General features: G+C 38.7%; 5 protein-coding genes and 1 pseudogene across 5 annotated transcripts; 3 read left to right on the top strand and 3 right to left on the bottom strand.

Annotated features, from left to right (window-relative positions):
• Nucleotides 1-55122: 55122 nt before the first annotated feature.
• Nucleotides 55123-170432, bottom strand: kif26aa (kinesin family member 26Aa). The gene is made up of 15 exons (XM_073816479.1): nt 170174-170432; nt 166670-166921; nt 124940-125419; nt 102346-102509; nt 83217-83406; nt 77066-77257; nt 74702-74795; nt 73680-73942; nt 73324-73507; nt 71805-71964; nt 71096-71258; nt 67275-70308; nt 65748-65938; nt 64435-64585; nt 55123-56748 (listed from the first exon to the last, which is right to left on the bottom strand). Exons 1-15 carry the CDS (start codon nt 170309-170311, stop codon nt 56567-56569), a joined length of 5838 nt encoding a protein of 1945 aa, XP_073672580.1. The 5' UTR covers nt 170312-170432; the 3' UTR covers nt 55123-56566.
• A 16081-nt stretch (nt 170433-186513) lies between these two features.
• LOC141348452 (uncharacterized) lies at nt 186514-187220 on the top strand (annotated as a pseudogene).
• A 1940-nt stretch (nt 187221-189160) lies between these two features.
• tmem179aa (transmembrane protein 179a, genome duplicate A) lies at nt 189161-193839 on the bottom strand. Its single transcript, XM_073816969.1, has 4 exons — nt 192591-193839; nt 192351-192488; nt 190075-190153; nt 189161-189969 (listed from the first exon to the last, which is right to left on the bottom strand). The coding sequence occupies exons 1-4, from the start codon at nt 192890-192892 to the stop codon at nt 189796-189798; spliced, it is 693 nt and encodes a 230-aa protein (XP_073673070.1). The 5' UTR covers nt 192893-193839; the 3' UTR covers nt 189161-189795.
• Nucleotides 193840-194697: 858 nt separating this feature from the next.
• Nucleotides 194698-203567, top strand: prph2lb (peripherin 2-like b). The gene is made up of 4 exons (XM_073816551.1): nt 194698-194839; nt 195305-196121; nt 196446-196692; nt 201657-203567. Exons 2-4 carry the CDS (start codon nt 195544-195546, stop codon nt 201909-201911), a joined length of 1080 nt encoding a protein of 359 aa, XP_073672652.1. The 5' UTR covers nt 194698-194839; nt 195305-195543; the 3' UTR covers nt 201912-203567.
• A 2962-nt stretch (nt 203568-206529) lies between these two features.
• Nucleotides 206530-212614, top strand: serpina10a (serpin peptidase inhibitor, clade A (alpha-1 antiproteinase, antitrypsin), member 10a). The gene is made up of 5 exons (XM_073853193.1): nt 206530-206702; nt 207668-208238; nt 208417-208690; nt 208895-209042; nt 212050-212614. Exons 2-5 carry the CDS (start codon nt 207674-207676, stop codon nt 212236-212238), a joined length of 1176 nt encoding a protein of 391 aa, XP_073709294.1. The 5' UTR covers nt 206530-206702; nt 207668-207673; the 3' UTR covers nt 212239-212614.
• ppp4r4 (protein phosphatase 4, regulatory subunit 4) lies at nt 212610-247689 on the bottom strand. Its single transcript, XM_073853192.1, has 25 exons — nt 246866-247689; nt 245822-245895; nt 227449-227551; nt 227189-227336; nt 226619-226692; nt 226397-226503; nt 226131-226238; nt 225606-225727; nt 223936-224058; nt 223677-223840; nt 221339-221458; nt 221149-221226; nt 220111-220194; nt 218639-218821; nt 218446-218551; nt 218209-218356; nt 217949-218090; nt 217632-217670; nt 217436-217507; nt 217060-217123; nt 216853-216933; nt 214613-214703; nt 214403-214464; nt 214156-214312; nt 212610-213114 (listed from the first exon to the last, which is right to left on the bottom strand). Exons 1-25 carry the CDS (start codon nt 246968-246970, stop codon nt 213069-213071), a joined length of 2601 nt encoding a protein of 866 aa, XP_073709293.1. The 5' UTR covers nt 246971-247689; the 3' UTR covers nt 212610-213068.
• Nucleotides 247690-257841: the final 10152 nt, after the last annotated feature.

The following is a 257841-nucleotide window of genomic DNA, read 5'->3' as shown; positions in this document are numbered from 1 at the left end:
AAAATAGCCTCATATGGATCATTTAATAAAATTAAAGACTTCACAACAAAAGTAAATACACTACAAATAAATATTAATAATACATAAATTAAAAATATATTATTATTATTGTTGTGATTATTACTATTATAATCTTTATTATTAATAATAACTATAATATACTATTATATTTATTAAAGCTACAGTACATTGATTAGGCTAATATGGATTATTTGATACAATTTAATAAAAAGGTGATATACACTTGCACTCTGGTACCCAAAGTAAAATAAAATAAAATAAATAATAGCCTTGCATGGATAATTTAATAAAATTAAAAACTCCACAATAAAAGTAAATACAGTAAAAAGAAATAGCAATTAAATTACATTTAAAACCTGCATTACTTTCAGATTATAATCCGCATTATTAAAAAAAATATATTATGATTTAGTAAATCAGTAAATTGATGATTAATTATTAAAATATGAATTCATAAACTTGAATAATGCATTTTATATATATATATATATATATATATAATATTATTATTATTATTATTATTATTATTATTTTTTTTTTTTTTTTTTTTTTTATTGACTTTTAAAGTTGACAATATTAGAAGCTTATCCAGTCAGGTACCATATTTTGTAATATACTTAAACTTTTTAAACTTTTTTTTTTTAATTATCAAAAATATAAATAATAATTCACGTTTATTTTGGGTCTTTACATTGACTTTTGCATGTAATCTACTCGCATGGATAATTAAATTCACTTTTGGTGTGAACACATGACATAAAATAAATAAAAAGCTATAGACCAATTAGCAAAGCACCTTTCATTTCTCAATTTATTGCCCAGCCTGAGACTGAAGGTGATTTAGGACACACACTGACTGCTTTTTCCTGTTCTAATGTTTGGTCTCTCTCTCAAATCTAGAGAGTGAGCTCCACTAATAGTGTGGATTGATAAGTGACCTGATTTGCCAAACTGAGGTCATAAAAGCTGACTCGGCTGTACTTTGGAGCAGGGCGCCGCTCGCAATTTTGGGCCCTATGACAAAATATGAGGTTGGGCCCCCCCACCACACCAAAGCAGATCTCTGGGGCCCCTAAAGGGCGTGGGCCCTTAGAATTGTCCTAACTTTCCCCCCCTTAGCCGCGCCCCTGCTTTGGAGTGACAAATTAGAAATGAAAAGTTAAAATTACCCATAAGTGACCTGTAAAGTAATGAAGAAGAATTCTGCATAGCCAAAGGTGTTTTAGACATCCTGGAGCCATACAATTATGATGTTTTAAAGCAGGCTTCTGTGGAGAGATCTGGGTAACGCTTTAGATTACAACCCGCAAAGAACTACGTAAGTAAACGAAATTTACGGTGTAAGTTTCTATAATTATAGTGTACCTATTAAAGAACGTACATGTAGGTATAAGGGAACAATATGTGAAATTTGGGTAGTAAGGGAGTAACAAACCAGATATGCAACATGCAAAGAACTACATAACTATACTGAATTTATGGTGTACGTTTCTGTAATTATAGTGTACCTATAAAGAACGTACATGTAGGTATACGGGGAGAATATGTTAAATTTGGGAAAAAAATAAGGGGGTAACAACCCAGATATGCAACCTGCAAAGAACTACATAAGTATACTGAACTTACGGTGTACGTTTCTGTAATTATAGTGTACCTATTAAAGCACATACGTGTAGGGAGAGCATGTTACATTTTGATAATTGGGCATAACAACCAGATATGCGACCTGCAAAAAACTGTAAGCAAACCTAAGTTACGGTGTTAACAGGTATCTATTCTATTACTGTGCCAGGCATAAATCGTACGTTTGGTGTATCTACATGTAAGCTTTTTTAAATTACTGGGAAAATATACTCGTGTTCCATGTAATTACAGAGTAAGTGCGCCATCTGTGGGTTGTCATTCTTTGCAGGTTGCATATCTGGTTTGTTACCCCCTTATTTTTTCCCAAATTTAATATATTGTCTCCTTATACCTACATGTACGTTCTTTAATAGGTACACTATAATTACAGAAACGTACACCATAAATTCAGTATAGTTATGTAGTTCTTTGCAGGTTGCATATCTGGTTTGTTACCCCCTAATTTCCCAAATTTAACATATTCTTCCCTTATACCTACATGTTCGTTATATATAGGTACACTATAATTACATAAACATACACCGTAAATTCAGTTTACTTACCTAGTTCTTTGCGGGTTGTAATCTAAAGCGTTACCGAGATTTGTTATAATGAGATCTCAGACCATTACATAAGCATTGGCTTTCTTCACCAAAGCATGAGATGCTCTGCGTCCTGCTTACAGTCTTTCACAATGAATGGACTTTGTTGACTGAAGTCTTCCGAGGCCTTGTAGCTTGTATAAAATGAATTCAGTTATGCTTGATTTTCGCAAGAATAGTACTGAAGTTCACAATTCATTGTGTATACAACTACATCAACAAATCATAAACCTAATTTCTGTAATTCCACAATGCTTACTTTCTATTCGCATAACTCAGATGATTCATTGAAATCAGCCAAGGCCAGTCGCCTCACATTTGCTGGTGCTATTCGTCAATGATTGGGTGAAGGGAAGCGATTAGTGAGATTAATCAACCATATGGTGTTTCATACTATGTTGAGCCGACATTCTGTTTACCGTTTCCCATTGATCAGCTCTACAAATGCAGTGCACGAGTCCTATGACAGCCTGCAAGTGTGTGTGAAAGACAAAGCCAGTAGCACATAGATGAGAAATTGGGTTTAAGATGGATTTTGAGGGGCAGATGGAAAGTTAAGTTCTTTACACACACAAAAAAAGGCTCACAGTCTGCGAGTCTGTTTGCTCTCAATTATTTTCACCCTTCCAGTGGGACATGCCAAGTATGTATAATTTTCCAAAATGCAGACAGTACAATAAGTTAACTAAAAGTACAACTACTAAAAACATTTTTGTTAATTGAAGGCTGAAATCAAATATAAAAAACTTAAACTAAATTTAAAATTTGACTTGAAATATGTAAAAAAAAAAAAAAAATTAAAGTAAAAAGTTAAAAAATAAATAAAATAAAATTACTAATTAAAACTAAAATAAGAACTGAAATTAAATTTATATTTCTATTAAGTATGGAAGCCCATTTCTGACACTGAGTAAAAAATTAAAAGTTAATTGCAACTTTTTATCTCACATTTCGGACTATTTTTCTCACATATGCTAGTTTACATCTCACAGTTCTTTTTTTCTCAGAACTGTGAGATACAAACGCACAATTGCGAGCTATAAAGTCAGAATTGCTAGATATAAAGTCAGAATTTCTGGATATAAACACACAATTGCGACTGTTTATCTTGCATTTCTGACTTTTTCTCATTTAATTTACCCTGATCTTCAAATTCATAAAGTTTTCACCCTCTGGCTCTTAATGCATTGTGTTTCCTTCTGGAGCATCAGTGAGCGTTTGAACCTTCTGTAATAGTTGCATATGAGTCCCTCAGTTATCCTCAGTGTGAAAAGATGGACGTCAAAATCATACAGTCAAGAATTTGCAGGACCTGAAAGATTTTTCTGAAGAACAGCGGCCAGTTTAATTGTTCAGGACAAACAAAGACAAACTCATGAACTCATCGCTAAAAAAAAAAAAAAAAAAAAAAAAAAAAAAAATTACAAACAAACAGCTGGATCATTCAGGTAACAACACAACATTAAGAATCAAGTGTATGTAAACTTTTGAACGTGGTCATTTTTTATAAATTCAACTTTTATTTTCTTTTATGAACTATATGTAAACATATTTTATAATGAAATATATTATTCAGGTCAGTAATAAATAAAAAATAACATGCATTTTGTATGATCCCTCTTATTTTGGTAAAATAATTAACATTTTGCAGATTCTGCAAGGTGCATGTAAACTTTTGACCTCAACTGTAGATTATGAAAAACCAAGTAGTGAAATTTAAAAGTTGGAAACATTGTCTCACACAAGCAAAAGTATGTAATTTCTAGTTTCATCAAATAGAATAGCTAAATAATCATTTTCTATTAGGTAAACACTCTTTCAAAATGGTGTAGAATACAACAGTTTTAGCAGTGAATGATAATTCACTAAAATAAAAATACACCATGAATGCAAATACACAAAAACATATACTCTTTGGCTCTCAAATGAGTATTTCAAAGATTTCATGACTGTTTTACTATATTTGGCTATAATGATAATTTGTGTAAGACATGGTGTAAAATCTTGATTGTCATTAATCTCCCATTTTTGGACACACGTCGGTTGCTGCGGGACACAACAAAAGGGGAAGCAGTAATTGGCAAAGAAACTGTTGAGATAGTGGCAAACAGCCTTGCGTTCTGTCCCTCTGGCTTTGTATGATGTGTGATTAAATCCCTCTTTGTCTCTTCATAGCCTCTCACTCACTCACTCTCACACACACTTATACACATGGCCCCGTTCCATAGCAACACAAAATTGAATTAGATCTCCTGGACCCAATCTGAAAATGATTAAAGCTATCTCTGGAAGGCCGGAAATAACATTTTATTCTAACGCACCTGGCACAAACGCATAATATCGTTCTTGAATCACAGAGTGAAGAACCAACATATCCTCCCTCACAGGCTTTCAAATGTTTATGCTTTGTTTTAACCTATTACAGGTTCATTTATCGTTTGCAGTCTTTTTTTTTAAACATGCAAGCATTTCTAAAATGATTTTCCTTTAATGTTTTCAAAATGGATGTTTATACGTGACTTCAGAGGCTATCATTAGTGAAAGTGATGAGAAAATTAGTTTTTGTTTTTTTCCGTGTTTCAGTCAATATGAAATATAGGGGTCTCTGGAATACTTTATTCTGATTGTTCCATCACAACATTCAGAGGTCTGATATTATATCAATATTTATTGTACATCATTTTACAATAATGACTAGCTGGTCAAATAAATAAATACATGGACATGGACACATCGGATGCAAAACTCACTTTTACATGTTGTTCAAACATTAATGTGTGTTGGCAGTTTGTGTACACAACCACCCTACAATGATAAAAAAATCCACCCAGTGGTATTTTTAAAATTTAAAAAAGTAATATCCTCTTTTCAAAATCAGGTCATTCTCAGCTTCTTGTCGGTGTGATGACACAGAGACAGAGGCCGCTCCCACAATAGTTGATTGACATGAGCGTCTTACTTTAGACCCGCCCTCACCGAGCTGAAACAGTCTGACTCGCCATTGTCTCAACCCAGGTGCAGGGGAAGACAATAATGTCTCCGATTGAGCAATTGAGGTGTTCTGTTGTTGGATGTAATAATGAACATAGCAGTCATCATTTACTCCCGACATCCGAGCTGCTGAAGACGCAGAGGATTAACGTTACTTTCGTTTTTTGAAAGGAAAGCGCCGATCCCAATCTACATATGCGTCTATGTTCGTGCGAATCATTTGTGATGCAGCTTCACCCACAGCAGAAGGGAGTATAAGGGTTTTTATGCATCTTTGCAAATTGCCTTTCTTAATAATGTGCTAATTAGCAAGTTTTGCGGCTAAAGTAAACATAACTGCTCGTCATTCCACAGCAGAAAGGGGCAGGGCAAGCAGAGCTCATTAGCATTTAAAAAAACATGCAACAGAATAGCTTGCTCTAAAATGGGCTGATTTTGACAAGGTAAAAAGAGTGTTTTTTAACCAAATATGTTATAGACTTCTCATTAAGACCCTAAAGAATCATATTAACTTGTGGAAAATTGGCATCCAATTACCCCAAAATTCAAGATAAGGGGGCAAAAATGTTCCCATATGACTTCCCTGTATTTTATATTTATACAATCTGATATAGTTAATATCACACAAAAAGTGACGTTTTTCTCCAAATAGCAGAACAAATGCAAATGTGATATTGATTAGATGAACAGTTCAATAAACAAGAAGTTAATATTAAGTGATTTACCTCTTATACACAACAGTTCTTATTTTTGCTGTATTTTGACAACTAAAATAGTTTCAAAGAAAGCCACAGCAGAACTGTTTAGTATCTCTGAGCAACACACAATAGTGCTTTGTTACTGAATTAATCTGCAGTTTGAACGAATCAGTTGACTCAATGACTCATTCATGCAGTGATTACCTGCCACCTGGCAATTTTAAGTTTATATTTGAAGTATATTTACCCTTTTTTTTTTCAAATATTACTGTTGAACGTTTTGTTTTTAAAGGTGCAGTGTCTATATTTTTGCGGCATCTAGCGGTGAGGTTGTGAATTGCAACAGTCCACCGCTCACCCCTCTCTTTACAGAACTACGGTAGCCCACAGAGGATTAAGATGTCGCGTTTTAGACAGCAACGAACAACGAGATTTTTGTTTTTTAAACGTAAATTAAGGAATTATATTTACTTGACTATTCAATAAAACGATGTTATAGTGAATATTACTGTTACTTGTTCATCATTTTGTCAGTGTTTTTTGGCAAGAACAACAGTGATGAAACGCGATCTGTAGAGCAGTTTGTCCGTTTAGGGCTACTGTAGAAACATAACGGCGACTTCCATGTGAGGGGACCCGCGGTGTATGTAGATATAAACTGATAATTCTAAGGTAATATAAACATAATGGTTCATTAAGTAAGGTCTTTATACACCCCTGAAAACATAGTTATGTATATTATATTGCAACTCTGTCTAGAGATCATCTTAAATATTACACAGTGCACCTTTAAAATATCAAGATATGGATATGCATCTAAATGCCACTTCAGATGCAGATTGCATCAGAGATGCCACCTCTGCATTGCAAACATAAATGTTGTTGATACTGTTTTCATTTGATTGGAAACAACCCTATAGTGTCTTACTATTTAAATGTATTAATTAAATTTAAGAATTTGACACAAAGATGATGCATACATTTAATTATGGAAAAAAGTGGCCTTATAAAGGTAAAAATGCCCATAAAAGGTAAAAATCTATTTAACCTTATTGGAAAAGTTGCTGTTAAATTTCTGTTACTCCTGCAAACTAATCAACGCACAGAATATGAAGAATATTAAAAGCTTTGAAAGCCAGCAGCTGTCCACAGCAGTCCTAAACCTGCCAAAATACCAGCACAATTACACACTCAGAAAAATATTGTTCCAGAACATATTGAAATATATATATATATATATTTTGTCATTATCGCACACCCCTATTAGTTATTATATTGTTTCCATTTTTACCCAGATAAATGGCGTGATTGACCAATACAAATTATTTCCCTGAGAAAGAAACAAAGTCCTATATCAAATATTCAGGCATAATCTTTAAGGAATATGATACAAAATACTCCATCCTTATAGTCATGAAATATACATATATCATTAACAGAAAGAGATTGAAAACTGCAAAGATGAAGAACGCTTCTTACTCGCAGTGCACCTCTAGTGCCTAATTTAGCAGTCATATCAGCTTTGAGGAAATACCCAATGTGACCATACACAAATATCAGGGAAAAGGGAGAAACTACCAGACTCAATTATCTTTTGAAGCGATACAGCCACTCCAGGGACTCCAGCCTGGTGTTTGAGCCTCTTAGCAAACTGTCTATATCAATACGACGCCCCTGTTTGTTTCCACTACAGTCTTCCATGAATAAAAATCACAGATTTTCATGGACTTCATGCATAATCTTGTATTGGTACTTTCCCCCTCTTTGAATAACTGAAGCTATGTTTGTCCCCTTCCTGTAGTGCTTCTCTTTTCAAGCCACCTTCATGTTTTAAATTGTATGCAGGAGCGAGACAGCGCCTCTCATCCTAGTGTGCGTCTCTTCCCAGAAGGGCATCAGGCATCCATATCATTACACCACGTACGAGACCACTTTTACAATGTACATTCTCACAATGGCTCTCTGGTGTATAAACTGCAGAAGGATGTAAATCGAGGGTACAAAGTGTATCTGATTCTTGTCCTCAATGACATTGCCTCAGAAAACCGTTTCCACTTTAGCAGTGTGGCTATACATTTATGAGGTCACTCAGAGCACAAGCATGAATACAATACAGCAATTTTCTGTCTTCATAGTTTCACTTCCTCCATTTCCTTCACTCAGTTCAAATAAACACATCCTAGATACCCTCTCTTTCTCTACTGCTGTGTGCTGACCAGTGGTCGTGCTGTATTAATAGTGTCTGACACGACTTCAGCCTCTTCCCCACAATGCTCTATTTCTGTCACAATTGCTGCTTTCATGCATAACAGGATTCCCTGACCTACTCTAAGCTCAGACCGCCATATCTTTCATACACATGATAAACAACCAAAGAAAAAGAGTCATTCTGACCAGCAAGTATCTGTTCTGGCCTCACATTATATAAAAAATAAAAAGCGCTGATGACATTAGAGTTAATTTACTCTCGAAACGGATATTTGCTGCTTTAACAGCCTAAATCTCTTCTGGTATCACTGATAGCATTTTAATTAGTTGCTATGTTTCAACTCGTTAAGCTCTGAAGATCAATGCTGACTCCTGTTTTGGGTCATTTGAGTCTGCATTGCACTATCAATGGTGCAGATCAACAGTGCTGTGTTTGTTTTGCATCCTTTGTTTTGATTGTTTTATGCTTTTTTAGGCTGGCCAATGGGTTGAAGGTCCAAATTGCAGTTTCAGTGTAGCTTCAAAGGGCTCTACACAATCCCAACCGTGGGATAAGGATCTTGTCTAGCTAAACGTTCTGTCATTTTCTAAAAAATAAAAATGATATACTTTTTAACCACAAATGCTTATACAGTAGCTCTGTGATTCACTACTATGACTCTTTCCAGGCTAGTGAAAGACAAGGATTTGTGTATAGACATTTTTATTTTTTAAATGAAAATGTCCAATCATTTTGCTAGATAAGACCCTTATTCCTCAACTGGGCTCTACATGATCCCAGTTGAGGAATAAGGGTCTTATCTAGCGAAACGATTGGACATGTAGAGCCCTTTGAAGCTGCATTGAAACTGCACTTTGAACCTTCATCCTTTTGGCCACCACTGAAGTCCACTATATGGAGAAAAGTCGTGGAATGTTTTCCTCAAAAGCCTTAATTTCTCTTTGACTGAATAAAGAAAGACTTGAACATCTTGGATGACATGGGGGTGAGTAAATTATCAGTAATTTTTATTCTGGAAGTTAACTAATCCTTTAATTGTGATAATAAGATACTTGAGCTTTTTTAATGTTAAACTACTGCACTAATTGATCCAGTGCTGCTTTAACAAACACACATCTTAAAAAAGAAAATGGATTCATATGCCAAATGAATCCATTACCAGCTTGTTCAGACATCCATAATGTGATGTAATGATGAAGCTGATGCCGCAGATAATCCTAGAGTAATCTGGTAGATATTGATTTAGCAAGGGCTTGATAAAAACACAATCAAGTGGGCGGCAGAGTGTGTTCTGCTCGGACAGTTGTGATGGATGTGTTTCTGCCCTAATGACAGATCCCCTGCAGAAACATTAGGCTGATACTTTTTCATAATTTTAATGCATTAATATTATTGATGTTAGCTGGTCTCCCATAGCATGCTTGCTTAATAAGCTGTAGATCAGTGGTGCCACTCACTTTGTCGATTTAAAGGGTTAGTTCAACCAAAAATAAGACCTTCATTCATCTTTGTAACACAAATTAAGATATTTTTTAAGTGCCTTCTGACCCTGCATAGACAGCAACACAATTACCACATTCAAGGTTTAGAAAACTAGTAAGGGCATTGTTTGTGATCAACACGGAAGAGAAGAAATTATTGAAAAGTATTCTTTTAGCTTCATAAAATTAGGGTTAAACCTCTGATGTCACATGGACTATTTTAACAATGTCCTTACTACCTTTCTCTCTAAACGTGGTAGTTGCATTGTTGTCTATGGAGGGTAAGAAAACTCGATTTCTTAAAGAAATGTCTTAATTTGGGTTACGAAGATGAAGATCTTATCGATTTGGAACTACATAAGGGTGAGTAATTAATGACAGAATTATCATTTTTGGGTGAACTATAACTTTTAACTGTAATGGAGTATGTATATTTTAAAGTCGGTTTCAAAGCCAGGAGCACTTGATTTATGAAAAGTCGACTCCATATCTGTTCTCTCAAAAATTGCTTATATAACCTGTAAAGATATAAGTGCTTAGTAATTTTCAGTGAGAAAATGATAAGAGAAACCTCTTCTGTTAGGGCCAGATAGAAATGATCTGCGCTGGATTATCTGCACTGGAAACAGATATTAAGAAGGTTATGGATGAAAAGCTTGTACTGGTGAAGGACATTAAATATTTAGTGTTCTGAGACTGGAAAAGCAAAACTACTCTATAAAAACAAAATGCTGTGCTTTTCATTCTTAATTGTTACACAGAATGCTTCATCTTGGGTCTGGATTAATGGTTATGAACAAATGAAAAATAATATAAATCGCAGTATGTGCATGTGTTCGTATGTGTGCTCGTGCATGAGCGTGAACACCGTATGGTGTAATTTTGCTGGACTATTCCCTTACGTCTATGGTTACATGTGCAAATAGGCCCCCTGGTTCCCACTGAGGCAGGTGAGTAATGTTTTAACATCGGCAATGGACCAATCAACTTTATTGCAGTTGTAAGGTGCTTTGCATTTGTGGGCACTTACAGCTTGCAACATGAATAATGCAAACTGGTTATCATTTTAGTAAAACGTTGTGTGGGAGCACTTCAGATGATTCACGTACTGAGAGAATGTGCAGTCACGGCACAAGATCTGCCTGATGAATACTTGAGAAATTAAAAAGAAACGGGACTGGAAAGATCTTTTAGGATATACCTAATCTTCAACTTAGACATGCAGGATTTAGACTGAAGATGAAAATTCTGGCATTAATTACTCACCCTCATGTCGTTCCAAACCTGTAAGATCTTTGTTCAAAAGAAATTAAGACATTTTTGATGAAATTTGAGCACTTTCTGAACTTGCGTAGACAGTAATGCAACTGACACGTTCAAGGCCCAGAAAGGTAGTAAGGACATCGATAAAACGGTGTTAAAGTTGAATAAGTCTTCTTTTTTTTTTCGCACACAAAATGTATACTCGTAGCTTTATAAAATTACAGTTACTGATATCACATGGACTATTTTAATAATGTTCTTAGTACATTTCTGGGCCTTGAATGTTTCAGTTGCATTGCTGTCTATTCAGGGTTAGAAAGCTCCCAGATTTCATCAAAAATATCTTAATTTGTGTTCTGAAGATGAACAAAGGTCTTACGGGTTTGGAACAACATGAGGGTGAGTAATTAAAGAATTTTCATTTTTAGGTGAATTATCCCTTTAAGTGTTGCATTTGTGTACAGTAGTAATTGAAACAAAAGTCCCCTTGATCTGTATAACAATACAGATTGTGTCAAAGCAGCTTTTCAGTATTAAATAGGAAAATAGTGAGTCAATAATGTGAAAGGACAACAGTAAACGCAATTTTCAGTTAAAGGCAGTTCATCAAAAGCGAAAGCGGCAAGGAATCAAAACTCCATTGGTGACAGAAATGGAGAAAAAAAAAAAAACTTGGGAGAAACCAGTCGGGGGGCCAGTTCTCCTCTGGCCAGATGAACCAGCAGTTTGGCTCCCATTTAATTTCTTGAATATTCATCAGTTTGTTCCACGTTGCAGCAAAGTCAGATTGTGCAGAGGACTCAACAGGTTTGTGCTGAAAATGCTTGAACTGAGTTAGAAACTTCAGATGAGCAAGCAATGTCAAATCTCTCAGAAGAACACGAGAACCTAAAAGATTAAGCAAAGATGTGTTGTTCCCTTGACATGACATGAGGGTCTCCCATCAGCAGAATGCTCTCAAAAAGCAGTGCTACTTCTACAAAACCCTTTCTATAGGTGTCTGCCCTTTGACAGCCCCTAGGACTGTCAGTATACAAGCAAGCTGGGTTTGGAGTGAATGTATTGAAATGTTGGGTTGATACCTGAAGCTCAGTTCCAGACTTGTACCTGTGAGGCATGAGTTGTAGTTATAATATCTTGCTCAGCCTTAGTTGTTAATGTAAATGTTAGCAATGATCTAAATAAATGACTTTGTCTGTGTTTAGTCATGTTGCATCTGAACTGTCGTTATTAACCATACGCTTAGAAGCAGATGGAAAATATTTGACATTACTGTGATTCAAGCTAAAATCCTTAAAGGGATAGTGCACCCAAAATTGAAAATTCTGTCATTAATTACTCACCTTCATTATCGTTTCAAACCCATGAGATCTTCGGAACACAAATTAAGATATTTTTGAAGAAATCCAAGACCCTGCATAGACAGCAACACAACAACCACATTCAAGGCCCAGAAAGGTAATAAGGACATCATTAAAATAGTCCATGTGACATCGGTGGTTCAACTGTAATTTTATAAAGCTACAAGAACAATTTTTGTAACTTCAAAACATTACGGTTAAACCACTGATGTCACATGGACTATTTTAATGATGTCCTTACTACTATTTTGTGCTATAAAATGTTTCATATGCAGGGTCAGAAAGACATGAGGGTAAGTGATAAATGACAGAATTTTCATTTTTGGGTGAACTATCCCTTTAAATACAACAGCCAAGTGTGATGAGAAAGCATACACCCTATCCAAGAGGACTGAATGAAAGAATGATCAATATTACATGTCTGTGCTTTCCAACATCGCTCAAAAATGTCATGGACTGGGTGTTTTGAAAAAAAAAAAATAATAATCTGACTGCATCACAAGATTTTGTGAAATCGGGATGGGAATTGATGGAAAACCCAGAGTTAAAACTCATCTATCCATCTGTTTACAGTCTTGAAATGATTTAAGATGAACAGGCTATCAAGCAATCCTTCTTAAATGTAACAAACAAAAACAATGTTACATTGTCTTTTACTTTCTGTATTGACTAAGTCATCATTTATTTCATAGCGTGCATGTGAAAATCTTTTACGGAGACATCTCATTAAATAACGAACAAAAAAACTCACAGCGGAGCTCTTCAGAGAGAAAGCAAAGCAAGCCAGCACATCGATCAATGAGAATGATTGGAGTGGTTGGAGCAGCAGGGAGGTGTCCATCCTGCTGATCTAAGCACTGTCCACACAAGGACCATCGATCTCTGTTGGGCTGCAGACTTGGCCATAACTCCTCTATCCTAACTACCTGATGTTCTGCCCTTGCTCAACACATCCTCTAGGAGGTCACAAAGTCGAGGTCCCAAATTGTAAATCAAAAAGCCCCATTCATATTTAATCTGATTCATTCTTTATGAATAATTGAAATGGAAATTTAATTAAAAAGGACCACAACTTTTCCGAGGCCTGTGAACATAAACATTAGCTGAGGGATACAGGATATAACAGTCTCCACAGGCATAATGTGATTTACACTGTTATAGGACATGTTCTAACATGAACAACTTTGGTTGTTCCTGCTGATTAGTTTACAGAAATGGATGTTGATCCAGGGACATGTCCTACTTGGGTAAATCACAAAAAGTGTCCATGGGAAAAACGACAATTGTGAAGCACCAACATCAAAATTTATGTGAATTATTTTCATGTTATGGCTGATAACCATTAAATGGACAACAGTAAAATTCCATACAATTTAGTCTATATAAATGAACAACAAAACAATGAAATCAATTATTTTAATTGCTACAAGTGAATTTAGACATCACAACATACAGCATGAATAAGGAATATTTATTTAAAGGGATAGTTCACCAAAAAATGAAAATTCTGTCATTAATTACACACTCTTGTGTTGTTCCAAGATCTTTGTTCAACAAATTAAGATATTTTTGATGAAATTAGAGAGCTTTCTGACCCTACATTGACAGCAATGCAACTTAAAATGGTGGCAGTAACACTGCTGTCTATCCCTTTAAGATTACATTTAAGAGTGCTAATGTTTTTAAGATTAACTTTGCAGTCATCCAAAAGCTCACTCAATATTAAATCAAATATTAAAGAGGGGAAATGAGCATGCACAATTAAAAATCTAGCATCCAAATATCAAGATTTGTCTAATTCTTGCTGGAAATTGAGCAAAAAAGTGTCATTGGCTAATTGTATTTCAGTAGCGCAATAGATTTGAGTTGTCCTCTCATGACCTTGACCTTTCAGCTCCTGGGTTTGCCATTTTATGCTGATTTCTTACTCACTTCTGCATGTGCAGATTCCATGTATGCTGCTTCTGTATTGTTTAAACAAACATGAACAATGGTATTGGAATAAAGTAGCACATTACTGGTTTAATGTTGTATCGCCTCCGTTTCAAATTCTCAACAATGCTTTTGCCCATTCAGATTATTTATGACGCATTTTAGCCATTTATGGTTCGGCTTTTGCTGCATCTGTAAATGTTAAAAGCCTCCCAGATATGTGACGATTCAGGCTTATTCTCACTGTTATAGCTTTTACTGTTCAAATTTTACAAGCTATAACTGTCAGCGGCTGGGTTTCAATGGCAGTAAGAAATTTCAATGCCTCTTAGTCTTTCTGGTTGGCAATCAGTGATGTGTCTTGATTTTCTTGACTGGAGCGATCCTAGTGGACTTACTCAAAGGCTGTAATCCATTATGCAATTACCCTAATAATAATATAACAAAAAATTAATTACATTACTCCAATGTAATTATAAAAAGATTAAAATCTAACAGAACATATTTGCATAAAAGCAAGTTTAAAACTCACAGTCACGATGCACGATTGTCAGTTATGTTCTGTTAAACCAATTTTCACATTGCTATTTTTCTTTTCTTTGCGTACAAAACGTATTTGTGTAGCTTCATAAAATAAAGCTTTCTGAATTGGTCAGTTGCTTTGCTGTCTATGCAGGGTCAGAAAGCTCTTGGATTTCATCAGAAATATCTTAATTTGTTTTCCGAAGATGAACAAAAGGTCTTATGGGTTTGTAACAAGATGGGTGACTAATTAATGACAGAATTTAAATTTTTGGGTGAACTATTCCTAGTATAGTATAACTTTGCATTAGTTTGGTATGGCAATTAGCGAAAACTGTTTTTCTCTTCTTCTTCTTTGTCCTAGCATTAATCCCATGCAATGGCAGGGTCCACTTGTTTACACACTTGTCTCTCATTTGGCTCGATCCAAGGCAGTCCCCTCTACCGAATCACACCGCCCTTATCCATCCAAATGGGCACTGTTATGCTGGTCACCCATGCCTCTGAAAGAGAAGACAAAGACTAGGATTTTGGCTCCATGGCGGCAAAGGATTTTCCACGCTCTGGCAGGAATGTCGTCCAGTGGCCTTTTTGTTCTCATCTTCTTCATGGCTTCTTCAACTTCTTTGATGGTTATCGTGGGACAGATCCAGGAATCAGATCAGCGCTTTGGATCGGTGGGTGGTAGAATTCTTCATTGCTGATTTAAACTAAGTAATCGCTCAAGCATTGGAGGACAGTGGGTGTGTCTCGGATGATTCAGTGGTCTTCGTCCTTGAAGTTTTTGTTTTGGCCAGTGTCCTGGGTAGCTAGTGTTGGCCAAACCGATAGATCTTCTTTTCCCCTTCTGGTGTGTTCAACTTTTAATGGGCCGCTTTTACTGCTGCCACGGATTATATTGCCGTGGATTTGCGGGTTTTCGTTGGAGATCACCATCAGTGCAGGACTGGAACCATACCTTGAGCGCCTGCTTGTAGTCGTATTGCGTTACTCAGCCGCCACTGGTGTAGGTGATGAGGTGGCTCTGTCTCTTCCTGAAGAAGGTATTGACCACTGCCAAGTCATGGGCTTCGGTGCCCTCCAAAATGTGGTTGCCGTCTTCATTTCGGTCACCATACTGTTCCCGCTGTGAAACGCGTTGTATCCGCTCCTAGCTAATCCAACATGTCTATTTAGATTGCTACCAATCACAATGTCATCGGGGCCCAGGTTTGGAGGTGGGCATCTAAGCTCTCCCAGAAAGAGCCCTTCTCATTGCCGGGACAGCCAGACGATTTGGAGAGTCGTCTTGCCCGATTCGATCTTGAGCCGATTGGAAATTCAGTGGACTTTGCTGATATTGTCCTGCTGCTTCTCGCTGACCGCAATCCCGACGCCATTGCAGTTATTACTGGCACCATTGGAGTAAAGTTTGTATCCTTTGCTAATCTCCTTGGCCTATGCTCCTTGATGCGGCAGTTCTTTAAAGCTTCGGCTAATTCTCGGCTACTTCCGGGCCTTCGTTCCAACATTCAACTTCGTAATTTGTATTTGGACTCTTATCTTTAGCCTGCTTCATCCATCAGCGGTGAGCCCTCACACATTTCTTGCGTCGTTTGGGTGAGTTATTTGGTTTGCACGTCACCTACTGGGGACACCCTAGCATTCAGATCCAAATTTTGACAAGGCGTAGACATTGATACGACCAGAAAATACTCCAACCGATGCGCCGCTCCACCTGTTGTTGGAGACGGTCACCATTCGTCAACTTCCCTTGTGTCATTGTCCAGCGGGCACCGCGTGAAGGTGGTGATCGGCTTTTGCCCGTCTGTAGTATAACTAGTATAACTTTGCATTAGTTTGGTATTGGAAGCTCATCCATGACAATTCGTGAAAGTTTTTCTAATTACCTATTACTAAGGGAGATCATCTCACTCAGGAGAAACTCCATTAAAGAATGAAAAATAAGTCATAAGCATTTCAGAGGTTCTTGTCTATATGAGAGATTTCTCTAATTGCCTGCTGAAAGACAAATACATTGAGCTCAAATGATAAATGCAACTGCCAGACCCTTTTAGGGAGGAGGGATAGTGATTCTTCCTGCTGAATGAGTTATTTCTCCAAGTCTATGGTAATGGATCTTTTAGGTGGGCAGAAAAACAAGAGCTTTAGTTTTCTGTCATGTTGTGAAGAGGTTGTGTGGGCTTGAACTGGTAGAGACAGATTTTATAAACATCAGGATGCAGCTAAGCTGATTGGAGTTTTCTCTTGAGACATTATTGGGTTAAAGAGTGTATTAGTGTATATTTCCTTATTTAAATTTAAATATATGAAATATGTATATAAAACACTACAATTTGCATTTCAGAGCACTTTCCTTGGCTTTTTGACCAGGTCTCGTCAGACTGCCTCCTAGGTTATGCATGGAATAACCCTCATGTTTACAGATTGTTTGGAGCCGGAGGTTGTTCTCCCTTGGGTAAAGTATGCACAACGTGTCACGTCTGTTCTAACCCTCCATGTGTCCCGACAGACCCTACTTCAAGGGCACAGCTCCATCAGCCTTGCTCACAGAGACACCGGCACAACACATTAACATAATTGGGTGTGGAAATTGCAACTGAAATGCTTGCATCTCCTCCGTCCCATTCTCCAACCCATAAACCAGTGAGGAATAAGATCTCAATGTAACTAGTGAGTAAAGCACTCTTGAGGAGGAGCAAGACTGAAATGAAAATCTTCAGAAGCAAGCCGTTCATAAGCAAGATTATGTATCTGTGTCTTCACTTTGTCAGTGTGTCTGCTGGTGTGTCATTCCGTGGCAAAAATCTGCAACTGCGGGGAATCTGCAGTCCCAGCAGGAGGCTGTTGAGCTGAACAAACCCATGGTGTTATGACAGACTGAAATTAATGCAGACTCGCTTCTGTGGTCATTTACAGGAACATCCTAGAGATAAATAAAGGGGGGAAAAGGAAGATAGTAACTATGGTCATTTATTATTGAACATATTGTTACTGACATTTAACAAATGTTTATCTAACAATATCAAATAATGCATATTTTAACTTGCTATATGCTTGCTATATTCTGTCCTTAATTACTCACCTCATGTTGTTCCAAACCTGTAAGACCTTTGTTCATCTTCGGAACAAGAATTAAGATATTTTTGATAAAATCTGAGAGCTTTCTGACCCTGCATAGACAGCAATGTACTGTAACTGACAAGGCCACGGCCCAGAAAGGTAGTAAGGACATTGTTAAAACAGTCCATGTGACATCAGTGGTTTAACCTTAATTTTACGATGCTACGAGAACAGTTTTTGTGCGCAAACAAAATAAAAATAACAACTTTATTCAACAATTTCTTCTCTTGTCAGTCTTTGATGTGCGTTCACAAGAGTACCACGACACGTGTGCTGGCATTTTAACGTGTCAAAGACTGACACGGAAGAGAAGAAATTGTTGATTAAAGACAATATTTTAGTTTTCTTCGCACACACAAATTATTCTACTAGCTTTATAACATTACGGTTGAACTACTGATGTCACATGGACTATTTTACTGATGTCCTTACCATCTTTCTGGCCCTTGAACGAGCCAGTTGTGTTGCTGACTATGCAGGGTCAGAAAGCTTTTGGATTTCATCAAAAATACCTTAATTTGTGTTCCAAAGATGAACAAAGGTTTTACGGTGGTAAGGTTTGAAATGAGGGTGAGTAATTAATAACAGAATTTTGTTTTTTGGGCGAACTATCCCTTTAACGTTGGTGTTTGTTGTGGTTGGTAATTGTAAACTAGCCTCACTGGCAAACAGTCTAATTGGAGTTTAAATGGTTGAGCAAGATGTGAGTATTCTCTCAGTCTATTTCCTTGCAAATTTCTAATTCAGATGCATGTAATTGGAAAGCTGCAGAAGGTAGCTAAACCACAGTGTTTAGAGTGGTATTGGTCTGCCATTTCCTCTTACTGCAGCAAGGGGAAACTGCACACCCCATTACTCATGCAGTACTCCTACAAGACAGGGACATCAGCTCACATCACTCAGACAGGAGACGTGACACTCACTAACACCTCTGGACGTTTCTAGCAGCAGGTCCCGCCATGGACTGTGGTTCAGAATGTGAATATGATTCATCTCTCACATCTTCTGCCTCAACTCACATCGCTCACAACTTACAATCTCTTACATGTTTCTAAATTCCACTGCTCATTTTCAATTTTGCATTCGTTCTTCTCTCATGCAGTTTTCTCAGATTTAATTAGATATGCTCATATTTTCATATCTGGCCTGTGTAATGTCCTTATCCCATTTCCCTTTCTTTCTCCATCCACATTCCTTTCAATCTCAAATGTCCTCAGGACCAGTGCTCATTGTAATACTAACACAAAGAGACAGAAAATCACTTTCCTGAACTTTCCACCATCAAGGTAAAGTATTCAACTTCCCAACTTCAGCTGAGTAGCTGAAGCTTTTTCCACCTGCAAAGAATCACCTGAAGACACAATGAATCCACACTTTCTCTATTTAACCCTTGAACCCTTTTCAACAATGACTGCATGATTTTGAGATCCATCTTTTTACACTGAGGACAACTGAGGGACTCATATGCAACTATTACAGAAGGTTAAATGCTCACTGATGTGCCAGTAGGAAATACTATGCATTAAGAGCAGAGGGGTGAAAACTTTTTGAATTTGAAGATCAGGTTAAATTGAACTTATTTAGTATTTGGGGAAACATGTAATTATCTTCTGTAGCCGCTGAAGCACATTACTAAATCAAAAAAATATAATATTTGGGCAAAATAAAAGTTTTTTTTACATATCTCCATTCTGTTCAAAAGTTTTCACCCCCCAGCTCTTAATGCATGTTTTTTCCTTCTGGAGCATCAGTGAGTGTTTAAACTTTCTGTAATAGCTGCATATGTCTCTCAGTTGTCATCGGTGTAAAAATATCTCAAAATCATACAGTCATTGTTGGAAAGGGTTAAAATACACAAAAATGCAAAAAAAGAAAAAAGAAAAAAAAGAAAAAGGAATTCGTGGGACCTGAAGGATTTTTCTGAAGAACAGCAGGTAGTTGATCCATTCAGGACAAACAAGGGACTCATGAACAACTATCACTAAACAAAAAATACACAACTGTGGATCATTCAAGTAACAACACAGTATTAAGAATCAAGGGGATGTAAACTTTTGAACTGGGTCATTTTTATAAATTCAGCTATTAATTTTTTCTTGTGGACTATACTAACAACTTTTATGTGAAATATCTTATTCCGGTCAATACTAAATAAACAATAACATGCATTTTGTATGATCCTTCTTATTTTGGTTGAAAGGGGGATGTAAACTTTTGACCTCAACTGTATGTTTTAGATATCCTCACAAGTATCTTTTAAACAAATACAAAATTATGACACTGTTTCAGGATCAGGTGCTTACTGTAGGTGCTGTGAGAGTATTTTTTCCACACTTCATGAATTCTGTGAAAACTCCAGGAGTCCTATCAAATAAATTCAGCATTCCCCTTAGCTCAAACGCAGCTGCACATGGCAGGTTTACACAGCAACTGAATGTCAATATGCCCTAAATATACTTCTCCAAACACACCCCGATCATAAACGCAATGTAATATGTCTCCTGAGAGCGATATTGCCTGCCATTTCAAGTGTTGCCATAAAACTACTGATGCTACAAACTAAACACAACATTGTATAGCCTTAAGTGAATTTACAGCATGCGCACGCACCCTACCATGCTGTACCAGGTGTTTACAGCAATCAATCCAGATTACTGACGCTGTTAAACACAAACAGTGTGACTGCTGGTATTGCAAATCTGTGGAGTGTAATGCCTAATGCAAGTAGTTAAAAAGATCTTCTAGCTCCTTACTGCAGGATAAATGTAATTTACATTTTAAAGATTTCTCACTTTTTTCTTTCGCATAGGTATATATTTCAAATCATGCAAGCTGAGTCAACATGTTTATAGTCAGTTTATAGTCCTCGTATCATTGCCTGAGATGCATTCATGAATATTTAAAAGCTGATTGCATATAGGCCTTTAAACTATTTAAAAGAGCAAAACTGCTAATTACTGCCTCTTAATAAATGAAGATCACAGCTTTTCTTCTGTCTCACAGCTTCCAGATACTAATTAAGCCAGTAATGTTTTCTACATATAAATTATTGCAACGAGAACAGTTAATTGGATTCTGAAAACTCTTTCGTGATGCATTACAATGTATTGCATCTAGCAATAAAGCAGGATGGCATTTCAATTTTATGTGACAGATGTGTGTGGTTTCAAAATCTAAAAGTTAACTTTATGACAGTTAACAGAAAGTACATAATAATCCCTCTCAAATAATTATTCAGCAATCATTTACTTCTCAAATCACGTTTGCTATGACTTCCTGACAAAATCCTTCTATTAATAATTTATTCTGTCTTTCAAGCAGTGTGATTGTTTACTGCCTTTGTGTGCTAAAAAGATAAATGACCTTCAAAGGCATAAATAAATGCCGGCTGAATACCAGAGACTAAACAATAATCTGGCATTTTAATATAAAAGAAAAACAATGAATGAACTGGTTCCCCAGTTAGGTCCAAATGCAGGTTCTTAAACAGGATTTGTTATTGTTCCTAGAGGCAGACTTCTCTGACATCCATACATATGAGATGCTTTGTAGTTGTGTTTGATGCTAATGCCTTCATTTATTTACATTGGAGAATCTGTTGAATTTGTTTTTATCCATTTTCTTTTGTAATTCTCCCTAATGGCAACAATATATTGTGTGTTTGTGAGAAATAAGTCTGAAATAAGTCTTTTCATAAAAGACAAAGTCTTATTTAAAGAAACATTCAAATTGATTTTGAGGTCAAGCACAGTATAAACTACAATACAGTTTGTCACAATGGAGAGGATATTTAGCCTGATTGCATGATCAGTTATTTTTTTATGAACTGGAAATGATAGGGTCTTTTATGAATTATACTGCTACCCATTTTACATCAGGGCATTTAAGGTCCTACTGCAATGGTAATTTCATGATTTTAATCAATTCTAATTATTCCGAAACAATATTGATTCTTAAATCCCAAGAATCGATCAGACTAGCCTGTTTTCAGTTAATGAAGTTTTCAGTTTCCTGTCCAATTAATCGCAGTAAACTTTGTGATGTTTTACTTTTGATATAAAACAGTCTCAGATTTCATTTTATTACAGTATTCAAACAATAAATGCTGTTTTGGTGCTGTTTAATGTGGAGTGAGAGATTTCTGTAGTGCCTCAGTTCAAGCTCAGGCAACGCAAAGCGCATGTGAACTGATTATCTCCTCCGCTTTAACACCGGTTTCAGCATGAAATAAACATGAATGAACATGCAAAGTTTCATTAAAAGAAATAGCACAACTTACAGCTCCATATGTTTCGCTTTCCGGGTGTAACACGCTTCCTCTGTAGTTCAGCTGGCATGGAATTTGACTTAAGATGTGGAATCCTTGGGTACGAATCCCATGAAAAACATGACTCAGCATGAAAGAGCTGAAAGATGAGAGATTAAAAAACAAGAGATGGGTGGAGATGGAGAGCTGATGAGCCAGGGTGATGGGAAGGATCTGCAGGGTTAAAGGGGTCATGCAAAACTAACTTTTACATGTTGTTTGAACATTAATGTGTGTTGGCAGTTTGTGTACACAACCACCCTACAATGATAAAAATCCACCCAGTGGTATTTTTTCTAATCTTTAAAAGTAATATACCCTTTTTAAAATCAGGCCATTCTCAGGCACACTGACAGAGGTCGCTCCCATGATAGTAGATTGACATGAGCGCCTTACCTTAGACCCACCCTTCCCGAGTTGAAACAGTCCGACTTCGATCGCCACTGTGTCGACTCAGGTGCAGAGGTAAACAAGAATGTCTCCGATTGAGCGATTGAGGTGTTCTGCAGTCGTCATTTACTCCCAACAGCTGAGCCTCTGAAGACGCAGAGGATTAATGTTACTTTCGTTTTTAAAAGGAAAGCCGATTCCGATCTACATATGCGTCTATGTTCATGCAAATCGTTCCTGATGCAGCTTCACCCACAGCAGAAGTGAGTATAAGGGTTTTTTTATGCATCTTTGCAAATGGCCTTTCTTAATAATGTGCTAAGTTTTGCTGCTAAATGTGGCTAAAGTAAACATAACGTCTCATCATCCCAGGCAGAGAGGGGCGGGGCGAGCAGAGCACATTTGCATTTAAAGGACTATGCAATAAAATGAGTTGATATTTTGCAGAGCTGATTTTGACAAGGTAAAAGGTGATTTTTAGACTACTACTGAGAATTTTTAACCAAAGTATATTATACATTTTTCATTAAGACCTTAAAGAATCATATGAACTTGTGGAAAATGGGCATCATGACTTCTTTAAGACGGAGCAGTTGGCTCAGGGGACCGAGGCGTAGGCAGGGATCCGGAAGGCTGCAGCGGAGCCAGAGCAAAAGAGGACAAAGGTGGAGCTGGAGGGAAAGAGGAGCCTGAGAGAGACAGAGTGATGAGGCAAAGCCAGAGGAGTGGAGTCTCGAGGCAGCGGATGGTCGACAACTGACCAAGGCAGAGCCAAAGGGAAGTGGGAGCCCGGCAGAGCTGGAGGACTGACGGGCCACGGTGGAGATGAGTGAGCTAGGGGCCACTGGGTCAATGGGCAGAGGCGGGTCCGGGACGAACACAAGGGATCCTCCAGCCATGACACCGAGGGCAGACCCACAGCGAAACCACACCATTGATGGTGGGCTGAGGGTGAGCTGAGGGGCTGGCAGGATGCAGCAGCAAAGGGGCAGAAGATGGCAGAGGACACATGAGAGACACCTGGTCAGACATCGGTTGAGGCTCCAAGGCAATCCTCAGCTCTGTTGCTTCTAAAGGCAATAGCTTGTCGGTCGCTCTTCATCTGCAGTCGGCTCAGACTGCTGCTCCGCGCAGCGGGGTGATGTAGGGCTGGGCTGGGCTGGGTCTGGAGTGGGACTGGTGTCACCGTCTGTGACATCCACTGTGAATGGAGATCCACAGGACACCAGTACCCACTCCACAAAGGCGGTGAAATCCTCCCAATGACCATCTCTGGACAACTGCGCTCTGCTCACTGAGTTTAAGCTTGTGTTAAAGAACAAACAGAGGCAGTCATTTGGGTAGCGGGTTAAGATGAATACTTCCACAAACAGTCTGATCCTCAAGACTTTGTTCCCCCTGCTCCAGCAGGAGGAGGAGGAAATCGATTGGTCCATAATAAAAACAAAAACTTTCAAAAAAGTTCAGTGTCATCATCCTGTGCCCAAATAAGGATGATTAACAAGACACACCTGAACCAAATAACATAATCAGACAGAGACGGGAAACAAGGTCAATGAACTAAAACAAAACAAGAAAACAGAGAAACACAGAAAACAACAACAGGGTCCATGTGGTGTGACAAATTCAAGTGATGAAGGGCTTCAAAAGTCTGACAGTAATTAGTGTCCAGTACTACTGTAAGGTTAATGTTTGAAACTGATGAACAGTTGAACCCATTCATTAGAAATTTGGAATTTAATCAAAAAGTAATCAAATGTAATCAGTTACATTACTTTAATAAAGTAATTGAAATAGTACTGAAACACTACTTCTTACATTTTGAACAGGGTCATTTGTAATCTGTAACCTATTACATAACCTTCCCAACACTGCTAATTACTACCTCAGAAACCATAACATGGTAAACAATTTAAAACTGTTTCTGTAAACAGTCAGACTTCATAGTGATGTATTCAGTTTACTGTCAGAGGAGGCAGAGGAAACATAGCCGGATGGTGCAATGCAATTAGTATACAGCTCCAGCCAGCAGCAATCAGCAAAACCTAACCTCATTACTGTCTATGGACTACATGATCTGTTTCACGGAGAGGTGAATTAATTACACCAAATTAACCTTGCCGGGAATACGAGACATGTTCAGTATGAAAACACAGAATATTTCATATCAATGTAAATGAAGATCCTGTGGACGTATACTGTATATATCTAAAAGCGAGAAATACTTTGCCTTTCCTGTGTAATGTCAAAGTCAAGAGAAAAACCATGTGGACAAAATAATTAAACATGCCGGTTCCTGGACAGATGCTGATTATCTCATAACACCATTATACTGAATTAATCAGTGGTAAATCATATTTCCAATGACTGGCTTTGAAGAGACTTGCATGAGAATAGATATTGGCATTTCTGTTTAACCCAGGGGTCAGATTTTTTCATACGCACACTGCAATAGTTTATACGAAATAGGACTTGATTAGATTCAGCTATCCAATTACTCCTCTTGTCATTATCATTACATCAGCCTGCTCTGGTCTCAAGTCCACTCCACAGTATAAAACAGCAGACCTTCATGTGGTCTTTTTATGAGTATGAATTAAGCTTTTATATGAACAAAAAAGCATATCTTTAGTAAATTGATGTTTTAGGGAAAGTGTCCATCTTTGAAATTCTTTACTTAATAATGGTTTGAGAACAAGTTATCTTAACAGGGAATTAGTTGAGACTAGTCCAGATCAGCATAATAGGAGGTTTATAAGGTCTATAAACTTTAATGTCCAGAACACTGTCAAAACAAAATCACCATTCATACTCAGTGTTATCATTAAATAGTTTCTTATTGTGTTGAATTAAAGAGCATAATGAAACATGCCCCAGAGTGACACTGGAGAGTGGCAGTAACTTACACCAGCCATCACATTCTATTAACCTCTTCCTCTCCACAAAGAGTCAGTGCGTCACCTTAATTTAACTCACTATCTTGAGCTAAAGGACCAGTGTCATATTGACCATGACACATGCATGCCTCCCCTTGAAACCTGAATATGATGCACCCGTGAACTCACAGACTGAAAGAATTAAAGTCATTCAACCCTGAATACAATGGAAATGCATGTGCAGATAGTACGTATTTATACAGAATGTAATTATGGAAGAGCAAGTAAATTTAAGCAAACAAATCAATTCTAGACTTCATTTCTGACAGTAAATTAAACTGGGCTATACTTGTGTTAACCTGTCATGTGATTTTGTAGGCTAATTTGCTAGACTCCTATTTTGCCAAATGTGCAGTTCCATAGTATATGAAAAATAAAAAAATTTGATTTCTGAGCATTCTGAGAAATGAAATGTCCCATCATAGTGTATAAAATGATAAATTAAACTCAAAATTCTATAAAGGGCACTTTATCTTAACTTAATCATGTTATTAATATCTAATTCATCTTTTTTTACATAAAAAAAAACAATTTTGCATTATTGTTAGTAATTTTCAGTTGGAAAAAATAAAAAGGGGTCCTCGGATGCAAAACTCACTTTTACATGTTGTTTGAACATTAAAGGGTTATGAAACCCCCCTGTTTCAGCACTGGCTACTCTCACCAGTTTTGAAAAATGCTGCAAAAGTGGGCGTGGTGCGCTCACTGCGCTGCGTGGAGGAGAGGGGAGACAGACAACACAGACACCTTTGGGTTCAGACAGTTTCATTTCGCTCCCATCGAGTTTAAAACAAATAAATGCACAGCCATTTGCACTATGCATTGAAAACATATATATGAATGTGCTTTTGAACCTCTAATAACTGTTAAGGCTTATTTTGCGGCATTTATATAAGCCATTTGATGTGTTGCCTCAAGGAAAAACGCTTACACTTACTTTATGAATGAATCGCGTGTGCCGAACTCACTTTCTTTCGATCCATGAACGTTTCTCTCAACTAATGTAAGCAATCTCATAGTCAGAAGCGTCTGTCACAGCAAATCAGCACACCCTGTCGTGAATAATTAAGCAAAGAGACTTCTCATAGGAGAAGAACATGCAGCGACACACCGACGCGTCATCGATGTACTATAGTCCATCGCCATGTCAAACGGTGACGTCAGCACAATGTAGATTTTAAACCCGGAAGATAAAAATATCACAAAAAAGCTCAAAATTAACCAGTTCTCTCTAGCAATTAATATTAACAGAGGCCAACGTTGCTTTCTATGATGTGCAATACAAACACTTCTGTTTTCAGAAAAAGTAGTCTGGGGTTTCATAACCCTTTAATGTGTGTTGGCAATTTATACACAATCACCCTACAATGATAAAAATCCACCCATCATTATTTTTTAATCTTTAAAAGTAATATCCCCTTTTTAAAATCAGGTCATTGTCAGTTTCTTGTCGATAGAGGCCGCTCCCACGATAGTTGATTGACATGAGCGTCTTACCTTAGACCCGCCCTCACCGAGCTGAAACTGTCCGGCTCCGATCGCCATTGTGTCGACTCAGGTGCAGGTAAAGACAAGAATGCCTCCGATTGAGGTGTTCTGTTGTTGGATGTAATAATGAACATAGCAGTCGTCATTTACTCCTGACATCTGAGCCGCTGAAGAAGCAGAGAATTAACGTTACTTTTGTTTTTGAAAGGAATGCGCTGATCCCAATCTACATATTCATCTATGTTCGTGCGAATCATTCGTGATGCAGCTTCACCCACTGCAGAAGTGAGTATAAGTTTTTTTTTATCACTGCAAATGGCCTTTCTTCATAATGTGCTTGTTAGCAAGTTTCACCGCTAAACACGGCTAAATGCAGCTAAAGTAAACATTATGGCTCATCATCCCACTGCAGAGAGGGGCGAGGCGAGCAGAGCTCATTAGCATTTAAAGGAACATGCAACAGAATAGCTCACTCCAAAAAGGGCTGATTTTGACAAGGTAAAAAGAGTGTTTTTTACACTACCATTGAGAAATTTTAACCAAAGTATGTTATAGACTTCTCATTAAGACCCTAAAGAATGTCAACTTGTGGAAAATGGGCATCCGATGACCCCTTTAAAAATTATTATATTGCTGGCTTAAAATGGGGTAGAAAAAAAAAAGCAGAATTATAGAGGCAACAGCAATAATCAAAAGACGAACATTAATTATAAGGAAGAACACCCATGCACAAAAATATAAGACAAATTGAATTTATTTGTATGAATACAGCTTAGTTTACAATATTACATACATTTAAATTTGTTCGATTCTCGTGCTGGTGTGTCACTAAAATCTGAGCCTGTGATAGGCTGCTGTTCGCCAGAGGAAATACGAACCTGAGACCGCTGCCTCGCGTTTCACTCGTAGCTGAAAGATTCTGTGACTGACTCCTTAACCTGCCCATAAACAAACAGTACTATTTTACATCAAATTAAATTTAATTCAGTTTTATAACGAATAAAATCGCTTTATTTTATGCAAGGCAAAAAGCATTTCCATCATGTGAAACTACTGTTGTTGCGTATTTAGCTGACTGATATCTTGTCCTTATGATGCGTTGCATAAAAGACAGTAAAGACTTTATAAGTGAAATAAAATATATACAAACCTTTATTTTGCTAAAGAAGTGCACCAAATCGGCAAAGCTGAGAACTGCTCTCTCCTGTCGAAGATGCAAAAAGCCCACGCTCTGACTGTAAATCAGCGGCTGAGTTGTTTCGTCAGAGACGGGCTCAAACCAGCGGTTGGGCAGAAAAAAAAAATAACCCAGTATTAAAAATGACCCAGCAGCTCAGTTACAGAAAAACTACCCAGCACCTAGGTAATTTTTTTTTTCTTAAATAACCCACTAAAATGACCTACACTAGCAGGCTGAAACACGCATTTGGGTTTAAAACAAAAAACAACAACAACCCAGCATTTTTGAGTGCAGAAAAACCACACAGCACCTAGCTAGACAATATTAAAAACAACCCAATAAAATCACCCAGCAGGCCAAACCCAACATTTGGGTTAAATAAATAAAAAAAAAAAAAACAGCAGAGTGCATGCTTTCCTTAAATATATTCAGAAATGAATATGAAAAAAAAAAATCGGTTCAATTCTCATACGGTACTTGTGGCTAGATATACATGTCATTCATTATTCATGCATCTCTAAACTTGCTGTGCATCAAAACTGCCTCTGCTTTATATGAACTGACGGTGCATAAAGAAAAACGACCGAGATTGTGTGATCGCTGCACACTGTGTTGTAGAGTCCAGTATTGGGGTATGAGACAACTGCTGCAGTTGTCAGTTGGATGTGACGTCATGACCCACTCTAAAAGCAAATGCACTCACACAACCCAGGAGATAAAATACAGTCTATTACATGCTAGCATGTATATTTCATATCACCGGTAACAGATCCTATTGAAACATTTTGTGAAGCATTTTCTTCACATACTCATAACTCAAGATTCTAAATGAAATCAGACATTTTTTCGTCTCTGAAAATCAAGATATTCTGATTCTGGCTGCCCTGTATGTAATATATACCACCAATGTAAAGTGGATTTGTACACATGTAACACAAAAAATATCTGAAAGTCATTGCATTAAAAACTAAATATCAAACCAAGCAATATCTAATAAAAAAAAAATGCTACAGCTTTTCTTAGAAGACTTTCCTAAAACTTACAATTACAAAACGAAAGGTAGATATACTATGATTCAATTCATGAATTTTTAAATTTTGATTTCAATGTCCAAATACTTTTGGGAGACACTTTATGGAGCCACTGTATGTCAGAAGCGTATTAATTTCATAAAGTTAAGGCCTAGGCTCTCATTGTTTTTAATACTGAGAGACTTGTTTCATAAATTATTTCTCCTTTGCTCTTCAAGCCGTTTGCTCATGCTACAGTTGGGCAGCACAAGCAAGCCTCACTAAAGCTGTCTTGGCAATTGACAGGCCTGCCCTATGTGAGAACATGCTGTCTGGGAGACGTGGAGAGCAGCCAGGATTGATCGGAGCTCAAAGCGGGAGCTGAATCTTTCAGTGTGTATGAAAACTCTCTGCTTTTCTCTCTTCTCTCTTTTCATCGGCACCATCCTCCTCGCAGTGGATAATTGAGGTGGAGGGGGATGGAGACAGGGGAATCTATTTCAGCACAACATCAGGCGAAAAGGAGGGTTGGATGGATGGCCAGCCGTGTCCTGAATGCAAAAGCCTCGTCGCTCGGTGGAAAGTGGCGGGTAATGGTTGCCTTATCTTCTCAGTCACAGCTCCTTTGTGTCTGTTAGTGCATCTTCTGAGGAAATACAGACTCAAAACAAACAAAACCAGAGCTGTTTGGGTCACACTAGTAGGACAGAATCGATGCAGGTGCAGCAGCGTTTCCACATTGTTCAGGGTCCAGTTGCTGGGACTGACAACACGGAGATTATAATAAATGCTTCTTGGGCTGGATGTCAAGAAGATTGGTAACATAGAACTGGACTAAAGTTTCTTAGCACAAAACCGTTTGGCAAAGTAAGGTCAAATATCACTCACAGCTTCATTGCAAGATACACCCAGCAACCGAGCCATTTACCGTGGATAATGATGACTTAAGAGGAGTCCCCAAATCAATACGGTGTCGAGACAGCTCGGGCGTGAAGGGGACTGAGTGACACTACACCTATCAGAAGCCACAGCTGCTTCTTGAAACTGTCATTTCTGATCATATATTTACTTGCCCTCATGCCATTTTTGGGTCCTGCTCCTTTAAAGGCAGCAACGAGGTACAGGTTCTAATAAAAAAAATAGCTTCTTGTAATTCAGAGCAGCACTAAGAACAGCAAAAGCTTATTGATTTTCCCGCTGTATCATAAGGGAGTACCAAGACTGCTGTCAGTCTAGTAATTTCCCTCATATAACAGTTATTCTTTTTTTTCGTCTTTTTTTGCTTGATGCAACAACAGCTCACACATATATCGCAATATAACGAAACATGAAAATCAAATGTGCAATATCTTTTACTTTAACATTTGCTAACTAACTTTTGCAACAATGTGTGATGATCTAAAGCAGTAGTTCTGTCACAGAATGACTTTAAATTATTTGCATTAATATTAATTTATATTTATAGTATTATTAACATATTAAATCAATCTAAATTAATTGCAATACTATAAAATGAAGATATAAAGTATAACTGCGCGCATCAAGTTCAAGACACTGGTGCTTGCATATAGAACAGCCACGAGCTCAGCACCCGCCTACCTCCACTTACTATTACTATCTGAGATCCACTAGTGAGAGACGCCTCATTGTACCATCACAGAGAGGCACAAAATCACTTTCCAGAACATTTTTCTACACCGTTCCTGCCTGGTGGAATGATCTTCCTACCTCTATCCGGAATGCAGACTCCTTGACAGTTTTCAAGCGACTGCTGAAAACTCATCTCTTTCGACACTATTTGACTCAATAAAAAAAAAAAAAAAAAAAAAAAAAAAAACTTTGTTCTCCTCTTTTCTTATTTTTCCCTTCTAGCTTGTGCTTATCTAAACAATGCCTGATATATGGCATAACGAGCACTTCCTATGTCAATCTGCCTCTTTAGGATGAATCGCTTGTTGTATTCCCCAATTGTAAGTCGCTTTGGATAAAAGCGTCTGCTAAATTAATAAATGTAAATGTATAATAAGACACTTTAAATTAAGACATATGAAATCAACACACATACTGTTTGACTGTCCCAAGAAAAATATTGCACATACCTGACTGGAGATGATAAGAACAACCACAAATGTTGTCAAGATTCTTGCCTTGGAAATCCTGGTTCAGTTTGGTCTACCACAAACATCTTTTGTTCCTCAGACAGTTTTTGCACTTATCTCCTTGGTTTGTTATAACTTTTGGCAGTCTATAGTACATCAAAAAATTTTCCCAGTCAGAACAATTACTACAGCCAAAAACATGACAATAATTGGCCATTTTCAGCAACAATAATCAGCAAAATATGCAACTTATTCCTCTCTGAAACAAAAATAGCCAAGATGAACCTGATGAACGTTCACGTTTACGGAAATTATGTGAGCGTTTATCTACATGTCCGCGCGACTCACAAGGATGTTTAAAATTTGAAAAGCAGAGCCGCTTGTGGGCATGATAACATTAAAGATGAGTTTAGACAGGAAAAACTGGAGCTCGCGTTGGTATCATATGGATTATTTTATCAGAGCATATTTGTTTTTGATGTGACTTACTTTATTTCAAAGTAGACATTTTAAGCTTTCTATACAAATATTTCTTATGTCTGTAAAGTAGGTATTCACTGAGATTCAGGGTTGTTTTATTTACATGTCTGTGAAGAGAGGTGAAAGAGACCGAGATGGCAGAGAGCGCACCATTTATTTTCTTTATTTTACAAAAGTACATTGTTCTGTTGTTATTATGACTATACACAAAGAAAAGTAGAGCCAGTTTCAAACAGTACTTATCTGTGGGATGTTTTTAATGTCCGCGGGTTAAAGCGACCCCAGTAACGTGATATTTAGCCCCTGGAAGGTGTCTCTCACATTGTCCCACAGCAACATTAAAATAGTGTAGATTAGTGTACAATGTTTTATTAATTAATATATTTAATATTGGTGACATCCAAGTTATTTGACATATATATATTTTTTACAACACAGTAGTAACAGTATTTTTTTTACCTGGTAATTAGTTACTTTTATGATGATGTAACAGTTACTAACTCAGTTACTATTTGTGAAAAGTAACTAGTAACTATAACTAATTACTTTTAAAGTAACGTTCCCAACGCTGCTAATCATATTGATGGAGAAATGGCCTTTTGTGCCACATTTTATTAGGCACATAAACAGACAGACGTGACAAGATTCTAGTACAAACGATTTGTTGACATACTGAACATGAAATCCTGCCTGATAGCTCACAATAAATCACAAACTACAGCTATATCTCAACACCGTGCAGACGAGTTATCTGTGTTTAGGCAGGATCCTAAAACATTCTTTAGAATAAAAACATACCTTGTATTTTCATGACTTTCGTGATTCCTTTACTGCATTAGTTTTTGTGCTTTTTCTTGTAGATAATATCCATTGTTTCCCAACATTCACAATCATTCTGCCATTTTCAATGTTGTGAAATACACCTGAAGAGTCGTATTTGGTCCAATGAGATTTCAGTATGTTTCAGTACAGTTACACTAGACACTGAGCATGCTAAATTCTAACTTATCCACTTTATTCTTTAACGCAGAAGTAGTGTTTTCACTACGCTTCATCAATATTGGCGGCACTGCATGTAAACATTGTCACTATAATGCTTCTGTGAACCTTCAATGCAGCAGATTTTTTTTCTGAACTCTTCCCTAGATCATTGCCTTAACGCAAGTCTGTCACTGAGCTCTACAGGCAGTTATCTTGACCTCAGGACTTTTTGCTCTGATATGCATTTTCAGCTGTTAGACCTTTTCTGAGAGGTGTGTGCCTTTCTAAATCATACTCATTCAAATGAATTTGCCACAGTTTAACTCCACTCGAAGTGTAGTAACATCTAGAAGCAATATGAATGCTCCTGAGCTAAATTTCGAGTGTCCCAGAAAAGGGTATGAATACTTATGCAACGGGATCTTTTCAGTTTTTATTTTTAAATAAATTTGCACAAATGTTAAAAACCATTTTTTTGCTTTGCAATTATGGAGTAGGGAGTGTAGATTGATGTGGGAAAAAAAGTAATTTAAAGTAGTTTAACGTAAGGCAGCAACATAACAAAATGTGAAAAAAAATCAAGGGGTATGAATAATTTCGCAAGGCACTGTAGGTTGGACCAGGAAAAACATTTGGAGTACTGTAGACTGCCAAAAGTTATTAGTACATTGAGTAGTACATTCACTGTGCAGTCAATGCTGTTGTTTACATCCGAGTATCTCTAATATGGCCGTACATATGGGTAACTGACCAATCCATGACGTAAGCGCAAACCCTCTATAGGGTTAATAGATATTAAGATAATACATTAAAATAATATGGTAAGACACACCAATTTGCAAATTTGTACAATTAAAAATAGATGACACATGACTTAACATTCTGTGGTGCTTAAGAAAAAACAAATGTATCATATTACAAATAATAAAAATAACCAAGAGGTCATATGAAATGTATTTTGTCTCACATATTCACATAAAGCATGTGGTCAGAGTTCACTAAACTTTAACTCTGGAATGCAGCTAAAGCAAAATTTCTTGTTTCTGTTCTCCTGCATTTGTATTAATTAAAATGGAAATACAACCAATCAGCCAACAAATGTCCTGTTGGTTGTTGTAAATGTGTTTTTACATTACGGATTTGTTTTGTAAATTATTGAGTAGCACCAGATGACTCCAAATATAATTAGCTTTGTTTGCTGTACAATTGTCGAAATGAATGCAAGAAATGTAACATGAAAGAGGCCAGCAAAAGAAAAAAAAAACATTAGGAAGGAAAAGGCACATGCCACTTCCCACATTGTCTTCAATCCTTTTCCTGTCACAGTTTAGCCTTCATTTCAATCCGCCGTGTCTTATAAATATAACATGCTTTCAAGGTCTTTGAACAGAAACAAAGCCGCCTTTCTGGAAGCAGAAACACTTTATGAAAGTCTCCACAGACCCCCTGCAGAGAAAGAACATTTGAACTTTGGGATTGAAGAGACATCGGACAGCTTCTTAAAACCGTAAAACCCCTCTCTTTTCTACTTAGCCCGGGTTTAGGAGGCTGTGATACTCAAGACCCCTGGATGGTGACAGGCCCTGCAGACTCCTTAGTGTTACGTGACAGTGCTGGTTCGACGAGGCGGGAGACAGGCATGAATAATATATCCTTTTAATTACTTCTTGTACTGAACAGGAGACATCCACACACACAGGTAAACTTCATAAATGACCGACAATAGACTGAACTCAAAGACAGACTTATAAAGCAAACTAATCAAGAGACACAGGTGATACAGATAATGAATGAACAAGGACTAAACCAAATGATTACAAACAGACGGGGGAAGACAGAGGGAGAAACCAAATCAGAATAGTGCAAACACAAAGGCAAAAGACATGAAACATAAGGAGACATGTAACATTACCTCCCCCTCCCGGTAGGCGCGTCTCGCGCCGTGACGGAAACACCGGGGAGGGAGGGCGGGCGCCCTGGAGGCCGTTACGGGACAGGACCTTACTGGGTTGGGAAGGCCTCCAGGGCGGATCGGGGAGCCATGGCGGGTCGGGGAGATCAGGAGTCCATGGCCAGACAGGCAGTTCATATGGCCAAGGTGGGTCCGGAGGCCATGGCCGGACAGGCAGTTCCGGTGGCCATGGTGGGTCAGGAGGCCATGGCCGGACAGGCAGTTCAGGTGGCCATGGTGGGTCAGGAGGCCATGGCCGGACAGGCAGTTCAGGTGGCCAAGGTGGGTCCGGAGGCCATGGCCGGACAGGCAGTTCCGGTGGCCATGGTGGGTCAGGAGGCCATGGCCGGACAGGCAGTTCAGGTGGCCATGGTGGGTCAGGAGGCCATGGCCGGACAGGCAGTTCAGGTGGCCATGGTGGGTCAGGAGGCCACGGCCGGTATAACAGTTCATCAGGCCATGGCGGGTCAGGAGGCCATGGCCGGGTCAGGAGTTCATGTGGCCATGGAGGGTCAGGAGGCCATGGCCGAGCAGACAGTTCATATGGCCATGACGGGTCAGGAGGCCATGGCCGAGCAGACAGTTCATATGGCCATGACGGGTCAGGAGGCCATGGCCGGTATAACAGTTCATCAGGCCATGGCGGGTCAGGAGGCCATGGCCGGGTCAGGAGTTCATGTGGCCATGGAGGGTCAGGAGGCCATGGCCGAGCAGACAGTTCATATGGCCATGGTGGGTCAGAAGGCCATGGCCGGACATACAGTTCAAGGAGCCATGGCTGGGCAGCCCCCGTGGCCTTGGCCTCGGTCCTCGGCCCGGCCACGTTGGCTAGGGGTATGTAGCCCCCCCCCCAAAATTTTCTTGGGGAGATTTAGGGGTACATGTAGAGGTGCTGGTAGAGTGGGTTCTGGAAGGTTGGATGTAACCAGCGGAGGTTCTGGAAGGCTGGGCGTAACCAGCGGAGGTTCTGGAAGGCTGGTCGTAACCAGAGGAGGCTCTGGAAGGCTGGACTGGACCAGCGGAGGTTCTGGGCGGCTGGACGGGACCAGCTGAGACACTGGATGACAGGACAGGACGAGCTGAGGCTCTGGAAGACTGGACGGGACCAGCTGAGACTCTGGACGGCCAGGCGGGACCAGCTGAGGCTCTGGAAGACTGGACGGGACCAGCTGAGACTCTGGACGGCCGGACGGGACCAGCTTAGGTTCTGGAAGACTGGACGGGACCAGCTGAGGCTCTGGAAGACTGGACGGGACCAGCTGAGACTCTGGACGGCCGGACGGGACCAGCTGAGACTCTGGACGGCCGGACGGGACCAGTTGAGGCTCTGGAAGACTGGACAGGACCAGCTGAGACTCTGGACGGCAGGGCAGGACCAGTGGAGATTCTGGCGAGAGGATTGGGGCCGTGAACTCCATGGGCAGTGCCATATCCATAAGGTCCCTTACATCCTTTTCGGCCGGGAACTCAGAACCGTCGACCATCTTGGCCGGGAAATCAGGAACGTCGACCATCTTGGTCGGGAAATCAGGAACTACGGCCCTCTCGGCCGGGAAATCAGGAACTACGGCCCTCTCGGCCGGGAAATCAGGAACTACGGCCCTCTCGGCCGGGAAATCAGGAACATCGGCCATCTCGGCCGGGAGATCAGGAACTGTGGCCAGCGGTATTGGGCTGAGGAAGGCTATGGAGCTCTGGAGGATCGCTGGGTGTTCAGGGTGAGGCAGGCGGTCTGAACTGTTGGATCGGTATGCAGAGGCTCTTGGCATTGGGTGAGCTGGTGCGATGGGATGTGTTTCTGAGGGGGTTGGACGTTGTATCGGACTGTCATTCTTTATTAGTTCTATCTCAAAATTGGAGCAGTTATAATAGAGAATGGTATTGACCAATTCGACAAACGGGACATCATAACCAGAGAGATCGCAACGAATTGTTTCTTCGTCCAACCCCAACAGAAACACAAAGCCGAAGGAAGCGTCGGACCAGCTCACCTGATGGTAAAGCTCAAGGAAATCCTCTACATACCGCTCCAACTCCCGACCGCTCTGCCTCAAGCTCCACAGCCGTTCCTCAGCACTACGGTTTTGGTCGGTCATTCTGTTACGTGACAGTGCTGGTTCGACGAGGCGGGAGACAGACATGAATAATATATCCTTTTAATTACTTCTTGTACTGAACAGGAGACATCCACACACACAGGTAAACTTCATAAATGACCGACAATAGACTGAACTCAAAGACAGACTTATAAAGCAAACTAATCAAGAGACACAGGTGATACAGATAATGAATGAACAAGGACTAAACCAAATGATTACAAACAGACGGGGGAAGACAGAGGGAGAAACCAAATCAGAATAGTGCAAACACAAAGGCAAAAGACATGAAACATAAGGAGACATGTAACACTTAGATCCACAGCTCTGTTTGATATCTGAGGTAGAAGTCTGTCTACATGACCTTAGGCACAAAAGTTGGGCCTTGAATTTACAGAGCTGTTACTGCTGCTGCACTTTTACTTTTTCTTGCTAGAATTCTTATTTTAAAGGCACACTTTTTCCTCATTAAAAACAGAAAAAAATTAATAATTAAATGCAGTTGAGGTCAAAAGTTTACATACACCTTCAGAATCTGCAAAATGTTAATTACTTTACCAAAACCAGAGGGATCATACAAGATGCATGTTATTTTTTATTTAGTACTGATTTGAGTCATTTCACATTGGAGACGTTTACATATAGTCCACAAGAGAAAATAATAGTTGAATTCATAAAAATGACCCTGTTCAAAAGTTTGCACACACTTGATTCCTAATCAGAATCAGAATGAGCTTTATTGCCAGGTATGTTTACACATACTAGAAATTTGTTTTAGTGACAGCAGCTCCGCAGTGCAATAGAGTGACAGTGACAAGACAAGACATAGATTATAAAAAAGAACAATATACAAGTACACAAGACAAAGTGCAAAGTGCAAAATAGCAAAAACACAATATACAGAGTATGCCATTGTTAGGTACAGGTATATTAGAGTGCAAATTTGGATATAAGTAGGTATTAATAAATACTGAATAGATTAATAAAGTGTATAATAGTGCTGCGTGTTCCACGTTTACTGACTAGTGTTCATGAGATGGATTGCATGGGGAAAAAAACTGTTTCGGTGTCTGGTCATCTTGGTGTTCAGTGCTCTGTAGCGCCGACCAGATGGTAACAGTTCAAAGAGCGAGTGTGCTGGATGTGAGGGGTCCAGAGTGATTTTGCCAGCCCTTTTGCGCACTCTGGATAGGTAGAGATTTTGAAGGGTAGGAAGGGTTGTACCAATGATTTGCTCAGCAGTTCGGACTATGCGACGTAGTCTTCTGAGATCAGAATTGGTAGCTGAGCTGAACCAGACAGTAATTGAAGTGCAGAGGACGGATTCAACGATGGCAGAGTAAAACTGTTTCAGCAGTTCCTGTGGCAGGTTGAGCTTCCTCAGCTGGTGGAGAAAGTACAGCCTCTGCTGGGCCTTTTTCACAATGGAGTCTATGTGAACATCCCACTTCAGGTCCTGGGAGATGGTATTGCCAAGGAACCTGAATGACTCCACTGTGTTAACAGTGCTGTTCATGATGGTGAGTGGGGGGAGAGCAGGGGGGTTTCTCCTGAAGTCAATAATCATCTCCTCAGTCTTGAGCGTGTTGAGCTCCAGGTTGTTATGACTGCACCAGACAGCCAGCTCTTTAACCTCCTGTCTGTAAGCAGACTCATCACCGTCTTGAATGAGGCCGATGAGTGTGGTGTCGTCTGCGAACTTCAGGAGCTTGACAGAGGGGTCTTTAGAAGTACAGTCATTCGTATACAGGGAGAAGAGCAGTGGGGAGAAACACAACCCTGAGGGGCACCAGTGCTGATAGTCCGGGTGCTGGATGAGAATTTTCCCAGCCTCACTAGCTGCTGTCTGTCTGTCAGGAAGCTGTTGATCCACTGACAGAGAGCGGTAGGCACGGAGAGCTGAGATAGTTTGGGAAGGAGGAGGTTTGGGATGATGCTGTTAAAGGCTGAACTGAAGTCCACAAACAGGATCCTCACATAAGTCCCTGATTTATCCAGATGCTGCAGGATGAGGTGTAAACCCATGTTCACTGCATCATCTACGGACCTGTTTGCTCGATAAGCAAACTGCAGGGGGTCCAGTAAGGGTCCGGTGATGACCTTCAGATGAGCCAAAACCAGTTTTTCAAACGACTTCATGACGGCAGATGTTAGCGCCACAGGTCTGTAGTTGTTGAGTCCTGTTATTTTGGGTTTCTTTGGAATGGGAATGATTGTCGAACGTTTGAGGCAGTTCGGTACTTCACACATCTCAAGAGACCAATTGAAGATTAGTGAGAAAATACCATGTTGTTACCTGAATGATCCACAGCTGTGTTTTTTATAAGTGATAGTTGTTCCTGAACAGTTAAACTGTTCACTGTTCTTCAGAAAAATGCTTCAGGTCCCACAAATTCTTTGTTTTTTCAGCATTTTTGTGTATTTGAAGCCTTTCCAACAATAACTGTATGATTTTGAGATCCATCTTTTCATACAGAGGACAACTGAGGGACTCATATGCAACTATTACAAAAAGTTCAAACGCTCACTGATGCTTCAGAAAGAAATGATGCATTAAGAGCCGGGGGTGAAAACTTTTGAATTTGAAAATCAGGGTAAATTTAACTTATTTTGTCTTTTTAGAAGCATGCCAGGGTAACACTTTACATTAAGGTTCCTTAGTTAACATTAGTTAACCACATTAGTTAACATTAACTAATAATGAACTGCGCTTATACAGCATTTATTCATCTTTGTTAATGTTAATTTCAACATTTACTAGTACATTATTAAAATAGTGTTAACATTAGTTAATGCAGTGTGAACTAACATGAACAAAACAATGAACAACTGTATTTTTGTTAACTAACGTTACTGAAGATTAGTAAATACAGTAACAAATGTATTGCTCATGGTTAGTTCATGTTAGTTAGTACATTAACTAATGCTTAACTAATGAACCTTATTGTAAAGTGTTACCCATGCCAGTAACTACTGTAGCGTCTGAAGGGCAGTACTAAATGAAAACATAAATTTTTCTTATTTTGCCTAAATATATCTTCATTCTATTCAAACTCCTAATACATATTTTTTTACTTCTGGAGCATCAGTGAGCATTTGAACCTTCTGTAATAGTTGCATATGAGTCCCTCAGTTATACTTAGTGTGAACAGATGGATCTCAAAATCATAGTCATTTTTGGAAAAGGTTCAAATACTCAAAAATCCTGTAAAAAACAGAATTTGTGGGACTTTATTGGGGACCATTTTTCTGAAGAACAGCGGGCAGTTTAGCAGTTTAACTGACAAACAAGGGACTCATGAACAAGTAACACTAAACATCATCAGGTAACAACACAGTATTAAGAATCAAGTGTATGTAAACTTTTGAACAGAGTAATTTTTATAAATTCAACTATTATTCTCTCTTGTGGACTGTAAACATTTTTTTGTGTGAAATACCTTATAAAGTACTAAAAAAAATAACATTTTGCAAGGTGTATGTATACTTTTGACCTCAACTGTATATGAAACATAAACAAAACATTTGTTACTGGAAAAGAATGAAGGAATAAAAGTATAATGTAGAGGAAAGTTGAACAGCATCAACTGCCCCAAGAAAATTTCTGCCCCATTTTCTTGTGACAGAAAATGCAAGAATTTTAGCATTCAGATTTGACCTTGTTCTCTTTCAGGTGAAGCCACATTTGCCACCTTGAGGATCCCAAGAGCCATTTGAGGGATTTTCTTCCTCTGTGTCTGTCCAAGCATGTTTATTTCTCGAGGACCCCAGTGGGCTTCAATGTGAGAGCAGCTTTTTCCATTCCAATACGAAAGACATTATCATAGTAAATGGGCTGGAACAAGAAATGGCTGCAATGTGGGAATCATCCACGGATTTAAAACTGCAAACTCAAAAGCCTATCCTTATTGTACAGCAAAGGATGAAGTAAACCAATGCATGTACACATATATTATTTAATACGTATTTGCTCTTTGAGAAAAAGGAGATTTCAGAATGTTAGTTCTGGTGGTTGTGTGCTTACTGATGGTCCAGTTTTAAATTCATGTTAAAACAAACCTCACAGACCAGTTATTTTCAATAATAATAAGCATCTAATCAGCTGAAATGAGTCAATCTATAACCACTAGACCTTGGTTTCAAGAAAAGGACAATCTGTAAGGATAACGCTGGTCAGCAAAAGCAAAAAAAAGGCAGTTACAATACGATTAATGCCACCAAATCATGAAGGCAATCAGTGGACCCCCATGTAAGTAAAAAGAACTTAATTGGACACGAGTTAATTCAAACTCAAATCAAATAATAATTAAAGGCAAGTTTAATTAAAGCAATTTTTCCACCCAATCACACAAAAGCAGCAATAAATATGGCTCACGGCTTTACATTCACAACAAGATGCCTTATTGTGTTTCAAACATTTTTTCTTCACATGCTTTTTAACGACCCAAGCTTTTTAATCAAACTGGTGCCATGTACAATGCTTATCAGAGTACTGTGTTTTACGGCTACGTGATTTACACACACTCCTCCTGACACATTAATGACATGAGCTAGACTCAAACCCCATCCGTATTAATAGAAATACAGCATTGTGAAGAGAAAGGGTGAGAAGATTAAACAGAAGCTCTACTGAAATGGCACAAATATGCCACAAGACCGGCCTCCAAAGTACACACAAAGGTCAGAGGGTAACTGGCAAGGGAATTGGATGTAGATTAGCAAAACTGACAGGAGATTAGAATAAGTGCTCTCAGGCTGGGTCTGCTGGTGGTCTGCTGTGGTTTATTATGCATGTGTCTTACACACAGATGCACAGTTATACTCATCAAAGCTAGTCTCAGCCTCAGACGTCACGCCCACGGAACGTTGGCTAAACGTCTGATGCATATGGTACACTTAACTGGAAACACTTCAGGAATGTCGAAGTCGTCATCTGATTAGTTGAATTTGATCGGATATCCGGGAGACGCGAGTGCCGAGTTTATTTTCGGTCCGCCGGGAAACAAAGCGCAGACTGATTTACTCTGCGTTTTGCTAAAATGTGCTTATGCAGACGCCATAGTTATTATACACATTTGCGACGTTCGCGAACAAATTACTGACTTACTGCTTGTTCTCCCTCTTCTTATTTAACCTTAAATGCTGGTTATTTCAATGACTGACTTGTTGCATGCCAGTCTGTAGTTGTGGGGGCATTTCCATGCACTGAAACGTGACGCTGGACGAAACGAACTGTGATTGGTTGTTTGACATGTCGATCAAACGGCCTTATGGGCGGGTCTTCGCCAATGAAAGCTGCCATGAATTTCAGACCTTCAGCCATCAGTCTGAAGGTCTGGCTACGCGAGACTACATCAAAGCTGGTGCACATGCACATGAAAATAGGGCTGGGCGATATGGCAAAAATGTAATCTCGATAATTTTTTCCCATATTGAACGATGACGATATATATTTCGATATACGCTGTTGATGTTGCCAGCTTTAAAATAGTATCCCAACAATGACTAAAGCCACAAAAATTAAAGGATTCATTAAATTACATTTTTAAGTATAGTTTATTAACAAAAGCAGATTACAGATTTGGCCTTAAAAATTAAAATAACTTACTAAAATAAATGAAAAAAAAAATAAAAGTTGTGACAGAGTATGGTAAATGAGAGTAAATGTACAAAATGTAAACATAAAATTATTGTAAAAACATAATTTGTAACACATTTCTTTATTTCTTTATGATTTATTATTATAAACACAATTGTTTATTTTCTCTATTATAGGTTGAGCTATTTAAATTAGAGGCAACCACTGCATTTTGAAACAATCTACAGTATAAATATCAAAAAATTACGACACAGCTCTTTCTTAATCGTATTAAGTGCAGACAATTCAGCCATAATCAAAGTAGGCTACTCTCTCATTATTCAAAGTGCAAACAGAGACGGAATATTTCAAGCATGATACAGAGCTATAGACATGCACAACCTATTATAGTCTACATTCTGATAACAGCCTAGATTTGCGCGCATTGCGGAGTCACTCTCTAAACAAGGGAGATTAAAATTGCTTTTGAATGCGCGTGCGTTTTTTGCTTTCGGTTTCAGTTTTAACAATCGCGCTTTTCAGCTAGTCAAACCACTTACGGAATTCGTGCTACCTTTTTTTGTCGACAACTTCAACATCTTTGGATAATAACTCGAGGTTAGTTTCTCTTTCGTCGCTGCTTCCACTCTCTTTTTTTTGTCGTCCTGGTGTAGGGTTGCTTCGCAAAGTGCTGTAGGAAATGAACTTTGTACTTTGACATGCACACGCACGCTGCACGCTGATTGGCCGCTGTCGTATATTTCTGCTGTGTGATTGGCTCTTAGATTAATCCATATCGAGCAAAAAATGTCTAGAGCTTATCATCGTTATTAACATAAATTTTATCGCGATTTGATATGATATCGTTTATCGGCCCAGCCCTACATGAAAACATTCACATTGCGTCTTGATTTTAACACAAATGTTAGAGAGGCTGAAAAGCAGCTTTGGTGATCAAATAGAATAGAGGGTTTGCACTTATATCACGATTTATTCAGTTGTTACCCGGATTTGCAGCCATATTGGAGATACTCGGATTTAAAAAAACAGCATGAATTGCACGGTTAATGTACTACTGAATACATTCTTCTGCTAATTTATGCTGTCTAAACCACGGGGGAAAAGTGTGGAAGCTGTTAAATCAATAAGGACTTTGTAAGCAGGAAAGGGTGAAATATTTTGACAAACTAAAGTTAATTGGTGATACGTCCAAGCAGCAGGGGTGATTCTAGGATTTTAATTTTAGGGGGCTCAGCCCCCAATGAGGGTGTAACAATAAACACAATAATATTATATAAATTAAAAAAGTAAAAAAAAAACCTGACAAATAGGGGTGGTTTACGAAACGTATTGCAGTAATCCACTGTATTGCCTAGATAGGTAACATTTGAGTATTGAATAAGCTAAATACAAGTCTTCTTGATTTCACACACACATTTTCATTTTATAAAGTATGCGTTCATATGTGGGCATCGATTTTCATTGGAGGAAACAGCTGTGGTGTGACAAGGGGTGAACGCAGCAAAAACCTTACAGTAAATGGGGAAATGATTGCTTCTTTATTATATTTTGCAAACTGTTTTAATGACAAAGAACTGCACATACGCAGATATTATAACAATCTCTTGATAAACACACACCTTGACGTCTGTTTCTCGCTCTGCGCTGCTGCAGTCTGCGGATTGAAGAACGCGCTAAAGACGGGAGGAGCCGAAGTCTGCAGCCTTTTTCATATGAAATTTAAAGGGGACTGAGGCGATCTTCTTCTTCTTCTTGTTTAATGGGGAATAACCCTTTAAGAGAATTATCGCCACCTACATTACTGGATGTAAACTCACTGAGGTAATGAGTGAATTTTTAATTTGGGGCGATCACAAATTCGTGTACAGTTTATGGAGTTGATCTCAAATCTTTTAGGGGGGCTGAGTAGTCATGCGATGCCCATGCCGAGCAGTATTAATTAAGATATTAGCCTAATATTTCACCTACCTGACTGGAAATTATAAGTACGAACACAAATATTATCAAGATTCTTGCTTGAAATCCTGGTTTAGTTTGGCCAACCACAAACGCCTTTTGTTCCTCACAGTTTTTGCACTCTTCTCCTTGATTTGTTATAACTTTTGGCAGTCTATAGTACTCCAAATATATATTTTCTTCGGTCTGACCAATTAGTACAGCCCAAAACATGACAATAATTAATCATTTTTAGCAGCAATAATCAGCAAAATATGCTAGTTTCTTTCTATTAAGTGGCATTGTTTAAATTCAGTGCAACCAATATGGCCGATTGATAACATGTCATGAAAACACTCTATGCTATGCTATAAGTGCTGCTATTTTTTCCTTCAATACCATTAAATTACTTAAACAATAGTTTAAACAAAAATAATATTTTTTTTTTCATTCATTTACCAAAAGAAAGCTAAATAAAGAATCTCTATAAATGAATTATTAAAAACAGCAATTACCAAACAGGTGTACAAAACAGTTTTAAAATAGTACTGTATATTGGACTGACAACATTAAATGCCAAGTTCTGTCATGAAACTCTAAATAGCGCAGGCTGATGGGTCATTAACGCAAACTGATGATATTCACAGCGTTAAACTACTTGGCACTAGCTGATTGGTCAAGCTTGCTGCTTGACATTTAAATAGCATTCACTAGAGTATTTCGCAGTGTGCTTTCAGAGTTCCTAAAACCCTACACCTCCCCAGTTCCACCTGTATAGATCTGCTATGGGTTATTATACAGTATGTGATGCTGACAAACAAAACCAGTCATAAGGGTCAATTTTGTGTAACTGAGATTTATACATCATCTGCAATCTGAAAGCTGGATAAATAAGCTTTCCATTGATGTATGGTCTGTTAGGATAGGACAATATGTAAGCTGGAATCTGAGGGTGCAAAAAAAAAAAAAGCCAGGTTGTCCAAATGAAGTTCTTAGCAATGCATATTACTAATTAAAAATTAAGTTTTGATATATTTACAGTAGGAAATTTACAAAATATCTTCATGGAACATGATCTTTACTTAATATCCTAATGATTTTTGGCATAAAAGAAAAATCAATAATTTTGACACATACTATTACTGTATTACTATTACTACAAATATAACCTTCCTACTTATGATTGGTTCTGTGGTTTTGTGGTTCAGGGTCATATATATGCTATTCTGGCAGCAGAAATATATCTTAAATACTCATAGCACCGTATCAGCATATCTATTACAGTAGCAAATTCCTGTACTTGTTTGCAACAGCAGCAATAATCTACAAAAACTACAATAACCTGCAGCAGCAGCAATTCACCAGCATAGCAGATATATTCTGCCAAGACTAAATACATCAACAATGCTAAAATCTTCCAAAAGTTGTCATGATAGAACTTTAATAAACATCACTAAAAAGTTGATAGCCTGTAATGAGGGGCCTGCTGGGGTATGAAAGATGAAAAAAGACTGAAAAGAGATGAAAAAAAAAACATTTCTGGCATGCTTGCCTGTTGCTTGTTTTTGCATTACAGCAGCACAAGCTTATTGCCATGTGCAGAAAAATATGCCGATCTTGACCTGAATGAACTGTGTCATTAAAGCAGCTGACAGCTAATTGACACAAACAGTTTGGCAGAGGTCATATGACAAAGTTTAATTAAGATGGAGGGAATCTGCGCAAATACTCAGTTTGATGAAGGGAAAACAAAATAGATTGCTCCAGGCTATCGTCAGAGCACAGGCTAATTTGCTCTGAAATGAGTCAATAAACCCCATTTCATCTCAGCTCGCATGGCACAACAAACAGTAAAAATGATATATAGTCTTCTCTCCTGGGATGAGAAAATATCTTTCATACTGTAAAGGCATAAACAGCTTTCTACGATTTAAATGTGTGTTCTCTACCTTTCTGACTGTGGGATTTTTGAGACAATATTGTTCTGTTGTGAGATGCTCCTAAAGCAACCAATTTTACTCAGTATAGCTGGCAGCCCAAAATGTCTGTTCTTTCACAAAGTCATGTACATGCACAAAGAAAGAACATATCCGAGCCCAGTCTACACGGCAACTAAAGATGAATTTAAAAACTATTACCGCAGGCTAGGCAAGGCTATATTCTCAAATGGGAGCCACAGCAACCGTTGCCATGCATTTGATGGGCACACGCTGCCTCTGATGGGATTAATGCAATAGGCGTGACAGGCGACGCATTGGCTCCTCACAACAAGGAGCAATTAACCCTGCTACTATTCAACCTTACATTTCAATGTGCCAGTAAAAGAAAGATACATCACCCTGTCACTGCTATGTGCCAATCACATTGTATTCACCAATGCATACTCACAGTTTGGACCTGTCACTCCAGGAAATAAGCCTTGTTCATAGCAAATGACTTCCCATTGCTTGGTTCACTGCTTCAGCTCCCCAATCAAGGCATCACAGCAACCTCAATCATCATGGAACGCAACGTGTTAAGAACAAGCATTCTTGCATACCAAAAATAAATGCACGTACCCTTTCATGAAGAGGCAAGGCCAGAAAATATAAACAACATTAAAATGCAAAACAAAACTCAAACCCCTGTATAGGGACACCTGCTGCCAGAGCTTTAGAGGCAGCCAAGCCTCGAGTTGAGTGAGCCTTGACCCCCAAGGGTGATGGCAGGCCAGAGGACTCATACACAGTAGAAATGGCATCCACAATCCATCTACTGATAGTAGGTTTTGAAGCCAGGTACCCCCTCTTAGGGGGACCATAACAAACCAATAATTGCTCTGTTTTACACCACATGGCAGCTCTGTGGACGTATGTATGGAGGAGGATAGAAGGCCTGGAGTGTGACCGGCTGTGGTACTGCTGTAGGAACATACCCAGCTCTAGGGTAGAGAAAAGCTTTGGCCAGACTGGGTGCAAAGTCAATATGTGACCCTGGACCACAAAACCAGTCTTAAGTCGCTGGGGTATAAAAATCATTAGGAAATTAAGTAAAGATCATGTTACATTAAGATTTTTGATAAAATTCCTACTGTAAACCTATCAAAATGTAATTTTTGATTAGTAATATGCATTGTTAAGAACTTAATTTGGAGAACTTTAAAGGTGATTTTCTCAGTATTTTGATTTTTTTTTGCACCCTTAGATTCCAGATTTTCAAATAGATGTATCTCGGCCAAATATTGTCGTATCCTAACAAACTATACATCAATAGAAAGCTTATTTATTGAGCTTTCATATGATGTATATATCTCAGTTTTGTAAAATTTAACCTTATGACTGGTTTTGTGGTCCAGGGTCACATATAAGAAGGGGCCACTGAAAGGGCCTGAAGGTCTCCTACTCTCCTTAGAGAGGTAAGTGCAAGAAACAACGCAGTCTTAATGGTAAGATTGCGGTCCGAAATCTCCTCCATAGGCTCGAATGGAGGCCTACAGAGAGCTTCGAGCACCACAGCGAGATCCCACGTGGGGACCCTCGGTTTCACTCGAGGCCTCAACCTGAGTGCACCGCGGAGGAAACGTGTGACCAAGGGGTTTCTACCCACTGACAGGCCACCGAGAGGGGCGTGGTAGGCCGATATAGCTGCCACGTACACCTTCAGGGTGGAGTGGGCTAGCCCTGCAGAAAAGCGAGACTGCAGGAACTCCAGTATTGTACCTATCGGGCAGTGAACTGGGTCTAATTGGTGTTGTTTACACCATGCAGTAAACAGATTCCACTTAAGGCCATATAGTTTCCTCGTAGAGGGAGCTCTGGATTGCAGGATGGTCTCAACAACCTCGGTTGAGAGACCAGTGACCCATAGCTTCCACAACTCCGGGCGGGGGTGAAGGATTGAGCCCCCTGCCTGGGAGAGGAGGTCCCTCCTGACAGGAATCTCGACTATGGGGCGACTATGTCCGAGAACCATACTCGGGCCGGCTAGTATGGGGCTACTAGCAAAAGATGGACCTCATACCGGCGTACTCATTCCAGAACTCCAGGGAGCAGAGCGATCGGGGGAAAAGCGTACAGACGAAGCCTCGGCCACGCCTGTACCATAGCATCCAGTCCCAGAGGAGCTGGAGGAACTAGAGAGTACCAGAGGGGACATTGCGGTGTCTCTCGAGTCGCAAAGTGGTCCACCTGAGCCTGGCCAAACACTCTCCAAATCTGCTTCACTACTTCTGGGTGAAGCATCCATTCCCCGGGCCTTGACCCCTGCCTCGACAGGACGTCTGCTCCCACATTGAGACGTCCAGGGATGTGAACTGCTCTTAATGAGAGAAGTTTTCCCTGTGACCACAGGAGGATCTGGTACGCCAGCTTGTACAAGTGGCGTGAATGCAGACCCCCCTGGTGATTGATGTAATAAACTACTGCTGTGCTGTCGGTGCGGACCAGCACATGACGGTGTCTCAGGTCTGGGAGGAAGTGCTTCAGGGCCTGAAACACAGCCAGCATTTCTAGGCAGTTTATGTGCCATGAGAGATGGTGGTTGCTCCACAGACCACGGGCCGAGCGGCCACTCATGTCCGCTCCCCATCCGGTGAGAGATGCGTCTGTCGCTAGCGTGACGCGGCGACAAGGAGCTCCCAACACCGGGCCCTGAGACAGAAACCAAGGTTTCTTCCACACGTCCAAGGCACGTAGGCAACGCCGCGTGACCTTGATCTTGCGGAATGGGTTCCCCCTCGGGGAAAACCCCTTGGTTTTGAGCCACCACTGTTGTGGTCTCATGTGCAGCAGTCCAAAAGGTATCACTTTGGATGCAGCTGCCATAAGACCTAACAGTACTTGGAACTGTTTGACAGTGAGTGACAGGCCTAGCTTGACCACATTGGCTGCAGTAAGGATCGACTCGATCCGAGCAGGTGACATACGTGCCTGCATCGTGGTCGAATCCCATACAACACCTAGATAAGTGGTTCTCTGTAATGGAGACAGCACACTTATCTTGGCGTTGAGTCTCAACCCCAGCTCTTTCATGTGAGCGAGAACAACATCTCGATGTTGAACCGCTAACTGTTCTGTGATGGCTAAAATCAGCCAGTCGTCTATGTAGTTGAGTATGCGGATGCCCTGGAGTCACAGAGGAGCCAGAGCAGCATCCACACACTTCGTAAAAGTTCGGGGTGAGAGTGCTAGGCCGAAAGGAAGAACTCTGTATTGGTAAGCTTTGCCCCTGAAAGCAAACCTCAGAAACTTCCTGTCTTGGGGAAGGATGGAGACGTGAAAATAAGCGTCTTTTAGATCTATCGTGACAAACCAGTCCTCGGACCTGATTTGAGACACGACTTGACTGACAGTTAACATTTTGAACCCGGCCTCTCTGTCTGGAAGAGGGACCACCTCGATGGCCTCCTTCTTCAGAAGAGAATTTACTTCTTGCTCCATAACCAGACCCTGCTCGGGGCTCACCAGAGTAGGAAAGACCCCTTCGAAAGGTGGTGGCGGAGCGCCGAATTGGATAAAATATCCTTTCTCTACAGTGCACAGGTGTTACACCCCTGAAAAAGGGGAGAAATAATCACAAGAGTGATACGGGTGTTTCCTCACTGAAAACTTTAGTGTTATATTTGCAACAATAATACATTTTACAAATCAACAGATGTACATCTTTTACAATAATACATTTGACAGATCAACGGATCTACAGCAAATAGTAGTTTTGTAGGGTATATGGCTTTTTCAAGTCACAACAGCATACTTTATAATTCACTGGAACATATACTAATTTTGTCAATATAACTTTAGCTGTCAATCATGCACAAAGTAGCTTTAGCTCAATAAACAATAACTACATTTATCACACATATCAATAAAGTGCTTGAAAGACATTATACAAATAACACAGCAAAATGGATTATTAACTGTGTATCTGTTAATTCACAATTGACATAAAATGGCGGCTGCTCTCGTTACGAAGCTATTTTCCTCTGTAACCGAGCGGGGGCTCCGCTTACACACACACATATTTTAAACTCAGCAAACTTAACTCTCACTTACTCAAAATGTTACTAAAACACACCTTCAACACTCTTAACATGTGAACTCATTATTACATTTACTCAACTCAGTTTAATATCTACAACGTACCTGAAAAAGGGGAGAAATAATCACAAGAGTGATACAGGTGTTTCCTCACTGAAAACTTTAGTGTTATGAGGAAAATACCGCGACTTCTCCGGAGAAAAGGATTGGAAGACTAAAGCAATCAATCACGGGCGCATAGATTAAGATCACTTTGGCGATCACAGATTAACACTTTTTACCCGTAAATTAGGCACTACAAAATAAAGTAATCAATATAACATTTACATATTCCTCTTATTATTGTTACCCTTTGTACACATGTCAGATTTTAACTTTTTAACACAATTATATGAATTGTATGAAATTATATGAAATGCTTATTACTAGTACTGAACGCATGAGCTTTTTAACCTTAAATATTTTAATATACTCACATCCTATTAATTTAATAAAACCTTTTAACCCATAACAGTACAGTCAGTATTTTCTTTAACCTGTCACACAGGACCCATGTAGATACATTCGGCAGTAGTTTCCACGCTGCCAGAAAGTCTACTAAGGGAACCAGCCTCTCGAGACTGGTTTCTGGTGTTACTAGAGGTATAGATTCGGTGACCTGTAACAGCTGGCTGGCAGGAGACACCTGAATCGATTTTTCTAAAGACCCCCGTAGGGGTGGCGAACCCTTTAGCTCCGCTACATTTCCGGGCGGAGAGACTAGAGACAGATGTTCGCGGGAGATTGCCGCGCCGTGTAACACTGGCAGGGTTAGCTGACCAATCCCCTGAGGGCCTCGAGGAAGAACGGGCACCATGAACTGTGGTGAGAACCGTTCCTCCACGAGAGGGGCTGCCCTCATTGGCCCTGAGCCAAGATTGTCAGGGCCGTTTAGCCGAGGACCTCTTAGACTGAAGCACGACCCTCAGGTCGGGCTTAGTCTTTGAAGCCCCCGGCTTGGAGCTCCTTTTGTGTGTCTCCCGGTATGAGGAGCTAGTACACGGCTGGGGCTGCTCCCGTCCAGCAGCCCCAGAGGAGTAGACACGGCAGGGGAGGTAACGCTGGAACGCCGCCGCTTATTTCTTAGCCTCCTGGTATCTGTTGACGACCTCATTGACTGAGTCGCCGAACAGGCCAGAAGGCTGAAGCGGGGCGTCCAGGAGGAGGACCCTGTCCTTTTCATTCATATCGGACAGGGTCAGCCACAGATGCCTCTCCGCTGCCACCAGGGTTACCATAGACCACCCAACAGCACAGGCGGTCTCCTTGGTGGCGCGGAGAACAAGATCTGTAGTGCGGCGCAACTCCGATATGTTTACCTCCTGGCCATCATCTAACTCCTTGAGCAGGTCGGCTTGGTACGCTTGCTAAAATAGACATGGTATGCAAGCACGCACCGGCCTGACCTGCCGCCGTGTACCCCTTGCCCAACAAGCTAGAAGTTATTTTCAGAGGCTTGGAGGGCAAGGATGGAGCCTTCAAAGATGATGCCAAGCCAGGCGACAGATAGCTAGCTAGCGTCTGTTTGACCTGTGGCATCATCTTATAGCCGCACTCGTCCATCCCCCCTACATTACCATAGTAGTCGGAAGAAGGGGTGAACAAGCGGGCTGAGAATGGTTTTCCCCAAGACCTCAAAACCTCAGCATGGAGGTCAGGGAAAAACGGAAGGCTCCTTCTTGGGGGTGGTGACTTAGTCCACAGGAAGCGCTCGTCGAGTTTGCTTCTCTGCAGCTCATGATACTGCTGTGCAGGCCAATTTATATTTAATTTATTGACCGCACGAGTCACCACCTCCAAGAGCTCCTCATACTGTGGGGACCGCGGTTGAATATTTTCAGCAACGCTCTCCACATCATCCTCCTCGGAGGAAGATAGAAGAAGCGTTGAGACCTCTTCCTGGTAGGAAGGAACCGCAGCGCGGGCTTCCTCATCCAGTAAGAGATAAATCGATCCGCCAGGTGAGGAAGGAGATAGGGGATCACCTGTCTCCATTCCCTCTAGCAGATCGAGCTGCGAACCCCACGAGTGCAGCTGCCGCTCCGCCTCGGCGGAAGCGGGGCCAGACCCACGAGGAATGCTGGTGAAAGCTCCCTCCTCGAACAGAGCTTTCCGGGAACGAAGCACCCACAGTGGAAGACGTTCACACTGCGAACAGCCAGCACCCTCGAGAGCTGACTGTGCGTGCTCCGTACCCAAGCAGACCACACACAGACTGTGTGTATCCCCACCAACAATGAAGCGTTGGCAGGGAGGAACACACCTTCTGTGGGGCTGCTCAACCGCTTTCTTAAACTCTTTCTTCCTTTCTTGGTTGACATGTCTACTCAAATAAAAGTTGTGCAAACTGGCACAGAAAGCAGCAGACATGCAGACAGACACACACACACACACAGAGCGCTTCGCTGAATGATAAAAGCTGACGCCGGCTTCAAACGCACATGCTTTATACTTCCTGGTCGCTTACGTCACCCCGCCTGTGACGTCACTCCCGTCATCTGATTGGTTACAGACTACGTTCAGAGTGAGGCTCGCCAATGGCGCTCCCCATAGCGTTGATGACGCAGCCGAGTTCTGGAAGGGAACTCAAAACTTTACAAATGTAGTGAGCCCATCTGACAGGTGATTCTAAACAAGCATGCAAAGTTTTAAGAAGATCAGACCACAGCTGGTGCTATAACAGTCATAAATGTTAAAAAATAGAATATTTCTCTGGTAAATTACCTGTATTTGCAAAATACAAGGTTGCTACATAATGTCTTTTTGCATATGTGCTTAAATGCGTTAAAGCACTTGAACCCCAGTAATCGCTGCTTGCAGCTATATTTTATTGTTTGAATTTTGTACAAAATTAATAAATCTGAAAGCTGAGACTTAGTTTCATATTTAAAGTAACTTGCTTTGTGTTGTCTGTAGCTGTGTTGTCAGTAAAGTGGAAGTAGTCAGAATAAACCATTAGTTTGTTGTTAGGATATTATTATTTTTGTATTGTTCAATGCAATTGTTCAATTACAACCAATTATTTCACATATATGACTATATGACCATATTGATATTTGGCTAATGCTTCATCTTGGAGAAAACATATATCACCATTGTTATGCTCTTTTTTATAAAATTATTCCTGCATTCTGTCATGAATTTCAAAGTATTTTTCCATTTATGGTAGTTTTCAATATAAATGCAGAAGTAGTATTGTGTTAGAGGATGGAATTGAAATACCACGGACTTCACCTCCATTTTTCACTGTTTCTGTTGCACATATTCAAACGGTGACTGAGAACTCAATCACATTCAGAGCCTGGGGGTTGGACTGTCTGCTTTTGAACCTGCCCTCCCCCATCCATGTACGTAATGAACAGAGCAAGGCAGATACAGAAAGAGACGCATCAAAGGTTTTCTCTGTAGGAGACCAACAATTGGGGGATGTGTAGAACTTCAGGAATGATGGGTGATCAAATTTCCCAAGCTTTTCTGCGGGAGCAGTTTCGGTGTGCTTCTAGTCAGCAAATTTGATAGGGTCACTTGGTGGCTCTCAGTGACACATTAAGACATAAACGACTAGATGTCTTCAGAGAGACTGATTAAAACGTCTCGATCCATTTGATGAGACCATCTGCTGAGGAGAACAGGAGAGAAGGAGGGAGCAGGTGGAATAACCCGCCAATGGAATCACTCATAAAGGGATTTTACCCTGTTGGCCTTTACAGCTCTCAGGTCTCTTCACCGTCCATAGACTCACAGTACCCAATCACAGTCTAAATGAATCACAAAGCCAGCATACCATCATTTAAAGAGCTGAAGATCAATTCGTGGTATGATTAAATTCTCAAATTTGTTTTGGCTCCAGCCATCTGTATAGGAGCAACTTTTCATCAGGCCCTGTTGTGACCAATAAAAATTTAACAAGTACACAGTGGACGACTGCTTTAATGTCAAGTCGTCATTACTTCATACACATGTGCTCTTCTTCTGCGCATGTGAAATGAGATCTTGTTCATCTGGTTGGTAACTTGCAATGTCTTATTATATAGGATTATCCCATTATTCACATCTGTGTTCTTTCCAAAAAAAATCTTCAAGAGGTAACCTGGTAAAATGCAACAAGTATACACTACCAGTCAAAAGTTTTTGAACAGTAAGATTTTTAATGTTTAAAGTCTCTTCTGCTCACCAAGCCTGCATTTATTAATCCAAAATACAGCAAAAACGGTAATATTGTGAAATAGTTTTACTATTTAAAATAGCTGCTTTCTGTTTGAATATATTTTAAAATGTAATTTATTCCTGTGATCAAAGCTACATTTTTAACATCATTAGTCTTCAGTGTCACATGAACCCTTATAAATGTTTTTTTTTTTTTTTTTTTTTTTTGAGAGAGAGGAAAATCAGAATATTGATTTCTGAATTTTTATGTGACTGGAGTAATGATGCTAAAAATTCACCTTTGAAATCACAGAAATAAATTACATTTTAAAACATATTCAAATAGAAAAAAGTTATTTTAAATAGTAAATATATTTTTACATTTTTGGTGTACTTTGGTGAGCAAAAGAGACTTCTTTAAAAAACATTAAAAATCTTACTGTTTAAAAACTTTTGACTGATAGTGTATAAAACACAGACATGTTAACCTTTTAAAGCATTATCATTTGTTAAAAACAAGAATTCTGTTTTGCATATATATATACAAAATATAGTTTTTATAACAAGAAACCTGAATGTTCCTTTAAAGTAAATACTTATAATAATAAATAAATATGCAGAAAAAAAGAAATAGGCACACAAAGAATTATAAAGAGGACATTCTTTTTATTCATCATTTTATGTTAATGCAAACTTAGGAGTCTATACATGTTTTTTTAAAAAGGATAAAAAACTGTACAATACAAAGCAGGAACACTGATAAAATGTCATAGACATTGAAAAGGTCTAAATGCTTGGCAAATCTGTTACTTAATAAAATTAAATTATTAGTAGAAATCATAGACTGACATACAAAACACAGGCAAAAATTAAATAAATTTTACGAAAAACAAATAGAAAATCATGCAGCAACTTGGAGAAAAAAGCCTGAGTTTTTTCTCTCTTTTTTAAATAAAGAATCATTCAACAACAAAAACAAAAACAGGATTTTAAGATGTAAAAAAATAGCCACATACTCTACTTCAATCCTTTTGCAAATCCAAATAATCTCTTCTATTTGTTTCTTTATGAGAAACAGCAGTCACACTTCTCTCCAGAGACACTTTAAGGATTAACATGACAAACAAAATTCATCAAACATCAGAGGCTGAAGATAAATCACAGGACACAGTGAGGAGAAGGTCCTATGCTGTGAATTTGTCAACAGATGATAGCCATTTGTATATCTGAACATTTTGAAATTCATTTTCAGCGTAGAAAGGCATAATCTTTTGAAGTTCAGGTAGATACAGTAGATTTGTTTACCACGTTAAAAGAAACCAGCTTAACGCTGGATGTTGCATGATCAGAGAAGAACAGACACATGCATACGGTACAGTGGGACGCATACAGCACACACTGAAATTCAGAAGTACAAACTTCGGTTTGATGTCCTGAGAAGTGTTCGAGACAAGCTCTAATTTCTGATTTGCCACCAGCTGCACCAAACAGTTAAAGTAGTAGATCTAGATCCAGGGGAAATGACATGTAGTCTGAGAGCCAATCATTATGCAGAGCATCTGTAACCAAATCATCTTTATCCAATCAAGAGACATCACATCTGTCAGGGGCAAGTTTTTGCATGACACTGAAGAAAAAAGTCGAACAGTTGTAATTGTGGTCATTTAGATGTTAGAAAAGGCAATAGTATGGGGCATTTTTCTGAACTTTTTTTGTGTTTAATACTTAAAACTATATTTCATACACTTTAGCTCTTATAAATACACTATACACTGCATTGCAATGCAAAATACTTTGTTTTTCAAAGTGTAATTGGGAAAGTTGGTCTCAATACTAGCACCAATCATAAAACAATGGGATTTTTTTGGTTTAAGGCACTTCCTGGTAAAGTTCAGTGAAGATCTAAGGACACGGTCTTGCTCTTATTCTTCTCAGCCTCTTTGATTCTCAGTATTTCAGGGAGTTTCTAAAAATGCTTGTTCAATACCTTCACTTGTTCCGTTGCTCCAAGAAGGACAGTCTTAATCTGAGAATAAAACGTTCCTGCTGTAACTCACAGCTAGCTTCCAAACAACATCCTGTTTTTACTCCTAGACCTCCATCTCCTGTTGTCCACTCTGTCCTGGGATCGCGGGCACTGCGATATCGAAGCAGGTCTCCATCATCACACGAGACTTGCATAGGTTGACACAAAACTCCAGGTCTCCCGTGGCCTGAGCCAACGCCTCCAGGTAGTCCTGCGACTCCTGGTCCAGATCTGGGTCCACATCAACTAAAAAAAAAAGGATAAAAAAGTAAACAATGATTATTTTAAAAGTTAAACTTACAGTGTTAATTTGTTCACTCACCCCTATGTCATCTAAGATTATCATGTCTGTCTTTCTTCAGTCAAAAAGAAATTAAGGTTTTTGAGGAAAACATTCCAGGATTTTTCTCCATGTAGTGGACTTTAATGGGGATCAATGGGTTGAAGTTCCAAACTGCAGTTTCATTGCAGCTTTAAATGGCTCTACATGAGCCTAGCTGAGGAATAAGGGTCTTATCTAGTGAAATGATCTGTCATTTTCTAAAAAAAAGAAAAATGTATATACTTTTTAACCACAAATGCTCGTCTTGTACTATTGCTCTGTGATGCGCGTTTTCACACTTTACATAATTACATTGGAAAGGTCATGTGCAGTAAGTTCTTTGTCTGTGTACTCTGGTTCAAAAAGATAGGGTAGGGCGAAACACTCCATCTCATTTTCTCCTCCAACTTCAAAATCGTCTAACATCGTTGTTTTACCTTTTAGGTAAAGGGCGTTTGACTTTCTTTGCACGTTCGCTTTGGAAACATTGGGCCGGTACTTCTGCATACGTCATGCATGACCTTTCCAACATAATAACGTAATGTGTGAAGTCAAGCTAGTGCAAGACAAGCATTTGTGGTTAAAAAGTATATAAATTTTTACTTTCTTTTTCTTTTTGTTGAAAACGTCCAATCGTTTCACTAGGTAAGACCCTTATTCCTCGACTAGGATTGTGTAGAGCCCTTTAAAACTGCACTGAAACTGCAATTTGGGTTAAGTGATTCTCAGTCCTCTGGCACGGACAGGACGACGGCGCGTAAGTGACTACTTAAATTCTGTATTAGAAATAGGCGGTTGTTACATTTGTTGCTGCTAGATAAACAGGTCCTTGTTTGTATTTATTGACTTATTCGTTTTTATTTGCATTTAGTTGCTGCTAGAGAGTAGTTATTCGTTTCTGTTTATTTGTTTTCCTGGTGTTTTCGTTCTAAAATTGTTGTTTTGATTGCTCTTATTCATATTGAAATACTGAGCCGACGGCCAAGGGAAGCTTTTGTTTTGATATCGTTCCCTACCTGAGCGCGCTTAAAAGTGCGAAGTGGGTTGCTTTTTCGTTTCGATTTGACCCATTTGCGTACGATCCATTTGGGACTGACTCAGCCGAGTGGGCTGAGTCCCTAGCTGCTATCACTAAAGTATTGATTGGTGGTGTATTTAACTGTGTTATATCAGCTGACGCTGAAGCGTTAGCGGAAGCATTCAGCCTCCTTGCGTGAAGACCGACGAGAGTAAAGACCTGCGGCTTGTCCTGCGCGACTTATCCGAGCAACGAAACCGACAACGCACTTAAGTACTCCTTCCCTTTATTTCACTCTTCTTTCTGTCCTCCTCTATCATGTGTTTCCAATTCATTCCGGTGCTCTCTACGCATCGCTCTAACATCACACGCACACGTCGACGCAATCTTACTAACCTGCGTCCTATTAACATCTCTTCCACTGAACCGTTCTCTTTCACGGTTGGTCTCTAGAACTGCCAGTCAGCTGTCAACAAAGCTGACTTCATTTCAGCCTTTTCTTTGCAATCTGGTCTGAGCATCCTAGGCTTAACTGAGACCTGGATTCGTCCAGAAAACTCAGCAACCCCAGCCGCTCTATCTACTAACTTCTCCTTCTCTCACACCCCTCGTCAGACTGGAAGGGGTGGGGGTACGGACTTGCTCATTTCTAAAAACTGGACATACTCAACCCATTCTCCTTTATGCACTTATAACTCATTTGAATCTCATACAATCACTGTAACATCTCCTATCAAACTCCATGTTATGGTAATTTACCGCCCTCCTACTCAACTTGCCATCTTCTTTGAGGAGCTGGATGGGCTGCTGTCCTCATTCCCAGAAGATGGCAGCCCACTTCTAGTCTTTGGTGATTTTAACATTCACCTTGACAGACCTAACGCTACACATTTCCATTCACTCCTAGCTTAATTTGATCTCAAACGCATTGTCACTAGATGCACTCACAAATCTGGCAACCAACTTGACCTCATCTACACACGCAATTGTATTTCAGACAACATCTTGGTCAAACCCCTACACATCTCTGACCACTTCTTCATTTCATTTGAACTACATCTTGCTACTTGTGCACCCCCAACTCCTTTGCCTGTTACTTTTAGACGAAACCTACGCTCTCTTTCTCCCTCCCACCTTTCTTCCCTAGTATCCTCCTCTCTTCCCTCTCCAACCCACTTCTCATCTCTGGATACTAATGCAGCGACTGACACCCTATGTTCCACACTTACTTCATGTCAAGATGATTTATGCCCTCTCTCCTCCAGGCCAGCACGGGCTACTCCTTCAAACCCTTGGTTATCCGATGTTCTTCGTGAGCATCGGTCCAAACTCAGGGCAGCCGAGAGAAAATGGCACAAATCTAAGGACCCATCTGACTTGAGTATGTATCGGTCTCTGCTTTCATCTTTCTCTACTCAAGTCCATACTGCCAAATCTTCATATTTCCACAACAAGATCAACAATGCTCCGGACGCACGGAACCTTTTCAGAATTTTTAACTCACTGCTCTGTCCCCCTCCACCTCCTACAATCACTTCTATAACACCTGATGATTTCGCCACATTCTTTACACACAAAACTACATCTATCAGTAGTCAGTTCTCAGCTCCACACTTACAGGAACTAAAATTGACCACACCCACAACTAAAACTCCCCTCTTCTCCTTCTGTCCCCACTCTGAGGCAGAAGTATCCAAACTTTTCCTCTCCAGCCATCTGACGACATGTCCCTTAGATCCTATCCCCTCACACCTTCTCCAAGCAATCTCTCCCACAATCCTACTAGCACTCACACACATCATCAACACATCTCTTCTTACAGGCACTTTCCCCAGTACATTTAAGCAGGCCCGGGTAACCACACTGCTCAAAAAACCTACACTTAACACTTCACTCATTGACAACTACAGACCTGTCTCCCTCCTTCCATTCATAGCAAAAACACTGGAACGAGCTGTCTTCAACCAGCTTTATTTCTCACTCAGAGCAACCTACTGGATGCTAACCAGTCAGGTTTCAGGAGTGGCCATTCAACTGAGACTGCGCTACTGTCTGTCACTGAAGCCTTGCGGACTGCAAAATCTGATTCCAAATCATCAGTACTTATTTTGTTGGACCTATCTGCAGCTTTTGACACAGTGAATCATCAGATCTGCCTGTCCACCCTCTCATCGCTGGGCATCACAGGGACACCACTTCGCTGGTTCAAATCCTACCTCTCTGGTAGGTCTTTCAGGGTGGCCTTGGGGAGGGGAGGTATCTAAAACTCATCAACTGGTCACAGGGGTTCCTCAGGGATCAGTTCTTGGACCTCTCCTCTTCTCCATATACACTACATCTCTGGGTCCCATCATACAGGCACATGGCTTTTCCTACCATTGCTATGCTGATGACACACAGCTCTACCTCTCATTTAAACCAGATGATCCATCAGTAGCGGCACGGATCTCAGGCTGCTTGGCGAATATCTCTGCATGGATGAAGGAGTACCGTCTACAGCTCAATCTGGCAAAGACTGAGCTCCTTGTCTTTCCTGCCACTCCAACTCTACAGCATGACTTCACCATCTAGTTAGGTTCATCAACAATTACCCCATCAACTTCAGCCAGAAATCTTGGTGTAATCTTTGGTGACAAATTGACTTTCAAAGACCACATTGCTAAAACTGCTCGATCTTGCAGGTTTGCGTTGCACAACATCAGAAAGATCAGGCCCTTCCTAACAGAGCATGCTGCACAACTCCTCGTCCAGGCCCTGGTTATTTATAGGCTGGACTACTGCAGTGCTCTTTTAGCCGGTCTTCCAGCATGTACAATCAGACCTCTACAAATGATTCAGAATGCAGCAGCACGGCTGGTCTTCAATGAGCCCAAAAAGGCCCATGTCTCACCTCTCTTTATATCCTTGCACTGGCTACCGGTTACAGCACGCATCAAATTCAAGACACTGATGCTGGCATATAGGACAGTCACCGGCTCTTCACCTGCCTACCTCCGTTCACTACTACACATCTACACCCCCTCCAGAAGTCTGAGATCCTCTAGTGAAAGACGCCTCATTGTACCACCACAGAGAGGCATGAAATCACTTTCCAGAACATTCTCGTTCACTGTTCCTGCCTGGTGGAACGATCTTCCCACACCTATCTGGAATGCTGTCTCCTTAACAGTTTTCAAACGACTGCTAAAAACCCATCTCTTTCAAATCTATCTGACCCAATAAATTAAAAAAAATTAAAAAAATAAATAAAAAATTACTTTCTTGATCTTGTCTTTCTAGCATGTACTCATCTAACAATGCCTGATATATGGTATTTTCAAGCACTTCCCGCTTTGATCTGACTCTTAGGATGAATCACTTGTTGTTCTCCCCAATTGTAAAATTGGATAAAATTGGATAAAAGCGTCAGCCAAATGAATAAATGTAAATGTAATGTAAATGCAATTTGGACCTTCAACCCGCTGATCCCCATTGAAGTTCACTATATGGAGACAAATCCTGGAATGTTTTCCTTAAGGAGTAGTTCACTTCCAGAACAAAAATGTCTTTTTTTCTTCAGTCGTAAAGAAAGTTGTTGTTTTTTTGTTTTTGTTTTTTTTGGGGGGGCATTTCAGGATTTCTCTCCATATAATGGACTTCTATGGTTCCCCCGAGTTCCAAAATGCAGTTTAAATGTAGCTTCAAAAGGCTCTACACATTCCCCACCGAGGAACAAGGGTCTTATCTAGAAAAAGGATTAGTTATTTTCTAAAAGAAATGAGAATTTATATACTCTTTAACCTCAAACGATTGTCTTGTCTAGCTCTGCGTGAACTCTGTGTATTTCGGTTCAAGACATTTAGGGACATTTTTTTGTAAAGGCCATTTGATCTTCTTTGCATGTTCACGTTCATAGAGGACAAAATGAGATGGGAGTTTTTCAATAAACCGCAATGCCATGAACCGAAATACACAGAGTTCATGTAGAGCTTTTTAGAAAATAACCAATGGTTTCGCCTCAGCTGGGATCGTTTAGAGCCCTTTGAAGCTGCATTTAAACAGCATTTTGAAAGTTCAAACTCACTATAGAAGTCCACTATATGAAGAGAAATCCTGAAATGTTTTCCTCAAAAAACATTATTTCTTTAAGACCGAAGAAAGAAAGACATGAACATCTTGGATGACATAGGGGTAAGTACATTTTCAAGAAATTAAAAAAAAAAGGGGAGGCTTATGTTTATAGACATAAACTGAACAATATACTGACTAAATTTACTTTTCACAGTATTTATTCAAAAAGTTGGTCATCTGCCACAATAACCTATTGCTTTAAATTATCTTTATTTAGGGACTTTTCTCAGTTAATAGTAATTTGTGTGGTCTGAATCTAAATAATTAATTTGTAAAGATCAAACCAAGCAATCTCTAAAATTACCACACACATAGAAGCCCCATTATTCTACTACATAATAAAGATGTGACTAAGGGCTGTGCGACACAGCCCTACTGACACACCTAGATTGATAGTTTTATCACTCAGGACATAAACAAAAATCTCTGCATGAGATGGTTGGTTGGTTGGTGTGGGAGAAGATGGGTTTGCAGAAACACCGTCCTCATTTAACTAGGCTCTGAAGAGGGGCTGATTTATACAGCATGACAGCCTCAATCACAGCTTTACCCATGACAGCAGTCACATATGAATGGTAAACATCACCTGGCCAGTGGGCAGGTAGTGATTGAAGAAGAGAAAAATAATACCTTATTGATTCAAGAACACACACAGACACGCATATTCACTCCCTCTCTCCATGCCATTTTCTCTACATTACTCCTTTACATCCTGCTATTTCGCTCCCACATACTGTTTACAAAAGTGTTTCTTCTAGCAAAGTGAAGACAGATACTTTGCAATATCAAGGTTGTTGTATTGTTGCTTTGTAATAGTTGTAATTCTAACCGAAACTGAGGGACGCATACAGAATGAAACAGCTATACAGAATCAGCAGAGCTTTCTTTGCTGCTGACAATGTTCATTTTCAATGTTTTTCATTTTTAGAGTAAACATCACTAATAACATGATTCAGCTTCATTTTCTTCAAATCGTTTTCTTGCCTTGTGTACTAAAGGTCTTTGTATTTGAGAAAATCCTGAAAACTACTAATAAACCATGTCTAAGATCCTGCTCACTCTTATAAATGGTAGGCAGCGACAAACAGAGAATCACAATTACACAACCTCAACAAATCATTTCACAGTTTACATTTATAGAGAATATTCTAGAAAGCCAATATCATCCAGTATTGTAATACATTGTCTCAGGCACCAATTCACAGTAGCCAATGCTCAAGACATTTCTGTGAATGCGCCATTACCTCAGTATTTTCTTGTAAATTCTCTTGGCAAGTTCAAACACTTAAATTAAAGTCATAAAGGGAACCATTAGTCTACTTCACATTACTGGGAAACTTATGCTGTGTAAGATGCATGGTCAAATTAATCATTCCTGACCTTGATTCATGGCAGAGCATCACAGTAAAAATGGCGAAAGAAAGTCCTTTCTCTAAAAGCAAGTGAAATTGCTACTAATTTCAGCCGAACAGAAGTGTGACAACACACTTAATATTTTTGTGTAATACTTGATTATATTTAATGTCACATAAATCAGAGGTTTTCAAATTGAGGTCAAAGGGGCCACAAGGGGGTCAGTGGAAAATTAGCAACTTGTTGAATTATGATATTAAATGTGCTTGACACAAATTTACAGCTTTTTAAAGTTAGAAATTATGAGATTAATCATTATTTTGTTCCACTGACAGTCCGTTTTTTAAAAGAAACCCTGGGTATTAAGACTTGTAAGGCTCAATATAACATAAACAATGTCTCTTACTGAAATATGTAATAGAAAACCCATGAAAGATTTAATTTTTTTTTAATCCACATTAATCCACATTTTAATCATTTTATAGATATTTTGGACTATGGCGCTATTATTTCGATGGCATCAAATTGTTGCACTTGGTGAGCTACTGACAAGCATCATGACAAGTGTCAGCATGTTTACATCCTGCCAGGATGGTATCTAGCATTTCTTTTCTTTGCTGTTTGTAAGCTCTTTTAGTAGCTGTGGTCTAAAAGCCTCAAAGGCATCAGGGCTAAAGTGGAGAGAACAAAGACACAGGTCTTTAGGAAGTTTTATTCGCCCAAAGGCATCTTGCTATTCTTTTCTCCTCTTCTTATCACTAGGAAAGCAGTAAAGACTTGCATTTCTTCTCTTGTTGCCCTTCAACAGAAAATTACAACCAAAAGCCACACAATGTGGCATTGTATCAGTATTTAGAGTTGTGTTGTGGTAAAAACTGCAACAGGTAGAGCGAGTTGCTCATTGAGTGCAACAATTTCACGTTATCAAAATAATGGCATCCTCCATAGTCCAAAATATGTATAAAACAATGTGGGTTGTTTAAATGACGTAATCTTTCATAGGTTTTCTGCAACATATTTCAGTAAGATGCATGTTTTCTGTAATACTTTAAAAATCATTTAAAATCAGTTAGCATGAAAAAAGTTTGAAAACCCCTGACATTAGATAATAATTCACTTGGGAACTTACATTCTCCCATCCATTTGCTGGGGTCCAGCATGAGACGAGTCTTGGCGTCCTCCAACTCTTTTTTCAGCTTCTCGTACTTGGCTCTTAACTCCCTGATCTGCTGCTGCCTCTTCTCCAGCATCCTAAGGCGGGCGTTGAAGTACTGCAAACCCTGCAAGTGTGGGACAGCAGTGTATAGTCAACCGCAAATCTTTTATACCTATTCCAAGCACCTGCTAGACTACGCGTGGCCGTCCTCAGGGCCGATTTAAAGTGCGGTGGATTAAGCTGAATTGATCCAATGCTCGCTAAACTGACCAGAGGATTTAGGTCCTCAGCCGTTTGGTCAGATTAATTGGGGCCAAGCTGGAAATAAAATTAGCATCCAGGTTAAACACTGGCTGGGCTCCTAAAGGTACGTTTGCTAAAGAGATTAAAAAGAACGATCGTTCGAGAGGAACCTGTTACTAAAGGTTGAATTACAGTATAGATTACTCTCCCCATATCATGTGTATTCTGTCACTAGCAGGTGGCCATTAGAAAGTAAATGAAAATGTGAAATAACAGCAGAATATCTTTTGGTTTTGTGAACTACGGATGAAGAAAAACTCATTCAAGCTGTTATGCCCAGTGCAAATAGAATTTAATTTCACAAAACATTAATAAACTCAGCAGTTATACAACCTCCTACCCACATACATACACATTCACATAAAACAAGGGGGTGAACAGCCTAATTCTTCATGAGCAAACTGCCAGACTCTAATATGCGAGCTGAGATCATTTTTTCTTAATTGAAAATAAATCAGAGCGCCATTCGACTGAGTTAATGTCTTTTCCTCTCGTCTTCTCCACACAATTGCCTGTGTGATCAGGTTTAGAAACTCACAGAGAAACGGTTAATGACCCATGGACACGCTGTGTGGAGTGGGCCATAAAGACCGATCAGGCGGGCCACAGATTGTGGAGCCACACCTCATTCATCACAGGCACCCCTGACCCCTCCCCAATGCTCCCTCTCCTTCTATCGCTCTCACCATCTCTTCCTCTCTCTGGAAAGACCGTTGCTAATATCTTTCCGCTTCTTTCTGTCCTACAATGCCAGTCATCCCTGTCTAACTAAAGTTATCAGTCCAATCTAAAATCAATTAGCCAACATAAGTAATTGTCACAGAGATAAGCTTCATTCCTGACAACTACACTTGTCACAGGATGTGAGAGGAACATACTATCTGATGCTTTTGTTTTCAACAAAAGAAAAAGAAAAAGTTACTCCATCATACTTGCTGATGCTGAACACTAAAGTGAAAAGTATTAAAACACAGTTTTCTTACCTCTGCCAACCCTTCTTTGCGTCTCTGAAGGCGTTCCACATCATCAATCTCGTACACTTTGATCTCAAAGGGCTCCTTCATAGCACCCCCCAGTGGAGGTAGATCGACCCACTGGCCTGCTGCACCAACCTTCCTGCCCAGGGAAGATGTGTCTGGCAGAGGAGCAGGAATCAGACGGCGTCGCTGCAGGCCTGGAGGGGTCACACAGGGTAATGCTCTTCATGTGGGCCGAAGATGAACAGCAGAGTTTGTAACAGCAGAGGCATGCTTTTAAATATGTATGAGGCTTGCAAGAGGTTAGAGGATTTAAAGCAAAAATTATTTTTGGGCAAATGCAGATTAGAGAACAGGGTAAATGCATATTAAACACCCGATATGCCTAATAACCTTGGGTTAAATGGACTAAATAGAGTTACTTGTTAGACGTATGTGTAACTAATATTTATCTTCCAGGTGGAATCTCAGGTAAAAGCCATGGCACACTGTGAAACATCGATGTTCTATTATGTCAGACTGTACAAAACATCATAGTGGACAATTTTTTTTTCTCATTTGTCTCTTTTGACTCTTCGTAGGGGCAGTTATATGGACGACTGTAATGTAAACTTTGGCTAAGACACTGTCTAAACTGTGTGAAACCATTTTGAGGATATTACTTCCTTTTCCAAGGTAAAACATCAAACTTTGTCAGGCTGCCACAAACACGCTCTTTAATGAAAACTAAAGATCTTTACAATACAAATCGTGAAGGCCTTGATTATTCTGACCAAATATAATGTTGATGTCATTAAATCTCTAGGAGGAGTTTGTTACAGCGCAAAACATGACACTTCCTGTTTTCAGCAGGTGGCACTATGACTATAATTGAATATGGGCATGGGCATGTGTTCAGGACAGGATTCTTATCAAATAAGTGAAGTTTGGGAAAGATCAGACATTGTATCCCTGAGTTATAACAACTTCCTCTTTCATGGTGAAACTTCGAAATTTGGCCAGGCCACCACAGACGCACCCTCCAACGAAAACTCAAGATCTTCGCAGTTTAACATCACAAGTGCATCAAGTGCTTTAGATTACACTGACCAAATCTGGTGTTGATCTGATTAAGTCTCTAGGAGGAGTCCCCTATAATAAAATGCCTGAAAATGGCAAACAACAAAATTTGCAGAGAAAATTAAAAATAACCAACTTCCTGTTGGGTTTCGGATTTTGCTCCAAGATACTTTTTTTGTAGGTATTGGTATGTTTCATGTGTCTGCGGAATATCATACAGGTATGTAAAATGTTGAAAGTGTATAGGTGGCACTTTGGAGCCATTTTGCCACACCCACTTCTGAAACCTATATCAAATATTAAGCAATATTTGTGGTCCTCATTATCAAAGTCTAGATACAACATGCATTACAACAACCTTCATTGTGCTACTGTACTTATATTCCTTTCTAATCTTTGAAGGCCATCTAATAAATAAATCTTGAATTGATCACCAGCAAATAGTGCCCAGAGTGGCTTAATAGTGAAACTCACCATTAGATCTCTTTTTGGGAGATTTTGAGGCCTTTGTTCGACTAGATGTGGACACTCCACTCTCACTCATGGAATCGTGAGCGGAAGATGCACTGCCTGTGGTTTCACTGTCCCTGATCATGCTCTCATAGCCACTGCTGCCTCCACTGTGATAAAAAAGTGCAGTGCGCCCCATGGCAGGGGGCAGTTCACCACTAAGTACACTGCTGTTGTCACTCCCATGGCCACTACTATAGCGCTGAGGACGGCGAGGGGCTGTGATCTTGCTGTAAGGAGAAGGCAAAGGAGCAGCCAGTGCCGTCTCGCTGGAGGTTCTGGCATCATTGTTGCCATCTGCTTGGTCAGAGCCCCTGAGGTGTTTCTTGGAGCTACCAACTGCTAATTCACTGACCCGACTGTTGGCTGCACGAATTGCTTGCTTTGTGCCCATAATGGTGCCTCTTCCTTGTTTAGCACTGGAGCTTGTGATAGAGCGAGTTGGGGGCTTTCCAGTTGGAGGTAGACTGGTGTTCCGAGCAGCTGAGGCAGCAAGGAACTTGGTGGAGGAGCTAAGAGACTTTGAAGCAGTACTTGACAGGGTCTTTCCTTTGTTGCCATTCCCAACAATGGATCTAGGAGTTATACTGGCTTTGATCTGTCCAAGCTTACAAATTCCACTAGTAGATGGAGGAGAAGTGGCGGTTGGTGTAGATATTGAACAGGGTGAACCAAGTTTTGGCACCATTTTAGCAGATTTGCCAGTGCTACTAATACTGACATTACTGTTTTCCCTCAAGGTTACTGGTTTGGAAACCACTGAGGCAGAACTGTCACACCTTTCAAGGGACATAAGACTACCAAAATGCCTTGCATTGTCTCCTTTAGCACTATGTGATCTGAGACTAGAAGCTGTCCTCAGGCTGGATGACTTAAAGCTAAAGGACTCCCCTCTAACTCGAACATCAAAGTCCTCCTCAGAAACTGATGCTTTGGAGGAAGACAATCTTGTTCCATCATTACCTACAGACTTTAAGGCACTAGGAGACAACAAAGTCCGTGTTCTCTGGTCGAGGCTTGACTTTCGGACAGGTGGAGCAGGAGGTGACATGCTTCCAGACTTAGGGAGCATACTACCCTTCTGTCCATTAGCTCTCTTTCCTAAGGATGAGAATTTCAGGCTACCAGTTGTTTGCGAGGCATCATTACCCCATTTCATCTCAGAGGAGCTGTGGGGCACTGAAACCATGCCGAGTGTGGTGGCTCCTCTCCTGAGTTGAGGCATCTTGCTCAGTTCCCCTTTCTTAACACTAGACTTCTCACAACCATCCACAACCCTTTGAGATGTGGACGGCACATGCATTTTAGGAGGGCGAGGTACACTGTTGCTATTCCCGCTTGTCTTTCTCGATGGAATCCCACTTGAGCCATTTTTTGGTGGTTTGCTTGTAGGGCTAAACTCAGAATTTCTGGCCAAATGTAGCCCGCTACTAGTGTGGGTCCATTGTTCATCTATTCTGCTACCTTGGCGTTGTAGCTCATGGCTGTAGCTACTGCCAGAAGTTGCAGTTTGGGTGCTCTTTCTAGGAAGTGTAGAAATGTATGATATCTGGGCAGACTGTGAGCTCATGAGTCTATTCGATCTTATCGACTTTGGACCACCAAGGGATGCTTTGGTACTGTCATGAGATAGAGGGCACTTAGATATGGACAATTTGTCAATGGTTCCAGAATCATAGTCTTGTTCTGAAAAGCAAATTCCACTGTCACCCAATGCACTATTTATTCTTTGCTGGGAAAAAGACTCAGCATGTAAACCACCAGGTAAATCCATCATGGAGCTGCTCACTGGTCCCTTGCACACTGCCTTTGATGAGACGTTCCGTTCAGTCTCATCACTACTTGGAGTACAAATACTTGTCTTGCAAGACCAGGAGCCGACTGAAGAGTGTGCAGTTGCATGTGCACCTGTAAATTCCTCCTGTGACTTGGAAGTAGCACCTTGGTTTAGCTGAGACCTGTTCATCTGGCATGTGTATGCATCAAACTCATCGTTGATGCTGCTGATAATGCTAACAGGCCGTGAGCGAGATGCCAGAGGTTGCAAAGAACAGTCTGTGTTGAAGCTAATGATGCTGGAGGGTCTCCCATTGTCTGGAACCAGACCAACAGGCAGCTCTTCGACCACCGTAAACACCAGCTCATCCTCTCCATTGAGCTCTACAGGCTGCTGCAGTGTAACTGTAGTCCTTAAAACATCCCTATCGAGGCACCTGTTCCTCAGAGTGGCACGTAGGTGGCTCACCTCCATAGGACTTCTACTGAGGTGATGGGATCTGTCAGTAACAGGAGAGTCATTGCGTTCTCCCTGCCTTAGGGCTTGCTGGCTCATACCTACTGGAGGTGTCCGTGTGGCTAAGCCACACTCGGTATTCAAAACTGAGGTCTTTGAGATGTTCTGCAAGGATGAAGATGCATTGGGTTTTTGTATTGGTCCTCTACTAAAGACTTTTTCTCTCACAACAGGCTCTGAATCTTGTCTTAAAGTCGTGTTAGTTTCAGATGCAGCCCCGTGTTGCAGGTGTGCAGGCTTCTGAAGAGAGGACTTGCCGGTCCTGGTTGATACAGAAGCCTCTTCCACACCACTTTTGGAGGCTGTTTGTTGGGCTTTTCCTTCACTGGTGAAAACAGATGTGCTCTCACTGCCATCAATACATTCAAGCCGTTCTTGTAACTCTGCAAAGGTGTTGCATTTGAGGTGGTCCCCATCAGACTTAGGTCCCTCTTTTACACGCTTCTTGTTCAGGGATGGAATAATAGGAACAAATGCTGGTGGGCCTTCATTGTCGCTGAGTTCACGATCAGAGATAGGGGTCCCACCAGGCCCCACATAGATCACTGTATCACATGAGTGCTCACTGCTGGAGGAGTAATCTGGGTCACTGGATAACACTGCAGGGTGGTCTGGGTCAAGAGCCACAGTCCGAGGGTAGAAAGGTCTTCGTCTAATGTGTCCCTCTTCACAGGAGCTTTCCCCTCCAGAGGAACTTGATGCATACTGAACAAAATAACATAAAACGCTGACATCAATATCTTTGCAGACAGCTCTTTCACAGCATGCAATAAATTCAGAGAGGCATCCCTTCATGAAACAGCATGTCAATATCAACAAAGGTGAAAAGTGCACACCAAAGGCGATGCTAAAATAGTTGTCAATACTATGCATAAGTTAGAGAAAGGATGTTTTTAGATCTATAAAATATTAATATATTCTGTCAAAACAGCTTAATTATGGTGAAAATTGCCTCTGTGATGGGAAAGGTTACATGCTGTTTTCCCTCCGGAACAAATGCATTGATTACATTTGTTGATTACATGACATAGGTCTCTAAGAAATTTTGCAGCTAAATTATCACGGTAACATTTGGTTCTCTGACAAAGCATGAATCATTATTTAAATTGTGAATGATTCTGATGAATAAATGCCAAAATGTAATTTAGGAAAATGACAGTCGTGACCTATTGCAGAATGTATGAAGACAAGAATAAAATGGACAAAAATACTGACAAAAATAAAGACTTTTAGTACCCATGTCCAAATAAATGATTTCAGAAATCTATTAAAAATTATTATTGTTAATTAAAATATAGTTACTTAGAATTTTCACAATGAATAATGATCCAAAACATCTTTTTTATCTTTTTCATTTTTTACTTTTAGAAAAGTTTAATGCTTACTCCCTTACCTTGGTACTATTAATCAGTGCTTCAGTTTTTTTTACAGGACCATGAATACATAAGCATACACAACTCAAATGATCAATACATCAGTTTGAATCACAAACCTTGGATTTCTTCTTTCTCATGCGGTGAATTCGGGAGGCAAGCTGCACAGTGGTAAGAGATTCGGCATAATTGGCTGGCGAGTCAGAGATGTGGGCGATCATGGTGGTTCTACAGTTGATGTTGCCCAGCGATTCCCTCAGCAGCATGGTAAGCTTGCTGTCTCTGAATTATACATCAAAAAATCTTCTCGTTAGCCAAAAAGGAAGCTAGGCTTTACAACATTCAACCTCTTTTCCTTCTAAGGTTGTCTTAAAATAGAGGTTTATGAATCATGCTTGAATAAAAAGAATCCGAAGAAAATGATGCACACTTTCTAGTGACCTGATTTGGAGTGTTTTTATTTGATTCTGTTGTGGAGGATGTTATGTCACAAGAAAAAGATTAATCTTCTCTGCTCACGTCACTGTATTTAGTATCCCACCTTCCGGGTGAGTATTTCTTAATTTTCTTTCAGCATAAATCTCTGACTCTCTGACCCACATTCCTGTCAATACATCCCACCTCAAGTCCAATTCGCTCTGGCTGCCTTCTCTCCCCGCAAAGCTGGCTAATTGGCTTCATTGATCTGAGCAGGCTGAGAATGAAACCCTTGCAGATGCAGATCAGGAGGGTTCAATGTGTGCTCAGAGACACATTACCACCATTAACAGAGATCTATCATTTCCCACTATTGGTTTGTATTGATTAATTGAACCATAAAACACATACCTGTATGGCACATGCTTGGCTCCATTGGCCAAGGCTAGGATGACATTTCCAAGGGCACCCAATGACAGACATTGGCCTCTCCCTCCATCTCGTGTTTGACTCAAATCAGACTCACAACTGCCCAAATCCAGCAGATGCAGACGGCTACGACTCCCAGACACTGCAAAGTGATATACAGCCTGTTAAAATAGAAATTTGACTCCCAATGTCCATGTTACTAAACTCTTTGGGCTTACACATTCTACGAATGGCTTAGTTGCTCTGGACTATTTTATCATTAAAAAGGCCACAGGTACCACACATCGCAGTGTTTCAGGGGACCTTATGAGACAGCCGTTGGATATAGGATCTCTGCTAGGTAAGTGGTGATTCTATATCCTTGGCAGTCCATCAAACAGCAAGCAATAAAAGTAAGTACAGCTAGTTAGATTACAGTCCCATGTAGGTCACTAGAGTAAAATTCATTCAGTATCATTACAGAAGATGCATTTATTTCACACCGAGATGGAGGCCATTAACCTCACGTCGGCAGGATTTACAAAGCCAGCCCTCGGAACCGAAGCCCTCTGTGAAGCGGGAATGCAAACAAGCTTCTCATTTCATGCTGGGCTCTATAAACATCTCTGTAGAAGAGACTCCAGCCTCATTACATATTAAAATCTATTCTGGCTAGTATCAATGGCCAGAACCCAGCCTGCATTGCAGCGACGGGAGCGCAATACTAATGATCATGCTAATGTTGACATGCTGACTTGACAGGATGGCTACGCCCAGTAATGAAAACGTGCTAACCCTTCTTGTTAGCATTCTCGTAGAGCCGTTATCAGCAGGACTCAATTGAGGTAACTGATACTCTCTGTGAACACCGAGAGCATGATAATGGAAAAGTCAGGTATCGGCCGCCCTCAGTAACAGTCTTCTCAAAATACTAATGATGCATAAAGATATATGATATGAATTCTTAGACAGGCGGTATAACTTAATTTTTGAGGTGGAGGTAAATTGCCCTTGAAGTTGAATTATTTCAAGCCCTAGATGTTAAATTATGGCTGTTTAAAATATTATTTTAGCATTTCTTCTCATTTCCTAAAAGACAAACAACCATATGTGACCCTGGACCACAAAACCAGTCATAAGGGTACATTTTTTGAAACTGAAATTTACACATTGTCTGTAAGCTGAATAAATAAGCTTTCCATTGATGTTTGGTTTGGCCGAGATAGAACTATTTGAAAATTTGGATTCTGAATGTGCAAAAAAATCATAATATTGAGAAAATTGACTTAAATAAAGTTCTTAGAAATGTACAAAATATCTTCATGGAACATGATCTCAAAAAGAAAAATCAATAATTTTGACCCATACAATGTATTTTTGGCTATTGCTACAAATATATCCATGCTACTTAAGATTGGTTTTGTGGTCCAAAGTCACATATATTAAATACCATATGTCATAAATATCACATTTCAGTAAGAGTTTCCTAAATAAATGTGAAAAGGAGCACAGCGAGCCATACTTCCTGCTTTGGTGCTCTTCTCCATACGGTACTGGGAAATGTGTAGGGTGAAGAGCATGTGAGAATTCCGCCGGTCCTCTTCCTTACAGTCAGACCTGCTTGTGCTGCGTGCTGCCAGAGCTGCATCCAGGAAGAATGCCGCCCTCTCTGCAGAGTACGCTCGTAACTCGCTCTGGTTCTGCAGCTGGACACGTATAAAGTGAAAGTGAGACACAGAGGTAAAAAAAAGAGAAGGAAGACAAAAGCAATTTGAGGTTAACTTTTTCATTTTGACAGCAGTCATTACTGTATACTACCATTCAAATATTTGAGAAGACTTTGTAGACCTATACATACAAAAACAAACTCTAATGCACCTGTGATCCACAGACAGGATCCTCTCGTAGAGAAATTCCTGCGCCCTGACTGTCCTGGGAAGTCCCTGTGGAAAAGTCAGCCAGCAGGTCTCGCAACACCTCCTCCCTGCCACAGATTTCCACAGCAGACACGCGGATGGAGAATCGTGTGCCAGCCTTCTCTTTCCTTTCCTCGATGAGCTTGAAGAGCCAAGAGATAGCACAGGGTGCCACACCCAAGCTCTGTGTGGAGCTGTCCCTGCCGATTATAGTGTAGCTTTTGCCTGTGAGGTAAAGGTGAGATATAGTGAAAAAAGAAGACAATACATTATCATTTGTATTAATTGTCCTTACATGGTCTTTACATGGTCTTATTTAGTTAAAGTAAAAAATGACATAAGTGAGCAGCATTTGTCAACGCAGACATGATAAAAATTACACTGTCAACTGATTAACTTTGCTTGACTTAAGTACATAATGATATAAGAGCAGGTCTATAATAGGATTTGTGTTAATAATAGGACTGTCTATGTAAAACACCCCTAAGCTAATAAAATTAGCCCACAAGGATGTTAGTCATGAGAGAATATACCACGCTAAAGCAGAGCAAATGAGCAGCCAAGCTAACTATGGGGGATTGAAGCAGCACGGTGGGAGGCACACAGTCTCTCACAGTGAGGGGCTGTACAACAAGAGAGTCAGAGAGAGAGAAGCTGAGCGCTTTTCAAACACAAAGTGTAAAACGAGGGCACTTTGTGTTCAACAAGCTGCTATTTCTACTATAACACATATGCCCTCCCCGCATTTTCACTGCCTCCTTGTTAGGAAATTTTGACTGCAGCCAAAACAGTCTATTTTATGTCACTTTTTCTTTCACCTCATGTGAGTGAAGGCTACTTAATCTAAAAATGGATTCTGAACAATGCATTATCTGTCAGAGCATGACTGCATGAGGAGTTGTGACAGAGAGAGGTGGGTTATCATAACAATAAAGTTAATTACTGTAAAATATGGGCTACTAGGCTGAACAGATGTGTACTAACCGAGGTTTGCTTGACCAAAACAGAAGATGCAACCATCTGCCCCGTTGACCACAGACTGGATAACCTCTGCCACTGTCCCTGAGCACACCTCCGCCTGAGGACACAAACCCAGATTGAAAACACCAACTCAAACTGTTTTAGTGGTATAAACAGTATTTTTATTCAGACAGACAGAATGATATGATAACCACAGAATGACAGACAAAATGATGGACAGACAGACAAATAGGCAAAATAATGACAGACAAACTGGATGACGGACAAAACATCAGACAGACAGAACAAAAGACAAACGTGAGACAGACAGAATGATAGAAAATAGATAGAATGACAGACAGACAGACAGACAGACAGACAGACAGATAGACTGAGCAAGAGACAGAACAATAGACACACAGAATGACAGCCAGGCAGACAGAACGACAAAACGACAGAGAGAAACACAGACAGATAGAGAAAAAAAGAGAGATAGCTAGAACGACAGACAGACAGACTGTATGACAGACAAAACATCAGACAAACAGACAGAACAACAGACAAAGAGAACAAAAGACAAATGTGAGACAGACAGAATGACAGAACAGGTAGAATGATACAGACAGACAGAACAACAAACAGATAGACATACAGATAGACAGACAGACAGACAGACAGACAGACAGACAGACGGACAGACGGAATGACAGAAAGACAGACAGAAGGACAGACAGACAGACAGACAGACAGACAGACAGACAGACAGACAGACAAAACGGAACGATAGACAGACAAAACGGAACGATAGACAGACAGACGGAAGGACCGACAGACAGACAGACGGAAGGACAGACAGACGGAATGACAGACAGACAGAGGGAACAACAGACAGACAGATGGAACGACAGACAGACAGACAGACAGACAGACAGACAGACAGACAGACGGAAGGACAGACAGACAGACAGACAGACAGACAGACAGACAGACAGACAGACAGACAGACAGACAGACAGACAGACAGACAGACAGACAGACAGACGGAACGACAGAAAGACAGACAGACGGAATGACAGACAGACGGAATGACAGACGGAATGACAGAAAGACAGACAGAAGGACAGACAGACAGACAGACAGACAGACAGACAGACAGACAGACAGACAGACAAAACGGAACGATAGACAGACAGACGGAAGGACCGACAGACAGACAGACGGAAGGACAGACAGACGGAATGACAGACAGACAGAGGGAACAACAGACAGACAGATGGAACGACAGACAGACAGACAGACAGACAGACAGACAGACAGACAGACAGACAGACAGACAGACGGAACGACAGAAAGACAGACGGAAGGACAGACAGACAGACAGACAGACAGACAGACAGACAGACAGACAGACAGACAGACAGACAGACGGAAGGACAGACAGACAGACAGACAGACAGACAGACAGACAGACAGACAGACAGACAGACAGACAGACAGACAGACAGACAGACAGACGGAACTACAGAAAAACAGACAGATGGAACGACAGACAGATGGAACGACAGACAGACAGACAGACAGACAGACAGACGGAAGGACAGACAAATGGAATGACAGAGAACGACAGACAGACAGACAAACGGAACGATAGATAGATAGATAGATAGATAGATAGATAGATAGATAGATAGATAGATAGATAGATAGATAGATAGATAGATAGATAGATAGATAGATAGATAGATAGATAGATAGATTGCATGACAGACAGACAGAACGATAGACAGATAGATCCTTGCAAACTTGATCCTTGCTCATCCTTGCAAAGTTCCCAAAGAGATGGAAAATACAGTAAGGACAGATGAAGATTTCAAACCCTGGAATTATTTGTGTGTATTTTGCAGCTTGAGGAAAGCTTTGACAGTGTTGTTGTAAAAACCACCTCTGATGTGTGCTCGCTCAAAGCCTCTTTTGTTCTGAACAATGTGGGGTAGTCATTGATCATCAGACCTGATGTTTCTAGGACAGGAAACCCAAAGACTCCAAACTCCCAAAGAGTTCAGGAGGAAGCTGAGAAAAGAGCTATGTTATCTTTTCCTCTGAGATCCCTTCAGGCGCTGTGGGCTCGGAACGATAACCCCAACTCACCAACCCAAAGCTTTTATCGACCTCGCAAACCAAGCGAAACTGAATATCTCCCTTATGTATTGCTTTGATCTCAGCATGGATGTCCTGCCTGTTTGACATCAGTTCTGTGAAGATTTTTGTTCAATATAAAATTATAAGTACAGACAGGAAATAAGGGATATCTCCTTGGTATAACTTGTAAAATGCTTGCTTTTATTACTGCCATTGCCAAAAATTGAAGCATTTATATCATTACTGTACCTGTGAAGCATCTTGAGCAAAGACAGCATCAAAGGTAAACATCTTTGGGGCGGTGGCAGAGGTGGAACGTGCGCAGGTGGGCGGCTCACAGAAGGTCAGCTGTTTCTTATGGGTATCTACCTTGAGAAAGGACATGGATTCTGAGGTGTCTCGTGATCCTTTGGCAGGGCATATCCTCACCATTACTTTGACCTGCAAAGCACATAATTATATTCATATCATAATTATGATGTGGTTCCTACATAATTTTATATCTGACAAGTTCTTTTTGAATTTGCAGCTGAATTCAAAGCATACGGCCGTAATTGCACCCTCCCACCCACTAATTCTCACAATTATTGAGTGGTTTGAAAATAAAGTCTTTCAGTTTCCTAGCCAAGAATGCCCCTCATTCTGGCGAAGTGGAAAGCATGTAATCAGCAGAAGATGAATACTGAGATTCCCAAAGCCCTTCTGCTCCCACACAGGGGACATCCTGCTGTAAAGTGCGTCTGGATTCAGAAAACAGACTCGCCATCTTCTGACCGGACACTTTATATTAACAAATATTTAAAATATATTATGTTTCCACAAAGAATATTAGTAGTAGTATAGTAGATTATAATAAGGTTTCTCAATCACCAAATCAGCTTAGACTGGAGTAATGGCAGCTAAATTTCAACTTTGCCATAACAGGAATTAATTAAATTAGAAAATATATTAAAATCCAAACAATTTCATCAAAAACTCATTTAAGTTCATTTAGGGATCATGAATCCATAGCTATGTGTCTGACAGTAATATAAACTTATAAATCTATAATCACTATGGGACACATGATGTACTTAACACAAAGCATGGATGCACCATCTATTCCCTTATTACAGTCATAAACATGAATGATAGCAAAGTGAAACATGACTGAGGCAGAGGAGTTTATTATTTCACCTACTCAATGAAGCAATAATGTACTTGACTGTCTGTGTTTAACGCCTTATTTTATAGCTCTGCCACTAGGGACACTTTCAGCAACAAACAGCCCCTGAAGTTTACAATCCTCCACTGAGATCAAGAATTAAATTGGCAGACAACAAGGATCTCTGTTGCCCGATCAGGCTCACTATGTTCCTTACTCATACTGATATGTTTGGCATTAAAGACTGTTACTGACCAAGCTTTCCCTTCCAAAGAATATATCAGAAGACCAGCATTTTTAAAAGACGTAGTACCCTAAGCAAGACAACAAAACATAGTTTGACATAGCAGTCTTGAAATTACCATTTAAAAAGCTCAGGGATCTTATAGAAGCTGGTTTACATCACTTCTATTTCTCAGGATTGTGATATATAAACTTGCAATTGCGAGTTATGGTCAGAATTGTGAGATATAAACTTGCAATTCTGAGAAATAAAGTCAGAACTGTGAGATATAAACTCACTATTCTGAGATTGAACATTCCCCTCAGAATCGGACTTTATAATCACAATTGCAAGTTCACATCTCATAATTCTGAGAAAAAAATTCAGAAATATAAGCTTGCAATTGCGAGAAAAAATAATTGTTTTTATCTTGCACTTCTGACTTTATTTCTCGCAATTGTGAGTTTATTACAATTCTGAGAAAAAAAAACAATTGTGAGTTTAATTCTGACTTTATAACTCTCAATTGCGAGTTTGTATCTCATAATTCTGAGAAGAAAGTCAGAATTGTGAAAAAAAGTCAGAATTGTGAGATATAAACCTACAATCGCAAAAAAACTGTCAGAATTGCAAGTTTTTATCTTGCGATTCTGACTTTATTTCTCACAACTGTGAGTTTATATATTATAATTCGGAGGAAAAAGTCAGCATTGTGAGTTTATATCTTCATTTCTTAAAATTGTGTTTATATATATCGCAATTCTGACTTTATAACTCGCAATTGCAAGTTTATACCTCACAATTCTTACAAGTCAGAATTGCGTGATATAATCTCGCAATTGCCAGAAAAAAAATGCAGAATTGAGAGTTTTTATCTCACAATTCTGACTTTATTTCTCACAATTGTGTTTATATATTACAATTCTGAGAAAAAAAGTCAGCATTGTGAGTTTAGACCTTGCAATTCTGACTTCATTTCTCAGAATTGTGTTTATATCTCGCAATTCTGACTATATAACTTGCAATTGCGAGTTTGTATCACACAATTTTGAGAAAAAAGTCAGAAATGCAATAAGTCCTTTTTTATCTTGCAATTTTTACTTTATTTCTCACAATTGAGTTTATATATCACAATTCTGAGAGAAAAAAATCAGCATTGTGAGTTCATATCTCGCAATTCTGACTTTAGAACTTTATAATTTGCAATTGCGAGTTTGTTTTGCAATATTTTAACTTGTAGTTCTGACTTTATTACTTGCAAGTTTAAACCTCACAATTCTCACAAGTCAGAATTGCGAGATATAAATGTGCAATTGCCAGAAAAAAAGTCAGAATTGTAAGTTTTTATCTTGCAATTCTGACTTTATTTCTCGCAATTGTGAGGTTATATCAGGTATATATCACAACTCCACGGAAAAGGTCAGAATTGTGAGTTTATATCTTGCAATTCTGACTTCATTTCTCAGAATTGTGTTTATATCTCGCAATTCTGAATTTATAACTTGCAATTACGAGTTTGTATTATACAGTTCTGAGAAAAAGTCAGATCTGCGATAAAAAAGTCAGAATTGCAAGATATAAACTCGCAATTGCGAAAAAAAAAACATCTGAATTTGCGAGGTTTTTCTTGCAATTCTGACTTTATTTCTCACAGTTGAGTTTATATATCAAAATTCTGAGTAAAAAAGTCAGCATTGTGAGTATCTCGCAATTTTGACTTTATAACTGCAATTGGGAGTTTGTTTTGTAATATATAAACTTGCAATTCTGAGTTTATTACTCACAATTGCAAGTTTATACCTCACAATTCTCACAGATCAGAACTGTGAGATAAAATTTGCAATTGCCAGAAAAAAAGTCAGAATTGTGATAAAAAAGGCAAAATTGTAAGATATAAACTTGCAATTGTGAAAAAAAAATCTGAATTTGCAAGTTTTAATCTTGCAGTTCTGATTTTGTTTCTCACAATTGAGTTTATATATCACAATTCTGAGAAAAAAGTCAGAATTGTGACTTTATATCTTACAGTTCGTAGAATTCTGAGATAAAAAGTTGCAATAACCTTTTTTTTTTTTCTTAAACCATTGGCGGAAATGGGCTTCCATAGGATCCAGATCTAATAATAAAATGAAATGTTGTTTTTAAACCCAACACAATTGCAACTAAACCTGACAGCAAGTGATCACCCTGTATTGAAAAGAAATAGCTTATTATGATAGAAATCCCACTGGTGTTTTAATTACTAGTTTTAAGCATTTATCAATGACACAAATCAAATCATTTTTTTATTGGAACTTGCAATAAAAAGGGCAAATCAAGCAATTCCCTTGAGTGCAAAAGCACCAGTGATGTGTCAGTCAGTCGTTTCACTCAAATTAACTTCCATTACCCTCAGTGCATTAGCGCTGCCTTCCCACAATCACCTGTTCCTCTCTACCTGCTGCCTTCTAAGCACTCTGACATTTCCTTCATCCAAAAATAAAGAAAAGTGAGTGTTCATACCCATTTCCTTCACAAGTGTCTCAAAATCAGCAGGCAACATACTTCAACTCAGTGGGGCTTATCAGCAATCACTTCACTTTGTCTTTTTTTCTTGATAAAACTCATTAAAACCTTGCAGCTGCCTGCCTTTGGTGTGACTTTAGAAAACTTTTAATGCCTATTGTGCACATTTTCTAATGCTGTGTTTGCACAATGCATCAACACAATCAGGTGCACAATTAAGGAAAGGAAAATGTCTTCCATAGCCTTCCAACTGCAATAGATGTGAGGATGATGTAATAAGCTGACTCTCTAGAGGTGTCTGGATGCATTTTGAGGAGTAACTCAGGTGACCTCACCGTTCTAATGAGCGAATCATCTCCCTGCAGACATGACGCCATAAAAACCTGCACCATGCACCTGCTGCTGTTTATGACTCAGCAGTCTATTAGAGTATCTAATGCTAAAAACACACATTATCTTCTTACTTTCCCACAGCAAAGTCGTCCTAAAGCAGACTCTAATCGCTCCCATCTCTTTGAATTTATTTAGAGTGCATCACCTGTGCTGGAGGAGGGTCATACATGGGTCAGTGCAATCTTCCATGGCTTTTAGACCTCAAGGGGCTGTTAAGGAAAGGAATGAGTTTGTTACTCAAAATAGCGGCAACATGCTGAGATGCTCATGATGCTTTAGAAAGTCCCATGGGAGAGTATATATGGAACTGTCAGTTACATGTCAAGATGTAGCAGTATATGTACAGATGTTCCAGAGAGCATGACCTCAGCTCATTATGGCTGGCAGGTTAATATTAAGCAGATGCTCTTTATACAAGTGCACTAATTGCATGAACCGTCCCCCTGGAGTGACCTGGGATTAAGTCTTTGCCTAATGGGTACCAACATGCTTTAGAATGACAGTGATCATCCAGGCACAGAGAATTATGGCATTTTTATAGGCAAAACACACGTTATGGCCAACTCATGCCTGTACTGCTTGTAAGACCACATTAGGGAGATCTAGGAATGGTCAACACTGTACATGGTGTTTACTGGCCGTCATTAGAATTTTTTTTTTTTTTTTTTATTGGTATTGGTAGGTATTGGGTATTTAATACTGTTTTTTACATTTAGATTACCTTTGTTGTCATCTAATGCCAATTAAAGGGATAGTTCACCCAGAAATTAACATTTTGTCATTATTTACTTATTCTCAAGCTGATTGCAAACCATAGTATTTATTTCTATAATATGGAAGTCAATGGGGACTGTCAACCATTTGGTTACCAGCATTCTTCAAAGTATCTTCTTTTATGTTCCAAGGAAGAAATAAACTTGTACAGGTTTGGAACAACTTGAGCTAGAGTAAATGATGACAGAATTTTCATTTTTGGGTGAACTATCCTTTAAGTTAATCTTTAAAAACACTAATCTGAAACAAAATCTTAAGCAAATCTCTAAATGAATATGTATTTTTCATTCTGTACATTATAAATGTGGGTACACTGAGTTTGTAATGCAATTCACTTGCTACATTTTAGTTTTTAGTGTTTTATGTTTATGAATTCAAACAAAATTGTATAGAATTTTAATATCTGTCAGTTAATATGAAAACAATTGGCTTTTCAGTGTTGGACAGAATCATGTTTCCCTAAAGAATGTGTTTTATTAGTAATTTTTATAAAAAGAAAAAATTTAATACTAAACTCCAAACATCCAGCATGGAGAATCAAGGCTGTCAATTTGCTTTATCCCTGCTATTGTAAAACAGACTTATCTTACATTGCAACAGGTTCCGATAATACTTATTCCTTCACCTTACAATCCCATATATCAAACAACGACATCTGATCTGTTTATTGGTTCACAGATCAGAGGAAATCTTCAGACACAATATTCCAGATCACCAAAAGTAATTCTCAAAAATCTGGTGTACAAATAATCCAAGAACGAGACACAAATATGGCTCCTCGAGGCATTCAGATATCATAAGCATTTGTATACTCAGACTGTCCAGCACCAATAAACAGCTATATTCTGAGAAAGAAATATGTCTTTCATTCAAATGCCCCCTGATGTCATTCTCTGACACTTCTGTTTTCATACACCGCTTTTCCCACTCCCACGGCCTGTCAGTCACTTACAGCGAGGAATGCTGTCTGGCATTCCGAAGGAGCTTCTTGGAATTCCAACAGCCTGGGAATCAGGACAACTGGGCCAACCCATGCTGTCACACACAGTCTGCTTTGATGGTAACCCGAGAACTAGCCAAATCGAGAAACCCACGGGGCATTCTTGAGCAGAGGGCAACCAGGGGTTTATGTATGATATCATTTTTTAATAAAGAAACAAAAATCTCTACAATTATGACATACAATCGGTCGTGTCAACATGGTTTTAAGATTTCCTATTATTCATTGGCAGATAACAATAATTTTGCCACAACCTTGACCATCTAAGCTTTGATCATGTTTTAAAAAACATTTCCATCCAGAAATCTATGAAGAACTGGTATAGGAGATTTAAGCTTTAGAAATGACGACTTTACTGTACCTTTCCCATTCCAGGGCTGTCCTTAACCTTTGACCCTGCCCTGAGGAAACATGGGGGTACAGGTGGGGGCGAGAGCTGCAGGGCAGCGCTGAAGCCATCAGTGTAGAAGAACGGCTCTTCTGGGTCAGGTGGGGAGGGTGGAAGCGGCTGAGGCTTCTTCCGTTTGGAGAGGTTCAGCTTCTGGGCAGCCCTGTGAAGGAGCAGCAAACAAAAATGTAAGTCAAGGAGTTATGTCCAGGATGTTCTTCCTGAATTGCACTGGCATCGCAATACTACTCCATATCTGTCCTCCAAATATTTGAGATGAACACAGATTGAATGAATGAGTAAGAGACAATCCAACAACAAAGAACATGATTATGAACACAAGAAAATCACATGTGGTGACTTAAATAATTAAAGACTGCCTTTATTTGATAAAAACAGAAATATTATTTGTTTAATGTAACTGTTATGCATTATAATATACTGTTGAGGTCAAAAGTTAATTTGCAGAATATGCAAAATGTTAATTATTTTACCAAAATAAGAGGGATTAGACAAAATGCATGTTATTTTTTATTTATCGTTGCATTAAGAGACGGGGGTGTAAACTTTTGAATAGAATGAAGATGTGTACATTTTTCTTATTTTGCCTAAATATCATTTTTTTTTTTCATTTAGTACTGCCCTTCAGAAGCTACAGAAGATACTTCTGTTTCCCAGAAGACAAAATAAGTAAAATTACCCTGATCTTCAAATTCAAAAGTCAAAAAGCTGAAGCAAAAATGCTAAAAAACAAAAAAATTGTTGGATCTGAAGGATTACTCTAAAGAACAGCGGGCAGTTTAACTGTTTAGGACAAACAAGGGACTTATAAAGAGCTATCACTAAAAAATAAATAAATAAACTGATAGTATTATTAAGTATAAAGTGTATGTAAACTTTTGAACAGGATCATTTTTATAAATTTAACTATTATTTTCTTGTATGTACAGTTTTGCTGTTTAATATTTTAAACATTAATACATTTTTAGGGATTCTTGAATGAAAAGAACACCATTTGAAACTGAAACCTTTCATAATAATATAAAAAAGTCTTTACTCCCACTTTTGATTCATTCAAAGCACCCAAAAACAGTCTTTCTTACCCCAAACTTGTGAACAGAAAGCCACACAGATAGAGAGAAACTTAATAGAAAGGAAAGGTAAAAGTAAAAGCAAAAGTGTTTCTTTTTGCAACAGAACAAGTACAGGCATAATGCTGCTGACAATGGGTAGTTAAATCTGAAAAACCTTCTTTTTATGTTGCTATCAGAAGCTACTACAAATGGTTCATAAAGACATAATGTCTTTATTATTCTAAAAATGCCAAATGTTTTATTTTTGGTTTTGGTTAGGCTGAAGTAATTATAATTAGCTACACAATCAAAAGAATGTGGAGATTCGTGGGTTTGGCTTTCCAATTAAGTCAAATCTTCACCCAACGGCAGTGCCTGACCTCACTTATGCTTAGCATTCATGTTCCAACATCTTGTGGAAAGCATTCCCAGAGGAGCAGAAGGTTTTAGGAAGATTCCTATTAATGAAAATGTGCATATTGGTGTAGTTTTTGGTTGTCCACACGCTTTTGGCAATACATGTCTAGTAACAGTAAAAAGATGTAAGCTACCTAAAGCTGTGTGTGTTTTCCAGCTCATGTTTGCGTCTTTATGCCTGTTAGCATGAGGTTGAAGGGCTTGAGGAGAAAAGCTTGAGCTCATTAAATGCCTCACTCTTCCTCACATCCTTTCTCTCTCTCCCTGCAACTCCTTCAGCACAGCCTCTTCAGGGGTGAAAAATCACAGAGAACACTGTGTAATTACAGTCTCCATGAAGGACACAAGAGGAGGCCCCCACAGGAAATGTGTATGTGCCATGCATTAAAAGGTGTGACGGGATGTGTGTGCAAACACTACAGATTACAGAAAGAAATTAGCACTTAGAGTTATCTCCATGTGCATGTTTAAATGGGGACAAAGCACAATTAATTTTGCATTTTTGGATTGCAAAAATGTACTGCCAATAAATATATCTATACCAGCCAATATTAAAAACGTACATGGGCCATATATACAGAATTGGTGCTGCCATCCCACAACCAAAGACACATTTAAAATGCATTTAAGTATTCAAATCTTAGATGTTTACTAAGATCATTCTATTATCTATTGGACCCCACAATAATATTTAAAATATTAGTAAGCTTAATATATTTAAAATCATCATTTATTGGGTACTTTCAGTTGAGAGTTGGCTGTTACGAACCCTAATCCCTAAATAACAATGTATGAAAATATATATATTTTTTTATTCATTGTTGTTTTAAAAGTAACTTTTTGATTCTTTTACAAAAGTGAAGTTAAAATATATATTTATTTATTTTATGTTTTCTTTGTAAATTAGGAAACTTGACATTTTCATGTCACTGCCGAAAGTATATTTTTTGGGTGTCACAACCAAAACATGTCATCATTGTTTCAGCAATGACAAAAGTAATAAACTAAATGCAGTTACGTATTTTTGTGAATTTTACTTTATATTTATACTGAATTATCAACTAAGATGTTATGTTTTTGGTTCAATTTATATTGATAGTAATGAATTCTTAACTCTGAAATCAGTATGATCACCTTTTTGCCTTTTACAAAGAAAAATTTATTCAAAATGCAACAAATCTCATAAATTACACTTAAAATATTGTTAAAAATGTAATTGTTATTAATTAAACTCTAAAAAATGTAATAAAATAGCAAAATAGCAAATATATATTTACAATGCAGATGTAAGCAAAACCTTAATTGGTCAATATAACCCTTCTAATTCAATTATTATACCTTGGATATTATACAATTTGCATACATTTGCATTCAATTTTTTTTTCAAGACATTTCCAACTCTGACTTTGCACCAATTCTGTATAATGGCCCATAGATATATATTTTAAATTTTTATATTTTCCACATTATTTCAATATTTCCTAAAATGTATATATAGATCTCCATGTAAACAAATATATAAATACATAAAGTAAACAGCAGGGCATTTTGTTTACCCACCAAAGCCAATTTTTATTCTCATTTGGCACTTGTCAAGTGTTAATTTTGGACCCTGGGTGTGAATGAGGGAGACAGACTAGGAGTGAAGATGAAGAGCTTGTAATAGGGGGCATAAGAGGTTGAAAAAAAAATACTTGAGTGAGAGGAGGAGGGTTTTATTAATGTTAAACCCACCTATGGAGACAAAGCCTCTTCTTTGCCTCCTCCTCCACACACCTCACCTATTCACACACACACACACACACACACACACACACACACACACATACACATATACAGCGCCTCCTCTAACATAAAGAGGAGACCCACGCCCACACGCAGGGCAGAGAGCCGCATTCACCGCGTCTGGCTGCACGACAAATGCTTTACAAGCTCTTTATGAAGCACGACACTGTCACACACACACACACACACACACAAAAGATTGATATATCAGTCTGGAGCAAAGAGAGGTGAGTGACCAGAGTGGGTGAAAAGCAGCATGGGAGAGTGAGCTCCGATACGCCAGGCTGGGCTTTATACAGATGCACCCACCTGTTAAATCTCCCATCCCAGCCCTGCAGTGAACACTCTCCCTCTGGATAGTGCTAGTTTTACTGCAAGTGAGGTTTTTGGGTTGCAACTGAGAGCAAACCAATGCAACTGAGCTTATCTAAGCACTTTTGCAACCTTAATTATGCACACTTAGCATTTGAACAATGGAGGAGCACATTAGAGAGTTCAGATCTATTAATCTTTTAATTGTCATGTTTTGGCAATATAGTGAAAATCAACTGGGTCCAGTGTTTTTTGGACCCCATTGACTTTCACAGTAAGGACAAAACAACTGAAACGTTCTTAAAAATATCTTCTTTTGTGTTATGCAGAAGAAAGAAAGTCATACAGGTTTAAAAAGAATTGATGAGTGAATATTGACTGCATTTAGATCCAAATAAACCATAGGAATCAAACCCAACATCCTTGGTTTACCAGAACCAGTTTAACTACACAAACCCTACTGTAAAAGCTTATAATGGTTGATAAACAACTAAAGAGTCCACTATACTTACAGTTCTCTCCAATCCATTATCTCAGTTCAGAAGTCATATCATCACATCGGTGAGAAAAGCAGCTTTTTAACTTGTTCATTCCAGACCCCGGTAAGAGCACTCCACGGCTCCCGGCACATGTGAGAGCGAGGCGGGGCGGGTGCAAAAGGCGGGCTGGAGACGGGGGGCTAGAGGTGTCTGCTGGAGGACGGGGTGATGTGATTACTGTCACTGTCATCAGGGGTCCATTTCATGCAAATTCCCAGACGAGGAAGCGAATACAGGTGCGACGAGATGAGCAGGGCGCTAAGCAGATGTCAAAAATGCTCATGACGACCCTTAAAAGTTTTCTGCAGAACAAACAGGTACGTGGCACTCCAGCAGAGAAGCATTTTCTGCCACTCTCTAGTTCCACAGAGTGAGTCGACTTCCCAAAGTTAACCTGTCGGAAAAGTTTGTAACCCAAAGCTGCAATCAACTTTTCCACTTGCCTCCAAGGTAGCCCTCACTTTACCTCTGCAACGAGGCTGGGCGGGGGCACGTCGTCCCTCTCTGCTGCACTCCTTTCCTCCACTCTTTTGCGCTCCTGTCCGCTACTCTCCCAATGACGGAACTCCCAGGGAAGGCAGTGGAAAAGGCAAATCCCCTGGGATGAGGGAAAAAAAAGAGTCGATTCCTGCTTCTGCTGTTGCTGGGAAACCCTGGCAGAAGTCCAACAGTCCTCTCCGTCTACTCTCCACGTCTCTCTCTCAATCTGGTGAGTCGCTCTCACCTTCTCCCTCTCGCTTTGCTGCACTCGCTCTCTCCCTCTCCTCTCCTCAGCCCAGCCCCCTTTCCATTCCCCTCCCAGACACAGTGTCAGTACACAGCTGCTGTGCAAAGCGCCACTGATAGGCAGCATGCTCCACACACACTTGTCTGCACACACATTCTCTCTTTCAATCACACGAACACACTTCACTGACGTGCAAAGCATGCACTTTCACACACACTGGCATGAATACTTCATGAGTGCAGAGGAGCCCCCTTTCCTCATTCTGCCGGACTTCAAAGAGACTGAGTTAGTGTGTGTGAAACAGAAGCAAGAAACAGTATAATAAGTGTCTTCCTGCTCTTACACATGTGTCAATCCATTTCCTGTTATTAACATAACAAAAAGAGACCAAAGAGCTTCGATGAAACTTATAACAGATGATTCTGTGATTGGCCATATAATGAAAGTCAATGGGGTCCAAAAAAAATCTTCTGTTCCATACAGGTCATACAGGTTTGGAATGACATGAAGGTGAGTAAACTGTTGTTTTTGGGGTGAACGATTCCTTTTAGAAAGGTGATTAGCAGAATGCAAATAAGAACTGGTTAGATGGATGAATGGCAGCACTGATGGATAAATCAATGAAGCAAGATAAAACAAACGAAGACTGCATGCGGGCTAAAGGAACAGGTGAGCTGTGCGATGTTAATGAGGACATTAGCCTGCAAGCAATGCTACAGACCTCCACTGCCTTCACTAATAGTCAGAAAACAATGCTGTTAACTATTAACCATGCAGACCCTGCCTTTAGGTGCTTGGGGAAAAAGAGTCTGCCAATTAACATGTAATATTTATGGGAGTGTGTGTGAGCGTGTGTGTGTGTGTGTGTTTGGGATGATGAATTGGTGAATGAGTTGGAATGAACGAAGAGGGATGTTCTGTTCCAGCAGAAAGTATGACATATAGCCTTGCAGGACTTAGTCTGATAGCTTGGTTCAAAAGAAGATTCACCTGCTGTGAGTCGCCATTCCCTCAACAATATGTAATATGGCCATTGGTCAAGCTGACAATGCAATAAGCTCAGAGTTCTGGGGTTTGTTTTGGTGTTTCTCTATACTTTAATATCTCTAAAATATACTGAACTTTTCAGTTTTGTAAGTTTTAAAAATAATTCACAATCCAGCATTTTTATTTTATCTATTGAAAAGCAACAAAGATGTGATAAAATGTTCAAATGTCAAGCACAGCCTATTTTACTTCTATAATTTGATTTATTTGTATGTAAAACATATTGGAATTGTTCTCCATATAGTGGACTTCAATTGAAGTCAACGGGTTAAAGGTCCAATTTGCAGTTTCAATGCAGCTTTAAGGGCCCTACACCAGAGGTCTCCAACCCTGCTCCTAGGGACCCACTCACCTGGAAAGTTTATTTCCAACCTGCATCAGCACACCTGCCTGCAATTTTCAAGCTGTCTTAAGGAGCTTGATTGCCTGCTTCAGGTGTGTTTGATTAGGGTTGTAGCTAAACTTTTCAGGATAGTGGGTCCCCAGGAACAGGGTTGAAGACCTCTGCCTCTGAAGAACTTTACAGCCTTTTAAAGTTGTACTGAAAGTGCAATTTGGACCTTCAACCCATTGGCCACAATTAAAGTCCACTATATGCAGAAAGATTCTGGAATGTTTTCATCAAAAAACTTCATTTCTTTTCAACTGAAGAAAGCAAGACATGAACACTTTGGATGACACTGGAGTGAGTAAATACATGCATTAAGATTGTATGGCATCCTGCCCAGTGGACATCAATGTAAGTCAAGCAGGAGTCATCTTTGCCACCTGGTCATTAGCTGAGACAGCCCTTAGTTTACTTAAGGACGATTTGTCACCAATCTAATCCCCTTGCACCCAATGTCTTGAAGCTGATTATGTGACTAGACATCCAACACGTCCTTATTTTCCCCTACTTCGATCCTCCCCTTATTCAGCCCCTTTGGATCAGTAAACTGTTTAGGAAAATCCTAGGCAAACCATGGCAACAGATAAATTTAAAAAATCAACTGTCCTCACTTGCGTCAGACATTTATGCTGCTGAAAATGTAGAATAGGTGAGAAGTCTTTGACGCAAAATATTGTTGACCCTCAATACGGCACTTTTTCAAAAACAGAATTTAATTCAGTCAGTGGTAGCTTAAAATCGTAGGATGGGATAAAAGCCTATTTCCTTGAAAGAAAATCTTACAGAGTTTCTTTCAGTTTAAACTGCATAAAGCATATAACCTTCAAAACTTCAAGTCATTTTGAGTCAAGGCTTTGTCGAGCTAGCATAAAGTTTGCCATGGCATACTTAAACAGACTTTCTTAACTGTGGCTTCAGTTGCAGTCTTGCTAAGAAGTTCTGTTATATCTTGTGACAACAGCAAAGTCTTGTAAAGAAATATTCTTGCTAACATCTTTGTAGTATATGAGGATTATTTCAATCAGCAAACAAATTACTGGACAGATGGAAGTTCATTGTAAGTTCATGCTAACCAATGATAACAAATGTGTCATTATTAAAGGGGACATTGGATGCCAATTTCACTTTTACATGGTGTTTGCATATAAATGTATCTTAGCAGTGTGTGGACACAACCACCCTACAATGATAAAAATCCATGAACTCCTTAAGTCTCAATTATCAAGCTGTTTTGATTTCCTGAGCAATATGATGTCATACTGCTCAGTCCCCGCCCATGACTGCTGATGGACTGTCCTGAATTAGCATATTTCCACCCTCATCCAGTTCTACGCTGTCTGCCATTTTCTCTGTGCTCGAGCAGCTGTAGCGTAAGCAATACAGGGGTAACGCACCACAAAATACACAAATAAATGGAATAAAGGGGTGGGGTAAGCAGTAGCTCATTATCATTTAAAGAGACATGCACCGACAAGGTAAAAACGGTGTTGTTTTACACGACCATAATATGTTGTAGACATTTCATGAAGAACCTAAAGAATTATACCAACTTGTGAAGAAATGGGCATCCAATGTCCCCTTTAAAGAGCAGGTCATATGGGTTTTCGAAAAATATATATTTTTTGCAGTTTGTAACGTAGATATCCCTCAATCAGTTACTTTTTTGATTAACAACTTTGCAGACTGTTTACATTGAAGTTCAATGTACAATGTACATATATCGGCCTGTTACTGTGTTCTGTCTCAGTGTTCTTCAGTTTCTAATCTTCTTTATTTGGACCAACAAGCATCTCCAAACCAAAACCTGTAAGTACGATTGATACATTATGTGTACATTTTGCTCAAAATATCTTTTTTTTTGTGTGTGCTAATATGTGATGTATACCTAGTGCAGCTTTAGGTTGCCAGGTAAACCACAATATTACTGTCTTACTAAAATAGTTCTGATAATTCACTGTGAACCCACTATTTCCTAAGAATGTATCGATTAACGTAGACTGTCGTTGTTCTAATTACTTTGTTTAATAATAAAGAATGCAATTTAGCCATATTTTGGCTAACTTATCCACCATTTTGTTTTATGTGTTTACAGTTTAGCAGCTAAACTTTAGCTGTGGGCACGATTCGCTTGCATAAGTGTTAAATAAAATGTTATATCAATATTTTAAGAATGGACTGGAGCACTATATAATTGTTGTATAATTGTAAAAGGTGTATGCAGGGTTGCCAGGTTTTTTTTTAACAAAACCCACCCAATTGCTACTCAAAACTAGCCCATTCATGCTTTGAAGGAGGTCCCCCATTAAAAATTGCAGTCCGGGGTGACAAACAATGTTTTTTTTTGGGGGGGGGGGGGGGGGGTGCCAATCAAAACAGGCTTGGCCAGCTGACCAATCAGCAAAGTAGGCTTATGAAAGGGAGGGGTTTCAAGACATTACGCTCAAAACTAATGCAAACGAACCGTTTCGAAATCATTAAAAATGACTCTAAGTATAAATGTGTATTCTGAGAAAACAATGTTTTCTGAACTTAGGACACTTATTAGGACACTTTAAAAAAACATATGACCTGCTCTTTAAAGTTTACCAAATATACATAAAAAATATGCATATTAGAGAAAAAATAGAAAAACAGATTATCAGTATGGCATGGATATACTGTGCATCCCTAATGCATATGTCCTGCAGTTTGCAATGAACAATATGCTGGTGGCATTCTTATTTAACATAATACGCTTTTCTTGGATGATCTGGTGCTGTACAGTGTTTGGAATTGCCTCATAATGCATTTGTGAGTGTGACTGAACAAGACTAATCCGCCATGCCGTTTCTTTCCTTTAAATCTCAGCGAATATATTCAATCTCTTAAATAATGAAAACACAGTCCTCCTCCTCACTCATGGCATGTAGGGTCTCTTTCATTTCAACGATATTCCCTTGGTTAGAATCAGCATGAAGCCACTGATTCATATGAGACACCATTGAGAGGCTTCAACGCCTATGGCTAGAAAAAGATCAGCCTAAAGGGCACCGTGGCTCAATAATTGCTGTGAAATCTAAATGGTGTACCCAAAACACCACGACATCACTCAACACCTTCTACCACGTCCCGACACCTGTGTTACCTGCTGAGCTGCCATGTTCTCACTCATTCAGCTCTTTGTCTTAATGTTGTATGGCAGCTGCTTTGAGCTCCCGTCATTATTGACTTGGGTTTTCGTGAATTGTGCACCGCGACCTTGCCTTGAGGGACACGGGAGCTTTTGTCATGTAGTGCCAGGGGGCTTTTGCCTCCACAAATGAGGGGGCAGCTTTTTAACAGCATGCTAGCACATCTGAGTTTGTTAGCGATTATTAGCACACACACTCATTTTGATTCAGCCTGGCAGAACATACTCAGTTTGTGTTTCTAAACAGAACAAAGAGAAAGCAGAAGCCACTAGGAACCGATTCCAATCAAACATTCCCGTTCAATATTTTGGCCAACAACAGGTTGAGCAGTTGTTGGAGACGTCAGGAGCTACCGGGGCTCAGCTGCTTCAAGGACATGGCAGCTCTACTGATCGAAATCCCGAATCTCCCCTGTCTCCCCCTTAAATATAATATGGAGAAGGGGGGAGTTCAGACACTGGGGTGGAGGCACCCCCCTCCCTCATTTTCAAAGGAATAGTGCCCTACTGAAAAACATCAAATAGTCCAGCTCAGAGACTCAAGGATCGGCTCTGTCAATATCTGCCTGCCATGTGTCCTTTATTGTTTTTCCTCCCCTCTTTTTCTGAATGACAATGAAGCATCTACTGTATGCATGAACAAAAAGAAAAAAACTCTCGAAAGGAGGTTAAAATGCAAAAGTAGGTGGTTAAAAATGAAAAGCAGGTAATCTCTAGTGATCTTATTAGCATTCGTCTATGATGGCACAGGCTGTGAAATGAGAGAGGCAGGATTAAAGGGATACCCAAAAAGCAAAGAGTGTGTAAAAAGCGGAGGGACAGAAAAAGAATTAGAGAAAGCAGGACAAAAAGAATTTCAAATAATTTAGAGATCTGAATAATAAAAATGACTGAAATAAACCAGGACTTCATTTTAAAGGCCTAGTCCACAAAAAAATTGTCTTACCCTGATGTCATTCCAAACCTGACTTTGCCAAAACAAATTAAAGACATTTCAAAAAAAAAATTTTTTCCTTTTTTGGACACTTTATTGACTTTCATCGTATAGAAACATTCTTCAAAAATCTTCTTTTATATTCTACAGACAAAATAAAGTCATACAGGTTTGGAACGACATGGGGTATGTCAAGTTTCACATATTTTTTTTTTTTCCCTTTAACAAATTGTGACATAGTCACTAGCTGGGTTTATATCCAAAGTTGCGAATTCAACTTAATTTAACAAAACTGGAATATCGCATAAAAAATTTGGTGAATAAGCACTGTTTCCATCTAATGAGTCAAAGAGAACAAAATAATAAACGACTTAGACAAACTATAAATGCGATCATTGCTTTCGGAGGTGGACGCCTGCTGTTTGGGAAAGCAGGTGTGTAAGACAGTTCTGGGAGGCAATTATACAGAAATAATGTGACGACAAACTTTGCTTGGGCATTTAAGAATGATCATAAAAACATTTCAGATGCTCCACAATGAGATCAGTCCGTAGTTAGTCGGGTATGCTATCCCATAGCACAAAGTTACATTACTTTTTTGATGGTCATGGAGGAATTTATTTGCAAAATGCGTTTCCATCTCCCATTAGTACAGTAGCATTAACCCTTTTTCGCACAAGTCAAAAACCACCTCAATCGAGCAGTTTTGTTGAATTAAGGGGTTTTTTTGCGTATAAAAACTTTGTGAAATATACCTAGTGTCTTCAGGCCAGTGTTAATTTCGTTAACAAATAATTGTCGTCAATGACATTTTTTCACGGAATAAAACAAGACAACAAAATAAATCCATTGAAAATAAAAACGAGAGGAAAATGTTCGGAAAGGAAGATTTGGGAAGAGATCCATGCAGTCAGAATCTCCTGCGTTGTTAAGGGGTTAAATGCACATATTTGAACTGAGCATACACTTTCTGCAGAAAAATGTTCAGAAAAACATAAAATGTCAATATCTGGGAGTAAGAAAAGAGCAGACATATGGATAAATGTGAAAAAGCACCTCTCACACATCGCACATCGCTTTTTCGGCACTGCATTAACGGAGAAATACAAACAAAATTATGTTGAATTGTCAATTTTGACAGGTATTCAGGCAAACACACACAGTTACATCGTAAGTGAACGTAAACAGTTCATAATCTCAAAAATATCAGTCGTGTATCAGTACAATGCATCCTTGCATTTGGTTTTAAAGGGACAGCAGCCTAATTTAGTTGCTATTGTCTGTCATTAATGTTAATCAATCAACAAAAAAAGTCACTCACTGTTCTTGACTGGAAGAAAACTAATCATCAACTAAATTTGACACTCAGGACACCCATTAGATTGTAGCCGACTAAGTCTACTGTAGATTTAGTCAACTAACTCGACTCATCATGTGATTTTAAAATGGGCGAACCCATGAGACGACCTGCTCCATGTAAAGTAAAAATGAAGTTGAAGATGAAGTAGTCTTTATCTAATGTGAACTACACGATAAAAAAAATAAAGCTCAGTGTTTGTAAGTGTACAGAAAGGTTGTTGTTAGCAATAATTAACTCCATTATCTTCATTAATCTCTTGAAATATTTTCCCCTACAGTGTACTATTGCCCTATAAGAGCTGACCTGGAAAACAACAGAATTGCTGCATTTGTTATCAGTATATTCTCTTTCTTTTTTTTATTCTCTATCTCTCTCCCAGACTTTGTGTTGAGATTGAGAGTTACCACTGTTGCTTCAGCTGAATTCTTTCTTTCTCTCTCTCTCTATCTCTGTCAGCTGTTTCCTGAGTGTCAAAGTTCCACACACTCACAGACTGATGTTTAATTACCACTTAGACAGCATCACCTACATGCCTATACATACAAATACACTCACACACACATCCGTGCGAGTACAGCGCTGACAGGCAGCATCGGTGCTCAAAGCACCTGAGAATATTCTCTCTGTAAATAGCATTTTAAACAGACTTCGTGTCACGAGCTACTTACTGCATGGAAACAAGGGATGAGGAAGGAGTGAGAGAGCAAGACAAAACAAAGCTGGGGGAACAAGGCTGACAAGGAGTGATAGTGGAGAGAAATGAACGAATGAGAAACAAAAATAGAGTGATGCGGAAAAAGAAAGAAAATGTGAGCTCTATCTCATCACACTTTTACAATTACTTATTCAGATCCATCTTTCTGCGAACAAACTGGGTCACGGGTTGAAACTTTGGCCCAGAATTATCAACACAGGCTGCCAGACCGGAGACATGGCTATATGCCAAACAACAACAAAACACACTCGACCTGAGAAAAAAAAGCCATTACACGACCTGCACACTGATGCGCTATACAATACGTCCTCATCAGAAACATGATGAGACATAAGAAGGGCCTAGATGAATTCATAAAAGAACTGCATAATAAATACTGATCAAATTTCACACCAAACAATCCTAGAGAAGTGTTTCTCTTCTGATGGTGGTGAGATTACTATCAAACAATGTTAAATGCAAATAATAAAATGCAACTAACCGTATATATATATATATATATAAATAAATAAATATATATATATATATATATATATATATATATATCAAGCATCACCAGGGTAGTAAGTAAAATTAGCTTATCAATCTTTAAAAGAAAGGAGAAAACTCTTCTCATAGCTTTTGCTATATCACAGGCCACTCAGTTGCATTTTTATTTTTATTTTTTTTATATACATTTTATATAAAGCTATGTCAGTTAAAGGGATAGATAACCCAAAAATGAAAATTCTGTCATTAGTACTCACCCTCATGTCGTTCCAAACCCGTAAGACCGCCGTTCATCTTTGGAACACAAATTAAGATATTTTTGATGAAATCTGAGAGCTCTCTGACCCTCCATAGACAGCAAGGGTTTGAAAACTTTTGATTTTAAAGATTAGGGCATATTTAACTTTGTCTTCTGGGAAACATGTAAGTATCTTTTGTAGCTACTGAAGGGCAGTACTAAATAAAAAAATATATATGAAATTTAAGCAAAATGAGAAAAATGTTCACATCTTCATTCTGTTCAAAAGTTTACACCCCTTGCTCTTAATGCATAGTTTTTCCTTCTGGAGCACTGGTGAGCATTTGAACCTTCTGTAATAGTTACATATGAGTCTCTCAGTTGTCCACAGTGCGAAAAGATGGATCTCAAAATCATACAGTCCTGGCTGAAAAGGGTTCAAATACACAAAAATGCTGAAAAACCAAAGAATTTGCAGGACCTGAAGGATTTTTCTGAAGAACAGCAGACAGATTAAATGTTCAGGACAAACAAGGGACTCATGAACAACTATCACAAAACAAAAAACACAGCTGTGGATCATTAAGGTAAAAACATATTGAACTTTTGAACAGGCTCATTTTTATAAATTCAACTATTATTTTCTCTTGTGGATGATAGATAAATATTTTTTAAGTGAAATATCGTATTCAGGTCAGTACTAAACCAAAAATAACATGCATTTTGTACGATCCCTCTTATTTTGGTAAAATAATTAACATTTTAACCCATTTGGAAAAATTAATAATAGCAACCATTTTCAATTCACTGTCAGTAAAGCCTAATGCACATTGATAAACAAAACAGAGAGAATACAAAATGCGGAGACTAGCAGTAAACAATGTCAGTTTATATTACAGAAGCCTTGTATTTATACTGCTGTGCTGCCGTAAATCTTGTTGCATTGAATTTTGTATTGAAGCTTGAATGCACCATCACAACAAATTTACATATACGCTTTTGCTTTCAGGAAGTTCTGCAGGTTATAACTTTTCCTAACCACGGTGAGCTGACACATTTCTACAAAGTGCATATAGTATCACACAAAGAGAGAGAGAGGATACTATCAAACCTAAAAGCCTTTGTTAAAAGCAGGTAACAGAACTTGTTAAAAGCAGAAATGCATGTTCAGCCACATCAGTTACATTATGTATTCCCAACCCCTGCATTCATTACGAGCACTTTCATTCAGTGCAAACAGGTGTCGGCTCTGTTGTTCCCTGACGATTATGCATTTCAGCACAGCAGTCAGCAGGACAATAATGTGGTGCATGACTCCGGCAGATAATACACACTCAGCGTGCCGATGAAAGCCCATGGAAAAGCACATGAGAGAGGCCCTCGTCCACAGGGCGACATCAAAGCCGGGGAGAGACGGTCCCCATCTACGGGAATAGAGAAGCCACTCTGCTTTTATCTGTAAATCTTTAAAGGCGAGATTACAGCTGGCCTTCAGTCGTAAAAACCCACTTGTTCCTGGTACTTGCTTTTTGCACACCTCTGCACAAGTCAGCATCATGCATGATGTGATGTATATCACACGCAATACATGACACATATATGTTTGCTATAAAACATAACACTGATCTGCTATATCCAGTCGTGATCCTAAAGGTCACAGGGCTGCTGATTGCAGGAGATAAGTGTAAATATTCCTCCATCACCAGAGCTGAGTGCTCACCTCTTCACTTAAGGTTATGCTGTGGTATATCAGAAAATAAAAAACAACTTTATACCTGAAACCTCCAAGGCAAATCTGTGGGTGAGAATGTGTGTCTGTATCTGTTCTTACACTCCCTCTGGCGTGTTTACTAGACTGCCACTTTCAAACAGATGAGAGGAAGGGAATCTGTCACAACAACTATCCTTCTGTATCTGTAAGGGAAACAACTGGGGTTAAAGGTCACAGAAACCACATTATGCCTCCAGAGTGTCTTGCTGAATTGAAAACCTTCATTCGAACAGGCTTGGATGGCCCAATAGGAGCACAATAGGAATATAGGAAGCTCTATCTGGGTCATTCTCAAAAAAATGTTGACTTCCCAACTAAATTAATAACTTATAAATGAATAACTTCACTTTGAAGTACTCTTTGTATTTTAAAAGTACAGGTTTTTAACACTGATAATAACTGTGACATGGAAACAATATACAATTTTTTTAAATAATGTATAGTACTAATATTGTATATTACTAATGTTTTTGTTTTGTTTTGTTATGTTTTTTTATAAAAAAATTGGGACATGGTTTTTTCAGGCCAGATTAAGCATTAGCGTTAAAGAATTATTAAGACAGAAAAGAATAAAACAATAGACCAAATGACAGAAAGAACAATAGATAGAATGACAGACCAATAGATAGCATAACAGAACGAACAACAGACCAATAGATAGACAGACTGACCAACCGACTAACCGACAGACAGATCAAGAGACTGACAAACAGACCGATCAACAGAAAGACTGACAGACCGTCAGGTGGACAGACCCACTGGCAAACAGACTGACAGACCGACTGACAGAGAGACTGACAGACACACAGACAGACCGACTAACAGACAGACAGATGACAGAGAGACTGACAGACCGACAAACACACAGGCACACTGACTGATCGATAGACAGACAGAAAGACAGATCAATAGACCAACAGACAGACCGAAAGACTAACTGAAAGACTGATTGAAAGACAGACGACAGAGATACTGACAGACCAACCAACAGAATGACAGATCGACCGTCAGAGAGAATAACAGACCGACAGACAGACTGACAGACACACAGAGAGACAGACTGATTAATCGACAGACACACAGATAAACAGACTGACTGACAGACAGACAGACGGCCAATGGACCAACTGACAGAAAGACTGACAGATAGACCAAAAGACCGACCGAAAGACTGACCAACTGACAGACACAAAGACAGATTAACAGACCGACAGACTGACACAGAAAAATCAACTGATAGACAGAAAGATAACTGAGAGACTGACAGACCAACAGACACACTGACCAACAGACAGACTGGCCAACAGACCAACTGACAGAAAGACTGAAGACAGACCAAAAGACCGACTGAAAGACTGACCAACAGACAGACACACAGACAGATTAACAGACCGACAGACTGACACAGAAAAATCAACTGACAGACAGACAGATAACCGAGAGACTGACAGACCAACAGACACACAGACACACTGACCAACAGACAGACTGACCGACAGACTGACTGACAGACAGACAGAAAGACTGACAGACAGACCAAAAGACAGACCGAAAGAGAGACAGACAGACACACAGACAGATTAACAGGCCGACAGACTGACACAGACAGATCAACTGACAGACAGACAGATAACGAGAGACTGACAGATCAACAAGCACACAGGCACACTGACTGACTGACAGACAGATCAACAGACTTACAGACAGACTGACTGACAGGCAGAGAGACAGACGACAGAAAGACTGACAGACCGACCAACAATATGACAGACCGACAGCGAGACTGACAGACGGACAGACTGAGAGACATACAGACCAAAAAGTCGAAAGGACTGACAGACACACAGACAGACCAACTGACAGACTGAGAGACCCACAGACAGACAGACCGACTGACAGAGAGACTGACTGACAGACCAAACAGACAGACATGCAGACAGACAGACCGACAGACCATCTGACAGAGTGACCGGCCAACAGAGACAGACTGACAGACAGACAGATAGACCAACAGACTGATAGAACAACAGACAGACAAATAGGAAGGAAGGAAAGAATGGGGATAATGTTTTTTTCTTCAGGCACTGGACAAATTTGTATGTACAAATAAATATGAATTTATTCAAGTTGACAAATAGGATTTTTTTTTCCAAGCAGTCCTTCCCTTATCTTTTTTTTTTTCTTACTTAATCTCCTGAACATCCATAAAATCCTATCGCATTTGCAGTTTTATTGTGTGTACAGTTAATTTACATATCATCTATGATCATATTCTGTAGTAAGTACAAACAATTGGAAGGCTAATACTTGGGAAAGGAAATATATAAATATTCAGATTCAGTTTTAACAAAACATGCCGTCAATAGAGAAAGAGCAACAGGGGGTCCTAAATTATATGTTCCTGATCACCTCTCCACCTCCTTTCTTATAATTATTTCGCCTTTTCTGCCTCTTTTTCTTTCACAACTGTGCAACCATGGCAACTTGCTTTTAAAGACCCTGTGCAAGGTGTGAGCTCCAGGTGGAAGTCAAGGCCAGGGAGAGGACATGAGCCCAACGCCTGACATTTGAGCTGCTCTGACTCGTATAATTGAGGAAAGCATGAAAACATTTTGCCATGAATATGGATATTTTGCCACAGGCAGTCTAAGCAATATTCAAAATGTCTATTTGTCAGTCGTGCCTCATTTACATAATAGCACATTCTTTCATTCGCAGGATTTTGGACTGACTGAGTGTACTCAGAAATCACTGCCAAAAGCTTCCCTTATGACCCACCTTATTTATCCACCACTGTGTGCACTGGGCATCAAAAAGACAGATGTGCTTTAGCTGACAGTGCATACTAATTCACTAGATTCGGGTCAACTCAAATGGAAAAAGATTAGCGGTAATGCCTAATGATGCACACAGAAGCACAGGTCATACAGTGATCAGTGTCTAAAATCAATGGCATGACTAACCCACTGCCTCTTTATTACTTTTTTTAAGGAAACATAATGGCCAAGGCAAACCCCCCGGGGTGATGTCTGTCAGTCATTTACAAAAGGTGGTACTGAAGGTGGTGAGCTAGTGATGAGGAGCGCTGCTGTCAATAGGCTAATTGTATGCAGTGTCACACAGCAATTAGTGTCTCGCACCTATAAGCATCTCATTCTATTCCCAGACATTCGGTCACGGACACAAAATCCTGCCTGTGTTTATTAGGTAAGCCACTGTTGCTTGTTCCTTTGTGTTTTGTGTTGACCAATATAATGATGACAAATAGAGACAGAATGTACATCTGTATCTTTTTTCATCCTCCCCTGCACAGCTGAGAACCTGCCTCAGATATTTGTCAGTATATTAGTGGAAACCATTTTAAATATGGGATTCAAAATTCAATTTAACCAGCTAATGAGCAGTTTTAAAATCCTGACAATTTTTTTAAAAACGCAATGGGAAAAAAATATTAAAGATTTAGCACTATTTCTATGCCACTAATCCAATTACTAAATTTGAGACAGTCTTTTTGATCCTCAAATCTGATTGGCTGAGAGGAGTGCAATATTCTAGTGATATCAGAACTTCAACTGTTTTACTGCTTATGTTTATATCACTCCTATAGATAGATAGACCGACAGACAGACACACAGAGTGGCCGACAGACCGACCAACTGACAGAGAGACTGACAGACCAACAGACTGACCGACTAACATTTCTCTAAAACTAACAGAATGTTACACTAAACATGTTACACTAAAACCATCAATCCTCAAGAACAGTTTTGGAAAACAATTGCTCTGTTACATAGCGATTAACCATTATCCCTGCGGATACATGGCCAATCCAGCTCTGAGACCTCTGCCATTTGGATTTTGCACTCTCTCTGACTGCTAAGCCTGAGAATTGATCGATGACATTTCAGCACATTAGGCTGAACTGCCTTCAACATCGCTGCACTCTCCATGGGCACTGAGAAAGCATTGCTGTGACTTGACTGCCAGAGGCAATGGAGGATTCTAGGTCCTTGGGAGTGAGGGCCTGAGGAGGTGCTAAGGGACCACGGCATTGAAACTGGGATCCACAGAGCACAATAAGATGAATTGATGGCTGCATATTGTGCAAAACACATCCCCAACAGGCTTTTAGGATTACCTGAGGAAGAATGAAGCTGCTGAGCTGGTTTGTGGTGCTGGTGGGATGGCTGGCCGGTCATGGTGGGTTGGTTTATGTCCTGATGGAGAAACCAAGGGTATACCACTGGCCAGACTGGACCTGGAGGCTACAGTTGCCAAACTGTCCTTCTCTGCGGTTGGACTCTGTTGGGAAATAGATCACAAAAGAACAAACACTGTAGTAAATGTTGGCTTAAAGGGATAGTTCACCCAAAAATGAAAATTCTGTCATTAATTACTCACCCTCATGTCGTTTCAAACCCGTAAGACCTTCGTTCATCTTCGGAACACAGATTAAGATTTTTTTTATGAAATCCAAGAGTGTTCTGACCCTCCATAGACAGCAACGCAAGTACCACGTTCAAGGCCCAGAAAGGTATTAAGGAAATTGTTAAAATAGTCCATGTGACATCAGTGGTTCAACTTTAATTTTATGAAGCTACGAGAATACTTTTTGTGCGCAAAGAAAACAAAAATAACAAATTTATTCAACTATTTATTCTTTTCTGTGTCAGTCTTTGACACATGTTCATGACAATAGCTTCACAACATAAGTAGCTTCTATGGTTGAACCATGGTTGTCTACGATTCAGTAGTTCACATGGAGTATTTTATAATGTCCTTACTACCTTTCTGGGCCTTAAACATTTCAGTTGTTTTGCTGTCTATTGATGGTCAGAAAGCTCTCAAATTTCATTAAAAAAATCTTAACTTGTGTTCCGAGGATGAATGAAGGTCTTACAGGTTTGGAACGACATGAGGGTGAGTAATTAATGACGGATTTTTCATTTTTTGGGTGAACTTTCCCTTTAAAAGTACAATTTTTCCCCACAATTCTAGTGTGATAAATGCCATCACTGTGGAAGAATGATTAAGTGGTAACGACAGAAAATATTTACTTATAATCCTTTCAGCACCCTGTTGATTAAATGTGTCTTTGCTCTAGTTTATGCCGGATAAACACTGCGGTCGTGACATGATTGTGTCTGGAGGAGAATAGGTTGCTGAAGAATGTGTCTTACAGCTTCTTCACGACGCTCAGTCTTTGGCTAACAGGATTACAAACACATTCCATTATACCACAACCACAGCCTGCTGTAACCTAATGAAATCCTGTGGGATACTGGTGTCAAAAAGACAACGGCTACTCGTGCAGAAGAAATGTGAATTCAGCCAAGCAGCCAATGAACTAAACAAGAAGCCATTTCTCAGTAGTACTGATTAATATAGCAAATTTCTCTTTGTAACTGCTATAACACCCGTTATCCACACTTTATGGGTCTCTTTTTTCATATAAAGGCAGTGGTGTTAGGCTACTGGCTGATGGACATTGAGCAAAGTTCACACTCTGACTAAAAAACACTAGAAATCTGTTCTCTTGAGAGAGGCACTCCAGGAACTGTCCTTGAAGAGTTTAATAAGCAGCTCCAGATCAAATGCAGCTGCTATTTGTTATGTAAGAACAGCTACTGAGCTTTCACACAGTGAGAAATGAGTCTTCCTCAAGGTACAGGGACCAAACAGAAGTGTCATACCCAATAAGCACCTTCAGACTTCAGACAGCCCAGTTATTTGAAATGCAACTTCAATAAATATTCATAAGTCAAATGTCTACATTCACCTTGCAGAATCTGCAAAATGTTAATTATTTTACTAAAATAAGAAGGATTATACAAAATGCATGTTATTTTTTATTTAGTACTAACCTGAATAAGATATTTTACATTAAAGATGTTTACATATAGAGAACATAATAGTTGAATTTATAAAAATGACCCTGTTCAAAAGTTTACATACACTTGACAGAGAGACTGACAAATTGAAACGTCACACTGACAGACTGACAGACTGACAGACCAACAGAAAGACCAATAGACCGACCTACAGACTGATAGACCAACAGACAGACACACAGAGTGACCGACAGACCGACTAACTGAGAGAGAGACTGACAGACAGACAAACCAACAGACTGACCGAATGACAGAGACCGACCGACAGAACAAACATTTCTTTAAAACTAACAGAATGTCCTCTACATGTTACACTAAAACCATCAATCCTCAAGAACAATTTTAGCACTGAACACCGATCTGGGAGTCATCTTAAAATAACTTAATTTCTGTGTAATAAAAAATAAACTTAATGTGTTCACAATGTAAGTTTTAATTAAAATTTTCCACCTAAAAGAAAAGACAGCAAGTCGTACATGACAGCGCACGCATACACACATGTACTCATGAATGCACAAGGATAGAGGGGAAATGAGAAGGCATGAGTAGGTACAACAGAATCTGGGGAAAGTGGAATAGCTGTGATCTGCTTGACAGCTTGATGTAGAGATAACGAGCACAGAAAAATCTCTCGCACACACGTGCAGGGTCTTCTGCTCCAGAGAGACTCGTCTCAAACACCCACCATGGCTGTGTGCTAATCTGCCTCCCTTCACTTCAGCCGTAATTACAGCCTCATGTCAGAGTCCACAATTAGAACCCAGAAAGATGCCAAAAGAGGGACGATTTGAGATCAGAATGGACTAGCTGCGTTCATTTGAAGTAATTATACTGTACTGTAAAAAATGTGTTTGTGGAAATTAAAAATAAACACATGAAGGCAACAATGTTTTTGTGTGTGTGTGTGCGTGTGTGTGTGTGTACCTGGTATTCATCACGTTGTGTTGTGGATAGGAATACCAGTAGATTTTGACCTTGTGGGGACATTTCTCAGGTCCAAATGAGGAAACAGGCATATAAATCATGCACAATGAGTTTTTTTGATGAAGTAAAAGTATGCACAATCTCCTGTGAGGGCTAGGTTTAGGTGTAGGGTAGGTGTAGGGTGATAGAAAGTATGGTTTGTACAGTATAAAAACCATTACGCCTATGGAATGTCCCCATAAAACATGTAAACCCAACGTGTGTGTGTGTGTGTGTGTGTGTGTGTGTGTGTGTGTGTGTGTGTGTGTGTGTGTGTGTGTGTGTGTGTGTGTGTGTGTGTGTGTGTGTGTGTGTGTGTGTGTGTGTGTGTATGTGTGCACCTGGTATTCATCACGTTGTGGGGACCAAATGTCCCCACAAGGATAGGAATACCAGTAGATTTTGACCTTGTGGGGACATTTCTCAGGTCCCCATGAGGAAACAGGCTTATAAATCATGCACAATGAGTTTTTTTGATAAAGTAAAAGTATGCACAATCTCCTGTGAGGGCTAGGTTTAGGTGTAGGGTAGGTGTAGGGCGATAGAAAGTACGGTTTGTACAGTATAAAAACCATTACGCCTATGGAATGTCCCCATAAAACATGTAAACCCAACATGTGTGTGTGTGTGTGTGTGTGTGTGTGTGTGTGTGTGTGTGTGTGTGTGTGTGTGTGTGTGTGTGTGTGTGTGTGTGTGTGTGTGAAATTAATTCACCTGATTATACTACTTTTTAAAAGTTTGGGGTCACTAAGATTTTTGTTTTCGAAAGAAACAAATGAATACATCTATTCAGCAAGGATGCAATAAATTAATCAAAAGTGAAATTAAAGCCATGTATAAGGTTACAAACAATTTCTATTTAAAATGAATGGTGTTCTTTTGAAATTTATATTTATCCAGGAAGCCGTAAAAGGCTATAACGGTTTCCATAGAAATATTAAAGAGATAGTTTACCCCAAAATGAAAATTCTGTCATTAATTACTCACCCTTATGTCTTTCCAAACCCTTTGTTCATCTTTGGGATACAAATTAAGATATTTATTATGAAATCCAAGAGCTTTCTGACCCTGCATAGACAGAAAAGCAACTGACACGTTTAAGACCCAGAAAAGTAGTAAGGACAATGCTAAATACTCTATGTGACATCAGTGGTTCAACCTCAATTTTATAAAGCTACGAGAATACGTTTTGTTTGCAAAGAAAACAAAAGTAACTTTATACAACAAATTCTTGTTGAATTCGAAGACAAGAATAGAAGAGAAAAAACTGTTGAATCAAGTCATTCTTTTTGTTTTGTTTTTTGCCCACAAAAAGTAAAGTTAAGGTTGAACCACTGATGTCACATGGACTATTTTAACAATGTCCATGGTTGCGTTGCACTGCAGGGTCATAAAGCTCTCAAAATTCATTAAAAATATCTTAATTTGTGTTCTGAAGATGAATAAAGGTCTTAGGGGTTTGAAACGACATGAGGGTGAATAATTATAATTATTGATAGAATTTTCATTTTGGGGTGAGCTATTCCTTTAAGCAGCACAATGTTTCTTTAGCAGCAAATCAGCATATTAAAATGATTTGTAATGGCTGCTGAAAATTCAGCATGGTCATCAAATCTTTCTGACCCCAGATTTGACATCTCACAGACCCTGAACTGAATATTATTGTGTATTTTAAGCATAGACTGTAAAAAAAAATATGGACGTAGTATCCGTGACGTCACCCGTAGGATTCTGAATCGCTATTTTGAAGCCTGTGGTGGGCGGGATTCGGCCGTCGCCATCTTGGAATCGTCACTCCCGGATAATCAAAAATGGCCAAAAAGGCGGGACATGGGTGGAGCTGGTTGCTGAAACCACGCCCGCCTAGCGCGACAGTGGTGACAGCAGTGGCAATCCTCCTGTCACTCAAGTGGCCACGCCCTTAATTATGCTGAACTTTAAGGCTTAATATAACTTAAACGGATGAGTTATAAAAAAAATTCACCCCCCTCACAGTTGACATGAAGGGAAAAACTAGCTATATACACCAAAACTATTTTTTGAACCAGGCTGTAAACATACTTTTTTCTGCTGTAAATTTGGGCATTTTAACATGGGGAGTCAATGGGACTGACTCCCTTTTGCAGCCAGTCTCTAGCGGCCAGTCGATGAATTGCAGTTTAAGACACTTCCGTGTTGGTTTCAATAGAGAGAGTGGGAGGTTGCCGCTTGATTTTAAGTAAATATCTTGAGTTAGCTTAAAACAGTTACTGAAAAGTAGTTACAATACAATTTTTTAATTTCTGCCAACTTAATAACAGCACCATGCAAATTGTTACTTTTGACTTTAAATAGTTCAATGTTTCATTCAACATTTTAAGTGTTTGTCATGTATTTTATGAGAAATTTACACACTAATGAAATGCTTTAAATTTCTACACAGAGGCTTCAACCTGTGAATGTGGTATCTGAATCAACTAATTGATTATTTTTAGCAAATTAACAAACTCATTCTAACATCACAATGTGACCAAACAACATTTAAACTGGCAAATAAGCAGAAAATAAATACATATTAACTACTGAGGCATTAATAAATAATATGTATTGTATTGTCTGATCGTTTGCCAGTATATTCTGAGAAGAAGACAAATAGGAATAAACCACACATTGGCCGGGTTCGTATGGGGGATTGGGCCGGCGCCGGCGGTCGGCCTGAGTCTGGGTACGACGCACTGCCCTCTGTAGGTGGACGTGAGCTTGATTCCAGGTCTCCTCGCTGCGTTGAAACCAGGAGTTGACCGCTGGCAGGTCGGATGGTTCCCCTGACCAGGGAAACAGAGGCGGCTGGAACCCTAAAATGCATTATAATGGAGTAAGGTTAGTGGAGGGTTTGCGCAGTGAGTTCTGTGCATATTCTGCCCAGAAGAGGTAGCGGTTCCAGTCCACCTGGTGGTCCTGACAGTAGGAACGTAGGAAGCGGGTCAACTCCTGGTTTAATCTCTCAGCTTGGCCGTTGGATTGAGGATGGTAGTCGGAAGTGAGGCTGACGTTGACTCCAAGAAGGCTGAAGAAACTAGACCATAGTCGGGAGGTGAACTGGGGCCCACGGTCCGACTCTATGTCCTCTGGTAGTCCAAAGAATCGAAGGACAGAGTTGCACAGTATCTCCGCTGTCTCCATGGCGGTGGGTAATTTGGGGAGAGGGATGAAACGGCAGCCCTTAGAAAAGCGGTCCACAACCGTGAGGATGGTGGTATACCCGTTGGAGGAGGGAAGGTCTGTAACAAAGTCCAGGGCGATATGGGACCAGGGACGTTGGGGCACAGGCAGAGGTTGAAGGAGACCGGCGGGTAATTGGCGAGGGACTTTGGCAGTGTTGCACACAGAACAGTTCTTAATGAACGTGATGACATCGGGACGAAGAGAAGGCCACCAGAAGTGGTTGCGGAGCAGGTGGAGGGTCGCCTCAATGCCTGGGTGACCGGAGCTTGGTGAGGAGTGGACTTCAGATAGAACTCGAGAGCGTAGATTCAAGGGAACGTAGGTGTGACTAGCTGGACAGTCAGCAGGCGTGGGATCCTGAGATTGCCCCTCTGTGATCTCGGTCATAATGTCCCAGGTGACAGGGGCCACAACCACCGAGGTGGGTAGTATGGTTTCCGAGGAGCTGAGGGGGTGATCAGGTTCGTGGATGCGTGAGAGAGCATCAGCCTTGGTGTTCTGGGATCCCGGACAGTAAGTTACCTGAAACTGGAAGCGGGTGAAGAAAAGTACTCATCTGGCCTGGTGGTTAGGGATGGGCATTTCTGATCATATTTCATTTCGAGTAATCCACAGGCTTGAGAAACGAGTACTCGATTAATCGGGGGTGGAGTTTAAGCAAGGGGCGGGGCGTTTGCGTCACAGTCTACAGTAAACATTTACAAGAAATAACAGCATGAGGTGAAGCTGAAGCGCTTTTTCTACATCTAATTAACATATATTTTACTGCATTAATTGTTTAAATTTGTATAACACATTATCTTGTCGATCCACCAGTTCACATTTACAACTCTACGTGTTTGCTGCTTAAAACATGGATCGATTTTTTTACATTGGTCTTTTTGACAACAGTAGACGTACGAGCTGATTAAATGGCAGATCATTCTCTTCCAACAGGAGGCGCTATCAGAATGATACACAAAACAGTGCCGCAGCTGACTTTGAAACGTGCAGCGCTCATATTTATTCAATGGATAGCCTTATAAAGTTTCATTGCAATTCTTGCCTTTTAGTCCCCACATTTAAGACAACCTGAAATCATAATTAAGACTTCCTTAACCCCTAACAATACTGCAGTCATCAATGAAAATTAAGAGCTTTATTTTAAACAACCCTTAAGCCTACACAAAATATGTTTCTCTTTATTTTTTCCCTACTATGTTCGGCGCACAAGAAAAATATTAGGGAAGTAAATTATTATCAGCATATGAAGTAAATTCGTGTATCATTGTCTCTGAGAGAATATGCACGTCAGATGCTGAAAGCACTGTTTTTACTTTCACTTTAACATATTACGCAGTTTTTGTTTTGCTTGTGTAATATCCATTGGCTCACCTTCGTGGTTTAAAACATACATATGTATAAAAATGCAGTATAAAAAGATATATTTACAATATTTTGTGACGTAACCCCAACATAATGCGTTTTCCATTTTCACTCACTGAAAGCTACATCTGTCTGTACGCAATGCGCCGAGCTCTGCTCTCATCACTGCGCGGAAGATTGCACCCAAAAGCTGACCCTGGTGTGCTTGATATAAATTTTGTTATTAGAAATTAGTGTTCGGCATTTTTTTATTTAATTATGTCAAAAGCTTTCACGGTCCGCATGAACGACCCCGGGTATAGAGCATCAATCCTTGCAGTGACCGTTTTGCGCGATAGGACAGTATAGTGCGGCTCAACGTAATTCATTAAACGTTAAAAACCTTCACCTTCAACAAAACTAACAAGTCTTCTGCTGTCATTACTGCTATTAGCTGCGTCATCTTCTCTGTCCTGCCTTTGTCGCATTTCTGTCTGATGGTGAAATCTCTTATGCTTGTCTGACTGGTAGTGGCATTGGAATCATCTGCTTTTTTGTGTTTATCTGCAAGATGGTAACGCATCGAACTGGTTGCGGAGTTGCAGACGAGTGTGGTGCTGCACATCTTACACTTGACTGTTCTTTCGTCAAGTTTTTCAAAGTGTTGCCAGAGATCGCTGGGTGCTTTAGAAGCCATTTTCGCTCTGTGCTCCGGTCTTGTCACTTCTCACAGCCATAACCAATCAAATATCAGACTACCGCCCAAATACCAGCATAACCAATCAGAAAGAATGAAAGTAGTTTAATTAAAAAAAAGCATTTTTAGAGCCAATCCGTCGTCTGTGATGGGTTCGAGTAATCGATTAATCAAGTACTCGTGCACATCCCTACTGGCGGTGATTAAGAACTATGGCTGATCGGAGGTACTCCAAATTCTTGTGGTCCATGAGCACATTAAAGGGATGTTGGGCGCCCTCGAGCCAGTGCCGCCACTCCTCAAGGGCTAGTTTAATGGCCAACAGTTCTCGATTACCCACTTCATAATTTCTCTCAGCCGGACTCAACTTGTGGGAGAAAAAGGCGCACGGAAAGGTCTTGGGTTGTTCCCCATGTCGCTGGGAGAGGACTGCCCCAATGCCGGTGCTGGAGGCGTCCACCTCCACAAGGAAGGGTCTTTTGGGATCAGGATGGTGGAGGATGGGTGCTGTGGTGAATCTCTGACGAAGATCGTTGAAAGCTTGGATGGCGGGTTGTGACCAGGTGAGCCGGGAACAGCCTTTCTTAACCATGGAGGTGAGGGGTGCGACCAGGGAGCTGAAGTGACGGATGAAGCGGCGGTAGAAGTTGGAGAACCCCAGAAATCGTTGTAGTTCCTTACAATAGGCCGGGGCCAATTGGCCGGGGCCAATTGCAAACGGCGTTTACCTTCCCCTCATCCATCGCTACGCCCTCTGGACTGATGATGTAACCTAGGAAGGTGATCTTGTCTTGATGAAACTCGCACTTCTCTTCCTTGGCGTAGAGCTGGTGTTGGATGAGGCGCTGTAGCACTGCTCGGACGTTTTGAATGTGTTCGGTGTAGGAGTTGGAATAGATAAGGATGTCGTCAATGTAGACGATCACCCAGCGATTCAACATATCGCGGAAAACCTCATTGATGAAAGCTTGGCCAGGCCGAAGGGCATCACCCGATATTCGTAGTGGCCTGAGGTGGTTGAGAAGGCAGTCTTCCACTCGTCCCCTTCACAAATTCAGACGAGATTGTAGGCGGAGCGTAAGTCCAACTTGGTGAAAATCTTGGCAGTTCGTAGTTGCTCCAAGGCTGAAAGGACGAGTGGGAGAGGATAGCGATACTTTACAGTGATGTCGTTGGGGGCGCGATAGTCAATACAGGGACGGAGACCCCCGTCTTCTTAACAAAGAAGAATCCCGCCGACGCAGGTGAGGTGGATGGGTGAATGAAGCCTTTGGCCAGCTCCTCCTGGATGTACGTGTTCATGGTCTCTGACTCAGGCTGGGACAGGGGAAAAACCCGTCCCCTGGGTGGAGTGGAACCAAGAATAAGATCGATGGCGCAGTCTCCAGGGCGGTGAGGGGGTAGTTGGGTGGCCTTTGTGAGACTGAAGGCTTCAAGGAGGTCCTGGTACTTGACGGGAATGGATCTCCTAGCAGTGGGACATGATGGAGAACCTGATGACTTGATGATGGGATGAAGACAGTGCTGCCGACAGTGGGGTGACCAGTGAGTGATGGTGCCCTGTGTCCAGGAGATGACGGGTTCGTGCTGGTTAAGCCATGGGTAGCCCAGGATAAGTGGAGACTGAGGTGAGGAGATGGTGAAGAAGCGGATGGTTTCCTGGTGTGACGGTTCGACCCTGAGAGTGAGATCGTCTGTGATGAAGTCGATCCATCCGTCCACAGGTGGAGCACAAGAGAGGATGGGAAAGTAATTAGCTTTAGCAAAGTTTACGTCAATGAAATTCCCGCTGCGCCGGAATCAATCAGGGCTATAGTAGAAACAGACTTGCCCTCAGAGATTAATGTTACGGGTATCTCACATCGACTAAAAGGAGTTCGTTTCTTACTCACCCAGGAGGGTGCACGAGGTGGTCGTGTGGGACAGGTAGCCCGGATGTGTCCTGCCAGTCTACAGTATAAGCACAGTTTGCCTCTGAGCCTTCTCTCCCTCTCCTCTGTGGACAGCTAAGTGGTTCCTAGCTGCATGGGTTCGGGGCGCGCCTCGGCTGTGGGTGAGGCCAGCGGTAGGGAAGAGAAAGGTCGATTCGGCTTTCGTGCACGCAGGACATTGTCAACTCGAATAGAGAGATCGATGTACTGATCCAGAGTGAGACCCTCATCCCTGCAGGCAAGCTCCACCTGAGCCGCGAGCGTACGGAAGGTAAGAGCATAATCCGCCGTGGTTCTTTTGCCCTGGCGTAACATCACAATCTGTTTCCCCGCATCACCACTCTCAGAGCTGGGCTGAAAGACCTCCTTAAAACGTTGCAGAAATGCCGAAAACGAAGGAAAAGTAGGTTGGTCCAGATTCCAGACCTCCGTGGCCCAGTCAAGTGCTCTCCCGGAGAGAAAGCTATCTTGCTTTCGTCGTTAGGGTATAAGTGTGGTTGTTGACTTACAAACAGTGAGCACTGAAGAAGAAAACCCTTACTTTTCGCTGGTGTTCCGTCAAACTTTTCCGGGAAAGCGAGACGCGGGCTGGTGGCCATCGCCTGGGGTCCTGGTGGGGGCGTGGGAGGCGCGACAGGGGAAGCAGTAACCTGGAGGCCACGTAGTACTTGAACCAGTTGTTCCGTTACCTGAGTGAGCTGATCCAGTTGGGTTTGGTGGACCGACAGAACCGATGCTTGACCAGACAGTTCAGTCGTGATCTGATGCACTGTTGCTGGATCCGTAAGCGGCAAAGTTTTCTGTGACGTAGCCATAGACTGATCCGGAGGCGTTGGATCCATATGCAACAGCTTTATTGATACAAATCGAGAAAACAGGCAGGGTTCAACGACAGCAGACTGGTATAGTGAAGACAAGCCGAAAGGGTTAATCAGAGTCCGTGCAATAGGTCGGGGCAGGCGGCAATCCAAAGGGTTAATCCGTGAAACGTGCGGGGGTCAGCAAAAGGCAGGCAGCAAAAATTCACATAAACGATACACAGTCTGATTGGCAACGGGAAAGCAGTCAGAGAAGAAAACGCTCAGGATTGCTAGCATGGCTATAACAAAACTTCATGAGGGAAACCCCGGCACGGCGCTCCTAGAATGGCCGAAAGGGGGAAATGACCCGGAAGACCCGGAACCGGAAGTCAGAGTCCCAGGTACGCTGGGAAATGTAGTGTCAAAACTCCGGTGAAGGTTCCCGCTGGCGGCGGTTGGAGGGAGCCACAGAGAACGCATTTGTGACACTAACCATCAAGGCATCCTAGGAGTATATGACTTTCTTCTTTCAGACAAATACAATCAGAGTTCTATTACAAATTATCCTTGCTCTTCCAAGCTTTATATAGGCATGGGCAGGTGTTTCTCTTCAACAGTCCAAAACAAGTCCAATAAACCATATCCATTAGGGGTGTGACGAGACACTTATTTCACGAGACGACACGAGACGAGATTTTGGGTTCACGAGAACGAGACGAGATTTTTTTTAACTTTTTAAAATAAATCCTCAATGATGAAATATATAGGGGAAAATAGTATTTTATTCAACAAAAAACACATAATGCTAAAAAATGTAGGTGCATTTTTTATATGAACTTGTACTTTATGAAATTAAACTTACATTTTAATGAATTATATGCAGTTATAAAAATGTAAACTAATGCTGCATGATTCTGGGTAAACTGAAAAACTATTTTCTTTTATAAACTGGAGATCACGATTCTGAAGAAAAAAAAGGATTAGAAATCTAAACAAAATTACATAATTTACTAGTGGTTCTGAAATAATGTTCATTGCTTAAGTCTGAAAAAAAAAAAAAAATGAAGGAGCCCGTGTCTCAATTTATAAAGACTTGTTTCACTATTGGAATCTCTTGAATATATAATTCAATGACAAATACTTTTTTTTTTTTAAACGTGCAGTTGTCGCCATCTCCTGGTGAAGAGAATAAACGTTGCTCTACATACGTGTTATACTTTCGTTTTGATCGCTTCCAGACAATAAGTGTTTATACCCAAACTATAAGATTTCATCTCAGTACTTATGTTATTTAAATTTCTGTAACAAAGACATAATGATGATTATGTGGCTAAAATGATTGATGATTGTGTTGCTTTCTGAAACCGCAGCAGTAAGAATACAGATTTAAATGTCTTCAATAACTTCCACATCGTAAGCGTCAGTGGAGCGCATGAAACAGTTGTAAAAGACACTGCTGAATCATTGTCATTCATGAATAAGATCACGTGGGTGTTTGAATAGAGATCGTGATATTTTAACTATGCTCTAATGTAAACATTGCAAAATGTTTTGCCATGATATCGTCACGTTCTCGCGAGACCAGTCAGATCTCGCGGGACACATCGGAGTATCGCGAGATCTCGTCCATAATAAAAAGTGCCTTATACGGCTTAAGGAGGTGAATAAAGGCCTCCTGTAGCGAATCAATGCATTTTTATAAGAAAAATAAATGGTCAGAAGTGACGAACACGGACGTGAAGAAGAGATCAAAACAAAGGTCATGAAACGACAGAAAAACGAGGATTTGTAAAGAAAAATGTTCCAGGATTTCGATATGAGCCAAGAGGAGACTGGTTTTCCTTTGCTAAAGTCAGGAACCTTTGCTTCTTTTGCTTCTGTAAACAAACATTGGTTTTCCCGAGACTCACCAGCACATGCACAACACAGACGTCCTACGTCATCCACCCTGGAACTGCTTCTGTGTACAACTGTAAGCACAAGCTAGATTAAAGTAATTAAGTTTTAAATATGGATATTTTTCTTACAAAAACGCATCGATTGGCTACAGGAGGCCTTTATTCACCCCCCCCCCCCCCAAACCCCACCCAGAGCTATGTGAGGCACTTTTTATTATGGATGGATGGACTTTATTGGACTTGCTTTGGACTGATGAAGAGAAACACCAATCCATTGCATTATAAAGCTTGAAGGAGCCAGAACAATTGTATTCGTCTGAAAGAAGAAAGTCATACAGCTAGGATGCCTTGAGGGTGAGTAAATAATGTGCTTATTTTCATTTTTGGGTGAACTAACCCTTTAAGAATAACTTTTATAGTGTAAGTTTTGGATACATCAGCCAGTGGAAAAAAAGGGGGCTCATCCATCAAACAAAATTGTGATTTGTATAACAGCCGTGACAATCCATTTGAGTTTGTCAAATTAAGGTAAACTGCATAACGACCTTTCCCTGTAGTCAACATTTAAATACAGAGCTTTTCATTTCATACTGCAACATTGTTCTCTCTCTCTCTCTCTCTCTCTCTCTCTCTCTCTCTCTCTCTCTCTCTCTCTCTCTCTATCACACACACACACACACACACACACACAGGCTCACACAAGTGTGTTAGATGGGCACAGCTGTGTTCCAATAAAACCCAGCAGCAGATGGAGCTCAGTGACAGCGAAGAGGTCACATTGGACTTTAACTTTGACATTTATAGAGCATTCACTAGCACAAGTGCTGACAGGAGAGAGCAGCCCCTCTGAAACGCTATTAATTATCAGCTTATGTTAAATGTTGTCAGACAACAGCAATCTGCCGGACACAAAAACAATTTATAAAACCTTAAACCCTGCCACATACTCAAATATAACCATACTGCGTTACAATTAAAAAAATCACTGGAAGTAATGAGTGATTCTCCACTGCAGGACAAGTCAGGAAAGGAAATGAAATTGTTAAATTTGGTCTCCGCACAAGAGGCCCTTAACGTCCTTCACCGAATGAGACCACTGCCAAGTTAAAGCAGGGCAGCATGTGCAGTCTAGCAGACAACCATCCCAGATGGACGTCAGGTGCCGTTTTTTCACCCCAGGTGAGACTGCAGTCCCATCTGTTGACAATTTGCACTTTTGGCTCCCTCCACACATTCAAATAAAGCTTGTGTGGGGCTCCTCAAGGCCTTAAAAGAGCCTGGCTGCCAGAGGAGGCCCATTAGTGGGCTGCGGGTGGCACTTAGGCCTGAGGACAAGCTGATGAGGCCTGTCCTACACTACAGAAACACGCGGGCTGGATGCCTCTAGCTTCCTCCAAGCTTATAATATACTAAGTGGGATGTATGGATGAAAGATTTGACTTTCTATCCCTGCTTTCCTGATGCAGCTTTGCAGTTTGCTAAAGGTGTATTATAGGGTATGGTCTGCACAATGCTGACGTATACAAAACGAAATGAGAAAAAACACCTTTAAGAATAAAAAAGGACAAAACACTTTGTCAAATATGACTCTATTGAAATTCATGGCGCAATGTCTTTGTCTTCAAGGGTGGAAACATTCTCCTGGGTACCAACAGTCTTGTGTTTCTGTGTGGTTTGGATGTGCTGTGACTTTCAAGGTCTAATTGCTTTTCATACCCTGTGAGATGAGGGGGAAGACAGCATCCATTGTGTTTATTTGACACAGGGCCAGTCAGCTTTTCTTTATTACATTATTCTGTATTATGTAGAGGTGTTACAGGAGGACTGGCAAATGCAAACTTGTTGACATCGGAAAACACAAGTGATTCATTCCAACAAACATGATGGCAGTGAGCCCATCTTCTGTGAAGAGCTACATGCTATATTGTGCTAAATTTTTTATTTCTTATTTTTGAAATAATATTTTATATCGAGGACTTTTCAGCCTGAGAGTCAATGTAATCATGAATTTAACAGGTTGTTACATTCCTAAGCTTGATGAATTTGCATACATTCGCTATGCATCCATAATGCATAAATGCATAAAACTCAAGGGAACATTAACCACCAACAGACAACGAAAAACACACTTTCACACTAAATATCAAAATAATAAAATAAAATAAATAATAAAATGTTCAGACTGTTAACACTAAACACAACAATATCTACAGACAACACACTTTCACACTAAATAAGCAAATAAATATATAAATATACATTTTATAAAATAAAATAAAATAAAAACTATAGACAGGACACTACTTCACACTAAATAACCAAATAAAATTAAACAAAATATTCAAAAAATTAAACAAAACTACAGACAGCACACTATTTCACACTAAATAAACAAATGAATTAAAATAAAATAATAAAATAAAATAAAATATTTTATTTGGTTATTTAGTGTGAAATAGTGTGTTGTCTGTAGTTTTGTTTAATTATTTAAAGATTTAGTTTAATTTAATTTGGTTATTTCATGTTCAGACCGTTAACAATAAAATAAAATGAAGTAGTGTACTGTCTATAGTTTTAATTTAATTTAATTTAATTTTGTTATTTAGTGAGATATTGTCACAGTATTAGCAGGATGAGGAGTGGAGATGGAGAGGCAGGAATCGGAGTAAAATAAACACTGATATTTATTAAGAACGTAAACAAAGAACATGGAGCATAACCAAACTGAAGTAACGTATATCGACGGACAAAGGGGAGTGAGCAGACACAAACTGATATACACAGAAAACAGGGCGTGGTTACAAACAAGATAACAAGGGGGAAATACAAATATGGGCAAGACTAAACCAATGGGAAAGAAAACTAGAGGGGACAAAACGGACTAAACCAAATGCATGGGAAACATGGGGGGAAAACACTGGGAAGAACAAGACAGACTAGACTAAAATCCTGACATTACACCCCCCCCCCCCTCCCCGAAGGCACGTCTCGCGCCTAATAACATCCATAGGGGAGGGAGGGTGGGCACCCTGGAGACCACTAGGCAGGGATACAGGGGCGGTCTCCAGGGCAGATCAGGGAGCTCAGGAGGCCATGGCCGGGCAGACAGTCCAGGAGGCCATGGCGGGTCAGGGAGTCCGGGAGGCCATGGCGGGTCAAACAGTCCATAAGGCCATGGTGGATCTGGGGGCTCAAGAAGCCATGGCCAGGTAAACAGTCCAGGAGGCCATGGCGGATCTGGGGGCTCAGGAAGCCATGGCCAGGTAAACCGCATAGACCGCCCAGGAGAGCACGGAAGGGCGTGCTGGAGAAAGCGCCGGCTCTGGAGGGCGCGCTTGAGGCGCCGGCTCTGGAGGGTGCACTGGAGGCGACGTCGGATCTGGAAGGTGCGCTGACTCTGGAGGGCGCGCAGGAGGGCGCGCTGGAGGAGGTGCCGGCTCTGGCTTGGTGGCAGCCATCTTGGGTGCAGACTCTGACTTGGCGGCAGCCATCTTGGCTGCAGATTCCGACTTGGTGGCAGCCATCTTGGGTGGAGACTCTGACTTGGCGACCATCTTGGCCGGGGACTCAGGCTTGGCGGCCATCTTGGCCGGGAACTCAGGAACGGCGGCCATCTTGGCCAGGGATTCAGGCTTGTTGGCCATCTTGGCCGGGAACTCAGGAACGGCGGCCATCTTGGACGGGAACTCAGGAACGGAGGCCATCTTGTGTACAGACTCTGGCGTGGCTGCCATCTTGCGAGCAGACTCTGGCGTGGTGGCCATCTTGCGTGCAGACTCTGGCGTGGCGGCCATCTTGCATGCAGACACTGACGTGGCGGCCATCTTATGAGCATACGCAGATGCGGCGGCCATCTTGTGAGCAGACGCTGGTGTGGCGGCCATCTTGTGAGCAGACGCTGGCGTGGCGGCCATCTTGTGAGCTGACGCTGACGCGGCGGCCATCTTGTGAGCTGATGCTGGCATGGCGGTTGGCGCGCTTGAAGCGGAGAGGAAGCCGGCGGGCTTGACTGAGTGGCGGCTGCCGGTGGAACTGGGCTGAGGATTCTGGTGGAGCTTAGGCAGACTTGGGGAAGCGTGGAAGGTATGGAGGGATCGAGCTCATTGGAGAAGCAGGTAGAGGATACTGGCTTGTGGTGAGCTGAATGTTTGCATGCTTTCGGATGGGAGGAGAATTGGAATTCTCCACATCAATTTGGAACTTCGAATTAGAGATATTGAGGACAAAATTGATAAAATCCGCTAGGGGTTTGCGGCAATCATCCGGAGTGATTAAACAAAACAGGTGATCATCGGTTAGTCCCATCCAAAAGCAAGCATTGATCATAGAATCGCTCCAACTCACCAGATGTGAAATGCTCAGAAAATCCTCTACAAACTCCTCCAATGACCGTCCTACCTGCTGGAGATTAAACAGGTATTCCTTAGCCCAGTTCATATTTGTTTAGGTCCGTCGATCTGTCACAGTATTAGCAGGATGAGGAGTGGAGATGGAGAGGCAGGAATCAGAGTAAAATAAACACTGATATTTATTAAGAACGTAAACAAAGAACATGGAGCATAACCAAACTGAAGTAACGTATATCGACGGACAAAGGGGAGTGAGCAGACACAAACTGATATACACAGAAAACAGGGCATGGTTACAAACGAGATAACAAGGGGGAAATACAAATATGGGCAAGACTAAACCAATGGGAAACAAAACTAGAGGGGACAAAACTAACTAAACCAAATGCATGGGAATCATGGGGGGGAAAACACTGGGAAGAACAAGACAGACTAGACTAAAGCAGATATAGGCTGTGTCCAAATTCAGGGTCTGCATCCTCCTTAGGATCCTTCCTACCAGGTTGAAGGAGGAGGGGTCCTCCAAAGACCGCAAAACCTGAAAGTAGGTGTCTGTGAATTTGGACAGCCTACACTTCTTTCAGTTCCCTCCCTTACCCGTTGCTCATATCCTGTCGCCTAGCAACCGTGACAGCGCTAAGCAAGAAGTAAGGTTATCTGTACTGCACAAAACAAAATAACTGCTCTTTCGTCCCTAAAAGCGTTAAAAACAGCTTCAATCACTAACAAGAAATTAGCTGTGTGTAAGGGGATATTCACACAGGCAGTAAGAAAGAAGCTAGTTTAAGAAAGTGATGTTTTTAAACATATAAACATACAAATGTAAAAAAAAAATAAGCTTAACGCTAAAACCAAAGGCCTAACTAGACAACCGCTGTAAAAAATATTTTTTGAAACGCCAGTTTTTTTTAAACGTAGGCATTACTGCCGCTCGCTTCATCCGCCATTATTTGAAAATTCTGGAAGCGCTCTGCCGAAAGGAATTATGGGATAGGTAGGACGGGAAAGGATCCACCAGACCCATCCTTCCAATTCGGGGAAAAGGAGGACGTATTTGTGGGCCGCATTTGAAGGATCCTACGAATTTGGACAGCCTTCGTCGTGGCGCTGTGACGTAACATCCTTCAAATGAGTCCTCCGAAGGATGTAGACCCTGAATTTAGACACAGCCATAGTGTGTTTTCTGTAGTTTTTATTTTATTTTATTTGGTTATTTAGTGTGAAATAGTGTGTTGTTTGTAGTTTTTAAAATTTAATTTGATGTAATTTTATTTTATTTTGTTATTTAGTGTGAAAGTATGTTGTCTGTATTGTAATGGTTAGTGTTACCAGCCTGAACATTTTATTTTATTTCATTTCATTATTGTATTTTATTTCATTTGGTTATTTTGTGTGAAATAGTGTGTTGTCTGTAGATTTCTTTAAGTTGGTTATTTAGTTTAAAATAGTGTGTTGTCTGTAGTTATTTTATTTTATTTTATTTTGTTATTTAGAGTGAAATAGTGTATTGTCCGTAGTTTTTTTTTTTTTTAATTTATTTTAATTGGTTATTTAGTGTGAAATAGTGTGTTTGTATTTTTAAAAGATTATATATATTATATTATATTATATTATATTAACACACTATTTTAGACTAAAGAACCAAATAAATAAAATTAAATAATAAAATCAAATAAAAATGTTCAGACCATTAACAATAAAATAAAATAATAGAAAATTAAATTAAATTATTAAATTAAATTAAATTAAATTAAACAGCACACTATTTTACACTAAATAACCAAATAAAATAACATAAAATAAATAAAATAACTTCAGACAACACACTATTTTAGACTAAATAACCAAATGAAATAAAATACAATAATAAAATTTAATGAAAATATTCAGACTGTTAACAATAAAATAAAATAAAATAAAATAATAGGAAATTTAATTTAATAAATTATTAAGTTAAATTAAATTAAACAACACACTATTTTAGACTAAATAACCAAATGAAATAAAATAATAAAATTAAATAAAAAATGTTCAGACCATTAACAAAAATAAAATAAAATAAAATAATAGAAATTTAATTTTATTTTTTTTATTAAATTAAATTAAACAGCACACTATTTTACACAAAATAACCAAATAAAATAACATAAAATTAAATAAAAACTACAGACAACACACTATTTCACAATAAGTAACCAAATAAAATTTAATGGAAAATAAAACTACAGACAACACACTATTTTACATTAAATAGCCAATAATATAAAACAACAATAATGATAATAATATAAAAAATAAAACAAAATTTCAGGCTTTAACATTCTTATTATACAGTCACAAAAAAGAGATTTCCCTCATGTACTGCTCAGTATGATTTGCTATAGTAAATCATCTATCTAAGTATTAACATATAATCACAGGTAGCATACAATTTTCCAAGTCTGAACATCCAATACTAATAATCTATTGAGAAATTGACTAGTCAAATTCTATGCTTACTATGCAGGCAAGGTCACTTCTCCAGTCAACACATTTATGGCTTGAATGTTGCATTTCCATGGAAACCTTGACATTCCAAGTTACCATTGAAGAGAAAGATGTGAACTCACAAACACATCTGCATCCTTTAACCATAACTCTCACACATGTCTCCGTCCTTCATAACGTGCATAAAACTAGGGGTAACTCACATTCCCAGTGCTTAAGTTTTTTAATCTTATTCATCTTTCTAAGCATCAGCCATGACAAATGGCTCATCTGTGACAATGGGGTCACCGCAAGCCACCCAAATGCCTATCAAATTGCATTCCATATCAAGATGACTTAATGCTCAATCTCCTGACGGGAAGGTCAAGTAGAACCGAGAAGGCCGATACGAGACAAGCAGCGGCTAATCTACCTGATAATAACGTCTGGCTAATGCTAAGTCACTCAGCACGCAAACATATCAAAGGTGAAATAGTAAAATTGTTATTGTGTCTTTTAGGCTTTAATGAGGATTTACCATCTGTGGTTGTGAAAGATTTTGTCCTTTTTGACTTTCTAATGTGCCACATGTGCAAAATCAATTAAGATGTTCATGATAACCTTGAAGCAACTCTTAAAAAGGCATCTCATATTTGAAAAACATCTATAATACATTATGTTTACCTTTAAACCATTCTGTTTGACTAAGTCACCTTAAGCCAGAACACTAGCATATGACTGAGACAGACATTATAAAAAAGCTAATATCTTATTCTCCCTGAGAAGGGTTCTTGAGTCCTGTCATAACAGCCTGATCCTTGGCCCTGAACTGGACATGAGCTCCATAATGGCATTAATATAGTCACATAAACCCCACAATGAGGGACTCCTTTATGAAAGCTAATAAATAATTCTGCTCAAGGTAAAACCATAAACCAAATCACTAGGTCATAATCACAAAGACTTGTATATTTGTAATGCAACCATGATGTGCTTTGTGGCCAAAGAGGGCCTCAGCAGAAACAGCCCAGAAAGTGGCCTTGGTGTCCAAATGGACCCAAGGACCACCAGAGATATTGTAAACTTTTTACACTAGTTACGGTCTGTACTACTAAGTTGATATACAGCCACTTGTACACTTTGATAAATTTGGGAAAGAAGCAAAAAAAGTCCTTGCCAAATGCTTGCGCTTCAGCAAATCAAACAGTCTATTAAATATTAATTGATGCAACATAATTAATATTCATGAGCAGAGCTCATTTGTGTCCCTCCCACTTTTCAGATCATTTATACTGTCCTGATCATAGGGAGGTTGAAATACTACTTAGAAAGATGGTTTCCAACCAGCACTTTCACAGTAGGGGTGGGGGGGGGGGGGGTTGACAGAGAAATTTGAGCCTGTGGGTAAGTTGAGCCACCTTATGTTTTTAGGCAACCTTAAACAAAATTGGTGATGTGACCACAAATATATGAAGAGTTATCCATTTTACTCCCCCTGTGATGGAGAGAGGCTAATGGGAAAATTGGTAACTACACTTAAGTTCTAAAAAAAAAATTATTTGCTGTTCAAAGTGATATTTTTTAAGTTGAAAGATTATGTGTAATTTTAGTCAGATTCATTTACGTTGTGACTGTGCCCCAGATGCAATCAACAGGAACTGTCTGTAAAGGTGTGAAAATATGTGTGCAAATATCACACGTTTGTACTTTAGGAAGTTATAATATGAGGCTATACTGTTAACAAGATGTTAGCGCTTACCTGCTGAATGATACAAGTTTCTTAAAATGGTAGGAGTGGGTAGTTTGAGCCAAAAGTCTTGGGGTAAGTTGAGCCAGTGATTTACCCTTTCTTATGAATATAAAGTACAGTGCCTTGCAAAAGTATTCATACCCCTTCATTTTTTCACATTTAGTTTCGTTGTTGCCTTAGGTTAAACTGATTTAATTACTTTTTCCCACATCAATCTACACTCCATACACCATAATGGCGAAGCAAAAAACTGGTTTCAGAGTTCAGAAAAAAATTCTGCTGCATTGAAGGTTCACAAAAGCATAGTCTCCGTTAACCTTAATGAAGGAGGTTTGAAACAACCAGGACTCTTCCTAGAGCTGGCCTCCTGGCCAAACTGAGCAATTCATGGAGACGGGCCTTGGTTAGAGTGGTGACTAAGAACCTGATAGTCACTCTAGTTGAGCTCCATGATTATATAGGAGATAGAAGAGACCTACAGAAGAACAAACATCACTGCAACACTCCACCAATCCAGCCTTAATGGCAGTTTGGCAAAACTCAATCCTCTCCTCAGTAAAGACAAATGAAAAAAAGCACCTAAAGGACTCTCAGACTGAGTCAGACTGAGAGAAACACGATATTCTGGTCTGATGAACCTCAGTTCCAAGCATCTTGTTTGAAAAACACAGACACTACACATCACCTGTAGAGTACCATTTCAACAAAGTGTGGTGGTAGCAGCCTCATGCTGTGGGGCTGTTTTTCAGTGGCACGGACTGAGGACTCATCAGGGTAGAAAGCTCAATGCACCAAAATATTGAGATAGCCTTAATGAAAACCCAGTCCAGAGCATTTAAACCTCAGACTGGCCAGAAGAATAGCCTTTCAACAGGAAAATGAGACTAAGCACACAGCTTATACTGCTTATAGACAACTCTGTGAATGTCCTTGAGTGGCCCAGCCACAGCCTGTGCTTGAACCCAATCAAACATTTCTGGAGAAACCTGAAAATGTCTGCCAGACCCCATTCAAGCTGACAGGGCTGATAATTGCCAAATGTTGATGTGCAAATCTTGTTGCATTATACCCAGAAAGACTTGAGGCTGTAAAGGTGCTTCAGCTAAGTATTGAATACTTATGCAATGTACTTATTTCAGTTTTTTATTTGTAATACATTTATGAAGTTGTGACAATTCTGTTTTTGTCATTATGGTGCCTGGAGTGTAGATTGATGTGGAAAAAAGTAATTTAAAACAGTTTAACATAAGGCAGCAACAACAAAATGTAAAAAAAATAAATAAAGGGGTTTCGCAAGGCACTGTATGTATATACACCTTAAACACACCACACAATCAAGTAAAAACTGGTTTAACTCATACCATATTCTACTCTCTTTAAAAGATCCAATTCAGATTCTATATTTAACATACAGCTTTAGAAGCTATAGCTTCTCTTACCAATGAGCGAAGATGATCTGAGACAGTTGTCACACGCCACACTCCCTCCAGGTAGTGTTGTGCATGCAGAGGAAGTGGAGTGACAGTGGCCAAACAGGTTCGTTTGCCACCCACTCTCGCTGCTCCATCTTGATTCCAACCCATTTCCTGCATTTTCTCCCTGGACTGCGGACCACATGGATGCCCGGTGAGTTTTTGACTGCTAGAAATTGGAGAACACTGTGTGGGCCATTCCCAGGAAGCAGAGGGTGAGATTGAACTGTGAGATGCCACACGTGGAGGCAGGAGGCCAGAAAGGGGTCCGGGCTGCAGGTCAGGCATGTCGTTGAACGCCAGCCCCAGGGCAGAGTGGAGTGCCAGGCGTCTCAGGTGGTGAAGGGGGGTTCCACACACTTCACAGCTGCTCTGGGCACCACTGCCCCTCGGAGGCCATTCCAGAGTCTGGAGCTTGTCAAGGAGGAAGGCTGCAAAGCTGGGGTCCTGCAAAGAAAGTCAGCAAGATGACAAGTTATTACAGCACAGCTGCTGAAAACATCTTGGTTTTGTTCATGCCACATTCTGGTTAAATTAACAGGCTGATTATATTTTGCAGAGCTTGTGCATAGATATTCTCCATTCACAAAGCAAAAGCTGGGCTTAATTTATAGTTGATTAGCTTGTCAATCAGATGCAACACAGTATGATGCGAGTAATAACCAGAAGCGGCAACACAGCCCACATGTTGGCATATATTGTAATTACAAGCCTGTAACATTCTCTGAACTATGTAAATGAGATGTTTCATGGGAAAAACAAATTTCTAACTACTAATTACATATCAGTTTAACTAACTATGAACTATGGGTGGATGATATACAGTAGACAGGATTAACTGGTATAAATTTGTCAATTGTTAGAGATTTTGGACTATCATCTCTATTGCGGTCACATGCTCAACTGACATTGTTGTGCTACGTGGTCACAAAAACTTATCATTTGTGCATGTTTCTAAGCATTGCGGTTTAAAAACAAGTAATTTTAGGCCATTGCAATCAACAGCGAAAGAGAACTGATTTTGCTATATAAGCACGTAAGGGCAGTGCTCATAAAGTGCAGGAGTATTGAATCGAGTTATTTTTGCTGCATTATTGGCCTTAAACGATTAAATACACACACATGTATGTGTCAAAATGCCCACCTTTGCAAGTATCCTCGTAAACATGGTATTTTAGGTCTTAAGTCAAAGCAAACAGATGTCTTAACTATTATAGAAGGTTCAAATGCTCACTGATGCTCCAGAAGGAAAAACGATGCGTTAAGAGCCAGGGGGTAAAAAAATTTTGAACTGTATGAAGATGTGTATATTTTTCTTATTTGACCTAAATATCATAATATTTTAATTTATTACTGCCCTTTAGACGCTACAGAGGATATGAATCTCAAAATCATATAGTCATTGTCGGAAAGGGTTCAAACACACAACAATGCTGAAAAACCAAAGAATTTGTGGGACCTGAAGGACTTTTCTGAAGAACAGTGGGCAGTTTAACTGTTCAGGACAAACAAGGGACTCATGAACAACTATCACTAAACAATAAACGCTGTGGATCATTCAGGTAACTACACAGTATTAAGAATCAAGTGTATGTAAACTTTTGAACGGAGTCATTTTTTAAAAATTCAACTATTATTTTCACTTGTGGACTACATGTAAATTTCTTTTGTGTGAAATATCTTATTAAGCTCAGTATTAAATACTGATCATTCTTATTTAAGTAAAATAATTAACATTTTGCAGAATCTGCAAGGTGTACTATATGTAAACTTTTGACTTTAACTGAAAAATTAATTCACACAGTGACGAATATGCAGTGTTTTATGTGTTCATAGTTAATGTGATGAAATTCACTTGTGGTTACTCTTAGGAGAAACTGAATATCCCCTAAAAAATATCCACTTTAAAACCAGTTGGTTGTCCAAATACTTTTTGGGGCCACCATAAAAAAATTTTTTGATGAAGATGTATAAATTATAGTAAACTTTTGGTGAACTTACATATAAATGTCACTCCTAACAGCTGCTGCTTTTAAAAACCACAAAATCAAAGGTCTCTAAGCACTGCAACATTGTGTGTAGCTTGATTTAAGGATTGTAATAAACTTATGCTGCCAGCACCCCAAGTGTATATTTTGCGGGAGTGAAATGGAGGTCAGGAGTCAAAGCCCCGACCTCAGCACAACACTATACCATGATTGAGTGCTTTTGTCTGGGACTGGAGGACTTCTACAGCAGGTTCACTCACTAAAGGGGGGAAACCGTACAACATTGGCATGCCAGATGCCTGCAATCTGCTTCAGTTTCAGTCTGCAGGCAGGCAGCCCTTCCAACCTGTTAGAGCTGCCTATGGGCATAAGATTTTACATTTATACATTTTAGCAGACTTGGCTAACATATTTACAAGGAAGTGCTATCGGGGATATAGTCCCAAAACCGATCATATTACGATTAAGAACGCAGAAAATAACACTGCTATTGCTATTGACAATGAATATGAGTATCTTGACTCATAGATGTTACATGGAATGGAAAAAAATGGGGGAAAAAAATTGCAGTAAGAAAAAAATAATAATCTTTCACCAAACAATATACAGCAGTCTTGTATTCACACACAAAATCAGCAACACACATCCTTAAAAAAATAAAATAGAAATTAGTCATTAAAGGCTTCTGGAGCAGTTCAGTCAACATGTGTCCTCCGCAGCCTTTACACATGTACATTTAAACACTGTGAATCGTAAAAATGCAAAATGACAGCTGCAGAATGCAAAATAACCAGATGACACGACGCAAGCACAAACGTGGCGTGTGTTAGTCCATCCACCCACTCAACAGACACAAGCTGCACTTGTTAAGTGCTAGTCACACCACGGCGCCTTCCTTTGTATAGAGATTTAAAGCCAGGCTGCCGTCTGCATCCTTTATTGTGTCAGTGGCTTCTGGTGTCTTCCTAGACAAACACATAGTGGTTATTCATGAGTCAATGCCTTCCTATGAGCCCGTGCCCGAGTCCCACCCCACATGTGCTTGCAGTAGCCACTGCATTCTGATAGACAGGACAAAGGGTTGAAGATGAGCAGGCACACTTTTGGAAGACAACAATGTTACAGATTTGTACCCCTCCACCAACAGTGACCCTATAAGTAAAAAATGTAGGATCTATACACCTACGATAAATCCGAAACACTAGCCGGTAGGTATTAGCGGTGATGGACTACCTATCTCTGTTCACGAAATTGAATAAATATAGGAGTAGCTTAAACAAAGCGGAGTGTGACATACTGACATACACTTAAATAAAAAATAGGATCAAGGAGGTTGTCGACTATGATGCAGTGCTAGATATAAGGCTAAGAGAGAATTGAGGCCTTCCTTCGAAGGCTTCATCCATGCTCCACAGAGGGGAAAATTGCTGGCGAATTGCAATTTTCTGTTCTGTTAGGTAACAGACAGATGATGGAGGTACTGAAGAAAAAAGAGGAAGGGGAACAGGAAATGGAAGGAAGACAGGCAAGGAATAAGTAAGGACTGTCACAAAGGCTGAATGAAATCCAGTGTGCATGACTGGACACAGTAAGAGGGCACATACGAGTGACCACAATGACAGAACACAGGAAGTTTGAGAAGACTGATATTACAAAAATTCTGAATGCAGTATTTTTGGCCATTCAAACACAGAACACTCTTGCGATTAAAAAAGTGAGGCGCAGTAGAATGGAAAAGAGCACCTGGACTTGAGACTAGGGCTGTCACTAATGATTATTTTGGTAACTGAGTAATCAAAAAAAAATGACATGAAAAAATGAGTGAAAAATGACAGAGTAATTGAAGTTCCTTTTGGGGTTATCAGAGATATTTTGTGGCTGCTCATAAGTCAGGAAAGGTGTATGTGATGTAGCCTTCATTTGGCGTAAAAAAGGAGAAGCCTTTAACCCTAAGAACACCATCCCCACTGTCAAACATGGTGGTGGGAACCTTGGTGGGGGGGGGTTAGCCGGTGGACCAGGGAACCTAATCACAGTAAACGGCACCATGAAAAAGAAGCAATACATCAAAATTCTCAACAACATCAGGCAGTCTGCAGAGAAACTTCGCCTTGGGCACCAGTGGATTTTTCAGCACGACAACGACCCAAAACACACAGCAAAAGTGGTGAAGAAATGGTTAGCAGACAAAAACATTAACGTTTTGCAGGGGCCCAGCCAGAGTCCTGACTTAAATCCAATTGAGAATCTGTGGAGGGAGCTAAAGATCAGGGTGATGGTAAGGAGACCCTTCAACCTGAAAGAGTTGGAGCTCATGGCTAAAGATGAATGGGCAAAAATACCAGTGGAGACATGCAAAAAGCTGGTCAGCAATTATAGGAAGCGTTTGATTGCTGTAATAGCCAATAAAGGCTTTTATATTGATTATTGAGAAGGGTATGAATAATTTTGGACATGCCACTTTTTGTTCAAATGTAAATAAAAGCTGAGAAATATTTTTTTCCACAATGATGCCTCTTGTACATCATCTTATTGTCTTTTGGGAGAAGCCTGTGTAATTTCCGGTCAAAAAAAAAAACTTGCTGCTTCAATAAAAGTAACTTTAAGTCAGAATTTGCCAGGGGTATGAATAATTTCGGGCTTGACTGTATATAATAGCAATAAGGCAATAATAATTAGTTCAAATAAAGTATCAAACGCAAGTAATCATGTGGTTCTAGTAAACAAAACTGTTAAAATACATAATGTTTTATAAACAATAGAACTAATGTACTTTATGCATTATAACAAATGCCTGCAGAGGGCACCAAAGGCCTGACGATCGTTTTTACATTTTACTGTGCAATCTAATCCTTGTTTAATGCTGATTAACATCAATTCAAGTATAAACTTAATCTTTAATATTTGGCCATTTCTTTATGACAGAAATTCTACAGCCACTGTAATTTTGTGAATATATAGACATCAAAACATGTAAACTCAGAGTAAGGGTTTGAGCTTTTATTTTGAAATTGTGACAAACAGTTAGCATGTTTAGAACGATAATTATGTATTTTCCAGTGTTTGCCTAGGTTTCTAAATGATTTACCTTACAAATCGATGAAATGGCGCACGTTGCATTCTCACGTTATAATAAACCCAAACTTACAACAGTATTCAAAGAAATGATATCTGTTTGTGTGAAGCATTTAATGTGAAGAAAGCCGCTCTGACACACACTTAATCATAGCGTTTGTGAATTCACAATAGCTTTATTATGAATTTTAATATGTTTAATGAGTTTAATGTCATGTAGACTTGAAAAACGTTCTAATAATGCATTTCATTGAATCTCGTCCGTGGAATGCACACTATTTATGGTATTTTGCCGGTTACTCGACATGGGCAAAATTTACTTTTTTAAAATCGAGTACTCGAATTGAATTGAGGAATTGTCAGCTCTACTTAAAACTTGTTTTAAAATGTGTATCTGTGCGAAAATACAACAACTAAATAAAAACATTCATTTTACTGAGAAAACACCACATAACAAGTCAGCGTTTATATATCTGAAGTCTCACTGTACATTTTCACAATGCAAATTTGTTTAATGTCGGGAATTCCCTCTGCTTATTAAAAATGTAGGTTTAGCCTAACTTTACAGTCACGCACATCAGATAAACATAAACATCGGGCGTTTAACATATGTTTACAAAAGACAAAGTGCTCATAAATCTGAATGAAGATTTGTGATTTGTATACATACACCTTAATTCATCTTAGTACATTCATTCACTGTTTATGTCATTTTGTTGTTTTTATAGGTAACGTAGGCTAACTGCATGTTTAAACAATACTTTAGTTATTAATTCGTTTATTATTTTATTCGTTATTAACAGTATTAATTTTGAAGCAGGTAATGATTTGTTCATTAAATTAATAATTAATTAAACATATATACACAGCATTTTACGCACATGGAAATAGTAAATCATTACAGAATTTGCTGATTTGAAGAGCCTGAAATAGATGTTGCTCATTAAAAATATACACACCATAAATATACCGCTGACTACATATGGTACGGACTTAAAGACATGAAGCTTTATTTCAAAGATTTGAATTTCAGTACAACGAGCAAGTAACAGAGGCTTGTTTTGTATTACTTATTGTATAATCGAAACAATTTCAGATACTAATACCATATATGGTTTTGTTTATTATTTCTTGCATAATTTGGTACATAAAGAAATATATTTTCATATTGGATCAGTTAACTCACCTGTGTCTGCAAGTGCGCTGCTGACACACCCACCTAAACGATTTCAATATATCGCTTATCCAGCCCGAAAAGAAAGCACCATTAACATTCCAGATAACATCTTAGGTATAATTTATTTACATACACATATCCTAAAAACTAATCCTGTGTGAATGAAATGCTTCAAATCGGGTGATTTTAGGTCAGTGGTTTACATGCAAATCAATGGCGCACTCTGCCGGTAGGGAATAGTAAGATGGCGGATCGAACACTTCCGGTGGCTTCACTGCCTAACGGCAGTTTAGAACACAATGAGCAATCCAGTCATTATATAGATCAGTGGTCTCAACCCATTAGAACTCAGGGTCCCATATACCACTTATAGAGTTCTATCTAAAGCATGTTTAAATTATATCTGAAAAAAGAAATGGACATGAAATCCATTCAGCAGCTCCACCAGACCTCTTTTTTGACCAACCGCCAACCGCCAACACAGAATTGTGGGATATCATACAGTAAGCAGTGAATGATACATGCTCCCTTCAAAAACCAACCAAAGGCATCTTAGCAGACAGGAGGACCTTCCAGTATCCTAGGCTTTCAGACATTGTCACATTCTCAACAAGAACGACACATTTTCTTACTTATCTACTCTACAACATGCACATTTATATAAAAACAACCTGTGGTGCAACACATCAGCCTTTCATTTTAATGTGCTATATATACTAAACATGCTGAAACGTGTTTGCCAAAATATTGTGACATTAAAAGCACCTGCACACTTCAAACAGCTAAAAATATAAATTAGATTTATATTATATTATGGTACAAAACAGAACTCTTGGAAATTCAACATTTTCTGCAAAACAGACATTGGTAAAATGTAAAGTGTTCACCTGAATGATCTCAAGAGCACAAGATTACACTTCCTAATGTAAGTTTTTCGTACATCAAAAAAAATGAATTACCTGCTTTTCTCAGCAATCCGATAATACTGGCTGATAAAACTCGACTGGTCCTGTCACTTTATTGCTTTACGTTCTCGTAATCTCTCTAGCCGCGGCTTCTGGTATGCGGTCAGACCACAACTGACTCAACTCGGAGACAATTCTACTTACTCACAGAGCAGTGTTGTAAATCACTTCACACAAACAATTGAGATTCATCCTCATAAGCATAGCAACAGACGGAGTGCTTTGTATGCTGCAGGTCAGGGGGGGAGACTGGATGCTCCTATCAGAAGTCTAGGAATGGGCAGCTTATTTCAGAAATGCCAACAGGTCCTTATGATGGAAACTTCAAAATGATAAGGTACTTCAGGCATTAAAGACAAGAATAAAGAAAAAATATTTAAAATGCCATGCAAAATGTCTTTTTGTTAAATCAAATGCATAATTTCACTCACCCTCAGGCCATCCGAGATTTGGATGAGTTTGTTTCTCTATTGGAACAGCTGATAAAAACATCACACTAGTGCACAAGTAATCCACACAACTCCAGCCTATCAGTCAACATCTTGTAAAGTGGAAAGCAGTGCACTTATAAGAAATAAATTTATCATTCAGACGTTTTTAAATTTTAAACTCTTGCTTCCAGCTAAAATACAAGTATTCAATCCATAATATTGCTTTCTCCAGTGAAAAAGGCATCTTGTCAGGAGATTTAATATATGAACTGACCAACTACTTTTATAGAGCTAAAAATGGTCCAAAACCATTTTAAACAAATATGTTTTCACTGGAGAAAGTTTTATTATGGATTATATACCTGTATTTTGGTAATGGTTCAAAGTTAAAATGCCTTATTGATTGATTTGTTTCTTACAAACACACAGCTTTTCACTTCACAAGACGTTAATTGTTTGGCAGGAGACTCTACTCTTATTCCGACGGCACCCATTCACAGCAGAGGATCCAATGGTGAGCAAGTGATGTTAAATTTCTCCAAAGGGGTAAATTTTCAGCAAATATTTGTTTTGGGGTGAATATTCCTTTAATGTTTTTGAAATAAGTATCTTGTGCTCACAAAGGCTGCATTTGGAACTGAATTTGTGACCCTGAACCACATAAGTCACCAATTCCATAGTCATAAGGGTCAATTTTTTAAAAGTAGATAGGTGAATATTTGGCTGAGATACAACTATTTGAAAATCTGGAATCTGAGTGTGCAAAAAATCAAAATATTGAGAAAACAGCCTTCAAAGTTGTCCAAATGAAGTACTTAGCAATGCATATTAAAAGTTCAAAAATTAAGTTTTGATACATTCATGGTAGGACATGTACAAAATATCTTAATGGAACATGATCTTCACAATAATTTTGACCCATACAATGATTTGTTGGCTATTGCTACAAATACACCCATGCTACTTATGGTTTTGTGGTCCAGGGTCACATTTATTCCTGTGATGGCACAACTGAATTTTCAGCCATTACTTTAGGTCTTTAGTGTCATATTGTCAGCGCATTATTGTACTTTTATTATTCAAGTGATAATAAAACCTGATGAGGCAATATCAATTGGTAGAGGAAATAAAGCTATAGAAAATAAAGCATAATACCAAACAGAGTTTAAAAAGTGTATCCCCTCTCCTTGGTCTCTAATTTACCATCTGCAAGTCAATGTCTCATCCATTGCAAGGACTGTCCCCAATGCTGCCTTCAAATAAACCCTCATTTATTCACCTCTTTGCATATTCATGCTACCAGCAGTCTTCTAATCAAAACACCTGTGTACATCCCATCCCTCTGAAACCTGTTCCATCCCTCAATGAAAGTGTACTTCATTTAAAAAAACTCATTAAAAACAAATTATTCATGTGCCACAAAATACTTTCAAGTAAGAGACTCTAATTAGTAATGCAAATTAATCCTCTTCACATAAAACGATGAACTGGCTCAACACAAGCTACATTCACGTCAGGTGTCTGAACTGGTGTACTCAATGTAAAAATGTGTGTCATGAGTAAAAAGAAGAAACAAACAACCATGTTCACTAAAAATGACATTCAGAGACAGAAGATCATAAATGCAAAAGTTTGGGAGAAGAATTTCTCAACAGGTCTAAATCTAAAAAACATAAGCCTTGTGAGATTATTTTTCTTTCCTACAAAATCTGCCTTTAACATTCTATGACACATGAAAGTGTCTCAGAGATGTAATAACTTATTTAGTCTCATGTATGTCAGTCTTCAAAGAATCTCTCCCAGAATAAACCACTTTTGATCACCTGGATGCATGATATAGGCCTAGTTATCCTGCATAATATATTGTTTAATTCCCTGCAATGACAAAAACTGATATGGATACGGCGCTGACACCCTGGCCATCTTTAAATATCGACATAAAGTCCATAGCATTGAAATTACATATGTATATTATATGTTTACTCCAGTTCAGATGGCAGCATTAGCACTTAGGGTGTGTTCTCACTTGTAGTTTAATTTGTTTGGTTCATTTGGTCTGGACCAAAAAGGAAAATTATAGTCCTGGTCCGCTTAGCATTCACACTGGCATTTTTGACAGCGAACCTATAGATACCAAACCTAAAGGCATAGTGATACATTTACAACCCGATTAGTCAGGTTGAATGATGTATAAAGTGGTGTTGTGGGTTTATGACCTCAAAGTACCCATTCACTGAACGGTCTGCGCAGCGCCACTTTAAGTCGAATACACCTAATGCCATCTGCTGACTAAGTGCACTCATTGTTGTGTGTATATGATTTCATTTTCACCACCTGCAAATTCACAAAGAGCTCATAAAGGCACTTTACCTCCTAGTTGCTCCACGTTTGCCTTCTACTCATTTTGTTTTGGACACACTGCTGTTCCCCTCGTAAAATCATGTCACGTAGCGTTGTATCTTGTCTTTGGTTCGTTTAGAAGTATTTGCTCCTTGTTGCATTCATATTTCATTCGAATCGCACCAGAGCTTCTTTGGAAGTAGACCGAGACCCATCTTTTTAGCAGACTCGGCCCACTTGTTTACTGTATAAATCTTCTTGTAAATAAACTACCGGTGCTTTTTCTGAGTTCTCAATGTCTCGTTTTAAATGTCAGGGCCCTTGGAAGTCTACCAATGAAGTGTGGAGCTACTTTGTGCCACGTAAATGGCATAAAACAGTAATTTATTTACATGGCTAGTCCGATGCCCTATTCACCCTCATTGACAACCTGTTGTTAGCATCGGCTAACTAACCCCAGATTTCGGACTGCAGGGCACAAGCCGAGATGAGATATGCAAGGTACGTTCACACACGGTATAATGATTCAACACACTTTAGGTCAATATCACACCGGACTTCACCTTTAAATGTAATTATTTGAATGTAAACGAAAACAGCATCTTGACTGTAATATTTAAACATGCTTTGTTTCTTATTAAAACTATAAAAGTCCTTGATTCAAGAGCAGCGAGTGATTCTTCCCTTTGTATTTTTACATTTTATTAATATTAAGCACAAAGACAACAGAAGGAATATTTGTTGCTGCTTTAAGCGCCACATGGATACAATATACTGTTACACACGTGTTTTCATTTTCAACAGTTTGTTCATTTAAGACATAACTGACAGGGTTTACATGAATAATCACCAAGCGCCTCATTTTATGACTGTTTAGGCGCACTCCTTGAGGTAAAAGATAACTTTACATGTCCGTGTTCTGCTCCGTCTCTGAGCGCATACACAGAACGCCGCAAGTTGTCTTCATTTCAGTTAAACAAGGAGAAAACGGAAGTCATTGCATTTGGAAACAAAGATGAAGTTCATAAGGTAAATGCGTACCTTGACGCGAGGGGTCAAAAAACAAAAAATCAAGTTAAGAATCTTGGTGTGATTCTGGAGTCAGACCTCAGTTTCAGTAGCCATGTCAAAGCAGTAACTAAATCAGCATACTATCATCTCAAAAACATTGCAAGAATTAGATGTTTTGTTTCCCGTCAAGACTTGGAGAAACTTGCCTTTATCACAAGCAGGGTGGACTTGTCATGACTCTGGGCTGTGGGTTCCCTCAGCCACCTGAGGTCGCTGTTCCCCTTGCACTGCACTCCCCTGATTGTTCACATCTGTCTTGTCATTAGCACTGATTACACTCACATCTGTTCACGATTATCTGGACTATAAGAACTCTCACTTTTCACTCCGGTTTCATGGCTGCATTGTCTTTTGTTCTGTCTGTGTTCCTGAGATCCTGACCTTAGACCGTGTTCCCTGTTCTGTTCATTTTGTGTTCTTGTTTATCACGTTTGTGCCGTGTTGGCCTTTTGTTTATTTTGTTATTATTTCATTAAAATACTTACCTGCATTTGGACCCAGACCTGGCCCTTTATTCTCACGTGACAGAATGCAGCCATCACAGATGGGTCCAGCGGGGAGTATTTTTTTTTTCGAGGAGGCGGCTACCCCCCGTTCTGTTCCCGAGACAGGGGGGATGTCTTTTGAGGCGGCGTCGGCCGCTCGATTTGAGTTCATCTACGCCTGCCTGGCTGAGATGGACGCTCGTAGGGCCGAGACTGCACGGATGCGTCCCTGCTTTGCGGTGGGGGCGGAGAGGCTCTTCTGCGGAGAGACGGCGGTGTCCGTTGTCTCCGTTCCTGACGCGCAGGTGACCACGCCCTCTGTTCCTGACGCGGCGGTGTCCGCTATCTCCGTGCCTGACGTGGCGGTGTCCGCTATCTCCGTGCCTGACGCGGCGGTGTCCGCTATCTCCGTGCCTGACGAGGCGGTGTCCGCTATCTCCGTGCCTGACGTGGCGGTGTCCGCTATCTCCGTGCCTGACGCGGCGGTGTCCGCTATCTCCGTGCCTGACGCGGCGGTGTCCGCTATCTCCGTGCCTGAGGTGGCCATGACCGTGCTCTCTGTTCCGGACGCGGCAGTGTTGTCCGCTATCTCCGTTCCTGACGCGCAGGTGACCACGCCCTCTGTTCCTGACGCGGCGGTGACTGCGCTCTCTGTTCCTGACGCAGTGGTGACTGCGCTCTCTGTTCCTGACGCGGCGGTGACTGCGCTCTCTGCGCCTGACACGCCGGAGACCACGATCTCTGTTCCTGACGCGGCGGCGACCGCTGTCTCTGTTCCTGACGCGGCGGTGACTGCCCTCTCTGTGCCTGACGCGCCGGAGACCACGATCTCTGTTCCTGACGCGGTGGCGACCGCTGTCTCTGTTCCATGATGCGGAGGTGACCGCTGTTTCTGTTCCTGACGCGGCCCTGACCGCGCTTTCTGTTCCGGACGCGGAGGCGACCGCGCTCTCTGTTCCTGACGCGGCGGTGACTGCGCTCTCTGTGCCTGACGCGGCGGTGTCCGCTGTCTTTGTTCCTGACGCGGAGGCGACCGCTGTCTCGGTTCCTGATGCGGCCGTGACCACTATCTTTGTGCCTGACGCGCCGGAGACCGCTATCTCTGTTCCTGATGCGGCGGCGTCCGCTGACGTCCCTCTGACGGCAAGGCCAGCTCACGTTCCTCTGGCAGCGATTTCCGCTCACGTGACTCCGCTGCACGGGCCTGGCCCGCCATCCCTCCCCCTGATTCACCTTCCCCCGTTCCTCCTCCCTCCAGATTTTTGTTAGGGAACGTCTGGAAGCCGTTCCCTTGAGGGGAGGTACTGTCATGACTCTGGGCTGTGGGTTCCCTCAGCCACCTGAGGTCGCTGTACCCCTTGCACTGCACTCCCCTGATTGTTCACATCTGTCTTGTCATTAGCACTGATTACACTCACATCTGTTCACGATTATCTGGACTATAAGAACTCTCACTTTTCACTCCGGTTTCATGGCTGCATTGTCTTTTGTTCTGTCTGTCTGCTCTGTGTTCCTGAGATCCTGACCTTAGACCGTGTTCCCTGTTCTGTTTATTTTGTGTTCTTGTTTATCACGTTTGTGCCGTGTTGGCCTTTTGTTTGTTTATTTTGTTATTATTTCATTAAAATACTTACCTGCATTTGGACCCAGACCTCGCCCTTTATTCTCACATGACAGGACTATTGCAATGGTCTCCTCACTGGCCTTCCCAAGAAGACCATTAGACAGCTGCAGCTCATACAGAACGCTGCTGCCTGGATTCTGACTAGAACCAGAAAATCAGAGCATATCACACCAGTCCTTAGGTCCTTATACTGGCTTCCAGTTATGCTTAGGATGGATTTTAAAGTACTTTTACTCGTTTATAAAGCACTCAACATTGCAGGACCTACATACATTGCAGATATGCTCACTGAATATAAACCTAACAGACAACTCAGATCACTAGGATCGAGTCAGTTACTAATATCAAGGGTTCACACAAAACAAGGGGAATTCGCTTTTAGCTATTATGCCGCCCGCAGTTGTAATCAGCTTCCAGAAGAGATCAGATGTGCTAATACATTAGCCACATTTAAATGCAGACTCAAAACTCATCTGTTTAGTTGTGCATTTATTGAATGAGCACTGTGCTACGTCTGAACAGATTGCATTATTTTATGTATAATCATTTTTACTGTGTTAATTAATTTTAAATCAATTTTTAAATGTTCCTTAAATTCTCTGTTTTTATTGTTGTGATTATTATTATTAATTTTTATGATTTTTATGATATTATGATTTTAATTCCTCTTATGTACAGCACTTTGAATTACCATTGTGTATGAAATGTGCTATATAAATAAACTTGCCTTGCCTAAGTTTTCATACGCGCTATTAAAACACATCAAAGAAACATTAATAAATCAATCACACCCCGTTTTATGTAAGTCACGTTACATAATTTTGCTGATTTGCATGTGAAATTAGGCTTTTATGGAGGAGCGAAATCGCACCACTGGTTAGGGGGCGGAATGGGGCGCAATAATCGCTCATCTACTGCATTTTCATGATCGTTTAAAGCAGAAATCGAAATTGAAACTGAATTTCGATTAATTGCACAGCCCTAGATTGACCTATTTTTCAGTGGTCTTTTGCAAACACCGGATTTATATAAGAAGGAGGAAACGATGGTGTTTGAGACTCACAGTATGTCGTGTCCGCACTAACAGAGAAATCCCACCAGAGTTTGTTTTAATCGAACCAAACACCCACCAGTTTAAAAACACCCACAAAGTTCGCACAAGTCACCTACTGGTGAATCCTCGATAAAAGCGGTGGAGCAGGAACACATCCAGGGATTTGAACTGTACTTGGCTAGACATTAACTTTGATTTGGAACAGTACTTGGGCAATGACTGATGACATTTCACAAGAACATAAGTACAGACAAAAGCGCATATCAAGAAACAGCTTAGTGTTAAAACAACTGATTTTCTTTTCTCAAATTCTGCAACTGCCGTGCAGTAACTTATATAAATTTCAGGGGTCTTTCTAATACAGATTCTCATCAAGGGTCCTTTCCTCACGTCATCAGAGTACAATTCACGTTTTTGACAGTAAAAGTATTTATATTAAAAAATGACTTCTTTTCTAGGCAGTCAAAAGTGTCTGATTGGTCATACGGCACCAGTGATACCAAAGATAAAGGCGTTAACGGAACAGTCATAATTGACTATGAGATGCAGGGAGAAATTGTAATGATGGCACTTAATAGAGCAATTATGCCCCATTAGGATAACATCTCACCCAATAAGCTCCCATTATCATAAGCAAGCGCAGATGATGATGACAGCGTTTGATTACATGTGGGTGGGCCTATATTACACATTCAAGTGAATGTCTATAGAAATGCACTTTTTTACGACTCCCAAAACATTCACACGAACCTGTTGGCTAATTCACATTTAGAGGACTAATTTCATAGAGATTTGTAAACAAACAGGTTATGCCAGACAGACAAATTACAGCACGCTAGTTGAGTAATTTGGTTGCATTTATAGCCTCCCTGGTGGGGATTTTTCTTAATTAGTGTTATATTGTCACTCACAAATGTTTTCCTAACAATATCAAGATGTTAATAAATTACTTGTGTGGCAAGGAAAGTTTCTTAAGCAGGGGAAGGAAACAACAGGCCTGCAGCTGTTTTTAGGAAAAGTCATAGAAAATGGACTGTGTGTGGAAGAATACCAGAGTAGGGATTTACGTATGTAAAGAATCGAGAGATGAAGCAGAAAAAAGTACAGCCACTCTCCCACCACAGTGACTTAGCAAAGACTTGTTTATCCTGGGTTTCTCTTGCATTCCAAGTCATCCGTATCAAAGCCGAGTTCCTGTCACTGTAATGAGACAGTTACGTAACTGAAATGACATACACATACATCACTGATGCATTCAAAGCAATGCTGCCTCTGTGTAGGTTATTGCATAATGTGCTGGTGGATATAAACTCAGGTAAATAAGAAGGTAAGAAAGATTCGATAAGAGCTGTCAAATCAAATCTACAAGCTGTTAAAAAACAGAAGCCCTTGGTGCCGCTTTGATTGTTTTAAAGAAACCAAAATCGAGATAGAAAGATTTGTTTCAGCCTGGTTCAGCTCTGTGGTCAAATAAAGCGACTTTAGAGGGCTTAATTAACATTACACGCAATCCTTCCAGCAGTGATTATGGAGCAAGTATGTCATCCCGTATTGAAATATGTAGCACTCTCATAAGAATCATTAGTGTCCCACTGATGCATATCAGCCAAGCCAATTAGCCAGATGATTAATACAATCATTCAGCGGAATGAGTCATAATAAATGAATGGAATAAATGAATTTTTCAGATGGTGCTGAAATAATTTCATACTTTGAACATAAATATTATCCTATTCCCATATGCTTGGTTCTAACTGGTTGTATCTGCTGGTCACAAAAGAGTTTTCTGTGCAGAAAATGACAAGCAGATAAAGTAAAATCGCAGATAACTGGGCACTTTGAAACCTTACAGAGATGAATGTGAGGAAAAGATTTTATCACTAGTAGTTTTAAGTGTGCATTTGGTCAAAAAGACATCTTTTGATGCAGGTTAAAAGGAAATGTTGACCTGGCTTCCTTCTGAGTGAAACACTTTTAACCCACACAGAGCAGAGCGAATAATATTTGACTGTCGGAATGTACTGTCTGTAATGTAGAATTTATTATTTTCATTTGTCACATGCTCTAGAATGATGATGATATATCTGTATAGTCACAAAGATGATTGGGAAATGACTTTACATTAGTCAGAATATTGTAAGTCACTCTTTGATGGATATTTTTTCATCTACATGCTACAGAAAATCTCCCCCAGGCTTCTATGTTTAAATTCTTCTGTTCAGTTTTACATGAAAATCGACTTTGCCGCTGAAAATAAGTGACATTCATGGTCAAATCTCCTCATTATTAATATCTTCTTATTAATTTTGAAAAGGCAATATGCTAGATTAGCATTAAATATTTATATATTAGTACACAACCGTTTCACAGTTTGGGACAGTTTTTTTTTTTTTTTTGATAAAAAATAAATAAAGTAAGTCTCTTATGCTCATCAAAGTTGCATTTATTTGATCAAAATACAGAAATAAAACAACAATATTAAAAAATATTATTGCAATTTAAAATAAAGGTTTACTATTTTAATATACTTTTAAACATTTATTTCTGTGATGCATTTATTCGTGATGCAAAGCTGAATTTTCAGCATCATTACTCTAGTCTTCAGTGTCACATGATCCTTTAGAAATCATTCTAATATGCTGATGTATTATCAATATTGGAAACAGTTTTTATTATATTGCTGCTTAATATTTTCTTAGAACCTGTGATACTTTTTTCAGGATTCTTTGATGAAAAAATGTAAAAAAAAAAAAAAAAAAAAAAGAACAGCATTTATTTATTTTTTGAAAGAAATTTATACATTTATTAAGTATGTATTACATTAATAAAAAGTGATGGCAAAGACTTATATTGTTAGAAAATATTTCTATTTTGAATAAATTCTTTTTAAGTTTCTATTCATCAAAGAATCCTGAAAAAGTATCACAGTTTCCAAAAATATTAAGCAGCAGGTTTCCAACATTGATAATAAATCAGCATATGACACTGAAGACTGGAGTAATGGATGATCACATGAATTTATGCATCACATGAATAAATTATATTTGACAGTATATTAAAATAGAAAAATGTTATTTTAAATTCTAATAACATTTCAAAATACTACAGTTGTTTTTTTTGTTTTGTTTTTTAAAATTTTTGATCAAATAAATGCAGCCTTGATGAGCAGAATAAACGTCTTTAAAAACATTAAAAATCTTATTGATCCCAACATTTTGAACAGGAGTATATATTAACTGCACAACCTAATTTTGTCAAAGTGCTCCAGCATAGTCTTAAACAAAAAGCTAATAAGAGTTGAATTTTAATGACACATTTGAATTTTCTTTTTTATAATTTGCCTTATTGTTTCCATCAATCATGTGCCAAACATACATATTTCGAGTTATAAAGTCACTTTTTTTTCTCAGAAAAAAACTCACAATTGCGAGATTTAAAAAATAAAGTCGCAATTCTTAGAAATAAAGTCAGAAGTGCAATCTATAGCCTTGCAATTCTGAATTTATAACACCAAATTGAAGGTTACAAAGTGAGAATTGTGAGACATAAAAGTCGCAATTTTGAGAAAATATCTCAGAAATATACTTTGTAACTCACAATTGCGAGTTTTTATCTCATGAAAAAAAGTCAGAATTGCGAGATATAAACACTCAGAACAGCTTTAACAACCCTTAGTTATGATGTCTAGCAATATTTTAATATATTTATTTATATATCTTGAATGGAAAACAATACTTACAGATAGCAATAGTGAAAATTAGCTAAAGCAAACACCATTATTCTATTTCTCTGTATTCACATAAATGTTTGCAAATAGGTTCTGCCCTCACAGTGTTAAAAAAGTCAGTTTTTCTTCATAAATGTTATCACAGCAGACACATAGATACAAAGGTCTGACACAGAGTGAGCGATCATCAAAATCTATATCTGCTCCGGGCCATGCCAAAAAACCAGGACGATGGGTAACCTAAGAATATTCCACAACAGCAGGAGATACGATTCAATGTTCCATGTCAACAGGGCAGTCAAAGTTCCTATTTTAGGTACCTCACCACAGGTTTCGTCTTTTATGAACTTGTTTTTGAGCCAAGAAGGTCAAAGCTGAACATGTCAGGTCTCCAGCCAACAGAGATCAAATGAACAGTTCCACTCCTCCCTGTGTCCACCGTGTAGTTTCCTGTTTTTACAGGGAATGTACAGTGATGGCACCACCTTTTAAAGAAAACAGTTATGGCTTGCTATTTTTTCCTTTTTAAACCTCTGCTGTGGTGTCCTCTCACACATTGCCTGTGTTTTTCAGCAGGCCACCTGCTGAGTTTCCTCTATGTGGCTCTCACATTATCTATGTGCATTCTGCTGGATGCACATTTTAATGTATTGGCCTTCAAGAACACTGACTTCTTATCACCAAGTGTTAAGTATTAGAAACTACTTTATGCACGCCTACATTAACAATGATGCAGCAGACAGCCTATAAAACATTGCGCATACACAAGAAAGCTGTTTAGAAATGTCAATGAGATAATAAACTTCAAGCGTTTGGTTATTTTATATGCTGAATGTAAATGTCACACTAGACCCAGTCAAATAAAGCCGACAAGCTGCAAGCTGCATTTATACATTAAGAGATATTCTTGCAGGTGCAGTAAAAGATAAGTGGCAAAATATTCGACCACGGGAAGTGGGATTGACCTCTGCATGCACCCTTGTTAAGAATGGGCATTTGAAATATTCACAGGAAGTTCTGAGACTCAACATTAGAGACGCAATTAAACCAGGTTCTCAATAAAGGGCTGGGACTTACTAGAGGGCCTCAGTAAAAAGTATTGAATCCTGTTTCCCCCACTGAATAAAAAATTAAAAAAAAAAAAAATGTTTGTTTTTTTTTAACTCAGAATTATGTGATATAAACTCAAAATCACAAGTCATAAAGTCGGAAATGTTCAGACTTTTTTCTCTCAGAATTGCGTGATACAAACTTGCACTTCCGACTTTTTTCTTAGAATTGCGTGATATAATCTCAAAACTGTGATTGCGAGTTATAAAGCCAGAATTGCTTGATATAAACTCAAAAATGCAAGTTATAAAGTCAGAAATGTTCTGATTTTTTTTCTCAGAATTGCAACATATAAACTTGCAATTCAAGAATTGTGAGATATAAACTTGCAATTTTGACTTTTTTCTCAAAATTGTGTAATATAACTCAAAACTGCGATTGCGTGTTATAAAGTCAGAACTATGAGATATAAACTCACAATTTCCAGAATTGCCTGATATAAACTCAAAATTTCAAGTTATAACGTCAGAAATGTTTTGACTTTATTCTCAGAATTGCGTGATACAAACTCGCACTTCTGACTTTTTTCTCAGAATTGCGACAAATAAACTCACAATTCTGTTTTTTTCTCAGAACTGCATGACATAAACTCAAAATTGCAAGTTATAAAGTCTGATTTGCCAGATATAAACTCACACTTCTGACTTTTTTCTCAGAATTGCGACATATAAACTTTTATAAGCAATTCGGGACTTTTTTACTCACAAATGAATCATAAAACTCGCAATTATGACTTTTTTCTCAGAATTGCATGATATAAACTAAAAATTCCAAGTTATAAAGTCAGAATTGAGGAAAAAAGACAGATTTGTGAGATTTTTTTTCCTTTTTTACTTAAAAACAAAATTACGAGTTATAAATTGAGAACTGTGAAATATAAACTTGCAATTTTGAGAAAATATCAGTCTTCTTCCCCTCAGAATTGGACTTTATACAGTAACTCACAATTGGGAGTTTATATCTCACTATTCTACCTTCATTTCTCAGAATTGCTAGTTTATTTCTTGCAATTCTGACTTTATAACTCGTAATTGCAGGTTTATATCTCACAGTTCTGAGAGAAAAAAAGTCAGAATTGCAAGATATATAAATTCACAATTGCGAGAAAAACGTTAGTATTATGAGATTAAAAAAAAGTAATATATTTTTTTTTACTTTTTTTATTCAGTGGTGGAAAAGGGCTTCCATAAAAAGGGGTCATAAGATGACTTCAAATTATTTAAATTATTATACTAAAATAGTATAATTTAATTAATATGATCAAATACACAAACACAAAATGAAAATGCAAACTGAAATCATATGCATTTTTCCCCTAAATTTCCCTTATTTAAAACATTCCATTCCAGAAACTTCTGGAATTACAAAATGAGTCGTAATTCAACACTCTCAGTTTCAGTTAAAGAAGGAGCAGGGGCCTTCAGATATTGTGTTGGACAATGGGGGGTCTTCGAGTCAAAAAGATTGGCAATCACAGAACTAGAGGGAACCCTTTGTTGATAACGACAAGATCTCAAAGTTAACATCCCATAATATATATCCCCAAATGTTGTTTTATGAGCTCATTATCTTAGAGGTCATCGTAAAGTTCTTTGCATTTCAGATTTCACAGTAAAGCTATTTGGAACATATACGGTGGGCCCGAAAAGTTGCCGTTGTTCAAAACATTTCACAAAATGAATTAAGAGTTGGATAAGAGTGTAACGAATTCAAACACTTGGTTGAAATACTTTTCTAAGACCTGTGTGAACCTAAAAACTCATTGAAATCACCTTAACACTGTGGATCAGCACTGAACACACTTCTTAGGTCCCATTTTCAGCCCTTGTGTGTTTTTAAATACTAAAATAGGATGTGCACATTTTCAAGATATCAATCTGGAAATCAATACACCAGGTTTTCAATGCATGACTTTTTCCTCTAACAGAAAAAGTATGAAGTGTATGAAACTTTTTAATTATTCCACATTGCTTCCTTTTGATGACATTCAGACTTTGTACTCTAAGCTTAAACTCAGTCTCAGGTGTGAGAATACAGCTATCTCCTCGACACAGCTGCTGTGCGTCTCCCAAAACACCAAAATCTCACATTCTAATCTTTGAGCCATCACTAATGACAACTAATCTGAAAATGTGACCGCCAGGCAGGCTGTGGCTGAAAGGAGATAAGGAGGTTGAAAGTAAGACAGAGACAACCTGGTTACATGAAGTGACAACAAGGACAAACGGCCGATGGAAGTGACTTAATCAAAGCCGAGTTAACACGCCCATAGCATTAATCACAAGTTCAAAGTAGCTGAAAAAACACCAGGAAGCTTGTAATGACTTGTCCCGTGTTTGCTTCACTGGACAGCTTGTATCCCTCCTCTGCATTCAGCACTGGCATCCAGAACTCATGAGGAGAGAGCTGTAACCCTGCAGCTTTATTGCTCTGGTGGCTATTGAAAATGAGTGTGGTGAGAGTTATAAAGCCGGTTGGAACTTAAATATTCCAGCTTTGACAAGGCGTATGGGGCCTCTTTGGGCAAACTGGTGCATAAAACTGTGGCGGTGCTGTATCGAAGCATTCTCTTGAGCATCCTTTAACACCGCAGCACTGTGAAAGGATCAAGTGTCTAAGCTACTACCTGTTTTGTGCTAAGATTTTAGTATATTTGTCAATGAAGAGAAAGCTTTTTTTTCTTTTTTTGTCTGACTTGGGCTTTCAATGTGACTTATATGATGCACTTATCTCAGTGCCAGACGATGAAAGTTGATTGAGGTGCAGGTTCATGGACAGAACTGAATTACGGCTACCAAACCACTGCATTGATCTGTTTCACAGCTCACTTAGCCTGTTATTCAATCTGTTCCAGTGTGCTTCTATCAGCTTAGCGATCCGATATACTCGAGCTGATCCAGCCCACCGCACTGTCAGACCCCCATCGCCTCAGGTTAATGACTGACTCTGAAGGATGCAATGACAAACCTCTATATCGCTTCCTTCAGCTGTCTTTCTTATGTTGGACTTGTCACTGTTTTGTTAACGTCTTTTAGAATCACTGATTCTTTCTGCTCTCTTATAACCATTGGACTCTTTTTCTCAAGGTGTGGTAACATTAACATTTGTGGTCAATTCAGTTACATTATACACATTGGAATCAAAGAGATTAGTAGTCTGACCAGCAAATTCATATAGTTAAATGTTTGAGCAGTAGAGGATTTAATCATTACAGATTGATTTCCTGTGTGGCTTAATATAAAATATACTCATTTTAAAGCTAGATGGATCGCAGTGCCACAGGAATGAGAGGTATATTATGGAAGCCCGTTTCTGCCACTGATAAAAAGTTAATTGCAACTTTTTATCTTAAAATTCTGACTTTTTTCTCAGAATTGCATAATACAAATGAACACTTCTGACATTTTTCTCAGGATTGCGTGATGTAAACTTGAAATTGCGAGTTATAAAGTCCGAATTGTGAAATATAAACTTATAATTCTGAGACAATGTATTCTTTTTCCCCTTGGAATTGGACTTTATAACTCGCAGTTGTGAGTTTAAATGTGATTTTTTTTGTGAGTTTATTTTTTCGCAATTCTGACTTTTTTCAAAATTGTGAGATAAACTCGCAATTGTGTGTTAAAGTCCAATTCTGAGGGGGAAAAGACAGATATGTTTTTAGAATTGCGAGTTTATATTCACAATTCTGACTTAAAAATTTACAATTGCGTCTTTTGAATTAGAATTGTGAGATATAAACTTGAAATTGCACATTATACAGTCAGAATTATGAGATTTAAACTGGAATCTAAGAAAATATATTCTTTTTCCCATTGGAATTGGACTTTATAACTCGCAGTTGTGAGTTTAAATGTGATTTTTTTGTGAGTTTATTTTTCAAAATTCTGACTTTTTTTTTTTCAAAATTGTGAGATAAACTCGCAATTGTGAGTTAAAGTCCAATTCTGAGGGGGAAAAGGCAGATATGTTTTTAGAATTGCGAGTTTATATTCACAATTCTGACTTAAAAATTTACAATTGCGTCTTTTGAATTAGAATTGTGAGATATAAACTTGAAATTGCACGTTATACAGTCAGAATTATGAGATTTAAACTGGAATCTAAGAAAATATATTATTTTTCCCCTTGGAATTGGACTTTATAACTCGCAATTGTGAAATTAAATGTGATTTTTTTATGAGTTTATTTATCGCAATTCTGACTTTTTTCTCAAAATTGTGAGATAAACTCGCAATTGTGAGTTAAAGTCCAATTCTAAGGTGGGGGAAAAGACAGATATGTTTTCCGAATTGTGAGTTTATATTCACAATTCTGACTTAACAACTTGCAATTGCGTCTTCTAAAGTCAGAATTGAGGGATACAAACTCAAAATTGCGAGTTGTAAAGTCAGAATTGTGAGATTTAAACTCGCAATTCTGAGAAAAAATATTCTTTTTCCCTTGGAATTGGACTTTATTACTCACAATTGTAAATTAAATGTGATTTTTGTGAGTTTATTTTTCGCAATTCTGACTGAAATTTGTAAGATAAACTCGCAGTTGTGAGTTAAAGTCCAATTCTGAGGGGGGGAAAAGATATGTTTTCAGAATTGTGAGTTTTATATTCACAATTCTGACTTAATAACTTGCAATTGTGTCTTCTAAAGTCAAAATTGCAAGATATAAACTTTTTTTTTATTTGCGAGTTTATTTCTCAGAATTGTGAGTTTATATCTTGCAATTCTGACTTTATAACACACAATTGTGAATTTGTATCTCACAGTTCTGACTTAATAACTTCAGAATTGCGAGATATAAACTTGCGACTTTATTTACAGAATTGCGACTTTATTTTTTTTATTGCGAGTTTATTTCTCAGAATTGCAAGTATATATCTTAAAATACACAATTGTGAGTTTATCTCACAGTTCTGAAAAAAGTCACAATTGCGAGTTTGTAATATGCAATTCTGAGAAAAAAAGGCAGGATTGCGCGATGTAAACTCGCAATGTCCTCCCAACGTCTACAACAAGTATTTGAAGCCCTTACAGTATTTATTTATTTATTTATTTATTTTACTGGGTTGGAATTTTTTTAGACAATTTAAAATATTTGCAATCTTGACATCACTATTTATTATATTAAAATTATATATAAAATTTATTATAAACATTTTATTTAAAAAAAAACTACAATGGAGTTTTTGCTATAGATTTTATTAATTTACATGACTTTCCAGGTAAAGAATTTCCCTTTTAAAAACTAGGCTTTTATATCTCAGTTTTTTAAGTTTCCTGGATCATAAAGGGAAAGAAAAGTTAAAAATATACATTGATTTTTAGTTTTTGGACTGATTTTAATGCATGTTTTGTCATATTTTTAATAATTTTAAGACATATTAAGGCCTGCTTGGAAGTTGAGATCCACTGTCCTAGTGCCTAACATCATATTTTGTCAATTTTATTTGAGGTGTCCAAAGTAATTTTGCATTTTCAAAGCTTACTGTGACGGGATATTCACTATTTTGATATTTTTACTCTGGATCCACAGAAAAGCAGATTTCCATAGAAATCTAAACCATTAAAACAATAATTTCTTGCCATTGGTGTTTTGTTTTATTCAGTATTTTGACTGATTTGATTATGTTTCAGCTACCAATAAGAGTGAATTACTGTTATTAGTCATTGGTATGAATGAATGTAATTAGTATGTTTAGCACATTTTGTCATGTATAAATTATAATTTCCAAAAATCTAAAAGAGGTCTGCAGATTCAATCTGGGCCTGCTCATGATAACTTTGCCACTTCATGCCAGATGTGCTGTGTATGTGATCTTTTTTTCCCCGTGTGGAGTACTACAATGACAACTGTTGGTGGAATACTGTGGAGTTTTCCATGCTGGTGTTTCTCCCACACATGTGCTGATTTGTAGGGTCTTCGTACGCAGTGCAATACCCTGATTAGCTCCTGGCTCAGTTCCACAGCCCGGTAGCTTTCTAACCCACTCCTCACACATGTTCCCACTCACACATTCATCAGTCATCATGTGTTAGCCGTGAATGAGAACTCTGGAGTGATTAATGCAAATGCAGCATTGATCTGAGCTCGGTGCTCAGCTGCAGGAGTGCAGCCGCTTTTTACCTGCAGAACGACTCACCCGGCTTCTGAGGCTCCAGAGAGAATCAAAGGTCACTCTCATTAGTTTGGACTCACCGGAGACAAAACTCCACGGTGGCCGGATAAGCATACAAAAGCACCATGGTGGCCAGATATGCTAACATTTCAATAATGTGATTAATGGACATGCAATGTTAAAATGCTGAAAAAATAAAAAAGTTGAGACTGTATTATAGTATCTGTAAATATTAGGGGTTTCAATTATATGTATATTTTTGCTAACATAAAAATTTCCAGATAATTTACTCACCCCCATGTCATCCAAGATGTTCATGTCTTTCTTTCTTCAGTCGAAAAGAAAGGTTTTTGACGAAAACATTCCAGGATTTTTCTCCATATAGTAGACTTCAATGGGGATCAACGTGTTGAAGGTCCAAATTGCAGTTTCAATACAGCCTCAAAGCTTGATAGCTGATAGCTTTGTAAACACTGGGTCAGTAACTTTTCAACGTGACTACGTAATGCGTTAAGTCGAGCTAGTGCAAGACGAGCATTTGTGGTTAAAAATTGTGTATTTTTTTTTTTTTTTTTTTAGAAAATGACAGATCGTTTCGATAAGACCCTTTTTCCTTGGCTGGGATCGTGTAAAGCCCTTTGAAGCTGCATTGAAACTGCAGTTTGGTCCATCATAAAATCTTGGAATGTTTTCCTCAAAAAAAATAAATTTTCAACTGAAGTAAGAAACACATGAACATATTGGATGACATAGGGGTGAGTAAATTATCAGGAAATTTTTATTTTGGAAGTAAACTAATACTTTAATGCAGTTATTTGGTCAATTTTGTTCTGTATGATTTCTAAAAAGAGATAAAATTGCAGATTTGCATTCCACAAAAATATAAAGAAGTGCAGCTGTTTTCAACATAAAAATTATAAAAAGGAATTGTAAGCTTATTTCTCAGAATTGTGAGTTTGTGAGTTTTTATATCTCAGAATTTATATCTCACAATTCTGAGAAAAAATAATTACATTTGCATAAAAAAAGTCAGAAAAATGTTAAAAATCTAAAATGTCAGACTCTAGAGCCTTGGAATGTCTACAACAAGTATTTGAAGGCCTTATGACTTACAGTTTTTATTTATTTAGTTTTACTGGATTGGATTTTTTTCACAATTTAAAGTACTTGCAATCTCACTAGGAAAATTTATTATAAAATGTTTATTATAAAAATAACTCTCATGGAGTTAAATCTTGCTAAGATTTTCTTAATTTCCATGACTTTTCCAGATATTGAAATCACTTAGGTTAGGGTTAGAAATCAGGGTAATTAGGATGCTTTAGAACAGCTTGGACTATTTAGAATGGTATAGAACTTTGGATTTTCCCATAGACTGTGAGAGTTTGCAAAGGGTATGAATAATTTTGGACATGCCACTTCTTGTTCAAATGTAAATAAAAGCTGAGAAATATTTTTTTTTTTCCACAATGATGCCTCTTGTACATTGTCTTATTATCTTTTGGCAGAAGCCTGTGTCATTTCTGGTAAAAAAAAAAAAAAAAAAAACTTGCTGGTTGAATAAAAGTAACTGTAAGTCAGAATTTGCCAGGGGATTTTCTCAGAATTTTGATTTTTTTCAGATTCCAGATTTTCAAAAAGTTGTATCTCAGCCAAATATAGCCCTATTACAAAATATAGCCCCATACATCAATATAAAAAGTAAAATATTTTGGTTAATTCAATAAGTGGACACACATGCAGACAGACGAGAATGGATGAATGACTAAGCTTTAGGAAATGCAAGAAAGCCTTGTGATTCTTATTCCATCCTTCAAACAGGTTGCTATGACAACCAGGTCCCATCAGTGTGATGGATTGATCTGTGATGGACAAGTTGTGACCCCTCAGGGCGTGACATAATCAGCACAGGATGGAAGGGGGAGACTGACAGAGAAGAGCACAGAGATGATATGTCATCTGGCCACAAACGCTCTGAAGATTACCTATTCACTAGAGTAAATCACACTCTTTCCAAGTCCAGAGAAATAACAGGAAGGAAATGGACCTAAATAATGAACCGCTTCGGTGATGGAGGCTTTGACTGCGCAGCAGATTACATCAAGCTCACAGATGATTTTTGAAGCTGTCGTGCACTTTGAGCGAAAAGACACCCAGGAGGGAAGAGTTTGATTCTCAGCCATAGCCTTTTACCCTTCACAATGTATCGCTGTTGGAAAACTAAAAAGAGTGCTTGCAGTGCCAAAAGGTCACCTGCTAGCAAGCCAAGGACAAGACGACTGGAAGAATAATCTCATCGAGGGAGGGTAGAGACCTTATAGGTATAGACCTGTAAAAAAAAGGAAGCCTTAATCCCCTTGGGAAAGTACCCCACTTGCTTTTCCCTATAAACCGCGGTCATGCCTGGCAGACTGACTGCTGAGACAGCAGGGACATGTACAGGTTTAAATTTTCATCACATGGACCAGCACATCATTCCATCCCAGTTTATTTCTTTGAGATTGCTTCACCCCCTCCAGTGAGACCACAGACGGCCTCTTCTGAGACTTTCCCAGTGAATTTACGGTCAGGTGATTCTCTGTAGGATGGTCCTGGCTGATTGTAGTAATCATCCTTTTTACCTAGAATGCACTGCTCGGTAAGTAGTCCTCTCAGTACCTTCAGTAAATATTTTCCGAGCTGGAAGGTCCCCCCCGTTCATGCTAGTGTTGAACACAGGGGGGCAGTCAGACTCTTAGTGTGTCATCTAAAGCTCACAGATAGGAAAATGTTCTTGGGTGATTTTCTTAGTGAACGTAAAAGCAAAACATGCTGGGAGCCTTTACAATCTCTACTCTAGCATTTTAGAGGATATTCAGCGGACCAGCACTCAGAAATATTCCATCATGCCTCGAGACCGGTTAAAGAAAATCACTGATGTGGATGATGACTGTAAATTGAGAAAACAAAAGCACAACACTGCATGTAAAACAGTATTATCATTTGGAATAACAGAAATATAAGCAGTTATGCCTCTGCAGGAAGATGGACAAAAAGGGTAAAGGAATAGTTCACCCAAAAATGAAAATTCGGTAACACTTTCTATGAAGCCTGTATTTTATACATTATAAGGGTATTATTAAAGGAACACTCCACTTTTTTTGGAAATAGGCTCATTCTCCAACTCCCCCCGAGTTAATATGTTGATTTTTACCGTTTTGAAATCCATTCAGCCGTTCTCCTGTTCTGGCGATATCACTTTTAGCATTGTTTAGCATAGATCATTGAATCCTATGAGACCAATAGCATCGCGTTCAAAAATGACCAACGAGTTTCGATATTTGTCCTATTTAAAACTTGACTCTTCTGCAGTTATATCGTGTACTAAGACCGGCGGAAAATGTAAAGCAGCGATTTTCTAGGCCGATAAGATAAGGAACTACACTCCCATTCTGGTGTAATAGTCAAGGAAGTTTGCTGCCATAACATGGCCGAAGCAGGTGCAGTAATATCACGCAGCACATCGCAGCACAACGTGACCAACTACACGCACAGGGAGCGTTCCTCGTTGGAAGTTACCCAGCCGGGAATTAATTTATGGCGCTGCGTGATATTACTGTGCCTGCTGCGTCCATATTACGGCAGCAAACTTCCTTGACTATTACACCGGAATGGGAGTGTAGTTCCTAGTCTTATTGGCCTAGAAAATCGCAGCTTTACATTTTCCGCCGGTCTTAGTACACGATATAACTACAGAAGAGTCAAGTTTTAAACACAACAAATATCGAAACTCGTTGGTCATTTTTGAACGTGATGCTATTGGTCTCATAGGATTCAATGATCTATGCTAAGCTATGCTAAAAGTGATACCGCCAGAACAGGAGAACGGCTGAATGGATTTAAAAATGGTAAAACTCAACTTATTCAACTTAATGCATCCAAGATGTAGGTTACTTTGTTTCCTCATAAAAACACAAACGAAGATTTTTAACGAAAACCGGTGCAGTCTGCCAGCCTTATCATTGACCTGGATGGGCACCAGACCTTTAAAAGTAAACAAAAACATGCACAGACAAATCCAAATTACACCCCGCGGCTCGTGATGATACATTGATGTCTTAAGACACGAAACGATCGGTTTTTGTGAGAAACTGAACAGTATTTATATCATTTTTTACCTTTGATTCACAGCCACGTCCATCTGTCATGTGCACGAGTTTGGCATCAGTCACGTCAAATGAGCACGCGCTCTAGCGTAGAATACGCAAACGCCGGAAGCGATCTGTCGCATGTATACGACACTCATTGTTTACACAGTGCACAGAGATTGTGTGTGTATAGCGGCTATTCAAAATGGTAATTACTTGCGCGTATCCTGATTGTTTAAACCGATTTAAAGCTAAAAGATTACGTTAGTTTGCGCAAACTCATCCGGGACTTTTCACTGATTTCCCCTTACGACGTTTGCGTATTCTACGCCAGAGCGCGTGCTAATGTGACGTGACCATGGACGTGACTGATGCACATGACAGATGGACGTGGCTGTGTATCTAAGGTAAAAAATGATATAAATACTGTTGTTTCTCACAAAAACCGATCGTTTCGTGTCTTAGGACATCAATGTATCATCACAAGCCATAGGGTGTAATTTGGATTTGTCTGTGCATGTTTTTGTTTACTTTTAAAGGTCTGGTGCCCATCCACTACCATGATAAGGCTGGCAGACTGCACCGGTTTTCGTTAAAAATCTTCGTTTGTGTTTTTCTGAGGAAACAAAGTAACCTACATCTTGGATGCATTGGGGGTAAGCAGATAAACATCAAATTTTCATTTTTGGGTGAACTATCCCTTTAAGTCTCATATCTTGCCATGTTACTCATGTCATTTTACTTAAAGCATACAAAGACCACTTATAAGTAATAATAATATTTCTCAAAGAGCCATAAGATCAGGTATGAATATGTATGTAATATGACACATTTGTATTATCAGTTTGATTATTTTGATGGTATCCTTTAGACAGCTAACTCTGTAACTGCATGTCAGCTAGCAGTATATTATTAGTAATATACTAAATAAATGCTGACACTGTATTTTAATGGTTCCACAAAAGACAAACTGATTATAAGTAAGTAACTTTGCAAGTACGTGAACCATCTACCTAGTCTAACCTTAACCTTAAGTCTACTAATACTCTAAGAAGTGTTAATTGACATGTAGTTGGAAAGTTGCTTATAGTCAAACGACTTAGGGGATCAAAATAAAATGTAATATAAATGTAAAAAGTAAATGTAATACATGTCACGAACTTGTAGAGATGAGACTGCAAACAGAGGTAAGTAAAACGTAATGGTAGTTTATTAAACAGATGTTGTTTGGAAACTGGAAACAATGTCAATGATGGCAGGTAAGGCTTATCTGACGGTCCTTTAGCAATCGTGGGAATAATGCCCTTAGAGATCTCAATGGAAGGGAAGAATATCCAGGAGATGGGTCTGAGGTCTGTGGCTGACATCGGGATGTGCACGGTAGACCAGACAAAGAGTCTCTGAAAGTTTGGGCTATATAAAGGGTGTGGTAATTGAGATCAGGTGTTAGAATTCAGGTGATGATGATCTGGTGGGTGGAGCTTCTGTTGTTGTGACAGGTGAAGGTGGCTGCTGTGAATGCCTGACAATATGATACAGTCCATTATAAATTAAGTCGATTTAATATGGCGTCCATTATGTGTTATAAATAATCATAATCTTAAAAGTTGTAACCTCAGATACTTAAGTATTATAATGTATTATAATTGCTGTTATGAGTACTCATGAGATGATATAACATATTATAGGTTTTTTTTTTATAATGCATTACGCATTCATTCAATACCCTTATAATATATTATAAATTCATAATAATACTCACCCTCATGTCGTTCCAAACCCATAAGACCTTCGTTCAACATTAGAACACAAATTAAGATATTTTTGATGAAGAGAGCTTTCTGATCCTCCATAGACAGCAATGCAACTACCACATTCAAGGCCCAGAAAGGTAGTAAGGACATTGTTAAAATACGACACATGCATGTGGTGCTACTGACACAGGAGCCAGTGTTCTGACATAGAACATCCATCTCTCTTAGTTCAGTTTTAGGCTGGGCAAAAAATGTAAACAAGACGCAATGCATCTTAAAATTGTTGAATAAAGTCATTATTTTTGTTTACTTTGTGCACAAAAAGTATTCTTGTAGCTTTATAAAATTAAGGTTGAACCACTGATGTCACACAGACTATTTTAACAATGTTCTTACTACCTTTCTAGGCCTTGAATGTGGTAGTAGCGTCAGAAAGCTTTCACATTTCATCAAAAATTTCTTAATTTGTGTTCCGGCGATGAATGAAAGTCTTATGGGTTTGGAACGACATGAGGTGAGTAATTATTGAGTAATAAATGACATTTCATTTTTGGCTGAACTATCCTTTAAAGGGTGAAAACAAGTCATTAGTAGTCATTAGTAGTTACACAAATCATGTTTTTCCAGCTTTCAGAATTACAAGTATGTAGTGATAAAAACACCCACATATATTCAAAAGTGAAGTGTTATGCCAAAATGAAAACCAAAACTGCACAGCAGACTAAATAATGCTACGGTTAGTCTTCCCAACAAATATTTAATATCACATGCCTTTGCCTAGTCCTGACACAGAGATCATACTGTGACTTTAAGGCATGTGACCTCAGATATTGGATACTGAGATGGCCTGGAGAAATTCAGACCCTTGATTTGCTTTTGCTAGGTTTTATGAAAATTTCACTGAACATTTACCATGGCTTTCAGACCTTATTAAAATTGTACTAATTATGTTTCATCCCAGATATCAAGTCTCTAAAGCTTAAAGAGAAAATTCTGTCATTAATTACTCAATTAGTTCCAAACCCGTAAGACCTTTGTTCATCTTAAGGACATAAATTAAGGTATTTTTGATGAAATCCGAGAACTTTGTGACCCTGCATAGACAGCAATGCAACTACCACATTCAAGGCCCAGAAAGGTAGTAAGGTCATCATTAAAGCAGTCCATGTGACATCAGTGGTTCAACCGTAATGTTATGAAGTTACGAGACACATGTTCATGTGAGTACCACGACGCATGCGTATTGTGCTGCTGATGCAGGAGCCAGCATTCTGGTCATCGTGGTACTCTTGTGAACACACAAACAGTATTCTCGTAGCTTCATTACATTACGGTTGAACCATTGATGGATTATTGGATTATTTTAACAATGGCCTTACTACCTTTCTGGGCCTTGAACGTGTCAGTTGCATTGCTGTCTACGCAGGGTCACAAAGCTCTCCAACATAGGCTCATTGGAAATACATCCCTCTATATACATTTCTGCAAACATTTCTGAAAAAAACTTACCTATAATGTACGAATCATTGCAGTTTCCAGTTGAAATGAACACTAGAGGCAGTGAAACTTTTATTCCTTTTCACACAAAGTATGATTTACACTGATTGAGAGTTTTGATTATTAAAGTGTAATTTTCACACAATTACTACTGCAGAATATTATATTACGGACTACTGGACTATTTTAACGATATCCTTACTACCTTTCTGGGCCTTGAACATGGTAGTTGCATTGCTGTTTATGCAGGGTCAGCAAGCTCTTTGATTTTATCAAAATAACTTATTTGTGTTCCGAAGATGAACAAAGGTCTTACAGGTTTGGAACAACATGGTTGAACTATGCCTTTAATCTGCCCCAAAACCAATACAGGAAAAAAACTTTTTTTTTTAGTATACAAAAAAAATAGCTAATATTCAGTTTATTTTATTTACTTATATTACCGCATATTTTGGGCTGTGAAAAAAATGCCATATGAGTGCTCCTTAAAGTTAATCTTCCTTCTGCAGATCTGCTACATAAGGATTTGTTTTTAATTCATGGGGTGACCCACTGTTATGTGATCATAATGATGTGAAATTGAGATAAATCTCTCCATTCACAATCCAATTTGTTTTCCATCGACGAGTCCGAATGGATTTAGACTGCCATTACACTTTTTAATCTAAACTCTTTCCATGAGGCAAACTTATGGAGTCTGGTATTGACAGCATCATTGTGTGCTAAAAGTGGCCTGAGACTCTTTCATCTTGCTTTTGTTGAACGCTCAGCCTTTGCTGAGGTATCTTACAGCTTAATCTGACTGTCTGGACCCAGACTAGATTGTCTGAGCTGACAAACAATTTAACTCTGTCTGAGGCAGCATAGAAGAAAATGTCCTTGCACATTTTACAGCTTTACCACATCTTATCCCCAGGCTTGTAATTAGTCTAAGAAAGCAGCTATTTATTCTGTCCATGCATTAAAGGCTAGCTTTATTAGTCTTCTGAATACATCTTACGAAGAAGGTAAGATTAGATTGTAGCTTGTCTATCTTTGTTTTTTGAGTGAATCAATAGTTGCAATACAAAATGTACCTTTCTCAGCTCAATTCACTTGTCTGAAAAGTCATCTTTAATTACCAAGCGCCACTTTACTAAGATGATTGACCAACGTAATAAATATTCTTAAAGGTATACAGTGCTATGCGAAAGTATTCATTCCCCTTTAATTTTTTTCACATTTTGTTATGTTGCTGCCTTATCTTAAACTGTTTTAAATTACTTTTTTTCTCATCAATCAACACTACATGCGCCATAATGACAAAGCAAAAACTGAATTGTCACAACTTCATATATTTATTAAAAATAAAAAACTGAAATAAGTATATTGCATAAGTATTCATACCCTTAACTCAGTACTTAGCTGAAGCACCTTTACAGTCTTTTTGGGTATGATGTCACAAGCTTTGCACATCAACATTTGGCAATTATCTGCCATTCTTCGCCTCACCTCTTCACCTCTCAAGCTCTGTCAGCTTGGATGGAGTCTGGCAGATATTTTCAGGTTTCTCCAGAAATGTTTGATTGGGTTCAAAGCCAGGCTCTGACTGGGCCACTCAAGGACATTCACAGAGTTGTCTATAAGCCACTCTTGCTGTGTTGGAAGGTGAACCTTCTGCCCAGTCTGAGGTTCTGACTGCTTTGGACTGGGTTTTCATAAAGGCTCAATATTCTCAATATAACCTCAATATTTTGGTGCATTGAGCTTTTCTTCTACTCTGACGAGTCCCTCAGTCCCTGCCACTGAAAAACAGCCACACAGTATGAGGCTGCTATCAGCACACTTTACTTTTGGGATGCTACTCTGCAGGTGATGAGCAGTGTGGTTTCCTTCAAAGGAGCTCAACTAGAGTGACCATCAGGTTCTTGGTCACCACTCTAGCCAAGGCCCTTCTCTATCAATTGCTCATTTTGGCCAGGAGATCAGCTCTAGGAGGAGTCCTGATTGTTTCAAACTTTTTCCATTAAGGGTAACAGAGACTACATGCTTCTGTGAACCTTCAATGAAGCAAAAAATTTTCTGAACTCTTCCCCAGATGTGTGACGTGATGCACTCCTGTCTCTGAGCTCTACAGTTTTTTTTAGTTTTGTTTTTGTTTTTTTTACCTCAGGGCTTGGTTTTTGCTCTTAGACATTCTATTGAGACGTGTGTGACTTTCCAAATCATACCCATTCAATTAAATTTGCCACAGGTTAACTTCACTTAAAGTGCAGTAACATCTACAAGCAATATGAATGCTCCCAAGCTAAATTTCAACTCATCTTAGAATAGGGTATTAATACTTATGCAACAGAATAATTTAAGTTTTGTATTTTTAATAAATCTGCAAAGGTGTTAAACACTTGTTTTTGCTTTGCCAGTATGATGCATGGAGTGCAGATTGATGTGGAGAAAAAAAAAGTAATTTAAAGCAGTTTAACAAAAGGCAGCAACATAATAAAATGTGAAAAAAAAAATTAAGGGGTATGAATACTTTTGCAAGGCACTGTAGTTTACCCAAAAATCTAAATTCTGTCATCGTTTACTTATCTTCAAGTTGTTCCAAACCTGTATGTGTTTCTTTCTTCTGTTGACCACACACATTTGATAGACTTTCATAGTATGAAATAAAATGCTATGTAAATCAATGGCTACCGTCAACTGTTTGGTTACCAACATTCTCCAAAATATCTGCTTATCTGCTCAACAAAAGAGAAAAACTCATACAGGTTTGGGACAACTTGAGGGTAAGTAAATGATGACAGAATTTTAATATTTGGGTGAACTACCCCTTTAATAAAAACCTCTTAAATGACTGGATGATCTATAGTATTAGGATGGAATTGTTATGTTCCAGTGCAAAAGGGAGGGACTGGAAACCACATTTTTTAGCAAGAGCAAGACTTTCCCAAAACAAGTGAGTGAAATGTACACCCATCCCCAAAATAAACCTTGAAATCTGCTGTAATCAAAAGGTGTGTGACTGAATCAGACACTGTAGCTTTATAGCCCAGCACTGCTGCCTTAAAGTGTCAGCTAAATATGTTTTTCAGTATTAATTAATTATCATTTTTTTTAATTAAATGAATCCTCCCTTCCATAAAGAAGCAACAAATACCCTTTTCAGAAATAAAATGATTACCAAAATAAAAAATAAAGGTTTGATGTTGGCATCTATGGTTTCATGAACAAACTTCAAAGGGATAGTTCACCCAAAAATGAAAATTCTGTCATTAATTACTCACCCTCATCTTAATCCAAACTGTAAGACTTTCGTTCATCTTCGGAACACAAATTAAGATGATAAATTTGATGAAATCCGAGCGATTTCTGCCCCTGCATAGACAGCAACCAAACTCCAACGGGTTTGGAATGACATGATGGTAAGTAATTAAGGACAGACTTTTCATTTTTGTATTAACTAACCCTTTAACATCCAAGGAAACTTTTCATTGCACAAAAGGTTCTTTACAGTGGAAAACTGTTCTTTAGATTATATAAAAAAAACATGATTGTTGGCAAAATAGTGGAACCTTTATTTTTTATATAGGACGAAGCCTCATAAACTATTCTTCTATGTGGCTGGATCAGCTTGAAAGACAAAATTTCAAAACAGGAGGTTACGGACAGATCCAACTCTTTTTAAGCCCAGTCAACGTGAAGGAATGCACAGCCTCTGGCCATTTGAGGAAATGCATTACCAAGCCAACAGGATCACACTTTCATTGAGTGGTAAAAGTTAGGTGGTTTTAACTTCCTTTTTAGATGGTATCACTTCTACACTTTCCTTAACATGCATTGTTGCTAAGAACAATACCTAACAACAAGCATGGAAACAAGACAATATTAACACTCATAAATAATGATGTCACTGCATAATAAATACAAGCAGTAACAAAGGAAACATGTGGGTCAGCTCTTAAATAACTAAAAGTCAATGACAATGAGTCAACTAAACTGTATATATAAGAGGAGATTTCCATTAAAAGTTATGCTTCTGCCGTAAACATACTATAAGCTTAGTTGCAGTTTAGTTTTAAGCTGATTCTTCAGTAAAACACTATGGTGGGCTGCAACCGTCTCTTTATGCACTGCCAGGACAGTTAATATAATCAGAACTCTCATCACCAATGATAGGCATGACTGCTTACATTCATCTCAGCAGTTCTTCTCTTGAATATAGCCACTCAAAGTGTGTCATCGCTCACGATTAATGGGACCATAAAATCCTGCTGAGTTGGAGGGTTCTACTGGTCATTGAAATGTGTTTTACCTGCAATACATCTCACTATCATCTAAAATAATCATTGTGGACAGTGTAGAAGTAGCACAGCTCATATTTTTGATCATTGTCTAAAGCTATTTCAGATGCATGGTGGGCTGAGGAGGTAGACGAGTCAAAATACTGTTTAGACTGCAATTTTAACTTCATAGAGCAGGTATTATCCTTAATGACAGCAGTGTGTCCAAAGGTGTTTGTGTCAAATGGTGTTTTAAACACACTGCATCAAATTCAAATGTGTACTGCAAATTTTAGATGTTTGTGTTAGAGCTGTAAATCTTTGCCCGAACCCGACGGGATTCTACACTCATTCTATACGGGCTCGGGCTTGCGCGGTAAATGAGTGGTCAGGTGATGCGTTTCGATTAGCACGAGAAAGATTCGAAAATGGATGCTGAGGAGGTGAAACGGAGGCTGGCCTCTGGCGATTATGTTTTGGTTGCGCCTGAAAAGAAAAAGTCTGAGGTGTGGAAAAGTTTTGAGCATGTGCATAACGAGAACAACGAGCCAGTGGGTTATGTGAAATGCAAGAGATGCGACATTCTGTTAAAGTACCGCAGCAAAACGACAGGGAATTCGTCCCTGATGAGGCAAATTGATCGAAGCAGTTCAACACGTGCCAGTGCCCAGGATCAACCAACTATCAGAACGTTTGTTACAACATTAACCCCCATCTCTGCAAAGGTGAAACAAACGGTGACTGAAAAGTGCGTCAGCTTTTGTTGTAAAGACATTAGGCCTTTTAATGTCGTAAATGGCCAGGGGTTTGAAGAGCTGGCGCAAGAGTTAATAAATGTGGGGGCTGCATATGGCAGGGTTCCGGTAAACTCTGTTATTCCCTGCCATGTGACAATTGTGAAGAGGTGCACTGACATGGCAGAAGAAAAGAGGGAAGCTTTAGTACAGAAAATTAAGACCGTGTTGAAAGATGGCACGGTCGCAATGACAACAGACATGTGGACAGAGGATTATAGGAAATTTAGTTATTTGACAATCACATGCCATTTCATAAGTGAGTATATGGAACTGGTTAATAGAACCCTGACAACTACAATGTTCCCTTTGGAAGAGGACTCGACATTGCCGAGCTATCCAAAGCCGACGGTGCTCCGGACATAGGAGATGCAATTTCTGCTGCTAAATCATTAGTGAGGTATGTTAAACAGTCGGGGTTGGCTGCACAACTGTCAACAACATTGCTGCAAATGGGAGACACTCGGTTCAGTACTGTGTACCTCACACTGACTTCTATACAGGCCATTTATCATGAGCTCTATGAAAAGCTTGAGGAACGAGGGGAGAGCGCGCGCATTGAAAAAATAGCACCGGACACACTGGCCTTTTTGATAGACTTTCTGAAGCAGTTCTATGAAGCACAACGGGAACTTGAGGGGGACAAGTATCCTACACTTAAGCTTGTGTGTCTCTGGTGTGAGAAACTGAAGCGCCACTGTCAGCCCAATGTCCTGGACTCCCCTCAGCAAGCTGTCGTGCGTAAACGGCACGAAGACTGGCTCTCGCGTAAAGAGGTAATACAGGACCTCCACAAAATCGCAACATTCCTCTGGCCAAAATTTAATCAGCTGAGAATGTTGTCACACTCAGACAGGAATGCCGTACATGCTCATGCCCGCACTCTTCTGCAAGCCATGGCTGCAGGTCCACCAGATGTGGCGATTCGAGACCAAGAGCTCTCCGGAGCAAATTTTGAGGAGTGGGAAAATGTAAGGCAAGCTGACTGCGAAGATGACGAGGTCAGTCGCTACATTGAAACCGTTATGGAAAATGAAACGGATGTTCTTGGCTGGTGGAACATCAACAAACCATCCTACCCAAAACTTGCAAAATTAGCCAGATCAGTACTACGCATCCCGGCCAGTAGCAGCAGCAGTGAAAGGGTGAAAGACTCTTTTTTATAGGCCCGTAGGTCTATTTATATTGTAGGTTATGCCTAGGCCTATTTGAGCGCGAGATGTCGTTACTGAGATGTTACGATGTTAGAGGACTTATTTCATTTCTTTGTTATAACTTCCTAGTGGCCTATAGCCTAGTCATTAATAAATTATCTTTAAAAATGTATAAATGACTCATTCTTGAAAAAAGGCAAAAGTGCTGTGTGTGTGCGCAAATTTCAATAATGTCGGGCTGTAAACAGGTTCGGGCTTTTAAAAAGCTGTCAGTCTTGGGCTGATTTCGGTCGGGCTCGGGCCTTGTCGGGCCTAACTTTTAAGGCCCGATTACAGCTCTAGTTCCTGTAATAATATGTGGACTTCTTAAAGTCTCTTATGCTCACCAAGGCTGCATTTATATTATTACAATTTAAAGTAAGTGTTTCTATTTTAATATATTTGAAAAAGTATTTTATTCCTGTGATGGAAAAGTTGAATTTTCAACAACTCTACTCTTTACTCTAGTCTTCAGTGTCACATGGTCCTTCATTAGTTTAATATTTTTGTGGAAACCGTGATACAATTTTTTTTAATGGATGACCATTTTCATGACTGAATAAAAGAAATAAAAATAATTAAAAAAAGAGTTTATATCTTGGAATTCTGACTTTTTTTCTCAGACTTGTGAGGTATAAACTCACAACTGCGCTACCAAGTGTGCTAACTTGCAATTCGGAGAAAAAAGTCATAATTGCGGGTTTGTATTTTGTAATTCTGACTTTTTTTCTCAGAATTGTGAGATATAAACTCACAATTGCACAATAAAGTCAGAATTGTGAGATTTAAACTCACAATTCTGAGAAATAAAGTCAGTATTCTGATACATAAAGTCAGAATTGTGTGATATAAACTCACAATTGTGACTTTGTCTCACAATTCTGACTTTATAACTCGCAACGGCAAGTTTAAAGTCAGAATTGAGAAAAAGTCAGAATTGCGAGTTTATATCTTGTAATTTTTACTTTTTTCTCACAATTGTGAGATATAAACTCACAATTCTGATAAATAAAGTCATAATTCTGATAAATAAAGTCATAATTGTGTGATATAAACTCACAATTGCATGATATAAACTTGCCAATGTGAGTTATAAAGTCAGAATTGCAAGACAAACAATTGAGAGTTTATATCACACAATTATGACTTTATTTATCAGAATTATGACTTTATTTCTCAGAATTCTTAGTTTATATCTTGCAATTCTGACTTTATAGCACAATTGTCAGTTTATATCGCACAATTGTGAGAAAAAAGTCAGAATTACAAGATATAAACTCACAATTCTGACTTTTTTTTCTCAGAGTTGCGTGATATAAACTTGCCGTTTCGGGTTATAAAGTCAGACTTGTGAGACAAACTCACAATTGTGAGTTTATATCACACAATTCTGACTTTATTTATCAGAATTATTACTTTATTTCTCAGAATTGTGACTTTATATCTCACAATTGTGTTTATATCTTGAGTTTATATCTTGTAATTCTGGCTTTTTTCTCAGAATTGTGAGACATAAACTCACAATTGCACTATAAAGTCAGAATTGTGAGATATAAACTTGCAATTCTGAAAAATAAAGACATAATTCTGAGAAATAGTCAGAATTGCGTGATATATACTCCCAATTGCGAGTTTGTTTTGCAATTCTGACATTATAACTCGCAACTGCAAGTTTATATCACGCAATTCTAAATTGTTTTCTCAGAATTGTCTGATATAAACTCACAATTGCACTATAAAGTCAGAATTGTGAGATATAAACTCGCAATTCTGAGAAATAAACTCATAATTCTGAGAAATAAAGTCAGAATTGCGTGATATAAACTCACAATTGTGAGTTTGTCTCGCAATTCTGACTTAATAACTCGCAACGGCAAGTTTATATCATGCAATTCTGAGAAAAAAAAGTCAGAATTGCGAGTTTATATCTTGTAATTCTGACATTTTTCTCACAATTGTGAGATATAAACTCCCAACTGCACTATAAAGTCAGAAATGTGAGATATAAACTCAGAATTCTGATAAATAAAGTCAGAATTGTGTGAAATAAACTTGTAAGTTTGTCTCGTAACTTACTCGCAACTGCGTAATATAAATTTCCAATTCCGACTTTATAACTCTCATTTATCATAATTCGGCAAAAAAAAGTCAGAATTGCAAGCTTGTATCACGCAATTCTGAGAAAAAAGTCAGAATTGAGAGATAAACTCACATCACAATTACCTTTTTTTATTCAGTGGTGAAAACAGGCTTTCATTTTTTTTTTCATCATTCTCAGATTAAGAAAGTTCAAACATCTTTTGTAATATAAATGTTTTAATGTCACTTTTAACCAATTTAATGAATCCTTGCTGAATAAAACTATGCATTTATTTCAAAGTGCAACAAACAAAAACTTACTGACCCCTAACTTTTGAATAGTAATGTGTACATATCAAAATTCTTTCATCATTTACTTCATGTCATGTTGTTCCACACCTGCTGACTTTCTTTATTCTGTGAAACACAAAAGAAAATGTTAGGCAGAATGACAGTCACTGTCACCCAACACTTGTATTTTTTTCCCTCTGTACAATAAAACTAAGAGAAGAATGAGACTACCAATATGCTGAACATCATCTTTTGTATTCCACTGAAGATAAAAGGTGAGACAGGTGTGGAACAACATGAGCGTGAGAAAAAAAAAATATTTTGATTTTTGGGTAAACTACGCCTTTTAAGGTTTTTGAACTCTCCTTAATTCTTTATTATTATGTAATGGATATTGTTAGAAATTAACTTTTACTGCCTTTAATTAGAGTTCAGTCCTCAAAGATTAAAATTATTATTTCTAAACCACAGTCACTGTCTTCATGGTGTAACAGGCTCTGAGATGAATTGATTTAATGGTTTAGTTGAATGCACAAACCTTCAGAGTTCCTGGCTCGGCCAGCTCACGCGCCTGCCTGTTCAGTTGGTTCGCAATGATTTGACATCGCCGACACAGGCTTCCCCTCCCCTGCTTGTTCTCAGAATAACTTAACTCCGTTACGGACACTGAACCGGCACCCTCCGGGTTTGGCCGGCTGCCACATTGCACTTCCTCTGCAGAATGAAGCCTTTTCCTAGGATTGAGTGCTGGACCCTGCACTGATTCACTGCCTGTTGATACTTCAACGACCTTAAGTGAGAAGAGAGCAGAAAATAATTAAAACTGGGAGTGAATGAAAAGTGGCTACTGGAATAAAATGTAGACTGTTAACACAAAACACTACTTTAATACTTTTATAATATGGTCCTCACAAAAACAACAATAGGGGAGACCGAGGAAAGTTGTAACATGAGGTTAGTTGTAACTGTCAGTTTGACAAGTCAGAAAGGACTGTGGTGATGCTATTAATATCATAAACTCCATTCACATTTTTAATGTTACAGGAGAAGTAGAGTGTGAATGTGAGCAACACTGTAGATTTTATGACCAAAAAAAATAATTTTAATTAAGATTATTTTTTGCCTAGCAATCATTGAGTTGTAGATACAATTATTTGACTTACATAACCTAAAGTAGCTGCTTCTCTAGTTTAATTTGATACCTTGCCTTCATGCTGACTTAAAGCCTACATGCTAAAACAGTTTGGGGTGGGGAGTTGTAACAGTTCATTAAAAATGATTCCAATGAGTCCAATTATCCAATCACATCATCTATTGAGGCAAAGTCCTTTGAGGTTTTTATTGCATATCAAGGGATTTGTGTAAAATGTGTTTCCTCATAGATTATACGCATCTTCTTATTGGATAAAAACACTATCTGCCTCAAATGAGAACATATGTTTTTTTTTTTGTTGTTGTTGTTGTTGTTGTTGTTTTTGTGCACGTTTAGAATTTATGCACATCTTGACATTTCCACCCAGCATTTTTATGTGATATTCCAAAATTCACATAAAAATAGGTAGATGGCAACTTTTGTGCTAATTTTTTTGTGCTAAATTTAAAGTCCTAAAATGAATACAGTACAATGTTTTTGTTTAAATGGTTCACTTTATTCAAAAATCTGATTATTCTTTGTTCTTCAAACAAGTTTTTGCATAAATTGGAAGTGTGGGTCTTATTTCAGCAAATTGCAACACTGTTACATCTATCCCCAGCCTGTGTTACTGGGGTAGGTTGTAACAACATAACTCTTTGTATTTGACATTAACGTACATAATCTGTGATTATGCAGTACACGTCCAAGTGAGTTTTATTTGTAGTAGAGAAATGTGGCTACCATATATCAAAGTTTGAGGGATCTAGCATAAACAACCACTGAGTTACTGATGCTCAAACAAAAAGTGTTACTTCATCCCCGGTCTCCCCTACTGACAAGACAGTTTACTGGTCTGACTAGGTTTACCAAGCTGGTTTTCAGATAGTCTAGCTATTTTCCCATCCTGACCAGCTGAAAGCCTTTGAAACCAGCTAGACCAACCTGTCCAGGCTAAAAGGCCAGCTAAGACCACTAAAGTTTTCCTAAACGTTTCTCCAGTAGGATAAACACTGTTCATGAATCAAAACGTGCTTTCATGAATCAAATGCTAAGAATTTACATAAAAATAAAATCTACAAACTTATACTATAACTCACCGTGAACCTCCTGAAATCTGGACTGCGTCCTGCACCTTGAACCCAATAATGAGAGCGCATGTTTCTGTTTTAAATATCCCCGCGTGTCAGTCTGATGTGCTCCGGCTCACTGCGAGATTCGCAAATTATCCATTTGATTTCATGAATGTTAACTCCTAACTTTATATACGCCTCTTAAGTTTAGTTTTTCTAGTCTTGCGAATTGTTGCGCTTCTCATTCCCATGTTGACGGTAAATGAATTTAAATCAGCCCTCAAAGTTAGTCTGATGTTGAATCTCTGAGGGGAGGAGCAGAATCACTGCTCACGCAGTGCACTTTGACTCTGATTCACATTGAAGGCGCATCGTTCTCTTGTGAGTGGAGGAAAAATGTAACCTGTTTTTGCAACGTAGCAAAGCCCCTTTTCTCTACAAAAAAGTGTTTCCAAACAGATTTTTGCGACATTTGAAGTATGGATTTAGAATTTATGCGCTAAAGTTAAACGGAAAAAGATTATGTCGACACATGAGAAATTTTATCGATAAGACATTTCCATCAGCTATATCGGTAAAAATTCCGAAGCGCTAATTTTTTTTTTTTTTTTTTTTTTCATCCAGATTAAAAGATTTAGTATTATATTAAAAGGGGGGGTTGGGCCGGTGCGGTCAGAATTTTCCCGGTGGATTTTTGTGCCCCACTCCGCCCCTGTTAATGTCTATTAATAGCTATAGGGCTAACACATTAACTTACTTAGCATATACGGATAGTTTGTGTCCAATTCACATTCTGCTTCGGATTGGTGGAAACCGGAGAGCTCAGACTTTTTATTTTATTTACATTTTTATTCGATGTTTATTACACTTACTATTTTATTCACATTACTGGCACTTTAAAGGCCTAGGTTATATATTTTATTATTTTTTTTATTGTTTTTGTCACTATTTATGTTTGTTTGTTTATTTATAGTATTAACTGAACACTTGTTGTAAAATGTGATCTAGAGTCTAGACCACAAAACCAGTCACAAAGGTTTTTTTTTTAAACAGATTTATTTGAGGGTGCAAAACATCTAAATATTGAGAAAATCGCCTTTAAAGTTGTCTAAATGCAGTTATTAGCAATGCATATATATTATTCAAACATAAAGTTTTGATATATTTACATTAGGAACTTGACTAAATATCTTCATGGAACATGATCTTTACTTATCCTAATGATTTTGGGCATAAAAGACAAATCGATCATTTTGACCAATACAGTGTATTTTTGGCTATTGCTACACCCGTGCTACTTAAGGCTGGTTTTGTGGTCCAGGGTCACAAATAAGCATGCTAATAAAGTACTGTGAGAGAGAAAGTGAGTATTTTCAGGGCGCAGTCAGCCATTTACTATTCCTTTAGCGCCACCACATGGCCACAACCTGCAATTGCATTTGCATAAAACAAACCATTATAAAGTTTATTCATTGGTGGAGTTTGTATAAAAAAATACTCTTCAAAAATGTGAATAGGTTTAGAAATGTTAAGCGATGCATTTTAGACTACATACTGATTACATTTGCTTTCGTTGCGTTCAAAGCACTTTACAACTGTTGGATGCGCCACGCAGGTCTGTGTGAGATCCAAAACATGACACGAAACACTTTGTGGGATTTCCTGTTGTTTCAGTGGGCACACACATTTATGGGTCTTTTCGAAGGAGCTGTTCATGGTGCTGAAACATTCTTGATCTTTTTGCATGTTCTCCTTTGATAAATAAACTGAGTTTATAGGCTTAAACGTGTTATATTTATGTCAAGTTAAAGCATGCAAACGGACACGGGGTTGTTACCTTCTGTTTTCTCTTCAGATAATGACTGGTCAATCCAAATATTATATCGGTATCCAAAATGAGAGTATCAAGTTCCACAGGTGTTTCCCTCTGCTGTAGTATATTCCCTGCATCTTGTGGTGAATCGTGTAAAGCCATGGGAAACCTCTTGTTTGAGGTGTGTTGTCATCTGGGTGTTACAATACAGACAGTTTGTAATTAGCAAAACACGCCGCTTAATGAAACCACGTGAAAGGGCATAAGACAGACGACTTTTTAAAATAAAATATTATCCTTGCGGAGCTTCTGAGTATGTTTAAACATCTCCATCCTTTGCGCATGGAGATACGCGAACACACCTGGTAGTCCAAACGAAAACCATGTGGATCGATTCAAAGCGTCGCTGGAGTCTCCGCCTCTCTTCCTCCCTCTCTCTCTTTCTCTCTCTCTCCTCAAGACTTTAAGTATGAATTATTGTCACATCCAACAACACATTTCAATTTAACCTGTTAGGCTACCTTTGTTTTATATACTTCGTAATGCAGTGTAGTCTATATGCAGACTTAGGGCATTCCAATAGTATGTTATATTAGTGTAAGATGTTTTGTTTTCATTGGCAGGTTATTTACTGTTTGCGCAAATAATGTCTGACCTTTGCAGGCCTTCATCTCATTAATGCCTCCCTGCAACTAGCTAAAAAGTCACAAGAGTCTACTGGGGGTAAACATGTACATTGTATGGGATTATTGGGGTCCGATTTTTTTAATCCATGTTGCAATGATTTGTATCATGTCCAGTGGTCCCTGGAGTCTCACAGACATGCCCTGCATCCTAAACACAGCGTCCCAGGGGAACTCCTCAGCTGTTTTCACGTCTGTGTAATCTGGCCGTGTTCTCATTAAAGGAAACATCATCTCCACCTCTGATGAATATCTCCTCGAACTCTTCAAGTCGTTCTGAACGTCTCAGCGGTTTTATTTATTTACCCACCTAATCTTTTCCTTCAAAATGTATTAAGAGAAGGCTAAATATTAACTTCTAAAAAGGTTCTACAAAAATAGTTAAAGCGTAGGCTAAAACAAACCAAAGTAACCGCACAATACAAAATTAAGGTGTGCTGAAGAATATTAATCTTGTCATAAATCCGAGGATTAAGTACTAAAGGTTGGTAAAAAGAAGCTACAGTGCGTTAGGCCACCAAAGACAAACAGTTGTTTTGACAAAATAAGAAAGAAAAGTTTTAGATTTCATTTTGAATTGGCTTTATTATTTTCAAACACAACAAACAGATGTAACGCCATACAATCAGACATTTAACACAGCAATAACAATTATTATTAATTATTAAATATTATTAATCTGTTAATCAGAGAGAGCGTAAACAGGCCAGCAACGCAGTCATCATACATACAGTGAATTCAACAGACCTGCTTTTAACAAACCACAAAGCCCGACTCAGCGGTGAAATTGCCCATCGTCTGATCAAGTGGTCCTGAACATTTCACAATTATAAAATGAACTGTTGAACTGTTGAGAACCACTCGGCCAAAGAGGAAGCCACAGGTTACCGACGAAAATCAGCGTAGAGTGAGCGCCATAGATCCGGGATCCTCTTTCGACACCTGCTTGGAAAAAAGCAACATTTAAAAGCGAGATGATTCGATTTTTTAAAGCCATCTTTCCTCACAGAAGAACTGCACATCGCTTGCCAAAAGCACGGTGCTTTTATAGAGAGCAAACGGATGGGGTCTCACTCAGGGCGGCGCGGAATGATGGTCCTGCCGGTTGGACTCGTCAGAGAGGTTTTTACCAATGCGTGGGTTAGTTCACCCTAAACCTGCCAGCTAGACCGGTTATGAGTGAGCGAGCGGGCACACCTTTCCTTATGAGAAAACCCCACTTTTTGCACACTTTTTACTCAAACGATTGAAATGACAAACTTGCTGATCTTGTTGACTTGACCGTCAGCGCTCAAATATCCTACATTATGAATTAAATGTAATGAGTAGTTAATCGTAGTAAATCATACATGCATTTCAGATGAGTTTAGGCTGTTTTTGACCAATGTTTTTTAACCAGGAGTCATTGGAGAAGAGCTCTATCCACACACATACACACATTTTATTTACATTACAAATTACAATGATTGGCATTATATTTTCAGCACAGTTTATGCAACTCAATTTATATACAAAACAATTGATGTTTCAAACAAATTAAGTTTCCAAAACTGTTTTTTCGATGTTTCCAAAACTGTTTTTTCGATGCCATAGAAGACCCATTTTGTTCCCTAAAAATATAAATAGTTTAAAAAAGAATACCATTTATACAAATTTATACACACACACACATACACACACACACACACACACACACACACACACTACACTGTTTAAAAAAGTCAGAAATGTTTGGGATCAAAAGTTTGGGATCCGTAAGAATTTGTATGTTTTTTTTTTCTCTTATGCTCATCAAGGCTGCATTTGTTTGATCAAAAATACTTTAAAAAACATCAATATTGTGAAATATTATTGCTATTTAAAATACTGGTTTTCTATTTAATTGTACTTTAAAATATAATTTATACCTGTGACGCAAAGCTGAATTTTCTGCATCATTAGTCCAGTCTTCAGTGTCACATGATTCTTCAGAAATCATTCTAATATGCTTATTTATTATCAAACTGTTGTGAAAACCTGAGATTTTTTATGAATAAAAAGTTAAAACAAGTCTTTACTATTACTTTGTATATATTTAACACATCCTTGCTGAATAAAAGTATTCATTTATTTTTTTTAAAGAAAGAAAAAAAAAATGTACTGACCCCAAAATCTTAAAAAGCAGTGTGTATTGTTACAAAAGATTTATAATTTAAATAAATGCTGCTCTTTTTTACTTTTTATTCATCAAGTGAAAAAGTAAAATCAAAATGAGAGAACAAGTAGACTATTCATTTTAGGAATATTACATGGTATGGAGACAAAAATAATAGCATAAACAGCATTAATTCCTTTTCTTGAAAGGCCGCATTGCGATTTGCTTGACAAATGGGTTTTATCAGATTATGAATAAGAGAGAAAAAATTCGATGAGAGCTTAAAAATACTCTGCCTGTTGAGATGCATGAATAGGCTAAAAAATAACAATCGCCTTAATGTATCAGGTTTAAGAGTTTAAAGCTGATGTCACTGTATTCTTTAAAAAAGGATTCACTCTGGGTTCAAAAAGACATATGAATGCCATTCTACAGGATAGACTTGTAAAGATGCCATCCTACGACATGCAAAGTCTAATCAGAGGCTGTTGTCTACAAGGCAGACCTGTTCTCTGAGGTCACAGTGAAACTAAACTAACTGCTAGCATTCCTCTGCTTTTAGAAGAATAGATGTGATGGAGGATTTAGCACAAAACCGTACTTGTTAGACTTGTAAAAACGTTTAAAGTAAATGAGTCATATGCAATTTATCATTTAATTTGAAATGTGTTCTATGAAGCTATAGTGCAAAACTAGAATAAATCTTACTTATTGAAATAAATTGAATAAAATAAAAGATATGTAAATTTTACACTTAAAAACGCCTTGTGTGTGTGGTCCTGGTTTTCCCTCAAAACATTCATGGAACCTGGAAGAAGATTCACTAGGATTTTCAAATGTTCCTCAAATTGGTTCTTTTAAGAACTCTTCAAGGTTCTTTGAGGAACCAAAAACTGTTCTTCTCTGGCATCACTGCTCCCTTTTAGAGCCTTTATTTTTAAGAGTGTAGTAATACCAGTAAATTTTGACCTTGTGGGGGCCTTTTTTGAGTCCCCATGAGGAAACAAGCTTATAAATCATACAGAATGATTTTTTTTGAATATCTAAAATAGCATAAAGTTTTGTGTGAGGAACAGGGTTAGACACTCTTAAAAATAAAGGCTCTTTATTGGCATTGATGGTTCTATGCAGAACCTTGAACATCAATGGAACCTTTCAAATGCAGAAAAGGTTCTTTATAGTGGAAAAAGTTTCTTTAGAATTTAAAAAATGTTCCTCAAAATGTTTCTTTTAAGAACTCTTCAGTGGAAGGTTTTAGAGTCTTTATTTTTAAGAGTGTAGTCTATACCAGTAAATTTTATACCTTGTGGGGGTATTTATTTTTGGACCCCATGAGGAAACAAGCTTATAAATCATACAGAATGATCTTTTTTGAATATCTAAAATAGCAGAAAGTTTGTGTGAGGAACAGTGTTAGGGTAGACTCTTAATAATAATGTCTCTTTATTTGCATTGCTGGTTCTATGAAGAACTTTGAACATCCATGGAACCTTTCAAATGCAGAAAGGGTTCTTTATAGAAAGATGGTTCTTTAGAATTTACAAATGTTCCTCAAAATGGTTCTTCTAAGAGATTTTCACAGGAAGGTTTTTTTGAGGAACCCAAAATGGTTCTTCTGCAGCATCACTGCACCATTTTACAGCCTTTATTTTTAAGAGTGTAGTAATACCAGTAAATTTTGACCTTGTGGGGGCCTTTTTTTGAGTCCCCATGAGGAAACAAGCTTATAAATCACACAGAATGATCTTTTTTGAATATCTAAAATAGCAGAAGGTTTTGTGTGAGGAACAGGGTTAGGGTATACTCTTACAAATAAATGTTCTTTATTGGCATCAATGGTTTTATGAAGAACCTTGAACATCCATGGAACCTTTCAAATGCAGAAAGGGTTCTTTATAGGAAGACGGTTCTTTAGAATTTACAAATGTTCCTCAAAATGGTTCTTCTAAGAGCTCTTCACTGGAAGGTTCTTTGAGGAACCAAAAATGAAATGGACCTACAGTGGCATCACTGCACCATTTTAGAGACTTTATTTTTAAGAGTGTAGTAATACCAGTAATTTTGACCTTGTGGGGGACTTTTTTTTTGGTCCTCATGAGGAAACAAGCTCATAAATCATACAGAATGATCTTTTTTGAATATCTAAAATAGCAGAATTTTTTTTTTTGCAAGGAACCAGGGTTAGGGTACACTCTTAAAAATAAAGGTTATCAAGAACCTTGAACATCCATGGAACCTTTCAAATGCAGAAAAGGTTCTTTATAGTTGAAGAATGTTCTTCTAAATGGTTCTTTTAGGAACTGTTCACTGAAAGGTTCTTTGGGGAACCAAAAATGGTAAAAATGGCATCACTGCAAAAACACCCTTTCGGAACCTTTATTTTAAAGCGTGTAAGGGGACAGAAAATACAGTTTGTACAGTAAAAAAAAAAAAAACAATACACCTATGGAATGTCCCCACAAAAACTGGAAACGTGTGTGTGTGTGTGTGTGTGTGTGTGTGTGTGTGTGTGTGTGTGTGTGCACGTGCATGTGACGGAAACTCATAGAGATGTCCATGTTTTGGCTAAACTTGCTTGTGCAGTAGAGCTAGTTCCGGTGGTAGCATCAGATCACATTTCTTTGTTTGTTTGTTTTTTGAGATGCGCACAGCGAGAAAGAAATGTTTGCAGGACAAGTATTTACTTACAATGCAGTGTGTAACATGTTCCGCTTCAGTCTTCTATGAGATCAATCCACATAATACAAATAATTCACTGAAGCACATCTCCTCTAGCCCATCGGAGTGTCCTGACATACCCAGGTTGACCTGAAAATAGTACAGAAACTCGAATAAGAGTCTACATTGTTTATTTCTCACAATACTATATGTATGTATAGTTCCCTTCCGGGAACTCTACACTGCGTCCTGAGACACTTTGGGGAACGCCATTGGCGGGCCGCACTCTGAGTCATGTCCAACGTCCAATGAGAAACGGGAGTGACGTCACAGGCGCGGTGACGTCATCGACCAGGAAGTATATAAGCACGTGCGTTTGAAGCTGGCGTCAGCTTTTGTCATTCAGCGAGAGCGCTCTGTGTCTTTGTCTGTCTGGTTATTACTGCTGTTTTTCGTGCCAAATTGCACCACTTTTATTTGAGCAGTATGCCAAAAGGGGGAAAACGATCTTTTAAAGCAAAAAGAGCGGTTGAGCAGCCACATAGAAAGTGTGTCCCTCCCTGCCAACGTTTCATTGTTGGTGGGGACACACACGATCTATGTGTAGTCTGCTTGGGAGCGGAGCATGCTAGGTCAGCCCTTGAGGGGGTTGGCTGCCCGCAGTGCGAGCGAATGCCGCTGCGGTTGCTCCGTTCCCGGAAAGCCCTCTTTGAGGAGGGGGCTTTCACTAGCGTTCCCCGTGGGTCTGGCCCCGCTTCCGCTGAGGCGGAGCGGCAGCTGCACTCATGGGGTTCGCAGGTAGATCTGCTGGAGGGAGTTGAGACGGGTGATCCCCTATCTCTCTCCTCACCCAGCGGATCGTATGACCTCCTCTTGGATGAGGAAGCCCGCACTGCGGTTCCTTCCCTCCAAGAGGAGGAGTCAGCGCTCCTTCTGTCTTCCTCCGAGGAGGTTGATGTTGAGAGCGTTGACACCCCACAACCGCCCCCCCATTCACCCCAATACGAGGAGCTAGTGGAGGTGCTGACTAGCGCGGTGGCCAAGCTTAACATCAGTTGGCCACCAGCACAACATCATGAACCGCAGGGAAGCAGGCTCGACGAGCGCTTCCTGCGGGCAAAGCCAGCACCTCCCAAACGGAGCCTTCCTTTTTTCCCCGATCTCCACAAAGAGATCAGGAGATCGTGGGAAAAACCGTATTCCTCGCGTCTCTTCTCCCCCGCCTCTGATTACTACGGTAATGTGGGGGGGATGGAGGAGTACGGTTACAGGGCGATGCCCCAGGTCGAGCAGACACTAGCGAGCTATCTGTCTCCCGGCCTGGCATCGTCCCTGAAGGCTCCGTCCTTACCCACCAGGCCACTAAAGATCACGTCTGGTCTGATGGGTAAGGCATATGCGGCAGCAGGTCAGGCTGGTGGTTGCCTACACACCATGTCTGTGCTCCAGGCATACCAGGCCGACCTGCTGAAGGAGTTTAGTGACGGTGAGGAAGTGAGCGTCACAGAGATGCGCAGGACCGCAGACCTGGCGCTCCGCGCCACCAAGGAGACCGCCCGTGCTATTGGGCGGTCTATGGCAGCCTTGGTGGCCGCGGAGAGGCATCTCTGGTTGACCCTGTCCGACATGAAGGAGAAGGACAGGGTCACGCTCCTGGACGCCCCCCTGCAGCCCTTTGGCCTCTTTGGTGACTCTGTGGACACTGTTGTCAGCAGACACCAGGAGGCCCGCAGGCAGGCAGCGGCGTTCCAGCGGTTTCTTCCTCGCCGCACTTACTCCTCTGGGGCTGCTGGACGGGAGCAGCCCCAGCCGCAAGCTAGCTCCTCGCACCGGGATGCACAGAAAAGGAGTGTTGCTACCCGCACCCCTCCGGCTAAGCCTAGAGGGCGGGCTCAGCAACACTCCAAGCCGGGGTCCTCTAAGACTAGGCCGGACCTGAGGGTCGTCCTACAGTCTAAGAGGGCCTCGGCTAAACGGCCCTGATGGTCGTGGCCCAGGGCCAATGAGGGCAGCCCCTCTCGAAGACTTAGGTGCTTCACCGCCTCTGAGGAGTACGGTGACCACCTCTCTTCGGGGCCCTCAGGAGATTCGTCAGCTAACCCTGCCGGTGTTACAGGGCGCGGCAGTCTCCCGCGAACATCATTCTCTGGTCCTTCCGCCCGGAAACGTAGCGGAACCAGAGAGTTCGCCACCCCCACGGGGGTCTCTAGAGCGCTCACTTCAGGTGCATCCTGCCAGTTCGCTGCTACAGGTCACCAAGTTAGCTCCTCTAATAAATCCAGAGACCAGTCTCGAGAGGCTGGTTCCCTTAGTAGAATTTCTGGCAGCGTGGAAACTACTGCCAAATATTTCTATGTGGGTCCTGCGTACTGTAGAGAAAGGTTATTGCATTCAATTCGGCGCCAAGCCGCCGCCTTTCAGCGGGGTATTTCCTACTCTGGTAGGCCCCGAGCAGGCTCTGGTATTGGAACAGGAAGTGAATACTCTCCTGAGGAAGGAGGCCATCGAGGTGGTCCCTCCTCAACACAGAGAATCCGGGTTCTACAGCCGGTACTTCATTGTTCCCAAGAAGGATGGGGGCCTGCGGCCCATTTTAGATCTCAGACAGCTAAACCTCTCAGTAAGAAAACTGAAGTTCAAAATGTTGACTGTCAGACAGGTCGTGTCTCAAATCAGGTCCGAGGACTGGTTTGTCACGATAGATCTGAAAGACGCATACTTTCACGTCTCCATCCTTCCTCAACACCGGAAGTTTCTCAGGTTCGCTTTCAGGGGCAAAGCTTACCAGTACAGAGTTCTTCCGTTCGGCCTAGCGCTCTCTCCCCGAACTTTCACGAAGTGTGTGGATGCTGCTCTGGCTCCTCTGCGACTCCAGGGCATCCGCATACTCAACTACATAGACGACTGGCTCATCCTAGCCAGCTCAGAACAGTTAGCGGCTCAACATCGAGATGTTGTTCTTGCTCACATGGAAAAGCTGGGGTTGAGACTCAACGCCAAGAAAAGTGTGCTGTCTCCATTACAGAGAACCACTTATCTAGGTGTAATCTGGGATTCGACCACGATGCAGGCACGATTGTCACCTGCTCGGATCGAGTCGATCCTTACTGCAGCAAATGCGGTCAAGCTAGGCCTGCTACTCACTGTCAAACAGTTCCAAGTACTGTTAGGTCTTATGGCAGCTGCATCCAACGTGATACCTCTTGGACTGCTGCACATGAGACCACTGCAGTGGTGGCTCAAAACCAAAGGGTTTTCCCCGAGGGGGAACCCATTCCGCAAGATCAAGGTCACGCGGCGCTGCCTACGTGCCTTAGTCATGTGGAAAAAGCCCTGGTTCCTATTACAAGGACCAGCGCTGGGAGCTCCTTGCCGCCGCGTCACGCTAGCGACAGATGCATCCCTCACCGGGTGGGGAGCGGTCATGAGTGGCCGCTCCGCCCAAGGCCTATGGAACGACCGGCATTACTCTTGGCACATAAATTGCCTAGAAATGCTGGCAGTGTTCCTGGCTCTGAAGCATTTCCTTCCAGACCTAAGAGACCGTCACGTGCTGGTCCGCACAGACAACACTGCGGTGGTCTACTACATAAACCACCAGGGAGGTCTGCGTTCACGCCCCTTATACAAGCTGGCGTGCCAGATCATCCTGTGGTCACAAGGGAAGCTTCTCTCATTGAGAGCAGTTCACATTCCTGGACGTCTCAATGTGGGAGCAGACGTCCTGTCGAGGCAGGGGCTGAGGCCCGGGGAATGGATGCTTCACCCTCAGGTGGTGAAGCAGATATGGAGAGTCTTTGGTCAAGCCCAGGTGGACCTCTTTGCGACTCAGGAGACATCGCAATGTCCCCTTTGGTACTCTCTAGTTCCTCCAGCTCCTCTCGGACTGGATGCCATGGTACAGACGTGGCCGAGGCTTCGTCTGTACGCTTTTCCCCCGATCGCTCTGCTCCCGGGAGTTCTGGAAAGAGTGCGCCGGTACGGAGTACGGCTGCTGCTAGTAGCCCCGTACTGGCCGGCCCGAGTATGGTTCTCGGATATAATCGCCCTCCTCGACGGCTCTCCATGGGAGATTCCTGTCAGGAGCGACCTTCTTTCTCAGGCTGGGGGCGCAATATGCCACCCCCACCCAGAGAAGTGGAAGTTATGGGTGTGGCCCCTGAGGGGGCACAACTCGTAGAAGCTGGTCTCTCAACCGAGGTTGTTGAGACCATCCTTCAATCCAGAGCTCCCTCTACGAGGAAACTTTATGGCCTAAAGTGGAACCTGTTTGCGTCATGGTGTCATGAACGCCGTTTAGACCCAGTCCACTGCCCGGTTGGTACAGTGCTGGAGTTCCTGCAAACTCGTTTGTCCGCTGGGTTAGCTCACTCCACCTTGAAGGTGTACGTGGCGGCTATATCGGCTTACCACGCCCTTCATGGCGGCCTTTCAGTGGTCAAGAACCCCCTGGTCTCACGTTTCCTCCGCGGTGCACTCAGGCTGAGGCCTCGTGCAAGACCGAAAGTCCCTACATGGGACTTAGCTGTGGTGTTGGAGGCGCTGTGTAAACCTCCCTTCGAGCCTCTAGAGGAGGCCTCCGATCGGATGCTTACCCTAAAGACAGCATTGCTGCTGGCGCTAACGTCTCTCAAGAGAGTCGGGGACCTGCAGGCCCTTTCAGTGGCCCCTTCTTACATTGACTTTGCCCCAGGGTTGGCCAAAGCATTCCTTTACCCACGAGCTGGGTACGTACCTAAGGTCCCATCAGCGACACCACAGCCAATAACGCTTCAAGCGTTTTACCCTCCTCCATTCGTGGAGCACGACCAGAGGAAGTATAACTTAATGTGTCCAGTAAGAGCACTAGACACTTATGTCCACAGAGCTGCCCTGTGGCGTAAATCAGAGCAACTTTTGGTCTGTTACGGCCCCCCTAAGAGGGGGTGCCCGGCTTCCAAGCCTACTATCAGTAAGTGGATCATTGATGCCATCTCTACTGCCTACGAGTCCTCTGGTCTCCCATCCCCGTTGGGAGTCAAGGCTCACTCAACTAGAGGCATTGCAGCCTCTAAAGCTCTGATGGCAGGTGTCCCGATCCAGGACATCTGCAGTGCGGCGGGTTGGTCCTCACCTCTAACGTTCGTCAGGTTCTACGAACTAGACCTCAGAGTCACTCCTGGCTCAGTCGTCCTTCAGCCCTAGCATTGCTAGGCCTAGAGGTGCTTAGGCGCTTTCCTCTACGGAGGAAAAGGATTTCTACCCTCTCGACCTGGCAGTCCTCCAGGCGAGAGGTGTGATATCCGGCCTCGCGTGCCCGAGGGCCGAGGCCTGTGTTCCTCTTGTCTGGTGGTTGATCACAGACAGAGATGTTTTCTAGTGTCCTGGCGGTCCACCAGGCACTTCTTGTGTCCCTCTTGTTCTGGCCGTAGCGCAGACAAAGGTCTACCACTTCTCCTCGTGTGCCCGAGGGCCGAGGAGCCTTTCTCCCCCTGCACTGGTCTTGTGACAGGCAGCGGTTGAGAACCCTAGCCTCGTGTGCCTGAGGGCCGAGGCTCATTTATCCCTCTTGTCTGGTGGTTGATCACAGACAGAGATGTATTCCAGTGTCCTGGCACGTTCACCAGGCACTTCTTGTGTCCCTCTTGTTCTGGCCGTGGCGCAGACAAAGGACTACCATTTCTCTTCGTGTGCCCAAGGGCCGAGGAGCCTTTTCTCCCCCTGCACTGGTCTTGTGACAGGCAGCGGTTGAGAACCCTAGCCTCGTGTGCCTGAGGGCCGAGGCTCATTTATCCCTCTTGTCTGGTGGTGGATCACAGACAGAGATGTATTCCAGTGTCCTGGCACGTTCACCAGGCACTTCTTGTGTCCCTCTTGTTCTGGCCGTAGCGCAGACAAAGGACTACCATTTCTCCTCGTGTGCCTGAGGGCCGAGGCTCATTTATCCCTCTTGTCTGGTGGTTGATCACAGACAGAGATGCATTATCACTCGCGTCCTGGCAAGATCACCAGGCGGAGTTTCCATAGTGTCTCATCAGGTAAGTATTCCAGACACTGGATTATGCTAACCTCGTGTGCCCGAGGGCCGAGGTACATTCTCTCCCTCTTGTCTGGTGGGCTCCACAGACAGAGATGTATTATCACTCATGTCCTGGCAAGTTTCCCAGGCTGAAGTGTACCAAGACACAACTTTTCCACTCTTGGTCTAGCAGACAAAAACTGCGCAGGGCCTTGGAAATTATGGGGGCGTTGATACCTCGTTCCCCAAAGTGTCTCAGGACGCAGTGTAGAGTTCCCGGAAGGGAACGTCTCAGGTTACGTATGTAACCCTGGTTCCCTGAGGGAACGAGACACTGCGTCTCGGACCATAATTCCCGCATCCCTGCTGCGCTCGCTTCATTCCTATAAGCCGACGCCAGCTTCAAACGCACGTGCTTATATACTTCCTGGTCGATGACGTCACCGCGCCTGTGACGTCACTCCCGTTTCTCATTGGACGTTGGACATGACTCAGAGTGCGGCCCGCCAATGGCGTTCCCCAAAGTGTCTCAGGACGCAGTGTCTCGTTCCCTCAGGGAACCAGGGTTACATACGTAACCTGAGACGTTTTCTTGTGCTACTAACAACCATATATCAGAAAACAGAAAACTGGTAAAAACAAATCACAAATGACACAAATGCTGTATCTATGAAATCATCATTAGGCCAATAGAGAAATGGGAGGGAGATGAATGGAATGCTGTCTGTACTGAACTCAACAATAGCTCCTCCGCATTCTTCTTCTATGAGAGGCTCTGTGACATTTTTAGCCTCTGTGACAGATCTGTAACCAAACAGCTCCTTTATGTGTAAACTTAAGATCTGGATTGTTACTAACATAACCCATATTTGTAGTTAAAAATTGCTGTGAATTAGAGAGCTTGTAGAATGAGGATGTGCAAAGACAAATACATTTGTAAGTGAATATGTGATGTCTAACTGATGTAGCTCACCTGCACAATGATCAGTGTCATTCACATTTACTTGTTTTGCTGCAGCTGACCAACCCATAACTCATTGTGACAAGCTAATCACAGATCACAAACCCATGTTAGAGAGCTATTATTGAGCTTTAGCACCAAAACACAAACTATAAACATCATGCAGTACTGATCCTCATAATCACATTGATCTGGTTTAGTTATTTCTGTCTTTATTTTAAATGAATGCTTACAGGTCTAATAAAATGCCACTAGTCTGACTGATATTAGAGTGGGTGGTCATGTAGGTCTGGTTAAGCACCTTTGATATTTGTGAACTCTAGTTCACATCAAGGTGTTCACTTAGAAGACTACTCCATGCTGTGCAGTGAGAATCTCACACGCCATAAACTTAAGTATATATGCGACCATGGACCACAAAACCAGCCATAGAGGTGATTTTAAAAAAATTGAGATACTGAATAAATAAGCTTTCCACTGATGTATGGTTTGTTAGGATAGGACAATATTTGGCCAAGATACAATTATTTGAAAACCTGGAATCTGAAGATGATGTACAAGAGGCATCATTGTGGAAAAAAATATTTCTCAGCTTTTATTTACATTTGAACAAAAAGTGACATGTCTAAAATTATTCATACCCTTTGCAACTGTCACAGTCTATGGGAAAATCCACAGTTCTATACAATTCCAAATAGGCCAAGCTATTCTAAAGCATTCTAATTACCCTGATTCATTGGGACAGCTGTTTTATCAACTCAACAGGTGAAAAACAGAAGCTCTCTGCTGTTGGTTTGTGGACAGTCATGGCTAAGACAAAAGAGCTTACTGAGGACCTGCGGCTACGCATTGTGGCTGCTCACAAGTCAGGAAATTGACATAAGACCATATCTAAATGTTTTGAAGTTCCAGTGGCTACAGTGCAAAGTATTATTAAAAAATACAAGACATTCCGCACTGTGAAAAATCTCAGAGGACGCCAAAAGTGACACCTGTGCTGGCCAGGAGGATAGTGAGAGAGGTAAAAAAGAATCCCAGGATCACTACCAAGGCCATCCTGATGAATCTGGGCTCTGCTGGTGGCAACATCTCAAGGCAGATAGTCCAACGGACACTGAACACCGCTGGGTTCCACAGACGCAGACCAAGGAGGACACCACTGCTCCAGATAAGGCACACAAAATCCCACTTGGCCTTTTCAAATGCTCATCTGTACAAAGAAGAAGACTTCTGGTCTTCTGTTTTATGGTCAGATGAAATAAAAATTTAATTGTTTGGCCACAATGATGTAGCTTTCATTTGGCGTAAAAAAGGAGAAGCCTTCAACCCTAAGAACACCATCCCCACTGTCAAACATGGTGGTTGGAATCTAACGTTTTGGGGGTGTTTTTCAGCCGGTGAACCAGGGAACCTAATCACAGTAAAAGGCACCATGAAAAAGGAGCAATACATCAAAATTCTTAACAACAACATCAGGCAGTCTGCAGAGAAACTTGGCCTTGGGCACCAGTGGACATTTCAGCACGACAACGCACAGCAAAAGTGGTGAAGAAATGGTTAGCAGACAAAAACATTAACGTTTTGCAGTGGCTCAGCCAGAGTCCTGACTTAAATCCAATTGAGAATCTGTGGAGAGAGCTAAAGATCAGGGTGATGGCAAGGAGACCCTCCAACCTGAAAGAGTTGGAGCTCATCGCTAAAGATGAATGGGCAAAAATACCAGTGGAGACATGCAAAAAGCTGGTCAGCAATTATAGGAAGCGTTTGATTGCTGTAATAGAAAAGTAAAGGCTTTTCTATTGATTATTGGGAAGGGTATGAATAATTTTGGACATGCAACTTTTTGTTTAAATGTAAAATAAAAGCTGAGAAATATTTTTTCCACAACGATGCCTCTTGTACATCGTCTTATTATCTTCTGAGAAAAGTCTGTGTCATTTTTAATAAAAAAAAACTTGCTGGTTGCATAAAAGAAACTTTAAGTCAGAATTTGCCAGGGGTATGAATAATTTTGGGCTTGACTGTATTTGCGGTAGGAAATTCACAGAATATCTTCATGGAACATTATCTTTACTTAATATCCCAATGATTCATTTTGACCCATACAATGATTGTTGGCTATTGCTACAAATATACTCATGCTACTTACGTATGTTTGTGGTTCAGGTTCAAATATTCTTTTATTTCCAAATTTTTCCCCACTGAATGTATGTTGCTTATGAACTAGTAACAAACAAGTATAGAATTGCACTAATTCTCTGTGGGCTGAATTGGTCTGTTATTCTATATCTTGAGGTAAGCAGCTATCAGGGGGCAATGATGTGACTCTGAATGTGCCTTGGGTGTAATTAGTCATCTTTTTGTTTTTGTACAGTGTGCACTTTACCACTTGTGTGCCTGATATCATCTGACAACTGCAAATAAACATATCCTTTTAAAGAGCATTTAAAAGAAAATATTTCCCAGTGGTACTTGACTAATTTGTTTGGATGGATGAAAGGTTGTTGAAGAGGTTCAGAAAAGAGAGTCTGGTGTATTGAGCATCTTCAGAAAATAACCTTGACTCATTCAACATCTTTACAACAGAATCAGACAACTGCACATATACTGTACTTGATGAATACTATTCTTCTTTGCTGAGTCATCAGGATGTTTTACGAATATAACTCCATATAAGGAAATGGTTAAAATGGTCTGTCAGGTTTTTAACATTTAATATATATACACACAGTTGAAGTCAAAAGTTTACATACACCTTGGAGAATCTGCTATTTGTTAATTATTTTACCAAAATAAGAGGAATCATACAAAATTCATGTTATTTTTTTATTTAGTACTTACCTGAATAAAACATTTAACATAAAAGACAGCTTTTTTTGTGTATTTGAACTCTTTCCAACAATGACTGTATGATTTTGAGATCCATCTTTTCACACTCATATGTTACTATTACATAAGGTTCAAACGCTTACTGATGCTTTAGAAAGAAACACAATGCATTAAGAGCCAGGGGTGTAAACTTTTGAACAGAACGAAGATGTGTACATTTTTCTTATTTTGCCTAAATATCATTTTTTTTTTTCATTTAGTACTGCCCTTCAGAAGCTACAGAAGATACTTACACGATATAACTGCAGAAGAGTCAAGTTTTAAATAGGACAAATATCGAAACTCGTTGGTCATTTTTGAATGTGATGCTATTGGTCTAATAGGATTCAATGATCTATGCTAAGCTATGCTAAAAGTGATATCGCCAGAACAGGAGAATGGCTGAATGGATTTCAAAACGGTAATAAGCCTATTTCCAAAAAAAGTGGAGTGTTCCTTTAAGCAGGAAAGGGTGCAATATTTTGACAACTAAAGTCAATAGGGGGTAAAAATACATATGAGCAGTATTTGCCTAATGTTACACGAATGTTGTCAAAAAAATTTCTGCCTTCTGTTCCTTAGACAGCTTTTGCACTATTTTCCTTGATTTGTTATAATGTTTTACAGGGTGCAACCGATTAATACAGTCCAAAACGTGACAATAATTGACCATTTACAGCAGCAATTATCAGCAAAATCTGCGATTTCTGTTCGATTCTTGGCATTGCTTTCGTCCAGTGCCGCCAGTATGGCCGATTGATGACACATTGTGAAAACACTCTATAAACTCAACATAATTTTTATCTTAGCATAGGCCAAGCTATCAGTGCCATCAGTGTAAAAGGCCCTGTTTTAAACTCACAAACAGGTCAGTGCCATTAAAAAAGCCCTAGGTGTTTAACATCAGTTCGGATCAGAAAACAAACAGCAGCTGAAATGTGTCCCTGGACAAGGCCACACAAGACCTGTCACAAATGGCTCTCTTGGGGGGTCTGACATGATTTATTTCGCCTTTAAAATGGCTTTCCACTCTCTAAACCAGATTTGAGTCGATGACTTATCATGAATGCGCAGACTCTCTCCGCAAACGCTACCGTTTCACGTATTGACCTCTCTGTCGACTTCTCTGAACCGGGACACTACTTTCTATATGCTTACCACATCATATTCGCCACAAGTGCGACTCTCCTGTCAGGATCCGTAGTCATCGGAATCTTAAAAACGAAGCATCTTCGAATGCAGAACAGATTTGTGTTTATGCTGAGCACAAGCATGTGTGACGTTGTCACAGGCCTAACAACATATTACGCAAGTCTTTTTGATGTTCAAGACGGATACCCTGCCAGAAACGGAACATATAATGTTTTACCGTCTTTCCTCTGTGTGAACCTTTTAACGTTTATGTTTGCTCAGTTTGATAGATACTGCTCCGTGTGTTATCCTGTCTACTACAAGCGCTTCGTGTCGCGCTCTCTTGTCATAGGTATCTGTTCGTACTGCTGGTTCCACACTTGTGCTGTTTCAGATCGTGGTAAATGTGATCCCAGTTACACTAGCTAACAAGCTATATGCTTTCAGCAATGCCTCGTTACAGATTGTCGTGTTTACTAATTTGATGATGGCGATTAAATTGTTCTTCGTTGCCAAACATCAAGTTGGGCGGGACCCGCCAAGTCCGGAGAGGGACAGCAAGGCAGTCTTTAAAAATTATAATTGTCGTCGTAATTACTTTTTTAATTCTCTGGTACCCCTGTCCTGTTTTGTGTTAAAGCAAGTTTCTAAATACGGCATTTATTTTAAAAACGACGGCACGAACCTTTTTTTTTTAAATATTTGTTCGTTTCAATGCCCTATCTACTTCGGCGTTGTACGTGTGGGGCAGTCCGGCGTTACGCATTGCTGTGTGGCGCATCGGTTGGTACAAGGTCTTGCCACAGTGCACACGAAGGTGAATAACACATTAACACTTTAAGATCATAAGTAGATTTTAAGCGTAATAACATGCACTTTTCTCCTCTTTTCTTCTTTCTCCTTTCATCCTCACAGAATTAATGTTCACAACGGTGAAAAGAAGACAACCGTGAAGCCAGACGTCCAGAGGCAGTAACCTACATTACCAGTCAAGTTATTGAACAGCTCACCAAGCCTGCATTTATTTGATCATACATTTATTTGTAAATTTTTTAAACATTTTTACTATTTAAAATAACTGTTTTCTATTTGAATGCATTTTAGAATGTAATTTATTCCAGTGATCAAAGCTAAATTTGCAGCATCAGTACTCCAGTCCTCAGTGTCACATGATCCTTCAGAAATCATTCTATGATGCTGATTAGCTGTTCAAGAAACGTTTATTATGATGATTATGATTATATAACAATTATTATTAGCATCAATATTTAAAACAGTTAAGTACTTTGTCTGGATTTTTTGATGAATAGAAATATCCAAATATCAGCATTTATATGAAATGAAAAGCTTTTGTAAGAAAATAAATGTAAGAAATAAACACTTCTATTTAGCAAGGATGCTCTAAATTGATCAAAAGTGATGAAAAAGGAGTTCTATTTCAGATAAATGCTGTTCTTCTGAACTTTCTGTTTATCAAAAAAACTGTAAAAAAAAGTTTACTCAGCTGTTTTCAATAGAATAATAATAATAATAATAATAATAATAATAATAATAAATGTTTTTGAGGAGCAAATCAGAATATTAGAATAATTTATGAAGGATCACTGGAGTAATGCTAAAATTCAGCTTTGAAATCACAGGAATAAAATAAAATATATTCAAATAGAAAACGGTTATTTTAAATAGTACAATGTTTCAAAATGTTACTGTTTGGATCAAATAAATGCAGGTTTACTCAACTGTTTTACGTTTTGATAACAATTTTAATTCTAAAATATTAAAATTTTCTGAAGGATCATGCAACATGCAACAATTTCTGAAGGATCATGCAACACTGAGGACTGGAAATGTAGCTTTGATCACTGGAATAAATTACATTTTAAAATATATTCAAAACGAAAGAGGTTATTTTATATATTAAAATATTTCATTTTACATCAAATGCAGGTTTGGTGAGCAGAAGATACTTAAAAAAACATAAAAAATCTTTTCACTGCAGTGTATAATAAAAAAACAAAGTGAAAAGTTGCACATTTTTAACTACTTTGAATTGAGTAATAGTGATGAAAAAAGCTGAAACTGTGAAAACTGTGTAAAATTGAGTAGAAATTATGTTTTGAACGGTAATGTGTTATTGTATTTTTTATAATTTATTATAATTTATTTTCTGCTGCATTCATTGCTGAATAAACAGCTCAATCAACCTCCATTAATTACAGTTTTATTTTTTGCACTTTTTTATATGTATGATTGTATGGTATCACCATAGGATAAATATTGTATCAGCAGTCACAATCACATTATGTTTTTAACACAAATCGATCAAAAACACAAGAAAATGACCAAACCTAACTTACCTTTGGTTGTATGTGTAGCAACTTCTTTTTTTCAGCCACATGGTGGTGATAGAGACAATAAAATTGTAAAGATTGTCTGGCTTTGGGTTGCACTGTCATGTCTAAAATTCAGTACACCTTTGTATTAGAAATATGAAAACAAAGAGAAATGATACTTCTAATTATTATTTAGGAGTTGCTACAACTTAAGAACCTAATAATAATCAGGAATAAAATTCCACTTAAGTTTTGACCACTTTCAATTTATTTATAAATAAGATGATATAAAGCACTAGCAATAATAAGGAAGATCAAACATTTGTCAATCTAGTTTGTGTATAAATTGGAATAAACTCTGCTCCTATAGGTAAAAGTATAAAGACAGCATAGAAGCCATTATGCAGTTTTATTTCTGATTATATTTCTTCCCATGAAGCAGACTTTACATTTCACATCTGAATAAACTGAAGCTGTGACATCTGCTCAAAGACAGCGTTCTCATTTACGCTTTACTGACTCTCCTAAATGCACAGCTGCCTTCTCAAGAGAATGAGATACAACACAATATCTTACCGGCAATGTGTAATATGTAAAAATAAGAGCAAATATTAATAATACATAATTCCATGTACAGCTTCATTAGAGTTCTGTATGGATGCTGTCTAAAGAACAACACTACTAGAAAACCATCAGCCTTGAAAATGAAGTTTTCCATGATCATTTATTTTAACATGAACATAGCTTGTAATGACATAGTTAATAACTAAGACACAAATCTAATGTTTTATAAAAAAATATGTTCATTCTGAGAGTTTAATTCTGCTATGATTCATGCAGTGTAAATAAGAAATGCAGACTATACATGGTAGATGTTTGTTTAAATCATGGCGTTCCTGCTGTAAGAACTCCTCTGTAAAGGATGACCTAGCAGGAGCTCCTTCTCTTGAACAAGACTGTCTAGCAGCTCTTGCTGCCGGTGGTTATGGTAAACCTTCAGGAAGGCTAGTACTGTTAGACCCAACCAGCATAACCAGGCCGACCACAGGCCAAACTGAAACATAAAACATATTTACATAGTATCAAATATTATTGCAAGAGACTCGTGAAATACAGTATATACTGGACAATTTGTAAGGTTTTATGGATGGATGTTTACCTGTGCAATGGCAAACTGGTCATAAAAGGAGTTGTTGTCAACACCGAGCTCTAAATCTGTGTCTTGCAGATCCTCACAACTGCCAAATGAAAAGAACAAAATTTAAAGCAACTGTTTGTTTTTTTTTACCTTGAAATGCTAGTTACAAAATCATTCTGATGGTACACAGACTTCTAATAAGAATGGCTTCTGTTTTTTTCTTTGTTCTGGAGTATGTCACTGCATTTCAAACAGGATAAATCCATCTATGAAGGGCACTTGTGAGAGCAATCATGACCCCATGCTGAGAGGTCATTCCAATGCAGTTTTTGATTTTTACCGTTTTGAAATTCATTCAGCCGTTCTCCTGTTCTGGCGATATCACTTTTAGCATAGCTTAGCATAGATTATTGAATCCTATGAGACCAATAGCATCGTGTTCAAAAATGACCAACGAGTTTCGATATTTGTTGTGTTTAAAACTTGACTCTTCTGTAGTTATATCGTGTACTAAGACCGGCGGAAAATGTAAAGATGCGATTTTCTAGGCCGATAAGACTAGGAACTACACTCCCATTCCGGTGTAATAGTCAAGGAAGTTTGCTGCCGTAATATGGACGCAGCAGGCGCAGTAATATCACGCAGTGCCTGAAATTAGTTCCCAGCTGGGTAACTTCCAACGAGGAACGCTCCATGTGCATGCAGTTGGTCACGTTGTGCTGCGATGTGCTGCGTGATATTACTGCGCCTGCTTCGGCCATGTTACGGCAGCAAACTTCCTTGACTATTACGCCGGAATGGGAGTTTAGTTCCTAATCTTATCGGCCTAGGAAATCACAGCTTTACATTTTCCGCCGGTCTTAGTACACGATATAACTACAGAAGAATCAAGTTTTAAATAGGACAAATATCGAAACTCGTTGGTCATTTTTGAACGTGATGTTATTGGTCTCATAGGATTCAATGATCTATGCTAAGCTATGCTAAAAGTGATATCGCCAGAGCAGGATGAGCCTATTTCCAAAAAAAAGTGGAGTGTTCCTTTAAGTATTTTTGGCAGTATCTGTACTTTACTTGAGTTTTTAATTTGCAGCCTACTTTTACTTTTACTCCACTACTTTTCCTAATTAAAATGTATACTTTTACTCCGATACAGTTTCCCAAAGCATATTCGTTACTTACTACAAAATAGTCAGAAGTCAGGATCTTAGTCAGAATTGCGAGATGTAAACTCACAACTGTGAGAAAAAAGTTTTTTTTTCTTAATTTTGCAAAACTGTATAAAATAAAAACATCTCACAAAAGTATTGCGTTCTATCTAGAAAGTGTTTGTTCACAAAAACATTGCCTTTCCCTCAAAAAATATTTGCACTTGCATTGAAATTAGGTTTTCTTACTTTCACCTTTTTATTTCCATCACACAAAGTTTATAAACTCACAATTCTGATTTTTTTTTTCTGGCAAATGCGAGTTTGTATCTCGCAATTCTGAGTTGTTTTCAGGAAATTCTGCCTTTTTTTCCCCCCAGAATTGTGATACAAACTCAATTCTGATTTTTTTCTCCGAATTGGGGGATTGCGACAAATAAAGTCAGAATTGCGAGATATAAACTCAGAATTCTGACTTTTTTTTCTCTCAGAAATTGATGATATAAACTCGCAATTGTGAGAGAAAAAGTCAGAATTGCAATATAAACTTATAATTCAGACTATTTTTCTGAGAAATGGATGATATAAACTCGCAATTGCGAAAAAAAATAGCATTTACTTGTACTTTTACTTAACTACATTTAAGATTAAAAAAATACTTTTTGTACTTAAGTACAATAAATATCACATACTTTCAGACGTTTACTCAAGTAATATTCTAAACGGTGACTTCAACTTCTACCAAAGTGGTTTTCTGTAAGATATCTGTACTTAAGTATGGCTTTCAGGTACTTTAAACACCACGGACTGATGGACACTTTGCTAGGGGACTTTGTTGCAAAAATACAACAAACAACATACAGTTGCCTTAAAGCGCAAGCAATTTCAAAGGGACTACATTTTGGAAATGTACAATGGCGGAGAAGAAATATGAGAGATAAGAATTTTTTAAACATTTAACTACTTACAGTAATTTCTATTATTGACATCTTGTTAATACAAATTTAACAAAAGTAATATCGTGCTTGCTCTTTGTAGTACTAAATATCAGCATGACTGTTATTCAGAACTAGGCATAAGATACCTTGAAGCACTTCTGCTTGTGTAATATTGCTTGACCGTGATTTAAAATTAATTGAAACAGTTTACCTGCTTGGCATGGCCCCATTTTCAGTGACAGCATCACACCACGAACTGAAGCCAACACTGGAGATGGTACCGGCCACAAACACCACAAATACCACCAACAGGCACAGGAGCAGATTCAAGAAGGCATGGAAAAGCGAGCTGCAAAGAGATGTATACACATGTATGATAATCGTTTACAGATTGAAACGTTGGGATGTTTTAATATGCATTGTGGTGTAAAATGAACGAGGCGTTGCTTACTCGTCGTGGCCTTTGCAGAGGAAGAAAAAGGTCCGCCACGCCTGTACAGCTGAGAGGATGAGAGACACGATGCCCACGAAAGTGATGAAGCGGCAGGATGACTCCGGTCCCCATTCTTCAACTATGAAGCGCTGTTTCCCCATCGTCATGTTCTCATTCTGCCACATTCCCTCAGTAAACAGCAAGCATTTGCCTTGGAAGTCATCGCTGTTTTCAGAGAGCGGCACAACGGCGATGAAACCGAAAAGAAAGGCTAAAAAAGAAAGGATGCACTGGCCGAAGAGAAAATTGTCGACGGCCATCGTTCCGGCGCCTGCATTTGGCTACTGCGCATGACGGGGAATGTTGAACTATGTCTGCATCATGTTATTGGACGACGATGGGAATGTCACCACTGCATGCACAGCATCTTTGAACATTTTGTACATTTTGACTGCAATGATAGCATCTTTGCATAAACTGCTGCGAATACAACAAAATGTAAATTTGTTTTGTAAATTACAAAATATTCCATGTTCAGTTCAGCATGTAGGCTACGAAAAAAAAAACAATTCTGACGTTTTATGTTTTACATTTCATAGACATTCAGGTAAATAAAATAGAGAAGAGAGAGAAGCATCATTTTCACGTTCTGCGATTTAGTTTAGTTTACAAATTTGTACAGTAGCCTACTTACAAATTCCAGTTTGAAAGTATGTAAACTTGTACAGTAAATCAGTTTGAGATGTCTTGGTTCTTCCAAAGGTTTCTCTCTCATATCTAAAAATCTTAAAGAGTTTGTCCTTGAACCTATTTATAGGAGTCCAAATACACGTTTTGGGTCAGTGGGATTTATTTCACAAATAGAAAAAATACATACAGTTGAGGTCAAAAGTTTACACCTTGCAGAATGTTAATTATTTTACCGAAATAAGAGAGACATTATTTGACATTTATTTAGTACTTACCTGAATAAGGTATTTCCCATAAAAGATGTTTACATATAGTCCACAAGAGAAAATAATAGTTGAATTTATAAAAATGAACCTGATCAAAAGTTTGATTCTTAATAATGTGTTGTTATCTGAATGATCCACAGCTGTGTTTTTGTGTTTTCATGAGTCCCTTGTTTGTCCTGAACAGTTAAACTGCCTGCTGTTGTGTTGTTCAGAAAAATCCTTCAGGTCTGACAAATTTTGTTTTTCAGCATTTTTCTGAATTGTAACCCTTTTCAACAATGACTGTATGATTTAGAGAACCATCTTTTCACACTGAGGACAACTGAGGGACTTACAGGTTCAAAAGGTTCAAACGCTCACTGATGCTCCAGAAGGAAAAACAAAGCATTAAGAGTGAGGGGTGTAAACTTTTGAACAGAATGAAGATGTGTACATTTTTCTTACTTTGCCTAAATATCATATATTTTCATTTAGTACTGCCCTTCAGAAGCTACAGAAGACAAAATAAGTTAAATTTACCCTGATCTACAAATTCCAAAAGTTTTGACCCCCTGGCTCTTAATGTGTTGTGTTTTCTTCTGAAGCATCAGTGAGCGTTTGAACCTTCTGTAATGGTTGTATATGAGTCCCTTAGTTGTCCTCAGTGTGAAAAGATGGATCTCAAAATCATACAGTCATTGTTGGAAAGGGTTCAAATACACAAAAATGACAAACAATCAAAGAATTTATGCGACCTAAACGATTTCTCTGAAGAACAGCAGTTTGCTGTTCAAGACAAACAATGGACTCATGAACAACTATCACTAAACAAAAAACACAGCTGTGGATCATTCAGGTAACAACACAGTATTAAGTGTATGTAAACTTTTGGACGGGATCATTTTTATAAATTCACTGTAAACATCTTTTATGTGAAATATCTTATTCAGGTCAGTACTAAATAAAAAATAACATGCATTTTGTACAATCCCTCTTATTTTGATAAAATAATTAACATTTAGCAGATTCTGCAAGGCGTACGTAAACTTTTGACCTCAACTGTATTTCATTATTATTAAAATCATGGGGGTGTGGAAGCACCAATGTTATTCACGTGGGATTGGCCCAGATGGCTTGGAAGTTCAGTTAAATCCTGAGGATAAATGGATTACGTGGAGGTCACAGTGAGTCTGGACACAATTCACTCTAAACACGCTCCTCACCTCTTCTGTAGTCCCTTACCTGAAATATGCAAAAAAGGGACTATGACAGCATCTACAATCAAGGTTGATGGACTACAAGCCCATATGCGACAATGTGAGATCTGAACAGGTAGGTTACATGTTTGTAAAGTGGTAGGGATTGTGGGAATACAACTGAAAAAGACATTAAAGTATAGTAGTGCTAAGTGCCTAGAATAACAGCTAATGTTCTTCTTTAACATCCAATGTAAAAAACACTATTTATAATGTTTTTTGAGTGTGTACATGGAACACACTTCATACTTGACAAACTAAACGCCTTGATTGATTACACCCTAAATTTATACTTGTACCCAATACAATAAAAAAACAATAAATAAGTAGTAAGGTACATACTGTACATTTTAACAAAATAATTGACATGTCTATACTTACTGGACTAAAAAATGCTTCCAAATAATCCGTCAGTAAGTATCAAAATATTAATATATAGTATATGTATAGAAATATACAAATATGTATATATTAAATAGCCATTTCATACACTGTGAACTGTCTGTGCATTTATTCTGTTACATTTCCATCTTGATTTCAGTACCTGTGCTATTATGAAGCTAAGGCCGTCATCCAGGAGTGTAAAAATACCTAAACCTAAGCTGCTTATGTGGCCCTCTTGGCCTTCTCTCCCAGTTCACTTCCCTCCTCCCAATGGAACATGTTCCCCGTCTTCTCCCATTTACCCACTACATTATATCGCCCTAAAATAAAATGAGCTTTACACCTGCACGTAAAAATTTACCGCTGAGACGGTAAAAGCAACATTTCCCGTTGACAATGGCAGTCTTAAAAGTGACATTTACGAAGACAAACAGAGACAAACTGGCCCAGGTTTTATGGGTTTTGAATTGGGTGTCTGTGGTAACTGGAGTCACGCTCTTCAGCCTAGGCCTGTTCTTAAAAATAGAGATCCAGAAGAGGCGGGAGCTGATGTCTAAAGAGATCGTGTCAGTGCCAAACATGCTTATCTGTGTTGGCTTGACTGCCTGTGCGATCAACTTCCTGGGGGGCAAGATCTGCTACGACTGCGTGGACACTACCAAGTTTCTGCGATGGAAGCTGCTGATGCTGCCTTACATCATATGTACCTTTTTCTTTACGTTTTGCATCCTCATTGGCGCTCTGATGTGCTATAGCATGCGTAATGATCTGGAGGAGTCGCTGTTTTTGGGCTTGCGTGATGCTATGCGCTACTATAAGGATACGGACATGCCAGGCCGCTGCTACATCAAGCGCACAATGGACATGCTGCAGATGCAGTTTCAATGCTGCGGCAATGGAGGGTATCGAGACTGGTTTCACATTCAGTGGATTAGTAACCGATACCTGGATATGACCAATAGCGAAGTGGTGGAGTAAGTCCATTTCAATTTAATGTTACATGGTTATTTACTCATTTACTCACCTCATGTTGTTCCGTCTTCTGTGGAACACAAAAGAAGATGTTTTGAAAAATGTTTCAGTTGATTTTGACTAGCAGGGGTCCAAAATAACGCCCAACACCAACAACTGAGACATTTTCTAACATGTTCCACTGAAGAAAGAAAGTCATACAAGTTTGGAACAACATGACGATGATTGAATGATGGCATAATATTTATTTTGGGTGGACTACATCTTGAATATAGGTATATTATGACTATTAATACTGTTATTTAATGCATTCTACTCTTCTTCAGGCGGCTGCGGAGTAACGTGGAGGGGAAGTATCTGATCGATGGAGTGCCGTTCAGCTGTTGTGGCCTGCATTCTGCTCGGCCCTGCATTCAGCATCAAATCACTAACAATTCAGCACACTATAATTACGACTACCACAAGGAGGAGCTGAACCTGAACCGCAGGGGCTGCAGACAGGCCCTGCTGGAGCACTACACACAGATAATGCAGTCCATTGGCTTAATCGTTCTCATCATCTGGCTTTTTGAGGTGTGATATTGAGACTATTTTCCATTTTAATGTATTTAAATGTCATTTATTCCTGTGATGGTGAGGCTGAATTTTCAGCAGCCATTACTGCAGTCTTCAGTGTCACATTCTAATATGCTTTTCTTCTTTCTCTAATATTTCTTCTTATTATCAAAGTTGAAAACAGTTGCTTAATATTTTTGTGGAAATTGTGATACACTACCATTCAAAAGTTTGGAGTATTCATTTATTTTTAATTAACACTTTTATTCAGCAAGGATGCATTAAACTGATCAAAAGTGACATTGAAGACATGTATAATGGTACAAAATATGTCAATTTCAAATAAATGCTGTTCTTTTGAATTTACTATTCATTATAGTATAAAAAAGGTATAATGATGTTAATAAAAATATTAAGCAGCCAAAACCACTTGCAACTTTGTTAAGAACCATTATTAATAATTGAACACCAATTATAATTAAGCACCAAATGAGCATATTTGAATGATTACTAAAAGAAATGACTTTGCTTTTTCTAAATCAAATGTAAATTCGTGTCTCAGTCACATTTTTCTAGGTTAAATAAACATTACTCACACTACTTTTACATTAACAATGTAATTAATATTCCATTTCATAAAGCTAAGTATGAATCTCAGCAAGTTAGTGTTTTCAAGCATTTTACATTTATTCCAAAATAATAACCCAAAACAGTAACAATTTAAAAAATGTTTTATTTGTGAACTTATGTATAACTATTTTTTAAATTTTCGGATCATCAGTAATCAAAGCTCGGTAAATATTGGTCACAGACACAGAGATTTACTTTAAATTTCACCAAGCTGATTACTCTCTAAAAACTCCCACAGATCATGTTTTATGCCATTTTAAGCCTTATTTTCGTTGTAACAAAGTGGTTATATCTAAGTTTGTGAGTTGTTTACTTACTTTTTTAAAATCAGTGTTCCCATTATTGCCATTATATTGTTCATTCAGACCAATTCACAAACAAGCACAAACACAAGAGACGGGATTTATCGCATTAACCAATCACAGCCAAACATAACCAGTCATATCCAATCATATTAAAAAAAACGAGATTAAAGCCGTAATATTTAAAAAGTCGTAAAATAAATCGAAATTACGAGAATAAAAATCTAAATATTACGAGAATAAAGTCTAAATTTTACGAGAATAAAGTCAAAATATTTCAAGAATAAAGTCGAAAATATGAGAATAAAGTCGAAATATTTCGAGAATAAAGTCAAAATATTCAGAGAATAACATCAAAATATTCAAAGAATAATGTTGAAATATTTCGAAAATAAAGTCAAAATATTTCAAGAATAAAGTCAAAAATACGACAATAAAATCTAAATATTTCAAGAATAAAGTCAAAATATTTAGAAAATAAAGTCAAAATATTTAGAGAATAAAGTCAAAATATTCAGAGAATAACATCAAAATATCCAGAGAATAACGTCAAAATATACAGGGAATAACGCTGAAATATTTTGAGAATAAAGTCGAAATATTTCAAGAATAAAGTAAAAATACGACAATAAAATCAAAATATTTCAAGAATAAAGTCTAAATATCCCGAGAATAAAGTCGAAATATTTCAAGAATAAAGTAGAAAATACGAGAATAAAATAAAAATATTTCAAGAATGAAGTCAAAATATTTCAAGAATAAAGTAAAAAATACGACAATAAAATCAAAATATTTCAAGAATAAAGTCTAAATATCCCGAGAATAAAGTCAAAATATTTCAAGAATAAAGTAGAAAATATGAGAATAAAATAAAAATATTTAAAGAATAAAGTCAAAATATTTTGAGAATAAAGTCTAAATATTTCGAGAATAAAGTCAAAATATTCAGAGAATAACATCAAAATATCCAGAGAATAACGTTGAAACATTTTGAGAATAAAGTCAAAATATTTCAAGAAAAAAGTCAAAAATACGACAATAAAATCTAAATATTTCAAGAATAAAGTCTAAATATCCCGAGAATACGGTCAAAATATTCAGAGAATAACGTTGAAATATTTCGAGAATAAAGTCAAAATATTCAGAGAATAACATCAAAATATTCAAAGAATAATGTTGAAATATTTTGAAAATAAAGTCGAAATATTTCAAGAATAAAGTCAAAAATACGACAATAAAATCAAAATATTTCAAGAATAAAGTCAAAATATTTAGAGAATAAAGTCAAAATATTCTGAGAATAACATCAAAATATTCAAAGAATAATGTTGAAATATTTTGAAAATGAAGTCAAAATATTTCAAGAATAAAGTAAAAATACGACAATAAAATAAAAATATTTCAAGAATAAAGTCTAAATATCCTGAGAATAAAGTCAAAATATTTCAAGAATAAAGTAGAAAATACGAGAATAAAATAAAAATATTTCAAGAATGAAGTCAAAATATTTCAAGAATAAAGTAAAAAATACCACAATAAAATCAAAATATTTCAAGAATAAAGTCTAAATATCCCGAGAATAAAGTCAAAATATTTCAAGAATAAAGTAGAAAATACGAGAATAAAATAAAAATATTTAAAGAATAAAGTCAAAATATTTTGAGAATAAAGTCTAAATATTTCGAGAATAAAGTCAAAATATTCAGAGAATAACATCAAAATATCCAGAGAATAACGTTGAAACATTTTGAGAATAAAGTCAAAATATTTCAAGAAAAAAGTCAAAAATACGACAATAAAATCTAAATATTTCAAGAATAAAGTCTAAATATCCCGAGAATACGGTCAAAATATTCAGAGAATAACGTTAAAATATTTCGAGAATAAAGTCAAAATATTCAGAGAATAACATCAAAATATTCAAAGAATAATGTTGAAATATTTTGAAAATAAAGTCAAAATATTTCAAGAATAAAGTCAAAAATACGACAATAAAATCTAAATATTTCAAGAATAAAGTCAAAATATTTAGAGAATAAAGTCAAAATATTCCGAGAATAACATCAAAATATCCAGAGAATAACATCAAAATATACAGGGAATAACGCTGAAATATTTTGAGAATAAAGTCGAAATATTTCAAGAATAAAGTAAAAAATACGACAATAAAATCAAAATATTTCAAGAATAAAGTCTAAATATCCCGAGAATAAAGTCAAAATATTTCAAGAATAAAATAGAAAATGCGAGAATAAAATAAAAATATTTCAAGAATAAAGTCAAAATATTTAAAGAATAAAGTCTAAATAAAGTCTAAATATTTAAAGAATAAAGTCTAAATATTTTGAGAATAAAGTCTAAATATTTCGGGAATGAAGTCAAAATATTCAGAGAATAACATCAAAATATCCAGATAATAACGTTGAAATATTTTGAGAATAAAGTCGAAATATTTCAAGAAAAAAGTCAAAAATACGACAATAAAATCTAAATATTTCAAGAATAAAGTCTAAATATCCCAAGAATACCGTCAAAATATTCAGAGAATAACGTTAAAATATTTCGAGAATAAAGTCAAAATATTCAGAGAATAATGTCAAAATATTCAGAGAATAACGTTGAAATATTTCGAGAATAAAGTCAAAACATTTCAAGAATAAAGTCGAAAATACGACAATAAAATCAAAATATTTCAAGAATAAAGTCAAAATATTCGGAGAACGTTGAAATGTTTAGAGAATAAAGTCGAAATATTTTGAGAATAAAGTCGAAGAGCTTCAAAAGTTGAAATGTTTTGAAAATAAAAAATATATATATTTTGAAAATAAAGTCAAAATTACGAGAATTAATTTGTAGCAATTACGAGTTATAATATTTTGAAAATATAGTCCGGCCTATTGCGCATACAAATGGCCTGGATTGGGAGATATTTAAATATCTCAGCTTTCACTATCTATCAGTTTTATAGCGAAATACAACAACAAAATGTCTATTACAATAATGCGTTTTTCATGCTCTTCAAAGTTTTGTGACGATCGCTGTATTACATGATGGCATTTTAGTGCCATGTTAAAAAAAGAAAAGAAAAGTAATTTATTCTTGAAATATTGTGACTTTATTCTTGTAATCTGAGTTTTTTTTTTTTACGTGGCACTAAAACACCATTGTAGAATACAGCAATCTGTCACAACACATTGAAGAGTATAAAAGTAAAAAAAAAAAAAAAATCGAAATTACGAGAAAAAATGCAAAATTACGAGAATAATGATGAAATGTTTCGAGAATAAAGTCGAAATTTCTAAACTAAAGTTTAAACGTTTCAAGAATAAAGTTAAAATTAAGAGAATTAAATCAGAGCAATTAAAGTTTTAATATTTTGAGAATATAGCCTGCGCATGCAAATGGCCTGGATTGGGAGCACCGGGAGAAGTTGCCAGGCCACCGGAATTTATTTGAATAGCTATATGTGGAATTATTAGCAGAAATCATACCATGTGTTATACTCACAGGGACAGTATGCTTGCAAATAATATTTCACGTCTTCGATTGCATTCATTAGGCCTATAATAGCAATAAGCTTTGTGCTGTTAGTACTTTTAATATAAAACCAAGTCTCAGCTTCAGAATTTTTCAGTTTTACAGAAAATACAAACAATGTTTCTTGCAATAATGTGTTTTTCACACTCTTTAATGTGGCAGGACAGATCGCTGTATTCATATGAATCAATCATCTTTTCGATTACAAGACATTCGTTTAATTAAATTCTACTGTTTTCTATGTGAAAATTCCACCACCTACTTCGCAAAAATCTTTAATTCCTAACATGTATTTAAGTTATATTGTTGTCTTTTCTGAGGTAAATAAGTGACTATTCACAAGCGGTTTTATTCAGGGTCTAATACAGTTAATGATTTCTTTAAAATTATTTATAGACTTTTAAATGTTTTTTTTCTTTATAATATTGGCGTTGTTTTATTTTTGTACCACTGTATCTTAAAGCAAGAAAAACACAATGCCTCATTTTCTAAAATCTTTTCTCCTTCCTCTAGGTGTCAGTGCTGACAGGAGTGCGTTATCTTCAGACAGCCATGGAGAATGTTCTGAGGTTAGGCGACCCTGACTCTGAGTCTGACGGCTGGCTTCTGGAGAACAGCATTGCGGACACCGCACGTTATAACTTCAACATCATCAAGAATCTAGGCAAATGCTACCAGGTAGATGACGATCCTAACATAGACGTACCAAGCACCAGCCAACAAGCACAAGAGAACGTGCCTGTAAAGCAAATCCCTGTGGCCCGGTAGTACAAGAGACACTGAGACTTTTGAGACCCAGCCATTCAACAATGACAGCCTTGGAGAGGCAGATCAAGCTCTGCATTGCAGCCTTTGACTCTATACTTGATGCACACAAAGAGGAATGAAAGCGAAGAATGAACTGAAACATTAACACATAATGTGAAGGAGCTCTCAGCTAAAAGGCACTTCATTGCAATGTAATCCTAGTGCCATACAAAAGAAAAAGAGAATGAAATGTGAAAGGCATTTTAAAGATGCTGGGGAACAGGATTGATTTGAAACACTGGTTAACGTTGCTGTAAAGAAAGATAGTAATGGAAGACAAGCTTCCCTGTGCCTCTACCCTGTAACGAAGATTATTTTGTCCATCCTAAAATATTTCATTAATGATAAACACATTTCACTTAATCTAAAAAAGGGTTCAATTAAAGGCCTTTGTTCCATTGCTAAAGAGCTATTACCATCCATTAAGTATAAAATGCCTTTTTCTCTTTCATTCAACTTGCTTTACTTGTTTCCTAGTAAACCATTCACATACACTACCAGTCAAAAGACTGGTAAAGAAGTCTCTTCTGCTCACCGAGCCTGCATTTATTTGATCAGAAGTACAGCAAAAACAGTAAAAAAATGAAATATTTTTACTATTTAAAATAACTGTTTTCTATTTGAATAGGTTTTAAAATCCAATGTATTCCTGTGATTTCAAAGCTGAATTTTTAGCATCATTACTCCTGTTACATGATTCTTCAGAAATCATTCTAATATTCTGACTTGCTGCTCAAAAACCATTTATTATTATTATTATGTTGAAAACAGCAGAAGTAGAATTTTTTTTTCTGGTTTCTTTGATAAATATAAAGTTCAGAAGAATAGCATTTATCTGAAATAGAAATCTTTTGTAACATTATAAATGTCTTTATTATCATTTTTGATCAATTTAAAGCATCCTTGCTAAATAAAATGAATTAATTTCTATAATTTCTTTCATTAAAAAAATTATACAATATAATGTTACATAAACGTTTTATTTCAGATAAATGCTGATCTTAGATGATTTGCCGAACAGCAAATCAGCATATTACAGTGATTTCTGAAGGATCATGAGACCCTGAAGACTGCAGTAATGATACTTAAAATTTCGCTTTGATCCCAGGAATAAATTACATTTTAAAATATATTCAAATAGAAAGAAGTTATTCTAAATAGTACAAATATTTCACAATATTACTGCTTTTGCTGTATTTTGGATCAAATAAATGCAGGCTTGGTGAGCAGAAGTGACTCTTCAAAAACTTTTGACTGGTAGTCTACTGCTTTAAAGACTTTCTGTATCTGACAAGGATTGATTTATTTTTTCCAGACAACTTACCAGTTTTAACAGTGGCTTCTGAATGCATTTTTGCAACACTACTGTTTTATAAAAGCCTAAACTGTTTTGCAATATATTAAACCCATTGTGTGTTTATTCTTTTAATTGTGACTTTATTTCTCACAATTGCAACTTTTTTGTTATATCTAATGACTATTCAAAGCAAAAATGTTTTCTCAGTCTTAGCATTTGCCATTTCTCGTATGCAGAAATAAAGACATTGAGAAATTAAAGGCGTAAAGGCATTTGACAAAATCTCAAATATTAGAAATAAAGTTAAAATTCAGAACTTCTTTTGCATTTTAATTCAGCTTGTTTGATTGTTTACTCCTTGATAAAAATTTGTTGGGCGACATAAGGGGGCCTCCAAAAAGGCTGGTCACTTGGATCTGGGGCCTTGTGTATTTTCACAACGCATCATCAGTCGGCCATATTGGCAGCACTGAACGTAAACAATGCCACTGAACCGAACGAAACTCACATATTTTGCCGATTATTCTTATCATTTCCTGTCAGGTAGGTGAAATAATAGGCTAATATCTTAATTAATACTGCTCATACGTATTTTTACCACCTATTAACTTTGGTTTATCAAAATATTGCACTCTTTCCTCCTTACTAAGTCCATCTCTATATGATTTAGCAGCAGCTTCCCAACATTTTTTATGTTGTTTAGACAGTATAAATTAGCAGAACAATGTATTCAGTAGTACATTAACCGTGCTGTTGTTTACATCTGAGTAACGTTATTTCCCATATGGCCGCGTGCATCCGGGGGCCTGTTTCAATAAGGAGGTTCAACCAACTCTGAGTTTAAACTTGAACTCTGAATTGATTAACTCTGAGATGGGAAACACTGAGTTTTTGGTTTCAGAACAGCTGAACTGAGTTAGTTCAATCCACTCTGAGTTGGTTTACTCTGAGTTTAGTGCTTGCACCACGACTATGAAAAGACATGATAAATGGAGCTCCGAAACTTTGATTCACCATGGCAACAGCTCCCGCCAAAAAGACCTCTGCATACTTGTTTCCAATTAAAAAAAATCTAATGATTCTTAAATCAAAATGCATTTTTAAGAAAAATGTCTTTCTTTTTCTGTCAAAAAGGTTTTTGAGGAAAACATTCCAGGATTTTTCTCCATATTTCGATGGGAGCCAACAGGTTGAAGGTCCAAATTTCAGTTGCAATGCAGCTTCAAAGGGCTCTACATGATCCCAGCCATGAGTAAGGGTCACTGGAAACTTGTAAAGCCCTTTGAAAGCTGTATTGAAACTGAAATTTGAACCTTCAACCCATTGGCTCTCATTGTAGTCCACTATATGGAGAAATATCCTGGAATGTTTTCCTCAAAAACTTTTTTTTTTTTTGACTTGAAGAAAGAAAGACATGAACATCTTGGATTACATGGGGGTGAGTAAATTATCAGGAAATATTTTCTCTGGAAGTGAAGTTGTCTTAAGTTGAATATAATTAAACATTCTGATGAAACTGTTCCATGTTCTTCAACAGCACAGTATTTTAAATGTAATTGGGCTGTATTTCTTAAAAAAAGCTAAAAATGTAAAATGTACTTTTTATATGGCATTTGTACAGACTTTGTAGTTTGTCTTTTAAATAAAACTGTTAATTTTCCACTTTAAGCATGCTTTGAAACTTTATTGAAGGTTTTTTTTTTATTGTAATAATTTGTAAAATAACAGTGTTTCTCTGTAGAACATTTAGTGCTTTCATCGTAATGATCTAGGTAAAATCTGTCAAATAAGGGTTTTACACTGTAAAAAAAAAAAAAAAAAAACAGTCAAACCACTGGCAGCTACAGCTGTCAAAGAAAAACCACAAAGTTAAAGTAAAAAATTGTAACTAAAACAAGGGAAATTCTGTAAAATAACTTTTTTTTTATTAAAAACCTTTAATAAAAATCTCTGTAAAATTATTGTTTTTGCACTTTATTTCAATTATTATTATTTATTTTTTTTACAGTGTATTTTACAGTGTACATAAGGTGTTTATTTAATCTTTTAAGTGTATTTTTCTTATTTTGCATATTATCTGCCAATTGGGTAAGAAAAATAATCTTGTTTCCGTTTGCATTAAGATTATTTTTATTGTTTTAAGTAAGATGCACTAATTTTACATTCCAAAACACTCACTAAAAAAAGCATTTTTGAAGCATAAATAAATGAATGAGGTTTTTAAACATCACTTATGCTTTAAAAAGGGGGAGGAGACCGAAAGAAACTCTGGGTTTACCAAAGAAAACCTGCTCCTGACCAGGTTTGGTTCACAGAGTAAGTTACCAAGGTCTCTTTCAGAAACAGGCTTGTTTTCTCAGGTTTGATAAACCTCCCATTCTGAAACGGAAAACCCAGAGTTTCCCTTATTTCAGGGTTGACTTACTCAGAGTTTTCACTTAACCTCCTTTCTGAAACGGGCCCCGGGTAACTGACCAAACCTTGACCTAAGCTTTGCCATTAAATTATATTTTTATGCTGTATTCATCATGTATTAAAACACCTAATTTTTCATTACATTTCAGAAGTGAATAGCCTACATTTGGCTAAAGAAAAAAAGATTCAAATTGATTGCATTTCGTTTGCTCTTGTTATGTTTGATAAGCCCTTCAAGGTAAGCCAAAGGATGCTTAACTTTCAGGCACAAACAAGTACTGCTCCAAACCACATCCCCTGAACTAAAGAGATTGTTCTGCACTTATCTTGCAGCCAGTCACCAAGACACGCATCCGATTAACAGCGTCTTCTTCACCTTGGATTAACAAATTGACTACTCAATCCTTCTGCTTGCTAAAGTAGTATGTATGGTACTGGCGACGTCGTCACGTGGTTCATGTTACTTTTCTCAACAGTTTTGTCTCACCGCTGGTCAGGAAAATAATATTGGCTAATCACAGCCCGTTGTGATTACGCGAACATTTTATTCAAACTTTTTAGGATTTTAATTTACACCATCTACAGATTTTAATGTTCATTAAGTTTTTGAGTTAAAAAAATCAGAACTGATTATAAACTAGTGACATATGAATCATATTATTCGTTATTATCACTATAGGCCTATAATTGTTTATTATTATTATTTAAATTTTTCGTAACCACTCCGTTGTCAAAAAATAACACAAAGCAAAAATAAAAAATACGGAAATAAGGTATGCAAAATAAAAGTACAAGCATCAGCGTTTGTTTATATGCCGTATGAGCGATGACTGCAGGACATACGTAAACTGCGTACCTGATCGAGAATGCGCAAAGGGCGGATGTTACGTAATCTCCGTACGTACTGTTTGTTATTGATGGCGACATCATGTGAACTGTTAGTTTAGTCGATTTAATGTGTTTGCAGTGAATGGTTTTGAAACATCCCTGTCTGTAGTCGTTTAACAAGGACATTAGACAGTGACGTCGAATCAGAAATTGTAAGTAGTTTGGCCTCCGCTATATTTTGCTATATTTTACGTAATTCTCCGTGCATCTCTGTAGAATCTAAAATACATGAATATGAACAATGTGTTAAATTATTTAACATTTTATTATGTTTAAAAACAGTGTCTCTGTATGTAACGTCATGTTAGCGCAGTCTGTCTGTATATACGAAAGAAAATTTTAAGTAGCATTGTCAACATCATGCCTGCCTGCCATTCACGAATTATATTACGGATATTCACATCCTTTATATCCTAATTCGATCGACGCTGTTTTGTTCAGCTGTTATTTCTTGCGGTGATGCGAATTACTCTTATACGTTACAGACATTACATAACGTTCTGCATTGTATGTAAGCTACAGCTGCCATTAGGTTTTGAAAACTGTAAAAAAATCTTAGTATTTGAGATTTTTACTATGAAAACGCCATATAGAAAGACATAACATTAAGTAAACAAATCAATTGTAAATCCTGTAAATCTTTTAATCATTGTATTGCATGTTTTGTCCCCAAAAATTAAAACCAAACATTTAAATATCTTGCTTAGACTGGAAGATATAGAGTAAATATAAAACGTTTATATGCAGTTTATGTAAGCAGTCAGCATATGTTATAGAAGTTTAATTGAGTTACATTACAAGCTTATCAAAATTTGATCTTACGTTTGACCACATAAATCTGCACCAAAATGCTTTTGTTTCTTCTAAATTGATCTTTTCATTTTTGAGTATGATCTCCATATTCCCAAAACCTTTACGAGCCATTAAACATGATGCAGTATATAAAACAAATTTGCTTTTATATTTTGTCTAAAGGTTCAATAAACTGTTACAATTTCAGCTATTAGATTTTCCTGCCTACTATTTGATATGTCAAGCTTTACAGGGTTAATGATATGAGATGATGCAGCTATTTCTGTTGCATGACGCTAAATACACCTGTAAATGTTTTCACCAGAGCATCATGAAGTCCAGCATCTTCTCCCTCTTAGTCAGAGCATCTCTCTTTGCTGTGTCCGTTCTTGGGCAAACCACAGATGTTGAAGAACTTGCCAAAAGGAATGCCGACTTTGCTACCCGGCTCTACAGCAAGATTGCAAGCTCAAATGATGACAACGTAGCCGTTTCGACCCTCGGGGCTACCTTGGCCTTAGCCACGTTAGCAGCCGGGGCTGGTGGGGCTACTCGCACCGAGCTGCTACAGGGTATAGGTGTGGCCTTCATGGAGAAAGATGGAGAGCCAGAACGGATTCAGACTGTAATGAAGGAGCTGAGGGAGGGCACAGCTCAAATCCAGGCCACTGGCCTCTTCATGAAGCAGGATGTCAAAGCAGATGACAGCTTCACCAACCAGGTTAAGCAGTTTTATAGTGCAGATGTTCAAAATGTGAATTATGCAAGTGGACAGCAGGCCAAAGGGAGTATCGATGATTACGTACGAGGCCGAACAGGGGACAAAGTCAAAGATGTGGTGGAGAACGTAGATCCAAACAGCATTGCAATGTTAATCAGCGCGGCTTTTTTCACAGGTGAGGAGAAAACAAGTGAAAGATGTTATAATTATCATTTTAGCTTAATATTTCAAGTAGTAGCTTTCAAGTAGTAGTTTGTTTTCTAAAATATGCTAATATCACATTTTCAGAATCAGTTTAAAAGTTAGGTTTTAAAAAAGTGAGTGTGAAAAGATATTATCTTGATCTTTAACAGGTCAGTGGCTGCAACCCTTTAACGTCACCTTCACCCAAGAGGAGCGTTTCTATGTGAACAAGTATAAAATTGTACAAGTGCCCATGATGCTTCGTTCGGGCAAATACTACCTGGCCTATGACTCCGCATTAAAGGTTGGCATTCTGAAACTGCCTTGTGAGGAGGGCATTGCCATGCTCATCCTTCTTCCAGATGAAGATGTGGACTACACCTATGTTGATGAAGCCATGACTGGTGAAGTATTTCGCGGATGGGTTGCAAAGCTGAAAAAGACGTGAGTCATGTAATCAGTCTCTCACATTTTCACAAATCAATGTGGTTTAAATGACTCAAATCTCCATCAAACTCACGCTGAGCAGCCAAAGTGAGCAATCATATGACATACTTGAAAACAGTTGATAGTTACCCCGTAGAAACGTGCGATTTTCAAGACACATTTTTGTTGATCTCTAAAGATCGGTTTTGTCTTTGTCCTCAGGAAGCTGGAGATTCAGATGCCCAGATTTTCACTGAAGCAGTCCAACTCATTAAGTATGAGTCTGCCCAGTCTGGGCATTAAAGAGATCTTTGGGAGTACAGCAGATCTTTCTGGAATCAGCAGCGATGGAGGCCTGAAACTGTCAGAGGTGTGAGATCTTTCCAACAATACATGAAATTCTTTAACAGTTTCCATGTCTACCAGTTACATGCACCGTTATTTCAGCTAGTATTAGCTAGTATTCATATTGTGAAGCACAGTAGAAAAAAACTTAGCTGGGATATTGCTGATCAAAATGAGAGAGCATTTATACAGTGGGGCAAATAAGTATTTGATAACACTGCTGATTTTTCAAGTTTTCCCACTTGGAATGGAGAGATATGTAATTTTCATCATAGGTACACCTCAACTGTGAGAGACAGAATCTGAACAAAAATCCAGAAAATCACATTGCATGATTTTTAAATAATTAATTTCCATTTTATTCCATAAAAATAAGTATTTGATACAATAGTAAAATAGAACTTAATATTTGGTACAGAATCCTTTGTTTATAACTACAGAGGTCAGATGTTTCCTGTAGTTCTTGACCAGGTTTGCACACACTGCTGCAGGGATTTTTCAACATGGAGTTTTAGCTCCCTCCATAGATTTTCTATTGGGTTCAGGTCTGGAGACTGGCCAGGCCACTCCAGGACCTTGAAATGCTTCTTACGGAGTCATTCCTTAGTTGCCCCTGGCTGTGTGATTGCAGTCATTGTCATGCTGGAAAACCCAGCATGACAATGCTCTTACTGAGGGAAGGAGGTTGTTGCCCAAAATCTCACAATACATGGCCCCATCCACCCTCCCTTCAATACAGTGCAGTCGTCCTGTTCCCTTTGCAGAAAAGCACCCCCAAAGCATGATGTTTTCACCCCCATGCTTTACGGTTGGGATGGTGTTCTTGGGATTGTACTCATCCTTCTTCTTCCTCCAAACACGGTGAGTGGAATTTATACCAAAAAGTTCTATTTGGGTCTCATCTGACCACATGACCTTCTCCCATGCCTCCTCTGGATCATCCAGATGGTCTTTGGCAAACTTCAGACTGGCCTGGACATGTGCTGGCTTGAGCAGGGGGACCTTGTGCGCGTTGCAGGATTTTAATCCATGACGATGTAGTGTTACTAATGGTAACCGTTGAGACTGTGGTCCCAGCTCTCTTCAGGTCATTGACCAGGTCCTCCCGTGTAGTTCTAGGCTGATCCTTTCTCAGGATCACTGATACTCCACAGGGTGAGATCTTGCATGGAGCCCCAGTCCGAGGGAGATTGACAGTCATCTTGAATTTCTTCCATTTTCTAATAATTGCGCCTACAGTTGTTGCCTTCTCACCAAGCTGTTTGCCTATTGTCCTGTAGCCTGTCCCAGCCTTGTGCAAGTCTACAATTTTGTCCCTAGTGTCCTTAGACCGCTCTTTGGTCTTGCCCATAGTGTAGAGGTTTGTAGTCTGATTGACTGAGTGTGTGGACAGGTGTCTTTTATACAGGTAACGAGTTCAAACAGGTGCAATTAATACAGGTAATGAGTGGAGGATAGGAGGGCTTCTTAAAGACAGACTAACAGGTCTGTGAGAGCCAGAATTCTTGCTGGTTGGTAGGTGATCAAATACTTATTTTACGCAATAAAATGGAAATTAATTATTTAAAAATCATACAGTGTGATTTTCTGGATTTTTTTTTTTTTAGATTCTGTGTCTCAAAGTTGAGGTGTACCTACGATAAAAATGACAGATCTCTCCATTCTTTGTAAGTGGGAAAACTTGAAAAATCGGCAGTGTATCAAATACTTATTTGCCCCACTGTAGATATCCCCAAGTTATTGGTGTTAATCTGGCACCTGGTGCTAGTTTACTTAATTATATGAAAAACCCTATTTAACTGGCAGCATTCCTGCATTATTCACTGAGGTTGTAAGATAGCGGGCCGCTCTAAGGAAACTGAAACCCTGCGACAGAAGGTTGTCCAGATGAAGGCCAAAGGGATGACCCTTTCAGCCACTGCAAGAGAAGTTGGTCATTCCAAATCTGTGATTTCTTGAATATTGCAGTTTTACAATGACACAAATTCATTCAAGTCCCCCAAAAAGACTGGTCATCTACTTCAGACAAATGCATTAGAAGACAGGATAATGCAGAGACTCTCAATGGGGAATGGGTTCAACACTGCAGCTGGAATTGCTTGCCAGTTCAGTGCTGAACAAGTCTGGATCTGTCGCTCCATGTTTAAGAGAAGTCGGACTGAAAGCTCATTCTAGTGACCAAAGCCTCTCATTAGCAAAAAATAATCAAAAGGCCAGGCTGACGTTTGCTGAGAAACATGTTGTGTGGAGAGAGGAGAACTGGTCCAAAGTTCACTTTAGTGATGAGAGCAAGTTTAATTTATTTGGGTCCGATTGGAAACATTTTGTTTGTGTCAAACTGAGGAACGACTAAACCCAAAGTGCGTAAAGAAGTCAGTCAAAAGTGGAGGAGGAATTATCTTGGTTTGGGGGATGTTGGGTCTCTTATACAGCTACATGGCAGGGTGAATGCACTTGTTTATCAGAACCTCCTTCCTTTCCTGCAAGCATCTCCCAATCCGCCTGCAATTTTTATGCAAGACAATGCTTCCATTACACTTAAAAACAGGTTCCTCGAAGCTAAAAGCATTGAGATAATGAAACCTGATTCTCTGGGAAATACTTGGAGACAAAGTTATGGCTAAGAAACCCACTACAGTTACCAAACTATGGAAGAAGAGTGGACTAAGATCACACCAGCACAGTGTGAGAAACTAGTGATGTCCTGCGGCCGCAGATGTTCTGAAGTCATTTAAAGCAGGGGTCTTTAAACTTCCTACTAATTTCTGACAGCTGTAACCCTCTAAAATTGTAGTTGTAATCTTCTTTTATGCTACAGTGGTTATGGTTCTCTAATTTTGATCACTGTGTTTTCCACAAGATTTAGGTTTTTGTTAAAATGCCTTGGATATTTTCTCAAACATGTTAGTAGAACAGTGGTATACCTACAGCTGATATTCCTTCAAGTTTTGAGCGATGAAGATTAACAATATTTTAGAAGAAAAAAAGATCTGATATACCAGCATGGATTGACCAATGCCTCTTGATTCCAGGTGTTACAGAAGGTCAATGTGGAGGTGGACGAGACCGGAGGCTCAGTGGCCGATGCCTCCAGCAATGTCTTTATGACCCCTCTTCCTCCCAGGCTCACATTCAACAGACCCTTCATTTTTGTTGTCTACCATGAGGCCACAAAATTCATCCTCTACGTAGGACGAGTGGTTGACCCAACTAAGAACTAATTATGTATAGAGAAACTACAGTCTTGTTCCTAATCGTAGATTAACCTGTTGTTTTGCTTGAATAACCAATTTAGAATGTAACATTTATTTCTGTAATGTAGTGTTTTTAATGTTTTAAAACAAAAATATCAGTATAATATAATAACAATACAATGTCTGATAAGGAAACAACTGTAAATGTATAGTGTTTTCTGAAATGGTTGATTTAGGAGATTTATTGATGGCGTGATGGAGTGTTACCCACACAGTATAATGTTACATGTGACAAGTAACTTGTTTTTTGTGCTTCTGGAGATTTCTCAGTATCAGCATAGTATTCGTATCAGCACTTTAACAGGCTGTTCAAATGCAACTCATTAAAGCACGTCATATTCAACATGAATTTTATTCATTGGGTACTAAGATGTTGGCGTTAATCGATCAGGTGCTGGGCAGCACCAGGCACAATCTCATTGGTGGGATGGGATGGAGAGTTCCAAAACTCTTCAATCATAAAAATACATAGTGCTTCTTTTTCTCTTAGCCACTTCAAAAATATAAAACAGAGAATTTGCAGAGCATGCTATAATACAAGAAACAAAATAATGAGGCAGTAAATTAAATACATTCAATTACTCCTCAACTCTCGTTTTCATTTTATGACGTATGGTGCGAGTTTTCGTGTGAAATAAGGCAGAGATGGATCGATGCAGACCTTAATTGATGCCCCAGCATATCTTAAGCTGTTTCTGGTGTAGAAGAAAATGGACACATCAAAATGGAGGGACACTGCTGCCGCAGAATGAAAAGTCTTGTAGAAAGGGGCTTTAAGTCAGAAGGCAAAGTGGTAATCACTCTCTCCCAGACTGCATTCCAAACGAATTTGACTTCCGCTGTCTGTCAGACACGAATAGAAAAACATCACAGATGTCAATATTAGTCTGGTGGAATCATTCCAGATTATAATCAAGAAAGACTTACAGTTGAAGTCAAAAGTTTACATTAATTATTTTACTAAAATAAGAGGGATCATACAAAATGCATGTTATTTTTTTTTTTAGTACTGAGCCGAATATGATATTTCACATAAAAGACATTTCCATATAGTCTACAAGAGACAATAATAGTTTAATTTATAAAAGAGACCTCTTTCTTAATACTGTGTTATTACTTTATCAGGCCTGCAAATTCATTTATTTTTTTTAGCATGTTTGTGTATTTGAACCATTTCTAATAATGACTGTATGACAACTATTACAGAAGGTTCAAACGCTCACTGATGCTCCAGAATGAAAAATGATGCATTAAGAGCTGGGGGTGAAAACTTTTTGAATTTGAAGGTCAGGGTAAATTTTACTTATTTTTTCTTCTGGGTAACATGTAAGTCAATCAAATCTTCTGTAGCTTCTGAAGGGCAGTACTAAATAAAAATATATATGTTTAGGTGAAATATCTTTGAAAAATTTACACAACCCTTTTTCTGTTCAAAAGTTTTCACCCCTGGTGTGAACCTACTGTAAGTTGCATATGAGTGTAAAAAGATGGATCTCAAAATGAATACAGTCATTGTTGGAAAGGGTTCAAATACACAAAAATGCTAAAAAGGCAAAGACTTTGTGGGACCTGAAGGATTTTTCTGAAGAACAGCGGGCAGTTTAACTGTTCAGAACAAACAAGAGACTCATGAACAACTATCACTAAACAAAAAAAAAAAGAAACACAGCTGTAGATAATTCTGGTAACAACACAGTATTAAGAATCAAGTGTATGTAAACAGAGTCATTTTTATAAATTCAGCATGCATTTTGTATAATCCCTTTTATTTTGGTAAAATAATTAACATTTTGCAGATTCTGCAAGGTGTATGTAAACTTTTGACTTCAATTGTACACCTAAAATGTCATGAATAATCATAAAGTACAGGATCACACTACGTACACAGAGAGCTTCCTAGACTGTGTGTCTTTATTCCCGTTACTCCGGTGATCCACAGAGCTGCTTGTGTTGCTGCGGATCAAGACGGGCATGGAGGAGGATGATGGGGTGGAGGAGATTGATGAAGCAACATTAAAGTGGTGGGGTCGCAGGTTATCATCTATAAAACAAACGAGTACAGGTAAACAACAGAACGTTTGTGTAAAAGAGCAGAAATCATTATAAATGATAATGAAATTTGATTAGATACCATTTAATGGTAACATAGCGCTCTTTCCCGATCCAGGGCAACTTCCTGTATCCTTCACTTTTCTAAAAAGAAAATAGGGTGTTTAAATATGCTGTGATGGGTGATGGGTCATGGCAAATTCATGACTAAATTTAAAATTCAGACAGAAGTCAGCTGGTGCAATCCACTGCAATAGCAACACAAGATCGATGAGCTGAGTATGTTACATACAAGGATTTGTCTGGGTTTGTCATCTTGGGTGTCGTGGGATGACCGCTGAGAGAACGACTGCGAGCTAGTTTGGCCCTCCTCATCTCCTTACCTGCAAACAAGATCAGTGTTAGGAAAATAACACCTTCCAAATTCTAAAACCTTTAGAAAATGTTTACATTTTTGTCATTTGTAAAAATGAATGCTGTCAAAATTAGTGTGTTAATGCAGACGTTTAATTTTTTCAGTTTATCAGAATATATTTAATGCAGGGGCAGGGCCAGGGTTGGCCACCCCACTCACAACTGCTGCTTCTGCCTTTTTTTCTTGACAAGAAGTGTGTTTATTTAGTTGCAGAACGCCTTTATTATGATCACATCAAACTAGAGACTTTTCAGATGCGCGATCCACTTCCACAGGTGCTAGTCAAATGAGTGCAGAAAAGGTACGGGTGACGAGGAAGCTTTAGTAGATCAACAACAAATGCGATCAGATAAGGTTGCCAGGCCACAGTAAAAACAAATTTACCTGTCCTGTTAACCATTATACTGTGCTTGTAGCACACACGCTTCAATTGCACGCACAAATATGGTGGCGCATGCTGTATTATTTCATATTAAAGTGTGAATTAAACTATGAGTATGCGTGTGAGACCCATGTCACATTCAGCAGCTTAAAGTAATAGCAGCCAAATAACCTAAAAACCCAGCTGCTGTGATGTCTGTTAATCAAATAACAAAAGAAAAAAAAGGAAATCAATAACTTTTGAAGCTTTAAGGATTCATCTATATTTAATTTAGTATTTAGTGTTTGATATCTTTATTTAATTTCTGTATATTTCCTACTGTACTTGCTGAAGGGCACAGATAAATAACAGGTTTATGTGAAAATTGTTTTAAGTTCACTTAAGTTAGAAGTTGTTATTTTCTAGTCTAATAAAGTCTAATAAATGTAAAAATTGACAGCTCTCAATTATACTGTAATGTTGAAGGACTATAGTCAATGGTTAAATATTAGTAAACAAAAAAACCATAGACATCAGTAATATTGGTATGAGTAATACTCACCTTCAGTCATTAAAAAAACATCTTACAAATATACTGTCTTTTTGTTGTTTCTACATTAATTTGAAGATTGAATGTGAAATTAATTATTCAGTATAAAAGCATATTTAAAAATGTTACTTCAATGTTAAGTGGGATTAATCACGATTAATTTCAGAAAAAATGTGACCAACCTCAAACTTTTAACATAGTGTACATGAACATTTTTTTAAAACATATTTACTAGCACTGTCAATCAATTAAAAGAATTAACGAATTAATCACACATTTCTTCTGAAATTAATTGTGATTATTCAAGATTAATCCCACAAACATTAGAGTTTTTAAATATATTTTTATATTGCAATAATTTCACATTCAAATCAATGTCAAGAAACAAAAGATAGTATATTTTTGATATTCATTAATTCTTTTTTTGATTGAAGGTGAATATCACTGATGTTTTTAGAAAATGTATCTTTTTATGTTTGTTAAAAATAAGTCTCTTAAGTTCACCAAGGCTGCATTTGATTAGAAATACAGCAACTCTTTTCTCAACTGTTTTCTATTTTAATATTTTATCAAATGTAATTTATTTCTGTGATGGAATAGCTGAATTTTTAGCATCATTACTGCAGTATTCAGTGTCATATAGTCCTTCAGAAATCATTCAAAATTACTGATTTTTCTTTTATGCCAAAAATCGTTAAGATATTAAGTAAAGATCATGTTCCATTGAGATATTTTGTAAATTTTCTTACCTTAAATATATCAAAACTTAATTTTTGATTTGTAATATGCATGTTAATTGAATAACAGCGATTTTCTCAATATTTTGACTTTTTTCAAATAGTTATATCTCGGCCAAACATTGCCCTATTCTAACAAACTATACACTAATGGAAAGCTTATTTATTTAGCTTTCAGATGTATACATTTCAAAAAATGACCCTTATGACTGGTTTTGTGGTTCAGGGTCACATTTGCTAATTTTTTCAATTTTACATTAATTTAAAAAAGATAATTAAAAAGTTCAAACGAACAGCATTTATTTAAAAAAAAAAAGTGTCACTTAAGATCAATTTAATGCATCATTGCTGTATTCATTTAATTACTGACTACAGACTTTTGAATTGTAGTGTATATAGTAAAACAAATACAATGTTTTTGCTATTCATTATTCAGTTAACATGAATGTACATCAGGAAGGATGCTAACCAGCAGAAGAGGATGATGTTGCTCCTGATGTCGATCCTGACATTCCTTTACTACCAGAAAGGCCTGATTTGCTCTCTCGTTCTGCATTACAAAAGCATTACAAACTAAAGTAAACGCCCACATACATTTGGGAATTTTACATATGTAAGCAAGCTAGTAAAACATCCAAAGTTAGAGAGAGAGGGTGCATGAATGAACATCACTCACGTTTCTTCTCCGACTGTTTATCTCCAGCTAGTTTCGCCTCACTCTGCTGTCGTTCTAGTAATTCCTGTTTTACAAAACCACAAACACAACAATAATGTGTACAATTATATTTTTGTCTTCTTTGTTTTGACATCAAAAAGTTACATTTAGAAAGTAAAGAGTCAGTCAACAGTTAAAATAGACAAATAAAAAGGTTTTGGTGTAACAAACATGAACTTGCTACCTTCATAAAATGATCACAAAAGGATAAATTGCTTAGCCTGGCTAACGCCAGACCACGTTATGACTTCGTCATGATTCGAGCGTAGACTAGAAGCGTAAATAAAATCGCGCTGCACAAGGCAGGATGGGGAAACCCAGGCTATAAATTGCTCACCATTTCAAGTAAAAGAGTCTCTTCCTTCTCCTTCTTCTGATCCAAAAGCTCTCTTTCATGCCTTTTATGATACTACAAACACAAAAGGTTATTTCAACACTAACAGTGAAACAAAATTAGCTCACAATGTTTAGAAAAAAAATAGAAAAATTAACTAAACTAAATGCAAACGGTGAAAGTAACAGATCTTTCATACCGGCTCTGTAATGTCCATTTTGTCCAGCTCCAGAACTGTCTACGAAAGCATAATAAAACAATATGAGGACTTAATTACATCTATTAATGAAATGAGTTTCAATATATTAAAAATCTTCACAAAAGACTAAAGGTATGATCACATTTACTGTTTTTAATGAGCAAAATCCTGTCAGTTCAGGTGGAATCCATGTGAAGGTGAGAGATTTCCCTACACAGACTTCGCAATTGGTTTAAGTTGGTTTGAAAGTAACTTCTCTGTGAGCTTTTTGCTAAAATTTTGCTAATGCGACCACATTTTATTAATGAGAGGCTCACCTTTCGCAAAGTTCCCACAACATCTTTGTCCTTCTCGCGGCACAACAATTTCCGCACACAGAACTCCAGCTGCTGAAGTAGATGTTTCTCTGTTGGCTTGATGGTGGATCTCAGTTTGGGTAACATATAACAGAGCTTATACCTGTGAGATGTTTATTTTTGGTTGAATAAAACAAACAATATCTAGTAATATGTTAAAGCATTAGCCACATCACAGTAAACGCAATAATAGAAGTTAAAAAATAAAGTGAGCTGTTCACCTGACATTGGCTACGGGGTCACTGACCAACTCAAGTGCTGGAATGAGGAAATGTTTGCAAAAATACGACTTGGAGAAGAGGTCTATTGTGATTTCACACAGGTCCAGATAGCGAAGCCTGTTCCAGTAGCTTCTACCTTGAGCAAGGTCTTAAATTCAGAAGAAAATACAGTCATAATCAACTGAATCACTGAATCTCTTTCACAAAAAGGTAACATAAGCAGATCCTGTTTTTTACCTTGCTTTATTTTGCTGATTATCTCTTGCCGCTGTTCCTGTTTGCGGTTGTACCGCAAGAACACACATAACGTCCTGACAGCTTCCCGCTGGACTGGTAGAACATTCTAAAACAGTGTAAACAGAAGGAAGATGGAATATAAACTTAAAATTGAGAGAATGTACAGAAAGGTGTGTGAAAGTAAGAGGTTTACATTGGTAGTGATGATGCTGAACATTCTCGGGAAGAAACGGAAGTAGATCTGGTCTCCAGAGATGACGCGGGGCAGACAGGAGTAGCACTGGAGGAGTTTCTCATGACCCCGCCAGTGCAGAGATGATGCCGCTTTCTGCTCTGCTGCTACCAAAGCAGGCACCAAGTCCGGTATATTCACCTGCTGTAAGACGATGAGAGTAATGTCAGTAAGATTTGCTTTATTTTATTTATTTTTTTTTAAGTATTTTTATACTTTTATTCAGCAAGGACACAATAAATTGATCAAAAGTGGCAGGCAAGACCATTAAATTGTTAACAAAAAATTAAATTACTTAAAAAATACATTAAAACAGAACATTAAAGCCTTATACAAACTGTTATGTTTTATTATGTTATTTTTGACAGTTCTTGTCATTTTGCCAATAATTTAATTGATTAATTAAAATATAAATAAATGTATTCAATATTTTTAAATAACAAAATAATATTTAAAATGTTTAGTATTAGTTTATTACTGTTAGGACCATAAATATTGCATAAATAACAAAACTAGTGCTGCCCAAACAATTAATTGCAAATAATCACATTGAAAATAAATTTTTGTGTTTACATAATATATATGTGTGTGTACTGTGTATATTTATAAATAAACACACATACATGTATATATTTAAGAAATATTTACATATATATATATATATATATAATTATATTATTTACATATACATATATATTATAATTATATATCATTATATAAGTATATTATATATAAATATAAATATTAATATACACTACCAGTCAAAAGTTTTTACTATTTTTTAAAGAAATCTCTTCTGCTCACCAATCTTGCATTTACTTGATCCAAAATACAGCAAAAGCAATAATATTGTGAAATATTTTTACTTTTTACTATATATTTTAAGATGCAATTTATTCCAGTGATCAAAGCTACATTTTCAGTATCATTACATCAGTACATTTTCAGAAAAATTCTACTCTGCTGTTTTCAACATAATAATAATAATAAATGTTTTTGAGCAGTAAATCAGAACATTAGAATGTGACTAAGGGTAATGCTGGTAAAGATTTAGCTTTGAAATCACAGGAATAAATTACATAAAAATTATTCAAATAGAAAACAGTTTAAATTCAATTAAAATCCATTTTTAAATACAATAAATATTTCAAATTTGTACTGTTTTTGCTGTACTTTGGATAAAATTACTGCAGGCGTGGTGAGCAGAAGATACATCTTTAAAAAAAACAAAAAATCCTACTGTTCAAAAACTAGTAGTGTATAATACATATATATTACTTAAATATATACATATTTGTATGTATATTTATAGCCATACACACACATATATTACGTTAACACAAACCTTTTGATTAATCGATTTTGACAGCACTAATTAAAACTAAAAGTCTAAAAGACAACGCTAACTAAATAATCAAAAGTAAAGCAGATACCTTGCTCTCAGGTCCTGCTCCCTCGCCTCTGGAAGTGGCCAGCTCTAAAGTCTCTTGAAGATTGTTCAACAGCGCATCCAATACCTGCAGATTCAAAAGCATTAAGCTAATGCTAATCTAAGCCCTTCAAATCAACAAAGCTTTTTTGTCATCAGACATTTCAGAAACATTTATTTCAACCCAGGAAGGGATTCTAAAATTAGAGATAAGCTGGTGTGAGATCACTGACTATAACAGATAGTCTATAATGTTGGGTTTCCATCATCATTAATCATGAAAATCACTATGTCTGATGGCTCGGGGAGCTTTGCACTATATTGGATGCTAATGCAGTGTGTGACTAACAGCGCTCAGAGGATCATGACAGAATAAACAATACCACACTCTAGCCTTATCTAGGGAGGTGCAATGCATTCATTCATCCTACACAGTTGCATGCAACCTCCGCAAAGGCTCACATACTTGTGCACATAGCCTTACACACACACACACACACACGTAGGCATGGTATGTCTGGCGCCTGTGAAGAATTTTTGGTAGTTTGGTGTTAAAGGTGATTAGTGTAACTTTTTTGATGTTGAAACAGTTTTTAAATGGATTGCAAATGCAAAAGTGTTTGGAAAACCTGCCATTTTTCTCATTTCTTTAAGTGCTGCAGAAATTACACACTTTACCTTTAAGGTCTACATGTAGTCCATCTTTGTTAATATGTTACAAAGACAGAACCAAATAATTTTATTTCTCTGCTCTACACACAGTCTAGAAGGGAATTTCTTGTCTATTGTCTTGTCTAACGAATGGGCATCCAAATACAGGAGGTTACATTAAGTGCAATTGGCCATGCGGCTATTTGTTCATTTGAACTTAGCAGTTAGTAGAGGTCCTGAGAAAGACTGAATCTTTCTGTGAAGAAAGTAGCGATGTCTCGCACAGCACAGTGTGCCAAGAAAATGACTGTTCTGACTGAAGCTGTCACAGACAGCTGAAAGCTCTTTTAATAAACAAACACACACACACAAAGCTTTTTTCAGGTCTCACCTCTAATGAGTCATCCTGCAGCAAAGTGATTAGCTCTTTGTGTATGTAATGCACATTTGGGCCCAGCAATTTGACCACCTAATGCAGAGGGATTAGAAAAGATGGTATTGTTTGTGCTCTACCTGTCAAAATGTGAGTCACATTGTGTACCATGACAAAAATATGTTTAAATGAGATTCTGAGTTTGTACCTCGTGGAAACCACCAGCTGCCGTCCTCCGTACTGAAATCTCAGGATCATGACAAAGACTTGAGAAGGTACGATATAATTCAGACAGAAAGTGGTTTGGATCGGCAAATAACACTATGGCCTGCAAATAAATACAGAGAAGATCCACAGACATGCTTATAAATTATTCAAGAAAGTAACCTTAAAATATATACTATTGCTACTAAATATTTCAAATAAATGCTGTTCTTTTGAATTTTCTTTTTCTTGTCATCAAAGAATCCTGAAAAAACATGATTTTCACAAAAATATTAAGTAGCACAATGGTTTTCAACACTGATAAAAATTAAGAAATGTTTCCAAATCAAAATCAGCATATTAAAATGATTGTCCTTGATCATGAACATCTTCTTTGTCATTACAGTTATAAATTACATTTAAAAATATATTCAGATAGAAAAGTTTGTTTAAATTTCATTAATATTTTACAGTACTACTGTTTTTACTATATTTTTGATCAAATCAATACAGCCTTCGTAAGAAAAGCATGACAAAATATGGTAGTGTAGTTCAGACAAAAATAAAAATTATTATAATAAAAATCGTATTGCATTGCGAATTGAGTTAACCGTTACATCCTTTTTTTTGAGTTGTATCTTTTCAATGATCCAGTTGCAGCCCACTGAAAAGCAACAGTATCAGCGAATAACAACTTATATACAGTTCCCTGCGAAAGAATTCATACCCCATTTTTTCCACAATTTATGTTGTTGCCTTTTGTTAAACTGCTTTAAATTACTTTTTTCCACATCAATCTACACTCCACACACCATAATTGCAAAGAAAAAAACTGGTTTTTAACATCTTTGCAAATTAATTAAAAATAAAAAAAACTTTAATGATTCCATTGCATAAGTATTCATACCCTTATCTGGGACAGTTGAAATTTAGCTTAGGAGCATTCATATTGCTTGTAGATGTTACTACACTACACAAAAACCAAACCCTGAGGTAAAATAAAATAAAAAACTGCCTGTAGAGCTAAGAGACAGAATTGCATCAAGCCACACATCTGGAGAGGAGTTCAGAAAAAAATCTGCTGCATTGAAGGTTCACAGAAGCATAGGCTAGAGTGGTGACCAAGAACATGATGGTCACTCTAGTTGAGCTCCATGATCATATATGCAGATGGGAGAAATTACAGAAGGACAAACATCACTGCAATACGATCTGGGGTTTATGCTGGTGTGGCAAAATGCAATCCTCTCCTCAGTGACGACACACATAAAAACATACTTGGAATTGGCAAAAAAAACACCTTAAGGACCCCCAGACTGTAAGAAACAAGATAATGTGGTCTAATGAAAATCAATTCCAAGCATCATGTTGGAAGGAAACCAGGCACTGCTCATCATCTGCAGAGTACCATCCCAAAAGTAAAGTGTGCTGGTAGCAGCCGCATGATGTGGGGCTGTTTTTCAGCAGCAGGGACTCAGCGACTCATCAGAAGAAAAGCTCAATGCACCAAAATATTGAGACAGCCTTAATGAAAACTCAGTCCAGGTTCACATTCAACAGGGCAAAGACCCTATAAGCACATAGTAAGAGTGGCTTACAGACAACTTTCATCATGCTTTTGGGCCCTTTTTAAAAAGCCTGAAAGCTTCAATGTGTAAATGATGACAGAATTTCCATATTTGGGTGAACTGGTCTTTACATTTTTTAATGGCTTCTTAGACATAACTTCCAGCCACCTACATCTCAGACTGTTCGCAAACTTATTCTGAATGACTAGTCTATATATAACCACACTAGCAACAAAGGACCACTTCAGACATGGATGATGGAGCAGTCAGAGGTCTAATTTCCTCAAATGAGTTGTTGAGCTATTCTAGAAGACTTGCCTTCACTGACAGACGTTAAAAATAGCCAACAGTGCCATAAAAATATTCTGAAATATTAAACTTTTCAAAAAACAAGTATTTTTTGAAAACAATGCCTAAACAACAAAGTAGACTTACAATAAACTGCAAGGCAGTTTTGTTTAGACTTCAGGCCAAAACAACTGGGACCTTGGAACACAAAACCAGTCATAAGGGTACATTTTTTGACTAAATAAGCTTTCCATTGATGTATGGTTTGTTAGGATAGGACAATATTTGGCTGAGATACAACTATTTGAAAATCTGGAATCAGAGTATGCAAGAAAAAAATTAAAATAAAAATTAAAGTTGTCCATATGAAGTTTTGATATATTTATGGTAAGAAATGTAAAAATACAATGTATTGTTGGCTATTTCTACAAATATAATACTGGATTGTGTTCCAGGGTCACAATTATGGAAAGCAGGGAAACTCACAGGAAAGTTGTAGGCACAGTTCCTGCGCACTAGGGCGTATTTGTTCTCCAGCTCCAGTGGGTAGGGCTGGCTCTCGCAATGCCCATTTTCATGCTGCAGTCCCAGACAGCACAGCTTCTTATAAAACTCCAGAAACCAGAGGTGCTGCTCGTCAGTAAAAGACTCTGTTCAAATTAAAGGTACAAAAATCCATATCATGACTCAAGGTTTGTAATCTTAAAACATTTCAGAAAGACGTAAACAGGAAGCGAACAGTCACCTGAGAGTCCGTGACAAAGCTTTCCATACTGGAAGGACAAGGAGGCCAGCACTGCCTCATCTCCTTTGAAGCATTTTTCACAAAATGCCTTCACCAAGGGAAATATGACACAAGTCCTGTCATCTATGAAAAATGGTGACAGAAAAGAGGGGAGGGTGAGAGGATGACAGTGAGAGTGTGAGACAAGTTTCAACAACTTTTCATAAAGGAGCCACATGCCAGTATCTAAATCTGATGTCCCAGCATGAGCTTAATGTGTGGAAATAACAAGAAGCTGCATCTGATGATATGAGCAGGTACACAGCATGCGTTTCAAACACATCTCTGTGGAACAATAGGAAGCGCAAATGTTTTCACACCTCTCTGACACATCTCTGTTTCTCTGTTATTTAACTGCATTTCAGATTGTCTGACTTCCACAGCAGAAAAGCTAATAAACAAGACACTACAGCTAAAAAGGCTAAACATTTTAACTTATAGATATCAGCATACTTCCCCAGCTGATTAATCACAGTGTACATTAAGGGAATAGTTCACCCAAAAATTAAAATTCTGTCATTAATTACTCACCCTCATGTCGTTCCAAACCCGTAAGATTAAGATTAGGATTAAGATTAAGATATTTTAAATGAGCTTTCTGACCCTCCATAGGCAGCAATACAACTGACACGTTCAAGACCCAAAAAGTAAGTAAGGACATCATTAATCAGAGATCATTTAATAAAGTCATTATTTTTGTTTCCTTTGCACAAAATAGTATTTTCGTAGCTTCATAAAATTAAGGTTGAACCACTGATGTCACATGGACTATTTAACAATGTCTTCACTACCTTACTGTGCCTTGAACATGTCCGTTGCGTTGCTGTCTATGGAGGGTCAGAAAGCTCTTGGATTTCATCAAAAATGTCTTAATTTGTGTTCTGAAAATGAATAAAATGGCTCTCACAGCTTTGGAATGACATAAGTGAGTAATTAATGACAATGTTCATTTTTAGGTGAACTATCCCTTTAAGACAACTGTTTTGTTTTTACAAGTGATCTGAAATGAGACATTTTAAGCAGTGTTTTTGAAAGAAGCTTCTCCAAGGTTGTAATGTAAAGCAGTATTGTAAAATATTATTACAATTGAAAATAAAATAAAAATTGTTTTAAATAGAAATCTTATGTGACATCAAGGACCATACCAACCCTATATTTTTAAGTCTCGTGGGTTGGTATGACATAAGTGAGTAATTAATGACAGAATTTTCATTTTTAGGTGAACTATCTCTTTTTTAGACAATTGTTTGGTTTTACAAGGTATCTGAAATGTTGTTTAAATATGCAAATGAGGCCTTATCTAATTAAATACGTGTTAATTTGCATACAATTCCAGAACAGAAATATATAACACATGTTAAATGTTTTTACAGAGGAGATTTTGAATGTCTTTATCACTGCATAAATCAGATAATACTGTCAACAGCCAGACAACCTTAATGAAAAAGACACTTAAATGTGTATTTTGGATGTTTTCTGTCTATTAGTCTTGGAAGAGAAAAAAACAGTGCATGAAAAAAGTGGTTAAAATGCATTAAAATTAACTTAACTTTTTGTTAATTAATGGTTGTCATTTCTGTTCTAATAACTAATATAAGACTCAAAATTAATAAACACTGTGAATGGCTTACCACTATCAAACATTTCTAAGAGGTTGATGATGGTGTCGAAAGCTGCCAGTCTCACAGTACTGGCTTCATCTTGGGCCAGCTCAACCAGTTCAGGGAGCACTTCAACTTTAGTGTGATCCAGCCTGGGACAAAGCAAATATAGACAAACTAGTCTTACGATCCATACTGATGACACATAAATGTTCACCGGAAAAGTTATTTCTAACAGAACATCCCAAAGTGCTTAAGCATCAGTCTGCCACATTATACAAAACTTCCATCCCTTAGTTTTAAATATGTGAGAAAAAATGTCTCACATTCAAAAGAAGTGGCAAAAACAAATACTCAGTTGTTAATTGAAAATTTAATACAAAAACTAAAAAAAAAATAATATACACTATACATATACTACACATCTAATGTCTGTGAATCGAGTTCAGTACTCTTCCATATAGGAAAAAGTCATTTAGACTTAATGCTGGCAGCATGAGATATTCAAATAACAGAATGTTCTTTTTAACGTCTCTCTGCTTTATATCTTTTTACCCGATTCCCCTGGTGATGTTCTCCAGCTGGCGGCACATGCAGGCGCGCACCTCGTACTCTACGTCCTGGCATAACGACCTGATCAGTGGCAAAAGGTCTTTTTTCACTCTGCAGAGAAAAGTCATGGTAGACATTTGAAGTTAGCAAATAAGCTTAAACATCATTACTTTAAAAATAAAATTATTCTATGTTAGTAATATTAAATAATAGGTTATTCATGTTCTCTTAGTTGATTGGTCAAGTGGTGTTTTCACTGTATAACTTACATTGATGACTCAAACTTGCCAACAACTTTTCCTAAGATGCGACAGCTGGCCAGACGTGCCGGGACAGACTGGGAGAGCTGATGTTTCGATAATAGAGGACTCAGTATCTGTGCAAACAATCAATCAAAGCAAATTGAATTTTAATTCTTGCTGATTGCTAATTTCTATGGTATATCCCATGGGTTTAGAAATGACAGACAGGAGAAATGCAGCTGTTATTACCTCTTGCCTGATGGTTTCCTTTGGTAAAGCATCAATTGCTGACAGCAATGTCTCCAACCAAGCATTGCTGACCACTGTTAAAAATAAAGATATATTAGCTGATTGTGTCTTTGAAATGCAATAATATGCATATCTCACTCTGTGCACACATTACTGTTCAAAAGCTTTGGGTCTGTAAAATTGAAAACAATTTTAAACAATGTTTTTGAAGGAGGTTGCAAAGTAAAGCAGTAGTATTGTGAAATATTATTACAATTTAAAATAACTCTTTTCTATTTTAAAATATTTCAAAATTTCATTTATTTAAAATAGAGATCTTATGTAACATTTTAAACATTTTTACAGTAAAATTTAATCAAATTAATGCATCCTTTCTGAATAAAACTAAAAAAGGACCATATTGACCCCATATTTTTGAACAGTAGTGTTTGTTAAATTGTATTCCACTCACAAGACTGCAAATAACAAGGAATCATGCATTCAAGTAAGATGTTGAAAAATAAAATATCATCAAATTTCTTGTATATACATTCTACAGGTGCTTTACAAGCTTTCTCAAAAAATGTCAACCTGTGTCCCTGTGGTCGAGATTCAGGAGAACTATCTGCAAGATTGAGTGGGTGTGTGTCTGGATCAGGACAATGTCATCTTGGAGGACCGTCAGGAAAGATCCTGCTGCGGCGAGCTGCATATCTGCCCCAGCTACATGGAGCACTTCCTGTTGAGGTAGAAGAAGGAGCTCTGTATGTTTGTTCACAAACAGCACACACTAAGAAGTCATAGAAGGGTCTTAACAACAAAAAGCAATAAATGAAATACGTTTGACCTACCCTGACTTTTGGCACCACCCTGCGAAAGGTCTCTGCTGGGTTTTGACGCACCAGGATTGGCAGGTTGATGATCACGCTGGCCCGCTGGACATCCTCACCAGAACTGAACAACATAGAAATATGGCTGGTGATATAAATAACATGGTTGTAGTTCTGCTGTATTTCATAACTTATTGTCTGACATTTATCTTATGTGCTGCATTTATGTACCATATTTATTTAAAATATGCAAAGTAAAGTCTGCTGCAGTTCAGATGTGAGATTCCAGTCTCGATGCTCAATTGCTTGTATTGACAGCAGTCTTGTGCTGACAGTCTTGTTTTAGCTTCTTTTAGTTCATACTGTTCTTACTTCTATATATTGTATTTCTTTCTTGCTGTATTCTTTAAAAAAAGGGCTAGGTTTGCAAAAATGTTCTTAAGAAAAAATTTAAGAAATACCATGGGTATTAATACTTTATATAATTGAATGGCTTAATATAAAGTAAATTGTGTATTTTACTGAAATATGTAGTAGAAAACCCATGAAAGATTTATGTTATTTTAAAAAAATCAATTATTCAATTATTCAATTATTTCGATACTGGCACTACTGTTTCTAATTTTACCACAACACAACACGAAATAAGCCACTCTGACAATAAAATACTGAAACAAAGCCATTGTACAGCTTTTTGGCTGTCATTTTCAATCGAAGGGCGACATGAGAAGTCACTTTACTGCTTTCGTAGCGATAAGAAGAGGAGTAAAGAATGGGAAGATGCCTGTGGACAAATAAAACTTCCTAAAGACACGCGTCTCTGTTCTCTCCACTTTAGCCCTGATACCTTTGAGGCTTTTAGTAGACCACAGCTACTGAAAGCGCTTATAAACGACAGAGATAAGAAAAACTTGAACTAGATGCAATCCTGGTAAATATGCCGCTGTGGACCCCCAAATGAAAATCCTTGTTTTATTGTATACTGAATATTTCTGTAGGTATCTTTTGTACTAGTTCACACTTGTTTGCATTTGTTCAGGAAGCACTCCTTTCCTACGGGAACGGATGATGATGAGTTGCATGCTTGCCATCTGTTGATCACAATGAGCTCTTTTGTGAAACCAAAGCACTTTTTGTAATTTGCTCTCTGTATAGGAGTGTCTGTTAAATGCCTTCCATGTAAATGGTTTAAACGCCAGTGAACTACTGCTGTGCCCTGCATTGATGCAGCACTGAATTTAGCTTTTTACTGTAAATGTATTATCCCAGCCCTGCGACCTTCTGTGCCTCAGCGCAGTCCCGTGGAGCTGCCAGAGCACTACGCTTTCCCGCCAGCCGGGCTGAGCGTCTCCTTTGGCTCCGTATATCAATCGCCAGGGCGGTCTCTGCTCCCCTCGCATGTCACAACTCGCCCGCCGTCTGCTCCTCTGGAGTCAAACGTGGCTGAAATCGCTACGTGCCATTCACATACCAGGGGAACTCAACCATGCAGCTGATCAGCTCTCACAGCAGTCCACCCACCCTGGAGAATGGCGACTCCACCCCGAGACAGTCCAGCTGATTTGGAGTCATTTCGGCGAGGCACAGATAGATCTGTTCGCCTCCCCCGAATCCTCCCACTGCCAGCTCTTTTTCTCCCTGACCGAGGCTTCCCTTGGCAGAGACGCGCTGGCACACAGCTGGCCTCCGGGGCCCAAGTACAGTACGCCTTTCTCCCAGTGAGCCTCCTTGCACAGACCCTGTGCAAGATCAGGGAGGACAAGGAGAAGGTCTTATTGGTTGCGCCACACTGGCCCACCCGGACCTGGTTCCCAGAACTCATTTCCCTCACGGCAGCCCCTCCCTGGAAGATCCCCTTGAGGAAGGACCTTCTTTCTCAGGGGATGGGCACAATTTGGCACCCGCGCCCCGATCTGTGGATCCTGCACATCTGGCTGTTGGACGGAATGCGTCAGACCTCGCTGGTCTTCCCCAGGCCGTGGTAAATACCATCACTCAGTCCCGAGCCCCCTCTACAAGGCAGGCTTACGCACTGAGGTGGGGTCTGTTCGTTGACTGGTGTTCCTCTCGGGGAGAGGACCCACAGAGATGCATGATTGCAGTAGTGCTTTCCTTCCTGCAAGAGAAGTTGGAGCGCAGGCTGTCCCCTTTGACTCTCAAAGTGTACGTTGCTGCCATTGCAGCGTATCACGATGCAGTGGATGGAACATCCCTTGGTAAGCACCAACTCATTGTGAGGTTCCTGCGAGGTGCGAGAAGGATTAATCCTCCCAGACCGCACCTCATACCCTCTTGGGATCTCTCCGTCGCCCTCCGTGGCCTACGGGAAGCCCCATTCGAGCCACTTGCGTCAGTTGAGCTGAAATTCCTGTCTCTTAAGACAGCGCTCCTGACTGCCCTGGCCTCCATCAAGAGGGTAGGGGACCTACAAGCCTTCTCTGTCAGCGAAACATGCCTTGAGTTTGGGCCGGGAGATTCTCACGCCATCCTGAGACCCCGGCCTGGTTATGTGCCCAAGGATCCCACCACGCCCTTCCGCGATCAGGTGGTGAACCTGTAAGCTCTGACCCCGGAGGAGGCAGACCCAGCTTCTGCGCTGTTATGCCCTGTTCGTGCTCTGCGCATATATGTAGACCGTACTCGGCACTTCAGACGCACCGTGCAGCTCTTTGTCTGCTTCGGAGGTCAGCAGAACGGGAATGCTGTCTCCAAACAGAGGTTGGCCCATTGGGTGGTGGAAGCCATCTCCCTGTCTTACTTATATCAGGGAGAGCCATGCCCCTATGCGTTGGCTCATGGCACCTCACTAGCAGATATCTGTAAAGCTGCCGGCTGGGCGACACCTAATACCTTCGCTAGGTTCTACAACCTTCGCGTAGAGGCCGTTTCCTCCCGTGTCTTAACATAGACTTCAGGTGAGCGGGAGAACGGCTGGTGTTGGCTTGCTGCGCCATTGCCACGTGGATCCGTGCACCATATTCCCAGAATGTTCCCTCCGGCGAACCCTGGGTCCTCCATGCCCAGCAGTCAGGCCTAGATGCGGAGTAGTCCCTGACTGTGATCCTGCCTGGGTCTATCTTTATGGATATATTGAATTATTCTCATTTCCACATGTAAAGATCTCATGTGCTCCGCCCCCCCCAACCCATGCTTCAGTACCTCTGGCATCCCTGTGGGGCCCCCTCTACTGGCCCCCAGGGCATTGGGAAGGTTACGTTACAATTTCCATCTGCTTACACGTCCGCCTGTCAGCACGTGGGGGTTGTGCGTAACGCGGCGTCAGGGTCGTGGCCTGTTCCATAGGGTCTGTTCCCATATGTAACATCATAGTGAAACGACTGAAGGGGAACGTCTAGGTTACGAAGGTAACCCTCGTTCCCTGAAGGAGGGAATGGAGACGTTACATCCCCTGCCACGACCCTGGCGTCGCGCTGACCCGGCTCGATCCGGCTCCTCAGCAAAAGCCTGAATGACTGGCTGCATGCCGCCATCTTATATACCCGCATGTACGGGGCATGGCTTGGCATGCAAATGCCACTCGCCAATTTTCATTGGCCTTTTGAATAAGGCTCAGAGATGATTGGACTCTCAAGCGAGTTCCCATATGTAACGTCTCCGTTCCCTCCTTCAGGGAACAAGAGCCGCTTTTCCACTATCGGGCCGAACCGTTCTCAATGCGTAACCGTTCTGTTCCGTGCCAATTCGGGCCAGTCGGCACGGATACGGTTTGATTTTCCACTGCGGTGCAGATAACGGAACGATTTGGAATGTAAATACAAATGCGTCAGTCGTTGCCTTGGTAATGCAAGAGTAGGCAGCCCCGCTTTTATTGTCCTTTTGGACGCGATATGTATGTCTGAGTTTTTTTATTTTTTCCCGGCACTGTTTTGAACTTTTCTTAATGCCCTTCTCTGCAAGACACTGCACTATAATTAAAAAAAAACTTTTTCGTTTCTCTTTGCACCCTCCAGCTGTTGTTGTTTCTTTCTGCCCAAATACCAATATTACAGCAAATGTTTCATCCACAGACCAAAGTGTCTCAGCCATTTGTATTTATATTTACCGTATCTGTTTACTGCGCACCCGCTTAGCCATAGAGAAACTGGTAGCCAGGCAACAGAGTGGCGACGCCATGCAAACGCATTTTATCAGCCCGGTTCAGCACGGTTGTCTAACCGTGCCGAGAATTCCGGGCCGAGAACGGTTTGTAATCGTTCCGTGCCGTACCAGGCTCAGGTGGAAACACAACTGGAACTGTACCCGACCGTTCTAAGAACGGTTCGGCCCGATAGTGGAAAAGCGGCTAAGGGTTACCTTCGTAACCTAGACGTTGACAGTGTTAGCTTAAAAATGCTAAAGTCATTGTGACCCACCTAAAAAAGGCGTTTTGGAAGTTGAAATCAATAGTACTTTTGACAAAAATGTACAGTTACAAGAGATGAACACTCTAGCCATGTATTTTTTTTCTCAGTCGAAAAGAAATCAAGGTTTTTGAGGCGAACATTTCAGGATTTTACTCCATATAGTGGACGTTAATGAGAGCCAACGGGTTGAAATTTAAATTGTAGTTTGAATGCAGCTTCAAAGGGCTCTACATGATCCCAGCCAAAGAATAAGGGTCTTATCTAGTGAAACGATTGGTCATTTTCTTAAAAAAATAAAAATGTATATACTTTTTAACCACAAATGCTCATCACGCATTATGTTATCACACTGGGAAGGTCATGTGCGATTAGTTCTTCATCTATGTACATTGCTTTAAAAAGGTAGAGTAGGGTCCATCTCATTTTCTCATTGTTTTACCTTTTTTTATAAAGAGCATTTGACTTTCTTTGCATGTTCACTTTGTAAACACTGAGTCAGTACTTCCTTTCCAATGTGACTATGTAATGCATGAAGTCTAGATAGTGCAAGATAAGCTTTTGTGGTTAAAAAGTATATACATTTTTATTTTTTTATTTTTTAAAAATAACCGATCGGTTTGCTAGATAAGTCTCTTATTCCTCAGCTGGGAACATGTAGAGACCTTTGAAGCTGCATTAAAACTGCAATTTAGACTTTCAACCCATTGGCTCCCATTGAAGTCAACTATGGAGAAAAATCCTGGAATGTTTTCCTCAAAAACCAGCAGATTCTAAAAATTTTATTTTTTTGCACCAACACAGTCCAAGAACATTTGGTTGATTAGTAAGAAAAAAAGAGCACAATCATGACCCTTTAATTACTACCTTTCATTTTCTTTTTAAACATTTTAGCCATTTTATTTTGGACGAAATGTGCAAGTAGCCATAAATGTGAAGGAAACGCCTACATGCTCTGATTATTTATAGAACCATTGTGCTGTAGTTGTTTTTACCATTCAAACAGAACCCTCTGAAGCTTAGTGCAGCTGAACCTCCTAGACGTTCTCTCTGAACACTCTCATGTCTATCAGTCTCTCATGTGTGCTGTTGTTCTAAATAATGAACTATAAACAGGTATTCATTACTTTTTCAGAGATAGGTTGTCCTCCTGTGTCCTTTGTTGGCAGACGGTTATTTAATAACCAAAAACAGCCTGACCTGCTGCCAAGTTTGTCTAAGAAGGGAGTAATTCGGTCATGCTTTGTGCACTTCTTGAATATGGCCAATAACCTGCAGCACCTCAGCAATGCCTGTGTTTATACACTAAATGACAGAGGTACTATGCAGAGAGAAGAGCAGCTGGCATGTATACAAAGACGAAAGACATAATCAGCTAAAGACCAAGTGCTGAATGGTTTGGAAACACAATCCCACTGCCGTGAGTCTTGAGTCTCTGTTTGCTCCGGCCAGGTCCTGGCTGGAAAGTGGTCAGAAAGTAAAAAGAGCTACGCTCGCATTTGTAATTAGATTTCCCTGGTGAGTGAACGATACACAATGGCCTCAGCATAGAGGAACATTTCATTGCATTTAGAAGTTGCTTTTTTCATACCTCAAGAGACTCAGATATGTTTCTTGTAAAATGTGAAATCAAAATAAGAGAATTGTTAACATACTAAATGGAGCTATACAATTGAATTGTGAATAGAGCAAAAATATAAAAGTGTGTAACGCTGGCTTGAATAATTGGATTTAGGAAGAATCTGGTGAAGAATGTTTAATTTCTCAAACTGCTGATTGCAGACTTTGGCAAATCAGATTCTCTAGAGATAACAAAGTGAGATTACATTGGGCTATTTCTCAGAAGAAAAAAAACTGAAAACCAAAATGCAGAAAAAGGCTCTGTTTGCTCTACTATCTCATTGCTGTCTAGAAAAAAAAATGTTCCTTTCCAGGTTATATGACAAAATACGCTTAGAAAGGCCCATTTTGGAAACATATTACCTCATGTTCAGAATCTTTGAAAACAATGCACATCAAACCCTAGCTGAGCTCAAGTGTGTCTCCAGTTTCAAAACAAAGTTAGAGAGAGAGAGAAAGAGCTTGAGAAGGCAACATGCAGTGGCAAAAAGTGACACACTGTTTGATTTCTCCCCCTCCAAAAGAAATGAGTCGGCAGTTGATTGTTGAGCCAGCAGGACTGTAATGAAACCTAAACAAAGCCCACTTAGTAATTAGTTTACATTTGGCAGCCTCTCTAATCCTTCTAACCCCAACAGGGCCAATGATGATGCTGGGAAGAAAGTGAAAAGCACAGGCTGTTTGCAGTCTGTCTGTGAACAAACATTTCATTCCCTACATCTCATATCCCTACACAAGTGACACTTTCTTCTAAATTGCGCACATCCTTCATTCCATAATGCTTTTAAAGGGAACACCGGGTATTAAGACTTGGATGGGTTAGTATAACATAAATAATGTCTTTTACTTAAATATGTTGTAGAAAACCTATGAAAGACATTATTTAAAAATTCCACATCATTTTGGACTATATGGGCTCTATTATTTCGATGACGTGAAATGGTTGCATTCTGTGAGCTACTGGCACTACCTGTTGCTATTTGTACCACAACACAACTTGGAAAACACATCTCCAAAAATAAAATACTGATACGATGCCACATTGTGTGGCTTTTAGTTGTAATTTTCAGTCGAAGGGAAACAAGAGAAGCGATGTAAGCCTTCAATGCTTTCCTAGTGATAAGAAGAAGAGAAAAGAATGGGAAGATTGCTGTGGACAAATAAAACTTTCTAAAGAGCCACATCTTTGTTCTCTCTACTTTAGCCCTGATGCCTTTGAGGCTTTTAGTAGACCACAGCTACTGGAAGAGCTTACAAAAGACATAGACAAGAAACGCTAGATGCCATCTTGGCAGGATGTAAACATGCAGACGCTTGTCATGACCCCGCGGCCACTGAAGGTGTTTCTCAGCGTGGATTTCACTCGATATCCGGGGGCGTTTAGACAATCGATGGTATGGCTTTTGGTTTAAGCCTACACTTATATTCATCATCACCTGTAAGTAGTGGTTCAGTAGCTGTCATCATATTCTATTTTCCAAGTGGTGTTTTCCGAGTTGTGTTGCGGTAAAAATAGAAACAGGTAGTACCAGTAGCTCACCAAGTGCATCCATTCAACATCATCGAAATAATGGCACCGCCATAATCCAAAATATGTATAGAATGATGATGGTTTTTTTAAATAACGTAAATCTTTCATGGTTTTCTACTACATATTTCAGTAAGTGACGATATTTACGTTATATTTAACCATACAAGTCTTAAAGGATTAGTTCACTTCCAGAACAAAAATTTTCAGATAATGTACCCTTGTCATCCAAGATGTTCATGTCTTTTCTTCAGTCAATAAGAAATTATGTTTTTGAGGAAAACATTTCAGGAATTATCTTCATATAGTGGACTTCAATGGTGCCCCGAAGTTTCAACTTCAAAAATGCAGTTTAAACGCAGTATCAAAGGGCTCTAAACAACCCCAGCCGAGGAAGAAGAGTCTTATCTAGTGAAACAATCAGTTATTTTCTAAACAACTTGACCATTTATATACTTTATAACCTCAAATGCTTGTCTTGTCTCATCCCTGCGATGCACATGCGTAGTCTGTGTGATCCAGGTTAATACAGTTACGGTATGTCAAAAAACTTCCATCTCGTTTTCTTCGCTGACTTCAAAATCATTCTACATCACTGCAGAAGTACCGACCCAGTGTTTACAAAGTGAGCATACAAAGAAGATCAAATGCCATTTACAAAAAAAGGTAAAACAGCGTTGTAGGATGATTTTGAAGTTGAAGACGAAAATTAGATTTTTTTTCGACATACCCTAACTGTATTGACCCGGATTACACAGACTACACATGTGCATCGCAGAGACGAGACAAGACAAGCATTTGAGGTTAAAAAGTATATAAATTGTCAATTTGTTTCGAAAATAACTCATCGTTTCACTAGATTAAACCCTTCCTCCTCAGCTGGCATCGTTTAGAGCCCTTTGAAGCTGCGTTTGGGGGCACCATTCAAATCCATTATATGGAGAGAAATCCTGAAATGTTTTCCTTAAGAAACATAATTTCTTTATGACTGAAGAAAGAAAGACATGAACATTTTGGATGGCAAGGGGCTGAGTATATTATCTGTAAATTTATGTTCTGGAAGTGAACTAATTCCCTTTAAAGGGATATCAATGTTCTGAAAAGTGTTGCTTGCAAAAAAATCTTCCAAATAATATACGGCTATGTTGTAATGAACATCAATGTCAACAATGCGTTTTTAGAAACATGTAGTTACAGACATCTACCAGCAGGGATTTTGGACCAAAAACAAACTCTTGGAGTGTATAATACCCTAACGGAGTCATTCTGAATAACAAGTCCTGACAAACAACAAAAAGCATGTTTTAAAACCTTGCAGCTTCCTCAGTATGACTCTCAGCAAAAGCAGTGACGCATTGAGAGCTGTTCCTGACATCAGCACACCAGAATGGAAAAATCTCTCACTGAGCCTCATCTAAACTCACAGTACCTAAAAGCTAGTCAGCAGTAACTTCTCTGGCCAAGTCTTACTTCATCAGAGGCAGTGAGTGCTTATCTGCTACTCACACTGTATCTGAAATGCTCAATTCTAGAGTTGTATAAGCCCTTTATGTAGCATAGTGTAGCATATTTGCAAAATAAGTTTCAACTAAATAGAATATCATGGGAATAACTGATATAGGAACCAAAATACCATTTTTGCAAATGTGTCTCTTGTAAATGATAACAAGGCCTTACAAAGTCCAAATCAATACCTCAAAACGTCATTACCTTTTTAGAATTAATCACCTTAAATGTGCAGTCACGTTTACCCTTGCTCTGCAAAATCTAATCATGTTTTTTGCTAAGAGTTTTTTAATGCAAGGCATTCATTTGAAATGTAAAAAGCATTGTGTACGACAGTGAGATAATAACAAAATCATTACAATAGGCCTCATGTAACCTCATGTAATTGGACATTCAGAGGGGTTGATGTCAGTGTGGATTATTCAAGCTTTATAATTGAGAACAATTACTAAGTTGTCACAGACGACAAACAACTAGACAATGTTGATACACTGAAATCTGATATTGGTTTATACAATACAAAATGACTAGGAGTGCAAAATCCTAAAAATGTCTCACTAAGATGGCACCACGTTTGCGTAACCATAATCTGTGAGGTGTCTGCACATCAGAAACACCTCCCCTTTTAACCATTCATCCATTTCTTAACAAGCACTCTCTTTCCTGTCATCTTACAGATGCTCTGGCAGCCTGCTTTTGCGTGCCAAATGACAGCGAACAGGGGCAATTAAATTGTTCTCAGAACTAGTTTGCCACCCGAGGGAGTCGGGCTGTGGACCGACTCTGGCACTTAATTAGCACAGGCATGGAGTTTTATAGGTTAAAGAGGGACAAATTCAGACCTTCCAAAAGAGGGAAATGTCTGAGTTTTGGGTCAAAAAACATAACAAGAAATAGTTTTGGATATTTGGTACAAGCATTTTCATCTCTGTACAGCAAGGAAGTAAACAGCATGTAACCAAATAACAGGTCAACTGCTGCTATGTTGTTCTAGTACCAAGAAACCAATGACTATATATCATGGACTGGGGAACAAGAACTGAATAGTGGCAGCTGGACCTATTCAGTTCTCCATAAATGTCAAAAACAATAGTGCTCTAGCTAGATTGATGATGTGAAAACATGTCTATATACTAATACTAACTGAGAATTCATGTAGTGAAAACACTGGAACATGCCAATAGCAACAACAAGGTCGTAGTTTGATTCTCAGGGAATGCAAGGACTGATAGAAATGTAGTCGCTTTGAATAAAAATGTCTGCCAAATGCATAAATGAAAATCTATTAATAAACATGTAAACATGTAGCTTTCATCTTGTAACCTCTAAAGGGAAAGTACTAAATGAAATTAAAGCTGCAAGCAGCGATGAACGGGCCCTCGCACCCGGGCTCACCGCTGACCGGTGGCTTTAGGAAAACAGCAAACGGTGGGCAGTATGCTTTTAATACAGTAAATATAGGAGAAATATGTCATAAGTCATTTAAATGTGCCAAACTTGCCGCTGCCAGCTGGTGGCGCTATGCCTATAACTGATTATTGGCATGTAGATTTGTTCAGGCCAGCACTTTTATCAAACATATGAAGTTTGGTGCAGATTGACCTTGGTATGTTTGAGTTAGTGAAAGATATGATATATCCTGCTGCCAACAGGTGGCGCTATGATAATATCCGAATATTGGCCTTTAGGTGTCTTCAGGCCAGGACTCTTACCAAACCTGTGAATTTTGAGGCAGATTGGACATTTTATGGCTGAGTTATAACAACTTCTATGTCCATGGCGAAACAACAAACTTTGTCATGCCGCCACGGACACGCCCTTTAACGAAAACTCAAGAACTTCGCAATTTAACATCTCTAAGGCCTCTAGATCAGACTGACCAAATATAATGTTGATTTAATTAAATCTCTAGGAGGAGTTTGCTATAAACCTAACCCCCTGCAAAGACTTCAGATCATGCCAACTGTGAACCAATATGCTACATTTTCCCTATATTCTGATGTTGATGATGATAAGAACATATAATTCATGATGATAACAAAATGTTATTATTGCTTGCATTACGTCCACCAATTCTGCTTAAATGTCATCGTTACCTATCTGTACAATTTGTGTGTGGATATTGCTTTGCTGGTGACTCCTGTTATAAGACATCACTCTTAAGCGCTACATAACTAAGAATCAATTAGGAAAACGGTGCCCAGTTGGCACATGCATTCACAGTAACCCTCTGCCAGTTTGGATTTAAAGTTTACAGAATTGAAAGGGTTACACTTTAAAATCAACACACAGACACATACACACTATATATAAAATTTTGCCATCCAGTTTCATTTGTTAATATTAACTATATTAGTTAACATGAACAATAATTAAATAGCATTTATTAATGTTAATTAATATAAACCTAAAAAAAAGTATTCATATATATTGTTTAAAGGTAAATTAGTATCTTTTAACATTAGTTTATGTACTGTGAATTAACATGAACATGAACACAGTTCATGTGGGTGTACAGCAATACACAATAAAGTGCTCTATAAACGCTCCATTCTTTCAAAATATCTTTAAAAATCAAGCTGAGTATTGTAATGGGGCGATATATAACTCATGTTAAAATGGTACAATTTTCAGATGTTTTGAACAGATAACAGCAAAGTTTGTTTTGTTGTCAAAGTTTGTCTTGAAATTGTTAATTTAAATTTATATTCAATAAATAACACTATGAAAATAAATGTCTATCAATGAAGATAAATCGCTCATGCTAAAAAGTTGTATTTTTCTCAATCTTTTGCTATGTGACTCAATAGGACAAGTTCATGGTACAGTTCAGTAAAAAATAAATAAAAAATCAAAAACTGCAAAATACAAACAATGAAAGACTTAGTGACCCTTTATATTTTCTCAAAATATCAGACTCTCAAAGATCAGACATATTTGTGTAGATTATTCTACATCAATGTGCATTTCTTCCTCAAAGATGGTCTGCAGCATGTGTCACTGCTCTCTCACCCTCTCTCCCTTTCACCCCTCCCCCCTGCACTCCATCTGACTGTCACTCTGTAGTGACTTAACGCACACACATAGACAGACAGTCAGGCAGAGTGAGAGCAGGTTTCTGATTTCTTTTTTTAATTTTCTTTAATTCATAGAAGCTTGTATAATTATGATATTAACAGCACTTGCTCAGAATGACTAGTTCTCTGTGTGAAAAAAGTTTTAAAGAGTTTGGATGCTGCACTTTAAAGATATAAAAAAAATACGGTTTTCTTTTTTACTATAACTTTAAAAAATCAGCACGTCAACACCGTTCAAGATATCCCAAATCCGCTCGCAATTTAGCATCTTCAGAATATTATCTTCATGTTAAAAAAAATTTGGTCTGAACAGCATGTTGCTCTTATGAGAAGTATAAATTTGTTTACAGCCTGATTTTTCCAAAAATCCACATTCAAATCAAAATAGCCAGCTTCCTGTTGGCCGTAGCTAATGAGTTTAATTTAGAAAGTTGTCCAGATTGATGAGAACGATATATGTACCGAGTTTGGTGACTGTAGGAAAAACTAACCCCCAACTTTTGTCAAAAGATGGCGCTATAGAGTGCCTGCTCCACACCCATTTATGGCCTTTTGCCAGTGTCTAACTATCATTAATATTGATGTGTGTGTTGACTTTCATGAAATTCTAAGCATGTTATCTGCCTCGAAAAGACAGGAACCTAATTTTAAAGTTTGACACGTTGCCATGGCAACAGCATTTGATTTATCATCGACCCCTTTACATATTCTCATCGGCCGTGTTTTGACATTATTTTGATGAAGTTTGAAGAAAATCAAGTAAGTTTGAAAATGACACGCTTCCTGCTGCCAGTTGGTGGCGCTATAACTTTGACTCATAATAGTCACGTTTATGTAATCGGCATCATAAAACGAACAAACTGGTGAAGTTTCATCAGAATCAGGCAATGTGTGCAACAGTTATTAGACACTTCCTGTTTCTCATTTCTCGCCATAACTTTGTCGCCTTGCCACGGCCAAACCGTTCGAGATATCAAAAATCCGCTCGCAATTTTGCATCCTCAATGTCTTGAGATCATGCTGACCGAGTTTGGTGACAATCCCATGGAAATCCTGGGAGGAGTATATCAAATTCCAGAGCATGCGCTTTTTACTCAGCCCTAAATATCTCACTTCCTGTTGGGTGAAGCCTATGACATAGAGTACAAAAGTTGTTTGGCTCAGTGAGATCTATATGTGTACCGAGTTTCATATGAATACGTGCAAGTATATGTGCGCAGTACATCAAGTTTTCTGACTGTGTTCCAGGGGGCGCTGTAGAGGCCCTGTACCACGCCCGGGTCCCAGCCTCTGTGGCGTCCTGATGGCCGCAGATTCCAACGTGTGTGCAAATTTTCAAGAGTTTTTGAGTATGTTAAGGCTCCCAAAAGTGCCCGGAAGGTTGAAAAAAAAAAAAAGAGGAAAATAAGAATCCTTAGAAGAACAATAGGGCCTTCACCCATTCTGGGCTCGGGCCCTAAAAATATGATATTTAGGCAAAATATGAAACATGTCATGTACACATCTTTATTCTGTTCAAAAGTTTTCACCCAACGGCTCTTAATGCATTTTTTTTTCTGGAGCATTAGTGAGCGTTTGAACCTTCTGTAATAGTTGCATTTGAGTCCCTCAGTTGTCCTCAGTGTGAAAAGATGGGAAAATGCTGGAAAACCAAAGAATCTGTAGTACCTGAAGAATTTTTCCGAAGAACAGCAGGCAATTTAGCTGTTCAGGACAAACAAGGGACTCATGAACAACTATCACTAAACAAATAAAACACAGCTGTGGATCATTCAGGTAACAACAGAGTATTAAGAAACAAGGGGATGTAAACTTTTGAACTGGGTCGTTTTTATAAATTCAGCTATTATTTTCTCCTGTGGACTATATGAAAACATCTTTTATGTTAAATATCTTATTAAGGTCTGTACTAAATAAAATAAACAATAACATGCATTTTGTATAATCCCTCTTATTTTTGGTAAAATAATTTGCAAATTCTAAAAGGCGGATATAAACTTTTGCCCCTAAACTGTAGTATTCTGTGTCCAATTTTAGCTGTAGCGTCTATTTATAGTGTATGAGGCGGGACTTTTTGGATTTTAGAGAGCATTTGATTGGACGGAAAGCTTGATGAGAAGTGCTTAGATCTTGTAAATAAGAATATATGTATATAAATGTAAATGCTTTTTTTTACATTTTAGCTTGTAGATAACCTTAAGGCTAACATATTTATACTAAAAGCCAAAAAACTTGATTTCATGGGGACTTTAATACTGATAAACAGGTATAAGAACAAAACAAACTATATGAATAAAATCTAGTCATTAAAAGTGTCCCTTCTAATGTAACTTTTGTAAATGTTTGGAATGTTCTTAAACTAGTCTAAAACTCGACTAAAACAAAGTTTAATCAAGAATATACCAATGTGAATTTGCTAACTATAAATTCATGATACTGTAAGATTAGACAAACCCTAGATGTGCAGATTCTAGGGAAATCAAATTTTAACTCAGTCTCCCCAGTAATCAGCACCATATCCATTTAACTTTAATGATCAGATAACACTATATCACTGCGAAACCTGCATCTGAGCGACAGTAACATTGAAACTTAAGAGTGGTGACTCCTCAAAGTCTTTTGAGATGAGCATGCAGTCAGCTAGCTCTACCTAGATCTCAATGAGAGACCATTTAAGCAATCCATTATTCATAAGACTAGTACAGCGGCGATGACACTGCCTGCCCTGACCCACTGAGCTGAATGCTCTGTGCCAGTCAGCAAGCACTGAGAAGTTGTTGTGCGGTCAGCTTACCCAGGATACACATTTGGCTAAACAGCTGCAGCCAACAATGCTGGCAGGGGTAAACAGTTTCCAGAGTGTCAAGTGAAAAAAAAAAAAGCAAAGAGCACAACTCATTTTGACAATCTGTGACGCATAAACTTGACTAACGATGCAAAACATGGCATAGTTTGAGATGATGTGGCTTGAGAGGTTTATGTTCGAATCTTGCTCAAGTGATAACTTTTTTAGTATAGCTAAAAATGGCACCTGCTTGTCAGTAAATGTGCCATTCTACAGTATTGGTGCAAACTGCTGTCCCACAACCAAAAAACACATTTAAAAAGCATTAAAGTATTCAAATCTTTCATGCTTGCTAAGATCCTTCTATTATCTATTGAAACCCACAATAATAAAAAAATATTAGTAAGGTTAATATATTTAAAAATATCATTTATTGGGTACTTTCAATTGGGCTGTCTCAAACTCTAACCTCTAAATTTAAACTTATGAAAATGATATTAAAGTGCCCCTATTATGCCATTTTAAAGGTAGTTAATATTGTTGTAATAGTCTCTTAAAACAGGTTTACATGTATGCAAGTTCAAAAAACACTTTAGTTTTCTCCAAAATTAGATTTATTTTTACCCCGTTTCTAAATGATTCGTAAACGACTCGTTTGAAGCAGTTAGAAGAATCAGTCTCTCTAAACCCCTCCTTTCCGTGAGCCCTCACTGCTGTGATTGGTCAGATGGTGCAGTCCTTTTGGATTGGTCTACCGCTACAGCGCAAAACGAAACGCCCATTGGCATAACTGAATGACAGCTGCGGAGACCTGTTAATGCATAGAAAAGATAGCCTCGATTTTACCCTATCAATTCGAGCCGGAGTCTGACGATGAAACGGTTGAAGTGTCACATCGACAAGAAACTGTTTTGCAAGCACGACCGGAGCAGGACATTTCTCAGTGGGTGTCATATGTTAACTGTGGACAGTGTTTGCAATTTGCTTTTGTAAGCGAACCGGGCACACCTCTACGTTGTGAACTTCAACACTGTACAATCCATAACACTGCGTTAAGCCATCGTTTATCATTATCATTACTTAAACTAATAAGGCAGACAGACAGTCAAGCTGCATCAATCACAAGACTTTTTAGACTACATTGCACTCACAGCTGAACAACAGAACTACAGAAACGCAAGTTAGCCGCTTACCAAGACATGTGCGGGGTTGTTACACACCATAACGTACACAAAGACGTATTTTGAACGATCGCTAGAAAATACAATCATCAATTATTAATCATACTTACAGGTAGAAGTTCAGAGGAGCAAGCCGGTCCAAATAAACTGGGCACTGATCCATTTTTTAAAACCAAGCGTTTGGTGAATCTCGCGTTGTAACGTTACTCCCCAAGATTGGAAAAGCAGTTATCAGTAAAATGACGCGAACACAACACAAGATTGGCATTGGACTGCTGAGGTGTTGAAAAAATTAATGTTAACCACTGATAGTTTCATCTTTCCGAAGGGCATATAAAACAAATTCACTCTCACAGGCTGTCACAGCGCAGGGCGTCTTCTTGACATGATGTAATCCACGTGAAAATGGTAGGCCTACTGTTTGTGGGCGGGCAAGTTGTTCGCGAAATTGAATGTGGGCGGACATTACGCAAATGTGTAGCTCGTGACGTGTGGCCGTTACAGAAAAAAGATTCGAATTGCTGACGACTCGTTTAGGCGAATGTGAGCCGACTCTTTTTTTTGATAGACAAAAACTTTATTTATAGTGCACTGTCGGCGTCACAACTTTGCAGATAGTTTATGTTCACATACAGCTACATGACACACTACATGAAATATCATATTTGAAAAGGCATAATAGGGGCACTTTAAAATATTTTTTACATTGTTGTTTTTAAAAGTATCTTTTTGATAAAGTATATATTTTTTTCTTTGTAAATTAGTCCATTGGCTGAGACTGATTTTAACTACACCCCTAAATTTATGATCATGAAATATTTCTGTCTCCCTCCCTTTCTCATAGCTACAAGTGTGAGTAGAATAGGTCCCATCATTTTGAGGTAAATGTGTTCAATAGTCTGAAAACTCTTTGTGTAACTTTAAGGAACGTCACAACCAAATAACTTTTTTCTGCAATTAAGCACACTTTTTTGGAAGTTATTCCATAACATTTAGTTTTTATATTTGTACCACTGTTCAGAACTGTGCTAGCTAACCATGTGCTGATTAGCATCTTTGAGCTAGGTTCAAAAGTATCTAAAATTTTAGTAGTTTTAGGAGTTTTAGTAGTGACATCTCTTTTTTTGGGTGTTATCCCACACAACTGTCACTATTAAAACAGTCACCAACAAAACATGTCATCATTTTGCAGTAGTGACAAAAGGGAATACATGATCTTCATATTTGGGGGAAATAAACTAAATTTTAGTACAGTTAGAACAATTTTTAGTATTTTGGTATGTTTTAGTTGTGTTTTAGTTTGCAAGTTAAAATTTTGTAATGTGATGTGCTACCAAAGCACTACTGTCACTACCAAAAATGTGCAGTCACTACCAAAACATGGGATGCTTTGTCAAAAATAAAGTATACTGAATTATCAACTAAGATGTTATGTTTTTGGTTCAATGTATATTCAAACTAATGAATCCTTACCTTTGAAATCAGTATTATCAACTTTTTGCCTTTTACAAAGAATACAAATCTCATGAATTACACTTGAAATTTTGTTGAAAATTTAATTGTTATTGATTCACCTCTGAATGTTTTTTTTTTTTATAAAATAGCATTATAGCTAAAAATAGCTATATTTGCAATGCAGATGTAAGCAGAATCTTAATAGGTCAATATAGCCTTTCTAATTAAATTATTATTACTGTTTTAGTAGTGACAAATTTGGGGAAAGGACAAATATTCCTTTCTGAAAATATGAGAATTAACTGCACAATTACAAGAAATGTGTATCTTGGATATTATACAATTTGCATGCATACAACTTTTTTGGAAAAAGACATGAAAGATTTCCAACTCTGACTTTGGACCAATTCTGTAGAATTGGTAATTTGGTTATTTGGACATTTAGTTACATTATTATTATTATTATTATTTTATCTATGTAACAGAGACCATTTGGATGAGAGAATCAATCCAATCAACAACCAGTAGATGAAGCCAAATCCCTGTCATGCATATGTTTTGACAATCTTTTAAATCACATTATGATAGAAATGATCTGACACTACTTTCATCACATCACAACCTGATGAAACCACGATAAAAACATTGACAGCCAATCAGAATGCACTCGACGTTAAAGAACTCAAGCTATTAGAAGACAAGAGACATAACTGCAGCTCACGCTTATAATAAACAGAAGGCTGGTATGGACGCTTAGGGTTAGTTATATTTATAGCTTGTATTCTTGGTGTGAACCGGCCTTTAATCCAGTAAACTTGACCTAACAATTTCAAAACTAAGATCAGTTAAAGTGTCAGTGCCACAAATGGGTCATATTTTACCTGAGAAGGTAGACAGCTCGCTCTATGTCATTCAGATCTTCATCCACAGTGAGCTTGTCAATCTCTTCTGCAGTCTGCAAATGGTGGAAACAAGATGAACAGCTATGAAACCTGGCCTTGCTATCGGCACTTTACAACAAACACAGCTCTCTTATAAAGAAGGAAGCAGAAGTCATTAGCATAAGATGTTGAGCGTCTCCATAGCAAAGATGAAAATCTGCAAAAGTAGTGCATCTTAAATAAAGAATGGCCAGTAATTGGGCAAGATTCCATTACAGATGACTCAGCCAAATATGTGAGGAGGCTGCAGGGAGGCAGGATGCGAGGCAAGAGGGACTGCGTGGGAAGAGATAGTGTGGGGGACGGGAGCCATGTGTGGGTGCCTAGTCTATTACTTTAGGGCTCTGAGAGCCACGATGCTTTTCTGTGGAACCTCCCCATTAAAAAAAGATAAGGGACAGAAAACACCCGCCCCCTCTGTAGGCGTTGCATTATTCCCGCATGATGCTGCTGAGTCTGAAAGATGAGAGAGTATCCTTAACTTCAGAGCTGCCAGGTACATGGTTGCAGAGACGCCCAACACGACGCTCACATGTGAACGCAACCGCTTTACGTGAAGGAATTCAAGTTAGCGATAGGAATAACGTTATGGTTTGAAGTGGAAATCCTCTATTCCGCAGTGGTGAGGCGCGAAAACGAGGAGGCGAAGCAGTGATGCGGACAGCTGACAGAAACTGCGTCACTCAGCAGACTGAAGTGGGCAACCCCCGTCCTTCCCTAAGGATGCTAGTACAGTTACTACTTCAAATAATGATAATAGTACGACGCGATAATGTAGAATAAACTGCCGTGAAGCGTCAAAACGTCTGAATGTTTTTAGTCGTTCCCTAAAGAAATCAGCTGCAGCGTCCAAACAAAATTCCGCCACTCTTAAGATGTATTAAGTATTGAGCGCCTCATTATTAACGTTACAGTTACAGCACATTATGACTACTATACGAAACAGTTAATAGTAATTTATTGAGAAGAAAATATTCTACATACCTTTAGGCTCCTGCGTATGGGTCTCTCGATGAAAGTAAGATCCTGCAGGTCATCTATCTCTCCAAACAAACTGGACTGGCTCGGCGTCATTTTCCTGACAAACATCTGTCCTAAGTGTCTTCGTCAATGTGTCAGACGCGGGTGTCAAAGTCCTGTCATTATTGTGGCTCCTTGACAGTGAATGACTGATGTGAGGTCTTTGATGAAGAGAGGATGGTCCTCCCACGACAAACGCGTCCCACTGGTTGCAAAGCTTGATCTATCACTAATTTATTTGCGTGGTGTTCAATTGTTTGTGCAGTTTCTACACGCGCTTTCAGCTGACGCGCCTGCGCTGACGGCACATAGTAAGGGATTCCTGCGATAAAAGTGTTGCTTACTTCCCGAGGAAAAAGATGGATTTGGTGCGCGTTTTCCCAATGGAGCAGCTCAAGATGTCGAGTGCTTGTGGTCAGATGAAATCCTTCCCCCGCTTATGATAAAAACCATCCAGATATGGTTGTTGTCATGTGAAGAAAAGATCCCTGATATTCCTAAATGCAAGACAAACTACATACGCAGCTTAACCTGGTCGCACATACCTGTTCACCTGCCTCGGTGGCGTTAGCTCGCTAATAATACGACAACAAAGTTGAAAAATATGGCCTGTCGAAAAAACTCCTCTCGACAAAGCCGTGCATTTTGTCTGGTGAATGCTCACCTCAAGTAAATCCTCTGTAAATCTAGCTTAAATGGCAACGCGGGCCATTTCTTAAAAGCTACGTCTTTTATATTGTGGATGTGCTAGCAAGCAGGAATATTCAAACCACGCAAACGCACTGCACCAACTAAACTGGTTTCCATGGAGACAGCATGCCACAGCAGCTCTGAGCGGCTGGAACGTCAGAGCGTTCGGTCGTCGAAGTTCGTCATCGAAATGGACTCAGAGCACAGAACGTCTACTGAATGGTTTTGACTGTTGCGTTGTAACTGATTGCGTTTACCAGAGCCATAGAGAAACATTCTGACGTTTACTAACGGCATAATATTCTAAATATGGCTAATTCCGGGTAAACATTCGGCTTAGAACGAGCTGTGAAAGTGTGACGTTTTGCTCATTGTGTAAACGTGTAAACCAGTGCCTACCACAGTAATTCAGGCTAACATTTAGCTACACAACAATTCAGAATGATAACTTAATAAATAACTTAATAGCCACTTTTAAACTACTTAGGGATGTAGAATTTGAGTTGCTTTTTAACTGCAATACAAGTGTGGTAACTCTGGCACTGTGTTTTTTAACCACAATAATAGTGCAAACGTAAAAAATGCATGATAGTACAACTTTATACAGTGTTCCTTTTGTCAAAATGTTTACCTTTTCACTTTTTTTTCTCACTTGCAACTGTACTGGAGTTACACAGTGGACTTAAAGGGATAGCTCACCCAAAAATGAAAATTTGATGTTTATCTGCTTACCCCCAGGGCATCCAAGATGTAGGTGACTTTGTTTCCTCAGTATAACACAAACGAAGATTTTTAATGACCAGTGCAGTCTGCCAGCCAAATAATGAGAGTGGATGGGCACCAGACCTTTAAAAAAGTAAACAAAAACATGCACAGACAAATCCAAATTACACCCTGCGGCTCGTGACGATACATTGATGTCAGGGGCGGGAAAATTCTGACCGCACTGGCCGGCCTCCCCTTTTAATATAATACTAAATCTTTTTTTTTTTTTTTTTTTTTTTTTTAATCTGGATGAAAAAAAAAACACAAAACAATTTAGCGCTTCGGAATTTTTACCGATATAGCTGATGGAAATGTCTTATCGATAAAATTTCTCATGTGTCGACATAATCTTTTTCCGTTTAACTTTAGCGCATAAATTCTAAAAATCCATACTTCAAATGTCGCAAAAATCTGTTTGGAAACACTTTTTTTGTAGCGAAAAGGGGCTTTGCTACGTTACAAGTTAAAATGTATTCATTTTGTTCTGTAGATCTTGTTTTACGTGGATATTGGAATGATAAGTACAACATTTTAAATTAACTTGTTGGCTTTTATATTTTTGTTCTTCTTGTGTTATGAGTATTGTTCCATTAAATTTATAGGGTTTGTTCTGAAATAAAAGGGGGAAAATAGCATTTATTTATTTTATTTATTTATTTACTATTTATATAAATAGTTTTTCAATATGTTTGGCTGACTGTATTTTATTATGACAATGAAGCTAAGTTGTCGAGTTAGTAATGCTTAACTGCGCGCAGGAGGCGCCGACACAATCTTTTTTTTTTTTTTTTTCCCCTTGTAAAAGTGGAAACAACTTACAATAGCCTACTCCTTCGTTTGTGGTCATATAAGAATAAGACATTGTTCCAAACTATTCTAAATATTTATTTTATTAATGCACATTCACAATAAAAACAAACAGTGTGCTTTTGTAAAAAGGAAACAAACACAGGATGCCTCAAGAGCGCATCAGAAAAAATGAAACTAAATTCTGCATAGGTTGATATAGGCTGCTAATTGTTTCACATTTTTTTCTTTCGTTTTGTTAATTCATAATTTATTTAGAAAATAACTTTATTTTATTTATTTTATATATAGCTGTATAATGTTTTTCTCCGTTCGCAGAAGCGCTGCAGGTGCGTGACCATGTGAATCCTCACACTCTGTTGTTTATGCTGCTTTTTGCGTGTATAAAATTAATCCATGGAAAACAAATGTAGGTATTTTTAATGGGTCACAGCCGCGTATTAATTAAAATTTCCTTTAATTGTAATTCAACAATCTTGTAAGTTAATGGTTAAAAATGTCTTAACAACCGTCGGTTGTCAGGAGAAATAAAATAACCGAAATGAACATTCCCATAAAAGTTCATCAGAAAAATGATAATAATACAACTGCTCCTGTTTATGATTATTGTTGATGATCAAGTAAATAGTCTATAACAAAGTACAAAAAAAAAAACTCATGACACTTGTTAATAAAAATTAGCTAACATACAATTTAATATTAGGTTTTGTTTCAAATGGATAAAGAACAGTCTACTAGCCTATATAATTTACGCAATATAGGTGAAATTATGTATGGAAACAGCTCAAGGGCAGTTTTTTTTTTTTTTTGCGATACACCAAAACTTATGCGACAGTTCGTTTTTTTAGGGATGAGGTCATTACGCACACCATTTTATCGGTAAAAGGCCGGTTGGAAGGAAAACAGGATGTAGACAGCACATTTTGCAGTTTTTTTTTACACATATTCTCTTTGTCGATAACAAAACAGTGCAAAAACTGGATGGAAACTTGGCTAGTGACAGCCACGCGCTTTGCAACGTAATGACTCGGACCACTAGTGGGGGCCCCCTAGTGGCTGCGGGGCTCTAAGCAGCTGCTTAGTTCGCCTATAGGGAGGGCCGGCACTGATAGAGAGTGAGCAACTGATATAAATATTGGTTGGACGTTTAGGGGGGAGTATGTGGGAATATTTGGCCGCTATTCGCGGAGAATTTAGTAACGTCAATGATTCTAATAAGCTCAGGCCGGTCGTGTTCGCCTCGCGCCCGCTCAATTTGTGATCCGCTGTGTAAATCCTTCGGCCGGCCGACCGGGAATGTGTACGCGCTCTGGTGTAGTATACGCAAACGCCGTGAAAAGTCCCGGATGATTTTGCGCAAGCAAACGTAATCTTTTAACTTTAAATTGGTTTGAACGATCAGGATAAGCGCAAGTTATTACCATTTTGAATAGCCACTATACCCACAATCTCTGTGCACTGTGTAAACAATGAGTGTTGTATACATGTGACAGATCGCTTCCGGCGTTTGCGTATACTAAGCCAGAGCGCGTACACATGTAACGTGCCTGATGCTAAACTCGTGATCATGACAGATGACGTGACTGTGTATCAAAGGTAAAAACTGATATAAATAGGCTACTGTTCAGTTTTTCGCAAAACACGATCGTTTCGTGTCTTAAGACATCAATGTATCGTCACAAGCCGCAGGTTGTAATTTGGATTCGTCTGTGCATGTTTTTGTTTACTTTTAAAGGTCTGGTGCCCATCCACTCCCATTATTTGGCTGACAGACTGCACCGGTTTTCGTTAAAAATATATAGGGATGCACCGATCCGTATTCGGCCGATCACTTGCGCGTTTTGTCAGTAAAGCCGGTTCTGTAATCAGCGGTAAATGCCATCAGGTGCGTGATTTCACGTTGAGCCGTATATACTACACACAGCCGTTGTTCACTGACGAGCTGCGCACATTCACACTGATAATGAACATTGATTTGCGCAGCTCGTCGGTAAACAACGGCTGTGTGTAGTATATACGGCTCAACGTGAAATCACGCACCTGATGGCATTTACCGCTGATTACAGAACCGGCTTTACTGACAAAACGCGCAAGCATGATCGGCCGATTCGTATCGGTGCATCCCTAAAAATATATGTTTGTGTTCTGCTGAGGAAACCAAGTCACCTACATCTTGGATGCCCTGGGGGTAAGCAGATAAACATCAAATTTTCATTTTTGGGTGAACTATCCCTTTAAAGTATGCTTTTTTGAAATGTACGTTTACTGTACTGCAGTGCCCTGAAGTTGCAGTTGCACTGTTTGCAGTTAAATGGTTAGTATACCCAAAAAATGAAAATTCTGTGATTAATTACTCACCCTCATGTCGTTCCAAACCCGTAAATCCTTCGTTCATCTTTGAAACACAAATTGAGATATTTTTAATGAAATCTGAGAACTTTCTGACCCTGCATAGACAGCAATGCAACTACCATGTTGCTACCCAGAAAGGTAGTAAGGACATTGTTAAAATAGTCCATGTGACCAGAGATGCACCCAACCCACCGACTGCAATTTTCATGACAGATTCAATTTCCGATTTTTTAGTAAATGTGACCTGCCGATACCGATTTTTGCAGATTTTCTTTCTTAGAACAATAATTGACAGCATTTTTTTTTCAATGCAAAAAAAATGCATGATTTAAAAAATATCTGCATTCTGAGCACTTTTGAGAAATTGAGCTTCAAAGTTTTTGCGTTCCATAGACTTCTGTAGATAAAACCATTTTTGTTTTCTAAAAAAAGGCCCAAAATGTACACAGCTTACAAATGAAATATCACATAATGTAAATAAATTGTCACAAATAAGTGACTAACTCAATTTTGACAAAAATGTTAGATAGAACCTTATAATTCTAAGGTGACAAACTCTCAAAATAAAGTGCTTTGTGACTAGAAAGAGGTAGAAATAACAATTGACTGAAAATTAGTTGCTGTATGTAACAAAGCAGATGTCATTTCTAACTATGTTTAGAAACTACCTAACCTTTTCAAATGTGTCATCTTTCACATCCGATTCTTACATTGTCAATTAATTCAGTTAGATAATAAGAAACTGTAGATTTGTTACCATTTAAATGAAATCAGTATCAACAAACACCATCTTTCCACTGTAGGAAACAGAAGCTGCATCTGAAGTGGCAATAGAAGTATTTACACAGACTGTTTGATTAGGTGCCATAAGTGCATTTACACTGCAAAATTGCAAATACATAAATCATTTTATAAGATGAATGTTTTAAATACCTTTTAAACATACAAATAAGAAATGTTGGGGAAAATTCAGTAATACTTTTAAATATGAAACCAAGCCACCAATAGGTGGCGGCAAATGACTGAATAAGTAAGTCATTTAGTCTTTCATTCAACAGATTCGTTCAAATGGCTGATTAATTCAGAAATGTCTCTATGAATGGTTTACTGAATCATTGACTCATTTGATTCATTAAAAAACGTGGATTCATTCAGTAACAAAACACTAATGTGTTGCTCAGAGACACACAAAAGTTCTGCTGTGGCTTTGATTGCAAGTATTTTCGTCAGTGAAATTGAGCAAAAACAGTCAATATTGTGTCTAAAATGTAATTCACTTAATTTTAACTTCTTGTTTATTGAACTACTATTGTATAAAATCAGTATCACATTGCAATTGTGGATAATTCAGGAAAACATTGTGCAATGGTGCGTACATAAATCATAATAAGCTATATAGCAGTATGCATCTATAACTTATGTTGAGTGCTGTTGCGCCCATTTGTTTTGCTTTATTTCTGCAAAAGTCTCTCTCACATACTCATTTAGGCTGCACAAGCCTAATCTGGCTCGACATAAATACATTTTCAGTTGCCATAAGTGTGGCGTCAAAACGAATCAGCTTCCATGTAAGTCTTCGACACATGTTCACAAGAGTACTTGTCACGATCTGGGCTGTGGGGTTTCCCTCAGCCACCTGAGGTCGCTGTTCCCTGCACTGCACTTCCTAATTGTTATCACCTGTCTAGATGTCATTATCATCTACACCTGTTCTCAATCACTCAGTCTATAAGAACTCTCATTTCCCACTCATCATCCTGTCTGCATTATCTTTAGTTCTGTCGTGTATTCTGTGTTTCTGAATCCCTGGCCTTTGATCGTGTTCTTGGTTTTAATTATTTAGTTTTTCAGTTTATGTCGTGTTGTGTCGTGTTGGCCTTTTGTTTGTCTGTTTATTTTGTTTTTTGTTCATTAAAAATACTTACCTGCATCTGGACCCAGACCACCTCCTTCTTTCACGTGACAGAATGCAGACAGCACAGATAGGTCCAGCGGGGAGGATTTTTTTCGAGGAGGCGGCGTCCCCCTGCTTGGGGGCGGCGACCACCCGCTCTGTTCCCGAGACGGGGGGGATGTCCTTCGAGGCGGCGTCGGCCGCTCGTTTCGAATACATCTACGCCTGCCTGGCGGCGATGGACGCCCGTAGCGCCGAGGCTGCGCGGAAGCGCCCCTGCTTTGTGGCGGAGGTGGAGACGCTCTTTCGCGGGAAGGCGGCGGCGTCCGCTATCTCGGTCCCCGAAGCGGCGTTGACCGCTATCTCTGTTCCCGATGCGGCGGCGTCCGCTGTTAATGTTCACGAGACGGCGGCGGCGTCCGCTATCTCTGTTCCCGAAGCGGCGGTGTTCGCTATCCCTGTTCCTGATGCGGCGGCGTCCGCTATCTCTGTTCCCGAAGCGGTGCCGTTCGCTATCCCTGTTCCTGATGCGGCGGCGTCCGTTATCTCTGTTCCCGAAGCGGCGGTGATCGCTGTCTCTGTTCCTGACGCGGCAGCGACCGTTATCTCTGTTCCTGACGCGCCGGTGACCGCGCTCTCTGTTCCTGACGCGCCCGTGACCGCTCTCTCTGTGTCAGACGCGGCGGCGACTGCTATCTCCATTCCTGACGTGGCAGTGACCGCCCACTCTGTGTCCGAGGCGGCGGCGACCGCTATCTCTGTTCCTGTCGTGGCTGTGACCGCTCTCTCTGTTCCTGACGCGGCGGTGACCGCTTTCTCTGTTCCTGACGCGGCAGTGACCGCTTTCTCTGTGCCGGACGCGGCGGTGACTGCTGGCGTTCCTCGGGTGGCTAGGCCAGCTCACGTTCCTCTGGCGGCTATGCCGGCTCGCGTTCCTCGGGCAGCGGCGTCCGCTGGCGTTCCTCTGGCGGCGATGCCGGTTCGCGTTCCTCTGGCGGCGAGGTCCGCTCACGTTGCTTCGCTGCACGGGCCTGGCCCGCCATCCCTCTCCCTGATTCTCCTTCCCCAGTTCCTCCTCCCTCCAGACTGTTTTTGGCCTCAGGGAACGTCTGGGAGCCGTTCCGTAGGGGAGGGGTAGTGTCACGATCTGGGCTGTGGGGTTTCCCTCAGCCACCTGAGGTCGCTGTTCCCTGCACTGCACTTCCTAATTGTTATCACCTGTCTAGATGTCATTATCATCTACACCTGTTCTCAATCACTCAGTATATAAGAACTCTCATTTCCCACTCATCATCCTGTCTGCATTATCTTTAGTTCTGTCGTGTATTCTGTGTTTCTGAATCCCTGGCCTTTGATCGTGTTCTTGGTTTTGTTTATTTAGTGTTTCAGTTTATGTCGTGTTGTGCCGTGTTGGCCTTTTGTTTGTCTGTTTATTTTGTTTTTTGTTCATTAAAAATACTTACCTGCATCTGGACCCAGACCACCTCCTTCTTTCACGTGACAGTACTAGGATGAATTGTTGCAATAAATTGTTGAATAAAAGTTTGTTTTGTTGAATAAATTTTGGTTTTTTCATAGCTTCATAAAATTAAAGTTGAACCACTGATGTCACAGTGACTATTTTATTAATGTCCTTACTACCCTTCTGGGCCTTGAACGTGTCAATTTCATTGCTGTCTAAGCAGAGTCAGAAAGCTCTTGGATTTCATCAAAAATATCTTAATTTGTGTCCTGAACATGAATGAAGGTCTTACGGGGTTGGAACGACATGAGGGTAAGTAATTAATGACAGAATTTTCATTTTGGGTGAACTACTCCTTTAACTTATAGGGAGGTCAAAAGTGAACTGCAACAGTACTGCAGTTACACTGCAGTCAACTTCAATATGCTTTATTGAAATATAGTTATTCTGCAATATATAACATCAATACTACAAGTTATAAACATTTTAGCAAATTTTAAGCATAATTTGTGTAGCAAGGCAACATAATACTGAACAAAACTGCATGTTTTCCTGTTGAGATTAAAATAATACTCCAATTATACTGCTATTTTGCTGCAAGGCTCATTAGACACAATATCCTTTATGTTTTGCTGTGAAACAACCTCAGTTGGGCTCTTCCAAGTTATGAAACACATAAATTGGCACAAGGGCCAAGTGGTAAAGTGTCAGTCTTCAGAAGCCAAAATTGAGTCAGTAAAATGTCTACTGAATTATCATAAAAGTCAGTGTAAAGAAGTATTAAATGTGTTCTGAGTTTGTCACACCACAGAAAAATGATAAAATGATAATGATAAAAAACAGCAAGTAAATAAAATAAGTTATAAAAATCTTCAAAAAATTCTGGTCTGAACGATTAGTACAGCCCAAAACATGACAATAACTGATCATTTCCAGCAGCAATATTCAACAAAATATGTGAGTTTCGTTAAGTTCAGTGGCTTTGGTTTCATTCAGTGCCACCAATATGGACGATTGATGTCGCGTCATGAAAACACTCTATTTATTTAGGGGAGGACCCAAGCTTAGTGGCTCCAGTGCGTCATCAAGACATGATTTCAGGCCTGTCCAAAAATCCTGAACACAGAAATGGTGAAAAAGTGTTTATTTCTACATAAAACAGATCTATTTATAAGCACAAGTGGGTACAAGCCTGTGTGAAAGAACTAAATGCTAGTCTAGCCTCCAGAGATATTCACCACCGTAGTTTATATCCCTCTTAGATAACAGGTCATATCAGGCCAGCTGGAAAGGTTTAGTCCCCTTACCACTGGGATCTCATAGAATCCATGCTTAGCCCCCTGATCTAAGTTCCTCACATCACTGCTAGATTGACAACAGTCAACTGTACATATCCTCATCTCAACTTGTGCAGTCTCAGACATATGAGAATATCTGTATGCTGTTATGAATATATCAAACTTAATGTCCGGTCATGACTTCACAGATGTGTGAACTACTCTTCCATCTAGCTAAGTAAAGTCTGTTATTTATTTAAGATTAATAAATGTTTCTGTAATAAAAAAAAAATACATGGCTAACAATATTTTATGGTATAATCTGTATTATAAAGTAAGTAAATGTAGGAGTTGTTATCTTAAGCAACTATTTCTACCTGAATTACTACAGTTTGTTGATTCTATTTAAAAAGATTTAGTCTTTTTAAACATATTTTAAACATATTGAAGATACATTTAATAAAATCAACTTATTTAGGTTACTTTTTTTAGTGAATGTTATGCGTAGTATGAGAATACTTGTTAAATTATATGTAAAGCACTGTAATGATTTGTATTGTTAGCTTTTTAATGATCAGAATAATAAATAACATGTGAATCAATGTGAATATCTTACAGGGAAAGATCTGTGTTTGACATATTTTAACCAGGTGGTGGTGCCAATGTACTGATTGTATGTACACAGATTAGGGACCAGTGGGAGTCTGTAAAATTAATTTTAATGCTTTAAATCTTAAATTGTAACATTTCAGCCTGAGTGAAAAAAACAAGCTGATACTGAAATAAATGAATCAATATATAATACATAATCTTGGCCAATATGCAGTAAACGATGTGATAATTTGGTCAATGAGAGGAATGAAAGCTGTGATGTCGAAGGTGTCTTAAAGGATAACACTTAAGGATCGACACAGTAATAAACCCAAAAGCACTTGCGTACATAGAACGCCACCAATATACAGACCGAACTGCATGTCTGAATCAAAAGTTGATCAGAAATCTGGTTTAATATTAACATATATCCTATCTACTTTCAGATTTTATTATTACTTGCACTATTTTGAAGCTCCAGACCTTAATTGCCACACCGCTACAGATGACAACACATAAGTCATTTAATAGGACATGAGGTATGAGTATCCATCTAAGATGTTTACAGTGTCACAGAGAGGTTTCTAGCACATCAGAGACAGCTGTCTCTGAAAATTGGGTCACTCAAGCATGAGACAACACAGTGATATTTACATTATGTAAATGATGATTGCTATAGTGCAGAACAACCCTATATGTGACCTTGGACCACAAAACCAGTCATAAGGTAAAATTTTACAAAACTGAGATGTATATATAATATGAAAGCTCAGTAAATAAGCTTTCTATTGATGTATGGTTTGTTAGGATAGGACAACATTTGGCCGAGATACATCTATTTGAAAATCTGGAATCTGAGGGTGCAAAAAAATCTAAATACTGAGAAAATCACCTTTAAAATTGTCCAAATTAAGTTCTTAACAATGCATATTACTAATCAAAAATTAAATTTTTATATAATTATAGTAGGAATTTTACAAAAAATCTTCATGGAACATGATCTTCACTTAATTTCCTAATGATTTTTGGCATAAAAGAAAAATCAATCATTTTGACCTATACTATGTATTTTTGGCTATTGCTACAAATATACCCCAGCGAC

This window comes from Garra rufa, chromosome 13 (assembly GCF_049309525.1).
Source record: "Garra rufa chromosome 13, GarRuf1.0, whole genome shotgun sequence".
Classification (NCBI taxonomy): Eukaryota; Metazoa; Chordata; class Actinopteri; order Cypriniformes; family Cyprinidae; genus Garra; species Garra rufa.
Note: the sequence above shows the minus strand (reverse complement) of the source record. Positions and strands in the feature narration are given on the sequence as shown.

Excerpts from the sequence above, each read along its gene's own strand:
- kif26aa (XM_073816479.1), bottom strand. The coding sequence starts at position 170,311 with ATGGCTTTACACGATTCACCACAAGATGCAGGGAATATACTACAGCAG. Across the intron at positions 77,258-83,216 it reads ACAGCCCTGGAATGGGAAAG|GTCAAAGTAATGGTGAGGAT; the intron begins GTACAGTAAAGT and ends TGTGCTTTGCAG. Across the intron at positions 64,586-65,747 it reads GCAAAGAAGGGTTGGCAGAG|GGTTTGCAGTACTTCAACGC; the intron begins GTAAGAAAACTG and ends CCACACTTGCAG.
- tmem179aa (XM_073816969.1), bottom strand. The coding sequence starts at position 192,892 with ATGGCCGTCGACAATTTTCTCTTCGGCCAGTGCATCCTTTCTTTTTTA. Across the intron at positions 192,489-192,590 it reads CTCTGCAAAGGCCACGACGA|CTCGCTTTTCCATGCCTTCT; the intron begins GTAAGCAACGCC and ends ATCTCTTTGCAG. Across the intron at positions 189,970-190,074 it reads ACCAGTTTGCCATTGCACAG|TTTGGCCTGTGGTCGGCCTG; the intron begins GTAAACATCCAT and ends TTTATGTTTCAG.
- prph2lb (XM_073816551.1), top strand. The coding sequence starts at position 195,544 with ATGGCAGTCTTAAAAGTGACATTTACGAAGACAAACAGAGACAAACTG. Across the intron at positions 196,122-196,445 it reads ACCAATAGCGAAGTGGTGGA|GCGGCTGCGGAGTAACGTGG; the intron begins GTAAGTCCATTT and ends ACTCTTCTTCAG. Across the intron at positions 196,693-201,656 it reads TCATCATCTGGCTTTTTGAG|GTGTCAGTGCTGACAGGAGT; the intron begins GTGTGATATTGA and ends TCCTTCCTCTAG.
- serpina10a (XM_073853193.1), top strand. The coding sequence starts at position 207,674 with ATGAAGTCCAGCATCTTCTCCCTCTTAGTCAGAGCATCTCTCTTTGCT. Across the intron at positions 208,239-208,416 it reads CAGCGCGGCTTTTTTCACAG|GTCAGTGGCTGCAACCCTTT; the intron begins GTGAGGAGAAAA and ends GATCTTTAACAG. Across the intron at positions 209,043-212,049 it reads GAGGCCTGAAACTGTCAGAG|GTGTTACAGAAGGTCAATGT; the intron begins GTGTGAGATCTT and ends TCTTGATTCCAG.
- ppp4r4 (XM_073853192.1), bottom strand. The coding sequence starts at position 246,970 with ATGTTTGTCAGGAAAATGACGCCGAGCCAGTCCAGTTTGTTTGGAGAG. Across the intron at positions 218,091-218,208 it reads GACCCCGTAGCCAATGTCAG|GTATAAGCTCTGTTATATGT; the intron begins GTGAACAGCTCA and ends AACATCTCACAG. Across the intron at positions 216,934-217,059 it reads TAAACAGTCGGAGAAGAAAC|AACGAGAGAGCAAATCAGGC; the intron begins GTGAGTGATGTT and ends TTTGTAATGCAG.